Here is a 208,809-nt window from a genome sequence, read left to right as displayed (position 1 = left end):
TAGGGTTGGGCATATAAAGTGGAAGCGAGTGGTAGGGAAAGAATCACACAAGATGGCATCAACAAGAATGACTCTGCTCTTCATGGGCCTTCTGCTGTTTTCCATTCAAGAGGCACTCACAAATGGAGGTAAATGTTATATGTGATCGAGAAAGTAAAAAGCGGCTAAGTTACTTGCTTTAGGGACAAAATATTACAAATCTCTCAGAACAGTGCAGTGCAGTTCCATACAGTATTAGAGCTCTCAAACTTCTAAAGTTTGCAGATGACGCCACTGGGTCAGCTATAGCACAATCTGGCACAGGACATGTTAAAGACGGTCAAGATTGGAGAATTCAGGAAACATTTTTGCGGCCCTGTGTCGGTCATCAAGACCTTCAAATTCCTGGCATTCGTAGTCCCTTAGCACCTGAAGTAGGGGGCTAACATCAATTGCATTCTCAAAAAAGGTCCAGCAAAGGATGAACTCGCTTCCACAGGAGCTGATGAGGCAGTTTTACACAGCAGTCACTCAATCAGTTCTATGTTTATCCATCACAGTCTGGTTTGGTAGCTTGCTGTTGTAGAGTAAGATGTTTTTTCATTATTTTAAGTACAAGAGTATACATTGCTTGTGTTTTTGTCATACTCTGCCAATAAAGATGATTCTGATACTGATGCGACTAATGTTATGCAGGTCAGAAGTCTCTTCCCATCAGGCTGTCTGTGGTGAACGACTTGTCCAACATGACTCCTGAGACCTATTTCACCTCAGTCGTGCCGAAAGGGGTGCTGCTAGGTGCTATGAGGAGAATCCAGGAAACACAGCCTGAATTCCTGTATAACGACCGTACACCCCATAGATCTGCTTTCATACCAGTATACGTAACCATGCTGCTCTAATTGCACGCATCCACCAGGTTCACAGTGACAGAGGACCCCAACTTTGGTCTGTTTTTGGAGAGTGTGAACGGCGTGGCTGGAAATGAGATGGATCAAACTTACTGGGAGATTCTGTCGGAAGACGCCGGGGAGTACACGCGCTTGGATGTGGGTGAGTGCCATCCCCAGAGTGCGTTACATCCGAGGACCACTTAATGAGCTGTAATGAGGCAAGGGATTTTGCTTTTCATCAACTCACTGCTGCGGGACACACATTAGTGGGTGTGACCATTCCAACTTAATATAGTGGTGGAATAAATTAAAACATACTGTTTTGGAAATCCAAGGAAATACAGCTGGAGTAGGTGCTGATGCTGGAAGATCTAGAAAGCTTTCTGTGAGGGTTATCGTGTGTAGGAGTCCACAATTCAATACAAAGGGCTGAAATTGAGCACAATAAGTCCCCCTTAAGCAGATTTCAAGCATAAAAATTGATGAATTAAATCAAATACAAATACAAGGCATTAACAAGATGCGTTCAAATTGCAAATGTAGTAGTTTACACTGCTCAGTTGGTGTCAGTAACTTTAATATTCGGCGAGACCAGCACGAGAATTGCAACAGGCTTTAGTTATATCACAAACAGCACAATAATAACAAATAATCATAAAAATAATCATAATACAAGCTACTGTTACAGTTGTAATCCATGCTAAGCTAAAACTCAACTCTGAACCCCCAATGTCACTTCCTGTCGTCCACATATATGCAACACTTTCACAAGTAATACAAAATGTTAAAGTGACCATATGGGTATTATTATATGTTTAGAGGGCTTTACAAAAGGCGACAAAACTGAAAGATAAGGAATATAAATAAGGGTCCTACTTTGAAATTCACATATCACAACTTGACTTTTGTCCAATCCTGATGAGACCCCCCCCAAACTGTGTTTTGCTTACCCCAGACTGTTTACTCTTTCATGATAAAAAGCAATTCATTGGCTGTTGCCACCGCCACACCCTTTTTTGGTTGTGTTTTATACACAAGCTGGGAAGGAACACAGTGTCATTTCCTTTTAAAATATTACAAACTAACATATTTGTTCATTTGTCTGTACAGGAATTGGATGCTATACCCCATCAGAAAATGAACACATCGTGCTGAGGTTCAGTACTTGGTCCAAATAGATTCAAGAGACCTTCAGAGTGAAGTAGAAGAAGTCACATGACCTTTTTTTCTTTAATGGCTTATGTTTTAGGAAAGTTGATGAGTGCTGTGATGTGGATGAGTAGGAGTTACGAAAAGAAACAGCAGCCTCTGGTGGTTAACGCTGATAACACATGATCATTAGGGACAGACTGTGCATTTTACAAGCCAGTGTTGAGACCAATACAATATATTTCACATTTATCAATAAAAGCTGAAAATACAAATTCATTCTCTTTCAAAAAATAAACAGCAATCCATAATATTGCTTCCGTGTCAAATGTGTTCCCTGAGCTTCCAGAGTGGAGCTCCTCCTTTTTTGCAATGAGATTAAGGTTTCAGCTCCCAGAGGAACAGATGGAGCAGGAGCAGGAGCTACTAATATAAATGCATTCACTCCTCTCTGGTGTGTCCAGCCCATAGAAATGCATAGAAACACACAAATGATACATTATGTTGCACTGAATACCCAAAGAAAGGTGCATTTCACTACTTGGAAACTTATTGAAACCAAATATTGTCTCATCCAAACAAAAGATTGTAAAACAAAGTTGCTGTCATCAAACATTACCATGTGCATCCACATGTTGTCCATCTGATCTGATGCCGCGCTCAGCCTGTAGATACTGAAAACATAAAAAGAGATAAGGGTCATGCACATTGTGTAGGAGAGGATATTCATTTCAATTTTGTTTTATTGCAAGGGCTCGAAATCGCAACATCGCTGGTATCAAGGCAGAGATCCCCAGAGCATCAAGCACTTAGCAACAGTGGTGAAAATAAAAACACTCAACTGCATTCAAAGTAATTGAGGGGCAGAGAGAAAGAGGACAAAGTGAAAGTTGGACAAAATAATGCATGTAACAACAGGAGTGCAGTTTTAAAGACAAACAGCCAAAACAGGGACAACAAAGCAGCAGGTTAAGGTGGAGAAACTACTCACAGCATGACAAAGCACAGTCACAGATGCAAGGGACACACTGAGCAAAGAAGCGCTTCCAGCCTGTCTCCTTCTTCTTGCAGTTGTGTATCTGAGTGCAGCCTAGCTTGGGAGGCCCCGCGTAGCTCTTATATGCACAGGTGGAGTTGCACGTCCCGTTGAGTTCCCTCTCACTGATTTCAATGGAGCCCTTTTTGCACATCCCTACAAAAACAGGATGAAGAAGGCAGATAAGACTACATGAAGACCAAAAGGTGACTGGCAGTGTTTACCCACTTAGACAGGAAGGTTTGGGAGTCCAGAGGCCATTCGACTGGCAAGTTCTGGTCGCGTTTCCCACCAGAACGAAGCCAGGACGACAGGTGTACTTCACCACGGATCCCACCCACCAGTCATTTCCATACACGATGCCATTATAGTCCACATCTGGCCTCCCGCAGTTCACTATAAAATTAAAAGCACATGCATTAGGATGTCATGCTGCATTACTTGTCCATTCTTACCTCGGCACAGTGACTTGTATCCCAACCAGCAGCAGCTGGAGTCACCGCAGGGATCTCGTCTGAGCTCCTGGTGGCGGGCCTTGCAGCCTCCTAAGCAAAGCGGGGCTGTCCCCGTCCAGTAGATATCCCCTAAAAAATCTGGGTGTGGAATCCATTCTGTCTCACCTACTGGAAACACCGATTAGATTCTTTAAAAACAGAACAAAACATGCATCACATGGTAACATGTCTTTCCCATAATGCAACAAACAAGCAAACACAGTAGCATAATAGATCTTACCACTACCTTCTACCTCCTCAATCCATTCAGACACCTGAAAATTTGCCTTCTGGAAAGACGCAAACACCAGCAGCAGCAGCGGATTAAAATTCATTGTATTTGCCCTCAGTCCAACTCTGCAGATCTGGAAACTCATGATGGTGTGTACTGAGGAGTCAACACATGGCCATCATTGCACATTAGCAGAGTGAAGAAGATGAGATGAGTAACACCTACACTAAGCTGTGTGCAGCCTAATCTTCCACACCACAATGCAAGATTGTGTGACTGAAGCACCGTGTCTGTCCTTTACATTTTAAATCGGAATAGAACTTTTAAAAACACTTGCATGAACACTTTAAAGTCAGCGTAAATCAAATGTGATTATACATACACAGTTTGTTTGCATCAGCATTGATAGATAGGATTTAATTCTGAGATGCGATAAAGAAAAAGTACCACCAGGGGGCGCGGCAGGACGCAAGGATACTGTACAAAAGTACAAAAGACATGGAAGAAAAAACAAGCCTGGAATAATTAGCAAGTAAAATACAGCAATAACTATAATACTTTTTTTTTTTTTTACAAAAGTGCCAAATCCAATCCAATGGACCCAACCTGAGTATTTTCATTTAAATTAATTAAATACAGTATACATTACACATACATTGCAACGGGGTGCTTTGCATTGATATGACCCGAGCGGCTTCGGTGGTAAGCAAACTCCTTACAAAGAAGGCATATCGCTCTACCTTCATCAATAGTGCCGTTTTCAAAATGTAAATGTCCCATTAATTGGACTGACAACTCTCAAATGCTCGTTCATTTCATCACATCCCCTCAGAGCTCCTCGCCTTGCCCTCCCAACTACTGCGGAAGCTTATCATCTTTAACAAGACCAAACACAATGATAGCCTATCAATGTCCACTTTAGGGTGTGACTGAACATTGTTGTCCACCCACAAGCAACTCAACAGCCCAGTTTGCATCCTGTTTTTCATAAAAAAAAGGCAAATTATATACAGAAACTGTAAAGTTAGAAATTAAAAATGACTTTCATTGTGGTGATGGTACTTAATGTTATATCCAAGGAGTGTATACTATATGGCAATTTGGCGAGTTGTAAAAAGACTTTTATTTAAATTATAATGTATTCTGTTAAGTTTGATTTTACAGAAGATGATGGGACATATGTGAGGATGCTATACAGTAGGTCAAACATCCCGGATGACTTGAAAATAATCTGGTTGTCCACAATGTTGGCAAACAAGGCAAATCAAAATAAAAACAGACCACAATATAGTCTGATTGTGTACATCAATACTTTACAATTATTATAATCCACCCACAAAAGCCAATGCAGACCTACTGGTGGAGGATGTCAAGCAGTCTGCAACTCGTGTTCCTGAGCAGTATCATGATACTGCAACATCAAAGTGCTGTCCACTACTTGCGTCAAACCTCCGGTGAGAACGTACAACATGCCCTCTTCCTGAGCGCTCTCCTCGCCAACGCTGGCGGGCGCGTCCGTCCTCTGCTCCTCTAACAGCAGCCCTCTGAGCTCTACCTGCATCTCTGAAGGAGCGGCCCTGGGAGCCTCTTCGCCCCCTTCCTCTTCCTGACGATTCTGCCTCTCTTGCATCAGCTGCTCGGTCAGCTCCACGCTCTCGTAACGGATCAGTTGCAGCCGCAAGAAACCGTCATCGTGCTCCTTGTACCTGGTAGCAAGCGACAGGGAGGCCATCAACACGTTGAAGCTTTAGAAATGTTTAATTCAGCAAGACATACCTGAATCTCGGGTGTCCAGACGGCCATTTGAATTGGTGTTTTTTGTGCAAATGTACAGTGAGGTTATTGCCTCTCGTGAAGCACTGATCGCACACATGGCACTTGTAGCGAGCTATAAAATTCCCCTGAAAATCAACAATGTGAGAGTACAGTAAATGTCTCACATCACATTAACTACAATTAGCGATGATTGGCCCCTCATACCTCATGCTCCCTTTTTTGGTGAATCTTCAAGGTGCCAATGGTGCGAGAGGAGAAACCACAGCCAGCGACGTCACAGTGGTAACCAGGCTCGCTGCTATGGCTGTCCAAGTGTTTACGCAGATCCACCAGATTCTTACAGCTGGACCATGAAGAACAACATCATGGTCAGGCTTTCCCCCTCGCCCGATAACAGGGAGATTATATTCACTAGCATTTGTACGCATTTCTACCATACCCGTCTTTAAATACACATATTTATTAGCCTTATAAATATATACTTTATATCAAAGCGGCCACCGTCGGAGGGAGTTATTACCTGTATTCGCAGTATTCACAACTGTATGGCTTCTCGTTACTGTGCCGGAATTTGATATGGTTGCGAAGCGCTGAAGGTGATGGACAAGTCATGTCACACAACGGACACTTGTAGTGGCTCACTATATCAATCAGACAAAAAGAAACATTCATTAGATCAAATGTTTTACTGCTCAAAGAAGTTCCATGTAATTAATATAATCCAAGTAGAATGAAACAGATTCAGGGAATTCATTACCATGGCAACACAAATGCAACAGGGGATGCTAACAGGTGCACAGATGGAACTCAATGGGTAATTGTAATGCTCCAAAAATTATTGGGTATGGAACTCAGTATAAACATAAGGCACAATTTGTGTTATGAAGCACTACTAATCTGAATATGTCAATGCATTATGAACAAAAAATTACACTTGCAACGAGGATCTGCAGAGTAGTGACTAACCATGCGTCCGCATGTGGTCTCTCAGGAGTCTCTCTGTCGCAAAACGTTTGGAACAGTGGGAGCACTGAAACCTTTGACCTACAGCAAATATTTCATCAATGTTATTCAAGAACTACAGTATATTGTTGTGCATGTATATACTATACTGTCACCTTCCATGGCGCTCTGTCGAATGATATGGTCAAAGAACTTTGTGTTGCTGGCATACATCCCTCCACAACCTGGGCACGCCACAACCTTCTCCTGGGTGTGGCTGCGTAGATGCTCCCGTAACTTGGACCGTCCTTTAGCAGTGGCTTCGCAATCTGGGGAACCACAGAACTTAAGTAACTCATCACAGAAATGATTACACACTTGTTGAGACATTTGGGAGCTATAATCTTGAGATAATGATTTACCCTTCCATCCACAGCGTACTGGGAATTCACAGTCTCCGGCTGGTATGTCCATGGACAAGCTGTGCAGCTCCACATGTCGGTAGAACCACTCTGGGTTCTCATAAGGTGGTTGCTATAACAAAGAGAAGAACAATCAAGTCTTTAAATGTTACATTTCTCATAATGATATATTGCAAGGGATCAAACATTAGCATTTTAGCAGAATGCCAGGCTTACCTCACACTCTTCCCACTGGCAGACAAAATTGTCAGGGATTTCAGGAACGATGTTGTGGTTCTGGTAACCGATCGAGCAGGTTCCAATTTTGCGCTGACCGTTGAGCACCTGCTGACCCAGCTGCTTCAGCTTGGTGTGGTAACAGTGAAAGTAGAGATGCCGCCGGAACTCTTCAGGACCCTCCACAGAGCAGAACCCACAGTCTCTCCAAAGACAGTTTCTCTCGTCTGGTCAGAAAAGTTCAGATTAGTAAACGTTCGTAAAGTTACAGTCTTATTAGTAGTATTTTTTCTCTGGAGTGGGCATTTTTTAAGAGCAGTGGCATCTGCAGTGATGTGGACTTTGCACAGGTCCAATGTGGTGAAGAGGGAGCTGAGCTGAAAAGCAAAGCTCTCAATTTACCAGTCAATCTTCGTCCCTACCGTCACCTGTGGTTTATGACCTTTTTAGTAGTGACCAAAAGGCCAAGGTCGCGGGTACAAGCAGCTGAAATGAGTTTCCCCCCATAGGGTGGCTGGGCTCTCCCTTAGAGATTAGGCAAGAAGCACTGTCATTCGGGAGAAATTCGGAGCAGAACCGCTGCTCCTCCGCATTGAGAATATACAGTTGAGGTGGCTTGGGCATCGGGTCAGGATACCTCAAGGATGCCTCGTTGGGGAGGTGTTGAGGGCACGGGGAAGACCCAGGGCCCATTGGAAAGACTATGTCTCTCAACTGGCTTGGGAACGCCTCGGGATGCGGCGGGAGGAGCTGGAGGAAATGGCCAGGGAGAGGAAAGGACTTCCAGCTTAGGCTGCTGCCCCTGAAACCGGACCTTGGATAAGCGATAGAAGGTGGATGCATAGAGGAACTAAGTACGTTGTGTACACAGTACTGTATACATGTTAAGTGTAAATGTGGGGAGTGTGCGATTTGGAACGCAGCCCAAGACTTATGGAGTTGCATTCAGTCGGATGTACTGTACTGTAATGCTAAAAAAAATTATAGTTTCTCTCATTCAGGTCTTTTAGTGTTGTGTATCACACCAAAGGCTGCTTTTGTTACCGTCACAGAGAGATAATCCACATCGTTAACTGTCGCAGTGTAGTTTCCAATGAATCGTGCTGTTGTAGTGGCTCCAACTCACCCTCTGGTTCTTCTTCGTCCTCTTTGGCCATGTTCACAGCATTCAAGTGACCATCCACATGCTTGCAGAAATGTTCCATTTGACTGAACGATTCCTGACACGAACCCCACTCACATTCAAATTGCAGTTCTTTCTTTTGAAGTCGTTTGTTGGGAGGCATATTCTTTAAGTTTGGCTAAATCTAAAGCTAAAAACGCTGCGACAAATGTTGAGTACCACCTGTCATAATTGGGGTGCGAGGTAACTTTTTATACATTATTCAAAACACCCGTTAGCACTAATTGACACTCGTAGTAGAAGGTAAGGAAAATAGATGAAAACTATGATGAAAAAACAAGCTCCATTGTAGATATTTTCCGTTGAGTAGCACAGAATTGATATAAGAAGCAATGTTACTTTAAGCGGGCTGTACGGCGCTATAAACAGTGTCACAGAAACAAGAAAATATTTTGTTCCGCCTGTTAAATGTTCCGTCAAACACACCGTGCAGCAGATTGTGGCATTTTTAGGTAAATGTGTACTGTAATTATAAAGTTACATGGTCACATTTTGCTATTTGCGTTGTACAGTATGATGAACTACTGTCATCTTAAATCGTGTTTAAAATGACCCATGACAATATTTATATTGTTTCTCACCGTAAAGAACCCACACGCAAACAATAATGTCTCAGCCTTTATTTTACAGATTGTCAACCATATGTTCCATCCCCATCATCATATTCGAACTTAGATTCCATAACGCAATAGTCCAGTGACATTTGACATAACATGATCTCCTACAATATAACACCAGCCTTAATTTTTCAGTAACAAAGGTTGTTTCCCGCAGTAGTACAACACACTCATGTTGCATATTACCAGCTCGCTCAAAATGGAACATTTACTTGAATCTTGTGTTCATACTTGGCTCTGTTGCTTGCTAACATGAACATTGAATGGCTTAAGAAGACTAGCAAATAATTATTAAAGTAATATACACCCAATTATCACAACTTCTCCAGATGTTGAATAAAATGATGGCCAAATAATTTAAGAGTTAATTTTTCTCTTATATTATCATCATGCACTAAATATTTTGGAGGAACCCACCATTTCAGTGACTTCAGTGGTTTAAATTCACTGCATTCCTTATAAACCCAGTAGAAAATTAAAACTGCAAGCAGTGATGAGCGGGCTCGAGCACCCCGACGCGGTCGGGGGTAGGCGCGGGTCGGGGGTACACGCGGGTCGAGGGCGCGCGCGTGTTCGGACGGGCGCGCGGACGCACCGTACGAAAAACCGCAACGATGGGATAAGCGGTAAGGGAGTTACGGCACTTGCAATTTTCCGCCCGGAGGGGGCGACGCCGGCGGCGAGGCTGGTGCGCGGTCACGTCCCGTCCGGCGCCCCGAACCGCCATAAAAAAATTTGCGACGATCGGACCGTGCGGTAGGTACTTGCGGCGGATATACGTTTCCGCCTGTGGGTGGCGCTATACAGTCTATGCGCCCACACGGTAATGGACCGGAGGGTACCCCGAACCACCAGAAAAAATTAGGTGCCGATCCGACCGTGCAGAAGGAAGTTACGGCTGATATACATTTCCACCAGTTGGTGGCGCTATAGCGTATGTACACACACTGTCATAGACCAAAGGGTAACCCGAACCACCAGAAAAAAATTCGGGCAGATCCGACCATGTGGGAGGAAGTTACGGCAGATATACATTTCCACCAGTTGGTGGCGCTATAGAGTCTATGGACACGCAGATTCAAAGAGTGGAGGGTGACCCGACCGACCAAAAAAAATTTAGAGACGATCCGACCATGTGGAAGGAAGTTACGGCTATATACATTTCCACCAGTTGGTGGCGTTATAGAGTGTATGTATACACACAGTCATAGACCAGAGGGTACCCCGAACCACCAGAAAAAATTTGGGACCGATCCGACCATGTGGAATGAAGTTACAGCTGATATACATATCCACCAGTTGGAGGCGCTATAGCGTATGTACACACACTGTCATAGACCAGAGGGTACCCCGAACCACCAGAAAAAAATTCGGGCAGATCCGACCATGTGGGAGAAATTTACGGCAGATATAAATTTCCACCAGTTGGTGGTGCTATACAGTCTATGTACACACACAGTCATAGACCAGAGGGTACCCCAAACCACCAGAAAAAATTTGGGGCCGATGCGACCATGTGGAAGGAAGTTACAGCTGATATACATTTCCACCAGTTGGTGGCGCTATAGTGTATGTACACACACAGTCATAGACCAGAGGGTACCCCAAACCACCAGAAAAAATTTGGGCAGATCGGACCAAGTGGGAGGAAGTGACGGCAGATATACATTTTCACCAGTTGGTGGCGCTATAGAGTCTATGTACACACAGTATAACAGACCAGAGATTGACCCAACACACCAAAAAAAAATTCAAGACAATCTGACCATGAATCAGGAAGTTATGGCAGATATACATTTCCACCAGTTGGTGGCGCTATAGAGTCCATATACACACACAGTCACAGACTGGAGGGTGACCGAACCCACCCAAAAAATTAGGAGACGATCCGACCATGCGTGAGGAAGTTACAGCAGATATACATTTCCACCAGTTGGTGGCGCTGTGTTTTGAACATGGGTTCTGGAGCGTTAGGTGCGTCCTGTCATGATAGACTTCTCCACCGAAAATCATAGTGATACGTGCAACGGGTGGCGAGGGATAATGATTTGAAACTTCTAGGTGGCGCTAGTGTGTCAATTTAGATTGGTGTCACATGGGAGCACCACCAGGGCGCTCAGGCCTGGATTTTGACCTTACGTGTAAGATTTCAGCAGCCTGTGACCTTCTGCGGGCGAAATATGAGCCTTCGATGGTCAATGGCGAAGGCTGACCATTCGCCGTGGCCACGCCACATACATGATGTACATTGCTTCAAGGCAAGGCCAGACACCAGGCAGGGCCAGATAAGGTAAAAGTTAAGGTTAAAGTAAAAGTTTGGTGGCGTGCCACGCCCACATCCTAAGTAGCAGCCCAAAATCCTTCGCAATTTAACGTGGGCCATCCGTCTAGTGTCCGTTGATGCTACAACGGACTCATTCGGTCAAACCCCCTAGGAGGAGTTCGTCGAGATACGACCCCTACATCCTCCCCCAAATGGCCGCCGCCACCTAAAATGGCCGACTTCCTGTTGGTTTTTGAACATGGGTTCTTGAGACTTTTTTGTGCGTCCTGTCACGAGTGATGTCTCCTCCGAAAATCATGCCCATACGTGCAACGGGAGGCGAGGGATAATTATTTTAAAACTTGTAGGTGGCGCTAGTGAGTCAATTTGGCTTGGTTTCAAATGGGGGCCCCACCAGGGCCCTCAGGCCTGGAATCTGCCCCCCCTTATGAGTTTTCAAGCACATGCGACCTTCTGCGGGCAAATGATGACCCTTTCTTTGTAAACGGCGAGGCCTGAGCATTCTCCGCCAGGCCACGCCCACCACGTGCGCTTTTCCTGCATCATGGTCCATCAACAGGCTTCACCAGGCTGTCAGGCAGTGACCTTGTGACCTCGGTGTTCCTCTGATGAATCTCCTGCCAGAAAAGGCCTCATGTAGATGACACGCCTTTAGCCTGTCGCCAATAGGTGGCGCTGCGACGAAATCAGGAAGTGACCTATGGGGACCTTCGGGGCGGGGCCATGATCACATGTACCAAGTATGATGAAGATCTGACCATGTGGAGGCAAGTTATTCACGTCTACAGTTACGCTCAGCGTGCAAGGCCCGGGCAGATGAAAAAGGGCAAAATTTGGGGGCGTGCCACGCCCACATCGTATGGAATATCCCAAAATCCTTCGCAATTTAACGTCGGCCATCCGTCTAGTGTCCGTTGATGCAACAACGGACTCATTCGGTCAAACCCCCTAGGAGGAGTTCGTCGAGATACGACCCCAACTTCTGGCCCGAAAAAGGCCGGCGCCATCCAAAATGGCCGACTTCCTGTTCGTTTTACAATATGGGTTCTTGAGACTTTTTGGTCCGTCCTGTCACGATAGACGTCTCCACAAAGTTTCGTGACGATAGGTGAAACTGGTGTCGGGGGCCAATTTTTTCAAAAATAAAAGGTGGCGCTAGAGAGTCAATTTTGGAACATTGTTTTCGGGACCCCCACCAGATCGCAATTTTCGGCAGACCTGACGCGCTTGCAAAATTTGGTGAGTTTTCGGGCATGTTCAGGCCCTCAAAATGGCCGTCGAATCGGCAGAATAATAATAATAATAATAATAATAATAATAAACATTACGATTACAATAGGGCTTTCGCACTGGTCAGTGCTCGAGCCCTAAATATAATTTTAGGGCAGAAGCATGATTACAACTCGACTATACTTTCCTGTTGGTGATTCATAAAATCGACACTGAAAGGTAGGGAAATAAAAACCAGTATATCATCTGTCATGATGTGGACATATTCTACTTAACTGTAATTTTACAGGATATGTGTCATATGTTACTGCAGTGTGAGAAACAAAGGTAACTGAGGTAATGCAGTCTTTAAAAAGGCACACAAACAATGAGCCTCAAAAGTAGTTCCAGGGGAAAGAGTTTCCCAGTCTGCATCCCTCTGTGTTGAGACTTATCTAGACGTCATAGAAGAGGCGCACCAGGTGGTAACGGATCCCGAAAGCCACTGCACTGCCCATCACCTGCACACATAAAAAAGTGAAATTCATGTTGTTTCGAAAGAACGTGTGCAGTGGTGTCTCCTGGTTTTACCTGTATGAGGAGCATGATGACAGTGAGACTTCTCTCATGAGTGGGGCCGAGGAACTTCAGCACCAGATTTATTATGGTCATATTGTTGCACTCGATGAACTCATCTGCTCCCTCTTGGCCTCTGCGCACCTCAAGGAGCTTCAATAACTCTGCAACCTTTCCAGGATAAAGATGTAAAAATGTATATTGCATTATACTGAGGGCAGTTTGAGATTATGTGCAGTGGATCACCACACCATTCCTGATTCAGCATTCATGGCACCGAGAATTCACAGCTCTTTGGTCAAAACAAATTATTAGTGAGAACCTATACATTTTGTACTTGAAGTGAATTTAATAAGAGTCATATTTACGGATTCAACATGGATTGTGCATTTAGCTTGTTAGCTTCCGCTGCTAGTGAACGATGACAACTGAAGAGAGAGGGTTCTGCAGCTGAATCAAATTGAATAATTCCAAGTAACTTTTATTGCAAATGTCAATCTGAAATCGGACCAGAAAGGCAACATCAAGTTAGCAGGGGGTTTGGGTGGGTAGGAGCGAGCGTGTGTTCAAAATAAACATTTTTGGGGCCTATCAATAAACTCTGTGGGGATCTACTCTATTGTTGTTCTGATATTATCATTACAAAACTCTTCAATATTTGATCAGCTCTTCTATTGGATATAATTTTATGTGTAAATGCACTTAATGTTGTGTATCTTCAAGCAATGTACCTGCAGAATGAGATGTCCTAGTTTAGAAAGGTCCTTTCTTTTGAATTTAGAGTAGCTCATTCCAAGTTTTCCTGTTTCAGGGTTCAACCTTTCATGAGCATATAACAAAAATAAGGACAACATTAGATTATTATATCATTAAAGTTGGAATAGATTTGTATTTTAGTTGAGCAGCTGGCTTACCTGGGAAGTCTGTGTCTGGGACAGGGGACAATGTGGAAAAGCTGAGGCAAGGAATAGATAAAGTTAACCACTTGCGGAATGAAAAACAACAGCATTGTTTTGCTGAAGTGTCCCAGGATGCCGACAACGGCAAAGGTCATCCCTGCAAAGTAGCAGAAAGTGTCTCCTACAAACACAGATGAGGGGTACCTGTGACAAAAATAGGTCGGAGGATGACAAGAATATAAAAACAATTCCCTGTTTGCCTGTCTAAGTAGGAGAGGTGACATACCAGTTGTGATAAAAAAGCGCTAAAGTAGTGAAGAAGAACGGTATCATGAAGTAGAGTGAGAAAACATGGTCACTGTGGTAGTCACCTGAAATATTAAAAAAAACACAACAAAGCAAACTAACTATTGATCCAGTAACATTTTTACATCAGTGTGTTGTGTATAATCAAATAGCACTCACCACTGAGCTCCAGTAAGTTGAACACGATGATGGAGCCAGAGATAAACAGAGCTTGACCTGACTCGATGCCATTAATGCCAGCCAGGATGTTAATGGCATTGGTACAGAATACTGCCAGCATGCCCATGTAGACATAGTAGAGAATACCTGTCAAACAAGAGGTGCATGTGAGACATGGGCCAGCACTACTGATTATGAAGGCCCAGGACAGATTATATGACATGATAATAGACTGTTGGGAATGAATGAATCATTAATTAATTTCATGGAACAAATAATATAATTAAATTGTAAATGTAGGTCAATGAATCTCAGTGCGTTTAGGCCAGCAGAGAAGGCGTTGCTGACTGTGACAACATTTCTTTCTCTTCCGGTTTTCCCTTCAGGGGTCGCCACAGCAAATCAATCTCCTCCATCCAACCCTGTCTTCTGCATCCGTCTCTCTCATGTCCTCCTTCACTACATCCATAAACCTCCTCTTTGGTCTTCCTCCACACCTCCTACCTGGCAGCTCTAAACACAACATCCAATATATTCACTATCTCTCCTCTGACTGTGACAACACACCAATTTCTTTAAGCGAGGCTATAGCTCTCCGTCAGTCCCAACAGAGGATTATAATGTTTTTAAAGTAAAAATTAAACACCAATCTTGTATTGTATCTCATGAATCATTACAGATGTACCTGTGGTAACATGCTGTGGTTGGAGGTGCTTGTAAAAACCCCAAACAAACCAAACTCACCTAGATCGAGGTGCAGCCCAAGCAGTGCTCTGAATGGTTTGGGCACCACAATAACCGTGTTGCCAAAGTTGGTGAAATACACCATGAGCAGAGGAAGGGAAGCCATGGTAGGAAGAAGGAGCTTGTGTCTCCATCGCAGGTTGAGCACATCATCAGCAAAACCCAGGAAGATCATGCAACAGATGGCCAACAGCGCACCTATGAGCTGCACAAACTGAACAGGCACAGAATGGGAGAGTGAGCTGATAGTTGAAACAAAGCCATAGGTTTGGATGGTGTGTGTCTTGTAACCTCATCATGTGGGAAGCCATTGCACTGATCTCCTACAAAGCAGCTGATGAAAGGCACTGGGATGAAGCAGAAGAGTATGATGAGGAAGACCGTCCCACTGATGACACCCTGAGACTCTGGACTAGAGAAGAGAGACATGAGATACCGGGCACTTGTATTTGTTCTAAATACAATCCTCACAGCAAATACATGACTTACACTTGATTTTTGGTCAATTTGTTTAGGTCCATCCCGTATAATCTGGCCGATATGAAATGGTCTTTGAAAGCCGGAATCAGCTTCAGTGTGGCCATGCACCCCAGTGCTGACATGAAGCAATTGATCGCCAGTGGTAGGAAAGGCGATGGCGGCATGTTTTTATGTTTTGGTGCTTCTTCTCAGGCTGACAAGTCACCGAACTAGCTAATGTCGCGTTGCCCCCTCAGTCGCTCTCTGAACGAGATACAGCTTTCACCACTCTGATATAAACACGTCATGCTGACATTTTAACACAATGTACTCCTACCAAAAATGCGGAAAAGAGGAACAATGGCGCCACAAAACACATTATTAACCCATACCAGGTGCCTTTGTAAGTTTTATGCCAATATGTTTAGCAAAACACCACCAGTTTCACTGTCCTGTTCCGAGTTGCAGATGGATTGTATACCTCCGGTTACATTTTTCAAAATAAAGCACGCACTGTATACATTTACAGATACTATTATGTTTATTTTTCATATATCTTACTTATATATATTTCAAATAAATGTATTTGACTTTTTCATAATAACACTGAAAAACAGCTTCCTCGTCGGCTCTGAGTCCAGTAAGGGGATTCTCTATGAACCTTTATTTTGAAGGCATATTTTCCTTTTTCGTTTCGCCATTTGCGGTCCCGACCCTCCAGCGCCTCCTGTTGGTCACCACCGCCACTTCCCCCGTTCTCTCATTGCGGAGAGGTTACTTAGTCAAGAGACAAGGATCCGATACCGAGGGGAGCATGTAGTATGAAAACGTTTAAGAGAAAAAACGCCTTTTAAAATTCGTTTAGAGTAGAAACGCGTCTACAGGAATCTCCCTGACTGTGCGATGGGACACACTCATGTGTTATTGGCGCCGCTGTTTATCGCCATGAAGGCGGCTTCATGTTACCGCGACCTGCTTTCGATTCCCTGCAGGCTGCAGCCAAGACCGTCCAAGTTAAACGGTGGGTTCATTTGGATAGTTTATCTCATTTTTTTTTTATTCCTGCCCTTCCTCTCTTCTAATGCACCTTGCACACGCACGCTCACTCGTGCATTGTATTGAGTCATAACCCCAAACCAGCTAGTTAAGACCATATTATAACACCACTACCCCTGTTGTTGATCTGTTTAGTGTATTATAATAATGGAAAATGCTGCAAGGCTCACGGGATATTTGCTGCCACGCACAGGTTAAAGGGTTAAAGGAGGTCTGCCCTCATCTGACAGTTCAAACATTTCCATATGGACATGAGAGGCTTCCAAAGATGGTGATGGAGCTCCAGAGGTTGAGCTGGCTGTGTCTGGTGGGGCTTTTCCTGGCCTCCTTGCTTATCGTGCTGGCCTGGCTCTTCCAGTACTCGCTGGGTCTCCTGCGGCTGTGGAGAACCAGGAAAGCGGCCGAGCAGCATCAGCATCAACAGCATCTCTTCCTCAAGCATCAGCATCCACATCATGGCTGGGCTGGGAGAGTGTGGGGCTTCCTGCTGAAGCTGTGTATTTCCCGGGATGGAGGAGGTGCATCTGAAGTCGGGGTTAAAGGCTTGTTGACCTCCCTCTTGTCCTTCAAGTCCTTTAACGAGCAGTGTCGCAGGAGCTGGGTCAAAGCTCTGAATGAGCAAGCCTGCAGGAATGGGGTGAGTGATCACGTTTTTTTGTGAGCAGGCTAGCATGCGGGAGCTGCATAAACATGATGTAAGGAAAGCAACACAGGCATTCATTTCACTGTTCCATGTGTACCGGGAGTGTGTGTGGGTGTGGAGTGTCTAATGGGTAAGAGGATGGGGGGCAAAGCATTGCATAACAGCTCTGAATCAATGCACCTAAGAGTGTCGAGGCAATAAAAGCCGGCATATCCACAGTATGAACGCCCACACCTTGTAAAAATAGTCTTCTACCCCTGCCTGGTATGAGGTCACATGAGAATGATGGGGCCGAGGAATGTTTGTTGAGCTTTCAATGAGCTTGCATGTAGAGTAAGTTGCTTTTAAATGAAAAATAAGTGCTATAAGTATGTAAATATAAGTCATATCTTCATGAGGCCCTTTTCTCCCTGCGTTAAATCACACCTTTGAAGCTCATTGAACGTTTGTAAAGGTCTTTTCTCCTTTTGAAACTGTTCTTTTTATCTGCGAATCAAAGTGAGACGTTCCACCACCCTCCCTTGTAAAGTGTGTGCGTGAGAGTGTACAGGAGTCAAATGCTGGATTGTGAAGGTCCCCATTGTTTAAATGTGACCTCAAAGGGGACATATTGAAAAAAACTGATGTTTTAATTGCTTGCATACACATATTTGGGTGAAATTACACAACCGAGTCATTTTTATATTAGCTGCCCATTTCCGAAATAGTGTTTTTCAACAAGTTTCAGCGGGTTTTCAGCGGATTGTGAATGCACCATTGTTTTTTTTTTTTCGCAACACAGAGTTGCAGTGTGGTTGGATGCACAGATTGTCACACATCATTACATCTCCTATAGCCACTGTACATCAGAGCAAAGTGGGTTCACTTTATTTACGATTGTTGAGTCTATATGGACTTTGGTGATCAGACGAGCTTTGTCTACTTCTCCAAGGCTGAAGTCTGTAATGTCTTGACTTGACCTAAAGTCATGACCTGACTTGACTGTTGCAAAGGGGTTTTAGGTGTGTTGTAATTTCATTTTATCCTAGGGGAGTTTCACCTAAATATGTCACTATATTGTCAATATGTTATTACACTTGAATATTATTATCGATAGTGTGTAGTGCACATTAGTTTGGCTTTATTTAAAAGCAAAAGCCAGGAGGTTCTAGAGTGGTTTTAAAGTGTTTGATGGCTGAACTTTCATTTCAGCTTCTTCATACTAAAATGAGTCAGTAATGGGTTCTTACTGTGCCTACAAGTAATACAATCCTGCCTACTATTTATGGAAGGAAAGGCTTAAGACATTGGAAAGCAACAATAATATCATCATATTACATTGTGCTAGTGTTCCACTACCTAATATGTACGCAGGTTTTAGGGGAAGCTGCTAGGCAACCTGAAAGGTAAGCCAGCAGGAGATCAGAAAGAGGTCTTATCCTGTCTGCGATAAATTAATTACAAGAGATAAGATCATTTTCCATGATTGATATCTCTAATAGCAGAGACAAGCTGTTCTCTACAGTGTGCCCATGTGATATTTACTCACATCTTTTTCTTGCATCTTTACCCGCTCATTACCGGAAAATGTACACTCGTAATGGTGTCCGCCTGCAGAGCAGCGTGTTATTCTAGACCCGTCTGATGAATATGTTAAACACGTGGCTGCAAATGATACTGGACCACGATACTGAGATCAGTACAAAACACAATCATGCATTCATTTGATACGCTTATGCTTCTGGTCTGGGTGACGACAATGTTGTTCGCCTCTTAAACTTGGAAATACCTGCTGTGGGAGTTTGTAAAGACATGACAGGTTCCAAGCAAGTCGCACTGCATTCTTTGTCTTTTGTATTTGCTGTTGTGCATGTTGACAGCAACAACCCAAACGTTGATCAATCAACAATTGGGACTGTGCGTCAGCAAAACAGGACCCCCCCCCGGAGGCAGAACCATGAGGACACTGCAAGTGGGGATTAGCATGCCAATCCCTTCCAGCATTAACCTTAGCACTTCCTCAGCACTCAAGCCACAGAGGCAGAGGTCTTTTGTCAATGCTTAGACACATAGTCACACGGCAGCTCTACCATCAGGCTAACTCGCGCTATTTCCCAGTGCCTTGAGATTTCTTGGGAGTCCCAAATGTCTCATGAAAACTGATTATTGATATTTGTCTTATTACTGTTTTAATCTGAATGCTTAATCTAATGCCTAATCTATCTAAATCTATTTGACCACTCACACCTCCCTTTCGTGAAATGGACTATTCTATGTTAGTGCGCATGTGCAGATTGATTCAGGACGACGGTAGCAAAACAAGCATGTTGGCGCGGTTTGGAGAAAAATAAAGCGAAGGTACCCCAGTGGTGAGAGGAAAACAAACATTTTTCAGTCACCACAAACGTAGACAACAGCAGTGCTGCTGTCAGTGTCAGACGCAGAGAATGCAGTAGTTCTCGAGATGAGATGAAGCTTTCATCACACAGATGTAAGCATTCAAGCGGTAAACTATGTTAAATGTTGCCTTATGTAAAAATGCTGAGATGGTTCACTTGGTAGGTAATAAAAATCCCCCAGGAGAATTTTAAGGACCATTTTACGCTCCATGTAGTCCATGTACATTATAGACTCCATGTACATTATAACTAGAAACACACCAGACCCAGATAATGTGTCTTGCCAACATTTACGCATAGCAGGGTAGCGGTAGCGTCATGGTTTTCATGAGTGTCTGCCGGTTCAATGAGGGAAACGACATTCTGGAGCAGAACATTAAAACATCTTTTAGGAAACTGGGCCATATGTCAGTTTTCCAACATTGCATTGAAAGAATATATTTTATGTTGAAGTGACTTCACCCTCAGATCCTAATACAACAATGGTATAGATTGTAAACCTGCTGAGCATGTTGTCGTAATAGTCACAAAGGACAATTGCAATGTGATAAACTGTTTGCAGCTGGGGTCTTTGCCCATTTCTAAATGTCCAAACCAATTTGGATGATAATTACTGCTGAAGGGCTTTTAAGGAACACCCACCAGCCCCTCCTTCTGGGTGTGTAATCCAGGGATTCGTTGCAGCTGGTTAATTGTGACCACGCGAACAGGAAGACTTCCTCATGCTGCATCAGCCTGCAAAAACACATGCTCTGCATGGGGTTTCCTTGCGAAGCCACAAACAATGGAATCAATTAGTGTTGCAGCTATAACATTCTTAGATGTAGCGGCCGTGTTTGGTAAGCATTAAACGCAAGAACCCACAATGTTGATTTCACTTGAATAGGAGCCTGTAATATCTACCCTCACAAATAGCATCTATCTTCGTGGTATCCCGTGATGCAGCTTGTTTCGTGACTCACTTGAAGGGGAAATGTCTGCTGACGGATCGCCGCAGGAGCCGGCGGATAAAGTCTTGCTTGAGCTGAAGGATTTGATATGGAGCCATTCGGATGGTTCTAGCTGGATTAGTTAAAGGCTGGTTGGCCTTTTTTCCCCCAGACCATAATAGTGTCATCAAACCCTGTTTGCATGTGCAAGTACGACATTGATGCCAGGTCACTAGGTACCACTGGCGGGAATGTAGGACTAAATGTGCTACTGAATGGAAAGAAGGTTCTGGTACATCCGTGATTTGCAGTTATCAAGTGACAAGGGGAGAGCCGAAGGCCACAGTTCATGCCTTCCTTCTCCGCCTCCGTGCTGCTGGTCGATGATTAATGCACCGTGATTATGCACGAGTAGTTTCATCTTAAATGGCAGGGAACATTAAGCACTTAGCACTCAATGACTGGAAAACGGAGGGAAAGGACCCTTTAATGCCCATTTATTACAACGGTGCAGGAGCATCACTAAGACCAGTCCAAAGTGTGCAAAAATGTTAGACGTCACAATTAAAGGCTGCTGCTCTGACCCAAATTTAAACTGATGAAAATGCTGATCATTTTTATGATAATTCATAAAATAAAGAGTAGGGAGAGCACAGTGCTGGTTAGGTCCCGCTTCAACATGAAAAAACACTCCAAAATAAACAAAAAACGTGCATGTTAGGTTAATTGGTGAGTCCAAATTGTGAGTGTAAATGATTGTTTGTCTATATGTGCCCTGTGATTGGCTGGCGACCAGTCTAGTACCCCGCCTCTCATCCCAAGTTAGCTGGGATAGGCTCCAGCATACCCTACGGTCCTTGTGAGGATAAGGGGTAACGAAAATTTTATTTGTCTTTCTATTGATTGAGACAACACATTCACACATAATAAAAATACTCCATTTTTCATGAATGCACCTCACCTGGTTGTAACGGAGAATGAAAGAAACAATCATTCATTCATTTATTTTATACTCCTCACGAGGGTAGCGGGGGTGCTGGAGCCTATCCCAGCTGTCTTTGGGCAAGACGCGGGGTACACCCTGGACTGGTCGCCAGCCAATCACAGGGCACATATAGACAAACAACCATTCACACTCACATTCATACCTATGGACAATTTGGAGTCACCAATTAACCTAGCATGTTTTTGGAATGTGGGAGGAAACCGGAGTACCCGGAGAAAACCCACGCATGCACGGGGAGAACATGAAAACTCCACACAGAGCTGGCCGAGGGTGGAATTGAACCCTGGTCTCCTAGCTGTGAGGTCTGCACGCTAACCACTCGACCGCCGTGCCGCCAAGAAACAATCAAATAATGTTTAATAATAGTGTTAAGCTATAGCATGCATTCTGCTATATTTGAGGGTCAAACAAAGCCACAGGCACAGAGTGTATTCCTGGTTGACCCACATGCTTTTCAGAAGTGTCCAGCCCACAGGACCCAAAGAGGAGGATTCTGACAAACCTGAAGTGACGCATGAGATGTCCCCAGGCTGTCCCGGAAATAACCTCCATGTACACATTGGCATAGACAGAGGTCACAAGGACAAAACAGGGGATGTGCTACAAGCCCTGCATGTGATGACAAACTGTGCCGCGAGGGTGCACAACACCATGTTGATGCACCAGCTGGCTACATGAACTCTTCAGCCATGTAGCCATGTTTCTACTAAACCATAACAGTTGAGTTCAGTTGTGGGCTTTGGAACAGGCATCCCTGATTTAGTGTGTTTGCACTGTGATGGTAATAGTTGTGTGCCATTCTACTAGTGTGACCCAACAATGACTGTAACAAGAAGAAGGGATATAGGACGGTAAACAGAACAACAGGCTGTGCTTTTTTTTGACATGTGGGCTTTTGCGATAAGCTTTGTTTGGCCTACGGTGTGTTTTGACTTCTTCTTGCTGTTGTTGTTGCTTGGTAGTGTGAATGTAAAAGTAGTCTCTATAAAATGTATTTTATATTTAAATATTTTGGGTGTCTGGGATTATTTTCATGGAAAAATATTTAATATTTTATTTTATTAAAATAATTTCATTCATTCATTCATTTTCTACCGCTTTTTCCTCACGAGGGTCGCGAGGGTGCTGGAGCCTATCCCAGTCTTCGGGCGAGAGGCGGGGTACACCCTGGACTGGTCGCCAGCCAATCACAGGGCACATATAGACAAACAACCATTCACACTCATATTCATACCTATGGACAATTTGGAGTCACCAATTAACCTAGCATGTTTTTGGAATGTGGGAGGAAACCGGAGTACCTGGAGAAAACCCACGCATGCACGGAGAGGACATGCAAACTCTACACAGAGATGGCCGAGGGTGGAATTAAACCCTGGCCTCCTAGATGTGAGGTCTAACCACTCGCCCGCCGTGCCGCCCAAAATAATTTCATATTATATTATTTATATTTTTTATTTTAGTTATTTTATACATTTCATTTTTTTCAAGCTTTTGGAAGTAATTAATGACAAAAATGCGGTACCATTGTCCCTCATACCCTCATGAAGAAATAGGAGTGTAAAGGTCCTTGTGATGACCCATCTTTCTCACAGGCATTGACTAATCCTGGCACCCTTCCCTCCCCCTTTGGTCTTCATTTGCTAATATCTCATGGGCTCACTTTCTTTTGTCTTAGCTTGATTAGCAGTGACGTTCAGACTAATTTGCTCACAATGTCATAATGATCCTAATTAGCCTTGCTGCAGACAACAGCGGTCTCCGGTTGTGCGAAATACACACAATTTTTTTTTTCTGCAATACACATGTGCAAGCGTGCACACAATCTGAACCCGTTTCTAGATGCTACGCAATATACGATACGTCATGTTGCATTTGCTGAGCTCATTGGAGGCGATGAATGGTTGGCTGACAGAGCAGTTTCAGAGGTTTCAGCCAAGCAAAGTAAACATCCCTGTTTGGAGTGTGTAGTCATGTGACTGCAGTATTGGTCTACACCTACGTAAGCATGCAGCATTGCACTTGGCTTCTTGCCCCTCTGGCTGCAATACACACTCACATACACACTACAAACTTTGTTATGTCATCCTCCCACCTCTGCTGTTCATTTTGGAAGACATTGGACTTTCATCTAGAGGAGCATATGTTCTAACAATAGGGGATTTGTTTTCTCACACATCTTATGAGCCACAGAAACAGTCTGGCCGGCAAGCATGAATTGATAGTAGGCCACAAGTGTGAACTCAAGTTGTGGTGAATTGTGCTACAAAAGGAGTAATGTGATAAAAGTAAGATTTGTTAGATGTTATTAATACGGTGTGCGTAGATGTAACCCAATGTCCCATAACTGTTGTGAGACTGACTCAACAGCGCCTCTGTTGGTTGCACCCATTATAGACTCCATTAACCCATTACACATGATTCATTCATGGATTTGCACCCTTAGATCTTGCAGTCATTATCTCAGTTGGCATGTATTCTTCTGCTTTATAGCATTCATTCATTCATTTTCTACCACGTATCCTTACGAGGGTTGCGAGCATGCTGGAGCCTATCCCAGCTGGCGGTGTACACCCTGGTCTGGTCGCCAGCCAATCACAGGGCACATATAGACAAACAACCATTCACACTCACATTCATAGCGATGGACAGTCACCAATTAACCTAGCATGTTTTTGCGACGGGGGAGAACATGCAAACTCCACACAGAGAATCGAACTCGGGTCTCCTAGCTGTGTAGCCTGGGTGCTAACTACTCAAACACGGTGCAGCCCCACGAGCCATATCATCACATTATAATCTCAAGAAAGCCCTACTAGTGATATATGATGTACTCTATGTACATTTGGGAAACACACATTTATGGATGCTGTTGTGAGACTGAGCAAACTGAAGAACTTGAAGATTCTCCCCCCTCCTTCCAGCCTCTGGTCAAACATATGCTGTCGTTTGCTTGCCAACGTCCTCGGGCACAGATCATCATTCTGACTGCACAAATGCAACACGCTGCTGGGCGTAAATCACTTGTGTCATGCCCATGTCACGTGCCGTAATTGCAATAACCTCTCATTTTCCTGGCAATACATTTCACTTCCAGATGGCGTATGTAAATGTACAACTTTGTTTTAATGCTGTCATATTGGCATGGGAAAGCACTCCTTTAAGAGTCGGAGTTGCATATAGTAGTGCATGAGCAGAGCAGTTCTTAGACACCAAACATGCTTAAAATTCATAAATTGCCCCAGTTAGCTAACATCCTGGTCTAACAGGGGAACTTTCATTAGGCGATCATCAAGGACTCTTGACTAATTGCTCGCCAGCTGCATGCAAGTCTAACCCACTGCAATCTTTTATGCCGTCTCTCCTCTTCATGTCCTCTTATGTAATGTTTAGTGCGTTTGATCTCTCTCTCCATCTCTTACAGAGCTCCATTCAAATCACTTTTGACAGCAGTCTGCACTTAACAGCTGCTCCTGCAATAGAGAGCGTCACCTGCACTGACCAATCAGCACAAAGAATGGTGGGTAATTTGTACACTAATACATTGTGTTGTAAGTCCATTAAAGCAAGGGGACCTATTATGCTCATTTTTCATTTGCGGTGGAGCTCAGAAGCCGGATGTGAGGGCGCGGCGTAGACACATAGCGTGTCCGAAATTAATGCACCTAGCTCCAGCAACAATTTGGCAGATATTCCGCGTTCATGTTCACAAAAACAGTCCCGTGTGAAATGCAGTTGACACATAAAGATATTTTTCTTCTGTTGGGAGAATACAGTAACTTCTGCCTGAACTTATTTCGTGGACAGAGAAGCAGAGCTTGGGGGAGGGGTAGAGAGCTTAGCTGGCGTACAGCCACGCCCATATAAGGAAGTCCGCTCCTCTGTGACATCACAAAGGGACATTTTACCACGCCTTCTGAAACCGAGCATTTTGAGCCATCCCAAACTTTTTTCAGAGCTCACTTATTATCAGAAACTTTGGCATCATTTAATACGAGAAATGTATACATTTATAGGTCAGAAAAGTGGAAAAAGCATAATAGGTCCCCTTTAAAAGCAGACCTCCGATTAGCAGATTGCAGTCGTTGTCTCTTGAAATATGCCTTCTACATACCTGCAATTTCTATGGTTTGGTCCGCAGTACATCAAGAACAAGAAAGACCAGTAAAATAACAATGCCTGCATGGAAAATGTATATGTATGTCTGATGCCACTCTTCTTGCATAACAGGTTTTACATTGTAAATGTCGGGTGGACACAGTGGCATTTCCTGTGACGGTTACACGGCAGTCCCCCGCTGCTGTTGCCATGGACACCTATCAAATTACGATTGCACCTACAGCGGCAAAGGTACGGAGTCATACCACCTGGATTTTCAGTTTACACCTCCTGAGGCCCAGCCCCTTTGACAAACGAGCATTATTTGCATTGCGAGTGAAATAGCTGAATCATAGAAAGGGCATGTTACACTGCTACTGATGTTGACATAAAACATGGAGCCCTATTATATTACAGTATGTAATATATTACATGGGCACTCATTCATTTTCTATGCTGCCTGTCCTCATAAGGGGAATGGGGGTATTGTGGAGCCTATCCCAGCTAACTTTGGGGGAGAGGCGGGGTAAAAGCAGGCACTATATGGCCACTCATTGTCCGTATTATTAGGTATCCAACAACTAGAATAAAGGAAATTGACATCCCTTGTCTGACTCCCAACAGGTGGTCGTATGTCTGGAAGAGGTGGAAGACGAAGGGCTCCTGGTGTCATGGACTCTTTCCAAGCAACCACCATTTAAACTGACTGCGTCGCCATGCAAACTGCACAGACATGTAAGAGGATTCATTATCAGCTGTACTCAAATTGTGGGTCCTGTTCCATGTACGCTATCTGTACTTATACTCTATATAGACGAGCGTGCAGAGGTTGCATGTACTGTGTGGGAAAAAAAAACAATAAACAAACATCATGGTCAGATGCCAGATCTGATATTGGTTACTTGAACATCAGTCAAAATAGACAATCTTCGTATGAAGCATTAGAACTATAAGATTATAGTAAATAAAGGTAATAGAAAAGTTAAATTTATAAAGATTAGTACATTACGCTATGTGACACAAGTATATGAACCGCCTCTTGTGCACTTTACAGCTAAATAAATGTGACTAGATTTGAGCAACATTTTCTCAACCAGTAAATGATTTGAAGATGACAGTGGACATTTGTAACTTTTTAGTCACAGCGACTGAAAAGAGATACCATATTTTGTCAGTAGTGTACTACTTGTGGATTATCGACAGACTCTTCTGTTGCTGCTTCCTTTTAGGGCACAAATGAGGAGGCAGACCTGGACGTAATCAAGACGCTGATAGAGGATACTCTATTCAGCTCTCATCCAGGCATGGTCCTCAACCTCAGGGCCTGTGCAACTAGTACTCCTGTGCGTTTTGTGTCATATTTTCATGTGTATGTTTGTACATGTGTTTGTTTCAGTGTGGCACTCATTTTCTGCTCCCTGCAGGCCACTGTGGAGCATCTACCTGTAGGACTAAAGCCTGTACCCCAGAGTGTCTTGGTGCGCCGACTACTGCTTCGGCAGATCAGAGCGACCTTAAGTAAAGGTCAGCCGCATTGCCTATGTGGCTTCGGATCATTTGTGTCCAGCTTGCTGCAGAATCCCTGGCGCCTCACTGAACTAAGCTGCTGTGTGTGTTTGCAGGTCAGTGGTGTAGCTCAGTGGAGCTGTGCTGCGTCTTCAGCCTGAACCAACCCTCCACAGAAAGGACAACCTCCTTCCTGCCTGTTCCACACAACCCTAAGACCCCACTGGAATGGAGAGAAGAAATGACCTTGTGAGAAGGCATATATGTTCTTTGAATGTGCCAAGAGTGTTCATACATGGCAATAAGAAAAAAAATGTTTTATTATTTTTTTTATTGCAAAGTGGGATTTCTTCCAGGGTAATTCTAACACAGCTGTGCCCCTGTGTGTTGAAGGGAGCTGAGCCCAGAAACCAAAGAGCTGAGAGTGAGACTTCTGGAGCGGAATGGCAAAAGCGAGCGTAAGGCACAGCCTGCTTTGGGCTTCTGTCCAGAAACATATTCAGCAGCAGTGAAGCCTAAACTGCACTAATTGCCATCAAATACCATTTTGGACTATAGAACTACAGTTATTGTAATATACAGCTAGGTCCAAAAGTATTTGGACGATTAAAGCAGAATATATGACATAAGTGTATCTTTGATTTCACACATGAGCTGAACCCAAACATTTAGACCTTACACACATTTACACAAGAGACCTGTATCTTTCTAATACAGTTCACCAATCTACTATAACTATGCCTGGAACGATAATACATCAATAAATGAATCACACAATAAATGAAAATAGTTTTTCTGGCGTTAATATTTTTCCATGCAGGCAGGAAGGAGAGTTCACTCTGTGCATTGGTATCAGCAATTTGCCGCATAGAACATAGAACAATGGCGTGAGCCTTGTTGTCACCCCCTTTGTGGGTGGAGGCGGGGCCGATAGCATACACAATCATTACACTATTGTGTCTTAGGTTAGGCAGTTAATTATATTGGATTGTATGCCATCAATAAAAACACAAACATACTCACCAGACATGTCATCCACTGTGTTTTTTTATGGGGTTCATTGTACAATTATGCCACTTTTTCCAAATAATTTTCAGTCCCTGAATATATTCTCCATAAATGCAGTATCTCTATAAGTGTTAACTTTAGTTAACTCAATGACATCACTATGGTTTTATGTCAACACTGGTGATGTGGCACATAAAAGACTAAACCGTTACAATACCTGCTTGTGTTGTTCTTTTGTTTGTCAGAATTCCTTGCAGGACACGCCTCCTTGGCCTTGGACCTCCAATCCAAAGTTCCTACCTCTGTCACATTGACAATAAAGCCAAGCCCTGCCTTGGATCCTACCGCCACCATCATAGCAGAAGTGAGTGGTGTTAAGATATTCAATGACGACTATCACAAAAGGCATTTTGCAAAACGTGCACCACATACAGTATCACTGTCAAGAAAAACTGCAATGCCACCGACCCAACACGTACTGTGTCAAGAGTCATTTTCAATCTATGCTACTGTACAAGCTGTACACTGACTACTGTCATTCATATCAGCATGTGTGGTATTGCCCCTTGAGAAGATGTACTGTAATAAAATGGCTGAAATGTTAGGGATGTACTGACTTTAGTGAGATACTGTAGTTGCAAAATGAGATGTCTGTAAAATGTAATGGTAATGGTAATGGTTTTATTTCATTTGAACATTCATTTGTTCACTTCCTGCTTTCCATAATACAGTTTAAGGTTGTTGTTTTTTAATAATGTACTTCGTACCGAAGTACAAGGTGATATGACCATCCAATGACATAATGGGTACCATAGTAAGTGTCAATATAGGGATATATATAGCACATCATGACTGGTTCAAGACTCTTCATCCTTGTATTTAGCAAACATCAACTGCTTGTATTGTTTCTTGAATTGGCTCATCGTTGTGCATTGTTAGAGGTCCTTACTCAATCCATTCCATAGTTTGATTCCACATACTGAAATGCTATGGCTTTTTAACATAGTCCTAGCATACAATCGATTCAAATGTAGTTCTTCCCTGAGATCATATTTCTCCTCTCTTGTAGAGAAGTATTGGATGACATTTGTAGGTAATTGGCTATTTTTAGCCTTATGCATTATTTTAGCTGTTTGAAGATGAACTATATCAGCAAGTTTAAGTATTTGTGATTTTAGAAATAAGGAGTTAGTATGTTCTCTGTAGGCGGCATTATGAATTATCCTTACTGACCTTTTTTGCAGTACATTTAGCGAGTGAAGATTGCTTTTATAGTTATTACCCCATATTTCCACACAATAAGTAAGATATGGCAGAACCAGAGAGCAATAAAGAGTGTGGATTGTGGAGACAGATATGTCACATGTGCTTTTTTCTCTCCACCTTTCAGTTACAATATGTGGAAACTGAGGAACTTCGCTCACCACTGCGTTCCTCACTCACCCCCACCAAAAAGGTTGATGTGGACCGAACCATCATGCCGGACGGAACCATTGTCACCACTGTGACTACTGTCCAGTCCCGACTCAAACTGGAACGTAGCCCAGGTGCCGTTTTTTAGCATTAGAATCACTTCCAGGTGAACAATATACACAAATATGACTGTTAGAAACCTGTACGTCACAGGTGAGTCCCCGTTACGTTCCCCATCCAAAGTGGAGGTGACCGAGAAGAAGCCTACTGTTCTGTCTGATGGAAGAGGGACACCGAGTCCTGATCCTAGCAGTGAGTTGCTATCAAACCAAACATATACTTAAATCATGGACAAAAGTCTTGGGACACTCAATGACATCATTCTTCATTCTGTTCTTTCCCTTGAATCGTCATTTGGACAATGCTATGCTTCTTTGTGGAAGGTGTATGATTTTTAAAGTAATGCTTAGATGAGTATGGTGTGGAAATATTGGTGTGGAACTCCAACACACATTCCAAGATGTCCTAGGTAGTAAAAATTTCATGGCTACGTGTCCCTATACTTTTGTCTGTATCGTGTATTGAGAAACATCACTGTAGTATCAGCAACCAGGTACTTTGTACTGTAAAATGGGGCAGCATGCCGACTTATATTATACACTGTATATGTTTTTGTTGCTTAGAGGGCATCCACATGTCTAATGGCTTGGATCCTGTTGCAGAAACAGCCATTCGACAGCTGACTGAGTCCAACTCCAAAATGGCTCGAAAGACCCCAACGAAAAGAAGCACGCTGATCATCTCGGGTGTGTCAAAGGTCAGGGAATTAAGAGTTACTTGTATTTAATATATAGCTTTTCGTGTTCAGCTTAACCCTGGAACATTAGGTAACACACATGTAGGAGTGGAGCTACCTTCAGTACTTTCTGAGGGGTATGCAGGCACATTATAGGCCCCCTTCCCCCATCACGGGTAGGTGAAGGAAGAAGCCTAATCAGTGACGTGCCTATGTTAGTGATCAGATCATTTACATATGAACAAGCAGCTATTATGGTAATGGTTTTATTTCATTTCAACATGCATCAGATGCACTCTGAATTAAATACAGAAAATGGTGACTCAAAAATAATGCTGCTCCCTTTCACTTTGGTACCCTTTGTGTGTCACAGATACCTTTCTACTAAATCAAAGCTGACTTTTAAGGAATGAGACGTGAAAGACATTCATTCATTTTCTACCGCTTACCCTCACAAGGGTTGCGGGGTGCTGGAGCCTATCCCAGCTGTCTTCAGGCGAGAGGCAGGGTACACCTGGACTGGCCGCCAACCAATCACAGGGCACATTTCGACAAACAACCATTCACACTCACATTCATACCTATGGACAATTTGGAGTCGCCAATTAACCTAGCATGTTTTTGGAATGTGGGAGGAAACCGGAGTACCCACGCATGCACGGGAAGAACATGCAAACTCCACACAGAGATGGCTGACGTTGTAATTGAACTCGGGTCTCCTAGCTGTGAGGCCTGCACGCTAACCACTCGTGCAGCCCCACGTGAAAGACATGAGCCACGTAGAATGAGTGATGCCTAAATTTAGCCCGCAATCTCGACACACTGCGCACCCAAGCGAGCCCCCAGCCCCTCCGTCCCACCAACCATTCTGCTCACAATAAAGCAGTCTTCTGACCTGATTTCCCACAGAAAGTCTGGTTTCCAGTTTAAGAGGAAACCTGACACTTTTTAAAACAGTTCCAATATGATGTATGGAATTTATTGTTAAACAAACTTGATTGAAAACAATCAAGTTTGTTTCCCCAAAAGGCACAAATACAGCACAAATACAGTGCATACAGTGAAGAACGATCAGAAGGCCTGTATGTCTGTACGTATGGAAGGCTGGGTCAATAATATCCCTTAGTGCAAAGTTCATCACTCACAAACCACTGCATCATTAATTATTGATTAACTATAAAACATGTAAGACTTTGGAAAACCATCAGCAGTTTGCAATGCATCTACCAACAACATGTTTACATGTATACAGTATACAATATTTGTCTGTAAATATTCTCATTCATTCAGGTCATAGTATTCCCGGGTTATCGAATTGATCGCAACTGGACTGTTCATGTTGTCTTAGAAGATGTTTCGCCTCTCATTCGAGCAGGCTTCATCAGTTTGTTACGAAAAGTAGGTAGGACAGGTTAAGCCTGACTAGATAGGACAGCAATCGTTTGAGGGACTGTTCACACAGAAATGATACAGCACACTGTCGCCGTCAGCAACATGATAGCTGACTATTTAGACGCACATGACTCCCTGCAGTCAACATTAACTTGATATGTCTAGATGGGCCTTGGAAAGCGGAAGAGGACGGACTTATGCGCATGTGTTCTTTCTTCTTCTATGGTTTGATGTGTCACATGGTTGTTAAAACAGCACCACATGTAGTGTGCTTTGTGTATTACATCGTTTTCACTCAGTGATCCGTTTCTGCCTGGATATAACTATGAACTTAATCTGGCACAGTGTGGACGCAAATTATTTCAACCCACCAAAAACTAATCTCAGGAGCGTTCCTGTGTGGACAGGACGTGAGGGATTGGTGCAAGATCCAAGTATTTATCCTCTCAAGGTACAATAGATGCATCCCCAGACATGAACGGTTTCACTGTTTTGGTGCAAAATGACAGTCGTTAAGACACAATGGAGTGCAACCTTTTCCAGCCAACGACAGTCGTTTGCATGGAATCACCTTGTTAGCATTTCATTCAGAAATGAAACCAAAGTGGTTGCATTGTGTTTATGTGTTACAGGTCAAATGATTGAGTTTTTTTTGAAAGGGATAAAAGGTATGGGGGAGAGGTGACATCGGTGTCATAGACCTCCCCCCCTCAAATCTGAGTAACAACATTTGCTGTTGTCAAATGAATTTGCATTTATTTACTCAGGTTCCACTCTCTAAAGACGATTGCACGTTGTCGAGTGGCTATGCTGCTGCAATGGACGCCGCCATGCAAAGCAACCATTTCGGGGCAGGGCGCCACCAGGAGCCAGATGAAACCACACCCTCGGATGTGTCGGAGCGTCCATCTGTGGACGATGTGGAATCGGACACTGGCTCCACTGGTGCCTTGGAAACACGCAGTCTCAAGGACCATAAAGGTGCCATAATGTTCTATGATGACTACAGTTATCCCTCGCTATACATCACGGTTCCAACATCATGTTAATTCTTAAATGGCCGCTGATTCATGGTGGAATTAGGTTCATTATTAGTAAAGGAAGCAGGAAGTACACTGTTAATGCTCTTATTTACTGTATGTACTGGATGACTTATTGTAATACAAGTGTAGAGAAGACTATAGGGGTATTATGTCTAGTGTCTAGAGGGCTGTAATAATGGTAAAAGCCATATTTAGAAGGTCATAAACTGGTTTTCTATGCTCTTAACTACAAAAATATTTTATTTATTAATATTGAATGTTACCTGAACTACTACTACTTTTGACAAGTGTAACAATCCATCCATCATTTCACATCAGTGGAACTCAGTATACTAACTTTTAAGTTTCTTTGCTGCCCCCATGAGGCCAACGCTAAAACAATCAATACAATAGTTGATGAATTATTTTCTCCATCTCACAGTGGGATTTCTGCAAAGTGGATCCAAGCTCCTGTTCCGCAGAAGACACCGTGAGAAGGAGCCATGCCTCAGCCAATCTCACGAAGACATCTCCAAAATGGACAATAACTTTGCAGTGGCTGCAGACAGCAGTCGAAAGAAGTCCGGCAGCTTCTCACGACGCATTATCAAGCGATTCTCCTTTCACTCGTCGGGGAAATGGAAAGGCAAATCTAGCACCAATGGAGGGGCAAGCTCAACCAATAACTGATTATCACGGATGATATCTTACTGCCTCAGCACATGCAGTCTCGGACACAGGTTGGACACCTCAGGTGGATCATTGTCACCTGTCTCCTTTGGATGGAGGACACCATGACTGAAATAATGCTTTATCAAATCACTGATCTGAAATGAGATGAAGACTGTTGGAGCATAATCTGTTGCTGGACACAGGAACTGTTGCAATGAAATTCTGTGCTTATTTTTAATTGACAGACAATGGAGTTGTGTGAAATTATTGAATAATCCCACTACAATGGTATTGGTGCACTTTGGACTATATTGTTTTGTTTTTTTACATTCTACATAACATGTAGGATGCATGTAAGAAAGTCATTTACGATGGTGTGTTTCTCATAAAATAAGTGCTATTTATTTTAACCATACCAATGGTTTGTCTTAGTTGCATTACACTGTAAAATAGAGACATTGCTGTGATTTTCCATACAAAAAAGTTAAAATTATCGATAAAATACATGTTAATCTAGTCAATTTTCTCTTGTGATGGCGTGTAGATTTCTTTTAGCTATTATTCAATGATGTAGTTTTTTAAAAACATGCAGGAAATTGCTATATTGTACTTTTTTAAAAAAGCACATGTTCATAAGCATTTTTGTTTGCCCCTGAGCTGATCTGTCACAAGTACAGTGAACAGGTTTATTGTTACAACAATCCGTTGTTTGTTATTGGTAAAAAAATAAAAAATAAAAAAAAGACTGAGCCTTTCCACAAAAAAGCACAATGTGCACTCAACTAGGTCTTGAGATGATGCTTGCATAGACATATCTGTAGTGAAATAAGGTAGTACCATTATCATTACCACTTTTCTAAGTGTTCAGGGATGCCCCTGTTGATGTTTGATAAAATATATGACTTGTTCTGAAGAGGTTGTACTCAGGGTTTGAAGGCCAGGTCATTTGAAAGCAAACAGACCTGGTATGTTGATACATTTTGGCCAATTGGCAAGGTGATTTCTGCTTTTCTTTTAAAAACATTGAAACTAAATAATAATTGAGAAACAGCTGCCATTATGTTATTGATGAATGTGGTTTAAGGATTGAGGACATTCATAAAATGTGCTTTTAGGATCAATTCAAACTGGTAAATAAGTGTACAAAGCCAATGAAGTTGTTTGACAGGAACGTGAACCCGGAAGTGGTGGGCTCAGTGATTTTTGTTGTGATTTTGGTATGTTTAATTTATTGAAAATAAATTATTTTAAAACCACTCTTGATTCACATTTGTATTTCAAATTGAATCACTGTTCAAATGACGGCATGCACGATTTCCACATCACCCAACAGATGCAAGGAGCAAAACATCGTGATCAAATGTAAACATCATGATGCGTCGTCCACGAACTGGGTTATTTTGAGGGAACCGAGAAAGTCAGTCTCTAAATTTGTCGAACTTCTCATCACTATTAGTATACCTTTTAAAAATCTAAACAAAACAATAGCGTAAACTGTACTGTAGTTCCCCAAAGGGCGCCAAAAAATTGAAAAAAGGAGGGAATACACACAATAGGCCCCATAACAGTATTGAGGAAACACATAACAGCCAATCACCTTTCTTGTGTGTGTGATTGGTCGACCTCCAAAAACATTCTACCAATCACAGCTGACGTTCTTTCCTCCTTGCTTTGCAAAGCAAATCACACAAAGCCAACTCGTCATAAAAGCCAATCACATGAAAGGGCGGGGGCAATCCAGGGGTTTTATATCCGGGTCGTGATGCGTTTCAAAGCCGAACGCTGCAACTCTTCAATTGTTGTATAACGTGTCTACGTGATCAAGTGGATCTTTAAGATGTCTGGAAGAGGAAAGACCGGTGCCAAGGCCCGCGCAAAGGCGAAGACCCGTAGTTCCAGGGCCGGGCTGCAGTTTCCAGTTGGCCGAGTTCATCGTCTTCTCCGCAAAGGTAATTACGCTGAGCGTGTGGGCGCTGGCGCTCCAGTCTACCTGGCCGCCGTGCTGGAGTATCTCACTGCTGAGATCCTCGAGTTGGCTGGCAATGCTGCCCGGGACAACAAGAAGACTCGGATCATCCCTCGCCACCTCCAGCTGGCGGTACGTAACGACGAGGAGCTGAACAAACTGCTTGGCGGTGTCACCATCGCCCAGGGAGGCGTCCTGCCCAACATCCAGGCAGTCCTTCTACCCAAAAAGACCGGCCAGGCTGCTGCGACCACCGGGAAGGCGGGAAAGAAGGCCTCCTCGCAATCTCAGGAGTACTAGCCGCATGGCTAACAAACTTGCAACCCAACGGCCCTTTTAAGGGCCACCCACAATGCACAAAAAGAGCAACTTTCCCTGTGTTTCCCTTTGTGTCTTTGTAAATAAAGCTTATTTCGCTAAGCTGAACGTCGCGAGTGATTCTGACCGGCTATTGTCCTCTGCTAACGTAGCAGTTGGTATTAGCATATGAACTCCTCACTCTTTCCGGCTAACTATGTAGCAGGAAGTGGTGTAGCATGTACTGGTCTTGTGGGGCAGTATAGATTTTGTTTTAGCAACCCCTTAGACGTCATTACATTTCAACGCCATTCATGCTAAAGGAGGCTTTAATCGTTGAATAGAAACCGTAACGGCTTTTTAATTAGCTTCCGCGTGTTTTATTGCCACAACGGACACCCAAAGCAAGACTGGTAAAGAGGCAGGCAGTATTGCGATGTAATGGAGAGCCCTTGTGTATTTTTTAAGACGTGTAATTGATGGGTTCCACCACTAGAGGTAAGTATAATGTAGTGTCCCGAAAGAGGCACACAATCTGAAACTTTTTAACTAACAGATGTTGCCATTGTGTGGCTGAGGAGTGAATAAGCAATGGGTTCACTTCATTGTGAAGTGCTATAAAAAGCTACCCATTAAATATCTGGAATATACATGGACAAATGCACAATTTAATAGACGTGATAACTGGTGTATGCACACTATTGCCCATTGATGGCATAACAGGTTATACATACATGTACACTAGACAAAAAAAGCTTCAATTGCAATGACATAGCCCATCGGATGGATGCAGCAAGTTAATTATGCCCATTCCAGGGCCTTCATTTTAGTAATCCTGCATGTCACCCAAGTAATGATACACTTTATTGATCCTGTAAGGTAAAGTTACTTCTTATTGCAGCAATTAAATGTAATATAGGGGACAACTTCCACCAGATTCCAGGCTTAAACAAATTCCAGTTGAGCATGAAACTTACAACAGATGGTGGAGGATGAAAGGGGAAAAAAAATAACTAAATGCGTCATGCAGATGGCCTGTTGCTTGTAATGTCATTTTGCAATGGATGTGGTTAACATTCACTTTTCAGTAGCAGGGCATGACATGTTTTTGTCATCTCTTATTTTATTAGCAGCGAAAGCAGCCTGATGCACCATGTAAGCACTGGGACCAGGACAGCCTGAACCAATTACTTTGGCTTTGACGACGTGTCCGCCAACACTTACTGCCACGCTTGAAATTCCAGCCCGTTAGGAATTTTTAAAATATCCCTTGGCTGTGATGGCTGTAATTTCCAGCTCTGCACTTTTCAACTTTGACAAGACAAAATTTGAGATGAGAGCGTCTGCTTCTTAATTCAATTTATAGACAAGCAATATTAAAAAGGTCTAGTGAATATTAAAAAAAGTTTTGATCTAGAAGATGTATGAAGAGCCACTTGAGGACAGCATGGGTTAGATTTAACAATAGCATAGGAAATGATAGGCGAGGAAAGAAAAGAGGGATGGGCCTGGCAGCCAGATGCAATCGGAACAGAACATATTTTCATTCTCTGGAAGACAGCGGCACTTGTAAGGATTTGAGCGTCTTGTTTGTACATCTTTCAGCAGAATCATTCCACCGGCAGCAAGAGGATGTTCCCAGTCTGATTGGGTAATGAGGAGCTACAATATTTGCTTGCTGGTGTGTGACAATGATTGCATGCAGGAGAGAGAAATATGGGATAATGGGGCTATTGTACCAGCTTCACATTATCATCCCATTATGACCCAGTTACTTCTCATTCACTGTCTTCTCGGTGTGTGTGAGGGAGATTTTCTTTTTTTACCATGCATCATTTTTATCTTGCAGGTAATCGAGTAACAGCTTGATAATGAGGGATTATAAATTTGTTTCTGTTGGATTATGAGGTGCACATCTGCATGTGTGAGTATATTTTTGACTTTCTAGTAAATTGCATTTTCACATTTTAACTGCTGGATATCGGTAATCAGTTTTTTTTAAAGGTGATAAAATAGCGCCACACAACCTAACCAATGGTGTCACCACCTGTGGGCTCACACTCATAAAACTCAAATGCTTCCTTTGCCATCTGCTCTTGTCCGCGCTTTCTTCTTCCTCCTTTCTGTGGTCACTCATGCAGACATCCTGCACACATCTGCTTTCCTGGTCAGTGACAGCAGGTCACACAAGTTCAACAGTCTAGATCTACAACCGGAAACATCATTCTTAGAAACCCCAGACTCACCACCATAATCAGTAGGTACACACACAGTAGCCCACAGTTTCAGGTTCAGTCTGTACAGTACAGATAAATATGTTTCTCAGTACTCTTTTACATTGGGCGGGCCAGGAAAACATGCAAAAAAATAAAAACGTGTTTTGTGTTAAGATTTCTGAGAATTATGGCATTGCTGTGCTAATTAGCAAAGAACTACATAGTCAACCTCTGCTGACAGTCCAATAGGCTGCTAACAATCTATGATAAAATACACTGCTGGACTCACACAGTGTATTAGCAGAATAAGACACTCGCTATATTGTACGCTAACTGGAAAATATACACAAACCAAGGTATAAGGTAAAGGTAAATTGACTGAAAAACACGAACTGTACTCTACCCAAGATTCCACTGCACTGGTTATAGTAAATAAGGATGTTTACAGTATGTAAAGCAGTTAGAGAAATAGTTAATACCATTAAAATACGTTTGTTGTTTGTAGTTGAGTAACAACTAATCCAGGATAATAGGCAAGTACTAGTCGGATAATAACGCCATTCACAATTTAGAGCGCTCAGTGAGGAATATAGCAAAGGTTTTATGGCAAGGACTGATATGTGAGGGTGTACTTATTTTCAAAATCGTATTATCAGGGCTTTCCCCACATGAGAAACTTCACAACAGACTTTGTTTTACAAAAGGTCTGCTAGTTACTTGACGTCTTTCTATTTGTGTTGTTCCTTTGAGTCTTATCATATGTTTCAATTCCTCCACTTCGTCTGTGGGCCTGACCATGGGAAAAGACATGAGGGACTAACAGTGGGCTCATTCTCCCACTCATTTCCACTCACATCATTGGCCTCTGAGCCCAGTTTTTTCCTGGGGGACGCCTGGATGGATAGAGCATGTGTTTTACTCACTTCCTGAGCAAGTTCTGTCTGTCCCATCATGCATTATTATGTCATCATGAATGATCGATATATGTGGAAATACCCCTATGTGTCTCATTGAAGGCAGGGTCAGGAAGTCAGTTCCGTCAACTCCTACACATGTCCTTCCCATCCTAGATCACGACTCCACCTGCTTCACCAGCAAACTCATAGGAGAGCATTTGACTTAAGCCCTCTGATCGCCTGTGGTGGTCCTTGACAGTTCTTTACTCACATGGGATCTGTCCTCAAAGAGAGGAGAGGTAAAAAAAAAAAAAAACTTCTACTGGAGGTCATGCAAGTAACTCTGCACCAAGATGGGAGGAGAAGGGGCTGGGAGGAGGGAACTTGCCGAGGAACTCAGTGGGAGAATGGAAACAGCTTCAGACAAGGCATAAACAACAATGTGGACACCGCTCTGTGGAATACTGAGCTGCACACTGATTCATGGATGTAACTGGGATTCTTTGTCAATAAAGAGATGGTAGGTGGTGCATGTGGATGAGTGGAAGGAAGTAAACTGCTTGTTTGTATTGTGTTAGAAATACCTGCTTGTCCCTTTGCTGCTATGACACTGTCATAATTCCTAATTCAAAGTATAGTAGTAGCATATTTTTCTCAGTTCCTCCTTGCATTATCACCCATAGCAGATGTGATGTCTCTTTAAAAGTCACAGCCCAGACTGTGCGGCTGGTGGTGTCTATTTTCAGAGGCTCACGGCCGCTCTGAAGGACATTACTAGCCCAATAATGACAGGTTCCAGTTGTAGCCTCACATTTATAACTTTGGCTTTGGGTGTGTTAAAATGAGCTTATGGGAGGTGGCAGCAGCATATGTGAGTCACAAAGACAAGACACACGGACCCCGGCTGCACTCTCTCACTGTGTGTGTGTGTGTGTGTGATTGTGTGGCTTGCATGAGGGCGAGCGTTGGCAGCCAGTGGGGGCCAGCAGAAGAGGCGAAAGGGCTCCAGTGTCAGAGCACGGTCTGTTCTCTGTGTCACTGGGTCCACTCAAAGAGTCAGACTTGCAACACACTGGATGGGATTGTCACATAAAGCGGTTTCACCCAGCGTTCTCATCTGGAGTGACATCAGACGCAGACATAACGCCCTCTTGTCTCAGCCCGTGGCAGGATAAATAAGAAGAGTAGCAGATGTGGATGGTTTTGGGCATGTTTTTCATGCAATTTTGTTACACATTGATGTCAGAATATAGCAACAAAGTGCTTGGGCATTTGGGTTTGTTGCATCTGTCATGTGATGTTGTGCCATGAAGATGATGTGGTCATTTTGTAGCTGCTGAAAGATTACAGGCAAAAAGGAATGGTGTCAATCATTCATATTGATGCTAAAATGTATCAAACCAAAATAAAATCAGGCACCATATGGTTGACAAGTGGTTAGTTAGCCTGTTAGCCTTATAGTCGGGAGATTAAGGGTCTGAATTAACTACTCAACAAGTTGGCCTGAATGTATGGATCAATAAGGATGGGCAAAGAAATGTGACCACAGGTTTTTCAAATGTGACCAAGCTTCTGTATGTAGATATAGGTTTGATAAATAAACAGTGGACTAGTGGTTAGCATGTTGGCCACACAGTCAGGAGATCTGTAAGATCTGGGTTCGACTCTCCGTTGTGGAGTTTGCATCTGTGGGTTTTGAGTGTGAATGGTTGTTTATCTATATGTGCCCTGCCATTGGCTGGCAACCAGTCGAGGGTATACCCTGCCTCTCACCCACAGTTAGCTGGGATAGGTTCCATCATACATACCCCGTGACCCTAGTGAGGCCAAGCTGGCATAGAAACAGTAGAAAATGAATGAATGGGGTCAACATAGCCATGTGTTTGGGGTCTAATCATTTATGCATACAAGCCAACAGGTGGTGCCAAACAACTTCTTCCTCGCGAATCAGAGCTTTACTTCCTGTCACTCATGCACACAAGCGTGTACCCTGTTGCTTTGCATTAGCTCTAGACTCTGCAGTACTACTGCTACCCCCGGTGTCCTCTCCAATATGTTTGTGTGGTATTGATGGTTTGCTATGATATACTGTGATAGTCTCTAATTTATTTATTTATTAATGTCTCTATGAGAATTATAGCACATAGAATCAGCTTAGAGTGGCATTTTAACCCTTTTGTAAGTCCAACTACGTTCATCTTTTTGTGTAAATTTGTTGATTGTATGCATTTTCAATAGTACAATTAAATTGTTCCGATGTTTTTCTGAAAGAGCTTCCTGTTTTTAATGCAATATTATTGGGTGTGTGTCCATGTGTGTCTGTCTGAGTCATGTCTGGGTTTTGTCGATTGTTGTTTCCTCTCTCCTGATTGGACCATGATGGGCCAACAGATGGATGTAATCTGCAACATCTGTCTGCAGACCTAGTGTGTATCTATGGCAGTCATCTTTGGTCAGGGCAGGCAGGCAGGCAGGCAGGCAAGCAACGTGAAGCCTCATGTGTGAAGCAAGCACCTGCAGAGCTTTGCTGTGTTATCTGCAACAACTCCAAAGCAAGTTTGGGATGCTATTTGCAAAACAACAACTTGTGTTGACAAATCCATGTTCATCAGTCAGCATGTAAAATCCTGCCTATGGACTGAAGCGTAAATCAGTGCCACCATTCTATCCAGCAAGTTGTGGAGAAACAATCAGCCTGTATAATAGTCTGAGTCACGTGGTCTTATAACTGGGGCATGAGGTCTCTATGGAAGCCACTGTTCCCATTGTAGTTCAACTGTAGTAGCACAATTCCCAGCTCTCTCATGTACGTATTTCCATGTGCATCAAGCTCTGTGTCGTCTTCAGGATCATAAGGTGTCAGATAATTCGGACATCGGGCCAGCCGACATGGAACGCGGTGGTGGGAAAAGAGTGGAGCGAGGCCGAGAGACACACCAAGTCCTGCAGGTGAGTTATGCATCTCCGTTTAGGGACAGCAGATACAACTGGTGCTCTAAATGGTTAAATGATTTGAATACTTGCTATTAGCCTACTTGTCACCCAAAAGAGCAAAAATGTGCGAGTATTATTCCATACTTCAAAAGACATATTTGTTTTTCTTTTGACAGGGCACTCCTTTAGACCTGATTGAAACTGGCAAGTCCCTGAAAGTCCAGGCAGAGCGCCCTCACCTGGTCAGTTTGGGAAGTGGACGCTTGAGCACAGCAATCACATTGCTGCCACTGCAAGAAGGTAAAACAAATTTGTGTCTCTTTTCGGGGTGTTACATGTAATAATTATCAGTGATATGTGGTCAGAGGAGCCAAGTGAGACAGAGCCTTGTGATGAAAAATACAAAAACAAATAAAATAAGATAAATTTGTCACTTGAACTGCGTTCTAAATGTATTTTCTGTATGATTTCAATAATTTCAATCACAATTTTTCTTGAGGAAATCACTGAATTTACACATTTCCTGATCAAATACAGGTAAGATTTCAAATACTGTTGAGAAACTGATACAGTATGTATTTAGTTGTCTGTACTGTACAGACTAAAATCAAAACTGAAAACAGCAAAATGCATGACAAATTCATACATGTTAGCAGTTCTGCACTAAATACGGCACCAATTAACCGCACTACCCCCCTATTTGAGAAGCAATGCTATAGGCAAACTAGGCAACTACCCAGGGCCCCCAGAGCCCAGCATCATCTGAGGAGCATGAACATCTGTAGCTCTCTCGTATGTTAAATTTCTATCGCTTGTTTGCGTTGTACTCCAAAGAGTCCAAAAATTACAAGGAAACATAAAATCATCACACAGCAACTTAACACTCGGAAGGTAGCTACAAAATATACATGACAAGTACAAATACAAGTCTAAAGGGGAACTGCACTTTAGTTGTAATACACAGAAAAAGGAAAGACATGTGTTTATGTTTCACATAAGGATTATGAATGATTTAAAAAAAAGTGCAATTATATTAACTTCTTCCATTCTTCCGTTCTTTGGGGCAGCCATGGCTGCCTGGCCAAAAATGGATGGATGGATTGTGGAACACATTAATAATGAAAACCAAGGTACCACTGTACTTGTCAGAAGAACACCGTATATAGATTTCAGTTGCAACATACACATAAGCCCATCCCACTTCCGAGATCTGCAACCCAACCGAATCATGCAGACTGAGTCACCCAATCAAATAAGTAACATCTTACGTGTGTCGAGCTTAGCCTATCTCCGCAGCATACCACCTGTCACTCAGCGCTCAACTAACTATGTGTTGACTACATTTGTGACTCCACCCACGCGGTCTTGACCTCTGTTACGCGTGAGCTTGAGTGCTGGCTTTGAGCCTCAGACCCAAGAATACATCACCAAGGTATTCACAAGTGCGCATGGGCATCCATTAAATGACGCTGGGAATATGTTGTTGTTTTGTGTGTAGGGAGAACAACACTAGGCAGTGGAGGGACAGACATCCCTCTGCAGGGCCCTGGCATTAAAGCTCAACATTGCTACGTTGAAAACCAAGCGGGCACCATCACCTTATACCCGTGTGGAAACCAGTGCTCTGTAGATGGGCTCCCCGTCACTAAACCTCATCGCCTGTCACAAGGTAAACAAAAGCACTGTAACATACACATGTTTTGTTCGAAATGAATCAGTACGCCTACTCTTTACAAAGCAATCTGACACCTCCTTCCTTTCATGAGATGACTATGAGATGATCAAATGCACATCTATACAATCACGTGCATACTTAGGGTAAAAAGGGCATCAGCACAGTCCCGCCCCCAAGTTCAACCTTTTTTTGGGATCTTTGCCAGCAGCTACACTGGATGTCATTTGAAGCCAGCTATCAGCCAGTGTGTGTAGAGGCAGCAGCTGCTTAACTATTTATTTTTTTTCAATCCCTGCTTCATCCAAAGGACACACGTGGAAGTCTGGCACAAGGAAATGTGTTTCATTAATATCATTTGGATTTTTAACATCTTATTTAACTCCTTGTGGAATACCCTTTGGATGTAAACCACCATCTCAGGAAGTAGCCGCAGATGCAGAGGAAGGAGCGATTGTCATATGTGAGTTAAAGCTTTGATTGTAGATGAGAAAACTTATAATCAGTCACAATCAGTAAGTTAGCTTTAGTAGTGCACTAGCTGCTTGTGACTGAATGATTCTTCCTGAGGTGTCAAATAAGATAAGAAGATAAGATACCTTACTCTCCCCTCACATAATCATTCAATATTGATGTGAAAATAATCCCAAATCGCAGACATCCTAAGCTTGCAGGCTTGTTGCTGTGTGGAGCATGACATCATCACCTGTGCTCTGACATAATCATCGGCATATGAACCAATAGCTCATTTTTATGCCAATACCGTCAGAAAACATTGGTCGACCGACATCCATATGATCTTCCCTACCGACAGGCTGCATGCTGTGTTTTGGTCAGTCTACATTTTTCCGCTTCAATCATCCAGAAGAGGCTCTGAGGATGAAGAACATGCTGCCTGGAGGAAGCCAAGCACTGAGCGCATCAAAAACACAACCTTCTGGTAAGTTACAGTAGGCCTGCTACACTACAACGTCCATATTAAATCCAGATTAGTCAGTGACAAATGTGTGCATAAGAGCGGGGAATGTCTTTATTGTTTAGTATGGGCACTTGGGTTTCATCTTATTGTAAAAGCTAATATTCCTGCCGGGACAATGATTGGATCCCTCACAAGAAACACAAGAGAACCTAAATTCAAAGGAAGGTTTATATGAATTAACCAATACGGCTGTGCTTTGAGTCTCCAAATTGTCTTTCGGCGTGCATACGAGTGTGGATAGTTGTTTGTCTATACCAGGGGTCTCAAACTCAATTTACTTGGGGGCCACTGGAGCTAGGGTCTGGGCTAGACTGGGTCGCATCAGGTTTTCAAAAAAAAAAAAAACGCATTTATTAAAAACAGAAAAATGAATAAACTTTGCTTTGGTTTCGATTTTCTACAAGAAAAACACTGATTAAACATTCCACTGTTCTCAAATATTCATTCATTCATTTTCTACCGCTTTTCCTCACGAGGGTCGCGGGGGTGCTGGAGCCTATCCCAGCTGTCTTCGGGCGAGAGGCGGGGTACACCCTGGACTGGTCGCCAGCCAATCACAGGACACATATAGACAAACAACCATTCACACTCACATTCATACCTATGGACAATTTGGAGTCACCAATTAACCTAGCATGTTTTTGGAATGTGGGAGGAAACCGGAGTACCCGGAGAAAACCCACGCATGCATGGGGAGAACATGCAAACTCCACACAGAGATGGCCGAGGGTGGAATTGAACCCTGGTCTCCTAGCTGTGAGGTCTGTGCGCTAACCACTAGACCGCCGTGCCGCCGTTCTCAAATATCTTACTTTTTATTTTTCTACACAAAATAAGATGAAAAATAAATAAACAAATCAAGAATAAAGAAAATCAATCAATCAGTAATAAATAAATAAATATAATAACAACAATAAAACGGCAAATAAAAACTTAAGAAACCACATATAGTTGGTGGGTAGACAAATTATTTTTTCAGATTAAAATTAACAAAGCATTATTAGAGCCCTGTAGACATGACAAAACACGACTATAGTCACATTTATACTTTTTTTATTTACAACATATTGCGCAACTGTAGGGTCTTGAGACACATGCTAACTCGCAAACTAGAGAGCTAGCGACCTAAACGGTAGCCTTCAAGTTATTTCTTTTAAACTTAAATAGCCAAAAACTTACCACTTCCACACGGATAGGGAGGATAACTATTAACAGTTATTTAACCTTTAGCATGAACATTAATCAAACGTAATATTTTTTTCTGGGTACATGATACCATACAGTATCCATATCAAACTTGCGCGGTCCGCACTAACATTAAACTTTCATATCAAGGCGGGGGCCTCAAACTAATGTCCTGCAGGCGACATTTGGCCCACGGGCCGCGTCTTTGAGACCCCTGGTCTATACAGTACGTACGTATGTTCTCTGGGATTGGCTGGCATCTCTTGCCCTGTGATCCTAGTGGGGACAAGTGGGACAGAAAATGGATGGATGGTTGTGCTTTGACTTGTGTATCTCCTCCTTGGGTTAGAGGTAAGCTTTTAGAATTTGGATGAACTCCTGGTCATCATCCATGAGATGACGCAGAAATAACTTGTTGAGAACTCATTATCTATGGCCTACATTCAGCAGGATCTGGTCCATTTAAATCAACCCATTACACTCGAGGTGTGTCCCCATTGCTCAACATCACAATGGCCAAAAAAAAATCTAATTTTCATAAACTAAAAAGGCACATTTACGATTTAATTGTTAAATTGTTAAAACTTTGACAGTAGAATAATCAATTCTCGATTAACATCCAATTCTACAACGATAATACAATTCCGTTGTGACTTTGTCCAAGGTAATTAATTAAACAATATATTCATTATGTCTTAATATTTTTGCCTTTGTCGTGTAACCAAACATGGTAAACTTATTAGTTACAGGTTACAGTATAAATAATTAGAATTATACAGATACACCAAGTAAAGTAAAATAAAATGTCATCAAAACGAATGATGATAATCTCCTTAAATTGTAAAGTGTACTCAATTAAATGCCTGGTTAGTGTGTGTATGTGGCCAACTGTGGTTCTTTACGTGATATCTTTAAGTGATATTTAGTCCATTCTCCACTGACCTTATTGGATAAAAAGAGCCGTAACCACACCACACCCTTCCCAGCGTTGGGCCCACTCTTTCCTGACCAAGCCCTGATTTCACGAGAGGCACATGGCTGCAGCTTTTATATTTAGAAGCTCCAGATCCCTGAAGGATTACAACACAACTGAGTAGCATAACATCCCCACCACAGAACACCGGCCCCAAGACATTTATCACTATCCCAGCCAACAGAGAAACAATGTGTGTATGAGCGGACAATAGCACATCTTCCTTTTAAGGTGACCCTGGGTAGATTCCTCCTCTGTTGGTTTACTTGTGTTTGTGCAACTGTCCTCCTGGGTGTGCCTCTTTGTTTATTTAACAGCGATCCTCATGCACAAGTGTTTTGCATGTCTCCCTCCTGCAGACTCCCATAGTATCCCGAATGGGAACCATCAGTCTTTTAACACCAATGGCGGCTCCAAAATCAGCAGCCTGGTAAAGGACATCCATGAGAGTCTCTCACACCAGGTGCCGCCATCTCCAAAAACCACAAAGTTGTCACTTCACCAGCCCGCTCAAGGTATTTTAAATGGGAGAAGCAGCAGTACAAAAGAGGACAGCAGGACTTCTGTGGGAAAGACTCCACCTGTACCTCCCAGGTCCAGCACACCTGTGCCCCATCCCCGAACCTCCCTCACTGTGACCCCAAGTTGTACGAATAATGGGCAGCGAGCACAAGAAAGCCCAAAGCTTCTTAGGAATGTCAGGTCAGAGGTCACATCAAGCCCCACATTGCCCAGTAGGGGGTCTGGACAGAGCATAAGTCACCACTCCTCACCGGCAGCTCCAGCAAGCCCTCGAGTGAGAGGTTCGTCTCTCCAGAGGAGACACCCAAGTCCCATGCGAGATCAGCTCACTCATGCAGATGCCCAACAGCGGCTTAGAACTCCTGAGCCGACTGGATCCACCAGCCTTCCTCCTCTTAGCCCGTATATGTCCCGCAGAGGAACTCCAGGATCGCAGAGCTTCCCCACCAAGCCTGTCCAGGGTAGCCCGCAGGGTCATCGCAAAGCCCCCTCTAAAGCTGAGACCATGAGGGTGTTGTATGCTCAGAATCCTTCTGCTGTGACAGCACAGGAGCCTGGAGGGAGACAACAGGCTAACTCCAGCCTCGTCACAGCTCCTCTGTGTGGCTCATCTCCTTCTGTGAGCCCACACAGCCAAAGAAAGGCCCCGTGCAAGAACGGATCAGATACTCTAAAACCGTACAGCCGGGAGCGCAAGAACAGCATCTCCGCCATTAGCGACAATGAGGATGAACTACTGGAATACCACCGCTGGCAAAGGGAGGAGAGGCTACGGGAGCAGGAAATGGAGAAATTGGTAAGTGACGCACCTCAGAGAATATAGGAGAACAACTACTACTACTACTAGTACTACTAATTCAAATTTGATATAAAGTGACTTTGAATTTCTTACACAGCTCAGTGCACGCTACAAAACACCTATTATAACTTTGATGTGTTTATCTGAATCGGCACGGAATTTGGCGAACACTGGCACACGTCTGGAAGATTTGTGCAAGAATGGTTGGAAAACACAGCTGTCAAAAAGTCTTTACAGACTTAGCAAGCAGCCCGTAAATCATGGACAGTTTATCTAACGAATCTAAAACTTATCTGTATTACATGCATTCCTAGCATTCCTTCCAAATGACTTTGATCACAACCCATAGGGGGCGCCATAAATATCATTTTATAGCATCTGACACTAAAAAAAACAAATCATCAATTTATTGCATGTGTCTTCTAAGTCCCAATTTTACACAACAGAGGATCTATGAAAGAGGAGAAAACACTAGTAGTGCAGACTACTAATACTATTACTAAATTAATATTGTATGTATCGGATCTCATTAGATTGTGCAAGCCTACCTAATATTTTCGACACCCAGAACATTTGATACATGTCGATTACCACATTTTTAAGTTTTGCTGCTGTAATGTATGACACTTGGTTGTGCAAACATATTTTTAAATGATGTAAATATAGTTAAGCAGAGAAGACATCATGACTTGTGGCATGCTGACGCCATGTCTTGTCTTCATCTCTTGGCATACAGCCACTCATGCTCCTACCTACAGTGTTATTACCAACAATAGCACTAGCACTGTACACGGGCCTTGTGACTCTAAGGGACATCTATAGAGGGTCTCACCACTATATTTTACAGGTGACTTGAAAGGGGTGTTTACTTTTAAAACCCATACTGAAGTTTCATAGACTGCATACTGGCTATGCATCACTCATCCATACCCGCTAGCCCCCACCCACCCCAGCTGGCCTCTTGACAGCTGAGGGGACTACAGGAGCCAGTGGGGTGGGTGGGGTCTATTTCAGGAACTCAACGGTTTCTGGTAACAAATAACAGTTACTGACAATATGCATTTGGACAGGACAGACGTCAGTATGATGTCAACAACTTTTGACTGACAGTGCTAGAGGGCTGTTTATTATTATGGTTTGCATTGGTGTAGCATTGCACTGACCTGATTCTTCTCTTATGTGTCTAAATATGGCACCAAAATATTGGAAAAATATTTCTCCAACATGAGTTTTGTAAAAGCAGATTTTGGGAACTTGTGTTGACACTCATTAAATTAGATGTGCAGATTTACCTAATGTTGTGACCCGTAGATACTTGGATACTTCTGATCAACAATTGTATCAGATTTCCTCAGAATGAGCTGAATTCTTCCATTCTTGTTATGTATTATGATGTAATTCAGTATGATATTGTACAGGGCCGCATGGTGGACAAGTGGTTAGCATGTTGGCTACACAGTCAGGAGATCGGGAAGACCTGTGTTCAAATCTCCATTTGGTTATTCCAGTTTCCTCCCCCATTCCAAAAACATGCAGGTTAAATGGCGACTCCAAATTGTCCATAGGATTGGCTAGCGACCAGTCCAGGGTGTACCCCTCTTCTTGCCCGAAGTTTGCGCTGATATTTAATGAAATATATTAGTTACTTCTGTTAAAACCTTATATTTGACAGCCAAAAAATAAAACAAACATTTCTAAAAAGTCAGCTGTGCACTTGTTCATTTAGGAGGCTTTGGAACCTAAAGAGCAGAATAAGAGATTAAGATTAAGATACGCCTTTATTCGTCCCTCAGTGGGGAAACAATGTTGCAGGAAATAGCTACGCTCTGTTGGGACACATTAAATAGGCTACTATCACATTAACCAAATCAGGAAAATGCATTTATTTATACACTTGTAGGGAGTCTCCTAGCTGTGTGGCCCGCGCGCTAACCACCGTGCAGCCAGCAGGAACATTGTTGTTAGTATTATCATAGAGTCAATATGACAGTACAGCGAGAAGACATATTTGGATCTTAAATGGATTGTAATGTAAAATTTTAATTCAGCTGTTATAAACACAATGAATGACTCGCTACCTTGTTGATGAAGCTGCTTTGAGATAGAAACATATTAAGGAAACTTATAGACCACAGGGGACAAAGAGGGGATTTCCTCTCAGTGTGCACAACTTCTGTATTGTTAATGATCCTTGTTGCACTTTACTGCTTGATAAAAGGAAAGGTCAATGTAAGGGAGAAAGTGACTAGAATAGAAAAGACTAATTATTCTTAAAATGACAGCTAAATGTTACAATCTATTGAATCCAATACTTTACGGCTTGTTTACATAACATTTTAGCTCTGTACTCTGAAGTTCACAGAGGGAGTTTCAGCTGTAATTTTATCACTTTTCATCAGGAACATAACAGAACCTCAGCACTACTGAGAACTATAATTTTGCTCTGGACTGGGTGGTGAACAACCTGGACCATTTGAATACCAGCTAAAAGTAGCAGTGTTTGCTTTGCAGGACCAGTTGTTTTTGCTCTAACTCTTAATTTGTGTTCAACTGGAATGATAATTATATATGTTGCTCCTATTTTGGTAAATGAAAGCGTTCGATTGTTCTTAGTGATGAGAGTCCATCAGTTTAACTCTTTGTAAGGAATTTTAAATGCCAATATTACACATTTATAAAAGTAAAGTACATTAAAATTGCAATCATAATGGTGATGATGCTGCATGTCGACCTCATAGTCAGGAGAACGATTGTTTGAATTTCCCTTGGGGCATCTCTGTGTGGTGTTTGCATTTTTTCCTTGTGTGTGTGTGGTTTTGTTGGCCCCCTACTGTGACAAAACACATCAACTTTGGGCCTCCTGCTATCAGGTTACAGCCATCCAGCCGCTGTGGTTGTGGGACAGCTGCTCAAATGGGGCAATGTCACTCAAGGACACGCTGCAATAGGATATATATGTAAAGTCCTCTTGATGCCCCCCCCCCCCCCCCTTCTATAGGAGAGACAGAGGCTAGAGACCATCCTGAATCTGTGTGCGGGGTACAATCATGAAGACAACGCCACGGAGCTGGCAGAGGTGGTGAGGAGCGGACTGCTGAGAGGCACTACAGGTACAAGAGGAGAGATGCAGCAGATGAAGGACAACGATGAGGAGACTCAGGCCGAGGAGTCGAGCAGCACAGAGAGCACTCATCAAGAGGTGGGTTCAGTGCATCGCAAGTATTCTGCTCCCTTGAGAAATTTTATAACAGCTTTGAATTCAAATTTGAAAACAGTGTGAGGAGGTGTCAGCTGTTCCACAGAAGATGCACCTGGAAGAGGAGAGGAGTAAGATCTTGGCCAGAGTGGATGACCTGAGGAACAGAGTCAGCGAGCTGGAGCAGCAGTTGAAAGAGACCAAGCAAGAGGTGTTGTGGAAAAAAAACATCTATCCTACCTGAGGAAGAGATTGCCCAAAATAAAAGGCATATACTTTGAGCAGTTTGTTACCTTTGCAAAGGGATCAGGCAACATACAGAGGGCATAGACATCTGAAGATGTTTGGCCAAGAGTCACTTCCTGACTGAAACTCTCTACCTCATCATATGCAAATGAATTACGCCATAAAAGAAGCCAGGTGCAAGTGTGTTTCATAAAGCAGTTGCATCCACAGGAGGTGCTATATTTTCCAAAGTCCCATCAGTCAAGAAATGCATCATGAAGAGAAAAAAAATCAAATGGAAGTGGGCCTAGACTTAAAGTGACTAAGAATAGACATTCCTTACGGAAAGGCAAGTTATTAAACTACAAAATAGCGCACAAAAACAGGCGAGGTGAACAATGAACAATTATTGAGCTACAAAGTACAGTAAACCTCGGATATATCGGATTCAATTGTTCCCACTGGTTTTGTCCGATATAAGCGAAATCCGTTATATGCGTATACCGGAAAATGTCTGTAAATCGGATTTTATCCGTTATAAAAAGGCACTTCCTTGACTATGTTTCCAATGTACCTGGACGCGCAGGCAACGCTGCAAATGACGTCGTATGGCGGCCTGTCACGATTCGGCGAATCGGAGCGCCACGATGCGGCCATCCGATATATGCGAGGGAAATTTAATGGAAATGCATTGGAACGGGACTGGAGATTTTGTCCGAAATAGGCGATATCCGTTATAAAAAATCCGATATATGCAATGAATTTTTATTGGAAATGCATTACAGAAAAATCGGTTCTTTTTTATCTGTCCGTTGTGAGCGAATTTCCGATATATCCGAGTCCGATATATCCGAGGTTTACTGTAGCATAAAGAACATACAATACCTTGGGAGGCTGAATAGGCTAAATTAACACAACAAGCCAGTGAGTCCAACAAGTACCAGTAAGCAAGTTCACCAAGCTTTCGATCTCATTCCATATCACTGAATCCATTGAATTTTTCATCCTTGGTTGAGTGCCCTCCCGCGACTGTTGACGAATATGTTCAATTCTTGGTTCATGTCAGTCAGTTGGAATTATAATTTAAAAACATTCATTCATTCATTCATTCATTTTCTACCACTTATCCTCACGAGGGTTGCGGGGGTGCTGCAGCCTATTCCAGCTGTCTTCGGGCGAGAGGTGGGGTACACCCTGGACTGGTCGCCAGCCAATCACAGGGCACATATAGACAAACAACCATTCACACTCACATTCATACCTATGGACAATTTGGAGTCACCAATTAACCTAGCATGTTTTTGGAATGTGGGAGGAAACCGGAGTACCTGGAGAAAACCCACGCATGCACGGGGAGAACATGCAAACTCTACACAGAGATGGCCGAGGGTGTAATTGAACCTGGGTCTCCTGGCTTAATTTAGTTAAATATGTATTTAAATGTATACTGTAAGTCGTACCTGACTACAAGTTCCAGGACCAGCTAAACCATGAAAAGAAGTGCAACTTATAGATACTTTGCTGAGGCTCCACAAATGCTTGCCACACTTACACTGTAAGTTATACCAGTCAATTATCAATTTTTCCATCACAAGTTACAGTATGCTAGTAAATGATCAATTTTTCCATTCAAGGTTAGCAGCGTTTTGTTTGTTTACATGTCATTCAATGCCAGCCTTCCCGTGTGAAGATGATTTTTAAACTCTGACTCCTTGTGCATTCCCCAGGTGGAGATGGAGCAGGCTCTGCTTCACGCCGAGAGGCAGGCCGAGCAGGAGCAAGTGGAGGCCGAACGAGAGCTCATTGCTCAGCTGCACCTCAAACTCAGCAAGTTGAACAAGGCCACCCAAAGGGAGAAGGACAAGGTTTGCACTAAAAAAAAACATTGTGCAAAAAATATACACAGCGCATGTAAATGTTGGATATGTGCCTAAAACCGAAGGGAATTTCTCAGGTTTCCACTGGTTGCTTGTGTAGTGGCTGAGGGCCCTTAAAACAGCAAAGCTCGTTACTGCTTCTCTTAACATGAAAACTTTCTTACATGCTGAAATCTGATTTGACTGACACTAAACTGCTGATTCCAACCTGAATGAGCTTTTATTTTTGCTTCATGTCATAAACAATATTAATGAAGCGTCTCAAATTCTAACAATATGGTAAAGTGCTTCATTTCACTTACTTGAACTACCTTGGGCAAAAATGCTTGGTTGCATGACTTTTCAGTTGTCTTTTATAAAAAAAAAAAAGTTGTCTAGACTAGGGATGGGCAAGTGAACATATTAAAATATATATTATTTTGGGGGACAGAAAATATAATATAAATTGCATCATTGTGTTTGTACATAAAATTCCCAAAATAATTATTTTTAAAACAATTGGCCATTCAAACGGGTAAAACAGAATGGTATAATAACAGACTTGGAGTTAAATAGCAACACACTAACTTTACCAACTTGAAAATAATGTACGTATTTACCGTATTATCTGTTTTAGCACACAACTTTGTTAGAATCATAGGTCTTAGCATTTGGCACCAGGTCATGGACAAACATTATTTTGATTCACACTGTGCAGTTATTACAGAATATTATACAGTGAAACCTCAGTGTTTGTAATTAATTTGTTCCAAACGGTCAGACTAAAACCAAACCCTATGCGATTAGAGAGGAAATTATGTAAATCCATTCTAGACACCTAAGAATATTAACAAAAATACATTATATTGAGAATAATTATAGTTGTACATTCAGAAAATAATGTGAAATCATTGTAAATTACGAATGGATGGAACTTGTTGCTGATGCGGACTTCCTGTACATCCTGGTGAAATTGAATTCAATAGTGTTTTTTATAGTCTTCAAATTTCTATCACTCATAACTTTTTTGGGGCCCCATGGCTTGTTATTTACCAGTCTCACTAAAGTCAGCAACACATAGGGTGCTTCGTTTGGGCGCTCGATTTTGCGGAATAATAGAGTACAGGGCAAACAGGCTAGTTTGTTATGTGTAAGTCCCAAGTTTTGAATTGCGTCAGTATGTTCGCAAACTGCGGAAATTGATGAACCAATTGATCATGCCCATCCCTAGTGTGAACACACTGTGTGTGTGTGCGTGTGTGTGTTTTTTCATGTGTTTTTAGGGGAGGGCTAATGTCTCGGCTGAGCGGAAGGTCCTGGAAAAGCAGAGGAATGAGTACAATGAGCTGAAGAGGCAGTTTGATAAGTGCCCCTTGTCTCTAAGGGAACAGTTACAGGAGCAGCTCAGCAGGGTCAGTGTTCTCACGCAGCCCACTGGCTGGCAACAGTGAGTTACCATATATTGAACACCAAAGAAAGTAGACAGACATAATAACCTTGACTGTATCCAAGCATTCAAGTACAACTGATTTCTGTGCTCTCCTTTTTCTGCCCATCATGTTTTTTAAGTAAATGTTATAGTCAATGCCTTTTGTAAGTATACAGTATGACTATACAGCAGGCTTTGCTTTTGTTATTCTGACTGCTTAACTTCTGCCATGTCATCACCATTAATCTTATTAACATAGCTCTAAAAGTTGCCATGCATGACACTATGATAATCCCCTTTATTTGTGGGATATTTTCAGTCACTGAAATACACTATGTTACTGCATGGGATGTGCATAATGACAGGGATTAATAATGTACTGTACCTTTGTGCCAATTGACGGACGATACACCATGATTGATTTTCTTCCTAACTATTTTATTCAACCTGTGTACGGATAGAAAGCAGAAGCTCTAGACTCAGGCACCAAGCAGTTTGAGGAACTGGAGTTCTGCCAGCTGGAGGAGGAGAGCAGTCTGGAGGAGAAAAAGGAGATTCAGAGTTCGCAGTTTCTTCAGGAGCAAGCCGAGCATCACTGCAGTGTGGCCAAGAGGAAGGTGAGAAGTCCAAGAAAAGCTCAAGTGAAGCACTACTTGAGGAAATCAGTAACATGTACATCTCCTCTAAGGAGAAGGTGGCCGCTCTGGAAGCTCAGGTGAAGGAATTGGGCTTACAAGCTGCTAGCGACTGTGACAGGATGGCCAAAGAAAAGACAGCCACTCTGCAGCTATTACAAAAGGTACACTCTTGTCACATGCTAACTGCTGCACCATATGCAAACTGCGATGCTCTTCCATTTAGGAGCAGGACAGGCTATGTGCCTTGGAAAAGAGGTACCACGCCATGACGGGTGGCAAGAACTTCCCAAAGACCAACAGCAAAATGAATGAGGTACACTGAAGAACATATAAGGTTGTTCACGTGGAGGAGAGCTGCTCACACACAAACAACAATCCTTCCATGTTTATTGTTTTTAACTTAGATGAGCTTTTTGAACAGGATTTACTCCATATCAGCGAACCTGACCTTGTTTATGAGGACCCTTGTCCCTCCTCTACCTCACACATCCACTCCCCTGAAGTCTACCCAGTTAGGCTACAGGAGGTAAAAACAAATAATATAAAAATATAACTTAGAACCTTCTAAGCATGCTCATTATTAGTTTAGTAGTGTTTGCTTTTTTTAATCTTCAAACTACAATGTTGGGTACTCCTGCACAATCTAAAGAGCACCAATACAAGAGCTGCTTCTGTTAACAATACAGACCAATACAACCTCGGTTCACGTGTGTTGACTGCGAAGAACAATAGCTACACCGTGGAAGGATAACATTGCTTAATAGTTTCTCGAGTGGCAGTGCGCCAATTGAAAGGATGAAGATTATTGATTGTGAATGAATGCTAAAAGGGTCATGGATCCTGCGCACTGTTACAAGGAGATGTGGGGGAAGAAGAGGGGATTATCATTCCAGACTAGCCCATTTGAGTAGGTGGGACAACGTCAGGGATAAACTTAAGGAGTTGTTTTTATTTCTGTAGTCCCTCGTTTAACGTGGTTCACTGGTTGTAGACATGAGTGAATTTTTGCAAAGTTGGACTTGTTATTTATATAAATTGAATTTTTTGCATTTTAATTATGTGTTTTAATATTAGAGCGTTCAAGACATGAAGTAACACCCCTATATCACCTTTAGACTCATATTAAATCAGAGTAAGAGTAAATAGTGTATGCTCGTGTGTTACTAGAAATGTGTTCCCGGCAGACAGGAAGTGGTGTCCGTGGTTCAGAGTTGAGTTTTAGCTTGGTGAGGGTTAACGACCTCAATAGTAGCCCAGGGATTATTGTGACTCTTGTGAGATAATTCAAACCTGCAATAAAAGCCTGTTTTTCTGGCAATCAAGTGTGGTGTTAGTGTGTACCTGGTGACCAGTGTAGAACAGTGATTTTCAACAACTGTGCCGCGGCACACAAGTGTGCTGTGAGAAATCGTCAGGTGTGCTGTGAGGAATTATTCAATATCACTTTTTTAAATGAACATGTATTAATAATTTTCTGCAACTACATATGTCATTGCCGCGTGTCATTGGTGTAAAGACTGGCAGAGCAATGTAATATTCGTGATGATATATTATGATATGATATATATGATATATTAGTGATGCACGTGAGAGGTAGTGGTGACATTTTGTAACATTGTTGGTTAAATTAGTATGCGGATCAAAAGGATCTGCTGTGGCGAGTCCGTAATCAGGAAAAAGCTGAAAGAAGCAAATAATGTTGGTTATTGGTGTGCTGCAAAATTTTTTCAACGTAAAAAACATGCCGTGGCTCAAAAAAGGTTAAAAAACACTGGTGTAGAATACTACATATCATTCACATGGTCTTTGAATGCATCTTCATGCCTTTAATCTGTATTTTAGTTCATTGTGCTATTTTAGGGTTATTTTGACTAATAAATAGGCCATAATAGGCCAACCACAGAACAGCATGATTGATATATTTTTGAAAAACCGTGATAAAGTAAAGTGCAGTGTAAATTCGAACCGCAAATTGGCGAGGGAGTGTTTAGTATAGTCAGACTGTCAGGAAATGTTTGACCTTGATGTCGGTTATTTAATCTTGCAGTGTGGTACAGTTACGTTATCTTATCTCCTTAGTGAACCAGGTGAAACAGCTTTTGTTTTGGGTTGAATTATTTGTGCGGGTGTACTTAATGTTGTGGCTGATGTTTAGCTCAGTCACCTCCAGAGTATCCCTTTGTGGTGTTGGCTGTTGATGCAGGAGTACCTCAGGCTGTCTGATGTCTATAAGATGTATGGCAACGCCTCTGTTCATCCTTCCGCCTCTTCCCCTGCTGCCCTCTACTGCCCCCCTCTTGCTGTAGCCGACACTGTGCCGTGTGAGGTAGAACTCCTGCCTGATCTCTGCCATCAAATTAGAATTCCAGTTGTCTTTTTCTCTACCTACTTTCTGCTCTTCCCTTTCTTTTCTCTCCGTGTGTGTCCCTGAGAAGGACTACATCACGGTCAGTCAGTTAAGCCACATTTTTGGCATGCAGAGACTCGATGCCTCTTCTTCCTCGTCTATTGCATCATTCCACCTTGCCTCCCCTGACTCCACCTTCACATGCCACTCAGGTTCCTCACTTCTCTCTGCAAAGGTTTGTTTTTCACCTGTTAAACTGCCTATCTTCCAAAGCCTGTTGCATCTGAAATTATCGGCAGGTGTTGATGTTTGCACACCTCCATGCTTATCACTGCTGCGTCTTTGTCCTTTGGCTGTGCTGCTTTTCACCACCTCAGAGTCAGCCTGAACTGAGCAGGAATGCAATGCCTCCTATTAACCTCGAGCGCTGGTACCAGGACATCATGGCTGCTGGGGAGCCTCAATCAAGTCCTCCGCCACTGCCTGCAAAGTCTGTTTCTGCACGCAGACACGGGCAGGTAAACTCATGTTAGATCATGCACTAACAAATGAAAAAAACATGGCCCCAAACATATGCATTTTAATAGTATGGTAAACCTGTTACAGCAAAAAATATCAATACAACCTGTTCTGAAATACGGCAAGGAAATATAACCGATATCACCTACAAAAGTGCTAGAAGGTGATATTAGCAAGTAGCATCTTATAAGAGCAGTGCTCAGTTCTAACACTACACACACACACTTGTACTACACTTGTGAGTAGCACACTCTGGTGAAGGTATGTAATAGCAACTGGTTCATTCATTACTTAAATTTACCTCAAGAATTGTAAGAGAATCCGCTTCATCCACTTTACAGCTAAAGAGTAGCAATAGATTAACAATAATATACACACACTCCTATTCTATCTGGGCAGTGTGCCGCGGAAGCTGACTGTACACTACCGGTTTGTGACTGCCTTCGGGCGGAAATGTCAACAGCACCCACTGTTGCTCAGTGACAACACAAAATGCAGAATACGTGCTTTCACTTTTGAGTGACCAAATACCAGAAAACACCAGAAAAAGTCGCAAGTCGCTTTTGAGAAAATAAGTCGTCAAGGGGGGTTGGAATGTCACCAGATGTAGCGACAAAAGTTTGCAACACTGCACGTCCACGGCGAGCAAAATGCTTTCATGAATGTCAGAATTCCGAACATCAACACATTTGATTTTATATGGGTGAATTTATGTAAATTACTATTCTGTTAAACTCGAATGTCACAAAATGAGTCATTTCATGTTGTTTCAGTTACTGAAGTCTAAATCAGACGGGGAAGTTGGACAAACAGTGTTGTGTCCTCCCATCAGCTGTGTTCCAACTGCTACTCCTTCCACTGTGACTCGTGAGAAAATGTCCAACAAGGTAAATAAGCTTCAGGCGATGATCAGGTGTTCACATTGTGATGCATCCTTCTGTCTCTCAGGGTTTACAGTTAGCACTGAAAGATGTGTTAAACCCACTGGACATGGACTTCAGGAGGCCGAATAAAGGTACCTTTAATATATATTTATAAGATGTGACGCACCAACTGTGCTGTACTTGGCCTGCTGTAGTTACTCGACATAGCCAGTAGAGGGCACTATACATCTGTGAAATCTTTCTTGCTTCTCCAGATGCATCTCCCACAGTACATCACTCCATCCTGCATCATCAGTGTCCACCTAGCGGCACCCAGGCGTATGACACTCTCAGTCTGGAGAGCTCAGACAGCCTGGAGACGAGTGTCTCCACCAGCAACTCAGCATGTACACCAGAAAGGTGAGAGACTCTGTTTCCATGGCAACACCCCACTTTACTCCATGTCAGGTAAGAGGTCAATGCCTCCAATGACTTCTACATAGTCTGTTGCTACCACAGTGAAACCTAATTCATTTATTTACTTATTTTTACTGTCTTTTTGTTGTAGTGCTTCTGGGTTGGAAGCCCAGAGGTTGGAAGAGATGGAGAGGATGCTGAAGGAAGCACAGCAGGAGAAAGCCAGACTCATTGAGCACAGAGTAAGCTCTCACATGTTATACTGTAGATCAGAAATTTCAAATAATTATGAATCTTCCTGTGATCAAAGTACCACAAATGCTACCATTCGTACACAGTAACAACGTAAATGCTAACATAGCGTTATATGACACAACATACTGTACTATAGCACAACACACAACGTAACAGGACCACCACAACACAGGATAGTATAGCATAACATGCCATAGCATAGCCATGCACATAACACAGTATAAAGCATAAAGCCAGTAAAGGGAAAATGTAATTCTGTACCAATATGATCAGTTGGCTCAAGGTAGTGAAATGCTGTCGTAAGTTTTATTTGGAGTCTTTGAATTGTTTCCACATATTGACACAAGGTAGATATAGCTGTGAGTGTATGAACGTTGCAAAGGATCATTTTACATCAGCAAAGAATTACCTTTTATACACAGACTTCAGGGAAATATTTGACAAAAACCTGCGACTGGGACTTGAACTCTCATGTGGCTCCCATTCACTTTGTACTGCAATATTTGCCTACCATTAACATACTCTCTCTCCTCTGTTTTGTCTTACTGCTCTCCCCATCTGCTCCATGACGTTCCCAGGAGAGGGAAGCGCAGGCTCGGCGACATCTGCTGGAGGAGGAGCGCAAGAGACGTGAGGAGGCTGAGAGGAGGCTCTTGGACGAGACGGCCCACAGGAGGAGGCTGGTGGAAGAGGAGGTCAAGATGAGGGAGAAGCACTTTTCCCAGGTCAGTCAGTGTCAGGAGGGAGGGAGGAGCAAATGGGCGGATCATAGAATGTCAGCAGGGAAGTGAAGAGGAGTCATCATTGTGATTATTTAGTTTACTGATGATTTAAATTTGTCCTGCGATTGGTTGGCGACCAGTCCAGGGTGTACCCCGCCTCTCGCCGGAGGTCAGCTGGGATAGGCTCCAGCATACCCCCGTGCCCCTAGTGAGGAGAAGCGGCATAAAAAATGGATGGATGGACTATGAAGCACTGGTAGCAAATATCAACTGAAGTATTGTTTTCTTTATAGGCCCGTCCAATGACGCGCTACCTGCCCAACCTCAAAGAGGAGTTCGACTTACGTGCCCACGTGGAGTCGTCGGGCCACAACATCGACACTTGCCCCTTCGTCATCCTCACAGAGAAGATGTGCAAAGGCCATCTGGTTAAGATGGGCGGCAAAATCAAATCGTGGAAGAAACGCTGGTTCGTTTTTGACCGACTCAAGAGGAATTTCTGTTACTATGTGGGTAAGGATCAGAAAATATGACATGGCTATTTCAATGTCAGAATCATTACTGTACATGGAAGTTTCTGTATGAGATACTGGACACAAAACACAACTAAGGGGCCCACTTTTTTCCCAATATGTCCTTAGTACTGGGCCCCACTGGGAACACGTTTGTGTGTCTTTAGCTTTAATGTATGAGCTGAGTATGCGGCTCCAAAAATGATCCACTTTTTATTAAAGTTTAAAATATTAAAGATTAAAGTATGACAAATGTCCTTGCCATCTTGTGTCCTGACTAAGAAAAGAGACTTGGAATCTTGCACTAAGAATGGGAGGGTGTGGGTGGAGGTGGGGCTGGTATCATACACACAGAGTGCAGAGGAGTGTAACATAATAGAAATTAAATTAGTAATTTGCAATATATGTGTTTTTTCCAGAGATTAATTTAAAGTTAAAGCCTCAGATCAGTGGGATCAAGTTGGAATCGGCTTTTCATTATAAACTTTCTGGTGAAAACTTGGAGTCCAAACTTGATGAATGCACTTTAGCCAACAGCATCACTGTTGCTGTTCTGGGCTTTGAAGGCTTTGCTCTTGTTTTTGTTATGTCAGCCAGCGTCTGTTCATCTGGAAGTAGACTCTAAATTAAAGATGCAATAAGTAAACCTTTCTTGCTCGTCAAATTCACGCCGATTTGAAACAATCATACAAGTTTGTCGAACAATTCATCGACGTACTTCCATATATTATTTTACAATCATATATTCAAATGATTCTTCTCTGGCTGCACTCACTCGTCTAGCCTTTTCACCCGCTCACTCCTGACTAAGATGACGGTGATGATGATGATGGTGATGAAATCAGAGGCAATGCTTTGGCGAGATGTGTTTTTCTGGAGGTGAAGGCTAGCTCCTGGCTTGTTCCAGACTATTTAAAACCAAAGTTGCGTTTGAAAAACACTTATCTCATTACTAAGCAGTTTTGGCTCACGGAACAAGGCGCCGTTGCACAAGATTGCCTTTAATTGTTGGCGGATGTTTGTCTCTGAAGCGACAAAAGGAATATTGTGTTTATTTGGACAGTGGTGGAATCTCAAAGCACTTTTTTGTTGACAAAAAGTGTGCCCGTGCCTTAGAAGTAGTGACAATCAGCATATTTGAAAGAAAACAAGTCAGGTTAATGGGCTGCTGAAGACTTGGGGCAAGGCTTGAAATAGACTTGCACTGGTAATTAACTTTTACCCTGACACCGCTTGGCTCATTTCAAACTTTAGGAACTGTCTTTCATCAAAGGAAACTACAGCAATGCATGAAATGTAATGCTAAAAATCGATCAATCAATCGATAAATCAATTTGTTTTCTTCTTTATTATCTCCCAGACAAGCATGAGACCAAGCTGAAAGGACTCATTTACTTCCAGGCCATTGAGGAAGTTTATTATGATCACCTACGCAGTGCCACTAAGGTAAACCTCTTTACTCATTTCCTACTTACTAATTTTTAATCAAAAAGGAGCACAAGGAGAAGAAATGAGCCGATTGGCTGATAGAAGAGGGGCAGGGCCACTTGAAACGGACACAAACTCATATCTGATATCATTATACTGCATTATCCCATTATGACAATCCCAGCTGGCTTTTAGTGGACTGGTTGACAGTCGATGCACGTTCCACTCCTCCATTGCTTTATATCATGAAAAAAATACAGCTAATAAGCAGTCCAATGGGAGCGTGAGGAAAATATGCATTCATATCTGTTGTCCTAATGTGTCTCGGAAGACAATACAACTGGTGCCTCATAAAAAAAAAACTAATTTCTCCATTGAATCTTTCAGAGTCCCAACCCGTCTTTGACCTTCTGTGTGAAGACTCATGACCGCCTTTACTACATGGTGGCGCCTTCCCCGGAGGCCATGCGGATCTGGATGGATGTCATAGTAACGGGCGCGGAGGGCTACACGCAATTCATGAGCTGAGGGACTTTGCTGAGGATGACAGAAAGCGTGAAAGCCGGTCTTGAAAGCGAGCTTGGCTGCAAAGATGGAAATCGATGTGGCGCTCGAAGGACATCTGAGGAGACAAATGATGTGAAGGCTTGACGAGCCAGGGAGGCCTGTAGTCATGACACAACTGTGCTCTTCACTATATTAAGATGTGATAATAATAACAGTATCATCATTTGAAGAACGCCAGTCTTTGATTGCAGTGTTGGCATTCTAATATGTATTTTTTATACATTTCTATGTACTTTTAACCATTTACCAAGTAGTCAGTATTTTAATAGTTGCTTATTCATGAAACTGCCAAATCATTTTTGCTATGTTTATTGAAGCAAATAACAGCCGGTTTCTTTCAGTGGCATTAACAGCTGTGGCTGTAGGCAACCTCCTGATGTAATTTTTTTTATGGCAGTAGCAGCATTTGACATATCATGCACATCTGGCAGATAAGTAATTGTTACAGTATAAAATGTTTCTATTCTACACAAATATGTAAAAAAAAAGTCTTATAACTAAGTCTACATATGTAAAGAAATATAACTGGTGCTTCTCTTTTGTCTGATTAACTGGTGGTTTGTTGCAGACAATCTCTTCATTAGTTTTTCCCAATACTCTATTAATAACCTCATGTTGTCTAATGAGCTGCTAGAGCTCTTAAACAAACACACAAGCTGTAGCTCTGCGCACACAAGGAGTTCTCTATTTGCATAAGAACAACAAGGTGATTCATTAATCGTTTGTTGTCATGTTATTGACCTTGCAAATCTAATTAATGTAGTATAAGGCTCACGTTGCACTACTAATGTGTAGAAATATGCCTAAAATCGCATGATTCAATATCAAGAAATGTGAATGATGTAAAAGAAAATGTCTAAAATAGAAATTATGAAGCAAAAACAAAAGACGAAAGAGCTTGCACAATAGAAAATATGGCGTATGTAATGAATGTGTGTATGTAAAGAAGTCATTGCATGTACCCGTGTAATATTTAAATAGACACGGCAGCCAGCAATCACAAACTACGTAGCGTATGCACACAGAATGTTCATTTTTCTGGGTTTGAACTGGAAAAACATGTTAACTTTAATCATCAAAGCCAACTTTAATGACACACAAACCAGCAGTGGTGATTTTATTCATCTACAGGTTCACAGGCCGTTTTCACATCGCTTGGCTCTCTGTGACCTTGGGAGAGATCTTTGAGCCTCACGCTGCAGCCGGCAGAATAACAAACACATCTTTAAGAAGGACCTGTCAGCTTAAGACGCAGATGATAAGTGTGAGTGTCATCCAGGCTTATGGATGGTGTGATATGCTCACTGGCCACACAATTAGGTACACTGGCACCTGTTTGTACAGTGACGTGGCTAATTTATGGCTGAATTCTAATATCGGCTTACTACTATTACTAATTGTTTAAATACGGTACGCTCACGAGTGAGGGAGGAAATGGTAGCTCTTTCTTTGGCAGCGGCCAATCACAACCTATTAGTTCACTTAACACACAAAACTCCTCACACAGCAACTTGACACCGAAAAGGTATACGTGACAAAAATACAAACATGTACCAAATTTTTAAAAAATAAATTCCCATAATGCATTGCTTCTGAACAACTTCACTGGGCCGCTGCAATGACGTCGGCCTCCCTCTCTGCTCCTCTGGTTGACAGAGGCAGCACCATGCACCATTTTCTCTGCTGCTTGTCATCCACTGAAATGCTCTGCTCAAACAAAATGCATTATGGGAAAATATTTGTTTTTCATTTAAAATTTGTATTGGTACATGTTTGTATCTGTATGTTTATTAGGTATACTTTTTGACTGTTAATTTTCTGTGTGATGAGTTTCGTGTTGTTTGAAAGATGACACCGTGAGACTGTTATATTGAGTATATATATATATATATATATATATATATATATATATATATATATAGACACAATATGCCATCTTATGTCGTGGACATTTGCAGCTTATTCACCAGTGTTTTGGGCAAGAAGCTAGACCAGTCACCAGCCAATCACAGGGCACATATAGACAAACAACAACCAATCACACTCACATTCATAGCTATGGACAATTTGGAGTAGACAATTATCCTAACATGTATGTTTTCGGAATTGGGAGAAAACGTACACACGCGCAGGGAAAACATGCGAACTCCACACAGAGATGTCCAAGCATAGAATCGAACCCAGGTCTTCCCGATCTCCTGAATGTGTGGCCTACACCTTGTACTTTCATATATTAAGAAAAAACTGCCTATATTTTATCTTTGTGTTTCGCCGGCAATGCAAATACTGACGTCTCGTAATCTGTTACACGTTGTCAGTACTGATGTATGAAATGATATGGTTTTCTAAAGAAACATCTGATGAAATGGTGCTGGGCTCATTACCACCGTGAGCTGCCAAAGATATTCTCTCGAGCACCCTTCACAGTAAAACAGCGCTGACATTTGTAACCTATAAAGATGCATATCCCAACATGACAGGAAACTCATTTGGGTGATTAAAGAGACATATTTCCTACCACAGACATGCCCGCCCACACATACACACACACGGAACGCCAGATGAAAGCAAATGTAGCTGATACAGCCATCCTTTCACTCCGTTTCAAAGCAACGCTAAATAAACGTCATGAATTGAAAATGGGATACACAAATCATTAAGTCACAATACAAGAGATTTCCTGGCAACAACAATATTATTCCATCCGGAGGGGTAACAATACAGCATGCGGCACTGACCTAATGAGGCCATCTATGTGAACGGCACAACCGCACAATGCAAACAAACACAGCCACAAACATGAAGAACACAATTAAAGCAGCATATGGAATGACTTGATATACAGTAGCTCCTTACTTTATTAAAAGTCAAAGTTCATTCAAGGCCTTTTCTAGGTTGGCTTTTTTCATGAAAACATTTAGAACACCATTTGGTATTAAGAATTATGTATTTTCTTCAATACTTGTGTTTTGTCATACAGTGTTTACTTCCATTGCCGCAGCAGGTATTAACATCTTTTTGTTTATTTATGGGATGTCACTTTCTTTCTTCAATACAAGTAATGATCATTTCATATTCTCTCTTGGATATTATATGCAGTGAAATTCACATACAAACAAGCCCAAAAGCTATGCATGTCAATGTTAACTCGTATTTAAAATCACACACAAAAAAGTGCCTCACTAAAACAAAATGGAATGGAGCAGTAATTAATGACATTTACTACATTTCATTGAAACAAGAAAGCCAGTGCTGGCCCTAAGACTCAAGTACCACTATGTTAAATCTTTCAGCTTGCTACATGCTATAAAAAAAGGGGGGGGGGGGGGGTCTCTAGTGGCTCTTGTAACACTCGATGAAACCCCACAGGCAGAACGTCTGTCACATTTGGACTTTTACAGAGACAATATACATTCATCACATACGCTTCATGCACACAACACTACACGTAATAGTAGTGCAATCATGGCACCTTAACTATATTGTTACTTCTTTTAACAGCAACGGGGCAGATCACACCAAACACTTGCCACTTAAGCGTCTTTAGGGAGTTTAAGGCTTGTTTTGGAATATACAGAGAGTCAGAAATAATGATGGTCATTGAAAATAATCATGTAAACACTATTTCACTTTCATTTATAATTTTCCTTCAGACTTGAGATAGTATTGGCATTAAAAATATGGCTTTTTTGCCAATAATGACATCGAAATGAGAGGTTAACAAGATGGGAAAAGTTACATTTCGATATGGGAGGAAAAGCCTTGATGAGAAAGATATTGCAGTATTCGTCTTATTTTTCACAGTGTTTATTTCTTGAATGCATCCTTTGGCATCAGTAGGAGAAGCATAATATGGTCATTACACAACATTAGTTTGAGGCAATAGAATATCGTTATCAGCTGATATATCGGTAATGAAATGCTGGACAATATTAGAAAGAAAGCCAATATGGAGCAATTCTACTATAAAACTGTTTAATTTCTCTTTATTAAACACGTTTCAATACAAAATGAGAAATGATCACTAACACTAATAGTGAAAACTAAAAATCCATCACTGAAAAGAGCAATGGTTTAATTTATTTCAAACATGCTTATTAACAAATTACATTAAGGAACATCATGTTTGCAGAATTTGACATGTCCAAAAAGGAGTAGGAAATAGCAATTACAGATTATTTGTTCTCTTCCTGTGTTTGACATGTTAAATAACAAATAATAAATAAATTGTCGCTTGAGAGAGCTGGTCTACTTTTACCGGGAGGCAAAATTCATCACAAACAATAACAAATCCACGTCCAGTGACAAGTTGCAACTGTGTTTTCATCGCACGATGAAAGAGGGGCAAAAGTTGAGGACAATAAACTGTGAGGGGGCTGATGATGAAACGATGGTGTAAGCCTCACTAACTTGCCATACGTGCAGTTGGCATGCAGCATCCACTCCTCTGACTTCTCAAGACATCGCACACAACCTCCATGCAGTGATTACTAATGACTGACAGCCTAATCATACCCAATACATATACACTATGGAACCAAGATTGTTGTCTGGTTTTAGATACACATCCTGATATTGTTCACACATCTGTTATTCACACAACCTGGTAATACCCTGTATGAACATATATAGTGTCTGCTATTTCATTTCAGAAAACTGACACACTTTCCTGTTGAACAGGAAACAGGAAAATGTTGAACAAGAAAATGCAAACTAAAGTGTTAAGCATCTTCTCTCGATATGCGAACAAACAGGGAGCTCTCAGCGGACCAATTAATGCAGACGGGCAAAGCAGTCAGGGATTTCCTGAGAGACTCTCCATCTTCACCAGCTACTACTATCTAAATCTAGTCTCCGTTTCCAACACATTTATCTGGATTGCATCAGATTTCTACAAATCTCACTTCACCCCTACAAGCTACCACACTTTGGACATGTCAGCATCACCAGCAGGACTGGACCAGACTGGATATTTCAATTTATAAAAACTGGTTCATTAAGATTTAAAGGGAATGGAAGAAAGTCATTCCGAATTACATTTTTAGTATTTTTATTTAGTGTTCATGGCTGTCACTCACAGTTGCCTTGCACACACATACAGTACTTGTCCATAGCACGTGCACATACATAAAAGCAGTCTCAAAGAAGGGACCGACAATTACAAGTCATTGTGTGGTCATGGTGACTATAGTTATAGTCTGCAAAAGTGAAATTAACAGCAACGGAGACGAACATGGAACGTCCAACGTAAAAGTAACTTCACCACGTCGGATGTCAAGTAACGTGAATGGAGAAACACTTCACGCGAGGTCTGTTCAACTTCCGGGTTAAAGCTAAGCGTTAACGTCAGGTGTACACAGCATTATGCTAGTTTTGAATTGGCCACCGTATTCACAGTATAAATTAGCATTTGTTTGCTCCTTCAATGTTGGCATAATATAGACGTCATTTATTGTTTTGCTTACCTGATTATTGAAAGAAGTCCCGCGTAGCGCTTCAAAAACGAGGCTCTCCTGAAAATCCTGTGTGTGGTATCCTCATTTGCACATTTTTTGCACAATTTCAGCCAAACTATCGAGCGCCATCGCACCCTGTCGCTTCTTCTTGGTCGGTTTTATGCCGCCATTTTTGGCCAATCACCGAACTTCGGCACCAGAAGTTTAAAAAAAATGAACGATTCCGGGAGAATCGGAAAGTAAGAACCGGTTCCCATCGAATGATCATCCCCAACCCTGATGGTGATTAGACCACTTGTGGCCCTTGGTTGTTTTTATAGGCCAGTGGCACGTTCTAAAAAATAAAACGATTTTACAAAAATAAAGTAAAAATATTAAGAGAAAAGACTTGCAATTTTATGTCTTGAAGTTCTTGAAGTCAAAGAATTAAGTTGTAGAAGTTGCATTCTAACAAGAAAAAAGTCACAATTTTAGGAGAATAAACTCATAATATTATATTATATTATTAGGAAAAATAATGCAATTTTATCAGCTGAGTTGAAATATTAAAGAAAAAAATGTATTATTTTTTAAAACTTGTAATATTATGAGAAAAAACAAAACAAAATGAAGTTGTAATTTGGGGGAAACTTAAGTTGGGGGAAAGTTCTAACATGATGGGAATAAAGTCATAATATTATGAAAACAAAATTATTATTGAAGATTATTGAAGAAGAATGTAAATATATTTGGAAGGTTTAAATAAAACATTCATATTAATATGCTTTATCACCTATGTGACAATGCTGCCATGCAGTTGTTTTTGGAAATATATAGTGTATAGTATAGTATAATAACTTAATATCTTCTGCTACACAAAATATCAAAGTGGACCCTTCATTTTCCAGTATGTTTGGACACCCCTGGGCTATACATTAAATGGTGGCAAAACTTTGCCAAAACGCTATCATATGCAGACAGCAAACCTAACTATCGCACTATATGAGTATGTACTCAAAGCAGGAAGAGGCAGGATGTTTGAATGTTGGTGCTCTCTCAGCGGAATCTGGCCTGTAGGAAACCTTTGTCCTTTAACGGAATATACTATATATACTGCATGCTGTATATAAACATAGTATTGTGTTTATCTGTATTCCAAAAGCATGCGTCAGTTTGTGGATCACATGACAATGCAATCTACTTAAGTGAGTCATTTCCTTAACTGTAATCAATACACAGACATACCACAGAGTAGCTAGTCTTGAGTGCTGTTTTGTAGACGCCAATAAATGGCTGATGCCCACAGTACCGTATTTAATACCCCTATCTAATGTCTTGACTACAATGACAAACGTGTTTCTCGTTATAATCTTTAAAATATATATACATTCCTTTAGAATCAAGGTTAATTTTGCCACTTTTTCATTTTTAAGCATATTTTGCACTGAACAAGAAGTCCCTCTGCATGTGTATTTGTTGTGATTGCTTTGTGATAATGAGGAAGATGACGACAACACACGTCGACATAAACTGAACAATTTTCATAAAAATGACCCGTTTGGATTTTAAATTTGATGTTGAGAAAAGCGGTCGACCGTGTATATCAGGATGGCGACTATGTGCAAATTCAGCAAAAGGTGGGAAACAGCCTGTTGGTTTTGGCAAGGTCCTAATGATAATGAGAGATTACATTCAGCAAATCAGACGCTTGCTAGGGAGGGGTGCAGAAACAGAGGAGAGGTGGATGACAAACACCATGGAGGGAGAGGGATGCAAATCCCGTGGCAACAGCGACCGGAAAACAAGTATAAATAAAACCGGGGCAGTGTCCACTATTACTATAGCAACAGAGGAGAAGCACAAGATTTGCTGAATGGAGAAAAACAAAGCTGTAGTGAATGATTTGTGACTAAATCACTGAGTTGTTTTACTATGTCTAATAATTATGGAGACATTATATACATAATACATTACATAATTATAATAAAAAGAGACTATACATGACTTCATAATTAGCAGAAAGTAAAAGTCCTGTGATAATGAATTACAATGTTTGCTCAACCAACACACTACAAATAAACTAGGCGCTTTCTGATTGGTTATTCTAAGTAAACAAGTGAAAGCATTACTGGATTAAAGAGCTCCACAGATGGTTTGTTTACGTGAAACATGTGCATATACAGTGCTGCACTACAAGGAAGAAAAAGACAACAACACAGCCTTCATGCGCCTTTCCTACCAACGACCAATCACAATTCACAACCCTTGAACTATCCAACCAATCACAATGCAGCAACTTGGGCCAGCGAGGCCAATAGGCGCCGCGTACGGACCACTGATGCAAGAGCGGTGCAACACCTATCACACATCAACAAAAGTGTTTTCTAAGCTGTGAATGGTTAATGGCTACTTTAAAACAATAACATCACGTATTTGGTGGTATTCTCCGGGTGACTATACGCGATACTTGTTTCAATTGTACAGCAGCAACCAGCTGTGATAACGAAAAAAAGACAAAATAGTTCAGGTAATATAGACACTAATGGCGTTGCTTTTAGAGTAACAAAGACGACTTTGTCAAGGCAATGTGAGGTATATCGATACTTTCAGTTCAGCAAAGAGGACTTTGTCAAGATAGTGGATGGTATATTGATACTATTAATGTAACAAAGACGACTTGGTAAAAAAAAACGATAGTATGTTAACACTTGTAGCGCAACAATGCCGTAAATGCCTTTAACAGTAGAACGACTCCGAGATTAGAAAGTAACTTCCGCCTGCTCTGCTGAGAGTGGTAATTTGTTTATAATTATAAAGTTTTAATAATTTACCTACAACTGTTATTTTGTTCAAATCCACAAGTAGAGGAGTTTATGTGGGACGTCCTTAAGAAGGCGGAGGAGGCGGAGGGATACCGAGCCAAGGGGCGATGACGTAATTGGTTGCTAGGTGAAAGTGACCTGATGCTCAAGCACTGCGACGCTGTTGTTCAGTTTACTACTCGACCACCACGCTGTAACAACAACTCTTCTGTCCTTAGCTGTCCAGAGCTGACACTATGGCCTTTTGAATTCTACTACAAGCTGCTTCTTCTACAACAAGTCGTGCTTTGCTTTGGCAACGCACCCCCTCCAAGCTCTCTACTATTTCTCTGCAAGAATGGAGTAAGTAAACACGCACTTAGCCGGCTTTGGCACACTCTTCTTTTGTTTTTTTTTTAGTTTTACATTCTATTGCCTTGTATCACACACATATATAAGACTTTGCATGTCTTTTCATTGTTATAATAATAGTTTTTCTCCATTGGATTGATATGGTTACTGTTTATATTGTTGTTTTAATAACAGAATAGTGTATTAAGTGCAATATATATGGAACTGGATACACAATGTCACTTTCCTTACAAATGATTAGTTTTAATTAACCCATATTTTAGTTACTTTTATCACTTTTATTAAATTAATATGTAAATTCTAATTTAATTACAAAGATGACTTGGTGGAAGACAAGTGATTAATTCAAAATGACTTACAGGCTTTAATCCAATTTAAAGATCACCGTCTCTGTGGCTCATTGGCAGGGAGTTACTTGGCAACCATTAGGCCCTTGACAGCCTGAGATAGATCCCAAGTGGTTTTAGGATGTCATGTGTCAAGTGCATGTTGGTTCAACAAACCCAAGGGATGTAGCACTCTCTCCTTGCTATCACGGATGTTAACTCTTCAGTGTAAACACAAGTGATATCACCTGCATCATTCTTTTCTGATCCCCGCTTTTGCTTCCGACCCCCCTCCAGGTGTCACTATGCCCACCCAGCCCTGCTCTCTGTGGCCCAGCTGTCTGACCCTTCCTGCTCTCAGCATATGGTCCGACTTGGACTGAACCAAAGCGCCGACGGACAAAATGACGATGGCGACGCCAACTGCTGTTTGGAAGACTTTTCGTGGGTGCCCGGCAGACCCCCTCGCTCTCTCTCACCCACAGGCTAGCCACAGCCAATCACAGGGGTGCAGGGGGGAGGTGTCAGAGGGGAGTCAGCACTTAATTGGTGAGTTGCACTAAGTGGGCTTTTTTATATTTTTCCGCATCTCAGGTGGGCTCGGCACTGCAGCACAGCCTTCCTTCCCGGACAGTAAGTAACATCGATAAATTATACCACGACTTTAACATGTGCGTTATTTTACCTACGTTTTTTTTTTTTTTACGGTCGGATATTTATCTCATTCATTATGTGTAACACGACTATTGGTCAACAGGTGATGGTCTCACTGACTGGATGACGGAAGAAGTGGACTTCTCCTCGTACCTCCCAAACCCTCCTTCCCCTCCTTCCTCCACCAATGCCTCCCTTCCCCCATCACCCCTCCACAATGATATCCAGGTGCCCTCTGACTTGGAGGTAATGACCTCTCTGCTGCAAGAGGAACTAGCCCAACTGGAAGACTACTTCCTATCAGAGCCACTGCCAGAGAAGGGGCAAAGGCTGGGAAAATGCGAAAGGGGTCCGCAGCTGACGGGTCCTCAGCAGTTCACTCAGATGCCGTACACGTCGTACGCCACACCCAGCCAGTCGGAATCCAGTCCATTTCTTCTCACCCTGGCAACCGGAGAACTGGACTTGCTGGGCGTATGTGGCGGCCCCGTCGGGCGATCCAAAATTCCCAGGCACACCCCGTACAGCTGCAGTCGCCCCAGTGCATGCGTTAGGAAAAGAATCCCAGACGGTGTGAGGTTCAGTGAAGGTTATGACAACTGTTTAAGTTCCAAAGGAAGCAACTCAGGTAATTCGGTCTTCAATTATTGCTGCGTGGAAGAGGAGCAGCTGGTTGGAAAAGGCTACTGTCTGGGCAGCGCAGTGGAGCTCAGGAAATGTGCCTTGCTGTCAAAAGAAGATAAAACCTGCTGCTTCGGTCACAATGGCATTGGGGATGCAAAAGTTGCCGGCAGTGGATTTGGTTTCGGCGCATCGCATGATGACCCACCAAAGAAAGAAGATCTGCTGATGTATAGCATGAGAGAGGTGAGCGGGGGCACAAGTAACAGCGAGGTGCTGACCAGCATTAAGACTGGCGTGGAGGTGACAAAAGCAACAGTTACTTGGAAAGCCCAGAGCAGTGAAGGTTGTTATCTTTCGGGAACACCCCAGGCTGAGGCCTATCATAGCTTCTTCACTGAGCAGGTCAAAGCGGAGAGTCTGCAGATAGGGCAGCATGACTTGCACTGTAATTTTCTGGAGGATCCAGGTCCAGAATGTCTTTTGATGGCCAGGGACAGTCTGAACTTGGAGTCCTGCAGGCTGAAGGAAGACCACTGTGCTGTGAAATACGAATTGGACATCATTCCCGCGGAAGGCGGAGAGCGCAAACAGAAGAAGCGAGATCAGAACAAAACAGCCGCACACAGGTAAAGGACATGTCATTCTTAACCAAATACAGCATGGACATGAATTGCTGGGCACGTTCCTTATCTAATCTTTCTTTCGCTGCAGGTATCGCCAAAGAAAGAGGGCGGAGCTCGATTCTTTGGAGGAGCAGCTGCATTGCCTGGAAGGGAGGAACCGCGAGCTGCGGGACAAGGCAGAATCTGTCGAGCGTGAAATCCAGTACGTCAAAGACCTCCTGATCGAAGTTTACAAGGCCAGAAGCCAAAGGCTGACGCAGGACACCACAGCATAATTCCAAATTCCCACCAAGCAGGCAGGGAAGTTATTATGTTGATCGTCCAGAATTGAATGTTGTTGTTTTTTATAATGCATGCTTTGGTAATGTCATTTCTTTCATTATTCCAAATCATCACAAAATCTAATGCTTCCATAGCTTTCCCAAACCTCTTGAGGCTGGTAATGACAATCGCTTTGATTAAAACGTTATTTTTTACAATTATTGGACTGATTCTGCAGGTTTAATATTTGACTGGCCTTATATTAGAATTGATGTCAAATTGATGTAAAGTTTTTTTTTTTCCTGTTTAAGATTGTTGTATGTAAAAAAATGTTAACATACATTTCTATTCACCTCGCTTTTGAAACTGAATTGTTTTTGGAATATTTATTGAGAACCTCATCAGGCTATTTTCCATTCCATTTAATATGAATGCATATTTTGATTTGACTTTGTATTAATTTAAATATTTCTTTGGAAATTTGAGGGCATTGATGTTTCATGCAGCACTACTGAATGAGATTTTGAATGTTATTAGCAGGTTTTGTTTTTCATTTTGATATCTCCTACTTTTATTTATTACGTTTTGTTTGATTCTGCTCAGGATAATTTGCCCTTCAATCAACCATCATTAGAAAAATGTCCTCCATATTATCCTAACTAATTTGTTCTGCATGTTTTATAAAGCTCTCTGGAATAGAAAATATAGATTTAGGGATAAATCGGCATCCTTCTTAATGCAATATGTCTTTTAGCCTCAGGCTGAGCTGCACTAATTTGTAACGACTTTTATATGATATGTTTAGCGAATAGAAGTGTGCTAGTCTTTGCTTTGTAGAGAATGAACTAAGAAAAGTCTCATAAGATTGTATGTTAAAAACGCAATCAATGGAAGAATTCTGGGCATATTTTTTCTATGCATTTGTTTTAAGACAATCTTCAATCCAGGCGCTGATTATATTTATTCATATTCAAAAATAATGACAGCATATTTCATCATCATAGCGTATTTGTGTACTAGCCATCCTTTTCCGTTTAAAATAAACATGTGGCACTCAAATGAGTCGGTTGTCTGTTCTTTATTTTTGTAAAGTCAAACCGGAGCGCTATAATAAAATTAGAATGAAGCACTAACAAACATTGTTGTAACCTCGGAGGCCAGAGCTGCGGACCCAATTTGGAAAATAATAATTTAATTTGTCACACCTTTGGTGTATTATTTTAATAAAGAATGCAGTCAAGTCCGTTTAATGATCGTGATGACAAATAGTTAAACCCTTTCTTTGAATACTCCTCCGAAAATACTTGATTATATTGCTGCGATTTGCGAGCTTTTTCATGCCAAAGAATGACATTTACAAATTTGGATCACATTTGGCTAGATTTTAAATGAAATATCAGAACATTTCAATAGCAACATTTGGGGACACAGTAAACACAGATCCATAAATGTCTATTAAAAATGCTAATCGCTATTATTAATAGGTGGTTACTTTCAGGAAGTAATTTAAAAAGGGCATTTGAAATGACATTGATTACAGTACCTAAGAAATATGATAAATTCTGTCTGGAGCTGCCTGCAATGAGAGGAAGATGGTCACATGGTGGAGGTGCAGGCTGGGAAGCTCTGGCAATACAAATACAAATACAAACACAAATGTCAAAACTACAATCAAAAAGTCTCTCCAGCTCTATTCAAACAGGCAAAATATGTCATGAACACAAAAATGATGTGATAAACCAGAGGCGATCCAAAAAACTTCAGGGGAGGCAACAGCAGCTTGAAAAACATTAAGGTAAACTTTTTCAAAAATACATTAATTTTCTACCGCTTATCCTCACGAGGGTCGCAGGGGTGCTGGAGCCTATCCCAGCTGTCTTCGGGCGAGAGGCGGGGTACACACTGGACCGGTCGCCAGCCAATCACAGGGCACATATAGACAAACAACCATTCACACTCACATTCATACCTATGGACAATTTGGAGTCACCAATTAACCTAGCATGTTATTGGAATGTGGGAGGAAACCGGAGTACCCGGAGATAACCCACGCATGCACGAGGAGAACATGCAAACTCCACACAGAGATGGCCGAGGGTGGAATTGAACTCGGGTCTCCAAGCTGTGAGGTTAATTCTTTAAGAGGAAGCTCCCTACTATAAGTGATTTTTTTGGTGGGTGATTACCTGCCTTAAAGCATCCTGCTGACTGTACAAGCTTAAAGTGACCATGGCAGCTTCTCTCACTGCATTGTGGGTATCTGTGCATGCAGCTCTGAGGAGTAACCTGCACACGTTCTCTTCCAGCAGCGTGGGTACAGCACCATGAATATGTACCAGATTCCCCAGAGCTGCGCAGGCGTGGAGACGAGTGTGGACATCAGAGTCAGAGGTCAGCGATGCCAGTTTGGCCCCCGCCATCCTGGCTTCTTCTAGCCATTTTCTCATGTCGCCGTTCCCTGATGTATTTTTTGTCACGATGGCAACTCCTGTTTCGCTGCTTGAATCCTTGTATGCATCATTTTGCTGGATTTCTAACCACTGTGTAGTGTTGTCTACATTTCCATTGGGCCTTCCTGTGCTGAAGCCAGCCTCCACTGCAATATAACCCAACCATTTACCAACCGCCAAGCAAGCCGCCCGCCGCACATGCACGCTTGAATCCTCAAGAAGATCTATCATGCTTTTAAAAACGTTTGCTTGTAAATTGGGCAGTGTGTCAGACCTGAACGGACACAAATTTCCCAAAACTTTGCATACGACAGCCCTGATCGGGTCGTAAGAGTGAACCAGGGCCTTGTGCAGAGCAGAGGATTCAAGGTGAAACAGAAGGCGACCAGGGCAAAAACGGGTGATGAGGTACAACAGAGACAGGAGCTCTACGGCCGAGTCCCCCAGCTCATCCAGCAGCAGCAAATCAGAGAGCAGAGAACTGGCGGTCCTGGGTGGAGGCTGCTGGCCCGATGCGGTAGACGAAGGTGGAGTGAAAAAGCAACAGGAAGCGTTACAGAGGCGGGAGACACAGCGCTGACGGTCACACAGCAGCAAGCGGCAGAGTAATGAGAGTGGCAGCTCCACTGATGGGAGAGGAAGCGTTTGAATCACCTGACAAAGAATAAAACACATCAAAATCATCACAGATAAAAGAAGACAAACAAAAATACACAGTGTGCTTCATAGGAGTGTTATCCTTGTTGCATCACTAAGTTATGTTTGCTCCAACAGACAGCGAGGTCCAAATTAGAGCATCTCTCTCGTGGTAGAGACAGCCCCACTAAGGAAAAGACAGGAAGCAGAACCGGAGGTAGCAGAGATGAGGATGCTGAGGTTCTCATTGGGAATGACCAGGATGGAAAGGATCAGGAAGGAGTACATCAGAGGTACGTTACATGCAAGAGGCCTTGGAGATAAAGTCAGAGAGGCCAGACTGAGATGGTTGGAACATGTCCAGAGGAGATATATATATATTGGTAGAAGGATTGGTAGAGGAAGACCAAAGAGGAGGTTTATGGATGTAGTGAAGGAGGACATGAGGGTAGTTAGTGTGAGAGAGACAGATGAGGAAAACAGGGTTGGATGGATTTGCTGTGGCGACCCCTGAAGGGAAAAGATGAAAGAGAAAGAAGAAGTTCTTGGACATGACAGTCCAAATTTGGCAACTGTTCCACCTCCTCATAATGTCATTTTGTCTTCATCTCATTGCACTTTACTTGTTTTGTACTTCTTTAGTCAAAAACTACAATTTCTAATGTTTTTTTTCAAGAATCCTCTTAACGGTTGCCAGATTGTGTTTTGATAGAGCATACTAACCTGCAGGAGTCTTTTAACAAGACCACAGCTGTCATACAAATGCAGTACCCCAGAACAGGTGTGTGAATTCAGGTTCAGGGTAAACGGAAGGCACAGGAAGTGGAAGCTCAACTCTATAAAGCGCTCATGGTTGAAGACCTCCTCTGATGTACCTGAACAGCCTTCAGCAAATATAGCATGACTGGGGGGGAAATAAAGTAAATCATTTTTAGAAGAGGTGATGCTCCATTCTTCTAATGATGGCAAAAACAGGAAGAAGGAATACTAACCATTCAGAACTCAGCAGCCAGCCAAGAGTGGATACAAATGTTGATTTGCTCTCGGAAAACAGTGAAATATACGAAAATGGATCCTTGCAAAGAACCAACAGTGTAGCAGACATAAGAAGATACAATCCTGAAAGAAGAACAGTGAACGTTTTCATTTGTTGTGTTGAATTCCCTATACAGTCAAACATCGGTTTTGTACGCCCAGGTTTTTCGCTCAAATTTTGCCTCAGTTTTCTACACTGTTTCAGTTTTCATACAATTTTGCACGTAACAAACTAGTCTGTTTGCCCTGTACCGTAATGTTGCTGAATCACTGTTCATACATTTTTTATTGATTGTGACTGCTACATAACCCACCATGGGGCCAATTGAAATTGTGAGTACCAGCAATTTCAAACACTACTGAATTTGATCTCGCCAGCATGTACCGGGAGTCTGCATCAACAATAAGTTCCAACCATTCGTCATTTATAATTATTTTGCATTGCTGTCTGCATATACAACTACAATTATTCACTATAAAATGTATTTTTGATCATATTTATGGGTGTCTGTAATAAATTAATTGGCTTTACATTATTTCTTATGGGATATCTGTATGTTTACCATTCGTGGAACAGAATTCCATGTCTGGTGTCGTCTTTGCGAATGAGGTGCCAATTTCTCCCCAAACTTGATGAAGCACAAGTGGATCCAAACACGAGGACCCATCACCATGCTGTAAAGAAGACATAAGAGACAAAGTATGGAGGAAATATTTTTGCTACAGTATACTATATGTGTGTGTTGGATGTTCCTTTAACTTTCAATGAAAATTAAAGGGACTGTATATGCAACTCACTCCAAATTACATTTTTTAAAACTAAAAAATACTATAATTCCATAGCGCGTTCACACACACAAAAGAAGTCTATAACAGGTGATGATTTACATTCATGTTATTTTTATAATAGGGTAGATTCATTCATTCATTTTCTACTGCTTATCCTCATGAGGGTCGCGGGGGGTGCTGGAGCCTATCCCAGCTGTCTTTGGGCAAAGGCGGGGTACACCCTGGACTGGTCGCCAGCCAATCACAGGGCACATATAGACAAACAACCATTCATATTCATACCTATGGACAATTTGGAGTCACCAATTAACCTAGCATATAATGTGCATGTGTGCGTTATATATTCAAAGCAGGAAAAATTTGGTTATTATGCTAGTGGTATGTTCGAATGTTGCCACTGTCTCAGCAGCTGGAAGAACCTGATGCATACAGTCCCTTTGATAGTAAATGAATAGTACAGCAATCTCTATAAATGACATCTAAGCAAACAGGATGTCGGGCTGACCTCAGAGAGAGTGTGCAGAAGTAAAGACAGAAGGCCGTCACAGAGGCCCCAGCCAGCCGGGAGTGAAAGCCGGCGCTGTCAAGACAGGAAGAGAGCAAATCAGCCAAAAATAAGTAAATAAGTAAAATAAAATTGTTACCTGATGAGAGCCAGAGACAAGTTCTTTCAGCAAGAAGCCGAGTCGGTCCACATCAACGTTGACAACAACCTTGTGTCGAGTAAAGAGAGCTAAAATGCAGGCTGCTAGAGGCTAAAGGAGAAGCCATAACACAATAAGTATGTGGAGTATATAGTCAATTGTTCAAAAGCATACAAAATACTGCACGTATACGACTACTTACAGCTGAGTCATGAAGGTCTGGGTGATTAAGAATGATCAAGAAGGACTTGATGAACTCTTGAGGTCTACATGCAGAGCACAGTCAACTGATGGAGGACAGTCACATGTTTATATCTCAAGTTCAAATCAATCATCAAACCTATTTTCTCCCCTCAACCAGTCATGGTGTTTCTCCCAGTAGATCAGTAGAACGACAATCATTTCTCCAAGTACTTGAGGACTTGACGGTTGCTGCTCAGTAAAAATAATTATAAGTAATAATTATGTTATTCAGACATTCAAACTGATTGAGGTGATCAAGTTCCAACCTCAATGAAATGTGAGTTTTCCACAGAGTCGTGAATCAAATCAAAGAGGAGATGTGGCAGCCCAAGTTCATCGCTAATGTCGTTGAGAATCAGCTTCTGCAGGACTTTCAGCGGAAGCTGAATGCACCACACGTCTTTTAGGACACCATCACTTAGCTGACCGAGCAAATGAGACCAAGTAAGTGTGATTTTTAGACAAAACGTAGCATTAAAAACTGGACAATTACCTGTTGCTTAAACACTAGAATGGTTGATTTCAGTTTAGCTACAATGGAGCTGAAGTTTAACGCCTCTTTCTCTTGTCGGCTTGGGTCTAATTCTTCAACAAGCTTTTCCCAGAATTCCTCACTCTCAGCTGTCTGGAAAAAAATAATTAGCAAAGTTTTAATTGATAAACATGGACTGTGGAGAATCAGTTTTTGTTTTTAATCCGTTCCAACAGGTCAGACGAGGAGGGGACGGAAGAGCCACACGGACGCTAGTTAACTCCAGTCTGTTACAAATGTATTTTTAGACGGGTGGAGCTGTATATTGCTCACTTCAGCAGCAGGTACGATTATTCCACACACTGACCCGGCTCACTTTCTGTAATGTGTCTGCCTTAAACCACTCCCACTACAACATTTGTTAACTAAGGAACATTTACAGTACAATCTGATTGTATCAGACATACTTTGGTACTTCTTTCTTGAATTCAGAATCAACCACCAACCACCAAGTGGTTAGCGCACAGGCCACACAGCCAGGAGACCCGACTTAGAGTCCACCCTCGGCCATCTCTGTGTGGAGTTTGCATGTTCTCCCTGTGCTTGCGTGGGTTTTCTCCGGGTACTCCGGTTTCCTCCCACATTCCAAAAACATGCTAGGTTAATTGACGACTCCAAATTGTCCATAGGTATGAATCTGAGTGTGAATGGTTGTTTGTCTAAATGTGACCTGTGATTGGCTGGCAACCAGTTCAGGGTGTACCCCACCTCTCGCCCGAAGACATCTGGGATAGGCTCCAGCACCCCAGCAGTAGAAAATGAATGAATGAATGAATGAACTTCTATGGCGTCATAGTGGGTTATTTTATAGCTGTGATGAAAATGTAAAAAAAACACATCACAAACAGGTTGCACGGTGGACTAGTGGTTAACGCGCAGACCTCACAGCTAGGAGATCTGAGTTCAATTCCACCCAGTTTGCATGTTCTCTCCATGCATGCGTGGGTTTCTCCGGGTACTCCGGTTTCCTCCCACATTCCAAAAACATGCTAGGTTAATTGGTGACTCCAAATTGTCCATAGGTATGAATGTGAGTGTGAATGGTTGTTTGTCTATATGTGCCCTGTGATTGGCTGGCGACCAGTCCAGGGCGTACCCCGCCTCTCGGCCAAAGACAGCTGGGATAGGCTCCAGCACCCCTGCGACCCTCGTGAGGATAAACACACAGAAATACGCAGTGCACTTGAATGCCTCAACAGTCATCTACACGTTGCTTATTAGGAGTTGTTTGTCTTTTATGTGAAGAAATAACCCACACGCACTCATAATAAAGACGATTAAAGGTTTTCCTTGCTAGAATCTGTCTACAGTCTCCCAACTATAAAAGAAACCCTATCCATTCTTCACAGAATCACCAAGGTGTGGATGCTTTGTTTGGGTACGAATTGGCCATGCAATAGTTCGGACAAAAAAAACGAGGTTCCACTGTAGTTAGATAATAAATAACATTTGTTACCAGACGTTTGTAATAACCAATTGGGCTTACTGTAGAACTATTTTCAGTGACGTCCGTGTTGTTTCTGCATTCTCGCTCTTGGCGTGCCCCAACTTCTACTGAGGGGAACTCTCGCTCATAGTCTTGGCTGATTGGACCCCTGCTGAGGTAGTGAACACACACACCTCAGTTTGAAACAGTAAAAGATTATCTTGAGCTACATCCAGTCTGATAAACACCTTTTTGAAGAACCAAATAGAACCTTAGTATGACTCTTTGGATATGAACTTTGAGGAGCTCTCAAAGTTGAATAAACTGATGTGAAGGATTTATCTCCAGGTGGCTCTGCTGTTATTGAATAATTGGCTTTTTCCCTTTCCAGTCCATCCTTCATTTCCTGCAAATGGAAAACAATCTGGTTAAAGGCTCCTATAATACTTTTTAAATTGGTCATTATTACCGAGAAACTTACTTTAGCACTGTCGACTAATTTCTTTGTATTACTTTTGCTTCTCTGCTCTTTGATCTTCCGCAATATTTTGCTCTCTCCGGAGTTTAGTGGTGTCTTTTCTGCCAATTGTTTAAGTTTCAGCGCCAGTGTGTCTGGGTCGGGAGTGACCGTCAGAGGACTGGGAACATCTGTATGTGGCATCACTGCCAACACACATATCATGTTAGTGAGAATCACAAATAGGCCACAAAATATGCAAAATACTATCCATGCCATCACCTTGAACACCATCAGCAACAAAAGGGTGATGTAGGAGGTCCGGCCATGACAGCCGCTTCTGAGGGTCTTTGGTCAACAAACCTTTCAGGAAACTCTGAAAAATAAATATTATCTACTTTAATATTCACTGGGGGTTGACTTTAGAAGTAATGCTCCAGCTGCATCGTACCGTACATGTGCTGCTCATAGTGTCAGGCCATTCAATGGGCTCTTTTACAATGAGTTGCACCAAATGGAAGATGGAATTCGTGTAGAAAGGAGGCGCCCCCGTGTGGAGCTCATAAAGAATGCAGCCGAGTGACCAGAGATCTGCAGTGTGGTCATAAGGCTTCTCTGCCACCAATTCAGGGGACATGTATAAGGGTGTTCCTTTGATAGAAGTCAGCACCATGGTGGACACACTCATTGCCCTTGCAAACCTACAAAATATGTTGGATTATATACAGCAACTGTGTGATAAATATACAGTACCTACCCAAAGTCACACAGCTTCACCCCTCCATTCTTATCAAATAGAATATTTTGTGGTTTCATATCTCGATGAAGAATACGACGAGAGTGTAAATAATACAGAGCGGACACCAACTGACAGGCAATCTCCCGAACCTTGGATAAGAATATGAAGAAACAGAAGATAAGAATATGAAATCTGATACAATATGAAATGTGTATGCCAATACCTGACTTTCTGGTAAACTCCCATCATCCTCGATGATCTGGAATAGCTGACCCTCAGCATACTCGGTCACAACCACCACCTATTACAACAGGAGAATGCGGTCATGTGATTAGCTCGAGCTTGACGCCGTGAGGGGTGCGAATAAAACATACATCTGTTTCCGTTTCAAAGCTGTCAAAAAGTTTGACAATGTTTGGATGTTGAAGGTTAGTCATGATGTCGATTTCCTTCTTTAGACTTTGCAGCTCTTTGTTCGAGCGTCCCATCTTGGGCATGAATTTTAGAGCCACTACCTGACGGAAGCACATAATGCAGATGATGCCAATTAAATTGAAAAAAAGGTTTGTAAATAAGTACTTTAAGGACAGAAACTTACCTGGCCTGTAAACCTCTTCATTCCTTTATGAACTCGACCGAAAGAACCCTCTCCCACCAGTTCTAATATATGATAATAATTCATATTAATAGGCAGGTGGCCTGAGCACTCACTTAACTCTCTCTCTCTCTTACAATGGGAATAAGAAATTAATTGATTGTAATCAATTCCCTTACTTAATTAAAAATGGCAGTCTATACCGACGTTAAATTAGCGCGGTTTGACAATGTCATTACAACTTCTACACCGTAAGTAAAAAAAATGCTGGGGTACAGGTCTAGCTGCCGTATCACAAAAGCACCAAAACACACATAAAAGTGATCATAAGGCAATTCTCTTAATTACCATCGGCATTATTTATTAAAGCGTGACAGTCAGATTATATTCATAAAAGATTAGCACCGGAAAAATGTATATGTATCTTTTTGAAACAACTGGCCTTTGTATGGGCAGCTACATTCCGGGGTCCTTTGACTAGCAACCGCTCGAGCGTTCCCAGCAACAGGCAGTCAACAAACCAGGCTGTTCACCAGTGGCGTCTACTTCCTGGGCGGATGCACCAAATTAATTTGAGCTCAATACCTGGAGAAAACATATTCAGGGGAGAATATGCAAATACTTCAGAGATGCTATTAATATTTGATGATTTCATGTCTAATTTTATTTAAATACAGTATATTTTAAAAATCGAGTACCATAAGTTTCATTAGCGGTACCTGTTTGATATGAATGCGTTATCTTAAACATTTTAAACGTTCATACATTCACATGAACATATCGTCAGAACATAAAACATCTGATGGAGGAAGCAGTATTACAGATTGAGGCATGGCAGTGTAACAATTCATAAATGCTTTATTTGCACATATTTAAGCATCTTTTTGGTTATGTTTAATTGTCTTTCAGCTGTTGAATGAGAGGGAGCTCATTACACTCTTGTGCTTGGACGTATGAAGATGTTTTTCTGCATTTAAGGATGTTAGAACCTTAAAGAAAATATTAAAGGGAGTCATTAAGTGTTCATACATATAAAGACTAAGCCATATCATATGCAGTCGTCCATGTTGTGCTCACGGTTTTTCAAAATATATTAATAAATCTGTTTCCCGGATGACTATGACCTATTACTATTTTTAAATAGGCATATTTAAGCATTTTAAAGTATAAAAACGGCTAAATGAACTACAATACAACTAGACATTCAGAGGACTAGTAGTAATCTACGCTGGTCACTAGGTGGCAGTAATGTTACATTGATAACACGATTGATACGTTATACACAATAGCCACTGTCAGGAAGTGCTGAACGTAACAAAGTTCAAACAAGGAATTATCCCGATGCCAAGATGTCTTATTTTCGTAGGTAATAGGCGTGTAAAGGTGACCACAGGATGTTAGAAGTATCTATTGGTGATAAATGATTAAATGCGATAAATAAGAAATTACTGTGCTTTTGTGGCAGAAAATGAAAAATGTAGATTTCATTACCTGTAGCATTGCATCCTGCTGACTGTACAAGCTTAAAGTGGCCATGGCAGCTTCTCTCACTGCATTGTGGGTATCTGTGCATGCAGCTCTGAGGAGTAACCTGCACACGTTCTCTTCCAGCAGCGTGGGTACAGCACCATGAATATGTACCAGATTCCCCAGAGCTGCGCAGGCGTGGAGACGAGTGTGGACATCAGAGTCAGAGGTCAGCGATGCCAGTTTGGCCCCCGCCATCCTGGCTTCTTCTAGCCATTTTCTCATGTCGTCGTTCCCTGATGTATTTTTTGTCACGATTTTGTCAACTCCTGTTTCGCTGCTTGAATCCTTGTATGCATCATTTTGCTGGATTTCTAACCACTGTGTAGTGTTGTCTACATTTCCATTGGGCCTTCCTGTGCTGAAGCCAGCCTCCACTGCAATATAACCCAACCATTTACCAACCGCCAAGCAAGCCGCCCGCCGCACATGCACGCTTGAATCCTCAAGAAGATCTATCATGCTTTTAAAAACGTTTGCTTGTAAATTGGGCAGTGTGTCAGACCTGAACGGACACAAATTTCCCAAAACTTTGCATACGACAGCCCTGATGGGGTCGTAAGAGTGAACCAGGGCCTTGTGCAGCGCAGAGGATTCAAGGTGAAACAGAAGGCGACCAGGGCAAAAACGGGTGATGAGGTACAACAGAGACAGGAGCTCTACGGCCGAGTCCCCCAGCTCATCCAGCAGCAGCAAATCAGAGAGCAGAGAACTGGCGGTCCTGGGTGGAGGCTGCTGGCCCGATGCGGTAGGCGAAGGTGGAGTGAAAAAGCAACAGGAAGCGTTACAGAGGCGGGAGACACAGCGCTGACGGTCACACAGCAGCAAGCGGCACAGGAGTGAAAGTGGCAGCTCCACTGATGGGAGAGGAAGCGTTTGAATCACCTGACAAAGAATAAAACACATCAAAATCATCACAAATCAGAAGACGACATAGAATGTTGTAAATGAGTTATACTGTGTTACTTCCATCACTTATTACGATTGCTGTAAATTCTAACCTGCATGAGTCCATTAACAACACCACAGGTGTCATATAACTGCAGTATAGTGGAAGTGGTGTTTGAATCCAGGTCCAGCGCAAAAGGAAGGCAAAGGAAGCGGCAACTTAGCTCAATAAAACTCTTGTGACTTAAACCTTCCTTCAATTTCACAGGATTGCCTTCAGCAAACAAAGGATGACTGCAGAGAAAAAAATAATACACGAATTACTCTGATAGATGTTCGACCTTCAGCTTGAATGTACTAGTAACCAAAATCATCCAAACCAACCATTCCCAGCTCAGCAGCCAGCCAAGAGTGTAAACAAATGTTGATTTGCTCTCAGAAAACAGTGAAACATATGAATATGGATCCTTGCAGAAGACCAGCAGTGTAGCAGACATGAGAAAATACAATCCTGAAAGGACATAGTCAATGTTATGTTTTCATTTGAGTGCATAAACAGTTGTTTACCATGTTTACCATTTGTGGAACAGAAATCCGCATCTGGTGTCGTCCAGGCTATTGAGGTGCCAGTCCTTTTCCAGAGACAATAGAATGTACATGGATCCAAACATGAAGGCCCGCAGTCATCTCCATACTATTACAATAGGTGAAGGACAAGCATCAAAGCTTCATGGTAATGCCCAAGTGCTCGCCCCCAAATGCTGCACCAATCTAAAGCTTTTTAAACCACCAACCCGATGAGGCATTCACCCGATGAGGGTGCATAACTTATATCTCTCTAACAAAGACAGGAAGTCCCACACAGCAGACATGCCGGGGGCGGAGCTGATCGGAGGAGGGGATCGGCGTTATAAAGCAAGTATGGGGCGATATCGAAACCGTGCTTTTTTTCACTGATATCGGCTGATACCAATCAGTGGCCGATCGATAGGAGCACCCCTCATTAATACTAATAATATTCATCTTAAACTTAACTGGAGTCTTGATTAAGAAACTTATCAGATTGCAGAACGAGCAAGTAAAGATCTAGCATTAGCAGGAGCGGAATAGAAAACCTTTACAGGCACTGTTCCGGATGTTCATTACATTTCTTTTGTGTTGGCACATTGTGATAATATACAGTACGCCAATTTCAAACTGTCTTTTTGGGCGGCCGCTTGGTGGGTCCTGCATCCCAATGAGTTGGGGAGGACCACTGCCCCAAATGACTATCTAAGCCAACAGTATTTCCTGGCTTACCTCAGAGAGAGAGTGCAGAAGTAAAGCTAGGAGGCCATCACAGAGTCCCCATCCAGGCGGGAGTGAAAGCTGGAGCTGGCAAGGCAATGCCAGACAACAAGGCAAATGCAAATGGACAAATTAACACCAATTAATATGTTAGAGTATCAGAACAAAACCGATGGTGTACCTGATGTGAGCCAGAAACAAATTCTTTCAGCAAGAAGTCGAGCCTGTCTGCATCAATGCTGACAGAAACCTTTTGTTGAGTAAAGAGAGCTAAGACGCAGCCAGCCAGAGGCTAAAGGAGTAGAGAAAACAATCAAATATACCAAAATGCAAACTAAATTATGCATTTTTACAGTGACTTACAGCTATAGGATTGAGGTCTGGGTGATTAAGAATGATCAAGAAGGACTTGATGAACTCTTCAGGTCTATATGCAGAGCACAGTCAACTGATGGAGGACAGTCATGTGTACATACAGTATGCTACACTCAATCATCAAACCTCTTTTCTCTCCTCAACCAGTCATGGTTCTGTTCCCAGTAGATCAGTAAAACAACAATCATTTCTCCAAGTGCTTGTAGAGTCCAGGGTTGCTGCTCAGTAAACAATAATTAAATGTTCAGACATTAACATGAGCAGAATGTGATGAGTTCCAACCTTAATGAAAAGTGAGTCTTCCACAACCAAGTCGTGAATCAAGTCAAAGAGGAGATGTGGCAGCCCAAGTTCACAGCCAATGTCCTTACAGTCAGAGGTTAGAATCAGGTTCTGCAGGATCTTCAGCACATGGCACATGTTCCACATGTCTTTTGGGACACCAACACTTATCTGACCAAACAAGAATAAATAAGTGTAACTAAAGTGTTAAACTAAATATGCTATTAAACTGTACCTGCTGCTTAAAAGCCATGATATTGTATTTCAATTTAGCGACAACGGTACTGCAGTTTAATTCCTCCTCATGTTTTCTGCTTGGGTCTGATTCTTGAACAAGTGCCTCCCAGAAATCCTCACTTTGAAACGTCTGAAAGAAAAAAAAAAAAGATTAGGCAACTGGTCCTCGCAACGCGAGCAGTTTCTTAATAATGCATAGTGTAGTTTCAATGACAAACATAGCTTACTACGGAAGTCAGTGTTACTTCAGTTACTTCAGTGTCTTTTGTGCTGGTCCTTCGCTCCAGTCGTGGCCCGACTTCTATTGAAGGGAATTCTCGTTCGTAGTCCTGGCTGATTAGACCTCTGCAGCAGTATTGCACATAGAGATATTGAACATACTTCAGTTTTGTATACTGCCGTATACAGTATAGAAAACTGTTGTTTGGTCTAGAGACAGTGCTAATGAGGAAAAGACAGGAAGCAGAACTGGAGGTAGCAGAGATGAGGATGCTGAGGTTCTCATAGGGAGTGACCAGGATGGATAGGATCAGGAACGAGTACATCAGAGGGACATTACATGTTTAGAGGCCTTGGAGATAAAGTCAGAGAGGCCAGACTGAGATGGTTGGGACATGTCCAGAGGAGAGATAGTGAATATATTGGTAGAAGGATGCTGCGTTTAGAGCTGCCAGGTAGGAGGCGTAGAGGAAGACCAAAGAGGAGGTTTATGGATGTAGTGAAGGTGGACATGAGGGTAGTTGGTGTGAGAGAGACAGAAGACAGGGTTGGATGGAGGAGATTGATTTGATGTGGCGACCCCTGAAGGGAAAAGCCCAAAGAGAAAAAGTTTTGTATACTTCTGTTACTGTATGATTTGTAAGATTTCAAAATGTTCAATGTTTTTGCAAGAAGATACAAGTTATGGATATGATTGGATCAAAACCAGGGATTCACTGATGTCAGACTACATATTCGAGTTGATCAAAACAACCACAAATGTCTAGAACATTATCGTTTCCACTGTCTCTGCACATGATCAAAGAATTGGCAGCTGTGACAAATCTTTGTCAAGTTAAAAGACACTTTAGAACAGAGGTCGCATACAAATGACCCGCATTAGCATATTTTGTGTCCCCTTTTTTGACACTGATGTTGACTGAAAGTGCTGTTAACCATTACCATTTAATTACTATTACGAATGATGAGTGTTATTGACGCACCTCTCTTGATGATTTGATGTCACGACAATATGACTCTTTGGCTCAAGGCTTTGAGGAACTGATGTCAAAGTTGAAAAAGCTGAGAAAATATCAACAGGGAAGGCCGTATCTTTAATAAACACTACTTCCTGTCCACAGATTTTTTCGGATAACCTCCCATCCTTCTTTTCCTGTGAGTGGAGACAGACTGAATTTCAATGGGATTTTTTGTTGTTGATGACAAATTACAAAAGTAATATTGAACTTACTTTCTTTGTATTACTTTTGTTTCGTTGCTCCCTGATTTTTCGAAATATTCTATTCTCTCCTGAATCTGGGGGTGTCTTTTCTGCCATTTGTTTTAGTTTCAGCGCCAGTGTGTCTGGGTCAGGCGTTACTGTCAGAGGACTGGAAACATCTGTGTCTGGCAGCACTGCCAACACACTAGCATGTTAGTAAGTATCACACACATGACAACAACAGTATGTGCCAAATCACGTCCAGGACATCACCTTGAACACTATCGGCAACAAAAGGATGGTGGAGGAGGTCCGGCCATGACAGTCGCTTCTGAGGGTCTTTGGTCAACAAACCTTTTAGAAAACTCTGACAAAGAATTCCAATATGCACTATTACTTGGCATAAATAACACTATACAGTAGATCCTGCTGTTTGCAGGGATTTAGGGATTTAAAGACCACCCGTGAATAGCAAATGATGCGAGTACCTGAGACTCCTAGATGTTTTTGTCACTCTAATAATGCCTGGATTATGTCTGTGCCATTGGATTTTTTGTTTGTTTGTTTTGGACTTTCGCGGAAGGGAAAGCTCAGAAATGATGTAATACAGTAATGTTAACCATTCACAGTCCATGCTGAGGTTGAAACCAAGCTTGGCTGGAGGTTTTAGGAGGGTGAGGAGCCTCCCTGCATTGTTAATGTGGGTACTGTGATGCTGCAGCATAATTCAGGCTTCAGGGTGAATGAGATGTGTTGCCTATTTTAATAATAAAGATACAAAAATCTTAATTTGCATGGTCACAAATGGGGAATCACGGCTGTGAAATTCAGCATTCACGTACCTTGCATGTGCTGCTCATCGTGTCTGGCCACTTGATGGGGTCTTTCACAATAAGCTGCCCCAAATGGAAGATAGAATCAGCACAGAAAGGAGGCGTCCCAGTGTGGATTTCATAAAGAATGCAACCCAACGCCCAGAGATCTGCAGTGTGGTCATAAGGCTTCTCTGCCACCAATTCAGGGGACATGTATAAGGGTGTTCCTTTGATAGAAGTCAGCACCATGGTGGACACACTCATTGCCCTTGCAAACCTACAAAATATGTTGGATTATATACAGCCATTGTGTGATAACAAATATACAGTACCTACCCAAAGTCACACAGCTTCACCACTCCATTCTTATCAAATAGGATATTTTGTGGTTTCATATCTCGATGAAGAATACGACGAGAGTGCAAATAATACAGAGCGGACACCAGCTGGCAGGCAATCTCCCGAACCTTGGATAAGAATATGAAGAATCAGAAGATAAGAATCTGAAATCCGATACAATATGAAATGTGTAGGCAAATACCTGACTTTCTGGTAAACTCCCATCATCCTCGATGATCTGGAATAGCTGACCCTCAGCATACTCGGTCACAACCACCACCTATAGCAACAGCAAGTTGTGAACGGTGTGTGTAGTGGACGAAGCACGTTCGTAGGGGCGTAAAGTACCTCTGTTTCTGTTTCAAAGCTGTCAAAAAGTTTGACAATGTTTGGGTGTTGAAGGTTAGTCATGATGTCGATTTCCTTCTTTAGACTTTGCAGCTCTTTATTTGAGCGTCCCATTTTCGGCATGAACTTCAGAGCCACCACCTGATGTAGGCACACACAAAGGAAGGCGAGACTGAGACGTTTGATGAGTTTATCACATATCAAGAAAAGCTACATACCTGGCCGGTAAACTTCTTCATTCCCTTATGAACTCGACCAAATGACCCTTGACCGACCTGAGCCAACACATGGTAGGAATCCATGTTCATCTTCCTGGAAGTATCAAGCCAAAAAGGTGTGTTAGTCCAATTGTAGGGAGTCATATCATGGACAAGTATGGCAACATTTCAGTCAAAGGGACCTCCATCACAAAGGTGACTCTTTTATCTTGGCTTCTATCACATTCGCAAACTAGGCAAAGAGAAGCTAACATCAATGCCGAATATGTCATCTATGCACTAAATCACACATTGTTTATAATATACATTATTTAAATGAAATGATTCATGCAGTAAATGGTGGAATGTAGTGATTACAATAAAATCTAAACATAGTGTTAATAATATACTTAGCCATAAGAAACTAATTCACTATCACAAAGCATTTACAGTCGCAGTCAGTTCTCCTTTTGTCCACTAGAGGTCAAACGTGATTCAGGCTTTGAAATGATTCCATAAAGACCCAAAGTTGAGTTTTTAGCACTAAAGAATACTTTACAGTGGATGTAAGTCATTGAATACATGTCATTACACTCACTGGCCATGGTATTAGATATATGATTTCTTATGTTGTCAGGAATTATTATACAATATTTTTGTGGAAATTCCCAGTACTTGTGCCATAGCAAGCGGGATGTGAGGCAAACAATGAGTACATGTATCAACACTATATCGCAGGAGTGTCCAAACCTTTTCAAGTGAGAGTCGCATACAGAAAAATGAAAGGACCACTTTGATACATTTTGTACCTTAAAAATCCCGACAAACTAATAAAAGGACCAATAAAAAATAGTTTGGGTCACAAATGGCCCATGTGCCGTACTTTGGATACCATTGTTATGATGCATTTTTGTCCCTCTCTACTCCAACAATACACATCACACATCAATTGTGCAGGCAAATGCACCACATTGTGCAAAAGTTTGAGGCATAATTATTTAGGAAAACATGTAGAAGCTGTCATGCGTGTACACTTTATATCATGCAGGTGGAAGCAGTGGACTTGGCTTCTCCAATGAGTCATCCCTGGTCACATAGACTCCAGCATGTTACATCCAATGAGTGTCTTCTCCAACGGACTGCCCCCTCGGAAAGTGAGATAGAGTTTCCATAATTTCACACAAGACCTAAATGCATAAAGTCGAACAAGCACACAGACAGGTGCAGCCCGGGGGATGGGTCAGGACCAGGAGGAGTTTGCACTCGTATAGAAATCTGCCGGCACATTGGAATATGCTCTTCATGCTGCTCTGCGGCTCTCGCTGCCTTTAATTGACTGATCTGATTTGAACTGTTGGGTGCATTCTTCCTTGGATGCAAACATCGTCATGTTTATCAGAACAACGTGCCTGCTCCACATTGTGGTGTCCCTGTCCAAACTGGTGCGCTGCATGGAAAGTGAACTTTGCTTCCCGGTCAGACTGGACATCCAGCAGCAGCATAATGACAGATGGGAGTCTGACAACTACGTGAATGCTCTCAATGGGAAATGTGTGCTAATAATTGACGCTTTCCACCAGCAGTTAGAGGTGGATTTACAGCAAGATTCAAACTTTATCGGACCTCATGTGTCCAGCCAAGACGCACCGTGGCTCTCCAGTACGGATGTCACCACAGACCTGAGCCGGTGTTTTTACTCCGGCTACGTGAATGGTGACCGCTCCTCTTACGCAGCCTTGAGCCTGTGTAAAGGTGTGCAAGGTGCATTTGGCTATCAAGGCTGGGAGTATTTCATCAGCCCGGTGCGTAATGACACCACCAGCGCTGGCAGTGCGCACGTCATCCGGCGTAGAAACAGCAGCAACTTGAAGCCCAATTCCACCTCAAGATGCGCAGTGGACAACGACATAAGTCTCCACGTCAAGCGGTTATTGGAGAAATACAAGAGCGTTGACGACAACGGCAATGTGACCGAAACCATGCTGAGAAGGATGGGGAGAAGCAAACGCTTCGCTTCCGTCCCAAGGTACGTGGAGACCCTGGTGGTGGCGGACCAGACCATGGTCGAGTTCCACGGCGACGACCTTAAACATTACATCTTGACACTCATGTCAGTGGCGGCAAGGCTCTACAAGCACCCGAGTATCCTCAACTCAATCAACATCGTCGTGGTGAAGATTGTGGTGATATTCGAGTTGGACAAAGGACCCAAGGTGTCTGGGAACGCAGCCATGACGCTACGGAACTTTTGCACTTGGCAGAAAAAGATGAACAAGCACAACGATAAGCACGCCGATTACTGGGACACCGCAATACTGTTCACTAGACAGGTAATCAACCACACTATAAAGCCTATTGTGTATGTATACATATTACACATACTCACATTCAACAAGCTACGTCCTTTGGCTTTCACCATACGTGACCGCTAGCATAACAGTCTCAAGTCGTGGTGTGATAACAAGAAAACCGAAATATATAACACAATAACGCAAATGGTAAATAAAAACTAGCAACTGAGGCGCTATTTACATTGACGGTGTCGCAAAGCACACTGGGAACCAGGAAGTGCTCCAAGCGACGCTATCATATAGTCATACACAAAATCCATATTTCTGTCCTACCTCACTGAAAATACACACAGTAACGTGTCAATTTCTAAATGTGTAAGAACGTCAATAATACTAAAGACTAAACAAGATGTATCATTTGTGTGACAATCTCTCACGTGGAGTTTGCACGGTTTCCTCCCACATTCCAAAAACATGCTAGGTTAATTGGTGATTCCAAATTGTCCATAGGTATGAATGTGAGTGTGAATGGTTGTTTGTCTATATGTGCCTTGTGATTGGCTGGGAACCAGTCCAGAGTGTACCCCGCCTCTGGCGAAGTCAACTGGGATAGGCTCCAGCATACCCACAACCCTTGTGCTGTTTAGACATTTGTAGTGGTTAGTGTGTATGTAACGGATGCACTGGATGACTGACAGCTGACAGATGTGACTTTTAGCTCATTGGCTAGTGCTCTCAATTCGAGCATCGGGCAACCACAGAGTCCGACCTCACTGCTTAAGAGTCACACTGCACTCAAGTTGACAGCTCGGGTTTTTAGCTTGATGCTTCAGGGTTGTGAGTGTAACAGATCCCAGCAGGGATAGCTGTGCCAGTAAACCTAACTCCTTTAGCTCGTCGGCTAGCTGTTACCACGGCAAAGAGGCATTTCTACTTCCTGTAGGTGTAATTCCCATGTGTCCCGATATATTTGCCTGTTAGGTCGTCTTGCGAAACTCAACTGCAGCAATTGGATTATCATAATGAACAGCATAAAATGACACATGAATATTCTGTTACCAAAAATAACGAGCATCAGTATACAGCAGTTCCCATTCCCCGCCCTCTTCCAGCTGTGTTTTTTGTCCTCCAAACTTGACTGCTCCTCATTAAACAGGGTCATTGGGGGGGAAACCCTGAGGGAGGAGGTATGATATACGTTGTGCATGTTCAAGATGTCACATCCTCGCAAGTTTATGCCCCCACCTCCTTGATCCAAGTCAGAAACCACGGGGTCACTTCTCCACAGCTGTAGTAGTCAGCCTACGTAATGTGACCGCATCTCACCTCGCTGAAAGGCCTGCTTCTATTCTCCTGCAGCAGGATTGTTGACTAGGTTCATTTTGCCACTGACACAGGACTACCCACACTCGTCATCCCAGTGTCACTTGCTTGCAATCGTCTTTACAATGCAGGCAAACATCCGAAGATTCTGTCATAGCATTCTATGAAACTATGTCTTTTTACATTACTTGAGCCGTCAAAACAGTACCAGTTGCACTTGATTTATATTAACATGATATACTGTCATAAAAATGGTTGTATGAGTACAGACTCTACACAGGAAATGATTAATGAAAGGGATGAATGAACATTTAAGGTGACTTTTACCTTCACTGAAGATGACTGTTGGCAAAGACATGATGCGGCAGTGAGATCAACACGCACACCACCTTCCTGTTTTGCCATGACTTATATTTTTAATTCAGTAGTGCCATATAGTATCTTTGGGAACAGTTGTCGAACAGCGTAACCTTGTTTGTTCATTTATCCCTTTCATTTGTCATGTAAAATTGCAAATATATGCATGTAAAATGGTTTCATGTATATAAAACTACATTTGGAAAACTACAAAAACGTGTTTGGTGTTGACATTTTTGAGAATCCACCACTCATGACACTATAGACGAACGACACAAGTTAACTTATTGTTCTTGTTTCCATGTAGCGGCCAACCAATAGGATGCTAACAAGGACGTTTTGTCATAAAAAATAAATGAAAACAGAGTTGGACTCACACAATGTATTAACAACACAAAACACGTTAAGTGGAAAATATATGCAACGAGTGACAAAATGAAGGTGTACATTTTTGACATTAACCAAAACACTAACACTAACCGGGGCACACAAACCAAGGTTCAATTTTTTTGGTATGTTTTCCATTTTTTACGCACCCATTTGGGCACTGTTTTGAAAGTATTGATTTTGCATTGGTATTGGATAATACCATACAATAATACAAAGAACGATAGATATCACAGCACTGACGCACAATGTTGCCGTTGTCATTTGATTTAATGCTCACATCACAGATCACCAATGTGGGGATTTGTGATACGATCGGCCAACATGTACCCCCACCACCCAGACACGGAATATCTAACTGTTGTGGATCACCACAAGACTAACTACATTTCCCTGAGATAGATTTTACACTGCTGTTTTATTGCTACTTCTGTCATCTAGACAGATCTGACAAAAAGTCAGGACCTCACTTTTGCACGCGGCAAAGGGCCAGCAGGCTGTCAATGTTTGGAAATTCATGGAAACACTGACATGTTGCTTTACCCTTATAACTTGCAAATTGCATTTAAATTGCCGCCTCGCACAAAAAAAACAAAACAAAACAAGGGACAGATGTGAGAAGTGGGTCAACAGTGGAGAACAAACTCATTGACACCGCAGGTTCTCACCTTTTTATGTTTGCTTATATTTTCTTTTGTCACTAATGACCTGAACTATCTCATCTCCAAGTATGATCACATCTGTAGATCATTTGCAAAAGTGAACAGTTGTGGTTTTGTTCTTTCTTTAGATATAATTTGTCCCAACATCGAAAGTGTACATTCGGCACTGTGTTGAACATGTATTGTACAGTATATGCAGTATTACGAAGGATTTTAGACTTGATGTGTTTTATATGCAATAACTGCTCAGATGATTTGCAGTGTCTGCAGACGGAGCAGCTAGCAGCGGGGGCGGTTCTGTGCGGTCGGCTTTGTAAAGTTGTCCTGTGATTAGTAGGCTCAGTCAAGTGCTCCAAATGGAAAGGGATTGTCGCTAAGATTAGGATTCAAAATTGTGTGGTGACAAAAAAAAAAGATGATTTGGAAGCTGCCCCGGTATGGAAATGTTAAGTTTGGAGACAAGTCCCATTACCTCACATGGGTCGCTATGTGGGATGGCGAAAAGCATTACTTAACACCATCAAAGTTTGAGTGAACGCCACAGGCAGTTGACTTTATATTCCATTCCATTTTTATTATCTAGTTATTTCCGCCTGGTGTGAAAGAAAGTGGGCAAAAAAAAGAAGTGAATATAATCCTCGTAGGACAAGAAACAAATATTTTGGTACACAGTCACGTCTTAAACCTCCTGATTAGAAACACAACTATAGGCCTGTCACAATAACCTATAAATCTATTAACCGCACGATAAATTTAAACATGATCATTTACACAGGCCTCATTATATTGACATGTGCATGCGTGCTTGAGTCCCTCCTCTCTCGCTACCAAACAGGTCATTGTGATGAGAAGAAACGTTTATGTAGGGAAGTACTTCCCCGACGGACCGCTCAATCATGGTGGCATGTCAACACAAACACTAACCCCCCCCTCCCAAAATAAACATGTTGACACAGCGGCCTGAAACGAGTGTTAGTGGAAAAACTTCCTATGCAACATGAATGGAGGCTAGCTGGGTTAGCTTAGTTAGCACACACTTCAGGCTCTATGTGTGTTTACACCGTCTTGCCTTTTATCACGTGTGAATGCAAGCGAGCGTTTCACCACGCCCACAGACGTTCTGCAAGTTATCAATGAGGCGAGATGTTTATTCTTGATCCCAGTTCGTCTTAACAGTCAATTAACAGTCGCAACATACACAAACAAAGAGCACCACTTGTCTAATTGTGCAGACACAATAAGGGTGTCTTAAAAAATCATAATTGGAATTGCACTAGTGACTACATCTTCCTTAACTATAAGCACGGGCATTACAAACTGTTGAGAATTCTGTAAATGTATTGATTTGATTACAGTGCATTATTATAGTATATACTATATTATTACATTAATGAATAAATGGTTTCAAATGATCAACACTAATATAGTTTATTTTTGTAGGAATATCGAGAAGCTTTTAATTACTTGTGGTCGTTTATTCAGACATGCTGTGAAAAATCACTGAAAATAACGTGGATTAAAATGGTGCATAATATGCAAATAAAATATCAGAATGATTGACTCAACTTTCAAGAATATTCTCTCTCCTGACAGAACAAGAGCTCAACAAATCATGTCAGGGGGTCAGTTTCAGAAAGTAATGACAAAGATATGCTACTATGATGGAACCTCGGTTTTTGTTATTAATTTGGTCATAAAAAGTCAGGTAAAAACAGAGATAGTCTTTGCCATAGGAAGTAATGCATAAAAATACTAACCAAAAAATGTATTTTATAGTGAATAATCATACAGAACTGCGATTGCCTAAAGACAGCTGGGATAGGCTCCGCCATACCGCCACCGGATAAGCGGTATAGAAAATTGATGCATGAATGGATGATGCAGAAATCAATACGAAATCATTAGAAATTATATAATTGTTGATTTGATGACTTCCTGTACATCGTGGTGAGACTGAATATTCAGTAGTCTTTCTCACCTACTTTGTCAAATTGCTGGCACTTTCTTTGGCCCCATAGCAGGTTATTTAGCAGCTTCACCCAATAGAAAATGCATGGACAGTGAGCCAGCAATAACGAATGTGCTTTGTTTTGGCACTTGATTCCGTACAGAGCAAACTGACTAATTTGTTATGTGCCATATTGCACAAAAAAAGAGGCAAAAAAACGAAAACTGCAGTGTACTTTGACTGTTAAATACGATTTACAAAACATGGCTCGCAATAACGATAATATCTCTGTGATTGGGTGCAACAGAACAAAATAATCCATTGTAAATATCACAATAGTTTGATATCTTGATATTTCGTCACACTGCTATTGACTATATATGGATGACGATGCACCTAACAATTAATTACCAAGAGTTTTTGACAACTTTTTATGATTTTTAGAGCCATGACGTCAACATATTTTACTTCAAACAACCAACTCCATACTTAATACTACAATTCTGCATACAATAAGACTCATTGAATCAAATGCAGTGATTATATGTTACAATGTTTGACTTGGTTTTACAGGATCTCTGTGGCGCCTCCACATGCGACACCCTCGGTATGGCTGACGTTGGCACCATGTGCGATCCCAAGAGGAGCTGCTCAGTGATCGAAGACGACGGTCTCCCTTCGGCCTTCACCACAGCTCATGAGCTCGGTGAGCCATCAATCATTCGCCGCACATTAACGCTGTGCGACACAGACTCTCATGCTGTGAAATAAGCCGAGCATTTGTGAAAGACATCTGTAATCTCTCCGCAGGACACGTCTTCAACATGCCACACGACAACGTGAAGGCCTGCGAGGATGTGTTTGGGAAACTGCAGGATAATCACATGATGTCTCCCACGCTCATTCAGATTAATCGCACCAGCCCCTGGTCGCCCTGCAGTGCTGCCATCATTACAGAGTTTTTAGACAGCGGACATGGTGAGTCTACATGTGATCTTCTTTTGAGGTATTTTGTGAAGGAATTTTGTATAGATGGACACAAGCGCATTTGTTGACTATTTTAAATATATCTCAGAGTTACGCAATAATTTATATGCATTTCAAATTTTGTTATGCATGTAAAACTATAATGACCATTTGGCCATTCATAATCCAAGGCAAAATGTTATTACCGTCCAGGGTCTAGTGTTCACAGACATGTTTTTACCTTGGCACCAGTGCCACCATTATGGTACAGAGTTTCAGTATGCATCACCTTGGGATGGGTCAGAGGCGGGATATCACGTGTATGAGGATGGAAGTTCAAGAAAACTTGAAAACCAACCGTTAATTCTATTGAACGACTCTTCTTGTGGAGTGGAGCATTTCACATTTGGTGCTCATAAACAGGTTCCAGGGACACATAGCACTCTTATAGCGTCATTTAAAAACAATAGGGGAACTTTAGGCAGCAAATATTTGCGTGTTGATGGCTTAGTAAATATGCTCATTGTGTTGACTGCTATTGTTTTGACTCTTGCGTTGTCAGTGAAGGAGTGCCTTGGCGCTTCTTTCCTCCTCATGATTTCTAGCCTGAATACAATCATTTCACTTCAATCCATGGCTGAGTATTTGCATTCATCCATTCTTTCTTCAGAAAGCAAAAATGGACGCAGATTGTTCACTAACATGCCAGACCGCAGAGCTCAGCCTGTGAGCAATGCAAAACTTTAATTTTATGCACTGCTCCGCATCTGTCCCAAATTAGTGGGTTTGTTTGGAGGAGAGTTACCACAGTGGTTTGGACAGCAGAGTTAGAACCAGCCAGTGTTTCCCATACAGGTTGACTCCAAATAAAACAATGTTTACTCATGTCTTTACAACAGGAGAGCAGTGCTTTTTGAATGACCTTTTTCCTTCGCATTTTTGACAGAAAGTTTCATAATGTTGTAACATGGTTTCTCCTTGCCATCGCTCATAAATCCCAACTTTCAACACAGCAAGTGGGGGAGAATGAAGACATGCCGCCGCACGTTTGAGGCACTCTTCATGCCGTGCGGCACCCGCAATCATTTGTAACATGTTCACTTCTCCACACTCAATACGGATATTGCCAGACGGTGTTTTTAACAAGTTAATCAGCAGGTTAATTCAGATTTGTGGTGAAACAAGAGGAAGCAAATTAGCATCCAATTACCACCCCTCTATTTGTGGCCTGTTCTAAATTTCCCACACAGCAAATTGCATCATAAACAGTTGAGAGCCTAGGGAACCATGTTTTTCTCCCAAAGCCTTTACCTGCATTTGTTACATTCCTCGTAGAGCTGAGAAGCTGTTCTTCAGACTGCAAAATCCAACCCACTCATTTACTGACGATGACCTTTCATTTTTCCAAGCACCTGCTCGTCAAAGTCTTCCTATTATTATCCAGTTCCTGGAAAGGTGGCTGTGTGTCACTGATTGCAAATGGAACTCAAATTTTTGTCTTTTACCAGGTCATTGGAACACTGAACAAGCTATTAAAAGTCAATCAGAAAGTTTGACTCTGTGACTATTCTAATTCCAACGCAAAAGGAGAAATCTGTACGTTTTCTGGAAAGGTTTGCAGATGTGGTTGCTGTTTTAATAATGATGTCTACCATCCCAGGTAAAATGTGAATCAACTGTTCTATTCTAGGTGAGTGTTTGCTGGACCAACCACAGAAACCATTAGGCCTCCCAAACGTCCTCCCTGGAGCATCCTACATCCTAGAGCGTCAGTGTCAGCTGGCCTTTGGTGAAGATTCCAGGCCCTGTCCCTTCATGCAGCCACCATGCGTACGTCTGTGGTGCACAGGGAAGTCCAATGGCCAGTTAGTGTGTATGACTCGACACTTCCCCTGGGCGGATGGCACACACTGCGGTGATGGAAAAGTCTGTGACCGAGGGGTCTGCTCGGAAAAAGAGGACTACGGTATAAAGGTGAGAATGAGCTGGTTGGCGGAGAGATGCAAATCTGCTTCCTTTGCACTGTCAAGGAAACCCTGGAACATCTGTAGGGTGCAATACCTATGAGCTGACCCATCTGCCTGCATGTGTCAGTTATTTGGAACCCAAATTGGAATTTACTGAGCAGCCATGTGAGCCACATTAAATGACATTACAGGGTGGAAATGGCCTGCGGGCCTTGAGTTTGACACCTGCCTGTGCTCTACAGCAGGAGTTTTCCACTGGTCTCAACCTGGGACCCAAGCAGTGACCTACTTTTACACAAGTCAAAGTTCATGCTCCAACCGTATAAGTGGCCATTTATTCAATAAACACCATAAATATACCGCCAAGATTACAAAGTCTGCTCTGTTCCAAGCGTTCAACTGTTTAATAAAAATAGAAAAACAGCGTGACAAAACGAAGGGCTGCAGACTAATTTGGTCTGATGTGTAGGATAAGCTTTCACTGCCGTTTGATCACCTTGTTTAACTATTTCATGCCTTTATGCAACACAAAATGCACACTCATGCACATTTCAACATCATGCATTAATCTGCCAACCAAAGATGCCGAGTATGTTGCCATCTTGAATGTACAGCATTTCTATGTATAATGCATTTATTTTATTTGATTTATTTAGGGTAGCATACCATCTCTGGTTAAAATTTGTATCTAAAAAAATGTAACCTCACCAATCAACAGCTGATTGATGTATTTTCCAGGTGGATGGTCGCTGGGGTAAATGGGGTTCTTTTGGTACATGCTCCCGCACATGTGGAGGTGGTGTTCAACTGGCTAAAAGGGAATGCAACAACCCAGTCCCATCAAATGGGGGGAAATACTGCCAAGGGGTACGGGTCAAATACCGCTCCTGCAACCTGAACCGCTGCCCTGACACAGGTTAGCGTTGCTCAGAAAACACTGATCTTTGCTTTCTTCAAGCAGTCCAGTTTCTCACCTTGTGTTCTCCCATACCCCCGTCCTTTCTATGCAGGTAAGACGTATCGAGATGAGCAGTGTGAAATGAGCGGCCGCAGCTTCAGCAGTAACCACATCGCCCCCTCTGTGGTGTGGGTACCCAAGTACTCTGGAGTCAGTGCTGATGACAGATGTAAACTCATCTGCAGAGCGAATGGAACCGGCTACTTCTATGTGCTGGCACCCAAGGTAAAAACACCACAAATACACAACAGCAGATGAACTCCACCTCTCTTATGGAGTGATTCAATCAGGTTAATTCAAGACATTGTGGGAACTTGAGGGAAGGCCCTTTTCTTCCACAAGCTCATCTGGGAAAAAGTTTACAAGTTGAATGACACTTTCTAACTGTTCTAACGTCAACAAACGTCACATCCATGACTTTCCAATCATAATGACAAGAGTAACACACATGTGACAAGCTGGATGAGCTGCCAGTATCTCTTGCTGATGCCAGTTGGGAGACGAGTGCAAACCATAAGACTCTTTAAACCAAAACATGCCAAACATCACTCCAGCACAGTAGTCGCTCAACACACCGCATTCTCCAATATCTTCCACGCCAGGAATTTTTTACGTTCATATCATTTCCATGGACTAGTCAATAAAATTTTGTTCATTTTATGCTTCTGTGGTGACTCTATAAGGACTATTAAAGGGATATTATGGGTTGGATGATAATAGCATAAAAATTAGACCATCCATCCATTTTCCTCCGCTAATCCGGGTCCGGGTCACGGGGGCAGCAGTCTCAGTAGGGAAGCCCAGACTTCCTGGTCCCCGGCCACCTCCTACAGCTCCACCGGGAGGACACCAAGGCGTTCCCAGGCCAGCTGTGAGACATAATCCCTCCAGCGTGTCCTAGGTCTGCCCCAGGGCCTTTTCCCGGCTGGGCATGCCCGGAACACCTCACCAGGGAGGCGTCCGGGACCATGTCTCAAGAACCAGATTTGGCCGCTGAAGACCAGGTCCATTAATTTCTGTGCGTTAATCATGATTAAGGAGGGTAGTGGTTATTCTCTTTACCGCTAACTTTTTTAGGCACAGGGGTGATAATAGAGCTCTTCCACATGGAGGGTGAGTGTCAGAGTGAGTGTCTATGGATTTCTGGAAGATGAGACACGTGGCTTCTGCCAGTTTATTGCTGCAAGACGTCAGTCGGCAGCCAGAGATGCTATCAGGTCCAGGAAAAAAAAGTCTCTTCACAGATTGTTGGTCCTCCAGAGCCTGGTTGAGACACTAAATCCATAGCTGATTGCTACTCTTGTGAGAAGTCTCTCACTTCAAATTGACAAAAAAAGTTATTCAGCTCATGAAATATAATATTGTCTGTGACCTCCTCTAATTCCAGAGCATTAAAGAGGTCCAGGTCTTTTTACTTTTGTAGGTCATTGTTTAATCAACCACAATGTATACATTTGAAGCTTTCCAGTATGGCCTGGCAACTTTAATGACCTGAATTCTTGATCTTCCAGACTCTGTGCAAGTTAGATGCATCAGAATACGTGTATTAATTTTAGCTTTGCGGCCAATAGTGATTTCATTTGTGAGCAATGTGAATTCACGTTGGCCTGCTGAGTAAAAAGAGTAATGCATACGACGAGGAGGAGTGGGGCGGGGGGGTTATCTTGCTGAGATAACAAGGGTGTGGAGTGAGCCTGAGCAGTCATGAGAGTTCACACTACATCATGTTGACCTAAGAGGACATGAGCACTCAGGGGTTCTGAATCATACAACAGCTGCATGCTTTAAACCAAAATATGATTTTACACCACATCCCGTTCTATGGTGGAGTGGAAATGCTGCAACCACTGCCTCAGCTTTTAGAACTAATTGCAATATAATAATAAGATGTAAAAATACAACAACACACCCTAAAAGACATTATCTAAATCAAGTGCTGTGTTTAACGCTTAGCACGTGTGTGTACACCACAGGTTGTCGATGGAACGCCATGCACTCCAGACTCCCTGGGTGTGTGCGTTCAAGGAAAATGCATCAAGGCTGGTTGTGATGGAAAAATTGGCTCGACCAAGAAGTTTAACAAGTGTGGAATCTGCGGCGGTGATAATAAAAGCTGCAAGAAGGTGTCGGGACTCTTCACCAAGCCCACGTGAGTACACTGTTTGTTATGGATGCCAGTCATTACTGTCATTGTGCTATCAAGTCCTGATTGACGCTAATGTGTTTTGGCACGCAGACATGGCTACAACTTTGTGGTCATATTGCCAGTGGGTGCGGCCAATATAGATATCCGTCAGAGAGGATACCAAGGAATGCTGGGGGACGACAACTATTTGGCGGTGAAGAACAGCGAGAGCCAGTACCTGCTCAATGGCAATTATATGGTGTCAGCGGGCGAGAGGGACATCATCGTTAAGGGCAGTCTGCTGCGCTACAGCGGCACCACTGGTCTCTCTGAGACCCTCCAGGCTGTGAATCCGTTGGGCGAGGCCCTCACTGTGGAGGTGCTGTGTGCAGGCAATTTGACCCCCCCTCGCATACGCTACTCTTTCTACTTGGCTAATCAGAACAAAGAGGACAAGACTCTGAAGAAGGACGCTCGTGTGAAATCGCACAACAGTGTTCTGGCTGATGACAGCGTTAAGGAGAGGGGGTCGGACATTTTGAAGAAACCTTACAGTAAAGAGCAGCCTCTTCTTGAGAAATGGACATCCACATCCTGGGATGAATGCTCGGTGAGCTGTGGCGAGGGTTTCCAGAGACGAATGGTACAGTGCTTAAGATCGGACGGGAAGCCGGGATTGAAATGCGAGCCTTCCCAAAGACCGTCAGCCACCAGAACCTGTGGAGACCCATGTCCAGAATGGCACATCGGTCAGTGGTCACCTTGCTCCAGAACCTGCGGTAAAGGCTTTAAGCGACGAGCGCTGCACTGCAGAGCCCAAACAGGACACCTGCTTCCTAGAGACCACTGCACTGGCTTACGTAAACCACAGGAGCTGGACTTCTGTAAACTAAAGTCTTGCTAAGGGACTCCAAAACCTATATTAGGACTGAAATGAATCCACCAGCATATTTCCCCACATGCATCATGAAAAAGGAAAGGAGGATGAAAGGTGTAGAATGAATGCTACAATCTTTTTTCCCACCATTTAGACCACATTATCTCAATCCAGAAAAACAACACTGAACAAAGTCAATATAGAGCTGAATCATGTGAATATGTTAGCAAGCTATTTATCTTACTTATGAGTCTGGAACCCATTTAATGTCATAATACTTTAAATGTTGGCATAGAAAAGATTTTTTTTAAAGGTATTTTTTGTAGCCTGCCAGGTGCATAAATACATATTTGGATTCATTTGTCAAACATAATGTGAGGAAACTCACCTTTTTCTGATATTTTATTCAATCCTTGAATAGATTTGCAACAAAACATATCACGTTTTTCTTTTTATGAGTTAGCTCTTGTGTCATATTGGCTGACTTGTAGACTAAGCTACACGTTTTGCTCCCCTCCCACCCGTACTGTACTCTGTAAACTGCATCAGGGGTCGCCACAGCAAATCAATGTCCTCCATCCAACCCTGTATTCCGCATCTGACTCTCTGACACCAACTACCCTCATGTCCTCCTTCACTACATCCATAAACCTCCTCTTTGGTCTTCCTCTATGCCTCCTACCTGGCAGCTCTAAACGCAGCATCCTTCTACCAATATATTCACTATCTCATATTTCAGCCTGACCTCTCTGACTTTATCTCCAAGGCCTCTAACATGTAATGTCCCTTTGATGTACTCCTTCCTGATCCTATCCATCCTGGTCACTCCCAATGAGAACCTCAGCATCCTCATCTCTGCTACCTCCAGTTCTGCTTCCTGTCTTTTCCTCAGTGGCACTGTCTCTAGACCAAACAACATGGCTGGTCTCAGAAAGACAGAACAACAGGTTATAGCATGGACGTGTCCCGATCTGATAAAAATATTGGATATCATTCCGATATCAGCAAAACAAATCATCAAGCTATAGCTGCCTTTGTCTAAAATCTCATAATGGCAAGCCGATACAAGCAGTCCATTCCAGACTGAAATTGACACTAAAATTCCAGAAATTTTAGTGTGCTTGGCAAGGATTTTTTTTTTGTTAAAGTCCGAAAAGGATGTTCCATGGTGGCACAGAACCGGAAAGTTTAATACGACCAACCTCATCAGAGTATTTTAAGCAGCATCACAAAAAAGGCATTAGAATATTTGCAAGACCCCAGCTCTGTTACTGAAACATTTGCAAAGCATGAAAAACTACCACAGGACAGCAAAGAAGTCATTGGCTATAACAGAAAAAAGCCAGCCCGTTTGTGGAGAGTAATGTCGGTTTTAATGCTTCATTGAGCAGCTTGACTCTTACTACATTATGCCAGTCCGACACACTTTTAGAACTTCATTCTGACCCGAACAGTGCAATTCCAACGCCGTATATGTACTGTATCTCCAACTCACACCTTTTTTGTCCCTTCATCCTGGGAACAACACGTTCTCATTGTCACGACACGCCGGTGAGATGCATTCATGGACACTCCGAACATTACAACAATGTATTTGTACAATTTGCTGTATTAAGTATGCGCAGAAATCCTCAAAAGTACACCCAAACCATGTCAATTCAACTTAAACGGTGGTGTCTTTGAATGCAACCTTCCATTGCTCATAATAACACGGTTAAAGTGTGATTAAAAGTTTTGCTACTATTAAAGAAATTTGTGTTTCTGCTAACCCTGTTCAAGATCAGTCACTGCCAAAGGTACTCAAATGCTCTTTCTGGACACTCAATGACATCCTGTAAATCTACTATATTATTCTTATGATGCTCCTTAAAGGGCCCACATTGTCCAGTACAACATCCTGTCGCAGGATGGATCCTTTTGTAGTCAGATTTTTTTTCTACTTTTTAATTTTATCAGCTTTTGCACTTTGTACAGCAAAAGGAAGTTGACTTATAAGGGCTGTACTGTATACTATGTATACATTTATTCAGCTCTGTGCAAATTCAAATCATGTAAATACATCTTTAATCTTTTTTTTTTATTGTCTTTGAATATATTTATTCCAAATAAAGCCTTGAATGAAAAGGTTGACTTCATGTTGTTTTATTGAACTACTTATTGTGTACTGGGTGCATTGTTCACTAACATAACACGCAACAAACATCTGCTGTTGGACGTTTTACACATTTTTCAGCTAAGCATAGATAAATCACAAAATAAAAAAAAGTCTGTCCTACATAAGAGCAGATAGAAGAGAAGCTGGAGGGCAGCCAATGGAAATATTTGTTTGTTCCCCCAGTGGCCTCTTGCCTGGGGTCACAGTCAGATCTTGTTGCAGGTTTGATGGCATTAATTCTACAAGACAGATTATCAAAAAGACTCCTCGATCTGAACGTTTTCCCAAATACAGCTTGAGATTTGGAAGGCACGCCTCATGCATCAGGAAGCTGAAGTTTTATTGGAAGCTGGGTCACTTGGATCACTGTCCAGTGTAGACTTTACACTCAGTGGACACCTTATTAGGTAGACTTGTACATGATAATAGCTTACAATACGAGGAGACTGTGTTGGGTCCCACGATCCATGGGGACCCTATTTTGGGCAAGGGGGCACAAGCAAAATATGTGCATTGCTGCCGTGAGCACAAAGGCATGTCTTTGAGCCGAAGACAGGAGAGTCACAAACACACTCCGGGTACCCGTCCCCCCCCCATTTCAAAAACATGCTAGGTTAATTGGTGACTCCAAATTATCCATAGGTATGAATGTGAGTGTGAATGGTTGTTTGTCTATATATGCCCTGTGATTGGCTGGCAACCAGTCCAGGGTGTTCCCCGCCTCTTGCCTGAAGACAGCTGGGATAGGCTCCAGCACAGTATTCTGGTCACTAGGCATTGGTAGTGTTACACTGATGAGACATGACATTATCTTATCAAACTGCATGGATAGAGTGAAAAAAAATCTCCCACTTTGTTTTGGCTTATTAGTATGTCTTTCTTCCCCACTCCGTTAGAAACGTTTACAATAAATTTGTCAAGCTAGCGACAGCCATCTCTTATATCGCTGCCGTGATCCCGTAGCCTGCCAATGTGTTGGAGGAGGAATGTTTTGGTACCTATAGAGGTGTTATTTCAAGTCTACAGGGCTCAAATAATGTTATAAAATACTATAAGCAGGTTTTCCGTGCTCTAACTACGAATTTATTTTGTTTATTAATATTGAATCCTACTTTGCGGAAATTCACTTATGGCAGTCAGATCTGGAGATGATTAACGGCAAAAAATGAGGGACGACTATATCAATATTTCAGCCTCTTCTATTTACATTTTCGACTGGGTTTTTTTATTTATTTTCTTTTCACAAAGTGCCGCGGGCCAATAAAGAAACAAGCTGCAGGCTACAAATGGCCAAACGGCCGCATTTTGGGCGCTTGATTTTTTTTAAATTGGTCAGTTTCTCCAAATAAAATTCTGCTTAGGGCCCCAATTTTGTCAAGAGGGACCTTTAATAATCGGCTAAGCTGGAGAAGCTGGCAACCGGAATACTTACACTGTTTTGATTCGTTTTATTATGCTCCCTACAGTATTTTCTCAGCCATGTTGTCAGTTGAAGAATAATAATTAACCAGTGCTGATTTTGGAACATTCCTGAGCAAACGTAACCTTGTAAACAAAGTATCGAAAACAGATGATAGGACGAACACTTCTCAGAGGTTCTAATTAGAATGAGCGAGCCAAACGATGACATGTCTGTGTGGTGTCTGTCTGTGTGTCTGATCAGCAGCAGATGTGTTTTGCAGCGTCGTGATAGCTGATTTGGAGAGAGCGCTCACCACAGACGATCTTCAAGATCTCAGTGAGTCGCTTTGGAGCCGATTCATGTGATGGTGAACGGGTTCATGGAAAGGTCCAATGAGGAGCCACATTAGTGCGCATCACTGCTGAGCTCTGCTGACCACAGCAGGAACAGGATCATTCTGCAAACAATGGAGGTGACACATTCACAGCTGACCTCAATGCACTGAAAACTATTCTAATCATTCAGTGTAATGAGGTTAAAGATAAACGGCATGCAACTTTTTTTTAAAAACAAGGTAAAAGGCCATGAGCTGCATTGGCTGAACATCTCTTAGCACTCACAATATCTAGGGGAAATGCTATAAAAACAATCTGAGTATGAATGTGTCAGAATAAGTCTTTGTCATGCATGCATATATTCAGTATTCCAGCTGCATTATACAGTAGAGTTCTGCTATTCGCTGGGATCATGTTCCTAGACCATCCATCCATCCATCCATCTTCTATACCGTCACAGGTACCCTGGACACTCTCTCAGTCTTGGTGCAAGAGGCGGGATACACGCTGGACTGGTTGCCAGCACATTCAGACAACCAACCATTCACACCTACAGCATATTTAACACACACACGCACACACACACACAGGCATATTTAAGAGTCTCCAATTAACCTATCATGCGTGTTTTTGGAATGTGGGAGGAAGCCAGCGTACCCGGAGAGAACCCACACATGGATGGAGAGAACATGCAAACCTCACACAGAGATGTTCCCATGGAGACACAAACTGCAAGGCCAACATGCTCCAAAACCACAATAGCAAGTACAGTAAACCATGGTTTATTGCGATTAATTGGTTCCAGACCCGACCGTGATAAGTGAAGTAGGATTCCTTACTCATAAATAGAAGTTACTTTTCAGAGTTAGAGCATAGAAAAATCTAAATATTGTTTTTAACACTATTACAGCCCTCTAGTTACAACAACACTCATCATAACCAATATAGTGGAGTAAATAAGACATTTAGAACATAAGACTCGTGCTTGTGTGTGTTACTATGTTGAGAGAGAGTTGAAAGTTCTGTGGGTTACAAAAATGGCCCGCAAACCTGCAATAAAAGCCTGTTGGTACTGTGAAAAAGTCTGTCATTGCAACATTACTGACACCGAGTGACCAGTGTAAAATACTACACATCACAATTTCACTGCACCCTTGTAATACCTTATATATGTATTTTACTTCATGCTTGAAAATGCTTAATATAGGCAAAGCTGCATTATATTTGCACAGACGTCACGTTGTTACTTTGTACATGTACTGTATAGTGTATTCTTATACCGTACATTTCATGCTTTGCTACCACAAAAAGAAAAGAAGAATCAACAAATATCTTTATTTTATTTTATGTACCTATACATTAATTTAATTTTATGTAATGGATTTTTTGAGAATTTGTTGGAGTTGAAAATTGAACTTGATATGATTTTAATAATGTTAAAGATCCATATCAGCTTCCATCACTGCAAACAATATGAGACAGCGACTCCTTTGTATTCATGCAACAACAATACCAGATGGTTGCATTTCAGCTAGAATATTGATTGGATGATGTCCAATCATATCTAAAGAGAGTCAACAATAATTCACAATGAATGTGCGCTAATAAAAACCACAATCTTAGAGGCATGTGAAACCATTTTATGATACCATATTATGATCTGCTTAAAACAACCAAAGTTGACATAGTATTACAGTATTTAATCACAACACTCACATTTAGCTCACATCATATAAAAGAGAAAAAAGACCATTTTATGAAACCTTTTCCACTTACCATGCACTTCAAAATTAACGATTTTTCAATTTTTCCAAAATTCCCATTTTTCCGCAGCTCAATATTAGCATACTACCATACTTTTTTTTTGCTATTTTTACAGGTAAATATATATATATATATATAATACATAAACAAACACTGAGCACTATCATGCTAGGTCTTAGCATGCCAACATTAACATGTTAGTGTTGTTAACATCCCAATGTTAGCATACTAGCATTTTTTTTTACATTTTCATGGGTAAATATATATATATATATATATATATAACACATAGCACTATCATGCTTGATGTAGCATGCTGACCTTAGCATATTAGCAGTGTTTGCATAAAATTTGCTAACATTACTATACTAGCATTTTTGCACCATTGCACCAGTGTATTGCATCAACAGCAACAGAACCAGTAAGAAGCAAGCTGTTCATCCAGCATTAATACCAGAGATGAGTTGTAAACAATACAAGGAGTGTAAACACCAACAGCTGCATAGCCCAACCAACATTTTAAAGCGCATGCAGACGTAGATAAAGTCACTGCATGCTGACTCCTTTTGACACTTCAAATGTAGAGTTAATAGGAGGTTGCCTAGAACCACAGGTAATGTTTGTCCCAGTGGTAAGTATAAACCCCAGTACTTTTGCTTTTGTCGACCACACACCCAGTAACTATATGAGACTCAGCGGTTAATTGAATTGAGTCATATAATAGTCCGTAATATTGAGTAAGATTGCCAGATAAATGCTCATGAAAATGTGTTTCAGTGGAGCATGTCTGAGGAAGAAGACGTGCAAAACGTCTTGGTTAATGTGGAGCAAACACTAATGCTGTCGTAACATTCTGGCTGCCAGCTTCTTCTCATTTCCACAGGGTATGCTGTTCGAGGGTAAATACATCTTTTCTCGATAAATGTGACAAGTTCCTGGCCGAGGTGAATAATGTGCTCGATTTCAAAACACCACCTAATGCCTTCAAAAAAGTTGGCCCACAAGACGAGTAAAGTTCTGCTGCCTGAGATTACAAGGGTCTGGGTTTTGGCCACATTGGTCTGTTCCTGCCAATCCCCCCAGACTGACTTCACGTCTTATTGGCCAAGCACCTTAAAAGGGAGCAGCCGGAGGATGAAGTCATTTGGTGATGCTGTTGACTTGTGAAACTTGGAGTACAATCACGCTATGGACATACAACACTGCATATAACTTGATTAATCTGTGTACAGAGACATTGTGGCATTACAGACATGACTTGATAATGTCTGTGTGCGCAGGGCTCCTAATTAAAACTCATGATTTATGAACAAGAGCAAGACGGCAGGATCCTGCTAATCTAAACCTGCTGTAGGCTAAACACTTGAAAACATGCTTGGAAAATGCATCAAATCTGGTCTTGTTCAAGGCTCGTTGTAAGGTCACTGCAAACTGCACGCTGTGCTCTGTTTGACATCACGCTAATTTAAATAGATACATATCATATGAGAAAGAAGGCTATGCACACTTCACGTTTATTAAATGCTACACGGTATTTTCTAAGTTTGGCCGGTATTGCATCCAACACAAACAAGAGGAGAAGATGTTTGATCAGCTCAGCCTGCCAAGAACCATGGGAAAGCTGGAATGGTGCAAAGCAACAGCAAAGAGGATGCACAAAAAATGAGCATAAACAATGTGAGACAAGAGTAGCACCTATGCTTCCTGTTGGGGTGCAAGTGTCAGCAAAGGGGGAAAAGGAAGTCACATGCACATGAAAACTCATTCTCAGTTATTTTCTGCCATGTCCTCCCGAGGGAACTCCCCCAGAATTGAAATTTTCTGCCATGTCCTCCCGAGGGAACTCCCCCAGAATTGAAATACTACTGAGAAACGACTAATACGTATTTATTGACTTATCTGTACTGTATATACTGAACTCGAAAATGAAACCAAGAAAATACAACAAAATGGACAGTCAATGGTCAAATTGCATGTTGAGGCTGCACGGTGGTTGAGTGGTTAGTGCGCAGACCACACAGCTAGCAGACCCTTGTTCGATTCCACCCTCGGCCATCTCTGTGTGGAGTTTGCATGTTCTCCCTGTGCATGTGTGGGTTTTCTCCGGGTACTCCGGTTTCCTCCCACATTCCAAAAACATGCTAGGTTAATTGGTGACTCCAAATTGTCCATAGGTATGAATGTGAGTGTGAATGGTTGTTTGTCTATGTGCGCCCTGTGATTGGCTGGCGACCAGTCCAGGGTGTTCCCCGCCTCTTGCCTGAAGACAGCTGGGATAGGCTCCAGCACAGTATTCTGGTCACTAGGCATTGGTAGTGTTACACTGATGAGACATGACATTATCTTCAAACTTGGTTAGTATGTTAACAACTGGTTAGTATGTAGGCCACACAGTCAGGAGATCGAGAAGACCTGGGTTTGATTTTCCGCTTGGCATCTCTGTGTGGCGTTTGCATGTTCATGTGGGTTTCCTCTCACATTCCAAAAAGGTTAATTAAGTTAATTGGTGACTCCAAATTATCAATAGGTATAAATGTGAGTGTGAATGGTTGTTTGTCTATATGTAACCTGTGATTGGCTGGCGACCAGTCCAGGGTGTACCCCACCTCTCGCCCGAAGACAGCTGGGATAGGCTGCAACACCCCCGCAACCCTCGTGAGGATAAGCTGCAGAAAATGAATGAATGAATGAATGAAATTGCATGTTGTATACATGTTGGCAGGTCTGCACTAACATTGAAAGTACCCCCTGCCTCTGGCTGCCCCCGCCCCCATGCTTTATTTCTGTATGTTTATGTTTACAATGCTTCAAAGTAAAATGAAATGGAACTCAACTGGAGTCTTTATATAAAAAACCTATTCCTGACACTGTTATTTTGCACTACCTTAAATCCAAACGACACTGCCTTTTCTTATACAAGAGATGATACATTTTTGTTGAAAAATATCCTCATTTTGGGTGGCCACGGGTCATTTAGGGGTGATGGTGTGTCCCACAGCCAAAACAGTTGACAACCACTTGCATATAGGGAACTTCAAATTGTCACAAAGCATTGCACAACATTAACCTTTCTTGTCTGGCTCCTCCAATGAAACAGTGAAAAGATTCCAGTGGAAAAGAGATGCAGTTGTTAAAATTGGATATTAAAGTGTTGCCAATGTGGACTGACTTTTAAAGGAAAGCAAAGTAGACACCAAGCTTGATAAATGGATCCCCAAGTACATTCCTGCTTTTGGGTGCTTTGAGGCCATCGTCTCTCTTTGGAGTGTTTAGTCCCGAGTCCGTCTCAGATCATCACTATGCAGTTGTGAAACTCCAAAACTGACATGAGTAATGACTGAAATTTGCCCGATGAGTAATATCTGTTTTTCTTTTGAACAGAAGTGTAGAGAGGTGTGTGAGAGGCAACTCACTGGTTTATGAACAATATTTAAGACAATATTATAAAATAATAAAACAAGATAAAGCAACATAATTATTCCCTTATTCCCTATTATTACATGCAATTGCAAGAGTCTGTAGTACAATAAACTCAACAAAGTACATCAAAGTACAAACTACCGTACCAGTGGCCCTCATTCAAATCCTTTGACCTTTTCACCCTAAGCCCAACGTTGGAAAGGTGTCGGCTAGTCCAGCTGTATAGTGGCCCATGTTCACAAAACAGTCCAGTATGAAATGCATTTCTTTTGCCGGGAGAAGTATAGTTTGGGGGAGGGCAGAGCGCTTATCCGGCTTACAGACACGCCCTTATAAGGAAGTCTGCCCCTCTTTGACATCACAAAGGGGCAGTTTAACCACGCCTTTTGAGCCATCCCAAACTTCCAAATGCACAAACTTCATTATCTGAAACTTTGGCATCGTTTTACACGAGAATACAACATTCTAACTACATTTATAGTCATTGTGGAAAAATCATAATAGGTCCCCTTTAAGCTATATTTCATACAAGCAAGGCCTTTATGTGTGTTTAAGAGGGATTCCTTAAATTCCTAGAGAGCATTCTTAGCATTCAAAAAGTTAGGATCCGTTTCTCAAAAGAATGTAAATCGGAGAAGCGGACATGCTCATGGTGTCGTCTTGACCAAAACTAACAATGAATTATCATACCTCAGAGGTTAGAAATGCATGCAACTTGTGGTCAGTTGATCTATAATGTCACATGATTTACAAGACTGATTGCCAATACAGTTATGTTGGCTTTTTTCTTGTTTTCATGTAAATTGGCATGTGTTACTGTAGTTGTTTTAGCCAACCGCCTTGATTATTCTTAAAAAAGAAATGTAATATTGAAATGCAATGAAACATGTACTGGTGAGTGGAACCAGCTCAACCTTCAAATGTTTTAAAAAGGTAATACAACTTCATGCACTTCATGTGTCTATAAAAGTCTTTCCTACAGGGCCTGAAAGAGCAGCGGACAGGAAGTGACATTGTGGGTTCAGAGTTGAGATTCAGTTTTCTGTGGGTAGCCCTTATTTTTTAAACAATTATTATTTATTAGGAATTATTGTATTTGGGAGATAATTCAAACTTGCAACAAAAGCCTGTGATTGGGACTGTATTGCACATGTCAAAAACAACCGCATGAGAGAAATTCTGCAAGTACCTTGAAGAAAAAGAAAGTTTGCCAGGCTACCAGGAGAGCCAGATAATAGGAAATTCCCTGTCTTAACTGAACGGATTGTGGTTCCACTTTAAAACCCCCAAATCCTTACATGAAATCTTCCCAAGATGTTCACATCAATGCACTGGTTCACCACTTTAAGCCCACACATCTTTGTTCATTTGTCAGCCTCTCCTAGATGTTGATGAGGCTGCTCTGTGCGGTCCTTACATGTTACAAGTTCGGAGCCTCCTGCTGCCTGCAGGCCCGTTCCGTTGTGAAAAGCGCTTGTGCTGCCAAATGCAAAGCGAGCACCAAAGAATGAGAGTGTAACCGATCTGTCTGCTTTACAGATGGCCTCACTCCAACCCCAGCGGACCTGAGGGGCTCGTTTGGCTCTCAAAATGTAACATGAATGCACACATACATCAAGAAAATGAGCCATGTTGCACTGGATACATGAAGAAGTCCATCATTAGAATGTGAGTGAGTCAACACTGCAATAAGTTGATATTTTACTATGTTTTGGCCAAGGGGATGTATACATATGGGCATAAAAAGCAAGCCAGCATAATACATAACAGAAGTGTGCAGGCGATGTGGGATCGTCTACTCGGCTGATGTCAAAGTCCCACGGGGGAAAAATGTCATGCCAGATGTTGGGAGCTGGCAAAAGAGCAACAAGGTCTTCTAGATATTCCATGTATCATCCATCCTCTCATCTTTTGTTGCATTTTCTCTCGTTTTTCTGCTTTATGGTGTTGTTTTTGGCCCTTGAGAAGACATCTGCTCATTAGCTCTAATGAGGCACATCAATGTTTCTGCTCTTTGGTCATTAAGCAAAGTCTAGCACTGATAATGAAAGGTGATAACTGTTGATCAAGTGCACAGAAACGTTTTCATGTTTGTTAAAAAAAAAAAAAACCCAAGCAGTCAATATTTTGGGTCTTTTCCGTTTTGAAAAGATTCCTTTTTTTGCAGTGCTTCTTATGTTGCAAGTATTTCCATTGCCCCTGAGGCAACATTGTTTACTGATGAAAAACTGCTGTTTCTTGAACATACCAAGAAGAATCCTCGCCCACAAATCACCTCTTGTGATTCTTGGGGAAAGTCTTTGCATTCACGCATAGAACATCTGTCAAAAGATGTTTGCTGTAGAAATTCATATTACATGGGCCATCTCTTTGCTGTTCTTTTGTGTGTTCAATTCTTCAAAGCTGACGTCCACATGCTTGGCATGTTAGGAGCTGGAAGGTTCTAATCTCCATTTGGGCATCTCTGTGTGGACTTTGCATGCTCTCTATGTACGTGTGTGGGCTTTCTACATGCCAAAAACACGAATGCTAGGTTAATTGGAGACTCTGTATATGTGCTGCAAAGTCAACTGCAGCTCACCTGGGACCGTAATGAGAATTAGTTAATTAATTCTCAGGAAATGTGCAAAGGATGGATTCGCATCACTGCCATGAGGCATTAACAACAGGCCAGCCCAAGCCAGGAGAGAAAAAGAGTAATCTGACTTGGGGCTTAGGGACTCATTTTGGTCCTAGGAGGCCCTGATGGTGACAAACTGGATTGAAAGTGAATGAATGGATGGATGTATGCTCAAGGTAACCTAGAACTGAACTGCTATAAAGTCTTAGATTCCTTCAAGAGTCACAAACAAAACATTGTATTTAACCATAATAAGTGACATACAGGGTCAGACAAAATGATCTGACATATTTGTAGGTTAACTAAAAGGCAAATAAAGTCAAGAAACAAGTGTTTTTATTTTCGAAAAGTACATACGTATAATGCCATTTTAATTTGGTTTTCTTTATAATGCCATTGTTTATCCTTTCTTTTTCAGTTGCTGCCATGAATTGTGAATTGGACTGGTGAGCGTCGCGCTTTTATTGTGGAAACGTTTATCAAAACAAACCAATCTGTAACTGCAACACAACAAGTGTTCCATTTGCACTTCAATCTTGGTAGACATGACCCCGTACCAGCTCGAAACACCATCTCGTTATGGGATACCAACTTCAGAGCTACTGCGTTAGTGTCTGCATTGAAACGACAATCAACCGGCCAACCTCGGACTGATTTCATTTTTAAAACATAATGAAACAGAATGGCATTATATGTACTTTTACGAAAATAAAAACACTTTTGTTTCTTTAACTTATTTGCCTTTTATTTAACCTACAAATGTGTCAGATAATTTTGCCTGACCCTGTATTTGTTTTGGTTTCTATCCCAAAGGATGCAACAATGCAAGATATGCAGCAGTGACAGAAGCAAGAGCACCACACTGTTTTGCTACATCGCTAATCTTTGGTGGAGGAGGCCAGACTATCTTGAATGTGAAACACTTTTGAGCCAAAAGTCTGCTTTACATCCTAACGTGATGTCTGCTTTCTCTTTGGTGACCCGTGTTGTTAAAACCACACAAGAATGTCTGATTGCTATTAATATTGATCGGTGGCAGACAGCTGCTACCAATCAATGTCTGCACACTTTATTCAAGTACTCTTTACTTAAAATAAAAATTCCCCACAGCGTTTGATCTCCAAACAAATGGAGATCAAAAACTTGAACCTGTGAATTCCTAAGTTATATACAACGGCGTCTAACCCAAATTCTAACAAAAATGTAATAGAACGCATGTCATCTACTAATCCACCTTGGGTAGTGCTTTTTGAAACCCACTGTGAAGATCAGGGATGCGTGAAAGTCCCACATTTTATCTGACATATCCATCCCAAAGCCAAGAGAGTTGACTTTTCCTGTTAGCTGCTATTTGGCCCAAATATTACACTTGTGTTCTGTTTATCTTCAGAAAAAGAAACAGGTCTATCCATGTTACTCCCTGCTTCAGAGACAGACTAACAACAATATGAACTGCGTTGTCTCACAGGAGAAGGTATTCTTCAAATTATTACAAAAATAAATCACTCCTATCGCTGCATCAGCGCTGTCAGAAATAAGAATACGTCTTCATCCACAGGGAGTGAGGATTGGAAGCCAAATGCAGATTGCAAAACTGTTAATAGGATTATTTATTGCCAATAATATATCGTGTGAGTCGTTGGACCTTGCCCATCACATCAAAATTCCTTATGGTTTGGAGCTTTGCCTGAGCTGGTTTTCTCTTTCTGCGTTTGTGTTTGATGAGTGCCTGAAGAGGAGGGGTTCTGGTGGTAAAAAACAAACAACTATGGAGGTCTCCCAATACGTGCTGCTTTGTTTCAAAGCATCAAGTATGATTGATGCTCATGTTGTAACTATTGGGGGAGTGGGAATGGTCCCTGGAGTCAAGGTCATGACACAGTGAGCCGGGGAACATTTGTGTTTTTTTTTTTTTGTGTGTGTGGATGGGTGGGGGGATTGTATGTGCTGGAAGACTTTGAATTCCGACAACAACATTCCAGCGACAAGGTCTGGCTTGCCACAAACGACCAGCATGCTCTTTGTCCAATGGTTTCAGGGCAATGTCAAAAAAAAGGGTGGATATCATCACATTGTGGTGACCTACAATTATTATTAAGACATTCAACAAGCGTTACTTCCGGTTGATAGAGTTCTTGTAGCCACTTAGCCATTGTTAAAGCATTGTTACTTGTTGTTGAGTGGAGAGTAAACTGTTCAGGATGACATCTCCACAACATGGTATAGTCAAAAAAGTTGGCAACATCGGTGATGGTACACAATAGAAACATTGATATACCAGATCATTCATTCATTCATTTATTTTCTACCGCTTATCCTCACGAGTGTTGCGGGGGTGCTGGAGCCTATCCCAGCTGTCTTCGGGCAAGAGGCGGGGTACTCCCTGGACTGGTCGTCAGCCAATCACAGGGCACATATAGACAAACAACCATTCACACTCACATTCATACCTATGGACAATTTGGAGTCGCCAATTAACCTAGCATGTTTTTGGAATGTGGGAGGAAACCGGAGTACCCTGATATACCAGTTAATAATTTTAAATAATTGACAGAATTCTATATTGCATATATACGTGCCAGTGAAAAATAAAAATCATCATATATACAGTACATATGGTGGCCGAGTGGTTAGCATGTAGGCCACACAGTCAGGAGATCGAGAAGACCTGGGTTTGATTTTCTGCTTGGCATCTCTGTGTGGCGTTTGCATGTTCATGTGGGTTTCCTCTCACATTCCAAAAAGTTAATTAAGTTAAATGGTGACTCCAAATTGTCCATAGGTATATAAATGTGAGTGTGAATGATTGTCTATATGTGCCCTGTGATTGGCTGGCGACCAGTCCGGGGTGTACCCCGCCTCTTGCCCGAAGACAGCTGGGATAGGCTATGGAGGATAAGCGGTATAGAAAATGGATGGATGGATCATACACTTTTTTCTCACTCCCATCTTTCATGAACTGAACTCAAAGATTTTGAGTACACTAAAGACCTTTTTCACTCAAATATTTGTTCACTAAATCTATGTTCATCCAGGTGTGGCATATCAAGATGCTGATTATTGCACAGAACCTTGTCTGTCGTTCACTTCAAAAGAGCCGACCCCTAAGAGCCATTTTGTTTGTAATGGAACAATTTAAAATTCAGAAGGGATTCCTTTCTGTAACTATGCAATTCATTTGCTATGTGCTGTCTGACCCCTTTGATTTGCAAAGGTTCTGTCTTTATTTCAGGCATTCTCTTTCCTAGTTAGGATGATAAATATTTTCCACAACATGTTCATGACCGACATCACTACAGCAAAAGGCTTTTCGATTCATGGTTGTTATGATCAATGCATACCCATTGTCATTTAAATGTGCAGTCATCCGTCCTTTATAGCAGTTAATTGGTTACAGATCCAAGTGACTTTCCGAGAAATAGGACTCGATATTAATAAATTGAATATTTTCATAGTTAGAGCTAAGAAAACCTGTGTATACATTACTTTAAACCATTATTAGAGCCCTGTAGTTACGAATCAACACCCCATAGTCACAATTATAATCCTATTATTCTTTGTTTAGATTTGATTAGATGTACCTTTGTTCGTCCCTCAGTGGGGAAATTTACATTGCGCAGCAGCAAAGGAGACAGAACCAGTTAAACGGTAAAAAAATAAACAATCTAAAAATAGACAATATAAACAGCCTAAAGTAATAACAGTTTAACAGTATTTTACACCATATTGCTAAATGTACAGTCTAAGGAATCACTGCAGGTACACAGATGTATGCCACTTTAAGCATACCATGCAGGTGAGCTAACTACTTAGCTTCCAATTTATTCTAAACTTATGAAAGGGGTTCAAGCCAATAAATTACCACTTCCTCACAGAATGTGAGGGAACTGTTCAATTCAGATACAGAAGATGGGACTTGTGACGAAGATAACTTAAATAATAAAGTGAGTGTATTGTTAAATAGTAGAATAAAGTTCAACTAAAAACTCACTGCTTTGCGTCCGTTGCCTTTTTTTTTGTAGCCCGTATGTTTTAGCATGTCCCTTATATGCAATACAGTGCACTTTATGGTGTAGAAAATAGGGCACCTAAAGTTTTGCTTTGATGCATTTGTAGTAGATTTGATAGTGGGCACTGGTTATCATTATAGGTGACATTATATTGTTGACAGGGAAAATTGCCTGTTTTGTTTCAGCCACCTCAGTCTGTTTTTAGGGCTTTTAAAAGGGGGGATGGTTTTAGGGAAACGGTTCACATTCCATTGTGATACTATCAAGTGTCATTGCACAGCATCAGTGTTTTTTTCAATTTATTTTCTTATGTCAGTGCAAGGCTTTCATTTAATTGTTTCATGCAGCCCACTGTGCATAGGTTTTTTCTTTTTTTTTTTTAAACCACACGTGGTTGATTAACTGTATGACTATTACCAGGTTTTCTTTCTTTTTTTACGTTTATTTCACAAGTCACAATATAAAGCAGATGGGTTCTTTAGGGGGAGAAAAAAAGTTCACAAAGGACATTTCCAAAACATTGATGCTGAGCTATGACAGTATTGTCACTGTACTTTTTACATGGATAATAAAGGCTCCAACAAAGAATATGAAATATCTTTGTTTGAATAAATGGAAATGTTTTAATGCTGAACATATGGGACAGAAATCATAAAATACAATATTTTTTCATTCTCGGATGTAGAGAGCCTGCTGGTCCATTAGGCAATACAAGGAAATGCTAAGGATGCCGCGGCATCCACAAGTTGAAGCTTGACCAATGAAACTTCATCAAGGAACTTTGGGCAACTAGACTGCAAGTTGAGGTAAAATTTGAAGATTTCTTAGTTAACTATTCATTAATAATTCATTAATAATCTGGACTCATAGGTATCTTGCATTGCAGTTGTAAAAAGTCTATTGTAGAGGCTAGGACACTGGCTTATCAAGTGCACACACGTCTGGATGAGGATATTCATCTTTTTTGCATCCTTCGCTCAAAGCACATTGACCCACGGGCTATGGGTGGCTGGCTGACAGCAGCATCAGTCAGGGTTAATCTAAAACGGATGTGGATGTCTTCATTAGGGCTGTCATAGTGGCTCAGGGCCCTTTCAGCACACAGAGGTCTAAGGATGGCTTTGGTGCAGGTGTGGTTTGGATCTAAGCCAGTGTGCCAGATAAGGAGATGACATCAGTGAGTTCATGTCAACTGTGCTTCATTCTAAGTCTTCACTGTGGTCCATGTGCTGTACTTTACATAAATGGTTAATATAAAAGTCCATTATGTGAATGGCACACCGTCACCATTTTTTTTTAGGTTTTTTGTGAGGGCTTTAGCGTCAAAATACGTATTGACATGGATTGTCATGTTGCCGCCACACAAGCGGTTGGTGTGATCGGCTTTCAAAAGGCATTTATCGGCATACGGCAATCATATTTTTACAGAAACTGGCCAATACTAAATCAGTGGGTGATGTATCAGAGCATTCATAGTGAATACACCAGTCAGTCATCTTTGCAAAATATGTTGCAATTGTGTCTTAAAGGATTAGAGAAGGAAGAAGTCAACCCAAAGATTAAAATGTCATCAAGCTTCCTTTCAAAGATGAGAGAAGGATTGTGCCCGAAAGAGAGTAAACCAAAGTGGTAAATGAGGTTAGCCGTGGTATAAAATAATTCCTGGTGGTTAAACAAGTGTTTCCTAGTTACATACCATACAAAAATGTGGGTCATTTGGGAAGTGAGTCATTGTCCTTGAAATGAAATCCCTTCTAACCCACAATAGCATGGAAACAGTCTTTCATACTGTTTTGTTTTGGCCGTTGTCCACATGTCGACAACACATAATTATCATTTTGGAGAATATCCGCTTTTTTTTTTTTTTGTTCCTGGCCTCCTTCGTAGTGGTTGATATTTTGATAGGTAGCGCACGCAGAGGCATCAAACACATTTTGACACCAGGCCCGGATGTTTCGATGTGTGTGGCTTTGCTGTACGTGCAGTACAACGCATTCACAGACATGTTGACTGGGGATCCTTTGTCCATTGAGAATAAATGGAGTCAGAGATGGGTGGATACAACTGATGTATTCTTCCTCATTGGACTCAAGCCTGGAAGCCATCATCAACGGCTCAATGTCAAGAGTTTGTCAGAAAAAATTGTTACTAATCAGGTTAAATTATTTCCATAAGTTTGGACAGTTGGCTTCAGTTTGAGTTTTTTTTAAGTAAATTGCTAGAAAGGCCACTGTAGTCCCCTGAGTAGCTGATAAACAGTGGTGTGAAAAAGTGTTTACCCCTTCCCGATTTCTAATTTTTTCGTCATACTTGAACTTTTCAGAGCATCAAACAAATGTAAATATTAGTCAACGACAACACACAAACACGAAATTCAGTTTTTAAATTATACTTTTTATTATTGAAGGAAGAAACTCCAAAACTACATGGCGATGATGTGTGAAAAAGTGATTGCCCCCTTAACTCTAATAACTGGGTGGGCCACCCTTAGCAGCAACAACAAAGTGTTAGCGATAACTTGCAATGGGTCTCTTACAGCACTGTGGAGGAATGGTGGCCCACTCATTTTTGCATAATTGTTGTCATTCAGCCACATTGGAGGGTTTTTTCCAGCATAAAGCAAATTTTTAAGGTCATGCCACTGCATCGCAATAGGATTTAGGTCTGGACTTTGACCAGGCCACTCCAAAGTCTTTATTTTTTTCGACAGCAGAATTCATTGTTCCATTTACCACAGCAAGTCTTCATGAAGATGTTTTCTGGCTAAATTGAGACGAGCCTTAATGTTTTGTTCAGCAGTGGTTTTCGTCCAGCAGGCCATTTTTGCCTGGTGTCTTCCTCATGGTGAAATAATGAACTTTGACATTAACTGAGGCAAGTCAGGCCTGCAGTTCTTTAGATGTTGTGGGGTCTTTTGTGACCACTCCTTGGAAGGTTCACCACTGTTCCATGTTTTCGCCATTTGTGGATAATGGCTCTCGCTGTGGTTTGCTGGAGTCCCAACGCTTTTGAAATGGCTTCATAACCATTACCATTACTATAGAGCTCAATTAATATCAGATGATTTAATAACAAGGAGCATTCACTTTTTCACACAGGGCCATGTAGGGTTTTTAATCAAATGTTTCATTTAAAAAAAAAAACATTTTGTGTGCAGTTGTGTTGTCTCTGACTAATATTACAATTTTTTGATGATCTGAAACATTTTTCTATGTCTAAAACTAAACTATTACTGTATGCAAAATGCATTTTCTAAATTTGGGTGTGGGAAATGCTTTGTTTCAGTTTTTTGGAATCACCATAATAACGAAAACCGAGGTACAGTATGCACAGTATACAGTACAGTATACACCACAATTTGCAATGAGTTGTTTCTTGAAAATGAATAGACTGCTGGCACTCGCTGTCACACAATTAAAAATGAGTCACCAACATGTCGCATGCTGTTTGAGCACTCAATTCTGGCAAACGGACTAGTTTAATACACCATAATAACCAAGACAGAGTAAGAAAACTGAATTTTGGTGAATATTTAATCAAAAACCAAATCATACCCAAACTGGGGCATTCAAAACCTGAGGCTTGATAGCAATATGAATTAACTTTAAATCAATTTCCTCATGGTGCAAATATCTTGTAGCTGCTTGGGTATATTTGTGTTACAACTTTTGAAATTGGTGTTCATACACTAATTATAGTTTCTAGATTTTACAGGAAGTCGGTAGGTAGTAGTTATGCTCTTTATGAGCCACAATTTGGCCTGATAATACAGAGATGCGCTTGGGTGGTCTTGTATGACATTAATTTCAATATGCAGTGTTTCCATCACTGTACTAAATCACTCACACAAAGAATATTAGTCTGAGATGGTCTTTCATTATTTTCCAATTCAAATATTTAGTTCCTTCTCTGAGCAGGTGGCTAATGTTAATCATTAGTTTCATAAGGTCAAGGGCCATAACAAGCTAAACATTTATCAAGTGAAGCTGCGCTGAGCGTGACCCCCGTTTAAGGACGACCGATGTACTCGGTCCACTCAGCAGATGAGACTTGTTTGTTAGAAAAAAAGGAAAATACGTTTGAAGGGTGTTGCTGTTAGAATAAATCAGCATTTTTACTATTTGTATGCTCGAGTGAGATTATAAAATACGTTTGCATGTACGTGTGTGAACTCAAAACAACAGCTTGGGTCCAGAAGGCCCCGGTGACGCTCACGGTGCCAACAACACACACATACACTCAGCTGTGAGGAGCCAATTGACATCATTCCACCAATGATGCAGTGACTCATTCAGAGACAATCCTAATTTCCCTTCTTCCTGGAGTTATTGCTTACAATTCAAATGCGGTACAACACCAGCTCTAAAACCACAAATACACAAACGACCCACAGGTAATCCATCTGACATACGAACATAATATTGTTGTGCAAAAGTGCAGCAAAAACAACAAAACCAAACAATTATGTACCCTAATAGAAAAAAGGCCGTGGTGTGCCTCCAAGGCCAGTAATGTGTTCTCTGCAGGCCTAGACATCAAAAGCACTGACCTACATTTACAACTAGTATTTATTCCATTAAGATGTAGTAATTTATTCCCAACAGTCTGATTACACCGTTTCTAGTATGTGTATAAAGGGTCGACTGGGTTTGCTGCTTTAGCAATAATGGTATTCATCCCCAATTCTGTAATACCACATAATGTATATTAGTTTGTGTACTTGTGACGTGATAATGGTGGTATTAAGAGGTGGACTGGGTCCCCACTGAAGGCCCGTCTGCCACTGCAATGAGGCTATTGGACAATGAGGTATCGCACACAACTCCAAGCACCTGTGAAAGCCATTAGTTCACAGCAAAACAGTTCCACATGGAAAGATGCACTCCCACTAAATGGTGTCACACAAAACATAAATCCGGCCATAAAATTGTGTGGTAAGGGTGGGAAGCCGAGTGTAAAAATGTACAAGAAAAAGACTGCCACTCAGTGAAATTAGCACCACCAGCCCTTCTACCACTTTACCCTGACTTGGATCAGCCTGTTTTTCCCAAAATCTAGTTGGATTTAGTGCAAAAGGGGTAATGTGAAGATAATCTAATCTAATCGGGGAGCCACAAAATATGGTCCTGTGAATTTGAGACCCCTGATTCAGTACAACCAATAAATACAAAAAAATAGTTAACCTATAGTTTTATAAACTACTAATACCATGCAATTTTAGTAAGCTTTCCTTTTAAATTTATAGTAAAACTCCTTATGTGTGCTACCACAGTGAAGACAAGATTCCAAAAAATAATTAAAAACATAATGAGAACCAATTCAGCATGCCATTTCAATGGAGCAACACCGTGCATGGATTCTATGGGTCAGAGCAGTAGGTAACGTGTAGATTCCTCTGCACATCCTGCATAGTTGCAGGTGCAGCCACGTGTCCTCTAATTTATACCTTTGCACAAACCTTCAGTTAACTCTAATAAAGATACAACTTTCTAAACCTCTGATCTTCTCCCTTCATGTGATTCCACATGACGGCTTCAATTACAGTTCTAGAAAATTCACTCTCCACCGCTTATTTCTCTCCAGGTGTGAAGCCACAAACTTACCTCATGGCTGTAATTTAAAAACCTGTACCTGTGCGCACACACACACGCTCTATAATGTCTTACTACACCACACGAACACTACATGCACACATACAGTACCCACAACTGAGGAAAAAGCAGAGATACTGTAGATTTTATGAAAGAAATTCTCATTTTTAACCTTTAAAATGCAAGGTTTATTACATCTAAAATGTATTCCATCAAATAATACATCACACATTCATAGTTTAGCTTGTGTGTATATGCATGTACATACTATGTATTAGTGTACATATATTTAGTTTGTCTCCTTGTTGGTTTTGCAGCCCACCAGTCAAAAAGTTAAACTGTAACAACATCATATGCACATTAGCCGATGACATCATCTTGCATCTTGCAACTCTTAGGACAGAATGGAGCTACTTTTCTTATTGGAGCAACACTGATACCAAGAACCTAAAGAACAGGCAGCAGGTTTGAATGCTTTGACAGTCTACAAATGCATGTTTATATGAATTAACATCATTTGAGAGAAATGCATCTTTTTTTTTGTTTTTTTTAACCCAAGGGAAGTGAAACGGTTTTTAGAAATGTGTGGCTAAAGGTCTTAAGATTGATGTTCCTGTTCATCCCCTGAAGGAGATATTTTTCCTCCTACGTTTTCCCAAGTCTATGTACAGACAGCTGCAACAGGAAGAATAATGGAGCACAAACCCTATTTAGGAACACAGTCAAATATGTGGATGTAAGAAACATTAAGGAGGGAATTGTCACTTTCATCATACTCTCACGGTCTGGGCGAGATGAAATATTTCTCCTGAATTCAAAAGGCATGTATGGAACAGAAGGATCTAGTGTGTGTGTCTTTTCTTTACAACCTTGTCCAAAAGACAGTGTTACATAAGATGCCACTCATCATGTACAATTAAAGGTTGAAGACACAAAACCCATTCTGAAAGGCTAGACCAGGGCTCTTCAATAGGTGGCCCACATACAGTATTTGTGACCAATTCCTTCACTCAGAATACAGAATGTGTGCTGGGATTGCCAAGCAATCAGATTCTATGGGAACAAAATGATTGCACTTTGGCTTAATCTCTTTTGTTGACAGCAAAAAAGTCGCAATTTACTTTTCAGTAAGTGATATGTCAAATTGACGACTATATATGTACTGTATTTTTTTCATTTGTACTCCATGACCTCAATGTCTGTTCACAATGTTTTGGCCTGGTTACAGAATAGATATTCACCTTCTAAATAACTCAACTAAATCACATAAACAACTTCCTGTGCAGGCAGATCTGCAGCAGCTGCAATCAGTGTCGTTAAACTGGTCAGTTTACTTAAGACAAAGTGGGAGTAAATTCTGTCAGGGATGCAGAATCACGTATGGTCCAAACAGGAAGAAGTGGCCCCATTCAGATACTGATACGTTGTCAATGAGCAGCCTCCTACACCAATTATTGTACACTTCTATCAAATCTAAGAAACTAGCATGATGCCGTTCTCAAGTTCTACATGACTGAAAACTACAAAACTGTGGGTTAATTGTCTTTATATTGTTTGTATATGTATTACAAATGTAAACCACAAAATGTATTAAAGTGTGCACACAAGCACATTTTGTAGGTCACAACATGATCAACAGCATTCCATTGCAACATCCTGACTACTGTGCAATATCTAACATGCATGTTTTCAATTAATACACTGCAAATTGCCAAGGCCTGAGTCATCTGATTTACACGCATCTGCTCCAAAGTCTCTTTGATGTAAATAGATAGGCTGTCTGTAAACTATAGTTTGTGGCTATCATTGGCACCAAAAGCCTCCAGCACAGTCTGCAATTTGTGCTTCTATAGAACAAGATGAGAAACTGTACATATATGTTATGTGAAGAAGTGAAACATGAGATGCTGGTGTTCTTTCTACACAGAAAGCCGTGTGAGAACAAGATATTTGTTTTGTGTTGATGTTGCATTGGTGTCGTTCTGCTGCCTCGTTTGTGTTTTCAACAAAGAGAGATTGTTGATCCACGACCTCCTCCACATCATTATGTGTCTGGGTAGACGTTACAATAGCATCTCTATGCTTCATGATGGTCCTAACAGTCAAGGTTTGCTCATAGTAGTTCCCGAGCAAGCCTTGAGTTCACATGCCAAAATTACATTTTGAATACATGTATTGGAGTGTTTGAACGCTGTACTGAGGACGTGTGTATGTACATGCAAAATTGTTTAATTTTACACTCAACTAGAAATCACTCAAGAAGACATTTAACATTATCATTGCAAGCACATGTTGCCTAATTTTCCCCAAGGATATGTTTTTAAAAGGGGCATCCTAACACACCCTTGTTAGTTTTAGTGCTTGTGACAGGAAGCCCTTGAGGCTGTATCTTGTCCTGTGGATGACCTGATGAGGCAGGTGGACTTCTCTGAAGTCTAGCTGACTCGAGCTAGATTAGATTAGTTCATTTGTAGGGGACAATGCCATTTTATAAAACACACACATTATACAACAGTCAAGACTCTATTTTCAATTGTTAGTTTCCTGGCCAGGGAGACTAACATGAATACGATAAAAAGACATGAACCACACATACTTTCATTACTTATCTTGTAGTGTGGCTTGATCAAGAGACTAACAATATCAGACATTTTAGATCCAGGCCAATATAATCTGATACTCGTTTTTTTTGCTGATATCCGCCCAATATCAATATCAGATTGTGAAACCACTACTGCTAACCCACCGTACGTCGACAAAGACTGGAGATGGAAGAAAACATACCGTATTGATGCAAGTCTGAAGAAGACGGGTCGTCATACAGTATACGGCTCCACAGATTTACACGGTCAAACCAACAGGTGGCACCAGATGACTTCGTCCCCAAGAGAATCTGAGCTTTTCCTCCTGTCAATCACACATACCAGTGACCTCAAAGATTGGGCAAGTTAGCAGAAGGTACAATGGTGACTTTAATAAACAAGTTTTTTCATCCAGTTGATTGATGTCTCAGACTGTTTATTCCTCCAGCAAATATGTTACGATAAGAAGACTAACGGGCTGAGTACTCATGCAAGGACTGCTGTGACGTCTGCCAACATTGGCCTTAATATTCATATTTTATATTTCAGTTTATCCTGGTGCTTGGCTGAAAACATGAGCATATCTAACGTGTTCCCTTGTCTCAAAATTGATCTTGCTTACAGATGGATAATATAATCAGGGAATGCTCCCCCCAGGGGCTGTGTTGGTGCTAAAAAAAAATGCTGACGCAATCTCCAAGTTGGATGAACAGTGAAGCAGTGTTACTTTTCTAGCTGATTTTAAAGGTGATAGCCCGACCATGTTATGAGTTTAGTCTAAGTTTCCATGGTGATACAGCTTCTTTAAAAGACCGTCACCTTTGCTAAACAGTCAAGTCCGGCTTTCCACTCAACAAAGCTCGCTAACACACTAGAATGCCTCCCTAGACAGACTTTAGCTCGGCATAGTATTTTTTTATTTCGCTTATGTTTCTTATTAGTGTCACTTCATGTTAATACACATGTAACATGTAAGTAAGCTCATGTTCGCACAATGCGTGCTGTGCCTTTGTCAATCAGATTGTGTTACTGTCAGATCCTGGTCAGTCTGTTCCTGGTTTCTTTGTTATTGCTCTTTATCAGCACCATGGTTTTGTTTTGTTTGGTTTTGGGAGGTTAACCTGACTCTTCTTAAAGTGGGGTGAAAATAAGCTGCAAAAACAAAAGCCAAAGCTGGATAAATCCAATCCGAAAATGTGGAAGCAATCGGAGCACATTTGTTACTTGTCAGTCCATACGAACGTGGCTGAAAATAAATCAGTTGATTCTCCAATTTGACAGGAAGCAGCCAGGAAATGATGCCAGTTTTCCTCCCAAACACATCCCTGTTCTTGCGTGCCATTTCCTGTTAAGAGACTTCATGTAAAATGTGCTGCCAATCTTTAGTTGGAGGGAGTCACTAAGTTAGCAGTGAGGCTCCAGTCTGTGACACGATGTTGATGTTCTCACAGATGCATGTTTGAATGAGGGTTGTTTGCAGATGATGTCGCCTGCTTGGCAACAGTAGTGCTCAAAATGTGCAGAGTGTTCTGAAGAATAGGACAAAGCGTGTCATTTTCCAACAATTATTTCTAATTTGCTGAGTTGTGACTAACGGCTAACAGGAGAATCCTCATAGATGACGACATTGATAATGCATGGTGCAAAATGTACATTTTCTAGAGCAGTGATTCTCAATTGAGGGGTTGCAGAGTGAGTCACAGATCTTTACCTGGGCACAGAAACATTGAAATAATCTTGTGCTTTTCTTTTAAAGATATGTTTTTTTCATTAAACACACACATGGTGGTATCACTGTGTAGTATTTGAACGTTGCTGTCAAAGACCGATGATAGTTCTTTGCAGTCTATTGCCAAAAAGAGGTTGAATGCACTAGTCCTGAACTCAATTGCCGTCTTTATTGAAAACCTGTTATCTCTCTGCTAACAAGTCCAAATGTTACAGGGAGGAGAATAGTAAACCTTTACAGATGTCTTCAACTTCCAGGAATCGTGTACAGATTGTTGCAACATGGGGCCATGCATCATCATGCTGCGACATGAGGTGATGTTAGTGGATGAATGACGACAACAACAACCCATCTCCATGCATTCAAAATACCATCAATACAGTAAAATGCACCTGTGTTGTGGATGGCAGGTGCGTGTGTTATGGACGACAAACACAGGTGCATTTTATGGATGGCATTTTGAAGATGGCGAGCATGTTTGGGATGCTCTGGATAGGCGTATACGGTGTTTGAGGCAAATAGTTGTCACACAAGATACAGACTAGTTTTGAAATCCCCCCCCCCCCCCCCCAGGACCACCCACAATACAGTTAAACTGCACATTTTGGAGTGGCCTGCAGTTGGCTGGTGACAAGTCCAAGGTGTACCATGCCTCTTGCCCAAAGTCAGCTGGGTTAGCAATGAATGGATGTATTTAGGAGCAGCCTTTTATTTCACCTGTGAGGTGGTTAGATTATACGTACATAGAAAACATTATAGGTCTTTGAAAAATGAGTGCAAAAACCAAAGTGTTCCAATTATATTTTTGTTGAGTGTATTACATCTACATTCATTTCATTGATGTTATATAATGTGGCACCGCTAGACAGGCTGACATGAAACTTATAAAGTTTTAAAAGTAACATTTTTGACTTTAAATAGATTTGTTTAATAGAAAAAGGTACACCTCACATCTGCTGCCAGCCTTGTAAAGTCTCCACGTGCGTGAAGAGTTTATTTATTTCCATTTATTCTCAGCCCAAAGTATAGAGCCTTGAAAGAATGATGTTGCCGGCAACAACTGTAAACTGGAATGATGTGCTCATTAAAAGTGCAAGCCAGTTTCCATTAACTCAGAACCCTGCTGCTGAGTACTTTATTCCTCTATTTAGGAAGAAATAAATGGCACAATAGTAATCTTTGGACTAAACATAGATCCATGTAAGGACATTTTATCTTGTGGGGAAGCAGATTGAAAGCACCTGGTTGTACGTGCACCAGACAGACGTCCAGGCACGTCTTGTTCCATTGCAGCTCATTTCTTAGAGCAGCTAGGTCAGTTTGGAAATTTATTGATCCTCAAAAAAATATTGATAATGTTCTTTGTTTATGTAGGAGTACATGTTGGTATTATGGGAAAACAGTCAATTCTGGGGAGGAACCCACGTTTCCAACTTGGGTCTTTATCTGAAAAAAGTTTGAGTCAAGTACAATGCAGTAGGGGTGATTCATTACAGATATTTCATTTTACACATTTTTCTGTATGGAACATTTGGTACGGAGGCGTGTACACGGAACACGGTCAATGAAGCACAGAATGTTCAACTGTCTACACATGTAAACCATAAACATAAGACATACAGTGCAAGCCGGCCTTTGGCCAGCGGTAATAATGGTTAGCGATAGTGCTAAGGAGACGCCTGAGCTTGAAAATCCTCTTCCTTCATGAAAATCTAAAAGTTGATAAGAGTCAATAAATAAAAATTAAATAATTCAGTAAAAAATATAAACTGATAAATGATATATTTTCCATTAATTTTATTTGAGAATTGTATTTTCTTTGAATTGTCAGCAGGATTTGCAGGATTTAATGTAAAAAAAATAATTTCCAAAAGTTGTTCACACAACTAAGCACTTTTACCTTTTGCCTCTTTTTTTTACCTCTGCATAAATTTGAAAAACTACTTTTGTACGATCCGGTTTCCGTCATTTTGCTTCAGTTTTCATACAATAATGCACTGAAACTAGCATGAAGGTTAACTAAGTAAAATTGAGTGACCAAAACAAGCATCCGAGATGTCCCTGACTCGCTGTCCGTGTATTATTCCAGTTCAAACGAAAGTTACAATTTAAAAAGGTGAGAAACACTACCAAATTTGACCTCTACATGTTGGTGACCTGTCGTGTCTTTGAGACTGAAACGAACCCACCATCGGGTCAAAGAAGTGCCAGCAGTTAGATCTAACACATTAGTATTAGTGTCATTGGTCAAACTAGAGTGATACAACATAGTGTGTATGTTTGCAAGCAAATGCCCCTCACACATATAAAGGTATCCTAGAGAAGCCCAGACATGACGTCTGCTCCTTTAGTTGAGCGCACAGAGAGTTTCGGCATTAAGTGTTCTGTGCATGAACTGACCAAGGACTCATAAAACAGCACCCAGCAGTGCGTTACTGAAGTTCTCTTCATAAAGCAGCACTTTCCGGCTGCGCGTCCCTATTCATGTGCCACAATGACACTGGGAGGGTGCCACGAGAGCAATATTTTTATGGACATCAACTTTAAGCACTTGGTGATTTATCATCTGTAGGAGGGGGGAAAAAAAAGCATGACTGAGGGAAGTTTGTCATAAAACTCAGTAGCATGTAAACATGTCACAAAGATTAAATCAAAAAGACTTTTATAGAGCACAGACGTGTGTCAGGAAAACTGCACCATGCAGTAATAATAGCATGATATACTGTATCACATTTTCACAGCAAACCAACAGGTACTGTATTATGTAACCATTGCCTGTTTCAGGCGACAGATTGATACCATTGAGCCTCTGGCACTAAAATACCTCAAATATTCCTTTTTAAGAACTTACATGAAGAACGTGGAGTAAACCCCCAGATTGCGTCATCACTGGTTTAACAACACAGCTCCTAAGATAAGTTATAAATCCTGATGTAGCATCTAAAGGACATAATTATAGTGTATATTATACTATTCTTCCTTCATTCAACCTTTATTTAAATCTTGTGGAATGGTTCTGCTTTTCCAGTGATGAGCACATGGGAGCACATAAAAGATGATAGATGACAACCACTAGAACAGAACATGATCAAAAACAGATGCATTCAAATGAGTACAGCGTGACATCATAGTCTGGAGGTTTTACTGTGCAAAAGTCTTACGTCATCATTTGATTTATTATTTTCTTAAAAGTCTTTAGTTCGCACCTGTAGCCACATCCGCATCGAAAATGTAACAAGTTCCTTGGCTGGTGCATTATTTTTATTAAATGTCATGGATTTCTTTTTCATTTTTATGTAATCCTGCAAACTGTATCCGTTCTATTACTTACTGGTACCCTATGTGAAAATGACTTTTGGAGAAAAGATCATTAAAACAACAAAGCCATTAGTGGCCCAAGATTTTTGCATAGTACTGTACAGTGGACCTCCAACCATTTACTTTCAAGCTGTTCTCATTTCAAAACATCGTTTTTCCATATGAAATTACAAAAGCACTCATGATAAGAGGGTTCACTCTGCATGTGTTTGTGTGCATTGGCTCAATATGAAATGAAAACAGAAGAGAGAGCATCTTCTCCTATATATATACCCTTTGTATTGAGTTGTGGTTTCCTATAGAGCAGCTACACACAATAACCCGCACAGAAAACGTTTTAGATTTTCCAGAATCTGCACCTATTCCTGCTTTATTTCCTTTGATTTGTGCTTCCTGCCAAAACGGTCCATTTTCACTTACTACACCCTCGGCCCGCCTCCAGGCATGCCCACTCCGCTGTGATAGGAAGCACTTGGCCCGTGTTTCCTAACTATGAACCATATAAGGAAGTCCACTTCTCTGTGACATCACAAAGGGGTAGTTTTACCACGCATTTGAAAGAGGATTTTGAGCCATTCCAAACGCGCAAACCTCTTTTGCGCAAACTTTGGCATGGTTTAACACAAGAATACAACATTCTTACTACATTTATAGGTCAGAAAAGGCATAATAGGTTCCTTTTAACAGAGAAGATCTTTATAATGTAGTGTCTTTGGGAGTATTTCCTGTTTCCCCAGAGTGCTTTGCTGGACGGAGGGGTCTGGAAAGAACACGATTAAAGCTCATATAGTAGTTGGTTAATATTCTGCATTATACATTGGTAGTGCATTGTTTTTATCAACCTTTTGTGTTGCTGTGTGTGTGTGTAGTTCTTTTGACACCAGAAGTAGGAATTGTGTGTGAAGTGGTGACGCGCCGCGATTACACTTGAGTACCATCTAGTGGCTCAAATGTGACATAATGATAATCTTAATTGTTTTCTTTTTTTTAAGTCAAAATGATCACATAGTGATCGATTAATAGCACAATTATCAACCAGCAAAATCGGGACAGGCCTACTCTCAGCCAACCGTCCGGTCACTTCAGCAACACAAAGTCGGCATAGTACTTCTTGTTGTCCGGTCATCAAAATAAAAGCATAGCAGTCAAACATGCACAATTGGGCCACACGTTTCAGTCCGAAAACTGGTTTAATTATTAAATTATTAAACATCTGCAAATTTGAATGGCCCTGAATGCCTAGTCGCAAATTTGCGGGGATAGACTAAAACGAAAATCCCAACAGATACTTTGAGTACCTTAAGCTTCAACATATTGACCAGTGTAATAAAGAGCCGACATATGGTGGCGATCATTTTCCAATATTGTTCACTTAACACCTTCAGTGGACTTCAGTCTCTTCAACATTTCCACTGGTGTCTTTCAAGGGAATGCCAGTTAATCTGTTGACTCATGTTGTGTAGCTCGGCCATGTTTTTCAGTCTCCGGGTTTCAACCTCGGTGTTCATGGAGACTGACTCTTAGCCAAGCTGTAATGGAGTCACATCACAGCGGCACATTTCCACATCTTGGCAGTAAAAAGAGCCATCAAAGCAGAAAACACACAGCGTTCCAGCATCTCTGATAAACCCCAACTGGATCTTTGCCGTCCAGCTTTCACCCCTGGAAATCAAAACCAAATGTTCCAAGGGGACAGAACACTTTGGACGCAAGACCTCTTAGCAGGATGATTCATCTGGTCCTCACATTTCTAATCTAGCAGCTGTAATCGGCATAGTTGCACCGTATCAATAAGCAGCAGTGATCACTTTGAGTGACAGGATGAGTAGAACTACATTCTTAGAGCCAATGTCCTCACTGACAGTGTCAATGTTGTGACCGCTTAGTTTGTTTGTGTACATTTAATGATTGCGATACAGCATGTTTGTAGTGAAGACGTCACTGTGGTTGGGGTCCACAGAAAAACAATAGATTAAATGATTTAAATGAGTCATTGTGCAACTTTACTGTGCCTCTTTCTAAATGTCTTATCAAGTAAATCCAATCATGTGGTTTCATTTAGGTTAAGAATGAAACCGTTTTAAAGATAGAGTCATCTGGTTGACTTCAATGACGGTAACACATTGTATAAACTCAAGTTCCTAGAAAACAAGGTAGAATTGGAACATGGTGAAGAACACAATGGAACCTCCACTACGCCTTTCAACTGGGGATGCTCCCATCCTGGTTCTATGCCACCAGTTTCATGCATGAGTGAAATCGGCCAATACCGATACTGATATGGATTAACTAAAATGTTTCCAATTCATTTATAATTATTTCTACTGGACAAGGGTGCTGTGTAAAGGGGAAACATTTCTAATAAAATAAAAGATGGGGGGGCAGCGGGGCAATGTGATTTTTTTTCCATGGGGCACAGAATTCCCCGTTATTGGCTATGTGATATTGTGAAATTTAGACAAAAGCTATTTTACTTACCATTTCAAGAGAACATGCAGTATATCAACTATAAACTTATGGGAGGACAAGACGCCTTCTTGAGGACACTTTGGATGCGAGAGTACATTAGTGGAGCCCTTGCAGGACTTCCAGGTAGCACATAGGTAGGCTCCATGATCGACAGTAGCTGGTCCTTTCACACAGGGAAATCTGGCAAATGAATACCAAAGATCAGGTGGATAGTTGACAAATATAGAGGACAATGTTATTTTACTGACAACAACTTATTAAAAAGACTGTTACTTTATTATACAACTCTTATGAAAAACACTCAACACTGCTTGGCTTTAATTTGGGGGCAAACAATACAAAAACAAACACAATTCTAAAATCAAGCCCTAAACTCCCAATTTGCCAATCACTGGCCACATATAGACAAACAACCATTCACACTCACAATCATACCTATGGACAATTTGGCGTCACCAATTAACCTAGCATGTTTTTGGAATGTGGGAGGAAACGTGCAAGCGGGACAGAATATACATTAAATAACATTTTTAGAGCAGTACCATACACCAAATGAGTACCAAACTCAAACGAATACTAAGTGAGCAGAACAAGAGCCAAAAAGAAAAGCTAGCAAAAATGGACCATCCACTGAAAGCATCAGACACGAGGCATAACAAGGTACAGCAACAAGGTACAGCAACAAGGTATAGCAAGGTAAACTGTACTTGCATAACAAAACAGCAGTGGCTCACTGAAAGACAACATAGCCCACTACAAGCACGAAGGCAGTATGCAGAAAGTACACAAAAGATACCTTCATTTTACTTCTCCGTGGCTCAAACAGGGTATCAGAAGCAATCTTCACATCTCCATTGCCGTTGATGTCAATAAGTGACAGACCTACACCTTTTCCAAACAAGCCAATTAGCGCAGCTGTGCACCGTGGATACTTATGATGCGTTCAAGGAACCACAGACTGTAGGACTTTCGCCCGTCTAATTACAACAGTGAAATAAACCCCACCACATTACATAAGGATTGTAGATGACGGGAAAATATTTTAAAAAGTGCAGTTTTCTGTATAATTGTATTTCTTTTTAGCCTAACAAGTATAAAGATAAGTTAACCACTGCATAATAAAACTAAAATGAAGGAAGCATTCATTCATTCATTCATTCACTTTATACCGCTTATCCTCAGCCTATCCCAGCTGTCTTTGGACACTCTGGACTGGTCGCCAGCCAATAAATTGAAGGAAGTACTCATTCTTAAAAGATTTGACAGATGCGTAATGGAGATGCAACAGAACAAATGCCATGAACTCATCTTCAAATATATAAAGTAGCCATGAAATAAATTCAGGTTGAATATAATTATTTTAGATTATATTTTACAATTGAATTATTATTACATGGACACAGATTTCAAGACCTTCATGTTTATTTCATATTTTCACCAACTCCATACAATAAATGGTTTTACAAAAGCATCTGCGTGGTCTAGTTTTTATGTTGTGTTCTTTGTAGTCCAGCCAGCTCCATATTTCGCCCGGGGTCGAACCCGAGTCAGCAGAATGAGAAACTAGAGTGCTATAAGCATCAAGCCAAAATCCCAAACTGTCCAGTGCAACTCCTCAGACATCGGGGAGTGAGGTTTACCCAACGGACTCTCCCACAGCTGCACCAGCTGGCATCTGTTACAGTCGCAATAAGTTTAAGTTCAAGGTTTTGTTTGACTTTTGAGGTGTTGAAATTCCCACTGTATTTAAATATAAATGAAATTTTTTAAAAAAGTAGAGGTATTGTACATAGGCCTTATCACGTATTTTGACAATGAAATGTACTTGTACAGTACAGTACAACCTTTCCACAAAAGTCCCCCCTTATAAAGTGACATCAATCTTCATCAGAGCAGCTGTGAGTTCTATTAAACGATAAAATCCTGTTTATATTTTGTAAAGAGAGAAAAACACTGTCCTCATCTGCACCCTATCTTGCTCACATTAAACTTCACAAGGTCATTTCTGACCAAAAGTTTCATCTTCCTCACGTGTAGGTGCGGAAAATTCCTCTGTGAGTGTGTGTTTGTGTGATATGACAGCCAGGCGTCCTAACGTGTGAAAGAGGAGGAGCATCGCTTCCCATACAGTATGTGAGCAGCAAACATTCACTCATCGAAGGATTACTGCTGAGTGGTCAAAGTCAGAGCTGGACCAGAACGTCGGAACATCTGTCATTCCAAAGTATTAACTTTTAGACATGGGAAATAAAAGTTCAGGCTTAAGCAACCAACGGAATGAACAACATGAACCAAGGGCATCTCTAGGAGACAGCAAATTCGATTGTTGTACTGTTGAATGCTGACGGACAGAAGACAACATTAAAATTGGCTTCATGTTTTGTACCACAGCCCGATTTAAGAAGCAACGTTCCCATGAAACCAAATCCCCCTTAAATGTTCTGTGACGATAAGATGCTAGATTGTGTAACGACTGCAACGTCAAAGAGAGGTGTCAGCGGTGGAACATGTCAAAATCACTACACACTTCATTGCATCAAAGATAATAACACTGTCAGAGAGCTGATATTTCCTCATCTGACTTTGACCTAACTACAGAGAGTAGCAGGCATCACAGTCAGTGACGGGGGAACCACCTTTTTTTTCCAAATGGAAAAAATGGAGCATCTGCTTGAGGTGCGGCATTTATTTGTTCAAGTGGATGACGCACCCGCAATTACAGTAACTGAGGCACGGCATGGAGGCCACTATTTGAGGAAATGTGGCAATCATTTAATATGTTTATCATTGTGGTTGTAGTTTGCAGTGATGTAGAACTACACGGCATCATGGTGGGAGGTGTCTCTTTTAGTTACCTTACTCAGTTACATGAGAGGGGCGCAATATTAGAAACAGCTCTCAGAATGATGTAGTGCAGTTGTACACCACCGCAAACTACAATCATCAACATAATGTGTCAAACAAACCTCAGCATTATTGTCTTGGAGATGTAGAATGGTTTGAATCGTCAGCCAATCACAGGGCACATATAGACAAACAACCATTCACACTCACATTCATACCTATGGACAAGTTGGAGTCACCAATTAACCTAGCATGTTTTTGGAATGTGGGAGGAAACCGGAGTACCCGGAGAAAACCCACGCATGCATGGGGAAACCATGCAAACTCCACACAGAGATGGTCGATCGTGGAATTGAACTCAGGTCTCCTAGTTGTGAGGCCTGCGCGCTAACCCCAATCACTGGACACTTATTTTTGTACATCAAAGATCTTTTCAAAATGTAAACAAAAAAAATCTAAATAACAATGACTTGTAGCCAGGGTCTGAATAATGTTGGTCTTCCAACAGTTCCCACAGTGCCAACTAACCATACTGTATCCACAGCTGAAGGTCGAACTGATCACCCTCATCTGTTCAAGATGACGTGTCTTCACTCAACCTTGTGAAGATGGAAATCCTGCCAAAGGTGGTTGTCGTCTCGTGACTGCTCCGAGACTGATCAAAGGCCATGACACTGCTCACTGACAGATCAGAGTGCCTGAAAAAAAAACACTTTTGAGAAACACTTGACTTTCACCAGAGATGCCAGGGATTCCTTCTGCACCTACTTGTTGGTTCCCACCATCTGAATGCAGGCTTTGACCCCTGCTTCTGCAGATCATTTGGAAATACAGTGGACTCCTGTACACTTTGGTGACCGAGCTTTCACAAGCCTGCAAATTTGCTGATTTTTGGTTTTCCTCCACAAAGAAGAAGGGTTTTGTGCAGAAAATGTATCGCATTCATTGGAATTATACAGTATCAAGTAAGCAGTGTGGATCATTGTTGACACGGCTTCACAAGCACCTTCTCCGACAGCTGTCTGGGACAATCTACAGAACAAGGGACCCTCGTACCAATTCCTCACAAATTTCCGCTAATAACTGGTAGGCTCAGATGGTTCTATGTTGCAGATAGACATACAGATAGCTATTCTATATCTATTTATGTAATAAGGGCAGTAATAACGGTAATAATAACGAGGCAGGAGTGGTGGTCAACATTCGACTGTAAATGATGATGAACGATGATGATGGCTGGGTTTGCTTGAGAGATGAGAAAGTTTATCACAAGTGGAGCAGACATTTTGTTGAGCCTGTTGATGAGCATGTGTTACGTAGACGGGGATCTGACAAATTCTGAGCCATAATACGCACATCAATAAAATTTACACCTATCACAAACTTTGGGTCATACTGATTATTTTCCTAATTTACAGTATGCCTTTATCTTAAACCATTTTCAAGTTACAACATTTTGAAAACAATTCATCACAATATACAAGAACTTCTGCAATGATTCTGGATATATATATATATTCTTAATAATTCCAGACCGCGAACACGCACAGAAGAAAACATTTTGAACCAATATCTCATGTTTAAACCTGCATAGAACATTATCAGACATCCCTAATAATTATCACTGCGCATTAACAGGTGTTCGAAATTCCTTTATCATTTCAGAATCTGAAGTCAACGCAGTTCTATGTTGTCACGTACAGCATGCGGCCATGATTAAGCACCAAGCCAGAGAAGTCCTCTTGATGTAAACATGCATGAAAAAGCACGATGAAAGCAAATTGTGTTTCCACCCGAGGACATGTGCTTTTTGACCCGGCTCGCAGAGTGCATGCCGCTAGCATCGTTTTACGCCTGAGACTCTAGCAGCACCAAACACCTGTACTATAAATCACTGTCCCCTCCGTAAGGGTTACATAACCCAAAAGTGCTCTATTTGCCACCCGACACACAACAGTGAAGGCCCAATAGGCGGAGGGCGCCATGGGTCGATTCGTCACCGCCATGCATAGGTGGTGGGGCTGTGTTATTACAAGTGCGGCGCAGAAGAGAAAGAGGAGCACTTCAGTGTTGAACTATAATGTTGAACAATCTGCATTATAGTCATTGCATCCGTCTGTATATTGCTGGAATATATTAAGCGGCAAATACTTGCTAAACTGAAACCTGATCTTTCTGGGAGACGCTTGTATTTCTCCCGGTTTCACATTACTCACATACTGTTCCTTATGGTTTTGGGGATCCTTGGTTTCTATAATCTCCAGCTATACCATTTCTTTGGGACAAATTTTCATACAATACTGCATGTAACAAACTAGTCTATTTGCCTTGTACTGTATTATTCCACAAAATTGAGTTGTGCCAGTAATTTTGTGGCGACAATCAACCCACAAAAACATGCCACTTGAGGGATTTTGAAGGTGTTTCCAACTGGTGATGGTGTATAACAACAAGGAGGATCCACAGTAGTCCAAATGTAAGCATTTTAATGGTGACGTGATGTAATCACAAAACAGGATCAATGAAGCCAATGTGTGAGAACATAGCCTGATGTTTGTCTCTGCTGAAACGTGAACTGTACAGAACAAGATGTGTTCCAGAAAATCCCTCAGTGTGAAGCCAAGACTTGATGCAATTCTTTAGGAGTCATCGTCATTCTTTTTTGGTTAGCAACTTGTAACCAGGCTCTGTTTTAGAATACACTAAAAGTATTGGGACACATGGCCATTACATCAAGAGGTGGAAATCCCCCTTTGCAGCTACAGCAGATTCCACCCTTCTGGGAAGACTTTCTGTACATTTTTGGAGTCTATCTCTGGGAGTTTTTGTTCATTCATTGAGAACATTTATGAGTTCATTGGTCATTGATGGTAGCTCATAACTTTTTTATATGTTGTTAAAAGTGATTTCAAGTTGTTGATAATTCATGACTTATTTAAAGGGCACCTATTATGCTCATTTTGCATTGAGTTGTGGACACCTGTAGAGCAGCTACAACAGAGAAAGATTTCTAGATCTTCCAGAATGTGCACCTTTCTTCCATGGACTTCCTGCGTTCGACCCAAACAGTCTATTTTATTGAACCCCCGTCCCTCCTCTAGGTATGCCCACTCTGCTGTGATTGATCACACTCCCAAGTGCTTCCGAGAACAAGGAAAATGGAAGCCATAGATTTTTTCAGGACATCAATTAAAGGTGGAACAACCATTGGGATGAAGAGATTGAAAACCTTTACAATACTCTCAAAGTTAAAATTTTGTTTACATTATAATGATCAAACTAGATTGGACAAAATAAGTTAAGAGACTCACCATATTCACTCCTCTGACTGTGCTTTGTCCTGGCGCTGGTCGACTGTAGAGTTTTTATTTCCTTGCGAAAACATATTCCTCCTATCGTCATCCTCCTTCTCATCTTACTCCTTGAATCTGATCTCCCCAGGTAACATCACTAATGATCAGGTTGCATCATCACATGTTATTTTATTTGTGGTGTAAATCATTGTCACCGACACCTTAGTTGGTCTCTGTTGTTGGGGATGGGGTTGAGGTCATGGCTCAGAGGTTCGCAACTTGACTGATTGTAATTAATAAATAACTGACAACTGGAAAAGACTCATGGAAGCAAACTCCAGAAAGCTGGAAGGCCATATGGAATGCTTTGGGGCCATAGAAGCACCAGCTGTAAAGCCTATTTCAAGCAACTCTCCTGGCCCTAAAAGGTCACTGTCAAATCCATGGAAAAATTAACATGATTTTCAAAAAAGCTTGGAACATTGATCACCATTTTAGGATATTTTGGGGGTCCAACTGTTTATCTTAAAGTTGCAACACAATCTTATTATTGATGGCTCAACTTTACTGCAAAATTACTATTGTCCCATAAAGGCTGCCGTACTGAACAAGCTGGTGAGACAATTTAGAGTAGAGAATAAAGATGGAAATACCTCCAATTGCATCTTAAACTTGTTTCCAGTTGAATCAGTACTAATGAGTGACTGCCAACAATGTAATGCACTAACAGTACAGTGCATATTAAGATTAAGATTAAGATATGCCTTTATTCGTCCCTCAGTGGGGAAATTTGTATTGCACAGCAGCAAGAGTACAGAGTCAGTTAAGCAATATGGAAGTAAGCCAGAGCTTTTCTTCCTGTCACTCACAAACACCAGTTACCTGGAGAGATGCAGCTACAGCGACTCAAAAAGGAGGGGCTCAAATATTGCGCAAGTTATCAAATAACAGAAGAATTATGATGAAACTGTTATGACAATGGTGCTCAATGAAACAGATCAAAAAAACAAATAAGCAGCTCAAAAATACCAGTGGTATGGTGAACTGAAAGGGTTTTTGAGGACCACTAAAAGTGTCTAAATAATAAATAACATACTATATTTCTTTTTCCATTTCCATTTTTGACCACTTTTGTCATATTTTGTGGTCAGCAGATATTTTTGATTTACAGTACATTGCCACATGAAACACAAAATCCTTACTGGTTGTTCTGTTCCTCATTATTTCTTAATTAACCATTCAAGCCAAATATAAAAGGCACATCTTTATGTAGTGCCATGGTTCATTGGGAATGTAATAAGTGCCAGAATTTTTCACACTATTAAAGCTGTATCAAAGAGATCATCTGGGAAGAAAAGGTCAAAGAACCATGGGAAGCGCTCAACACTGTTGGCTTTATTGGTGAAATTGAATTCTGGGCTCCCACATCATAGAATTGGTCAATTATTCACTAACATAGTGGGGCGGTTTCTCTGGGAATAGAGTGGATTTGTGTGTAAATGCAAATCTCGGTATTAAACATATTGGCGAATGTATCCAGTGTAAAAGTAAGTGTTTCTTATCCCAGGTTATATTGTTGTTGGAGAAATGTCTCATGATCTTTGTAAAGGCAGGAATCTTTAATAACACTCTTTTACCGGATATCATTATGAATCTGGATGATGGATATCTAAAACTCATTTAATAGAATTTGAGCAAGAACACAGTCCTATGTTGTTGCGCCATTGCTCACAGTCCGACAGTCCAGGTATGATTCCATAATGTCCGCCATTGCACGTCCAGCTGTGAGACAGCTGTGGTGTAGTGTGACCGTCATGTGGGATTGTCTTTGGACAGACTCTGCATGAGAGACGTCTGGAAGGAATCATCACTCCATTCTGGTATCAGAAAGTCAAGCAGCAACTCACAGAGGCAGTAAAGGAGATGCCTGCATGCAAACATGCAACATGCTTCATGAGAGGCTTAAGTGAGATGATGAACCACAAGCTTTGAATGCATCATAGTGCATATGTTTGAAGTTATGATGTGGATTGCTGTCAGTGGGTATTACACAGCCAATGGAAAGTAGTTGTACAGTATGTAGTCTAAACGTGACAGGGTGCTGTAAAAAGGAGTGAAGCAATTGCTTGATGACTCACTTGTTAATGTGGTGGTCCTGCAAAGACTCCAGCATGGTCTCCAAGCTCAGTCTGTACTTCTCGCTGCCTAAGATGTCAGTGATGACCTCTATGCAGCCACAAACATCAACATAAACCACACGGAACTTGTCAAACCGAAATGGCAATTCATGTGAAAGCTGCGGCAAACCTGGAAGTAGCTGCATTAGACATTCCAGGCATCTCTCCTTGGTTTCTTCCCTTTCTGCAGCGCTGCGCTCAGGCTGTGGTTGAGCGGGCAGTGTACCTCCGGGCCACACGGCCTCCTGCAGTACTTGGAGGTAAATTACCCAGCAGGGAGCGCTGGTGAGGTGGGCCACCCCTACATCCAACCACCTGGGGCAAAAATCATCATGACACCTTATATATAGACTCTTTCCGTGAATATGTGACATCTTCAAGCCATGCATGCAAAGGTGATGCAACACAATCAAGCTCACCAATGTTCAAACATAACAGCAGCTTGAATCACTTAGTGACATGCTCAGTGGAGCCTGAAAGCTCCAGAGACATATCCAAAAGTGGCAGTGAGGTTAATGACAGCAGAACACCGGAGCTTAAACAAGCAGCGTTCCCACAGAACTTGCGGTAAAACAAGCCCAGTGTTAATCATAGACAAGCCTTTGTTGAAATTAGAATTTCCAGTTTGGCATAAACATTGCATTTGAAGTAAAAACAATGCCTGGGAGGGGAATTTAAGGTTATGCTATACAGAATTCACAAGATGTGAAACAAGATGTAATCTATCTAATAAATAAGCGAATGAAAATACACCAAATAATCTATGAAAAAGCTGCATTTTCAAGGACGTCCCCACAGACTCTCTTAATTGAGTGGTCACACATTGTCACTTAGATAAATTGAGATTACAACATTCCTATAACTTACAGAGTTTAAAGAGTCACTTAACAACCTCGCTCTCTTGATAACGTGTTAATAATTGGCTTGTCTTCAAAACACTAGTTGTATATCTATGCTGTTTAACATTAACATGTAGTGGAGTGTAGCCAATAGGTATGGTGTTATACCGTAGTGGGCCCCATTTTGCTTATAGGGAGGCGTGTTCTCTGCAAGTGTGCAAAGGCTGCACATTGCTGAGAGCCCCAAGTTAGCCCAAGGCAGGAGAGCAAAAAAAAAAAAAAAAAAGAGGCGAGTAATCTGAGCTGCCCATTTTGCCACCATGATTGACAGCACACAAAGGTGCAAGAGGATAAAATTCACCCCTTCATATGTTATCCTGGTGGTGTGATGGAACAGCTGCTGCATTTAAATGCACATGGTGTGGGTTTGATCCTACCCTGGACAACCTTTTATTGTTCTGTCACTTTGTTATTTGGCACTAAAAATTATGTATTCAACAATTTCTTTCCTATGAGTTCATTCATTAATTTTCTACCGCTTATCCTCACAAGGGTCGTGGGCGTGCTGGAGCCTATGCCAGCTGTCTTCGGGCAAGAGGCGGGGTACACCCTGGACTGGTCGCCAGCCAATCACAGGGCACATATAGACAAACAACCATTCACACTCACATTCATACCTATGGACAATTTGGAGTCGCCAATTAACCTAGCATGTTTTTGGAATGTGGGAGGAAACTGGAGTATCCATAGAAAACCCACACATGCACAGGGAGAACATGCAAACTCCACACAGAGATGGCTAGCTGTGGGGCCTGCGTGCTAACCACTTATCCGCTTAACCACTTAACCACTTATCAGCCCTTCATATAATTCCAAAATAAATACATTCAGGTTAAAGTCAGATAGTATAGAAATTGCTGTTAATTGGTAATTGGCCACACAGCTGGGAGACCCGAGTTCAATTTCACCCTTGGCCATCTCTGTATGGAGTTTGAATGTTCTCCCTGTGCATGCATGGATTTTTTCCGGGTACTCCAGCTTCCTCCCACATTCCAAAAACATGCTAGGTCGAAGACAGCTGGGATAGGCTCCAGCATGCCTGCGACCCTTGTGAGGATAAGTGGTAGAAAATTAATGAATGATCAGTAAGGTACTAGAGCTGTGGCGACGACAACTGCCTATTATGGCATCCAATCGGTCCAGGGAGGCCCTGAGTGTAAGTAAAAGTGGCAACTATAATACACGTTCATACATCACAGCATATCATAACATACTGTATTCAAAGACAATGTGGTCATGAAACATCAATCCCATCTTATCTTGAGATAGATGAAAACAATGGGTGGAGGCTGACAATAATGATGGACAAATGTCATCTAATGTTATTAAATAGCGTATAACACAGTTACGAAAGGCTACAGACACAAAAAGCAAAAGTCAATCCAACCTCTCAACAAAAGTGCCAAAGAGTAGTCTGATGGTCTTCTGGATGTTCTCAGTGCACATCCAACTCCACTGGTCCTTCATCAACAAACACAAGATGTTCAGAGCAACATCCGCCACAGCTGTGTCTGAAAATTAAAAAAGAAAACAATATACTGTAGCAGCGTAATAACAGTGGACTTCTCTTTACCACTCTTTACCAGCAACAGAAAGATGTGGAGTTGTGCTGCCATCAAGTGGCCGAACATTGTCACTACACCTTGTGTACGTGACTTTTCCATCTTGCCTGTATTAAAATTATATGTGGAAGTGAGAACTATAAACCTGTGCCATGAGTTTTCCCAGACGTTGTCTTCTCAGCACTTGACGTTTCACTCTGCTTGGCTGTCTCTCTACCTTGTGGTTCACATAAAAGTCTTTCCTGCTCCAGGACAAAGCTCTCTAATCTGGACAGGGACATGCCATTGAGCACCTGGAGAAATGTGTCCACATTATTAACAATAAATAGGATGCTGCATAGGATGATGTATGGCAACTTACAGGGCTGCCTTCACTAAAGCAGTAAGTCACTTTAGGATGTAAGTCGGGTGGATTGAGAGATGGAGACACTTTGCTTGGGAACATGAGCCTCCTGATGCAGGAAAACACAAATGACACAAACTTTTAATGCACTCATAATGCATTAAAGCATAAAATAAACCTATAAAAGTGAAAAATAATGATCAGAATTGTAGCTTCTTGATTATTTTTTTGCTTACACTACAAGAACTACAGTTCCCATGAGTGCAAAAACAGGAAGCAATCATAGTCATATGCAGCAATTTGGGCTTAAGTACGTTTGACCACATGTAAAATTACTACAGCTAGCTTCTGTTTGGAGAGTAACACTGCGGCAGCTGTTGAACTGCCATGAAAAATAGCTGCCACACATCACTAGCAATGCTGACAACACGAGCACAGGTTGGCTTGCAAGGTTTATAGTGTGCCACTTCCATATGATGTATTATCATTCACAGTAGAGTAGCCATAGCTCACTGGTCTGACAGTCTTAATAAAATCACACATTCCACCAACTCTTCTGTCAGTCTGAAGCAAAAATCCAGGGCCAAATTTTGTCCTAGTCCACCCCTTGTCAAACAGATCGTGCAGTCCCGGGTTTGAGACGACCACACTTACACAAGCACATAGACAGCGGCGCCTTATTTAAACATTTACCATATAAGCCCATTAACATGTGAAGGCTCACACAAAATATATTCAGTGGGACAAATAAAGTGCCAGAAGTCTCACCTGTATTTTCTGCTGTCCATTGTTCTCCCATCAGAGTCTCCCTCAAGGTCCTCTGTAGGACTCAAGGCCTCTGGATGAGGAAAGGCAGTCTTCAGTGTGTCTAAAGCATTTTCCATCATCTAATAAAATAAAATAAGATTTCACTGTAAAATGATTGTTGATGATGATGAACTGATTTCTCATCATCTCAAACATCCACAGTGCACATATTCCTTCTCACCTTATCGATTCTTGACTTGCCAAAAGGCTTTCTTTCAAAATATGTACAAACCCCTGAGTTTAGAGCCAGGAACTCCTGCATGTCCTCACTCATAGCTGTCTCAGGAATGCTGCTTAATTGCTGTGAAAAAGAGAAGAGATGAAGTTCCAGTGATAAAACATACACAGTGATGGTGGATTGAAGGATCACAAGTGGATTATTGGGTGGAATATTTTATTGATTGTCAATAGTTTAAGGATTTATATTTGATGTAACACATTTATATCAGTTGTGTTCTTTTTGTTTACTTTATGTATATTATTTTTGACTAAGTTTAGTCATTTCTAATGCGGGTCTTGAGGTAAGAAAGTTTGGGAAATTGTAGTAGGGATGTCCCGATTTACATTTTTTGGCTTCCAATCCAATTCGATTCTTTTTTTAGAGTATTCCTGATCCGATTCCGAAAACCGTATGTGACATTTCCTGTTCAACACAATAGTAGGTCCCAAGTATTATTAAAACAGCTCCCTGCACAATTAAACAGCAGTCTGGGCACACTGAGAGGGAACTACCGCTGTAGCTACTGAGCCTAATATCCAACATACAACGTGAAACTAACTTCACCACGGTACACAGTGGACATGTCTGCATGGTGGTGTTGTGTTTTCCGAGTATGGGAATTCAGTGACAACCAGCTTTGAGGCGCATTACTACACCTTCTGTGGGAATGTGGTCCAGAGTTACAAATGTTATACGGTAACCGGATCAGCCCGGTCTTGTGGCAGAAACCGATATTATCTGATCTTCACAATACATCGGATGGGCAGCTGAGCCCCATCCTGAATATCGGGACATCCCTAAATCCATTTAGGGATGTAGGAAATCCTAGTTCTAATCCTAGTTCTGATAATTACTTTGAGGAAAGTATCCAGTTGACCTTTACGGGCTTCCACCTTCTCACCGTCTGTGTTTCCAAATGGAAGGTCAGGGAACATTTTCTTTGGACCTTTTATATCTGCAATACAAGACCATTCCTGAATAGTACATGTTTCTTGGTACAAGTGGCCCTCGGGTTACGAGTTCAGTTCCAAGACTGTGATGTAAATCGAGGGTTGGTGTAAGTTGGATCTTGCGAACAGAACATGTGTTCTTCTTCTTTATTCTCTTTCCCCATCAGGGGACACAGTAACTACCAAAATATTCACTATCTCTCCTCTGGACATTTTCCGACCATCTCAGTCTGGCTTCTCTGACTTTATCTCCAAGACCTCTAACATGTAATGTCCCTCTAATGTACTCGTTCTTGATCCTATCCATCCTGGTCACTCCCAATGAGAACCACAGCATCCTCATCTCTGCTACCTCCAGTTCTGCCTCCTGTCTTTTCCTCAGTGGTCTCTAGACCAAACAACATGGCTGGTCTCACCACAGTTTTGTAGACCAGAACAGAACATGTGAAGGCCATAAGGTACAGTAATAAAACACATCATACAAGAATTCTGTGTCCAAGTAATAAAAAAATAAAAGCCAAAGCACTGACAACCTTTCCATTGCAATTCTAAGACCACTACACTGTTATTACTGTCCCTTTCTGAATAGTTAGTTCTTTTGGCATGATCCGGCCAACTGTTTTGTGTTTGCAGTAAAGGGAATGTTGATCAACCACCTCCTCGTCATCCTTACAATGCCATCTTTATCTTTAATAATGGTCAAGTGATAAGTGCCATCAATACTGAGAACATACTGCTGTGTATTCTGCCCAGCTCTCAAGCGAACCTCGTGGTTACGGACCAAAATATATACAATGCATATTTCATTTATAACCACAGAATGTCGTAAACTGAGGACCACCTGTATTCAATAGGTTTACTTGGGCAGATTTTCATTAATGCTCACTCTTGATGAACTTCTTGACTTCGGGGTTCTCCTCTAAGCGTGTCTGCAGGTTGAGGAACTCGCTGTATCTGCGATTGATCGAGTGATAAGTCATAGACTGCAGAAGATCGCTGTTTTCAGGATATGTTGCTGTTTCAAACTAGAGAGAAAATCCAGTGTTTTGTGAAATAAAAACGACATCTTCACGTACAGTATGAGGTCAGAGATAACTGGATGTGTAAAGTTACCGTGATAGTGTAGAGAGGATGTGCTCCAGTGCCACGCTGATCCTTTGGACTGACAGTTCCAGCAATATGCACATTCTGGATGTTCACTGACAAGGGTGGCTTGTTTGAAGCGTTTAAGTTCAAGGAGCCAAGGCAAAGCCCCCTTGAAGAACCAGCTGGGGATTTTTCTTGGGCAATCTCTGCAGGCCAGTGGGAGTCCACAGGCACAACCACTTTAGGCCCAAGATTTTTCAGTGGAGCAAAGCAACCAAAATCGTCAACCTCATCCTTTAAATTCACAGTGTTGCAGAAGTTGGGGGAGGGACCGCATTCACACAAACGTCTGGACATGTCATCTTCAGAGTCAGACTGCATCACAGAGTCCACTGAGAGTACGTTCCTGTCTTGGAGGTGAGAGCAGTGGCCTGATGTGAGGGAGCAGCAGTTGACCTTACACGGTGTGAGCAGGCCTGGGTGGCAAGTCTCAGCCTTCCCAGAAGAAGTCAAGCTAAGCATGCTGCATTCGGAGTCCTCCTCACTAGCCGGGCTGGACAGCTCATAAAGATCAGAGCTGCTCTTGCTTGCAAGACTCGCTTGATCGGAAGACGACTGACAGGTGATCCAGGACTCATGGAACTGACCCCTGTACAGGGTGCTATCTTGGGGTTTTCTTGACCTGTTGAAGACATCTACAATGGTTTGGTTGAGCCAATCGGGATCAGACACCCTGCTTATGAGCGGCAGAAGCACATTGCAGGTGATGAGTTCAGTAACCATGTACCCTCCTGTCCTGGTTTCCATCTGAGGGTATGGAACAAGCACATGCAAGACCAGGTTCACCACAGCTCTTGCGTAGCTAAGCTCGGAAGCTCCATCGCTCAGAGCCGGATGAGGGCTTTCTACTTCCTGGTAGAGTTGCCAAAGGCTAACACTTTTTCCATGTGTCTGCTGCATGCGTCTGGCTGTCATGTAGCTCTGCAGGTGGCCACCGTATAGCTCTAGAAGATGTTGAACTAGAGCTTTTCTGTCCACTCGCCTTGCACGCTCCTTCAGCTCCATCACGGACTCCAGCATGGAATTACGCACCGCACGCTCAAACTCACCCTCCACCTCTGGCAGCAGAGTGCGATACCAGGAGGACACAAAGTCGCGCACAGCTTTGTGGACGGCACTGTGTATCTCATGGTTGAGCCTCCACTCGTGTTCAGCTGTGCAAAGAGGAGGTGTCACCCCACTGAGAGGTAAGAAGTGCTCCAAGTGGAGAAGGCTGTTGGCATTCAGAATGGCTCGGGATCCAAGCCAACCCCCAAGAGCCACAAGGAGACTGGTGAAGATGCAGAGGAGCCAGACGTTCACAAGGAGATGGAAGAGGACCAACCAAGCCAGCAGCACTCCAAGGCCAAGCAGCCGCCTCCGCTGGCCCAGAAGCTCTGCCAGAGTCCATTGATTAGAGCGCTTGGATGAAGACATTATAGCCAACAGTTGAAATGTATCCTCCTGAGCAAATAAGACATTTATTCGTCATAATAAAACTTCAACTGCTGGCATCAGGATTCATGATGGACTTTCAAATAAATGGATGCTTTAAAAGTACTTAAACTAAAGGTCTTTAGTTTGATATTACATACATTTCTTTAACTGCAACATATTTTCACCACTTTGTACTAATACGTGATACCACTAGTGTCCTTCCATATGCTCGTTATTCACCACAAACACCAGGTCACTGTGGGATTGTTTATCCTATAGTAGCCAGTTTTTAGTATACTTTACAACAATACAACATTCTAACTACATTTATTGGTCAGAAAAGTGGAAAAGGCATAATAGGTCCCCTTTAATAAGTGCGTTAGATTCAGGCTAAAAGTCAAAATATTTTTAACTGTACAGGATTAGAAACAGCCATTAATACACCCATTAAGACAGTCAAAAGTGATCATTTTGACTACAGCAACATGCTGGCAAAATGTAAAAAAATAAATAAATCCTTGTAGGTGTAGGGTAATGTCGATTTCGGTCCACAACCTAAAGCTGATTTGTAGATGGTTTGTTCAAAGAGATACATCACTAACCCACAATGCACCGTTGCCATCTCGCGAGAAACAACGAGATTTACTGTTGCCATGACAATCTGAATCGTTGCCGTAAACGCAGGCGCTTAAATAGAGCTAAATGTTTACATTTCTACTAGCACAAAATGACAAATAACACGTCACTTTCACAGCATATTTTACAGCTATCTGTCATCATTTATTTATTTACTTTTAATTATGTTCCGTTCAAGAAAACGACTTTAGACGAATTTTAATGGGAATTAATTATTATCTTTAACGGCAGCCCCTGGTAAATTCTACAACTATGTAGCCACTACCCTTAACAACTAAATACGTCACCTGAATGGTTAAAGATTCATGTCTGGGACTCGATAGGGCCATACGCTTCTCCGTGGACGCGGTGTTTTAATCCTCCAACAAAGATTATCTGGATCAGCCTACTTGTACAGCCGAGCTCTTTTAGGTGTCCACTTTACCTGCCAGAATAGAAATCTTACTTCTTCGTATTCATTATTTCCTAAATAAAGTTTGCCATTTTGTATTAAATTATTCAAATAAATAATTACTCTGCATGTGCTAAAATAACTGCAGTACAAAATGTATTTTGGTTTGGTTTCATAATCAGTTGGGCTTTACTGTAAGTGTACAATTACAAACGGCTGTTATATATATAGCAATGGGTCATTCACGAACGATTGAGCTCTCTGAAGTGAAGGAGCTCCCAATCAGGAGATTTGCTGTTAAAGTCGCACGATTGGTGCACATGTAGGTGTCGATCCCGAGCAGAAGGAGGAGGGAGGCTTTACACACCTGTGATGGTCAACCTCGATTTCTTTTAGTGAAGCAAGTTCCTATGAGTCACTCACTGAAGTGAATCGAGTACCCGATACAGGGAAAAAATCGACAGTTGTGAAGGATTCGTTCAGGTCTCGAGCATCATCGACAGTATACTGTGCTGTAAAGTACAATGTTGCATGGGCTGGCCACAACATTAGGTATACCATAACCCTAACGGTATTCAAAATGTACATCTTTTAATCAGAAGAGGTATCTAGTCATGGCATATAGTCCTGGTAGGAGGTTCACCACATTGGTGAACCTGCCAAGGCTTAATGAACTACGTCATAGTTATGTTACATAACAGCGACGCAGTGAGCAGAGCAGCGCGACAGTATACTGCCTCAGACTGCAAGGTGCACGTAGATTACTTCATACAAGGACCTTACTACTATTCATTCATCGCTACGATCTATCATGTCTCCTATCAATGATACAGGTAAGATGCTTCCAGCCCAATACAAACTGCGTCCAATTATGTTTTTCATTTGAATGCGGATTGAATGATACGACTTGACTGTGATGATGGTACTCGCTGGCATATATCATATATCATTATATATTACTATCATACTTATTTACTGTCCCGTATTTACAGTATAATCACCCCAATGCTTAGGTGCATTGTTTCAATGCGTTAGTACTGCTTATATGTTCATGCATGTGGATTATGAATGTCGTTATGTAAATGAATAATGCAAATCCAGATTTACACTACAGTGTCCAATGTTTACATCTGTGATACTAACACTATTGCTGCTACGTTAATGACTACCGTACAATAACGACTACTAACTGTTAAGGTACTATAGTACTACCAGAAAATATTGCTTATTTATCATTATTGGATGCCCCTGATGTTGTGATACTGTTTACAGTGTAGGTAATTACCTAAATGTTCACATCCAAGTGTTTAGATGTTTAAAGTACTATGTGCTTGTGTATTACTGACACAGCAGTATTAAAGTTCCAATATTTAGATCTGTGTACTGCTATTAGAAGTACTATATAGGACTAAAGGATGCTACTCAATAAAATAATTGTTCCATACCACTTTTGGGTAACTAAACTATTTTTTTTAATACCCACAAATACATGCTGTATATGCACAGTATTAATGTCCCATAGTTGTCATGTATAAATGCCATTAATGTAACACAGTACAATAGTATTATGGTCCCAATATTTACACAACATGTAATAAGACTTGGCCTTGGGCCTATGTTGAAGATGTACAAACAGATGAACTGTGTCATTTCCTGTATGCATGTGTACAATACAACTGCCTGCAGCCCATGGACTGGACTTAAGTTAAATTCAAGTCAGATGCTTTCTTTAACACAATCAATGTGCTTTGGGAGTTGCCTTCAATTAGTAGGCCAGACACCACAACACAAAAAAATCTCCAATATGAGTGTGCAGGATTTATACAATCCCCTCAATTTCCTGCATTTCTTTAATGAAACTATCCAAATGTTTATTCCACTAGATCACAGCTGCTAGTGTGACACACATGAGGCAACACACAAACCGGTTTTGTCACTTTGTCACGTTTTGTCAGTCTGACATTGGTGTGTGATGTTGTCATTGCATACTCATCTAATGAGACAAGGATCCTGACCTTTGACCCTGCATATTATACATAACGTCATCCTTCTAGAATGGTGTTGATGTACCTGTTTTCCTCCCTACCTCTTTGTTGTCCATTTCTTCTCTAACGTCACCACTACATATGCAAGAAGAATACTGTACAATTGGAAGTGGCATGGATGCTACATGATTTTTAGATATCAACACATAATTAGCAATAATATTCTATCCACATTTGCCTCCATAACTACAGCCTAGCTTCTTGCTTAGCAGCTGGTGTGTGTTAGAAAAACAAAACGGAACGCATTCAAGGCGCTTCCCATGCTAAGTAAAAACCGCTTTTTATTGGATTTTTATTGAAGTTCCTGTACTTGGTCGGTATTATCTGCATAGCGGAAATTGGGTGTGTTTTTTACATTTTTTTTTCTGTCAGGATTTGGGTCCTTTTTTCCCCACAGTATCCTGAATTAATAAACCCACAATCAATACATTAAAGAACATTATCCAAGATTAATTGTATCATCACTGTACCTAAAAAATGTAACAGTTTGAACCAAGTTGCCATTAAACAGTTTCAAAATGTACATAGAATAGAAAATCTGTGTATGGTTCTCATAATTGGTTGAACTCTGTCTCTTGATCCTTAGTAATAGTTGTTCTAACTCCATGCAGTTCCACAATTCCAATATAGGAGCGTCTACAATTGTGCCTGGTGTGATGTATAAATAACGTCCTGTGTGTACTGTATTCCAAGTATGCACAGTTTACATATAGACATACGTTCGCTGTCAACATCGTTCCAGAATATTTCAATGTGTTTACTGAACAGTAAAGTCGGGAGCCTTTCTCACTGGAACACCAGCGACAGGTATTTAGAATGTTTGCGGATATAGGGGGACACATGACCAGCAGAGGTCTGTACATTGTCATCAACTGTTTATACTGGAGTATGAAGGCATGAACTAGTTGACAACATATCAAGAAGTTGTCTCTGAAATGTTGTATGAAATTATACAGGGATCCCACTGGGGCCTGGTTATTGACTTATAACCAATACACACATCTGATATTGTCTGAAATGGCTAAAATTGTCTAAAGGCTCTGTGGTCTGTGTGACAGTTTCATATTTTATGGTGTTCCTTCTACTTGTTCAGGGTCAGGCAAAATGATCTGACACATTTGTAGATTAAATAAAAGGCAAATAAAGTAAAGAAACAAAAAAGTGTTTTTATTTTCCAAAAATACATATAATACCATTTTTAATATGGCGCCATTTTACTTTGTTTCTTTATAATGCCATTATTTTTAGTTTCTTTTTCAGTTGCTGCCATGAATTGGACCGGTGAGCATCGCGCTTTCATTGTGGAAACGTTTATCAAAACAAACCAATCTGTAACTGCAACACAAAGAGCGTTCCGTTTGCACTTCAATCTTGGTAGACATGATCCCGTACCAGCTCCAAACACCATCTTGGTATGGGTTACCGACTTCAGAGCTACTGGATCTGCATTGAACCGACCTCAAACTGATTTCATTATTAAAAACATAATGAAACAGAATGACATTATATGTATGTTTCGAAAATAAAAACACTTTTTTTTGTTTCTTTACTTTATTTGCCTTTTATTTAACCTACAAATGTGTCAGGTCATTTTTCCTGACCCTGTATGTTCTTAGTCATTTCTTTACATTTTCTCCTTGGTCATAATTGATGTACCATTAGTGTGTGCAGAAGATGCCAACAACAAGGTGAAGGAAGTTAACAGGACAGAACAAAAAGGTCTGGAGACCATCGCTCCTTTGGTTAGCACTGCAGAAGAGACCCCTGATCCAATCCCTACTCAGCTACAAGGAACCATTCCCCACTGGATCAATGGCAGCCTGCTGCGAAATGGCCCGGGGAAGTTTGAGTTTGGAAACACTCAGTGAGTAAACCAAAACACTTGTATGTATTTCAATACAAGGCCCCACATGACAGTGCTTTTCTTTGGCCACAGCTTCAACCACTGGTTTGACGGCATGGCCATGCTACACCAGTTCAAGATGGAGAAAGGTCAGGTGACATACATGAGTCGCTTTCTACACAGCGATGCTTACAAGAAGAACAGTGAGCAGGATCGCATCATGATGTCAGAATTTGGTACCTTATCCATGCCCGACCCTTGTAAAAACATCTTTCAGCGATTCTTCTCTCGCTTTGAGGTCCCGAGTGAGTATTAACATATTCTGTGGATGGTAGGGGTGTCACAGGCCTGGGATGACGAATTATTATCTGAATTAATTAATCACACGATAAATTAATTGTAATTTTGCACCACCTTGGCACGTTTGTTCCATAGAACAACATCATGAACGGAGTGAGCCCTTTCGTTATACAGTCTTTGTCTCAGTGGGTGGAGGCGGGGGTAATGGTAGCATACACACAGAGCGCAGAAGCATGTAATGTCGTATTGCCATCTTGTCAATCTCATCTTGTCTTGTTCTGGTAGAACCAATCTTGTGTGGAACTGAGTGTCTAAGGACATCCCTAGTGATATTTTTGACACTGAGAAACACTGAAATAGCTATGTTGTGTCCCAGTATTTGTGTAAACTTTGATTTCTAACTTTGTGTCGGTGCTCATGACACATTATTATGCAAGAGAATATACTGCAGTACTGGTGAACTAGAGAGGACATTTGTTTACTAGCTCCTCCGAATAATGACCTGCAAAACAACAGAATGAGCACTGGAGCCTTCTACTTCCAGACCAAAACTGTATGTGTCTTTGTCTGTCACAGAGGCCACAGACAATGCCAATGTCAACTTTGTGAAATACAAGGGAGACTATTATGTCAGTACAGAGACCAACCTGATGCACAGGGTGAACCCAGAGAACCTAGAAACCCTGGAACAGGTACAAAATATACACTGCCTACATTCAGTTCAATGCAATGTATTAGCTTAGCAAAGTGCAGCAAGGTGGAACAGTAAATTTGCGTTATTTGCAAGCACGCCATAATTGGAATTGCATTATAGGTAGACTGGAGCAAGTTCATTGCTGTTAATGGAGCCACCGCCCACCCTCACTATGACCCTGATGGTACCACCTACAATATGGGCAACTCCTACGGACGCTCAGGTCAGTCCATCATTTCCGCTGCTCAACTTGAAATTTCTTACACGTTGACATTGCGCCTATTCCAGGAGCCATGTACAACATCATTAGTGTACCTCCTGAGAAGTCAGAAACCGAAAACTACCTGACAGGTGCCAAAGTTCTCTGTTCCATCCAACCTGCAAACAAGTATCAACCTTCCTACTACCACAGCTTTGGTAAGCATGTACCCAGTGGCTGCTAGGAACCTTTTCCTTCTAAAAAGAAAAACCTTCTCTCCCGTCTAGCTATGTCGGAGAATTATGTGGTGTTCATTGAGCAGCCAATTAAAATTGACTTGTTGAGGATAATCACAAGTAAAATGAGGGGGATGACATTCTCTGATGCCATCCACTGGGACCCCAGCATGGAAACCATCCTTCACCTCATTGATAAGCGTACCGGTGAGGTGAGCAATTGTCTTTTGAGCTTTAGGAATCGCTCAAGCAACCTTTTCAAAATGATCTTTGTGCTGCCTTGGTGCTCTTGGAGATGAATAAAGTATCTATCTATCCATCCATCTAGGTCAGCCCAGTTAAATATCACACCAAAGCACTCTCCACCTTCCATCAGATCAATGCCTTCGAAGAAGATGGATTCTTGATGTTGGATCTGTGCTGCTCAGATGACGGCCAAGCCATCAACATCTATCACCTTCAGAATTTACGCAAGTCAGGAGAAGCACTAGATGCGGTCAGCTCATTAGATCATTGACGCTTTTCCTTACTTTAATGCATGCTTCACGGTAATATATTGTAGCGGAACCTCTGAGGTTCACGGGACTGGGAAAGGGGAAAAGAAATAATCAGTTTCAGGGTCAAACTACAATCACCACTATATGCAGTAAGTCCTAACTCGGGATATCCCATAATATGGGCCCACCAATGTTACTGGCCAATATTGTATTGGCATAAAAATGAGATATCAGACCATATTGGTATCGTTTTTTCTGCCCGATCTGGTACATGCAAGGTGCTGATATATGTTTTATTTGATATGTTTTTATTTGATACACAGATTTGATCGGATATCGGTGACGTGAAAACAATACAATCTAAAAATACATCTATTGTATGTGTCATTTTCCCCCTTCAAAAATGGTATCGAAAATGGATGTATGGATGTCATTTTTCCCTTTCAGGTGTACAACAGCATGAGCAGAACTTTACCTCGCCGCTATGTCTTACCCCTTAATGTGACTAATGACACGCCAACAGACCAGAACCTGAACACTCGTCCTTCCAGTACAGCAACATGCACCAAAACCGACAGCACTAGGGTGAGTTGGCTACAAGGATGCATAGTTATGCCAGTAATAATAATATGCCAGTATAAATAACCGTGTCTGCCATAGAAATACCAGTAAATCCAGTCAACAGACTATTCCAAACCACATCCAAGCTCCCACCAGCTAAACTCATAGACTCTGCTGACCATGCATGACAATGACTAATTCATCCTCTCTTGTTATCAGGTGTTCTGCCAACACGAGGATCTCCATGGTGATGACCTATACCAGTATGGCGGTTTGGAGCTCCCCCACATAAACTACGAGAGATACAACACAAAGCCTTATCGTTATTTTTACGGCTGCGGCTTCAGGCATATGTTTGGAGACACCCTGCTGAAGATGGACCTGAATGACAAGACGCTAAAGGTGTGTGTACACCGTAATGTATATTCATGATCGTTTATAGCAGATTTGATCTGGCCTGTGAGCCGATGCAACACATTCTGAGTTGTTTTTATGCAGCCATTAACTCTTTAGAAAAACATTTAAAGTCTGACCCAACGATAACCTGAATGATTCCTCCTCAAAGCTTCCACTTACTACAAACTTCTCCTCAAACCTTAAGAGAAAAGTGATGTAAACTACCCAATTGAATGACAATAGGCTGCATGGTGGTCGAGTGGTTAGCGCGCAGGTATCACAGCAAGGAGACCCAAGTTCAAGTCCACCCTTGGCCATCTCTGTGTGGAGTTTGCATGTTCTCCCCGTGCATGCATGGGTTTTAGGTTAATTGGCGACTCCAAATTGTCCATAGGTATGAATGTGAGTGTGAATGGTTGTTTGTCTATATGTGCCCTGTGATTGGCTGGCGACCAGTCCAGGGTGTACCCCGCCTCTCGCCCGAAGGCAGCCTCACGCCCCGCGACCCTATTGAGGACTAGTGAGGAATGAGCTGTAAAGTACCAAAAACTATTTGTCCCACCACATTGCGATGAATGGCAGTTTCTGCAATCAGCAGCTTGCGCTCTGACAAGAACAAAGCAGCCAGTTAAATCCTTATTAGGGATATCCCAATCCAATATCGACATGGGCTATTGGGCATCGTATATATCCGATATTGGCACTCCAATACATGCAGTTGATTTCAGACTCCGCCCCAGTACATCTAATATCCAACAGCGACTGAATAGAGTCCATGTGACAGGATAGCGAAAAGTAAGTAGCTATACCAGAAAAGAGCCACACCCATCAGTGGTGTATAATATCAGGTTTAATTGTTGCTACTTCCTGGTTGACGGAGAATGGCTTAAGGTGTTAAAAATAGAGCAACGTGACTCTACCACTTGCATTTCAAGTCCATCCCCATGTGACCTCAGGTTTGGTGCCACAAGGGTCTCTTCCCATCAGAGCCCGTCTTTGTGCCGTCACCGGACGCCGTGGAGGAGGACGATGGCGTTATTCTCTCTGTGATTGTCTCTGCTTCACAGGTAAGATGTTTAGCAGTAGATTATCTTTATTCAAATAAGAAATGTGTGCAAAGTCAGACATTGTGGATATCCCATAATATTATTATCAATCAAGGCTGTTCTTATCAACTAACCTTTTTTTCACCTTCACTGTTGGGGTCAGACTGAGTTTCTACCATGAGCACCGACTGTTTTGTAATCAATTCACTGATCCGTTAAACCTGGAAACACATTCCATGCTTAGGCAGGATGAAAAGAGGTGCGCCAGGACATGACTGCTCATGCACAATAGAGATGTGCGAGTCATGAACGAGTCGTTCAAGAGTTGTTTTTTACTGAATCAGTACTCATCTCCATGAAGGCGTTCACTTTAACATGGAACAACACGGCTTGCAGTGCTATTGTGGCATGATTGAGTCCAAACACAACACGTCAACATATGTGACTCACAATTACACCCATATAGTGCAGCCGCAAGGCATGCTGGGTATCTTCTGGTAGGTACTCTAGTCGCATGTTGAGGAGATCACCAAGGAAGTAAACAAGGAGGAACGTTACCACACTCTTGATAACCAATCTTTTATTGTTCATAGCTCATACTGTTGTTCCCGCTGGACTACCCAGCATGCCTTGCGGCAAATCAGTTGATTTATGTGATGCAATAACTTGCTGTATGTGTTGTTTTTGTTTCGTTTTCAGGAGCACTACACAAGGCAATATATTTGTTCTAGATCTCTAATGTTTTTGTTTCGTCTCCTACATTAGGATAAAGGCACATTCCTCCTGGTTTTGAACGCCAAGACGTTTGAGGAGTTGGGAAGAGCCAACGTGCCTGTCAACATACCCTACGGCTTCCATGGTACCTTCAATGCCTCTGATTGAATGAATCTGTTATGACATGTTTCACTGTGCTCAGTAATAATAAGAATATAAATTAAGTATGATGATATGTAACCAGTGTATTGATGCTACTGAGGTGATTTGTTGCTATAAGCCTTACAAAGTCTGTTACATGAAGACTAGATGCAGATTACAAACTACAGGTGGTCCTCGGTTCCGTGTTACGGCGTGTTGTGGTTACGAATGTGCTCCCATTAATGAATAATTAATGTCGTCCCTCGTTTATTGCAGTTAATTGGTTCCAGACCCCACCAGGATGAATTAATTTCCGTGAAGTAGGTTTCAATATTAATAAACTGAATAGTTTTTTTTAGGTACAGCAGAGAAAGTGTGATTATCCTCTAACTAGTTAGCTTCTACAAATTTACTTACTCTAAACTAAGCAAGTGTTTCGAACAAAGCCCAAAAATGTACCACTTCCACACTGAATGAGAGGAGAACCTTTTTTCCACTACATTTCAGCCATGGCATGTCGGCTCGGCTCTGGTGGCTCAGGCGCTAGTCTCCATGCAGTGTGAAAGGTCATGTGATCTAACATGAGGTCTCATAACATACTGATGCCAGAATACGAAATATAACTTTAATTTAACTATAATTTTTTTTGACCAATGATAGGCCACAGTCAACCACAAAACAGCAACCACTTAATAATTATATTAATTAATTATATTATATTAATAATTTTTGTTATTAGGGTGGGATATTCGAACCACGATATAGCGAGGGATGACTCTACATGACATTTGACGAGGACCACCTGTACGTAGGGATATATATATGTATATATATATATATATCCCATCTGTACTGCAGAACTGCCAAACCTCACCCACAAAGTGCTACCTAACCTTCTTCAGGTTCTTTTTATTGTACTCAATATTGTACTTCTTTACTCTTTGTATGTGCTTTGTATACAAATGTGAATCAAGTCAAAACCATCTGATTGAGTTACAGATAAAAAAGCCTTAAATATTTTGACCTCCTGACATGATCACTTTGAGTTATACAATATACCAGGAAATTATGCCTTTATCGTCACTATGGAATACTTCATCAATTGTGGGTTTTTTTGTATCTGTAATTGTAATAAATGCCAAAATATATATATACATATATCCATCCTTGTTTTTGACCACTTTGCATGTTGGAATGCATGTGTCCAGGAATATTTTTTTTAAATGACCTCAGGGGACATGCAGGACATGAATGTTGTTGGAGCGGACATCAGTTTTATTCCAAGCTCAGTTAATGTTGAATGTTACATAAGTGTATAAAATACAGATCCAAGAATAAGGTTCATTTTACACAGGGCAGACAAAAACAGACAACAGACAAAAATACTGGAAGTTAAATGCAAATAACGTTATGAGGTGAGCTTCATTTTCACTGAATGTTCTTGTCACTATTAAGCAAGGGAAAGAGGCAGGGAGATTCAACATAAATGACACAAATGGCAGAAAATTGTCCAATCTTTAGTGCTGCCAAATAGCATAATAATAATATAATAAATTCTTATTTTTCCACTGAATTCTAAACATAGTCAAATTTGAATCGAAATGCCACTTAAATATAAATGTGATACTTTGAGTTGGTTTCAGTTTTTATCAACATAATCAACACAATAAAGATTGTGAATTCAACTTTGCATTACACAGATATACTATTAAAAATATTTTCATATTTTTTTTTACATTTGGAAAATTATTTTGAATTTACATGCATTAGATTACAAGTCATAAATAAATATATGCAGTATATTTTAAACAAAAAATACACATCCATCCAATAACAAATCCACACTGAAATAATTTACCTGCTCCCCGTTTCATTTTAAATATATAGTATATAATACTATCTCCTTCCTTATATATATATTTAAAATTAAACATAATATTGGGACATAAAAATACAACGCATGTTTTTTGAGTATTTTCATCCACAAATTCAGGTAGGCCACCAGAAAAACAATGACCACCAGGGGTCAGCAGTTGCTCTCCTCCCACCAGCATGACCAGCATGTGGAAATAAAAATGTGTGAAAATATTCAAACACATATGGAAATATGAAATATTGTGTGTGTTTTAATTTGTGATACACAAAGTGTGAATATAATCTTTCACTGAACATTTGCAATAAAACACAAAGCAGGCGCAATGGCAGCTTATTAAAGAGGGCTCAAACCTGTGACTCTTAAATAATGGGAAAATCTATGACCCCCAACACCGTCACTTAAAAAAAACACCAGCGAGAGCCAGGAGCGGGTAAATAGCGTCTTAACAACCTAAAGCCGCTGGAGGAATGTTTTAGTTCCAGAGGTGCCACATTGAATTAATTTCAACAAATATATCCCAGCAGGGGTCCAATGAGACTTTGTGGGCCCCATGCAAACACCAAATATCACGCTCCGTTACACTATTACTAGCCTGTTCTTTTGGGAGGGATCCTCTCAGCCAAGGGCAAATATTTTCATCCTGGAGGGAAGTTATGTTGTCCTCGCCCCACTGGGACTTAGAGAGCTGTGCATATGCTGCCAAGTCCCCTAAATGGCCTCAAGGACCAGGACTGCACCACTTGCAGGGAGCTCCGGTACAACATTATAATTAATAGTGTTCTAAAATCACGGTGGAACCTCCAATAGTTATAAAAAAATGCCTCAAAAGTGCAACCGTCATCTTGTTGGATGTCACGCAAATCTTTAAAAATGTTCTTAAATAACCATTAACCGGAAATGGAGCAGCTTATCCATGGAGGCTCTATTTTATGCAAGTGGGCGCATTCTTGACAAATGCGCAAAGGATGTGCATCGCCGCCGGGAAGCACAGACCATAGAGAATAAAATGTGAGCACATGAATTGTGACATTTTGGTGATACAGTGGTGGTGTAATGGTACAGCTGCTGCCTTTTAAGGCAGAGAGTGTGGGTTTGATTCAAGCCCCTATTTTTTTTTGTGGGGAGGAGGGGGGGTGGTATGATTTTTTTTAACACGTAATGTTAGATTGGCTTTTCTTTACTTTTACTCTACTTTTTGGGATTCTTTTTTAATGCAGGTGCTCTATTGGGATCTACACTACATACAGTATTTATGGTGTGGATGGTTCTGTGTGTGTGTGTGTGTGGCCGGACAACACATGTGCACTTCCACTGAGAAGAACCCAAAAGGGAAAAAAAAAAGGGGGGGGGCGAAAGCAACAGGAGCCAAAGCTATAAACTGAAGAGTTATTAATGTTTCAGGAAGAAATCCATGAACATGATGTACAATGATGGCCATTTACAAATCAAAATCCACTTCAATTCTATTTAAAGTGACTAAAGCTTTGTTGCTGCTTCCACCTCAAAGACTATAAAACTAAACCAAACACACCAAACGAGTCATTAAACATCACTGCTCTCTGGAAACATGGAAGCAGCCCCTTTCAACTGAAATATCTTCTTTTGACCACCAGAGGGCGCAATATGGGAATTGCAGGCATTCTGCCTAGGAGAATCACACTACCAAATGATTAAAAAAGTGACAACATATACAGTCATTTATATTATGAGAGTTAAAAAATAAAATATATATTATCATTATTAGAAAGCTGTTTTAGACAAAGGTCAAAAACATGCCTGTCAACCCCTATTTGACAATAGGGTTGACAATAGAGAATGTGTTTTTACTGCCATCTAGTGTCTGCTTGTAGGATAAGTTTCGTTTTAGAGTAACCAGAAACTGTATTATCATTATTTATTGTTCAAAAAAATGTGGTGTGCTTTTTGCCCTGTACGATATCATTCCACAAAATGAAGCGGTCAAACAAAGCCATAAATGTGTTGCTGATTCATTGCCTTTTATTTTGCATGTGACTGGTAATTAACCTGCCACGGGGCCAAATAAAATTATTTGATTTGAATTTGAACTGCCATGATGTGTTGTTGGTTTTTATTTTTTATTTTTTTGGAATGTATTAATTGGATTTACATGATTTCCTTTGCGAAAATGGCCTACATTTCTGTTTTCATCTCACATTTTGGAAACAAACACCAAAGCACTTTTGTATTTGTATTATTCAGTTAAAGCTATACTGCATACCTCCACCAAGGCCAAATAATAATACATAATAAGTACACTATATATTAAGTAAGGAAGACATTTCCTCCATGATAAGTACAGACAACATAATAATTTTAAGTAGTCCTAAGAAATGAGAAATAAGTAGTCAGTACCTAGCATTGTATGCACTCTTCCTTATACTTTGTAAACATCAACTACTTGGACTGTTTCTTGAAATGGCTCATTTTAGTACTTTGTTTGAGTTCTTTTTTTTTCTTTTCTGCCTAGCAACAAGTGGCCAGGCAAAGGTGCCAGCTGAATAAAATATATACCGTTGATTTTGCAAGTAAAAATGTCACTTTTCCGAAAATACTTAGTTCCACACAAAAATCTGAAGTTGCTTTCACTAACCTGATGAAATGAATGTTTAAATGTAATACTCTTAAACGCAGACATACGTTTCTCATTGTTGTTTCTCTCCTGAAAATGGTGCACATGTGAGGAATCTCATTTCCTCTTTCCACAGCCTGTTTCCACTTACTCCATTACTACAGTGCATGTGTGAATCCAAAGCATCGCTTGACCCTGAAGTAGAACGTCAGGGAAGCACGCACATTTTGTCTGCATGCCGCAGCCTTTTCAGTGCATCCCGCCGGATTCCCGTTAACCCATAAAACATGTCTGACATATTAATCAGGTTCGCGTGTGGGGGGGTAGCTCCACTATGGCTCTCATTGGGCCGTTGTACTCTTCCTAGCGGCCAATAAGAGAAGGTTGGGTTCTCTCCTCTCCATAGCAACATCACTTTTTTTTTTTTTCCAGAGCACAGCAATCGGCAAAGCGGCACCTCTAATTTCATATTATGAATAATTTTGACTTAATAGCTTTACAGCAGAAGGCGGGAAACATCCGATGAGGGTTTCGGGCCGGTGAGATGATACAATTTCACTCGCCTCCGCCTCCTCTAACTCCTCCTTGAGCATTGAGGCAGCTCCCGTCTAACCATCTTAAAGGAACAGGCCTGCATAGTTGAGTTTTTTCCTGTCCAGAGGCATTGTGGGTGATGATCTGTACTTGTTGACCTCACTGTGCTTGAATAGCGGGGCCTCTCAAGAGGGAGAAGGAATACCTTGGCATGGATGCGACGCTGCCCACTAAGCTACAGGCCTGGCTACCTTTGTGCAAGCTTGTTTAAAGAGTTTGAACAAAAAGTACAGCGTCATACAGTAAGACTGCGAAAACAATTCCATGTGACTGAAGATTTGATGCCATCTTTAGTGTCTTCCCTTGCAGCACCTGTTGCCATGCTAACACAAGTGTATTTCACAATGCCGTCCCACCCCTGACCTTCGCCACATTCCTGGCCTCACCCCACTGGGACTTGCAGAGTCCCCAAAATGTCCTCAAGGACCAGACGTACATAATCTGCAGGGAGCTTGTGTATAACATAAAAGTAATTCAAAATTCCATTCCAAAAGTAACCTATTATCCAGAAAATATTAAATATGCCTCACAAGTCAAGTCTTCATCAATAGGGCAGTTACAGTCCAGCTCTATGAACTCTGCCTAGCAACAAGTAGCTGAACAAAGAGACAGAAAATAACATGAATATTATGCATTACTATGCAAACAGAAAGAGTAGTTGAATTGCTATGTTAGCCCTTAAAGTAAGGGTCTCAAACCCATTTGCAGCGTCCCGGATCATCACGACTAGACATGGAAGAGTATTGTAAATGATATAAAAATAATCATTTTGGATATTCTTCCACTTTATAGAGTTGACCTACTTGAGAAACAGGTGATGTTGTGTTGTCTGAATGAGTATTCATGTTTTTCAACTGAAATCCTGTTTACACTTTCAGTATGTTGCCCTAAAAAACATGCTGCAAAAATTCCACCCACTTTCTATACCGCTTATCCTCATTAGGGTCATGGTAAGCTGGAGTCTATCCCAGCAGAATACAGAGAAATACAGAAAACTATGAAATTATTTTTTGATCTCTATCACTTTATTGAGATATTATCGTTATCGCATATAGTACCATATCATGGGGTACTCTGAGATTCCCAGCCCTCCTCCCGATACTACTCCCGATACCCGATACTGCCTACAGCGAGGCCCGGGTAAAGTGAGTTTGAGACCGCTGCGTTAAAGGAAATGTATGCAACTCACTTTTAACGACAGTTTTGATACCCAAAAATATAAGAACACCATCGCATATGTTACCAAGAGTGGTTTCAAAGAACGGTTTGTACAACAACAACAACAAAAAAAATATATATATATTTTATAGTTACTGCATAAAATTGTCGTAAATAAAATAACTGCCATTCATGTCAGGCATTCAGACCTGTGAAGATTGCATTTAGAGGTGAAAACAACATGAAAAATATGTTGCATATTTTTCAGCATATGTTACCAATAGTGGTTTAAAAGAACGGTTTGTACAATATATATATATATATATATATATATATATATATATATATATATTATAGTTACTGCATAAAATTGTTGTAAATAAAATAACTGTCATTCATGTCAGGCATTCAGGCCTGTGAAGATTGCATTTAGAGGTGAAAACAACATGAAAAATGATACATATGTTAAACCTTACACTTGCTAGACCTGGCAAATTTCGTACATTACCTCCTGTTGCATGAAGGTCAACGAGGGTGGCATGCAAAAAGTGTCTGGCAGGTTGAGGAGCAGATAATTAACTACACATATGACCTCCTGTCCTTTTTGCCATCCCTCAACGTGCCTCTCAATTGTCTAACAGCAGGAGCAACCCCCCTACAAAGCTCATTTAGGCTGCTTTCAATGAGGCTAGACAAGGAAAAAGCGCTCGCTCTCCCTTTGAAGTGTGTTCAAGTGTGCCGTCCTGTCCGCGTCCCCGCCTCCTGTCCAGACCATCAGACCGTTACTGTACGAGCCGTTCGGCACACAAGCTGTGTTCAACCTTAGGTGTAGGATTGATTATGCTTTTGCGGCTTATCATATACGAATGTGTGTTTTAAACTTTTGAACCATACCCTAGACCACAGACAAGTGCTAGATTGTGACACAGACAGGCGCTAGACTGTCTGTGAACTTCCTTACCACATGATTCAGTTCCCCTTTGTGCAAATAAAAGAAGGCTCGCTACAGGAAGATGTGAGAGACTTCTTGTACGCTGGTGGTGTTTCCATCAGTTGTCCAACAATCTCCCTGGCTAGCTAGCCCGACAAAATAAAACCCATTGTGTGAGTTCACTCGCCTTTCCGTTCCACAGCCACTAGGTGTTTAGGCCTAGTTGGACCTGACATTTTTCTCTGGTGCCGAAACCCGGGACCTCAACATCTACCTGTCCAAGACGACGTGGGACCAACGAACCGTCGACAGAGTGACAAGTTTCCTTTCCTGTGACGGAGGCCATTCTTTGGTCCTACCCCGTCCTGGCGTGGTGGCGAGGGGTCCCAACGAACCAGGGCTGTGCACCGGAAAGGTGAGACGAAAGACATATACAGTTGGAAGGTAGACATTAACCGAAGTACTGGTTGTGTAGTATCGAAGTACTGATACTGTGTAAAGAAATACACCTATTAAGTAAATTCCTATATACTGTGTCGTGTGTTACTAAAGTAATTGTAATACTTCGTCGCGTGTTACTAAAGTAATTGTAACAATAAAGTGACTTCACAATGGGAAAAAATCAAAGTAAAGAAATAGAAAGCCACCCAAATGTGATTTACATGCGTAGACAACACCCCGGTAGCTGTTGTTACTTACGCAAATGGGTGACTAAATACGGATATGACCCAACATTCGAAATGTTGACTAAAATAGAGGAAGTGAAGAAAGAACTGAATGCAGAAAAGGTACGTGGTAAGTGTAGCGATTGCGACGATCAACTGCGCGTGTTGAAATTATGGGAAACCGAATGTAAGAAGAGACAACAGAAAGTGGAAGAGAAGAAGAAGAAAAAGGAAGTAAAGATGACTGCAGCTATGAAAATTCGTCCGGATGAAGAAACTGCACCTCTGCCGAGAACAGAGGAAGTAGGTCCGACGATGCAACAACAGGAAACGGCCCCACCTCAACCGCAAGGTGCTGCGGGGGGTTTGTATCCTGCATTGCCATCTGGACCCAGGGAGGTCAACAGTCCTGCCGGACCCCCTCCTTATTTACAATATTTCTCCCCTCCCTTGACCAGGTCTAAAGGTAATGCACAACAGCCTTACCAGACCTATTCTGTTCAAGTAGAAACTCAGACCCCACCCACTGGTGTTTTTCCAATGATCGCCGTGGCAAATCCGAGGTACGGAATTGACCCCGACGCAGACCCCAACCTGTTGGTCTACCGCCCCTGGACTCAAACCGAATGCGAGGACGCTTGCAGAGGTTTGGGTGACGTGGAAGAAGAACCACAAAAGTGGTGCACTAACTTCCGCGATCTATTGATGTCCTTCAACTTGAATGGACAGGAAACAGAGGGCGCATTTCGAACCGCCCTGGGACACAGATGGGGAAGGGTGAGAGGCAATTTCACTGGACGGACCCCAGAGGGACGACCTCTTGCCTACAACAGTGGTGGTTTGGCTGTAGCGGTAGATGGCGTTCTAGGCCGCATTGTAGGAGCCTACCTCAAACCACCAACATTTTCCAAAATTCAAGAATGCAAACAAGAAGACGGCGAGAAACCCCACGATTTTGTGACAAGATTGGAGAAACTTTTCGTCCAAAATAGTGGCATTCCATACAGTCCCGAAGAAGACGGACCATATCAAGCAAATTTGCGTCAATGGATCATGAACGGTTTAAATCCTGCAATCAGAAATTTCATCCAAAAACATAATGTGGGCTACCGCACCATGACAAGAAGTCAGATTCTGGAATGGGCGTGTCATGCCCAACAACAATTGAAGAAAAAGGATGTGGACAACGAGAAAAAGAAAGACCTCAAGTCTATTGCAACATTGGTGGCGTCGATAACGTCAAGCACCGATGAAGTGTATTTTCAAGGGCGTGGCGGCAACCAAAGGCCAAGGCGAAACCAAAATCGGCAGCCACGCAACAAAACCAACGATGAATGTTACAATTGTGGGAAAAAGGGACACCACTACTACGAGTGCAAAGAACCAAAAAAGCCCAAGACCCCACAATGACGCCAAGAGGAAGAGCAAGTCGATCTTCTCAATGATGATTCGGACGAACCAGATCAACAAATTGACGTGTTTGACTTATCCGTGCTTAACTTACATGACTTTGACCCGCGAGACGAAGACAGACCTTACAGGACTTTGTTGGTAGGACCAGACAAGACGCCAGTCAAATTCCTTTTAGACTCAGGGGCAGATAAGACAGTGATCAGACAGACGATTAGGGGACTAAGGAAAAGCAATAAGACAGTGATCATGATAGGAGCAGGAGGCCGACCATATGCACAGGCATACTCAAGACCCATAGACATGGAGGACGAGGACGGCACCACGGTGACTACTACAGTTATCATGGCACCCGATTGTCCGACAAACCTAATGGGTCGAGACCTCATGGCCAAACTAGGACTAAATTTAATCCATCAAAACGGTAGGTTGGTGCCAGACAAACCAGAAATTCTAGTGGTCCAAAGTCGACGCATTCCAGCGACTTTCTACTCGCTCGACCTGACCCCTTCGGGACCCAGGTCCATAACTCAGGCCCTGATGGACACCGCTCAACGACTGTGTCCTACAGGGAGGCCACAGAAGGAATGGCCGCTCCACATTACGCTACTTTTCAGGCGACAGGACCCGCCTGAGAAGCAGTGGGAGCGTGCGTTCCACATGTTGGGCCCCCAAACAGTTCACACTCGGTACATTATTGCATCCGAGAAGGGTTATTGTTGTGCATTGGTGGGCCTGTCACCTCAAGCCAACACCCTAATAGGTCAAAGAACCCCCCACATTTCACTGACCAAGCCCCAAAAGGGACATTGGAAAGAACTCGCCGAGTTCGCCCGGGATGTGACGTTCCCCGGACGAAGTCGTTGGGAGGAACAACCTGATGGCACCTACACCTCCGAGGTGTGCGGTTATGGTACTGTTGTAGTACTACCAGTCAGGTGGACAACGGTAGCCACACCTACCGTTCACCTGGCAAACTGACAAGTGCTCATTCAGCCACTGTCAGCCACAGACTTCCCTGACGTTCCGGAAACATTTTGGTCAAAATCAAAAACAGATGTAGGACTCTTAACAACGGCAACACCCGTCCACATTGAAGGTAAAACGGGCTATCAACCGCGAGTTCGTCAATATCCACTAAAACCAGACGCAGTAGAAGGCATAAAACCAGTCATAGCCAACATGGTCAAAGCAGGCATACTGATTGAAGACGACACAACACCCTGCAACACACCAATATTTCCGGTCCGAAAGGCAGATACCTCCGCCTGGAGGCTGGTGCATGATCTGAGGGCAATAAATCAAGTGGTAAAAACCCGTGCTCCATGTGTCCCTGATCCACACACATTGTTGAATGAACTAAGACCCACCCAAAAGGTTTTCACAGTGGTAGATTTGTCGAACGCTTTCTTTTCCATCCCACTCCACCCCGAGTCACGTGGATGGTTCGGATTCACATTCAACAACACCAGGTACACCTACACAAGGTTACCACAAGGGTTTTGTGACAGTCCAACAATATTCTCTACTGAACTCACTAGATGTGTAAACATGCACACCTGGCCTGAATCCACCCAAATTCTTGTCTACGTTGACGACATTCTGATTGCCAGTCCCTCTGAGGATGAAAACAAGCGAGAGGCCAAGCGACTGTTTACACATCTGGCTGAAACAGGCAATAAAGCATCGCTCCCAAAATTACAATACTGTCAATCTAAAGTCGTGTTTTTAGGACACGAGATTTCAGAACATGGACGCCAGTTAACAAACGAACGAAAACAGACGGTGTTAAGTGCCCCGAAACCCAAAACTAAGCGTCAGATGATGGCCTTTCTAGGACTGGCCAACTACTGTCGCTCGTGGATTCTTGACTACGCACACGTAACACAACCACTCCTTGACCTGATTTATTCCGAACAGATGGAATTGTCAGCCCATGTAACCTGGACACCAGAGGGAGAGCAAGCATTTGATAACATCAAGACCGCCATCGTCTCCTCAGGAGTGTTGGCACTCCCCGATTACAGCAAACCATTTCGACAGACCGTCGACTGTAAGCAGGGGTTCATGACCTCCGTGTTGACACAACGGTCTGGGGAGAAGGACAGACCAGTGGGGTACTTCTCCAAGAAATTGGATCCGGTGGCCGCAGCACTTCCTCCTTGTGTCCAGGCGGTATGCGCAGCAGCACTGGCAGTTCACGCATCAGCCCAATTAGTGTTGTTTCACCCGTTAACACTGTTGGTTCCACATGAGGTAGACATCCTGTTGACACAAACGAAAATGGGTTTTCTATCACCGTCGCGCCATTTGAGTGTAACAGCAACACTGCTATCACAACCACATTTGACCATTGTCCGGTGTAACACCTTGAACCCCGCCTCTTTGGTACCCACTGATCTTGATGGCGACCCCCATCAGTGTCCTGACCGGGTACAGGAAACGTGTAAGCCTCGTCCGGACCTGATGGACGTCCCACTTACCTCTGGGCACGTTGTATATGTTGACGGGTCCTCACAAAAGGCCCCTGACGGGACCAATCACACAGGGTTTGCAGTCGTCACAGCCACGGAAACCCTAGCATCAGGACGGCTGCCCAACAATTGGTCAGCCCAAGCTGCTGAACTTAAAGCACTCAGCGAGGCATGCAAGTTGTTTGCAAAACGACCTGTCACCATCTACACCGACAGCCAATACGCATGGGGAACATTGCACGTCTTTGCAGCACAATGGCAGAGGCGTGGAATGGTCACCTCCACAGGTAAACCGGTGTTGAATGCACCATTGATAATAGAATTGATCCAAACAGTTCAGCTTCCATCTCAAATAGCAGTTGTTAAATGCAAAGCACACACATCAGGTACAGATCCCACATCCTTAGGCAATGCCAAGGCGGATGAGGCAGCCAAATTGGCTGCTCATGGTCCCCTTTATGCACTTCATGTAGACGTTGATAGTCCCATTCCATTTCAGATCCTGCAAGACATGCAATCAGCTGCCTCCAAAACAGAGCTCACCTCTTGGCAGGAGGATGGCGCCGTCAAATCGCCGTCCGGCCTCTGGGAGGTCGACCTCAAACCATGCATTCCACGAAATTTGTTCCAGGCAGTTGCTAAATTGAGCCATGGGCAGTGCCATGTCTCAACAGGAGGGATGATCTCCCTGGTACAAAAGTCGTTTCATATACCTAAGGGTCTCAATACCTATTTCAAAAATTTTTGTAGGTCATGTCTGACCTGTGCCAAGCACAATCCACAAGGGAACCTGCGTCCTAAGAGAGGTAAAACTCCCGAAGGCACGTACCCCTTTGAGATTGTGCACATGGATTACATTGAACTGTCAACGTCCGGTCAATACAAATATTGTCTGGTGCTGATTGATTCCTTCTCAAGGTGGGTTGAACTTGTTCCAACAAAACATCCAAATGCTCTTACAGTGGCAAAAGCCATTTGCAAACACATTGTGCCCACACATGGCATCCCGAAAGTGTTATGGAGCGACAACGGAACCCACTTTGTGAACGACATCGTGACGCTAATGGGTCAACATCTTGGTATACAATTAAGAAATCACTGCTCATACCATCCCCAAAGTGCAGGACTTGTTGAAAGAACAAACGGAACTGTTAAGTCCAGACTCAAAAAAGCAATGGATGACACAGGCCGCAGCTGGCCTGAATGTTTGTATTTAGTGATGATGTACATGCGCATCGTTCCAACACACACTGGAACGACACCTTTTGAGACAGTCATGGGCAGACCTTTTCAACTACCCATGTGGGAAGGACACTCAGTACAAGACAAAAGGGGTCAGTTAGACCCTATGACTGAGTGGTTATGTAAGCTGTTCAAGCAAAGAGAAGTTCAAAGACCAAATGATCTGCCTAGTGTTTCTCTCCCTCCTGCACAGGAACTGCTACGACCGGGAGACCAAGTACTGATAAAAGTCATCAAAAGAAAGAACTGGTCCAGTCCAAAGTGGGAAGGTCCCTTCACTGTCCTGTTAACCACACCAACCGCTTGCAAAATTCAAGAAAGATCCACTTGGGTTCACCAAAGCCATTGCAAAAAGGTAATCCCATTGCAGGATGCTGAGCCTGCTACTCCTGCTTCTCAGCCTTAGTCACCCAGGGGGGTGCACTACGTCATACAGACAGACACAAAAACAATGGCTGCAGCAGACCGGAACCCAAATCAACCTGACCATCCTGAACAACGATCAGACCATCACCATCCCATTGGACCAATTCCGGTCAGTACTAACCTCTAGACACATCTCCATTCGTGAGCACAGCAGTAAGACACCTCAAGGTCGACCCCGACCAAATCAAAGACCAACCCAGACCGTCCACCAATGGGAGTTCACGCAGGAAACAAAGATGGCTGAATGGCACAACTACTGGTTCTACTTAATGTCGGCGGACAACGACAAAAAGTGGCAAGAGTGGTCGAATTACATCACTTCCCAAGATGGCGTATATTGGCCCAAATTGAGTATCACAGCCACCGCCAAAGCATGGCGAAACAAGGTAACCATGACAAAAGCCAACAAAAAACTGACTTTCCAATTTGCAGCAATGACAGCCCTACCTGGAGCAGATGCAACTAACTGCTCCAGAGTGACGCTGTGGGCTTGGACCAACTCACAAAATCACCCCCGAGTGCCCATAGAGGTTTGTTACACCCCAACCAAGTCTCCCACAGCTGCCAAGGCCGCCACTGTCGTGATCATGAGAGATAACCAAGTGTTCAAGGCCGAAGGTGTTAAGGTTCATGTCAAAGGTGAGCAGCTCGAAGATTTTTTGAAACAGGAAACTGGCATTAAACCGGTGGAGAACACCTATTTGGAGAGTGTTCTCCGTATCGCCAAGACTGTGAGGAAAGACTGTGTGGTGTGCCTCAAACCAAAGTTGGCCCTCCTGTTGGTCCAACCTGTGCAGAACGAGACGTGTATATGGAACATGTCTCTGGGAGTCCAACTGATAGGTGAGTGTGCTACCCTATCCCGACGATACCCGCTCAGCACTCACAGAGACACACCACCCACCTTCATGCTGCCAGACAAGAATGGCAGCTTTGTATGCTTCCAACGAACCAACTGCTCCGACCCACCCTGCAAGGACGTGGGGAGCGCGACCAAGCTGTGCAATCGCACCATCAATAAAGATCCCGCTAACACTGAAGATAACCCAACCCATTACATTAGATCCAGGTTGTGGTGGTACTGTGGAGGTGGAGCTCTGTACGGTAAGCTCCCCAATAAGTGGACAGGCATGTGTGCCCTCGTCACCGTAGTCCAAGAATCAACCACCATCGTCCTGGAAACGAAGCAGACTGGGAACGCAACGACAGGAAGCACCAGAAAGAAAAGAAGCCTCCTCTCTGAAGCTGAGACGTCACTCACAAACCACGGCGTGTACTTCGATGCCATTGGGATGCCGAGGGGCGTTCCATACAGTGTCAAGCTCATCGACGAAGGACAAGCCGCCGCATCCCATCTGCCGCTCATCTCAGCTATCTTTCCCGTAATGACATACAAACACACTGAACTCATCAATTACCTAAATTGGAAATTAGTGGTGCTGACAAATTTCACTGAGTTAATGCATTCCAGGGTGGCCGAACAATTGCACGCCACCTCCGTCATGGCCTTACAAAATCGGTTGGCCCTGGATCTACTGTTGGCAGAAAAAGGAGGGTTGTGTAAATTCATTCCAGACTCAGGTGAATGTTGTGCTTTCATCCCATTACATACTGCAGAAAATGGCAGCATCACACAGCTATTGTCCTGGTTTAGAACCTACCAAGAGAACCTGCAGCAACAGGAGGGGGTAGCACCCAACCCTGTCCTGCAGTGGTTTCAAGACACATTTGGAAATTGGAAAAATCCAGTCATTTCATTGTTACTCACCCTAGCTTTCGGTTTCATCCTGCTAATGTTTATCTCGTGCGGATGCAAGATAGCTTTCAAGAGATTGTCTGATACTTTAGACACACGTATCAATGTAGTGTTGCAATCATTTAGCGAACAATACAAACTGGTGGATCAGGACAGTGAAGGCGAAGAGGACGACGACAACGTTTAAAGGACTCAAGGACAAAATGGACATCCGGTAAAGTACACCACACATTTGCCGCCGACAGTGGTTCTGACCGCTGTTGAAATGTTCAAAAGAGTTCCAGCTTGTAAATTGCTACCGGAAGTAACATTGTATTGTGTTGTTTTCAGGTTGTTTTCCCAGTACACACATGGCATGAAGCTGCTCTCGTCCCATGCTAGAAGGGAGGGAAAGGAGGAATTTTTTGCACTCACACGACCTAATATGTATTCGCAGGCGTGTGGCTGTTTTTTCGCCTCCTTCATGTATGTACATCCTGTTAGTGGACCCATGATGACGGCCACCTAAACCCCACTTTGGGATGGTAGGCGTTTGAAGCGTTAAAACCCACAACAGGAGGGAAATGTAGGATTGATTATGCTTTTGCGGCTTATCATATACGAATGTGTGTTTTAAACTTTTGAACCATACCCTAGACCACAGACAAGTGCTAGATTGTGACACAGACAGGCGCTAGACTGTCTGTGAACTTCCTTACCACATGATTCAGTTCCCCTTTGTGCAAATAAAAGAAGGCTCGCTACAGGAAGATGTGAGAGACTTCTTGTACGCTGGTGGTGTTTCCATCAGTTGTCCAACAATCTCCCTGGCTAGCTAGCCCGACAAAATAAAACCCATTGTGTGAGTTCACTCGCCTTTCCGTTCCACAGCCACTAGGTGTTTAGGCCTAGTTGGACCTGACATTAGGTGACCCTTGCTCCCGTTGCATTCCTGGAATGCAGCTGATGGGAGTTTTTTAATATTCGCTCACACACCGCCGGTGCTCAAATTTGGCGGTGCAGCGTTAACACAAGCTGACACCACAGATTAGCCACAGACATCAGGAATGCTACAGCCTTTTTGTGCCACGTGGACTTCGGCCAAAGGGCCGTTGGCTGCCATGGCCACCGAGGACCTGCACTGAAGCAGCTTGACCGTAGGAAGGTGGCCCATACTCAACTCTATGCGTCTCTCTTTCACTTCCAAGGTCAAAGGCGTGCTTTCGGTGTGGACCAACCCCGTCAAGCACCTTTGAAATGAACTCCAACAAAGGCTGTGAGAAATCAGTGGCCTCTGACCTCACAAACGTTCTTTTGGATGCTTACACTCAAAATACCAGCTGTTATAGCTGGAAAGGGCAAACCAACGTCGTCTATTCTTCACTTTCCCTTTCCTGTTGCCATCCGAAAACTAATCCAAAATTAAAGACCAGCTGAAAAATTGAAATAATTTATATTTCGGCAATAATTTATATTTCTCCTTAAGATCCAGTAGAGCTACTGGATCTTAAGGAGGCTGCACGGAACTCAAGTGGTTAGCACGCAGGCCACACAGCTACGAGACCCGAGTTTGATTCCACCCTCGGCATGCGTGGGTTTTTTCCGGGTACTCCGGTTTCCTCCCACATTCCAAAAACATGCTAGGTTAATTGGTGACTCCAAATTGTCCATAGGTATGAATGTGAGTGTGAATGGTTGTTTGTCTATATGTGCCCTGTGATTGGCGACCAGTCCAGGGTGTACCCCGCCTCTCGCCCGAAGACAGCCTCACGAAAATGAATGAATGAGTGACAATACAAGAGCTGTAAAGTACCAAAAACTATTTGTCCCACCACATTGCGATGAATGGCAGTTTCTGCAATCAGCAGCTTGCGCTCTGACAAGAACAAAGCAGCAAGTTATAGTTGTCTATATGTGTTTATTTATTTGTCTACATTCATACCTATGGACAATTTGGAGTCACCAATTAACCTAGCATGTTTTTGGAATGTGGGAGGAAACCGGAGTACCCGGAGAAAACCCACACACTCACAGGGAGATGCTAACCACTCGTACACCGTGCAACCTGACAGTATGATCTTGCATCACACATCAAATTTTGCAATACACAATTACTACTGTAATTAGGATACTGTAAGGCACATTCACTTGATAAACCCAAATGAAAATGTGGCACATACTTGTATTTATAGCAGGGGTCTCAAACACGCGGCCCGCGGGCCAAATGTGGCCCGCAGGACACTAGTTTGAGGCCCCCGCCTTGATATGAAAGTTTCATGTTAGTGTTTGATATGGATGCTGTATGGTATCATGTACCCAGAAAAAATGATTACGTTTGATTAATGTTCATGTTAAAGGTTAAATAACTGTTAATAGTTATCCTCCCTATCCGTGTGGAAGTGGTACGTTTTTGGCTATTTAAGTTTAAAGGAAATAACTTGAAGGCTACCGTTTAGGTCGCTTGCTCTCTAGTTTGCGAGTTAGCATGTGTCTCAAGACCCTGCAGTTGCGCAATATGTTGTAAATAAAAAGAGTATAAATGTGACTATAGTCGTGTTTTGTCATGTCTACAGGGCTCTAATAATGCTTTGTTAATTTTAATCTGAAAAAAATATTTTGTCTACCCACCAACAATATGTGGTTTCTTAAGTTTTCATTATTTGCCGTTTTATTATAATTATTATTATATTTATTTATTTATTACTGATTGATTGATTTTCTTTATTCTTGATTTGTTTATTTATTTTTCATCTTATTTTGTGTAGAAAAATAAAAAGTAAGATATTTGAGAACAGTGGAATGTTTTATCAGAGCTTTTCTTGTAGAAAATTGGAACCAAAGCAAAGTTTTTAATGCGTTTTTTTGTTATTTTTTGGGGGAAAACCTGATGTGGCCCAGTCTCACCCAGACCCGAGCTCCAGTGGCCCCCAAGTAAATTGAGTTTGAGACCTCTGATTTATAGTTTGAGTGCCTGGAACGGATTAATTGGAGTTACATGATTAAAAATTTACATTTTCTTTGGACCTTTTGGAACAAATAACAAATAGAGAGCTATCACTCCACTGGACTTGTGAAGTTAGCTTTATGTCGGCAATCAAAGCAATCCAGCCACTCACCACCTCTGAAGCTATCAGGCTATAAAAAGTGACCGCGCTGTTCGTGCTGTTGTGATGTGCAAATAAACACTGAGATTTGAAATTCTTCCGAAGTCAAGACGGGGAAAGTAGAAGCATGCCTTGAAGAGGTAAGAACTGCTTTGTAAGGGGAAAAAAAGGCTAAAAGATGCAAGCAAAGTGCAGAGGTGCTCGGGGGGGGGATGAGGGGAATGAGTTTCCCTTCAGGTTCACAATCACATACAGGGGCCCGGTCTCATTTCTATGGCAACCCGGAGGCTATTATCATACCTTACCTTTATTATGAAAGGACTAAGGTTGACGGGGGGTGAGGGGCGGGGTCATTGTGGCGGATTTATTCTGCTGTGCTCACAGCTGGACTACACAATGAGAGAGTGTGAATGAGAGACTATGCAACAGTCAAAGACGATTTACTTACTGTATACCAGTTTAAAAATGTGCTTCTTGTTCTAACGTAGCATTGTGTGCTGTATACCAAGTGGTACATTCCAAGTGTCTAGGAGGAGACAGATGAGGCCGAACATGAAATGACAAAATAAACACAATAATTAATATTTGTCCATTGAATGTATTCTCATTTTTAAATGAGGGTTCAGGCGCGTGTGTGAGTTGGAAGGTGCTTGTCACTGTTGTCCTTCCATGCAGGAAAAGCCAGCAGTGTAGGCCAGAATTTTTCTTATTTGCAGTCAAACTGTCCTTATTTTAAAATGCAAATGTTGACCGATATGCGGTGAAATGTGCGGCACGACAACCTGTGGCTACTTCACCATAACAACGTGCCTGCTCACAATGCCATGAAGGAGGAACCTCCCTTCTCACCCGACCTAGCTTCATGGGATTTTATCCTCTTTCCAAGCCCAAGGGGGCCATCAAGGGGACCCGTGTTGAGGACATGGACAACATCAAGATGTTTTTAGTTGTTGTGTGTCATAAATTATAACTTAATATAACTTCACTGCAATCTACAGCATTTCAAAAATGATTAGACAGGTTGGAATGATCTCACAACAGGCACAATACATAATCTCGAATAAAAATCCCCCCCCCACAAAACACCAGCTATTGTTGTGGCTGTAACCCACAGCAATCTGAAACTCACATTACATCCTGACCACCCGCCATTTGGGTCCCCCAGGGAACACATTTATAGCAACACACACATGTCTTTCATTCATTTTCTATACTGCTTATCTTCACGAGGGTCGCGGGCATGCTGGAGCCTATCCCAGCTGTCTTCAGGCACACACTGGTACACCCTGGACTGGTCGCCAGCCAATCACAGGGCAAATATAGACAAACAACCATTCACACTCACATTCATACCTATGGACAATTTGGAGTCTCCAACACACAAGTCTTATTTATGTTAAATGGCGTATTTCTCTTATGTCTGCTATATTGGGTAGGGATGTCCAAAAAATATCAGTACCAATAATGATCGGTATTAAATATCAGTATTAAATAAATTTTCCCCCAAAACGATATTTTTAAAATGCTGCATACAACACATATGTGTTCATTCCACCACAGGAGCTATTGGCTGATATCAGTATCGGAAAATGAAAAACAATATAGCCATATATGTTTTCAGCAAAAAAGCCAATATCGGACATCCGTAATATCGGGTAATAAAACTGTAACAGTGACTAGATGAGTGTTATTTCATATCTACAAGGCTCTAAAAATGTTAAAAACTGTATTTGGAAGGTTCTAAACAGGTTTTCTATGCTCGGACTCCAAAAATGTTCCAATTATAACTAAGGAATCCGACTCAGCGGAAATTCAGTTATCAATTAACCACGGTAAACCACAGATTAGTGAACTGTACTTTTGATTAAAGGAGACTCTTCCAGTTTTTGACAATTAATTTTTGGGGTGCTGAGACCTCCTATTTACATATTTTAAACAAACCCATTCTGGGATTATGACCAATACAATATAGGCAATTGTTACATTAACTGTCAAGTGTAAAAGTAAAATAAACACTGTAAAAGCGTCAAAACTCATCATACTTATGCAGCTCACACTTCAGGCTAATTTTGATAGAATTTTTTTTTTAACTTGTATTACAATTAAGCCAAATAAAAAGCGTGGGAGACATACCTGTTGCACAAGCATCTAACTACACATTCAGCAATCAGGCCTAAACTGGAGCAGGTTTGGTTAACATTGCCATGTTGTGTGCAATCAGCAGCACATTACAATGACATGTGAATGTTACATGTTGAATAAAACATGCTACATAAATCTATGGGCAAGTCATGTGAGAATTAGATAAGCTTTGGAGTGATTCGAAGCAATTTACAGAAGTCTAGTGTGCCTGCTTCTGTGTGTGTGTGTGTGTGTGTGTGTGTGTGCGTATATGTGTACGGGGTTAGTGTGACAGTGCATTAGTAGCCAGAGTCCATTCTCTCCATCCCCAGAGAGACCAGAGCTGCCATATTAACATTCTTCTCAGAACGGCCACAGGATCTCCTCTCAATGCCGTCTGACTCCAAACAAAAGTCGTGTGTGTGTGTGTGTGAGACACAGAGACAGGCTGGCGGTGTACGTACGTGTGTAAGATGAGAAAGAAAAAAAAAACTGGGAGTGAAGGGAAGGAAAGAGGGTAGAGGATGAGTATGAGTTTCATTCTATAGGTTCCTGTTCTCGAGAGTTCTGTATATTTTCTTAAGAATAAACGATGTGTGGTAAAAATAATCAATTCAAAATCAGCAAGGATTTTGAATTGATGAGCAACTTTCTTACACACTTAATGTCTTCTTCCTATTTTTGTGGGTGCTTTTAAGCAAGCTGTAATGTGAGATTTGATGATACAGTAAATACCAGCACTGGTGCCTCACTGTGTGCATCACGGAGTAGCAAGTGTAGACAATCCAACTCCTATGTACGACTTCAACATCTGGCCTCCATTATTGAGCGGCTGAAAGGTTTGAAATATGCAAACTGCACCCTGACATGCAGTCTACTGCAGTCACTATACTTTGGCAGTATCGATGGCTCCTTTATGGCAGTAAAACTATTATTAATTTCAGGAAAAGTCTTGCAAAATAACTTTTATGGCCCAGTTTTGATGGTGTGTTATTTATTTGGTCTGTTATGAAGTCACCATTACAGTTTATTTGAATGAAACCTAGTTACACAAACCAATACTCATTTTAGTTATGTTTGCTGGCAGAACAATGGCAAAAAAACACTCCAAATATTACCCATTACCAATATTCATTGATGTATTATTCACAATAAGTGGGCATACAGACACAAACAAGGAGATTCCAATGACAAATAATGTAATTTTCAGTAAAATGAAACAAAACAAAACAAATAATAAACACATATTTGTGGGAGGAAATGTGTTTTTTTTATTGTTATAGTTTTTCATTAGTATGACATCTTCCTCTGCATCTACTTCTACATGCAGAAACTACAGCCCATTAAACGTTTTCGAATTACGTTTTTTAAACATTTAAAGGGGACTTGATATGCAACATTTTCCACCCTTTGTATTGAGTTGTGGACTCCTATTGAGCAGCTACACACAATAACCAGTACAGAAAGCTTTATAGTTCTTTATAGTGCTTTATATCCAGAATCTGCACCTATTCCAGGATTTTGTATTTCCCACGAAATTGGTCTGTTTTAATTTATTATCCAGGTACGCCCACTCCGCTGTGGTCGGTCACACTCCCGAGTACATAAAAGGACTTCCGGTTTGTGCTGCTAGCTTTGAACGGTAAAGGAGTTGATAATAAATGGTGATATATCTTTTTAAAATGGCGGCTTTTAACATATGTGTTGGATTCCAAATACGATCCGGAAGTAGAGACTGGACAGTCCAAAGTTTAGAATTAGCATTTTAGCATCGGTAACACTAATTGTGGTTGGAAATGGCCATTAGCAACCACACTCCCTGTATGCAAGCACTTTGCTCATTTCAATTTCAATAGGACTCAGGTCAGGACTTTGACTAGGCCACTCCAAAGTCTTCATTTTGTTTTTCGTCAGAGGTGGACTTGTTGGTGTGTTTTGGATCATTGTCCTGCTGCAGAACCCAAGCTTGAGGTCACAAACTGATGGCCGGAGATCAGAAAGACAGCAGAATTTATGGTTCCGTTTTTCAAAGCAAGTCTTCCAAGTCCTGAAGCAGCAAAACCGCTGCAGAGCATCACACTACCACCACAATATTTTACTGTTGCTATGATGTTGTTTTCTGAAATGTGGCGTTACTTTTTTGACAGATATAATGGGACACACACCTTCCAAAAAGTTCAACTTTTGTCTCATCAGACCACAGAGGATCTTGTTCAGTTTTTCATCTTGGAATTGTGCCATGCAGGCTGTTTTGCCCAGTGTCTTTCTTATGGTGGAGTCATGAACGCTGACCTTAACTGTGTCAAGTGAGGCCTGCAGTTCTGTGGATGTTGTTGTGGGATCTTTTGTGACTTCTTGAGTCGTCTCTGCGCTCTTGGGGTCATTTTGGTTGGCTGGCCACTCATTGGAAGGTTCACCACTGTTCCATGTTTCCACTGTGGTTCACTGGTTCGCTTTAGAAGTATGCTTGATAACATTTTTCAGACTGATAGATTCAGTCAATTAATCTCAGCTATGGGTACTCCGGTTTCCTCCCACATTCCAAAAACATGCTAGGTTAATTGGCGACTCCAAGTTGTCCATAGGTATGAATGTGAGTGTGAATGGTTGTTTGTCTATATGTGCCCTGTGATTGGCTGGTTGGGATAGGCTCCAGCATACCCGCGACCCTAGTGAGGATAAGCAGTACAGAAAATGAATAGATGGTTTAACAGGGGGAGCAATCGCTTTTTCATTTAAAAACAAAGTTTTATTTAAAAAGTCTATTTTGTGTTCAGTTCTATTGTTATTGATTTATATTTAAATTAGTTTAATGATCTGAAAGTATAAGTAACATGCAAACAAACGTGCAAAAAATCAATCAGGAAGGGGGCAAGCACTTTTTCCCACCACTGTATATACCCCTGCAAATTTTTTTGCCCACCCACTAGTCTGCTTGGACGTCCACCCACTGAAATGCACTTGTTTTTCCACCCCAAATATAGTTGGAATGTTCTTTGAGTTTGTCCAGATTTAGTGTGAAAATGTTTAACTTCAAACATGTTTAGCCTTTTTTTGACGTTATTTTTGCATATAGTCGTGCACGTTATATCACTCCATTTCAGCAATATTATAGTGAGTTGCTGGCACACAATGTGCTACAAGTGATGTGTAAACTCTGCCTGGGTGCAACACTACAAAGCAATTATTGGCTGCAAAAAAACTATTGAGATTTTCGAGGAAACGCACACCAAAAATGAAAAACTAGTGACGCAAGAGATACGCACTGGCAAACGCTTGACGCTGGGTGGACCATTTACTTTGAGCGCCGCAGAGGCAAGCAGACCGGCAGCACAGGCACTAACAAGATGGCGGCGGTCTGCAGCAGAGACTAGTCATCTCGGGTCCAGGGAGGGCAGACAAAAAAAAACACTGTAAGCTACTGATGGCACCCAGATGCCAAGTAACACAGTGCTTTGGAGCATGTTCATTCCACGGGGTGGGGTGGGGTGGACCAAGTGGTGCCCATCGCCCGGCTTCACCTAGAACATCCTTTAGCTGGGAACAATAGAAAGAAAGGCAGCCTCCCAGACAGCTGCACCACTGCAGTGATAAGGGAACAGGAAAGAGGGAAGGGGGGGGGCACAGAAGGTAGACACACCTGCCTCTGCTGCTGCTGCAGGAACAAGTGCAGCCCAAGCAGGCCATACTACAAGCGACTGAACCATCAGAGGGCATATCAGGACGCTGCCTGAATATGAGACACGGTCACACTTGCTCATACACCGATGTGTCGTTACTCAGTTACTCAGAACTTTGACACATGCAGCCAATACAAAGAATGACATCACACTTTCTCCAATGAATTACAAAAGCTATACATAAACCTGAAAAAATTATTTAAAAAATTGCTTATATGAAAATAGTGGTTGGTTAAGTTACCAAATATGCTTCCTTGATCATAAAACTGCTACATAACAAGTGGTCACTATTTCGGTGTTGGTCTCCAGCCTTAATGCTTTAATAATAAGTGCTATAGCACTTATTATTACCTTATAAGGTGAAAGCTCAAAGGGTGCACAAAATATGCACATATATTATGCAACAGCTTGAGCATTCACATTTTTGCACATGATTGAATATTTTCCTCTCTGTAGCCATGGGATATTTTTACTCTGACACCGTGACCTACTGCTGATGAAACGAGGCACACATGCATTCATTTGCATGTTACCGACATTTCATTTGAATGAAAATAGCACATTTTCAATCACTTTTATATTTGCAGAAATGGACAGTTGCACACAATAATCAAGTACGACTTGTTAGGATTTGGTAGAAATGACAAAAACAGAAATATTTTAGGGAACATTTTTAAATTGTATTTTTTCAAGTTTCTGATTCTGAAGATCTGGGGTGTCACGCTGCTTTTTTGTTTTTTTTTGGCCCACAGCGCACTGTAAAAACAATTACAAATCTAACAAGAAAAAGTAGCATTTCCACGTGAATAAACACTACCTATAAATGATGTCATTTTAGTAGTATAGAGTGGAAATATTACATAAAAATGTTGTTTTACATTGGTATGTAATGAAACACAAACTCAACTAAATAAAGTTATAATTTGGGGAAAAAGTGATAATATTATGAGAATAATAATATTACAAAAACAACATTCATAAAGATTCTGAAAGGGTTTATTCTAATAATATGTTTTTTTCACCTATATGACAAAGCTGAGATGCAGTTTTAAAAATATATATATAAATAACTTTTTAGTATTTGTAAGTGGCCCTTATGTCCTTTCATTTTTTATTATGTTGCTCTTGGTGGGAAAGTTTTGGACACCACTGACCTGGATTATGTTTTGGGAAAACTTGTTTTCATAATAAATACTTATACTATGTTGCATACTAAAGACCAGTCCAGGGTGTGCCCCACCTCTTGCCCAAACGTTAGCTGGGATAGGCTCCAGCATACCCCGGCAATTCTAATGGATAGATCAATGGATGTTGAATCACAAATTTTCTATAAAAATTCAAATTGAATGCGTTTTTTTAATGCATTTGTGTTATGAACTGCAGCTACAGTCTTCTGGTTACAACACAGGCTAGTGATAGTCCAATGCTTCCTTTATTTGTGTCGTCACACATTAGGAGCAGCCATGGGTGCTTGTGTACTGTTCTTGTGTGGTCACTAACCTGCTGATGCCATTCTGGATCAATAGTTCCTTATGGCTGCATCATCCTCACAGTGAACTGAAAAAGGCTGCCGAATTAAACATCAAGAGAGGTTAAGGACCGACGGTCGGTGAACTGACTCAAGCCACTGATCTTGAAGGACATTTGACTGCAAATAATAGAGTCTTTAAGAACAACACAAAATCCTTCAATAGAATGCGAGCTAAAAGTCACATCTGGACTCATGAAAGGTCCCAGCAGCAGTTCTGTTGAAATGCTATCCATCAATGAATAATTACGACTTACACAACATGAGGCGACATATGCCGTTCTGTGAGAGCTGATAAAAGTGAGGGGAGGTGCAGGAAATGAAGCTGTGACTGTGATCCCGGACCAATTATAGCCACAGACATATGCCTCCAGACAAATTTCAACACATGTAAACGGTCGTTTTTAGGAGAACGCAGCACTGAGGCAACAATCTGGGGTGTGACATGCGGACCGGCTCAGTAAGACTAAGTAAGTAAAAGGTGGACCTGCTCTCTCGCCCTACAATCCAGCTGTATATTACAACTATGGCCCTGTGGATCCTTGTACCTAAAGCGCTGGAGGTGTCATGAAGATTGTCATGAGGTCAAACACACATGTACCGAGCTTCAAGTGTCACGCTCTCAACAGTACTTTGTGTTGCTCTCAAGATAAAGTGGACAGAACCTGGTTTTCGTATACTGTCTTGGTTTTCATACAGTACTGCATGTAACAAATTAGTCCATTTGCCCTGTACTGTTGCTCTGTTCCGTTAAATATTTGTTAAAAATATAATAACAAAATAATAATTTAATCTCTAGGTAACATAACAATGAGCACAACAACAGAAGGCCCCTATAAAGACATTTGAATAACTTTATTTAATTTTCCAATGCAAATCACTAAATATTAATAACAATTTTATTTTGGAAACAAATAACATAGACAGATTAATTTCAATAGGAATATTTTTTTAACATTTTCGAAAGACACACCTTAACATCTTCCTCACAGTAAACATACATGTGATATAAAACTAAATGAAATGCCTACAAATGCCTTTATGATTTACTTATTTACTTCCATGGAACCTTGGTTTACGTACACAAAAGTTTTTATTTATGCCTTGGTTTTTGTACAAAATTGTAACTAGTCTGTTTGCACAGTACTATATTGTTCCACAAAATTGAGTGACTAAAAAGCCGTGATTCACTGTCCATGCATTTTTTAATTGAATGTGTTTGCTAAATAACCTGCCATGGGGCCAAAGAAAGTTTCAAATGTCAGCAATTTGATAAAAAGGGTGAGAGACACTACTGAATTCAACCTTTTCATCAACAAAAACTTCCATATAATTACTTTACATTGTTTTCTGCTTGTAAAACACTAATAATTTTCTAATAAATTTATTTTACCATCATATTTTTGGGTGTCTGGATTGGATTTACATGATTTCCTATTGGAAAAATTACTTTGTTTTCGTACCTTTTGGTTTTTGATTACACTTACTTACTTACGTCAATTAATGGAGTGATTAATACTAGCTAATGCTAATGTAAAGGTAATGTACAATATATTTCTGCTGCCACGTGTGTACAAAGACATCACAGGGCACATAACATTATATACAAAGCAGTGTGTCTTGACTGTTGTTGTTGGATCATGAATGATTTTTCTCAGAAATGTCACCTATTCCGTCATTTTGTTCTGCCTCAAAAAGCATGACAAATACAGCTAAGTTACCAAATATGTGTCAGAATTTGGCCGTATCACCTCCCCGCTCGCGGACCTGCCTCCATCTTAATCACGTGTCCTGTCCTTCATACCCACATTCCTCTATCCCTTCCCTCCATACCCCACCACCCCACATGCTGTGCTTGCCTCAGAGTCTAAACCCCTCTCCGTAACCTGAATGAAACCCAACGTTCCATTTAACTCCCTTCGATCTCTCACTGTGTAGCCGGCTCAAATTAATGTTCCCTGTCAACACGCATAGCCTAATAAGACGACGACGTCCCGTCTTTGTTGCGCTTTGTTTCTTCCGCCATCTTAGTGCTTCTTTTTCTTGGTTTTGCTTTACAGTCAAAAGATGTGTGAGTGCCCCTCGCAGCTCCCAAGAACCCAACCCGTGCACATCACAGCAAAACGTCACAAGTTAGGGTCTCAGGGAATGAGAGAGGTACAGATATGTTGTCTGGCGTTGGCTATGCGACATACCCTAAGATCATCTGCTGACCACAATGGCTGTGACTGGAGCAGACAATGACACCTTCCACTCTCCCTGCGTGATCTCAGTATATTCGGACAAATCTTTCACGCAAACAAAAACACGCATAATGATATTTCAATATTAATATTTCACCCCTGAATGGCCATACACACCCAGATAGATAGCTCTTATCACATGACATTCACAAAAAGGGCTCTGCCTCTGCATATCCTGGCCTCCTTGTTGCTGCAACAGCTTTGCTCTAGCATAGCATGGGATGGTAATCAATGTTAAAACGCATTAATCCAGCAACCATGCGTGCTGGCGGTAGCGGCGGTCAGGTGACAAGGACATCAGCAGAACGGATTAAAACATGATGCCAAGGGGTCTACCATCACACAAAAAAAAAAACTCCGCTTTACTGAATGTGAGACAAAGTTCCTCACCGATTTCTATTAAAGCATCTCCAGACGTGCAAGGCTTGAGCCTGCACCTGTCTTTCATTCAGCACAGGAGAGCTCAGAGTGAGATGTAAGCTTGGGGAGGAGGAGGAGGTGGGAAGGGAGGAAGGAGTGGAAGACAGGAGACGACTCACCCGGCTGACTGCCGTGTCGATGGCTGCCGCAGTCGTCTCTGCGTGTTTCTGCACCGGTCAAGCCTAGCAGGGTAGAGGATGTGGGCCGACAAAACAACACCAAAGCCATCTGTGTGAGGAAAAAAGAGGCCAGAGAGAGAGAAAGAGATTTTTAGCATCGCTTTGCTTGGGCTTTGTTGAAATGGATGAGAGTAGCACATGAGGCTGCTAGAGCAGATTGCTGCTGTCTAGCCGTCTGCTGCTCAGACATGCAGGACTGTACCATGTGCAGGCGGAGAGAGAGTGAAAGGCAGACTGAGGGAAAGACTCACAAGACGGAACGAAAAAAGTATAAATTATCTGAACAAGAAACACATATTTAATTTAGAAACTAAGACATCCTGATTTAGAAACTGAGGGAGAAATATGATGCTGGGTGATGAAAAAGCAGCAGCAGGAAACAAAAGCAAAAATCTACTTTTAGCATGAGTTTAAAAGAAAATATTAGAATGCTTTGCGGTTGGCGACAGTAAAGAGGAGGGAACAAAGAGCAAATCGATGAGAGCATGCTGCTGTTGCAAATGAATGACAACTAGTGAACATAAGCAGGGGACAGAAAATCAAGAAAAAAGAGCTTGGATGCATGCAGGCATTTTTTCCCCCATTCAAAGTTCACATTACTGTATTATTATATTCCTACCCATTATTTAAACACACACACACACACACACACACACAGTGATGAATACCAGAAGAAAAATGTCTAACGCCTGTTGCTGCCTGCTGCTCCTCTCCTTTCCTCTCATGTGACACCACTACACTGTTTCTTCCCTCTCCGAAATGTCTCACACTTTCTTTCTGTTGTCCCTTGTCGCTTCCGTCTTGCCATATCACACCTCTGTAGCTTCATCCCCTCCCCTGTCTTGCCTTCATAGATTGCAAGCTCAGGTCCCCGGGGCAGAGAAACTATGGAGCCTCTACTCACCATTTTGCCTGCTACAAGGAGCAACGATACAGTCAAAGCAGAGCAGGGGAAGGACAAATAAATATCCTTTCCTTTTCTCACACAGCTGAAATCACTCAAAGGGGCCTAATGTATGCAGCAAAGGAGCAAAAAAAGAGGGTGGGAGAAAGTGAAAGGGAGAAGAAGAACATAGAGAAGTAGCACAAGAGACAAAAAAGAAAGAAATCAGGTTTGTCTTACAATCCCCCCTTTTCAAGCTCCTTTTTTCATTTCAGAAAAGAAAAAAAAAATCTGAGTCCTTCCCCAGTCGGCAAGTCCAGTATTCTGTTCCTGTCTGTCGCTCCCTCTGTGTGTGTGTGAGAGAGAGTGAGAGCCTATTACAGCATGTGTGTGGAGAAAAGGAGGGAGGGGAACATGACGGGGTACCGAGGGAACAGGAGATGAAAGGAGGGTGCAAAGGAGAGAAAACCTACAAGTTCAGACAGCGGTAGAGCGAACGTATACATCAGGAAGTCTGATGCGCCAGACTTCAACTGTTCCCGTATTAAGCGCCGTAAATCAGCGGCGAGGGTTTGTGAAACGGAACAGGAGACAAGATGGTAGGAGAGCGGGACAAATGGGGAGAAGAGGGATTTACCGCAACAGGGTTTCTCTGATGGACCACATTTGAGGCTGGGATCAGTGACAGCAGAGGCTCTGTGTGGCTGCTTTATTTATATTTCTAATGTATTAATATAGTAGAAAAGGTGATAAAGGGCAAATTTAAGCTAAGATTAGAACAGCTGTTATTTCTAGAATTATTTTTTTAAATGTCCACAATTTTTGAGTGTGTGCATATTCTCCACGGCCGCAATGTCACACAAGCATGTGCAAGAATCAGGTTCATGTTGACTGTAAGTCTCGCTCGCTCACACCGCAAACAAATACCCCTTACAGTAGGCCCCCCGTTTCTTTCTGGCCCAAAGGGCCCAACAACCCCCACCGCCCCACTCCCTCCCACCCTACCTTCATCGAACCCGGTGGCCTTGAGACAGAGAGCAAAAGGTTTAAGTGGAAACAGTCTTTCATTACGGTACCACTCCTTGGACTGCACATCTGCACACAGCAGCCCACCACATTATAGTACATCCCTCTCACAGTGCAACACCCGGGAAGGGGCGAGGAGGGGGGGGCTCGCTTTATCATTTAGATGACTTCAGATAAAAGTGAAAGAAGACTTTTACAGAAAATGATGATTGTGTTATCGAAAATTGGAATTTTAGCACACGTCTTTATTGAATGGCAATTTGATGAAACAGTTTTTTTGTTATTTACGTCTCTCTATGAATGCCTCAAGAATCAAAAGCAATCATCTAAAATACAGTATTTTTAAAGGTCCTGCACAGTGAGGTAAAATAACTATGCTCCAACACAAATTTACTTGCAAATTCACGAGACGAGTTCAGGACTGTATGGTTTTCTTGGTTTGATTCCGCGAAAAGTTATTATTGGCTCTTTAGATCACAGCAGTGCCTTAACCACATGGCTGCACAGCGGAAATACATCGTTTTGGTTAAGTGAAACTGACCATTGCACATAATTGGCCGCCAAGACACAGTTCTTCCCCCTGCGGCTGTATGGTGGTTCCCCTCAGTTGCATCTCTTTCATTAGTCCGGTCCATAGAACTTGCTGCTGCAGCATGTTTGCTGCTCTGCTCAAAATGAAACTTTTTTTTGTTCATTTTATTAAGATAGGTATCGTTTGAATACCAAAGCAGCTGGTTTAAACGCAGTTGTGGCTGCTCCTGTGTTATAAAAAATGGGTTCCAAAAATGTGCAGAGGTGGTTCCTCAGGGAAAGCTAGGAGGCTGTACAGTTATCTCCTGTGGTGTCACTCTAAACTATACAACCTACTACCTCAACCTGCGGACCACTGGAAGAAACAGCTGCAAGGATATATAATTTAAACATTATAATACGTACACTTATAGCTAATCTTGTTGTTATTTGATTACAATTGCAAGCATTATTTTGCTACATTGACTTGTTAACTTCATTTAAATGTGGGATGAATGGTGGAAATGATACAACAAGCCCAACTTTCAAGGTCAGTCAGGGTCGCTGTGGTTTAAAACCTCAACAACAATGGAAAACACAGCTCTGTGTTAAAAACCAGTTCCACAAAAGACGATCCAGATGATTTTAGTGGCTGATGCAGGGGGGGCAGGTGTTGCTTCTACCAAGGAGACACATACCTGTAGATACGAGCTTGTGCAGACTGTCACCACAAGTTCGGATCTACGGGTTTGTGGCACCTGGCATTATCACCAGCAAACAGGGAAAAATCGTATCGCCTTGAAACTATAAACCCCTTGAACGTATCACTCATATCAGTCTATTGTATTGTATGGGTCTTAAATGGCACCTTATATACAAGGAACAGAAACACAATGCTGTACTGTTGCTATACAAAATCAGTGTGAATGTGTGGTTTGTTTAAAATGGATTCTTTAGTGGTCAGCGATTGCTTTTCAGAGGAAATATTATTCCATATGCGAACAAAAAGTGAAATTCCACTTATTAATGACGTGAAAGCGGAAAACACATTCATCAAGTGCTGTTTAAATGACCTTGAGTTTTTAACGACACATATTATTTATCATGAATACAATATCTTATTATGGGGTAAAACCGCAGAAATTAACACGCTCGGTAAAAAACATGATTTAAAAAGTGTAGAATAAATTAGCAGCGCATTCTGGAATTAAACAAAAAGAAAATAGCATTAAATAGTGTCAAACAGACAAGGTGTGTCTTCACTTTACTAGCTAGTATCACCTATATAAATGTAGGAAAACAAATAAGTAAGCACATGAAACAGCTTCAGTGCCGCACAGTGTGACTGAGACTGGGCGGACAGACGAAAGTATTGCAAATGGCCAACATACCAACAGGGTACAGGCTGGACACAGGCGATCAAACGTCCTCTGGTGTCAGATGGACTCTCGCTTTGAGATCCAGTGCAGGCCAGCACTTCAGTGTAAACGGAGAAGCCTGTGAAACAAACACAAAACATCCCAAACTGAATGTAAGACGATCAAGAAGAGAGACTAACATTGACAGATAAGATACAAGTGCACCCACGTTGTCGAAACTTTTAAACACGTGGAATACACACATAAAATACTACAAAGCATTAAAAGAAAGATTTCATAACAGTGTAAGTGAATTAAAAAAAAAAGGCAAATAACAACCACACGTAATTAGAGAACATCCCCTGGTTTCTCCTTGTTACGCCCTCCTAACCAGCTGTTCAGTCCTTATTTTCCGGGTTTTAAAATCCTCAAACCGTTTTTTTAAAAAAAGGTACAGCAAGAGAGAAATGGCAAAAGGTTGTAAGCAGTAAGATGTGGATGAGGAGGAGTCGCAGAGCTGGCCACAGAGAAAGTGGAATTTGTGACTAGGCAAAGGGTGGTGTTTTTTTTTTTTTTTTTTTTTTTTTTTTTGGTGCCTCATTTTGCATGGCTCTTTTGGATCCCAGCAGGATTCTTGGCTGCAGCTCCGTCTCTCCTTAGTGCAGCAAAAATTGGACATATTCCTTTGTCTTTAAAAGAAAATCAACTTAAATTGAGAGCTGAGGCACAGCAAGGGTGAAAGTGAACTGCATATGAGAGAAACGAAGCAGGAGCAAAACAGAAAAAAAAAATGAAAAAAAATTCAAGTGGAAGGTGCTTTTGTTCACCCCCCCCTTCTATAAACATATTATCTCTCAAATGCGAGCTGCAAAATATGCCTCCTCTACTACTACAAATACGTTGTCGAAGCCTTTCCAAATCTACACCACAGAGTGAAAGAAGGAGAAGCAGACAATTTTTCCTCTCTCCAAAATGGCTGAGGGCCGGGCGAAAAGCAGCTCTGAGCATATGAGAGCAAGAGCGGTGCTCCCCTTCCTGCTTTGGGGAGGGCTGGGCAATCTCTCCCCGGTTTCCCTCTACTCACTCAAACTCTTTGTCCCGCTCATACTGGACCGAGGGTGTAGAGCTGGGTCACCAACCCATAAGAACCAGCACTTGACCAAAAAGAAGCGCTTGCACCAAGGACTGATAGAAATGAATATTTGTATCGCAAGGCGACATCCTGGCATGGTTTGTCCCTTTGTGTCAATCTTTCAATGGTCCCTGCTTTATGTTTTATCGTCTAATGTGCTGTGACTCTCTCAGGAAACAAAATGAATATTTTACAGTCTGGGATTACAACTCAACAAATCAGATCTGTAGTGCACACTTTATTCGCCAATGCAGAATTGCCTGATATTAGTTGTTTTTCTCCACATTTTTTTTTTTGCTTTTTAATAGCCAATAACAACATTTGTCACCTGACTTAACCCAAAAGGATAATACCATTGATGCATAGTTATTTTATGCCTTCTGTTAAATTTCTACAGTACTACCCATTGTGTCACCTATACAGTCTATATCATTTTTCTAAATGTTACAAAAGGAAGAATTGCACAGGATATTAAGCCTCTCTCATACTAGTTTAGCCACAGAATGACAATGGGCGTCTGTCTGCTCTGTAGTCACCACTTGAATCTAAATGAACAGATTTGACTTTCAGGATATTGCCAAAAACCCAGTCACATTACCGACACGGACAAGGGCCTCTCCAAAACAGAAGGTTGAAGAAACAGAGACTTGGACGTGGGCATAACCCCAATCCTTAAAGCCACTCTCAGAGCCTGGGAAAGAGGCAGCGAGGACAAGGGGCAAACAAAAGACCGTGTTTTACATAAAGCAATATAACGTCAGGGCATAACAATAAAAAACAAATGCAAACAGCGGATGGCTACCTGTACATGAACTTCATACAACTGGGGCTACTTCTGCATCTATTCATCTTACCTGAAATGAGCCTCCAATTTTTCTGTCTTTACCGCAACATTTGCATCTTTTTAGAGCCATGTTCAATTAAGAGAGGCTTGTCAAACGCATTAACATTTGTGAGCCACATAAATGTCAGCAATAAAGTGAAAGCTTTGAAAATGAGCATAGACTTCAAGGAATGTGAACTGGGTTAAATTCTTGGGATTGGCCTTTATTTGATACAGCAAGGAATTTGAAAGTAATACCAGATGCTGTAGCTATGACATTGTTAATGACTGGTCTTAAAACAATGTTGAGAGAAGGAAATTTCACAAACTTGCTATGATTGCTATGAGCTATGATTCAAAAGTGTGTCGTTCTAGATTATAATAATCCTTCATTTATTGTAATTAGTTGGTTGCAGACATGACCATGATAAGTGAATTAAGTAAGTAAAATGAAACATTTAAATTGAATGAATTTTTACCACTTTTAGAGCCCTGTAGCCATGAAATAGCACCCCTATAGTCACCTTTAAACTCCTATTATGTCCCGATTATAACACAGTGTCTTGGCTATGGTATTACTGCAGGGACACAAGAGCTGTCGCTTTAAACATACTATGCTACCAAGCTAAATAGCGTGAAATTAATTTATTCAAAATTTAAGAAAGGGTTTCAAACTGAGTGGGGAAGAAGAACAAAGTAAGAAGCCAAAAAGCGTACCACTTCCGCACGCAATGGGAGAAAATCTTGAAAGTAATGTAATTTAATGTCATGTCTCTGCGACCAGAATACTACATGTAACTTCAATATTTTTGACCAATAATAGTCAGTCAACCATGCCATGAATGCGTGAGGGAGCAATGTTCGAACTGCAATGTAGCAAGGGACAACTGCAATTTCCTAAATGTCTTATCTATTGCAATACCAAGTAAACATCAATTGTCGTATATAGATTCTTCAAGGTTCTTAGAAAAAAACAAAAAGAAAACAATCCCAATGATTCATCCCCTGTCTTGTGTTTCTCTTCTTTCTCTGCATTTATAAACTAGGCAAGACAGTTACCCAGTAAAGAAATCAGGAATTTAAATCTAAAAATGTAAATTTGTCCTGCATGGTCGTCTCCTACTTGCCTCTGGGTTAACAGCATTTTGTTACGAGACTATCATAATATTTTTTGGAATAATTACCAGCTGAATTTAGCCTCCCGGGGGGCAGGCACTACAAGTGGCTGAGTCCAATTATTTGGATATAGCAGTTAAAACATGAGATAACCGCCCACGATCCAGCCTGTCATTGTTTGGTGCTGCATGCACAATCGAGTGAAACTACTGAAACCGCCATCAATCGGACTGCTTTATGGTAAATGATTACTTGTGGGTGATTGTGGTCCAAAATGCATGTTAAGCTGTGTTGTGTATTAAGGACAGGCAAACGTGAGTAATGGAACAATGAAATCCTACTGGAGAATCATACATGGTATTAATATATAAAGCAGGTTGCAGTTTTTTGTTAAAAATGTCAATGCATTTGTGGGTTGTTGAGCATTCTCCGAACCTGACAAGTGAGTCAAAATTTACTAAAAACGTGCTTATTAAAAAAAAAACATGTTAAAATTTAACTCTAAAATGTTAAGTTTAAAACAGTGGCAAATAAAACTTTGTACTCACAAAATATTAATGTCAGTGAAAACAATAACAATGGTTGGACACCAAATGATTTTTAGATATCAATACATACAGGAATTAACTCAATAATGGCCAGAACTATTGCATCTGGTGTGTGTTAGAAGCAGAACAGAAGGTGTTCAAAGTTCTTCCCGTGATAATTAGGACATGAAAGGTAACCATTGTTATTGCATTTCCAAAGTCTCTGTTCTTAGTCAGTATTATCTGTGTAGCAGAAACTGGGAGTGTATTTTGCAAACAGTACATCAATGACTTTCACTGTCTGAGCCACTCAACAAAACTATGATATTTCTGTCCGGTTTTTGTGTCTTCCCACCTCCAATATCCAGGATGAAATCATCAGTCAAAACAAGACCGAACATTCTCCAAGATTAACTTTATCATCACAATACTTCAACGATCTAACAATTGCAACCATGGACTAACTTACTATATGCCAAAAGAACAGTTTTTGTCCCTCACAGGGAAAGGTAAGTGGAGGCAGAGTGTACTTACAAGCGTTTACTGGTAGCAGACCTGTCATGATAAGCAATAAAACGCACAATAAATCAAACAAACTCAATCATTTTGCCGGTCTCAATAAATTGACATGTGCATGCATGTTTGTTTTCCTCCTCTCTCTCTCTCTACCAAACTGGATGACAAGAAGGTTCACTCTGTGCCAAACACCTGGGCATGTTGGTTCTATAGCAGAATGAACAGAGTCTCTTATTCCCAGTGGGTGGAGTCGAGACTGCTAGTAAGTGCAGTAGATTGCATGTGAGCAAATGCAAATACTGTATGAAGGTAGGCACAAAAGCAATGGCTTTAAACAGAATTAACAAGGTGAGCCCATGAACACAGACTAGCTGATATGTTGCATTTGTTGGAAAGTAGTGGCGATGAAAAAGGGGACAAGAAAGAGTCTGAGAGTCCCATTTTATCTTCATTAGGAGGGAAAGAACAACACGTAGTATGTACAGTACATACGCTAGCAACGATAAATAAAATCAGAGAGCATGTATGTAGTATGTACTGTAGTATGTAGCACTGTACGAACGCTTAACATCCGCCACGTCTCTGGGGCTGCAAAACAAAATTCCACCCATCTCTCCGCTACTGTGAAAAACCAAGTGAAGCAAATATTCGATTACGCCACCATATGTGAATGGATTGTGGATGCTTGTGCTAAGCTATCTGCTTTAACCGTTGTCTGAGCTTTGGCGAAAGCCGGCATCATTGCTGAAAACGAGACTGACTCCGACAATGATGAGAAGGAACCTGGCGTATGTGTTAAGTACGGAAATAGACCCCAATAATTGAGACTGTGCCTTATAATCTGTCATACAAAGTCATACAGTTTGTATGATATTGTCTCCGCGGTGCTTAACGGAGGAGTGGACCGTGTAGGTGAGGCCTGTGTGTAAATAGCATCCTCATGTCCGTTGAAATGCCTCGATAAAGCCTGCAGTGAGATGGATAATGTATTTGGTATTTATTGCTGCAGGTTCTCATTCAAACATCATTGGTTGGTGATGTTTCATTACATTTTAATATCTTTTCCTGCTTTCATCTCTTCCATCTTTAGTAGTTGCTTGTCCCACTCTGTTCCCTCCTCTCACTTTCCTTCTGATATATTCTGCTCACGCACAACTGCGGCAGCATTTCTCCAGTCCTCCCATTAATCCACACTACAGACATCTTGGCCCACTGTCATGTCCCTGGAAGTCTGGGCCGTACCAACAGAATACTGACATTGTTGGCAATACAGTGTACATCATATGTTATGCCCCGCTAAAAAAAGGTTTACAGTCAAAAGAAAGGCTATATTAGGTAATACAGTATTCTAACCCCAACTCTAGCAAATGTATCTAAAGAAAATTCAAGAAAACCTCCATAAACATCCTCAAAGCTTGTTTTAGCCAGGTCTGGTCAGCCCGTAATAGTGTACCGCACTGTAAGTGGTTCAGCTGTGTTTGAGCCACCGCTGGCTATTTCCTCAGGTGGTAAAGCTGCTGGCATTATATCAGAAAGCACTACATTGCTACTTTCTGCTTAGCAACATGACAGGTTTTGGATCATTAAATGAAACATTGAGCTCTTTGTTCTTACATGGAACTGCATTGTTGATTGGTGATTGACAACATCGAGAATGAAATGTTTGCCAACACATTTCAAAAATCATCAACAGTTTTTATGGATATCATCATTTTAACTTCCAGTTTGGACTAAATACCAGACATGTGCTAGCATATTTGAATTTACAGTTACACTGGCTACATCACATATTCATTCATCACAGTTCCATGTCTGCAAAAGGAGGAGGAAGAAACAACGTTTATTTAATCCTACCCATTGTCCGTTTCATATTACAGTATTTGCAATACAGTTGTTCACTTCCTGTATTCCAAATGTACTCTTGGCTGGTTTTAAACACAGTTTCGGTAAAAATTGCACACATGATAAACTTTATCTTAACTCGGGTTTAGTTTGCAAGCCAAAATGTGCAACAGTCCAGTGCAATCGCTCTATCTTTACCTATTAGAACTCAGCAGGATACTCTTATTAAACGGTCATGCACTGTGAGAGGACCTGTCTGAAAAAAAATACCATCATTTAGTTAATTATTTTTACCTGATAATGCAGACAAAAGCCATTTGGAACCAAATACCAAATAATATGTGGAATTTACGTTCAGAAATAATTACACATAATAATCAGTAACAGAAGTAGGAACCAGAAACGAAGAAACTATTTTCCAACAAGTTACATTGAAGAACTTGAAAACACACCTGCCCTTGAGGCTTTTTTTTTTAATGAAAGTTTGAAGATAAATTGTTGTTTTGACCATGATATTTTTGGCCGTGGTAAGAATTTCCAAAGCAATGGAGTAAAGAGAATAAATCACTCCAAATGGGTGGCACGCTGCCTTTTAAAGATTGTTTGTAAAGGGGATTGAGAGAGGATTGAGCACAATGACATTGCAGAAAGAATAGGCTCTAATGCAGGGGTCTCAAACACGCGGCCCGTGGGCCAAATGTGGCCCGCAGGACACTAGTTTGAGGCCCCCGCCTTGATATGAAAGTTTAATGTTAGTGCAGCCCGCGCAAGTTTGATATGGATGCTGAAGGGTATCATGTACCCAGAAAAATTTATAAGTAGTTATTAATAGTTATCCTCCCTATCCGTGTGGAAGTGGTAAGTTTTTGGCTATTTACGTTTAAAGGAAATAACTTGAAGGCTACCGTTTAGGTCGCTAGCTCTCTAGTTTGCGAGTTAGCATGTCTCAAGACCCTGCAGTTGCGCAATATGTTTTAAATAAAAAAAGTATAAATGTGACTATAGTCGTGTTTTGTCATGTCTACAGGGCTCTAATAATGCTTTGTTAATTTTAATCTGAAAAAAATAATTTGTCTACCCACCAACTATATGTGGTTTCTTAAGTTTTTATTATTTGCCGTTTTATTATTATTATTTTATTTATTTATTACTGATTGATTGATTTTCTTTATTCTTGATTTGTTCATTTATTTTTCATCTTATTTTGTGTAGAAAAATAAAAAGCAAGATATTTGAGAACAGTGGAATGTTTTATCAGAGCTTTTCTTGTAGAAAATTGGAACCAAAGCAAAGTTTTTAAAAAAATTTTGTTTGTAATAAATGCGTTTTTTTTTTTTTTTTTGGAAATCCTGATGCGGCCCAGTGTCACTCAGACCCGAGCTCCAGTGGCCCCCAAGTAAATTGAGTTTGAGACCCCTGCTCTAATGACTGTATTAAACGCTTCAGTTTATTTTATCTGATGGACCCGCTGGCCTATAGCTTTCACTTAGATAATGGTCAATATTAATACAACATTCAGGATAGGACTGTGTGAGATTTACAGGGAATACAGGGATTTACAGGAACCAGTCGACAAACACAAAGAAATAAAACTTATTTTATGTAAATGTTACTTGCTGTATATTTTTTCTACCTGGTGCGGAAGCAAAATACAGATAAACTCACAATATTTCCAGCTACTAGGTATATTTTAACTTTGAAATTGCTCACATCGCCTCATCAGCCACCCCGCGTGTTTACAATTTCTTTCATTCTCCACTCCTACCATTTCAGACCCTTATTTTCCTACCCTCCCTCCTGCCTCTCTCACATTCATTCAGTTAATTTTGAAATCTGCAATGGTAGACAGGCAAAGAGGGTAGCTCCATGGTTACCTGGCACCAGGCCATCTCATTACACTGCCAATTGATTCTGGCCTGCCGCCATGTCCGCTGCCTCACCCCCCACTGCCCCACACCGTCCACCATCTCTGCATCCCAGACTGTCTGCAGCATAGGGGGATTTCGGCACACAGGAAGGGAAGAAGCAGAACCGCTTCACAAACGTACAGAAAGCACAGCCTCATCGTCATGCATGGCATCTACAAATGACATCCCATAAGCAAAATAAAGTATTTCCATCTCTTGAATCTAGTTTAGTGATTCCCCAAAACCTTGGTAATATCGAGCTAAATATCACATTGCAAGTTCCCAGCTGACTTGAAATGTCATTCCTAATAAGGGTAGAGCAAATGCGATGACATTCCTACGTTTTACTTTAGGCTCATATTTACATAATTTATACCGAGACATATTTCATAGCAGTTTTAGACCAAACTCAATCCTTAAACGGTGTTCCCAATATCTAAGCTGTCTGCTCCAAAATAATCTTGTGCAGTTTGAGCCAAAGTCTCACTCAGAGGTCTGGATCAATGTCTAATGAGTCATGTCACCCAAAGAGACTCTCAGTCAGTAAAGTGCGGGGCAGCTTCACTTCTCTCGCAGAGCATCTGTCTAGGTGTGACTCACAGTGGTACAGTAGCTGGCTGCTCCTTCTACCACTGCTGACAGATGCCGAGGTCGTGGCCTCTTTATCACATGGGATTTGAGAGTATAAGGAGTCAAAGGGATCATAAAGCCATACGACAGAGTGGATACTGTGATTTCAATGCCAAGAAGCCAGTTTTTCCAAATTCCAGTGAGAAAGACAACATATGGAGGAAATGGACGATAAATATGTTGCTTCAATGAACCTCAAAATATGGAAAGTAGGCATGTTGCAGTTGCTGCAATCACATATGATATTCTTCAGTACTATCTATCTACTATCTGCAACACAAATACAGTTCACTCACATTGGTATAACCATAAAGATCAAGTTCAAAGAGACCCGACAGCTTTTTAAATTTGCCGTGATAAGCATAGAAAACCTTTTACCCATCTTCTAAATACAGGTTTTAACATTCGAGCCCTCTAGACATTAAATAACAGCCGGCTAGTTTTTGTGTGTTCTTATTAGTTCTTTTGTTCTAGTTTGTCCTGGTGTGACCGGCTGTCCTGTTTTCGTTTTTTGTTTGGTTTAGGGACTTAGTTGCGTTCCTTTTAGGGTAGCGGTTCACCTCAACGTCCTTTTTGTATCAGGGCCTTTTCTTTGGGCATGTTTTCAGTTTCATTAGTGATTGTTCAATAAAACTCTGGTGATTTACTTTTCCCGCCTCCTGTGTCCTCTTTAAATATGTTATGTTCCACCGGGTTGTAACAATAGTCACCTTTACACTCATATTACCAATATAGTAGATATAATTAGAGAAAATAAGCAATTGAAGATATAAATAATAACTTGTGTTTGTGCGTGTTGCAATAAATGTTATGTGGGCGTGTGGACAGGAAGTGACACAGGAGAGTTGAATTTTTGCTGTAATACGGTGACACCAGTAGCAAATATGATTAGTACATTATTATTATTATTACTGTTTTTCTTTTTTATGCTTGAGAATGCTTAATTTAGACATAAAATACAAAATAGGCCGTATTCAAACACAAAACAGCATACAGCATACATACAAGCCGTCCATTTCAGACGCCACTGCGCCATGTCTATCCAGCAGCGACTAAATTCATCATGCAGCACACACAACAACAGGGTACGCTAACAAAGGAGCAGCAGCGACGTCGTCAAAGTCTAAAAGAAAATGTTGAGGTCAATGTAAGACCACAAGTTCCCTACTGTGGCACTGTACTGGGAAAGAGCAACACAACCAACCCCATCGTGCATCCGAAGAAGTACCACAAAAAAAACATGAGGTTCCTCACAAGACCACAGAGAAACAAACCTCCAGCCCCCCCCAAAAAACCAACGCCAACCGAAACATCAGCAAAGAGTGAGAAAGTGGGTTTTTCCTAATACCATGCCTTTGTTTACATTCCCTACTTAAAATAAGCAAGATAAGTATATATGATTCATCCTAAAGGACTGATATCAGTACTGGTCGATACTCAAGGCTGCAATATCAGTATTATATTGGAAGTGCTTTAATTCCTTAGAATCGTCGATTTCGCAAACGATTCCCTTATCAATTCCAAATGTACGCAAAAGACATCAGAGGGAGCAAATACCGTACTACTAATATCCAGAAACAATTGCACTCACAGCATGTGAAGAACAAATGTTGTGTTTTCGATCCTTGTGTGCAGCCGTCCTCTGAGAGGGTTCTCCACAGCTGGAGACACCATAACTACAGAAAGAAGCAGATATTTATATTTATTTTTCTGCAAAATGAGGGTTACATTGGACCTGACTTGATTGTAAAATATTTTACTGGACATACCTATTTAATGGCCACAGAATAATTTATGCTGATGGAAATATAATCTAAAATTTAAAAAACTAAAATCAATCGTACATTTTCCACCTCGATACAGAAGGATATTTATTTTGTCCAAGAAGTCCAAAATCGAGGGCCTCTTAAGACCTCACTGTTGGGTTTGGAAGTCCATGTTACTTCTCAACTAATGTCTCCTTTTTTCCAAATGAGCGAATGACGTCGGAAGAATCGAAAATGGAATCTAAATTGTAAAAATCAAATAAATTTCCACTCTTAATCAGTACACCCCTAAAAGTTACACCAACAAATAAAGTTCCAGGCTTTGAGATTTCATCTGCATAAGAGCAAACATAAATTTATGTGTTGAACTTTAAAAGGGATGATACTGTGAAGAGTGGCATTAAAGTCTCTACTCCTTTATAACCTTCCTTGACATTATCAACATGACAATAAATGAAAGGTTTAACATCCAATCATGAGCGTTTTAATATACAAATGCTTCATTTTCATAGTCTGACTCAATGTTGTTCTTTTACTCCTGTCTTTATAGATCAATACATCAGTCAATATGACAAAACGTGTCCAAATGCTGATTTAACATTGCAGGTTATGTCATATGCATCATTATACTGCATGTTAAGCTCTATAGGCGCTAAATTTAGAAGCATCTATTTTATTACATTCCTCTCGCTGACATGCAAAAGGCAATAAAGACATTTTCTAATGCAAGTCCGCCTCTCATAAAAGTAAAGGTTAAGAGATGTTACTCCCCAACTTTGGGCCCCTTTCCTGTACATGCGCATGGGTTGTTTAAGGACACAGTGAACCAGGCTACCCGATCAAGTGAAGGGGCCATGCAAGGGGAGTAAAGACAGGACGGCCAAGTGGAAGAATTTTCATGGAATCCAAAGAGCTAAAGCTGCTGGCTTAATGTGAGGAGGGTGTGGAAAGCGCTGGAAGAAAGAGAGCGGATTGGCTAACGTGAACAGAGAGGGAGGAGCCTCTTACACAGGATGAGCAGCGCATAGGGTAGTGGGTGTGCAAGTGTCTACCAACCTGGTCAAATTTACAGTAAAAGTGAGAGGCACCATAGAGTAACTGAGATATGAAATCTGTGACAGAGCAGTACACAGATGTCGTTTCTGATTCTTTAAAACTTTAAGATACAAGCTCAGTCGTGAGATATTTAATGTCCATACGGTTTTGAAATACACCTCATCACACCTTTGCTCTCAAGGGGATGAAAGGTGCCACAAAGACATTCTCCGGTTGCCCCCCTCCTGCTACCATTTTCTTCCCCCTTGTTACCTTGTCTCCCCCTTCCCAACATGCCTCTCCTGTTGCTCCCCTTTCTGTGTGAGTGTGAGTGTGTCTGGGTCCTGCAGGAGAGGCTTTGTCTGTGAACACTGGACCCCAGACCGGCTCACGGGGGCCAGATCCATGAATACCCACACTGTTAGAGCTGCTCTTTCACTTCACACCACTTTCTCTACTGGAATGCCTGGGCAGTGAGGTAAGAAACACACACACACACACACACACTCGACACAAACTGAGTGAGTCATGCAGTGATGAAAAGCCAGTGTTTTGTGTGTGAACCCTCTCACCCTGGACTCACATCCTGAGATCCTTTCTCCTCCATCAGTCCCTGCCAACTTCTCCCTCTAATTAAAGACTATTGGGTCCAATAGCAGTGGCCCAATATCCCCCAGACCAAGCCTCATCCCCAACCCAAAGAGTTCCCGAGTATAGCCTCCACGGAATGTGAATGACTGAGGTGATTAACAACTTCTCAGGGTTTCTAATTCCTCTGTTAATGGTCTACTTGGCCACAGAATCCATTGTCGTTTTTTACAGAAAAGCCATCCAAATAGACAAACTTCAGAAGCATAAAAGGCACCAAAAATTAAGTTTGTTGTTGAAATTAATGTTTTTTTATTTTTATTTTTTCACACAATCCTTATGTGAAACATGAACACATTTTTCTTTCCCTTTGCTGTGCATCATAAAGCGAGAAAACAAGTTCATACGAGTGAGCTAAAATTCATGTAATTGGGAACTTTCAAAAAATCGCTAACAACTGATCTGTATATTAACCAAGCTACAGCGATATTGTTATTGTAGCAGCTGACTCCCAATGCCTCAAGCTACTCCCTAGTAATGCTATACCTAATGGTGCTGGTACTGTGTTGTTAGTTTTGAAAAGTTAACACCAGGTTATAAATCATGCCTCACACGTGTACTGTTGAGGGTTGTGGTAATAAGCCAAAAAGTTACTCAATTTTGAGATTCCAACAAAACAATAGGACACAGTGGATACAACTTAGACCAGACAACATTGCTAAGAAGACTTAGCAAGATGCTAGTTTGCTGAAAGATACTACTGATGCTATTCCACCAGTCGGCATCCCAATGAGAGCGGACATTGTATGTAACTGTTTTTTGTGAGTGTGTATGTTTCACTATAGCCTGATCTGCCTAGCACACAGCAACATGATTCTCTGCCTGGGGGGGATGAGACGTTTTACCTCGTTGACGGAAGTAACATTAGTTACGATCAATGGGTCTGTGAAATCAAGGAGCCTAGGAAAAACGTTTGGGTAATGATTTAAATCATCAAAATAAGTCATAATAATACAAAATTATTACATGTTATCAATGCACATGTTCTTGCATGATCACGGTATGCATATAAAACAATAAAATGTCGTTAGAGGTTTTTTTAGAGGGCTAAGGTGTTTCCCAATGACGTGCTAGCTCATGCTCGTTTAGTGTCCACCCCCACTAACGTGTTATTTTACGACAAATTCTTACCACGTTTATGTACAATTTGGCACACGTCTTGTCATGATATTAATACACCGCTTGACTCCAATGGTTGTTTTCTTATTGTCTTTTTTATCATAAATGTTATTGCGAGCATTCATCGCTTGCTAACAAAATGCCAACCGAAATCGAAAGCCTGTTATGCTACTCCTCTATGAAATCAATAGTGGGTGACTCTTAAAAGTGTTAACACAAAACTCGTTTTTGTAGTTTTACATGCACAAAACAATTTGAAATGCAGATAAATGCCAAATGAAAGGGACAGATTAGGTTATAATTAAAATAAATTGATGATGTAGCAAAAAACATCTTCCGTTTTGTCACAAGTTATTTCTTGAATTCAATAGCGTTTCTCGACATCTTTATTAAAATGAAGGCACTTACAACTTTCTCTGGTTCAATTTTGAGTTATTGAGATGAGAAAAACTATTTCATTCAAGAAATGAAGATGGTGTCCGTGTAGTATCTCGCCCTCACATTGTGTCTTTGGGAACAGTCACATCGACAATGACGGTTAAAGCAACCTTACATGATCATTTGTCCCATTCATTCCTCATTTATATGAATTTGTATGAATTTTGAATAGTTTTCTGCATGTAAAGCTATAACTACGTGTTTTGTGTTACCATTTTGCCTTTCTGTAACGCAGTGACTGCATTTACATAATTTCTTATAGGAAAAATTGACTTGGATAGCATTCATTTCAGTTAGAGTTGGACCTTCTGGAACAGATTGATGATGCTAACCAAGGTTCCACTGTACTTGCCTATTTGTAATTTACTGTTCCTTAACCTTATAATGTCAATAAATTACCAGTTTTAGCTTAATAACATTTTGATAACTTGCCGTGAAGTTTGGCACAACTGTCAAGAAATGTTACGCAACAACAATGCATGTGAGGGCAGATCATGTGACAGACATGTCTTAATACTCACTACAAAGATACAGCAAATGTTAGCTCCTTCTCATGCAGTCTTATTCTCTTGAATATTTGCTTTCTGTTGACTCTTGTGAGTAAAATGATAAAATTTGGAACAAAAACTGAAAAGGTTATACATCACAATGTGTTTACTCTACAGACATAGTCATTAATGTTGGTAAAAGTAGCAGGTTGATCTTGATTGACATGGATTGGAAAAGCCACAGCTAGGTTGGAAAGTCTCCTTTCAGAGACCTGTGGATGATCTCATCCACACTGGGCCTTTGCAGCATCGACAGTCTGCGGTCACTCATTTCTACCTCAACAAGCTACTCCTTTTCATTTTGGACATCACTCTCAAGAAGTTGCGTCACCTAGACATTCTAGTAAACAACTTACAAATGACTCCTGTTTGGAAAATGCCAAATATTACACAAACCAGACTGTTACACATGTCTGCTATGAAGGTGAAGGCCAGCCAATGATCTACATGGATGAGATGCCACTAATTTCGAAAGAATGAAACCCAGAATGTGGAATCAATTCAACAAATAACAATTGTGGCACCGACATTAAACAATAATTGAAACAATTATTTAAAGTTGAAGGCTAGGTTGCTGCATGGCGGAAAAGTGGTTAGCACGCAGGCCTCACAGCTAGGAGATCTGAATTCAATTCCACCCTCGGCCTCTCTCTCTGTGTACTCCGGTTTCCTCCCACATTCCAAAAACATGCTAGGTTAATTGGTGACTCCAAATTGTCCATAGGTATGAATG

General features: G+C 41.6%; 13 protein-coding genes across 34 annotated transcripts; 7 read left to right on the top strand and 6 right to left on the bottom strand.

The window, feature by feature from the left end:
• Nucleotides 1-1,419: 1,419 nt before the first annotated feature.
• Nucleotides 1,420-4,020, bottom strand: si:ch211-117m20.4 (CUB and sushi domain-containing protein 1). Of its 4 annotated transcripts, none has more exons than XM_058088070.1 (5): nt 3,793-4,020; nt 3,513-3,680; nt 3,286-3,453; nt 3,013-3,213; nt 1,420-2,695 (listed from the first exon to the last, which is right to left on the bottom strand). In XM_058088070.1, the coding sequence occupies exons 1-5, from the start codon at nt 3,926-3,928 to the stop codon at nt 2,682-2,684; spliced, it is 687 nt and encodes a 228-aa protein (XP_057944053.1). In that variant the 5' UTR covers nt 3,929-4,020; the 3' UTR covers nt 1,420-2,681. The 4 variants fall into 4 exon arrangements, with proteins under 4 accessions (XP_057944053.1, XP_057944054.1, XP_057944055.1 ...); XM_058088071.1 differs by having other exon boundaries at nt 3,513-3,677; XM_058088072.1 differs by having other exon boundaries at nt 3,799-4,020.
• A 148-nt stretch (nt 4,021-4,168) lies between these two features.
• Nucleotides 4,169-8,703, bottom strand: hinfp (histone H4 transcription factor). Its single transcript, XM_058088069.1, has 9 exons — nt 8,266-8,703; nt 7,140-7,366; nt 6,924-7,035; nt 6,678-6,830; nt 6,526-6,603; nt 6,080-6,200; nt 5,764-5,902; nt 5,560-5,684; nt 4,169-5,489 (listed from the first exon to the last, which is right to left on the bottom strand). Exons 1-9 carry the CDS (start codon nt 8,423-8,425, stop codon nt 5,153-5,155), a joined length of 1,452 nt encoding a protein of 483 aa, XP_057944052.1. The 5' UTR covers nt 8,426-8,703; the 3' UTR covers nt 4,169-5,152.
• Nucleotides 8,704-9,986: 1,283 nt separating this feature from the next.
• dpagt1 (dolichyl-phosphate (UDP-N-acetylglucosamine) N-acetylglucosaminephosphotransferase 1 (GlcNAc-1-P transferase)) lies at nt 9,987-17,205 on the bottom strand. 3 transcript variants are annotated; one of them, XM_058088124.1, is made up of 10 exons: nt 15,913-17,189; nt 15,606-15,839; nt 15,408-15,528; nt 15,117-15,330; nt 14,373-14,519; nt 14,194-14,278; nt 13,923-14,111; nt 13,740-13,827; nt 13,024-13,179; nt 9,988-12,953 (listed from the first exon to the last, which is right to left on the bottom strand). In XM_058088124.1, the coding sequence occupies exons 2-10, from the start codon at nt 15,758-15,760 to the stop codon at nt 12,888-12,890; spliced, it is 1,221 nt and encodes a 406-aa protein (XP_057944107.1). In that variant the 5' UTR covers nt 15,761-15,839; nt 15,913-17,189; the 3' UTR covers nt 9,988-12,887. The 3 variants fall into 3 exon arrangements, with proteins under 3 accessions (XP_057944109.1, XP_057944107.1, XP_057944108.1); XM_058088126.1 differs by lacking the exon at nt 15,913-17,189 and having other exon boundaries at nt 9,987-12,953; nt 15,606-15,775; XM_058088125.1 differs by lacking the exons at nt 9,988-12,953; nt 13,024-13,179 and adding an exon at nt 13,202-13,506 and having other exon boundaries at nt 15,606-17,205.
• Nucleotides 16,317-34,750, top strand: c2cd2l (c2cd2 like). Of its 2 annotated transcripts, none has more exons than XM_058088118.1 (15): nt 16,317-16,596; nt 16,825-17,268; nt 25,012-25,107; nt 25,818-25,937; nt 26,310-26,420; nt 26,915-27,028; nt 27,110-27,209; nt 27,308-27,440; nt 27,585-27,649; nt 28,445-28,563; nt 29,590-29,746; nt 29,826-29,924; nt 30,335-30,429; nt 32,568-32,781; nt 33,265-34,750. In XM_058088118.1, exons 2-15 carry the CDS (start codon nt 16,900-16,902, stop codon nt 33,510-33,512), a joined length of 2,040 nt encoding a protein of 679 aa, XP_057944101.1. In that variant the 5' UTR covers nt 16,317-16,596; nt 16,825-16,899; the 3' UTR covers nt 33,513-34,750. The 2 variants fall into 2 exon arrangements, with proteins under 2 accessions (XP_057944101.1, XP_057944100.1); XM_058088117.1 differs by having other exon boundaries at nt 30,296-30,429.
• A 467-nt stretch (nt 34,751-35,217) lies between these two features.
• Nucleotides 35,218-35,877, top strand: LOC131138845 (histone H2AX). Its single transcript, XM_058088127.1, has one exon. It carries the CDS (start codon nt 35,332-35,334, stop codon nt 35,758-35,760), a length of 429 nt encoding a protein of 142 aa, XP_057944110.1. The 5' UTR covers nt 35,218-35,331; the 3' UTR covers nt 35,761-35,877.
• A 1,408-nt stretch (nt 35,878-37,285) lies between these two features.
• Nucleotides 37,286-63,467, top strand: phldb1a (pleckstrin homology-like domain, family B, member 1a). Of its 6 annotated transcripts, XM_058088102.1 has the most exons (26): nt 37,286-37,408; nt 37,607-37,681; nt 41,717-41,818; nt 41,980-42,103; nt 43,302-43,472; nt 44,290-44,415; nt 46,972-47,930; nt 50,932-51,132; nt 51,209-51,340; nt 53,082-53,219; nt 54,494-54,622; nt 55,101-55,256; nt 55,328-55,438; nt 55,501-55,590; nt 55,699-55,803; nt 57,481-57,603; nt 57,713-57,859; nt 58,002-58,142; nt 58,917-59,030; nt 59,092-59,158; nt 59,282-59,426; nt 59,575-59,665; nt 60,257-60,403; nt 60,694-60,913; nt 62,273-62,358; nt 62,728-63,467. In XM_058088102.1, the coding sequence occupies exons 2-26, from the start codon at nt 37,661-37,663 to the stop codon at nt 62,866-62,868; spliced, it is 3,987 nt and encodes a 1,328-aa protein (XP_057944085.1). In that variant the 5' UTR covers nt 37,286-37,408; nt 37,607-37,660; the 3' UTR covers nt 62,869-63,467. The 6 variants fall into 6 exon arrangements, with proteins under 6 accessions (XP_057944085.1, XP_057944088.1, XP_057944086.1 ...); XM_058088105.1 differs by lacking the exon at nt 54,494-54,622; XM_058088103.1 differs by lacking the exon at nt 55,699-55,803.
• Nucleotides 63,468-68,069: 4,602 nt separating this feature from the next.
• atf5a (activating transcription factor 5a) lies at nt 68,070-74,483 on the top strand. 5 transcript variants are annotated; one of them, XM_058088121.1, is made up of 5 exons: nt 68,070-68,216; nt 71,383-71,506; nt 72,139-72,390; nt 72,599-73,745; nt 73,831-74,483. In XM_058088121.1, the coding sequence occupies exons 3-5, from the start codon at nt 72,246-72,248 to the stop codon at nt 74,015-74,017; spliced, it is 1,479 nt and encodes a 492-aa protein (XP_057944104.1). In that variant the 5' UTR covers nt 68,070-68,216; nt 71,383-71,506; nt 72,139-72,245; the 3' UTR covers nt 74,018-74,483. The 5 variants fall into 5 exon arrangements, with proteins under 5 accessions (XP_057944104.1, XP_057944102.1, XP_057944105.1 ...); XM_058088119.1 differs by lacking the exon at nt 68,070-68,216 and adding an exon at nt 70,694-70,869; XM_058088122.1 differs by lacking the exon at nt 68,070-68,216 and adding an exon at nt 70,892-71,291.
• Nucleotides 74,484-74,817: 334 nt separating this feature from the next.
• stk36 (serine/threonine kinase 36 (fused homolog, Drosophila)) lies at nt 74,818-84,115 on the bottom strand. Of its 4 annotated transcripts, none has more exons than XM_058088109.1 (19): nt 83,553-84,115; nt 83,329-83,469; nt 83,178-83,255; nt 82,973-83,103; nt 82,667-82,916; nt 82,498-82,591; nt 82,240-82,421; nt 82,007-82,164; nt 81,819-81,930; nt 80,294-80,425; nt 80,067-80,222; nt 79,898-79,989; nt 79,760-79,823; nt 79,558-79,668; nt 79,419-79,493; nt 78,688-78,799; nt 78,082-78,208; nt 77,813-77,993; nt 74,818-77,107 (listed from the first exon to the last, which is right to left on the bottom strand). In XM_058088109.1, exons 1-19 carry the CDS (start codon nt 83,634-83,636, stop codon nt 76,160-76,162), a joined length of 3,228 nt encoding a protein of 1,075 aa, XP_057944092.1. In that variant the 5' UTR covers nt 83,637-84,115; the 3' UTR covers nt 74,818-76,159. The 4 variants fall into 4 exon arrangements, with proteins under 4 accessions (XP_057944092.1, XP_057944093.1, XP_057944094.1 ...); XM_058088110.1 differs by having other exon boundaries at nt 81,819-81,927; XM_058088111.1 differs by having other exon boundaries at nt 83,329-83,465.
• A 90-nt stretch (nt 84,116-84,205) lies between these two features.
• LOC131138839 (serine/threonine-protein kinase 36-like) lies at nt 84,206-136,745 on the bottom strand. Its single transcript, XM_058088113.1, is given in 22 exon segments — nt 84,206-84,490; nt 84,493-84,538; nt 85,041-85,961; nt 86,078-86,258; nt 86,349-86,475; nt 86,541-86,658; nt 87,264-87,338; nt 87,433-87,543; nt 87,615-87,678; nt 87,753-87,844; nt 87,909-88,079; nt 88,144-88,275; nt 88,373-88,490; nt 89,348-89,517; nt 89,596-89,759; nt 89,839-89,932; nt 90,408-90,657; nt 90,717-90,847; nt 90,922-90,999; nt 91,068-91,208; nt 91,286-91,379; nt 136,530-136,745. Coding segments are annotated over 21 exon segments (3,321 nt in total). The 5' UTR covers nt 91,376-91,379; nt 136,530-136,745; the 3' UTR covers nt 84,206-84,443.
• LOC131138840 (A disintegrin and metalloproteinase with thrombospondin motifs 15-like) lies at nt 92,373-107,178 on the top strand. The gene is made up of 8 exons (XM_058088116.1): nt 92,373-93,594; nt 98,806-98,938; nt 99,043-99,210; nt 100,889-101,172; nt 101,904-102,081; nt 102,176-102,348; nt 104,097-104,272; nt 104,360-107,178. Exons 1-8 carry the CDS (start codon nt 92,653-92,655, stop codon nt 105,150-105,152), a joined length of 2,847 nt encoding a protein of 948 aa, XP_057944099.1. The 5' UTR covers nt 92,373-92,652; the 3' UTR covers nt 105,153-107,178.
• Nucleotides 136,746-137,969: 1,224 nt separating the features above from the next.
• On the bottom strand, nt 137,970-168,786 carry snx19a (sorting nexin 19a). Of its 4 annotated transcripts, none has more exons than XM_058086213.1 (12): nt 168,603-168,786; nt 150,729-152,204; nt 150,502-150,640; nt 149,520-149,620; nt 148,627-148,746; nt 148,407-148,525; nt 147,657-147,747; nt 147,441-147,588; nt 147,121-147,244; nt 144,965-145,149; nt 144,796-144,883; nt 137,970-140,062 (listed from the first exon to the last, which is right to left on the bottom strand). In XM_058086213.1, exons 1-12 carry the CDS (start codon nt 168,633-168,635, stop codon nt 139,939-139,941), a joined length of 2,748 nt encoding a protein of 915 aa, XP_057942196.1. In that variant the 5' UTR covers nt 168,636-168,786; the 3' UTR covers nt 137,970-139,938. The 4 variants fall into 4 exon arrangements, with proteins under 4 accessions (XP_057942196.1, XP_057942194.1, XP_057942197.1 ...); XM_058086211.1 differs by lacking the exon at nt 168,603-168,786 and adding an exon at nt 153,101-153,916; XM_058086214.1 differs by lacking the exons at nt 137,970-140,062; nt 168,603-168,786 and adding exons at nt 140,111-144,534; nt 153,101-153,914.
• Nucleotides 153,728-163,124, top strand: bco2a (beta-carotene oxygenase 2a). Its single transcript, XM_058086216.1, has 12 exons — nt 153,728-154,037; nt 156,912-157,113; nt 157,186-157,397; nt 157,969-158,084; nt 158,207-158,309; nt 158,375-158,503; nt 158,573-158,733; nt 158,850-159,017; nt 159,466-159,603; nt 159,799-159,981; nt 160,932-161,042; nt 161,787-163,124. Exons 1-12 carry the CDS (start codon nt 154,016-154,018, stop codon nt 161,901-161,903), a joined length of 1,662 nt encoding a protein of 553 aa, XP_057942199.1. The 5' UTR covers nt 153,728-154,015; the 3' UTR covers nt 161,904-163,124.
• A 136-nt stretch (nt 168,787-168,922) lies between the features above and the next one.
• Nucleotides 168,923-177,898, top strand: LOC131137848 (uncharacterized). Its single transcript, XM_058086215.1, has 2 exons — nt 168,923-169,440; nt 175,010-177,898. The coding sequence occupies exon 2, from the start codon at nt 175,188-175,190 to the stop codon at nt 177,183-177,185; it is 1,998 nt and encodes a 665-aa protein (XP_057942198.1). The 5' UTR covers nt 168,923-169,440; nt 175,010-175,187; the 3' UTR covers nt 177,186-177,898.
• The last annotated feature ends 30,911 nt before the right edge of the window (nt 177,899-208,809 follow it).

Source organism: Doryrhamphus excisus, chromosome 11, assembly GCF_030265055.1.
Source record: "Doryrhamphus excisus isolate RoL2022-K1 chromosome 11, RoL_Dexc_1.0, whole genome shotgun sequence".
Classification (NCBI taxonomy): Eukaryota; Metazoa; Chordata; class Actinopteri; order Syngnathiformes; family Syngnathidae; genus Doryrhamphus; species Doryrhamphus excisus.
The sequence above is the reverse complement of the archived record's forward strand: the minus strand, read 5'-3'. Positions and strand labels throughout refer to the sequence as shown.

Coding starts and splice junctions, on each gene's coding strand:
- bco2a (XM_058086216.1), top strand. CDS start 154,016: ATGTCTCCTATCAATGATACAG. Junction 157,398..157,968: donor CTCTCGCTTTGAGGTCCCGA/GTGAGTATTAAC, acceptor TGTCTGTCACAG/AGGCCACAGACAATGCCAAT. Junction 158,504..158,572: donor TTCCTACTACCACAGCTTTG/GTAAGCATGTAC, acceptor TCTCCCGTCTAG/CTATGTCGGAGAATTATGTG.
- stk36 (XM_058088109.1), bottom strand. CDS start 83,636: ATGAATTATTATCATATATTAGAACTGGTGGGAGAGGGTTCTTTCGGT. Junction 79,824..79,897: donor TGGTTGAGGGGAGAAAATAG/GTTTGATGATTG, acceptor CTCTGCATGTAG/ACCTCAAGAGTTCATCAAGT. Junction 78,209..78,687: donor GGAATTCTGTTCCACGAATG/GTAAACATACAG, acceptor TTCTTCTTTCAG/GATTGTATCTTCTTATGTCT.
- LOC131138840 (XM_058088116.1), top strand. CDS start 92,653: ATGTTTATCAGAACAACGTGCCTGCTCCACATTGTGGTGTCCCTGTCC. Junction 93,595..98,805: donor CAATACTGTTCACTAGACAG/GTAATCAACCAC, acceptor TTGGTTTTACAG/GATCTCTGTGGCGCCTCCAC. Junction 98,939..99,042: donor CACCACAGCTCATGAGCTCG/GTGAGCCATCAA, acceptor ATCTCTCCGCAG/GACACGTCTTCAACATGCCA.
- snx19a (XM_058086211.1), bottom strand. CDS start 153,142: ATGGCCCTATCGAGTCCCAGACATGAATCTTTAACCATTCAG. Junction 148,526..148,626: donor GCAAGTCAAGAATCGATAAG/GTGAGAAGGAAT, acceptor TTATTTTATTAG/ATGATGGAAAATGCTTTAGA. Junction 147,748..148,406: donor ATGGACAGCAGAAAATACAG/GTGAGACTTCTG, acceptor TTCCTGCATCAG/GAGGCTCATGTTCCCAAGCA.
- LOC131137848 (XM_058086215.1), top strand. CDS start 175,188: ATGCTGAGCCTGCTACTCCTGCTTCTCAGCCTTAGTCACCCAGGGGGG.
- atf5a (XM_058088121.1), top strand. CDS start 72,246: ATGACGATGGCGACGCCAACTGCTGTTTGGAAGACTTTTCGTGGGTGC. Junction 72,391..72,598: donor GGGGAGTCAGCACTTAATTG/GTGAGTTGCACT, acceptor ATTGGTCAACAG/GTGATGGTCTCACTGACTGG. Junction 73,746..73,830: donor AACAAAACAGCCGCACACAG/GTAAAGGACATG, acceptor CTTTCGCTGCAG/GTATCGCCAAAGAAAGAGGG.
- c2cd2l (XM_058088117.1), top strand. CDS start 16,900: ATGGTGATGGAGCTCCAGAGGTTGAGCTGGCTGTGTCTGGTGGGGCTT. Junction 27,210..27,307: donor CAGAGCGACCTTAAGTAAAG/GTCAGCCGCATT, acceptor GTGTGTTTGCAG/GTCAGTGGTGTAGCTCAGTG. Junction 30,430..32,567: donor TCATCTCGGGTGTGTCAAAG/GTCAGGGAATTA, acceptor TTATTTACTCAG/GTTCCACTCTCTAAAGACGA.
- si:ch211-117m20.4 (XM_058088070.1), bottom strand. CDS start 3,928: ATGAGTTTCCAGATCTGCAGAGTTGGACTGAGGGCAAATACAATGAAT. Junction 3,681..3,792: donor TGAGGAGGTAGAAGGTAGTG/GTAAGATCTATT, acceptor CGGTGTTTCCAG/TAGGTGAGACAGAATGGATT. Junction 3,454..3,512: donor ATACAAGTCACTGTGCCGAG/GTAAGAATGGAC, acceptor TTAATTTTATAG/TGAACTGCGGGAGGCCAGAT.
- hinfp (XM_058088069.1), bottom strand. CDS start 8,425: ATGCCTCCCAACAAACGACTTCAAAAGAAAGAACTGCAATTTGAATGT. Junction 6,831..6,923: donor AGTACGCTGTGGATGGAAGG/GTAAATCATTAT, acceptor GTGGTTCCCCAG/ATTGCGAAGCCACTGCTAAA. Junction 6,201..6,525: donor AGACCACATGCGGACGCATG/GTTAGTCACTAC, acceptor TGATTGATATAG/TGAGCCACTACAAGTGTCCG.
- LOC131138845 (XM_058088127.1), top strand. CDS start 35,332: ATGTCTGGAAGAGGAAAGACCGGTGCCAAGGCCCGCGCAAAGGCGAAG.
- phldb1a (XM_058088102.1), top strand. CDS start 37,661: ATGAGGTGCACATCTGCATGT. Junction 54,623..55,100: donor TACAGGAGCAGCTCAGCAGG/GTCAGTGTTCTC, acceptor GTGTACGGATAG/AAAGCAGAAGCTCTAGACTC. Junction 59,666..60,256: donor CCAGACTCATTGAGCACAGA/GTAAGCTCTCAC, acceptor TGACGTTCCCAG/GAGAGGGAAGCGCAGGCTCG.
- dpagt1 (XM_058088124.1), bottom strand. CDS start 15,760: ATGCCGCCATCGCCTTTCCTACCACTGGCGATCAATTGCTTCATGTCA. Junction 14,520..15,116: donor TGGGCTGCACCTCGATCTAG/GTGAGTTTGGTT, acceptor CTTGTTTGACAG/GTATTCTCTACTATGTCTAC. Junction 12,954..13,023: donor TCATCATGCTCCTCATACAG/GTAAAACCAGGA, acceptor TTATGTGTGCAG/GTGATGGGCAGTGCAGTGGC.